Raw genomic sequence first — 206,097 nt, forward strand, 5'->3', positions numbered from 1 at the left:
GAGAGTGAGAGAGAACATGAGAGGGGAGAGGGTCAGAGGGAGAAGCAGACTCCCCGCTGAGCAGGGAGCCTGATGCGGGACTCGATCCCGGGACTCCAGGACCACGACCTGAGCCGAAGGCCGTCGCCCAACCAACTGAACCACCCAGGCGCCACAGCCGATTTAATCCTTTTGGTTCTTTTAGTGCGTGGTCTCTAAGTGGCAGACTCTCCAAGTGTTATATTTGCAAATTTGCCTTGACAGAATTTTTTTGCAAGATTAGAAATTCTAAGTTGACATTTATTCCTCCTCAGGACAGTAACGTGATTACTGTACTGTCTTCTCAAATTATTGTGTGGTGGATGAAAATTCTTCTTTTATTGTGTCATTTCTTGGTAAATAATCTTTCTTTTCTTTCCAAAGCTCTTTTTGCCATGATTGAATCATGGAAAGTTTAGGTACAGAAAACTTGGGAGAATTTTATGTAAACACCAAGATACTTTCATGTAGATTCATAATTAACATTATACCATTCTTACTTTATCACGTTTCCAACCATATATCCATTTGTCTGTTCATCCACTTCACTAACCCATCTTCAGGTATGAAACATCTCAAAGTTGCAGACATCAGTACACTTCCCCCCACATACTTCAACCTCCATTTCATTAACTAGAATTCATTATTTGTTTTTAGTTCTTTTCTTTTTCTTTTGAGATAACCTTTATAATAAAATGCACAAATACTAAGTGTATCATCTGATGACTTCTGATAAATGCATTCCCCTGTATAATCCAAATCCTTATCAAGATACAGAACATGACCATCCCCCTGCAAAGAACCTTTATGCCCTTTGGTATATCCTTACCTGTCACTCATAAGACAGAACCACTTTTCTGTGTTTTCTTGGCAAGTTAGTTTGGCTTGTTTTAAAATTTTAAATAAGTGAGGTTTTTGAGCATGTTCTCATTTGGTGTAAGGTTTCTTGAACTCAGCATAATATTTTTCAGATTTATTCACATTGTTGAATATATCAGCATTTTGTTTGTTTTCAGTTGCAAAGTATCACACATTATATGAATATACCAGATTTTGCGTATATATTCTCCTATTGGCACACACCGCAAGTGTTTCCTGTTTTTTGCTAATATGAAAAAGCTGCAGTGAACATTCTTGTAGAAGCCGTTCTGTGGACTCATGCCTTCAGATCCCTTGTATAAATACCTAGGAATGGAATGTCTGGGATACGGGATAGGTGCATTAGTTCTTTTCCCCAGAAACCCATGTTGGGGGTGAGGTGGCACACACAGGCTGTGCTCAAGCTGAGGAGTACCACGCTTCATAAACCTTGGTCCAAAAGGTTGCTGCTGGCAAAGCTGCTCAAACCTTACCCCTGAGGGAGACATTATCTTATTAGCTGGCACTTAAGCAAATCTCCTCTGGGGAGAGGAGGGAGATGTTCTCTATTTTGTATAGTTCAGTAAACAAATCCCTCTCTGACCTAGAGGGTTACATTATCTCTGGCTTCCAAGGGTGCTTGTTATTCAAACATCCCTGCAGATAGTTTGAGGCATGTGGAAATGCCAAGGAAAATTGCCTCCCAACAAATTCACCTCACGCAGCAGATTCTGGCAAATTTCTCCATGAAGACACCACTCCATCATCCATTTTGATTAATTTGACCAGTGTGAGCTAGGACCAAATCCATTCAATTTGTTACATGCAGTATTTAACAAATTTCATAAAACATAAATGATGTAGGTCTCTAATGACCGCCCTAAGCTATAATTTACCATGTTTGCATAAGGAGGCAAGTGAGTGCCTGGCTTTTACACAACAAGTGCAATTCCAAGGGCACACATGGTGGCCCGGAAAGGGAAGCATTTACAGTGGCTGAGGTCCCCTAATGGAACGTGCATCAAGCAGGGGAAGATGGATGGTGCCTCCGACGTGGGCCTCTCAGAGCTCCCACTTTCATTCATTGCATCTAGTCCTTGATTTGGGGGGGCACTTCCTGAGGAGAGTCCATTCCAATCTGCCCTCTTTGGCCATGACAACAACCAAGTGGCATCTGCCTCCCCCGCCTCCCCCACCCCAACCAGGGACTGAGAGTGGGGGCGTAGGGATGATGTCCAGAGGAATCTTGCCTAGGATGTGCAGACCCTGGAGCCTATCCCTGTTTCCTCATGTCTGATGCAGAATGGTAGACTCACCATGTCTGTGGTAAGAGATAGGTACCGGGGTGGTTTCTCCCTGGAGGTAGGATTCAGGGCAGTTCTGCACGGCAGATATCATTAATGCTTTCCCTTCACCGTACCAGCTAGGCTTTACGGGTTCCCTTCTCAGATGTCTGGATTTTTGCTCTTCCTTTACTGCCACAAAATCTGTGTGTATTGTTTCGGTGGCTGTAACTTCATCTCCTTTCCAAATGATCTCCTATTCCCACTCAGACATTTTGTCCAGAGGGTCAGATATAAGTGGGGCAAAGGCATTTTCATAAAATGTAATCAGATCAGAATTAAATCTGAATCCCCTATGCTCTCTGAAGGCTCTGCCCTCCAGACTGGTAGGGGAAGCAATGAGGCATCATCTCCAAGAGCAGCAGAACAGAATCCTGAATTTCCAGAACTTGTCTGTCTAACACAATTAATCCCCCACCACTTTTTATCCTGATCATGAGGCAGGAAGGAGCTAATCCCTTTCTGGGGACAGCTGCCTTCAGTGACGAAGGAGCCTTCCAGAGTTGGGTGGACAGGAGGAGATGAGGGACATAGAGTCAGACAATCAGTGCATTGGACGTAGTTTTTTTGATAAAGGGCACACCATTGTCACACTATTAGTGGTTCAGTCATGCTCCTGACACATATGAGTTTCTAGGGCCACAGTGGTGTGGCCAGAGTCAGCTGGTCTGTTAGCTGAAGTGTGGATGGTGTTGAGGCACCACCCATAGCCCCCAGAGGGGCTCAAGGCCTGATCAGTGTCCTGGGAGCAGTCAGGGACAAAGTCCCTTGTGATGTGGCTCTCCCCACTGAGAGACAAACAGGTCTGTTTCTGGGAGGAGTCATGAGCCTGGCACATAGCCATAGCCCCTACATAGGGCTGGGAAGGGTCATGGAAAGCCGAGGTGCCGATGGGGCAAAATCCCAGAATTCTTGAACATAACCATTTTCATTTGATGAGCAAGGCTTTTTATTTGTAGGCCCTTCCTGCCTTGTAAGTCCTGGAGTCTGAGTTGACCCACCTCCAAATGGGATGGGAATCTCAAGTGGGAGTCATAAGGCCTCCTTCCATGGATTGGGTCTTCACTCTTGGTGGTAAAAATCTAGCAGCTGGCTATTTTTATTTCACAACAGTGACAAGATAAGATCTCTATTTACCCAGTGCCAGTGGTCTTCTCACACTCCTGTGTGTTCATATCATGCACAACATATAACCTGCTGTGGTTTCAGTTGGGGTGGGGGGACAGTCCTGGACAGTCCAGGAACTCTGGGCACTAGATGGCACAGAAGTGGGAGGATTTGTGTCCCAACTACAAGTATAGAGATTGTTTTAAGTCTCTGCATCAAAGCTGAGAGTGCCTCCCGACCTCCAGCATGGCATATTATCCATGATGCTATCCCACTATGAGGAGTATGCCTCCTCATGGCACATTTGAACGTACTGGAAGACACTTGAAGAGGAAACATATTTACATATGCCCTCAACAATGGTCATTCAGGTTAAGACACCAAAATAAAACTCCTGTTCATTTTCCAATTTTAGTGGGTTTTTTGTTTTTGTTTTTTGATTTTCAAAGGAAAATTGTCTCCTGTAGTCTCCCCAGTCCATGTGGAGTAAAGCATAACTCTGCAATCAGCCACACACTGCGTGCAGTGGTATTTAAGAATTTTGTCCTGTTCTTGTGGCCTGAAAAAGTATTTGAAATTACTAATATGTATGGCTTTGAGAATTATGTTTATAGCTCTGAATGGTTAAGTTTATTTTCTTTTGTTTGAAGGAAAAAAGAAAGGCCATGCCTGGACAAGAATTAAAAGGAGATGTCAGGGAAACATACATCAAAAAGGTAAGCACGGGGCGGCTGGGTGACTCAGTTGGTTAAAAGACTGCCTTCGGCTCAGGTCATGTTCCTGGAGTCCCGGGATCGAGTCCCGCATCGGGCTCCCTGCTCAGCGGGGGGTCTGCTTCTCCCTCTGACTCTCTTCCCTTTCGTGCTCTCTCTCTCTCAAATAAATAAAATCTTAAAAAAAAAAAAAAGGTAAGCACTTGAGTGTAAGGACCTGCTTACTGTCCCCCTGAAGCCCTGAGGGCTCCTGAGGGACCTGACCCCTTCCTAGAGGCTGTGCCACGAGGGCATAAACTAAGACGCTGTAACAAAGAGGCCTGAAAACACAGTGGCTTGCACAAAATGGCTAGGTTCTCAACACGGAATCACCCAGAGCTAATTGATCTGGGGAGACACTGCCATCCTCAATGTATGGCTTCTCTGCTGGGTCAAGAAATTTGTATTAATTTGGTAAGATGGTCCAGAGAAAGCCAAATGCAAAAAGCAGCCTGTATGTGTAGGTGGGTGTGCACGTGTGCACGTGGTAAAAAATGAAAAACATGTAGTTGTACAAATGTATTTTTAGATATTTATAAATTTTTATTTTTATGTATTTATCTATCTATATATAGACACAGATATACATATATGGAAAAATCAATAGATATTCATCAATAAAAATATATGCAGCAGTTTATATATGGTCATTGGAATATAGGTGATATTTATATTGTTATTTGTGTTTTTTAAGAGTATGTTTACATGGAAAATTATATTAAACATGTTCAAATTTTGCAATGAAAAGGTATTGTTTAAATAGTAAAATATACAGAGACAAAAGCCTCGGGGAATATTTTTGAACAAGTTAATTATGGCTCTCTCTAGAATGGTGATATTTCATATAATTTTTATTTTCTAAATTTCCAGTAATATATATGTATTGCTTCTAGTTGGACCTCTGAAATCTTGTTTATTTCAGTAGTGGTTTACTTCTTTTTTTTTTTTTTTAAGTAGACTCCGGGCCCAGCATGGGCTTGAACTCATGACCTTGAGATTAAGACTTGAGCTGAGATCAAGAGTCCGACACTTAATCAACTGAGCCACCCAGGCGTCCCTCAGTAGTGGTTTAAAAAACTCCTTCCTTCTAGACAATGAGAGCTAGACCTAATTTTCCATGTGATTGCCAATTTTGAAACAGATTCATATAATTAGATTTTAGAGTCCAATTAAAATTATTAATTTTCACCAATCTATATATCTTATGTTCTTGTGAATTTACATGGCTGCTCTGTTGGTGAATGTGCACAATTTTGTTTGGAAAGAAAAAAAAAGTGGTAGCATCCATTTTTGGAATGCTTATTTTCAAAATACCAGATATTTGGATTTGATCATTATATCATTTTCATTTAGGTCTTTGTGTACGTGGTTAAACTCTAAACCATTTTGTACTCTCCAAAGTACAATGAAATCTTGTACATAATTTAAAGTCTCCCCTTCTAAAAGTATAGCTCTAGACGCCTGTTTGAGATCCCTTACCATTAACGTGCTTTCTTGGCTGAGTGAATAGGGAAAGGGGATTCAGAATTGAATCTGGTGTTCACTCACTTGCTTTTGGTCTCTCATGTGAACTGCTGTTTTGTCCAACTCTGTATCTTCCCTGCTTATCCCCAGACAGAAGCAATATCGCTGGTCAGTCGGTCTCCGGTGGGAGAAAGGGGAAAATGCATCTGCAAGAACGTGCCAAGATCAGGGGTAAGATAAAGTTTGCGCCGCTTCTACTTGGCCCCGTGGGTCAATACAAATTTTGCTAAGGTTTTGAGGAACGTAGATCTTCCTCAGTTTTTTACTAGCCAAAGTTACCAGTCAATTTAAGAACTGCAAAATCTAGAAAGCAAACCCATTTGGAGCCCGGGTTATAAATTGTTTGCATTTATATCATAGTTTTTATCTGCCCGGGACCTAAAATCCTTTTCCTGAGTTTTATCTGCTTTTTTGTGGAAATTTCTTTACCTTGCATCATTGGTTTATTAAAATGGCCAGACTTGGTAAATTACAAGTAGAAAACAAGTTCATTTTTTCACTGCCCTTTCAAATCTACCTTCTGGATGAGTTTTTCCTGTTTTGGGCAAGCCTGATGGTTTTCCTCTTCCCTTGTCGCAAAGGTTTAAGTCTCTCTCCAGTAGATGAGAGTCCTTTCTGGACTAGTATGAAAACTTCAATATTTTCTCCATTTCAAAGCACCTCCCCTCCTTCAACCTAAGCAAACCTCTGTCTGGGCCACCCTCAGTGGGGATGTGGCATGGTCAGATTCTTCTCACATTCTCTCTTGGCTCCACCCACACTCAAGAGCTACTGGTTTGGGCCCCTCCAAGATTTGGGGGGGTGGTGGATGAGAGAAGAGAGATAAGAATAGGGAAGTGTGTCCCTTGACAGGTGTAGCTCAGAGACAACCTTGGGAATGCAGGCTACACAATCGCTAGCTCTTTCCTCCATGAGATTCTTTCATCAACTCCACAGTATGCTCTGGCACCACTGCTTGACTTCTTTGCAGAGAAATGTAGCCCTTCTTCTATTGCATGGATGTGAGCGAAGAGCTAGAGCTGGCAAAACTTGTTCCACTGATGCTTCGTAGTGTCACACAAGTGGGTTGGCGCCATTGCCTTATGATGTGGATCGCTTGACAGGACATTCCCAGTTTTGCCGCTGAAACTCCTGCATCTGGGATACCCCTTAGTCCTGGGTGGCCTGGGACAGTTGGTTACCCTCCTTGGCACTTAGTAAATTGTTCCCAACTATTGAGACTTTTACTAAAATTTTGGAAAAACAGGAAAGAATTTAAAATTCTGTCACACTTACTGTTAGAGATTAATACCAAGCCAGACAATTTTTTAAAAATAAACTTGCATTATATTCTGACTGCCATGTTAGAGTTCATGGTGGGGGATTTAGTGTTATTAAATGGGTATTACAACCTGGGGACACAAAAGTTAGTTAGATCCTGTCTTGCTTAGTCACTCTGTTTTCAAAGTAAAACACAATAGTGCTGTATTATGAATTAGCTGGATTTAAGCTCCAAGTCTCCTTATACCAAAAACGCCACAGGCTAGAATGGACTTCAATGTATTTCCTTTTTCTCCCTAAAAGTATTAGGCCTAACAGGTTTGACATAGCCACCAGTCCCAGGAAGGATGTAACCAGAGAGAGGGACAGATAGAGACCAAAAAAGAACTCTCTATTTATTGGATTGTTCAAGGCTGGGATTAGAACTTTAGTGCCAAGCCTGACTGGGATATAGTAAAGGCAAGAGTAAGATGTCTGGATCTCTTCTCATGGGGCTATGAGATAGACCTTCAGAAGAGGAATGAGAGAGAGCACCAGAGAGAGTCCATAACCATTTTGGCATCTTGGGGGGAGAAGAGGTGAGGAGGGCCCCTTAGAGGACCGTACCTGGGTGGATGACCTTCTATTGCCTGGTGACCCCACTTTCTAGAGGGAGAAACCAAGAAGGGGCAAAAAGATTAATCTGCCTTTTTGAAAACCATATTTCCACCTTTTTGGTAGTTCTCCTTAGCCCATTGCTGGTAATACCCAAGTCTTTTACTTTCTTATAGAAATTTATCAATCTTTGTAGACCCCTCATTTAAGCTGCTTTTATCTTGGTTAAATTATAACAGCGTAATGACTTGCAAGTCTGTAATTTGTTTGATGTTGTGATAAAGTCTAATTATCAATATTTGTCCACGGGGCCATTTTGGTCTTGAAGAGATGAAAACTCTCTCAGTAATTATGTAGGATAAAGTCCAGAAAGTGGGACCATTTACCAAGCAATCGGTCCACTTTGGGTTTAACTGAAAGAAAGATTCTTTTTGCTTTGCTGGTCTAATATGCTCATAAATCTGCTTACAGTTTACAGCCCTTAGGACTGGGTAGTCTGGAAAACATTTCCGTATGGGGTCTACATAGCCCCACTCAGTACCACCAGATAGTGGGGCATTGAACACAGAAAGAAGAAAATGAATTTGTCTCCCTGCCTTAGAAACTAAATCATATTTGAATGACAGCAAACACTGAGATGCATATCCATAGCCAAAACTTGCAAAAGGAAGAACATTCTCCGCTGCAACATCTACCAAGTCAATCCTTAATAACTATTTGAAATTAAGATTTTGGAAGACTCAATTCTACCCAATCTTCTTAGTTCGCCTTCTTCTGGTTAGTTTCTTAGATTCTAATGTCTTTGTCCAAACCCAGGTAGACAAAGCCCTTGGTCACATGTATTATCACTTTCAGCACAAATGTATAAATGACTTCCTTCAAGGTGTGTGGAATGTGTGTCCCCTGTGAAACCTGCCCTAGGATTTCCCCTCACAGAGCATCCATTTATTTCTGTTTCTCCACAAGAAGAAACCTGAAATGCTTTCACTTAACTTTGTAGTTTTTGTCTCAATTTTCTCTGAATATTTTAGTTTCTGTAATGGCAGTAATCATCATCTTGATCTCCTATGTTTGTTGGAAGGATTAAATTAGTAGATGTACAATAGGCATCTATTAAGCTCTTAACACATGGCTACTTGAGATATATGTGGAATGCTGATTTCATTTGTTTATTTTATTAATGTAGGATATGAAAAATAAAATATAAGATAAACCTAAGATAAGCTATCTAATTCTTGGTATTTTAAGACTAGGGATTATATATTTTTCTTCGTCCATTAGACAGGCTTTTGGGAAGTTATATTTAAATGGAGATTTTGGAAAGCACTAATACATGCAATGCAACTGCATGTCTGTGATTGTGATTATATTTTTCTATTTTCTCAGGGAAAAAGAGAGGCAGACCCCTTACTTACTTAACTCACAGTGATAGAGCCCCACGGAAAAGATTCCGGTCAAGAGGTAAAGAAGAAAAGGGGAATAACTTTCAAGAACTAAACAGCTAATTTCCTGTGCTTTCCTGTTTTCTCTGATTTTAGTAATAAACCCATTTCCCTAATTGCTTTATAGCCTAACTAACTGTTGAGGGATGTATATAATTTGGGTCATTTTCAAAACACATCAGGGAAAGAAACAAGATAATCCCACAAACAAGTAACTTGGTGACCAGACCTTGTGGGTCCAAGGGCCACTGTAGTGATGCTGTTTTCACAGAACTGATAAATTTTGAGCTGGAAATTGTCCGTTGCCATATAACCCACATTATTTAGTTGATCCTCCTTTTGCTACACAGAGTCACAGGTTGCACACCGCAGGTAGCCCGGAGTGGTGGTCAGTAGTCTTTGTCTTTCTCTACTTTTGATTGTGTGGGCTTGGACCTGTCACTTGATCACAGAGCAAGAGAGCAAATTAAGCCAATCATTTTCAGTCCATCATAGTTCTGATAGTCTACCCAGCTCAACATTGGACCATGGACACTCCCTCCTCCTATCATGTCTCTAAACGTCAGCTGGAAGGGCAGTATCAGCTACACCTCCTTGAGTTAGTTCATTTGAAGACCTTTCATCCCTATTTCTGTGGAGTCAGGTCTCCAGCCGCCTCTCCTCATGCAGTGTGAAGATTATTCTAGAGTTCTGTGAGCTCCTCTTTTAGCTATGGAGAAAGCTGATGTAAGGGAGAAATGAAGCAAAGCCGAGAACAAGAATAGAAGGCAGACATCATCTCCATTAGTTTACCCTGTCATTCATTCCCCTCTCTCTGCTCAGTCAGTTAGATCTCAATTAGGGAGACATAAGTACAGTCTCCAGCTGCCTAACTGCAGTGAAATAGTGTGGTTGGAGAGCTCCCTTCAAAACACGGCAGCTGTTGTGTGTTTCATTGTCATATAAGAACCAGCAAGGCTGACTAGATTGGGAGTAAGGCAGTTTTATTGAAGCCTGATTTCTCTGTAAAAGCATTCTGGTTTGTGTGGGATTTGGAGGGTAAGATAGAGGTAGCCATTCTGTAGTTATGTATCACAAATGTCACATGGAAGAAAGCCTTTGACGCTAGAGATTGGTAGAATGGACTTCCCTAAGCACCTCTATATTTTATAAGAACAAAATCCAGAACACTGGAGAGGTGCCTGTGCATTTGCAAAATGAGACGGAATGAGGAAATCTTCTCTTTCAGGGTCAAGAAAGCACAGAGATGATAGTGTGAATTTTCACTCTCAAATACTTCCTGTGACCTGTGGTAAGGTGAAGGGGATGTTATATAAGAAGAGACTGAAACGAGGTGGGTTCCATAGTCTACCTGATTTGCATTATGGACTTACCTATGTGAATTACAACATTCAAAGAATTGAGGGAGGGAGGAAGGGCTCTCTAAGATGATATTTTTACACTTTCAGAAATTATACCTAATAGGTGATCAGTCCCACAATGCCCAAGGAAACAAAGAGAAGTGAATCAGAAATAAAAAAGAAGAGGCCCTCAGCCTCCACCTTCATATCCTGCCTCCCTTCTGGGTGATTACCACCAGGGCAGGGTGCCGGATGTGGTGAGAAGACCACAGAATTTAGAATTGGAGAGCCTGAACCCCAGCCGCAGTTCTGCCAAGAGGGACTGATTCATCTGATTAGACAGTGGGACCTTTCTGAGCTTAAAGTTTCTCATTTAAAAAGGGGATAGTAATTAAAAACCTGCCTCACAGTAGAGCTGTGAGGAATTAATTTACATAATCGACGGAAAATACTTCAACAGCTTAACCGAGATATAATCACATATCATAACGTTCAACCCTCAGAGTGTACAATTCAATTTTGAATTTTGTTTGCATTTTCCCAGGATTGTTCAGCTATCACCATAATCTAATCTTAGAACATTTGTGTCTGTCCCCCACTAAAGCAAATGCCATGCCTATTTGCAGTCAGTACGCATTCCCAGTTCATCCCAGCGCCCAGCCCTAAGGAACCACTAATCTATTTTCTGCTTCATAAATTGGCCTATTCTAGGTGTTTCGTATAAATGAAATTATATAATATGTGTCTTTTTATGAGTGGGCTCTTTCACTTAGCATGATGTTTTCAAGGTTCATCCGTGTAATAGCATGTATTGGTGCTGCATTTTTTTTTTTTTTGCCAAATAATATATTTCATGGTGTGAATACACCATATATATCATTCGTCCATCAGTTTGGGTTGTTTCTACTCTTTGGCTATTATGAATACTGCTGTTTTGAATATTCATGTATGAGTTTTTGTGTGAACAAATGTTTTCAGTTCTTTTGGTTATATACCCAGGAGTGGAACTGCTGGTTCATATGGGAAATCTATATTTAACTTACTGAGAAAGCACCAAAATGTTTTCCACAGTGGCTGCACTATTTCATATTCCCACCAGCAACATCTGGGGGCCCTAATTTTTCTACGTCCTTGTCAATACTTGTTGTTGTCTGATTTCTTAATTATGACCATCCTAGTGGATATGAAGTGGTATCTCATTATATTTTTGATTTGCATTTCTCCAATGACTGAGAAATGCTGTTTAGCATGTGATTATCTTTTATGCATAGCTTAATTTTCCACTGGGTAACATTTCACAATTATTTTTAATATCAGCTATCTATGATTTCAGGGATGGGAAAAGCTCTGCTTAATAATGCCATTACATTGGATAAAAAATGTAATAAAGGCTCCGGATGTTGGGTGATAACATTCTAAGCTCAGTCTCAACCTGAGGTTCTACCTTCACGTTGCCCCAAGAGCCTTTGGAGACTCTGGCCTGTTCTCTGTCCCCAGCAAATTGAGATCTTCTCACTCTTCAGGTTCACTTGATTTTCCTTTGTAGATGATTTTGAAATACTTTGAAAAGGTTGATTTTGATGGTAATTATCACTCTTTTATTGCACAAAGTTTTAAAGAAATGTTGCCCCAAGGCAGGAAATCTCCTTTGAGGGGACTTAAAGGTTAGATCTGGGGATTCCAAAGGCTGAAAACGGAGGCTAGACTCTCCTGCTATAAATCTGAGCCCAAATTGGGTGGCTCCAGATGCCTTGTGGTGGAGCCCGTCATCTGAGTTCTGAAGACAAAGAGGGCTCAGGCTGAACTTACCCTGGTCTTACAGGAGCTTTGGTGAGGTGTATACGGAATGAGGATGGAAAATGGTTCACCCCCAGGGAATTTGAAGTCAAAGGAGGCCTCGCAAGATCAAAGAACTGGAAGCTGAGTGTGCGCTGTGGTGGGAGGCCCCTACGATGGCTGATAGAGGTATTCCAAGGACTGGAGCAGATGTGACTTTCTTTGTTGTACAGTCATTATTTGCTCACCAAATTTTTGTTGAGTTATAGTGAAAAACCTGATGCCCCTAAGTTTATCTGCTGGCCCAGGAAGAGATGCCCTGCATTCATAACCTCCCTAAGATGTTGCACATTAATGTTGTAAAAGGGGCTCTGTCTGGTTGAAGGCCGGAGGTTGGAGGAGGGAAAGGTCATTGTGATACCGGTGCATGCAGACAACTTCATGCACTGAAAGAAGACAGTCTACAGTCAAACAAATGGAAAGAGGACACTCCAGAGAAAGAACGGCATAAAAACCAGAACCACAACTAAAGTAGCTCTGTGGGTTGGGATAGACTGGTTGTGGGTGATAAGAGGTGATCCATCGATTGGGGTTGTTTGTGGAGGGATTTAATATCAGCCTAAGGAGTTTAAACTCATAGACAATGAAAAATGAGTGAAGTCTTCTGAGGTGGGCAGTGACATATTTAAAACAATATTTTAGACAACCGTGGGGTCTTGAAATGATTTTAGTGTCTTTCAGCCCAAAGATACCTATACTCAACTTGCAATGCTCATGTCAAATGTCTCCCTTCTCTGAATATTCCCTGAATGACCTGGGCTGGTCCTCCCTTCCCTGGGCTCCATGATCCCACTACTAAGACCCTTTTTATACTGTTTTATACTTACCCTTCCATGCATTCTCTTTTTCTTTCTAAATAGCTCTAGGGTTTGTCCATCTTTGTGTGCCCAAGACTGTCCAGAATGTCTGATACTCAGTATGCATGGGATAAGTGTGTGTTGATTGAATAGCCCTGGTGTATGGACTCAGCATGAGTGGCATTGGCAGAAAGGGAAAGGAAGTGGGAGGTGTCAAAGAGATTATGAAGGAAAACTTCTTAAAATTTAGGAAAAAAGACAAGAGAAAAGAAAAAAGTTCTAAAGATGATTTTCCAATGCTTGAAATTCTACCACTGATTGAATTCTAGAAGTACGGGTGAGGAGAGGGAGATGTTTTCTCACTTAGCCACCCTGGCTTTGATCTGACAGTGGGACACCCAGGTAGAAATATGTGGGAGGAGGATGGAAATGCCAGACTTACAGAATAAAAACATAGGCTAGCCACAAACTTGGATCTTTTTATCTTTCAGAAAGGACTTCTACATAATCCTCCAAGAAAATATTTCAGGAAAAGAAAGGTGATTATTATGTCACTTTTTATAAGTTCTCATCACATAACTGATGTCATATGTACAACTTTTTATAGTTCTCAGTTGGGTAATTATAATTAAGCTTCCTTCAACACTCCCTTCCCCTTTTTTTTGGGCATGTGACTTCAGAGTTGCTACTTTGAATGATATGCTGTATAAAAGGCAAGGTCTTCTTTGAATGGTAAATCATCTGAGGTGGAGATGATAAGGAGCCATCAAAACAAACCTCATATATATGCTTTAACTGTAGATGCAGATGTTGTAAGGGTATCAAAGTTGTAAAAGCAAACATGATTAAGCAAAACAAAAAAATTTTCATAATAAGATAGGGTCGGGGCACCTGGGTATCTCAGCCAGTTAAGCATCTGAGTCTTGATTTCAGTTCAGGTCACGATCTCAGGGTCCTGGGATCGAGCCCCTTGTTGGGCTCCCCACTCAGCAGGTAGTCTGCTTGTCTCTCCCTGCCTTTCTCTCTGTCTCTTAAATGAATAAGTAAATCTTAGAAAAAAATAAGGTGATATAGGGTCATCTCCAACTCAAATCCAGATTTTTTAAATCAACCTTACTATTGTATAACTTTAATGAAGTCTAATGGTGATTTCATTAAGTGATTCAGATGACCCTGTTCAAGCAGATAGTCCATTCTAGGACATATATAAAACCATATCATTTCATGAGATAGGAAACAAAAGGCATATTTTCTTTTCTGATCCATTTCATCCCCATTTAAATGTACACACAGACTTTTTTTTTTCCCCAGGGGAAATTATTTACCCTTCTTGAGGATGGTGCTGCTGGGAAGGAAGTTCTTGGGAGATCGATGTATCATATGGGAGAGGCAGATCTGGAATTGTTTACTTTGATGCTACCCTTTTGGCTACATCAGAGAGGCTGTACAGACCTCTTTTTTATCTGAGAAAATGAGTTCTTCCTCTATGGAAGAAATCTATGCAGACAACAAACAAACAGGTTATGTGCAGTGTAGATTTAAGACAAGGTGATGGACTTTCCAAGATTGAGTATGAACAAGAACTTGAGAAAGAGGGGGAGGAGAGAAGTGTCATTCTTACATACCTGAAGTAAGAATGGCCATCCAAGACATTCATAGACTTCTAAGATAGGCCATGCCTACCTGGTCAATGAGACTTCATCTTCCACTGGGAATGTGATTATCTGATGTTCTGGATCATTTGAACTTTCAGTCCTTGGGACATTTCATCCACTGGATTTCCTAAAGGGAAACTATTATTTGATCTATTTAGTATTTTAAAGACCAGCATCTGTATCATTTCCCAGATGTCAAGAGTTACTCAGTTTAGGGTACCTGGCTGGCTCAGTCAGTAGAGCATGTTACTCTTGATCTCAGGATCATGAGTTCAAACCCCACGTTGGTCATACAGCTTACTTAAAAAATAAAAATAAATTTAAAAAAATAAGATAAAATAGTTACTCAGTTAGATTATAGATTACCCCTGTGAGCTGGCAACTTCTTATCAACAGGATCTACCTTAATCCATGGGTGTAACACTTTTCAGCAACATATTTCAGCTGCCTCTATATTTGTGTCTCCCCATGAGCTCCTCAAATTGGCAGATCTTGCAATCCATTAGTACCCCTTTGGGTCCTCTGTGCCTCTCAGAACCTCTTTTGCTGATGGAACCCCTTGGCTTTTGGAAACTTCAGTATCATTCTTGATACCACATGATAGCTTATTGGTTCCTGACAAGGGCCACTAATATCTTTTGGTGACAGTTGCTGTGTTGTAAAATAATATATATTCCTCCAGTATACTGTATGCTAATATTTCTTAAGAGATAGCAAGTATTCTCTTTTCCTAAGCTAAGCAATATTCATTTATTTACTCATTCAACATATACTTATCAAGCCCATACTAAATGTCCAATGGCCATTAAAGTTGATTGAAACAATATTCCTGACCTCAAAGATTGTTTCAACCTCAAATTCTAACCTGGGGAGGGGTGGGGGATTTTAGGTCACCCAGAGAGATAGGCAATGACGTGGCCACTTCTCAGGTCATTGTCCCGTCAATCACACCTGTCTGTGACTACTTTGCCCTGGGCTGGAGATAAAAGCTGCATTACAGAGGGAAGGAGGCCAGGTCATTCTACTGAATATGCAAAAGCATTGTAAGTTTAGTGAGTGATAATCAATTACCTCTGATTTCAGTCACCCAGCTGACATCTTTTTGGGAGGAGAGAGGAAGGTAACATTTTAGAAGAAAAGCTGCAGCACTGGGGATCTTGGGCACATTTTGTCTTTGAGGCTGTGCTCTAAGAGGACGGCAAAAGGCAGTGTAGTTCTCTCTGGGATGTTTCCATGATTCCAGGACTCTGGGTCCTGTAGTCACTGGGGGCTGTTGACGATGAATTCTCCACCTGATTCTCTCATTGCACCTCCTCCTGGTGTGATGATACTTTCTAATGTAGAGAAAAATGCCTGAGGGCCAAAGTAGGAGAACCAGTGGAGTTTCTCCAACTCCATCCTTGGAAACCAGGGCCGGACTCCCTGCATGACTTCATAAAGGCCTACCTTGGGTCAGAAATCCAGGAAATTGAACTTTCACTGGGCCAAACAGTGGTATTTTGGTACTTTTTATTCTCCAAGTAGATATATAGGTCCATAAAACAGATATGAAATAATGGGTAGACTGTGGCTTGAATTCCTCCACAGATAGCTCTTAAATAAGGGATGGATGCAACTGTTGTATTCAATATTGCCATTCAATCTTTCTCTCTTTTCAACAGAGAATACCAAAGTCTCACGACAATACCTTAATTGACCCTTATGTAAGTACTACACCTCTAACCCCAGAATTATCCAGGCGTTGTCCCTCTGTGCACTGTGTCATTGCTGTCTTTTCCTGAAGTCTGCTCACACTCAGTTGGAATGTGTCGCTGTATGCGATGAAGAGAGAACAGCAGATGCATCACCCACACAAGGGAGGTGGTTCTGGAGCTGGTGTCTCTGTCTGAAAACATCTTTTTCTATTTGTTCAGAGAAACCTTCCTGTTTCCTCATTTCCCCTTGAAAGTGAGTATGGGAGGCAGAATTCTAGACCACTGGGGTCTCTAGAGCCAGGGCCTGAAGTGGTAATAGCCAGAGCTGGCCTGCAGATTAGGGTCAAGGAGCAAATTTGGGAGAATAGTATTTTAAAGAAGGCAATAGGGGAGGAAAGGAAAATCCCAAACATACACTCCAAAGTGCAGGCAGAGCTAAGATCCGCCAGAAGGAACAGGCTCAGCCAAGCTGGTGAGGAGTCCAGGGGTAGACCCTATTGTGAGTCCTGCAGAGAAGTTCATGTAGGGCAAGTGGGCCCTTTTTGGAGGCCATGTATCCAGTCTCGAGGGAGCCATCAGGGTGCTAAGCTGGTGAGGGCTGAAACCATTACCATGTAGCCAATCACAGGGTGGTCCTGCAAGGCTGCCAGCTATAAGGTCTGTCAAAATTATGGGTGACTGCACTCTCTGTGCTAAATCATACTTTGATTCTTTTCCTTGCATCAAAATAGACATTTGACGCAGAGTCACTTTTGCACGACTCCACGAGGCAGCACTCACAGAGGATATCAAGCCATAATACAGACACAGGACATCCAACAGAGAAGGGGTAGTCAGATAGTTTTGTGTAAACGTTACCTTCAAAGCAGTCCCCAACAAGATTTAGATCTTATCCACTGATTTTGACCCTTGACCAACTGAGGGAGTCTTCAATCATCTGAACAGCCCTTGCATCCAGTGTTGTGTGGCTTGTTTGGGATGGATGTAGACCCTCAACCCTCTTCATAATCTTTCTGGGGTAGATATTATGGGCCAATACAACATTGACTTATAATATCCCCATGCCTAATAACCAGGCTAAATCTCAACTTGGGTCGACTCAACACTGAGTCACCTGAGGACCTTTGAAAAATAACATTGCCTGGATTCCACTCTATAAGAAATTCTGATTTAATCAGTCTAGGCTATGTTTTGGACATTAGGATCATTTAAAAGTCCCAAATGATTCTAATACACAAAATTACCCATTTTATGAATTAAAAAAATATCAGTAGCTATGCCCACCCAGACCAATTGATTCAGTATCTCTGGTGTTAGGACCAGGACATTAGTATTTTACATACTCTGCCTGGATGATTTTAGTGTGCAACTCGACTAAGAAACAAACATATGTATCTGTTAAAAAGTATACATATGGGAGATTCTTAAACATTGGTTGTATTTGTTATTTCCTTGTCCTTCTGGGCAGAGGGTCATCACTTCCTGGAGATTGATGATAGTAATCTATGAGTCTCGGCATGGATGAGAAGAAAAGTGGCCCCATGTCTCCATGCCAGAGCAGTCTCAAGTCCAGTTGGAGGTGTCCTTGAGGATCCCCTGGAACACTGAATGGGAGTATTTGGCTAGACGTTCGTTGGGGCTAGCACCTCCTCATACATAGTCATTCTTAAAAACAAAAGGAATAGTAGCCAGAAACCAATTCACCCAACACAAGTATTTTCACCTAAAAGCCCAAAACAAGACTCAAAATCATTGTTAATGAGTGTCTTTTCATCTTTTATCACTTTCCATATTAAGGGGTTTATCCCATCTTATTAAATTCTCAAAATTTTGCCTTTCTGTGAGTCTATGTCTCCCTTGTGGTATAGGCAAATGCATTTAACACTTTCTTTCAGGATCTTGTTTTATCTGCAAGGTAATAATATTACTCAGATTCCTATAAAATCATCTTCTTGTTTTGCTGCTAGTCTTTCTGTGTTAGAATCTCTGGTTTCATAGGGAGGACTTTTCTGGTATGACACACAGGCCCCTCCTCCTGAGCAACATTGCAGATGGTGATTTCTCCTCAAGTCTCCATTCCATGCTGCTCCTTCTTACCTCAGGAAGAAGCATGGATGTGTCCAGGCAGGTTCACACAAAGGCAGCGAATTCTAGATCCCTGTAGCGGTGGCCTGCTCGGGTCTCACCGGGGATGCGGTCATTGTTTTGCCTTCTAGCTGGGGAACTCCGATGTGTGTGAGACGTGCCGGGATGGAGGACAGCTGTTCTGCTGTGATACTTGTTCGAGATCTTTTCATGAGGACTGTCACATCCCACCTGTGGAAACTGAGAGGTTTGTGAGATGAAGTCCCCCCACTCCAATTAGGAAGCCTGCCCCCTGCAATAGGAGGAACCTATGTGTCCAGGCAGAGAAAGAACAGGATTGGACACGCGGGGTCCCACAGTATGATCCACAGAGCTGTTTAAAGACACTGGCAGCACGATGGAATACTGTTCTTTGCTGAGGCTGGGATGCTGAGGCTGGTGACTGGGTCCCTTGCCTTCATACTGCTACTGTCGTTTCAAGAAGTTTTCCAGCCTGGGCCCCTGTTCACAGAGGTGGGAACACCAGCTGTTTGTGTTCTGTGCTTTTTCAGAAAAGGCAGGAAACATGACCTGCTTCATGCATTTTACCACAGGCTCAATGGGTCCCCAGGGGTTATGGCCCAGTTTTGACACTTGAGTATGACAGGTAGGGCGCCTTGTGCTCCCAGCAGCTCAGCTGGGGAAAGGAGAGCCCACCACTCACCCTGACACCGCCCTGCATGCGCTGATCTCCCTGTTGCCACCCTCCATGGGAGGAGGGTCATGGGCTCAGGCCCCACGTGGGGTCTTAGAGACTCTGGGAGGTGTCCCCTTCATCTCCCAGCTGTGTCCATCGTCCATGCCCGAAAGGAAGATGGTGGCAGCCATAGGAACAGGGGCTGTTTCCAGGGACCTGGCCCTTGCTCACTTATGCTCGACCTCTCAGGAGCCCATGGAGTTGCACCTTCTGCAGGATAGAGTCTATTGGAAGGCAGCAGTGTCACAGGGAATCTGAGGTCCTGGAGAGGCAGATGCAGCCTGAGGAGCAGTTGGTGAGTTGGGTGCCAACCCCAAGCCTTCTCCTTACTCCGGACATGTGAGAAGTCCGACAGACAAGGTGAAGGGAAGGGTGCCCTGAGGGAGTCTGTTCATCCAAGCCATGTCTCAATCATGCTGAAATCATACCAGAACTGGATTGTGGAAAAAATAACTCAATTACATGTCTGTTTCCAAGAGCCAAACATGTTTGGGGAAACTTCCAGAACGCTGGTGTGAGTCATGCCTCTGCCTGGGCTTGTGTATGGGCTTAATGTCTCCAAACTGCTTTTTGTTCACAGCCTTCTTCTTTTGCAGAAATGTGAGTTCCTCCTCTTGAAGGTCTATTGCCATTCAGAGAGCTCCTTTTTTTCGAAGATTCCATATTATTATTATGTAAGTAACAACAATCAACCATGATTATAGGCCACTGTGATGTTCCCTGCCCTTTATACATGCACTGGAGGGATTTGTGAGCTGAATCCCATGGGGTGGAGAGCACGAGCCACCATTATCTGTACCTTGTATCTCTGCTGGATTTGAGAACATTGAACTATGCCAGTAACTCTCCCATTGACATTTTTTCTCACCAGATTAGAGAGGTTTCTCAAAACCTAAAGGAACCCATGTGGTTGGACAAAATCAAGAAGAAGCTGAATAAACAGGGTTATCGCCAAGTGGAGGGGTTTGTGCGGGACATGCGCCTCATATTTCAGAACCACAGGGTGTCTTATAAGGTAAGGGGCTCTCCCTGCTTTCATTTCATTTTTTTTCCTTTGAGTCACTCTGCCCTCATATTCTGGTGCCTGGAAAATTTTACATTTCCCTCACTCTACGACAAGCCCGCACAAGGAAGGGTTCTGGAAGGGAGCGACTTTTTCAATTCAAAACATAAGCTCACCATGGCAGGGTAAAAGTGAGTCGGAAGCTGTTTCTGCAACCAGAACCCCAGGCCCCTGAAAGCTCATTCCCCTGCTCCAAGGCGACAGGTGCCCACAGACAACAGTGGAGTCCTGCCTGGTCCAAACCCAAGGAAAAATTGCATCTTAAAGTTATGTTGCCCTTCTTATCTCTCCCCAGATAAACTCACTGTAAACTCTTAGAAGTCCCAATTTCAGATTCCTTTGCATGTGAATGGAGTGTGTAGTTAACAGGAGTCGCCAGAGAGGACTAGAAGTGGTGGGGAAGGAGATGGTTGATTGTAGTTAGACTGGGCTTTTTGATGGTTGCAAAGAATATAGATGACTTTTCTAAGTCTCACTAAAATAAACAACCCAAACCAAATAAATCAAAGTCCCAAGTAGTCAGTGATTTCCCATTTCTGTCTACTTAATGAGAAATAATCGTGCCTTTAGGAAAAAACAGTTACTCTTAGCTGCATGAATATTTAAGCGTACCTAATTAATGTAACTTAGGTGTTTAAGACAAGGTCTTCAACCTTCTTGATTGCAAGGTGTCTAATAACACTGACAATGAGGATCGTTATTTTTGCCTTATGATTTATTTTTCAGTACAATGACTTTGGCCTAATGGGACTCAGACTGGAGGCAGAATTCGAGAGGAAATTCAAGGAAGTGTTTGCTATTGAAGAAACAAATGAGAGCAGTTCACTGGCATAGTGGAGGCTGTTGGTATCCTGGAAAATTCCCTTTGAGGGCAGAATTTTTATCTGCCAGTTGCTGTGAGGATTGGCTGCTGATGCCACCCCTTCCCAAAGTATCACCTTCTGCCAATGCTGACTGGAGTTTACACCTCTTGGGCCTGGGGGCTGGCCCCCAGCCGCAAGGTGGGACCAATGTGTGGTGCTATTCATGCTCCTGCACGCCCCACAAGACCAAGCTGGAGCTAGTTTCCAGCTGGGACCACATCCATGCTTGGTTTTTCCCACCACACGATCCTGCTTCCCTCTCCTTTCTTCTCCTGAAAAAAATCTCATAATAAATCACTTACTTAAGAGACTTTATCTCAGGCTCTGCTTCCAAGGAACCCAACTTTAGGTAACGGTCCCAGCAAACAGGCCTCAAGGATGGGGTTCTCGTGTTAGATCACTGCCTAACCAGATGGTGACAAGCGGAATGTTGATAGTCCCTGGGGTGTTCTAACAGTGCCATTGCCAAAACTTTCACCTGTAGGAAACTGGATGAGCTATAGGGGAAGAGGCATACCAGCTGATATGATTGCCTGACATTTTACAAAAGGAGAAATAGTAACTCTAAAAACCGTGGATTTTGATGGCTATTGCTAAGTGCCACTAATATGTTGAAAAGAAAAGAGTAAATGACAGTCTGAAATCTGTTAATCACCACCTAAACAAAGAGATCCTCATACCTGCAGCTGCAAAGCAGACAATAAGGAAGGCCTGGCCCGAATTTTAAAGAATGGCAGAACTTCAGAGAAGACTGAATTCTAAGCTCAGGATGGTCTTTGCTAAAGTTAGGGCACTAATAAAGAAGGATAGTGAAGCCCTGAACCTCAGAAAGGGACTCTCTAGGAAGATGTACATGAGAACTCTGAACTCCAGATACCCCTGAAGCCACTGGGCCTGCAGAAGAAAACTCCCGCCCCTACTTTGGAGAGAGACATTACCACCCCACTTCTTGCCTGAATGAGGACCAGGCCGAGTAGCCTTAGCTTGCCCTGACTGGTAATGTCCTGTGTGTGGCTGCTAGGTGAAGAGAGGGTTTCTAGTCCACTGGCGCTGTAGGACTGGCCAACGTGTGCCAGCAGGTGCCAGGGGATTGTGTCTGGGAGTGGATCCTAAATGAAGAAAGAGGAATATGAAACTGAAAAGAGGAGAATTGTTGATGTAGGTTGACTCTCCTGTGCCAAAGAACTTCATTAGCCTGGCAAGGGTCAAGGGTGATAGTTTTAATATGCTCCAGGGTGGCCCTTACAGGCTTGCTATAAGCCAGGGTACACACTAGACAGAGCAGAAGTAGAGATAACTGGACCTGTGGGGACAGATTATGAAAAGGGGGAATCTAAAAACCTAGTGAAATTGGCATGGCTCTACTCTCTACAACTGGAAACCCCATCCTTCAGGTGACTGTTCCTCAGGAGGCCTCAGAGACACTAACTTAACAAGGTGATAATGCACTGCTGAGGAGGCACCAGCATCCTTGAGATGCTCAGCAGGGGCCATCTTCTGTTGGTTGGAATAATGTAGTCATATTTTATAGAACTGGATTCCCTAGTAGCAGTGGAAATGGTTGAATAACAAAAGCAAGGGGCAGCATTTAACTGTTGGAGCAAGATGATGTAACTTCTGGAATGGACAGCAAGGTTAGAATGACAGCCAGGGGGCCTGGTCCACAGATGTCTCTGGAGATAGCTAATAGGACCTGGTGTTCTTATAGGCAAGACAGATGGGCAGCCAACAAGGATATTGCTTCATATATACCATCAAAAGCAGTTAAAAATAGATGAACAGATAGCTGAGTTCAGCTGCCCCAATGAAAAGTCAAGATCCCTTGCCCAGTTTCCAGACCTGAGTCAATTCTTGGACCCAAAACCTGCTGATGGAAATGAGGACTGCAAATGTACATGTAGTGATTTCTTCAGTTCTTCACCAAAAGGACCAATGGTCTTTTATTCTAGAACTGTATGTCAGAATGGAAAATACATAGATCTTTCAAAAATTGTTGAATACAGCATCTGATTTGATGCTACTCTAGGGATGCAAAGCACCAGCATGGTCCTTGGTAGAGTGGAGTATATGGAAGTCAGGTAATATCCATGTCACAATGGGTCCACTCAAATCCTTGGAGCCACCCCAGTTCCTGAGTGTATAATCAGGACATACATGACAGTTGGATGAACTGTTTCTTTAACCTATAAAATACCCTGTGAAATAATAATGACTGTCTTAAGAAAAGCCCAGTGGAAGGTCCTGGAACTGAAATTTCCCACGGTGAAATAGTCAAAGGCAATATCGTGTTACTAGGCTGGGGAATGACAGAGATTAGTGCCACCTGCAAAGACTTCAAGGCTATAGTGGTTGTATCCTTATTACCCTTCCATCTGGTCTGGCCTCTGCAGAAGCTTCTAGGTTCGTGGCTCCTAGACTTGTAATCAAGGGGCACCTGGGTGGCTCAGTCGGTTAAACGTCTGACTCTTGATTTCGGCTCGGGTCATGATCTCAGGGTTGTGGGATTGAGCCCCATGTCGGGCTCCGCACTCAGTGTGGAGTCTGCTTAAGATTCTCTCTCCCCCTCCCTCTGCCCTCCCTGCCTTCTTGCACATGCTCTCTCTCTCTCTCTCTCTCTCAAAAAAAAAAAAAAAAAAGAACTGTAATTAAGTTGTAGAACCGATTACAGCTGTTGTGCTAGATGCGGTATCCTCTTTAGAGCAGAGTGGCATGGCCCATGGTATACACTATGCAACTGTTAATATGGAAAATGTGCTTTTAAAATATCCAGTAGGAAATAGGATAAGAAGTAGTTCATGTTCACAGGGAGTGGACGTCAGTACACATTTAAAGTCTTGCCCCAGGACCATATGAATTCTCCTGTTCTCTGTTACAATATAGCCTGAAGGGACCTAGTCTGCCTGGTCACTAAGACATAGTACATCAGTCGGCTATGTCAATGACTGTATTAATCAGGGCTCTTCAGGGAAACAGAATCAATCGTTTTGGAAACAGAACCATATATATATATATATATATATTTATTTATTTATTTATTATGTGGAACTGGCTTGTGTAATTATGGATGCAGAGAATCTCCACGATATGCCATCTGCAAGCCAGAGACCCAGTAAAGATGAGGCGTAATTCCTGCCCAAGTCTGAAGCCCTAAGAACCGCAGGAACAGATAGTGTAAATCCCCTCCCTGTCCAACAGAGTAGAAAATCCAAAAGAGTAAGTAAAGTAAATCCAAGTTCAACTAAGCTGGCAGGCAGAGAATGATTTTTCCCTTTCCCTCCTTTTTGTTCTATCGAAGCCCTTAACAGTGTGGATGGTGCCCACCCACGATGGGGAGGGCAGTCGATTTTATTGAGTCCACTGATTAAAATGCTGATCCCAACGACGTGGATGGAACTGGAGAGTGTTATGCTGAGTGAAGTAAGTCAATCAGAGAAAGACATGTATCATATGACCTCACTGATATGAGGAATTCTTAATCTCAGGAAACAAACTGAGGGTTGCCGGAGTGGTGGGGGGTGGGAGGGACGGGGTGGCTGGGTGATAGACATTGGGGAGGGTATGTGCTATGGTGAGCGCTGTGAATTGTGTAAGACTGTTGAATCACAGAGCTGTACCTCTGAAACAAATAATGCAATATATGTTAAAAAAAAAAAAAGAAGAAGAAGAAGATAGCAGGAGGGGAAGAATGAAGGGCAGTAAATCGGAGGGGGAGATGAACCATGAGAGACGATGGACTCTGAAAAACAAACTGAGGGTTCTAGAGGGGAGGGGGGTGGGGGATGGGTTAGCCTGGTGATGGGTATTAAAGAGGGCACGTTCTGCGTGGAGCACTGGGTGTTATGCACAAACAATGAATCATGGAACACTACATCAAAAACTAGTGATGTAATGTATGGTGATTAACATAACAATAAAAATTTAAAGTAAAAAAAAATAAAGTCCAGTTATACTAAAAGTGAAAAAAAAAATAAAATGCTGATCTCATCCAGAAACATCCTCAATGACATACCCAGAAATAATGCTTAAACAGGGCATCCCATGGTCCAATCAAGTTGACACATAAAATGAACCATCACAATGACAGTATGTTAATTAGGTCTGAGGAGCAGGAAGTGTTGAGTGTTCTGAAAGCCTTGTTCCGTCACACATACTCCAAGTGGTGAGAGATAAGCCCTACTAAGAATTCAGATACATGCCATATAGGTAAGATTTTGGAGGTTCAATGTTGAGAAGCATATCAGGATATCCCCTCCAAAGCTCCAAGCTATTATACCTTGCCTCTTCTACCACTAAGAAGCACAATGCTTGATAGTCCTCCCCAGGTAAGGAGAATAAGCATGTTTGCCAATTGGATGAAAATTATTCTAGGTTTTGTAATGGGGCGTGGTGTGGGGGGGGGGTAGTACCAGCTGGGAGGGGGCAATGGTTATACCATCTTAATAATAAAATGTGTTCTAATCAATATTTTTCACCTAATAGTATATTATGAGCACTGTTACATGTCAGTAAATATGGTTCTATATCATCCCTATCATAACTTTTATTTTTCATTAAGCTTCAATTGCCGTTGGCTCTTATTGATTATTCTTGGTGTTGTGAACGGTGCTAATTTGTAATGAGAGACCACAGACCCTAGCGTTTGAGAACGCAGACCATGTTCTCAAAGCCAGCATAGGAGGTGGAATCCCGGCTCCTCATTTGCAGCTGTGCATCCCTGGGCTCATGCCTTGCCCCCCCACCCCTTGCACTGATTCCATCTATAAAATGGAGAAACTAGTACGTAGCTCACTGGATCACGAGGATTAATGAGTTAATATTTGCTGTGCTCCTCGGAAGTGCCTGGTCCTGAAAATAGTAAGTAAATAACTCACAAACATCCTTGTATCAGTTAGGGCTCTTTGCCATCCAGACTAGATTTATGTAGGTTAAACAAAAAGACACTCTTTGAACAGATGCCCAGTGGCTCATGAAAGGGCAGGAAGGCTGGGCGCAGAGCCTGCAAACGGCCCCAGAACTGGGTTGGGCAAGCAGGGGCCCAGCAGCTCCAGGAATTGAGCTCCAGGAACAACTCTGCCATCTTGTCAAGGAGCCACCACAGAATGAATGTTTTCCATCTTTTTTTTTTTTTTTTTTTTTTTTAACTCCATAGCAAACCTCTCTTGCAAGTCTAACTCCCCGAAGCATCTGGCTGGTCTGGCTGGCTCAGGGACCCGGTATTAATCAGCAGTTCCTCTGCTCCTGCACGTGAAGGGGAAATGTTGTCTACCCAGAGGAAACTGGGTGCTATTAGGAAAGTGGGGGAAGAGGCTGGATGGCCAAGGAGATGAGATCTGACCCACGGACGCTCCACGGCAGGCCCTGGTGTCTAAGAGGGCAGGGCAGTGCCTGGCTGGTCAGAGGGCCCGAGGCCCCCTAACCGAATGGAGCAGGTTGATTGAGGTCCCACTGTCCTGTGCTGTGGAGAAAAGGCTGAGTTGGTCTTCATGCTTGAAGGGAGGGTGTCTACTCCCCTTTCCTCCAGGACAACCAAGGGCAACGAAGGGCACTAAGCCTGTCATCCCGTCAGTCTGGTTAACCGGGACTCAGTTGCGGGCTGTTTGCTGAGATGCTGGGGAGCTCGGCCGTGACCTTACAGGGGGCGGTGTGCCGGTGTCCCTGGGAGCTGTAGGAGGACCTGGTGCTCCTGAGGTCCTGAGTCTCTAGGTACGGACCCCTCAGCCTGAGCCTCCCAGGGCAGCTCCCCTGGGCTCATCCCCTGCTCTGCTGGGCTGAGAGGAGACAGGGGGTTCTCCAGCTTTCTCTGTGTAAACCGGGTGGGGAGGCTTCGGGAGGCCAGAGATCAGGGCCCAAGGACTGAACCGCCTGGCTGGGTTTCCTATCAGGCTAAACACTCACTCATACACACCGAGTCAGGGGTTCTTCTTTCCTAGTTTGCGGATAGGGAGTTAGAGCTGGAGACAAGCAGAGGGAGGGCTGACGCCCCGATTCCTCAGAATGACAAGGCTGCATAAGTACGGCCTTTGAAACAAAAACCAGATTCCTCCTTTAACAAAGAAAAAATAGTCTTAGGCTTCTCGTCAACAATTTATGTCTTATCTGTATAGGTCTGTAAGTATGAACTCCGGCCAAAATTCTGGAATAATCCATGTTTTTGTGCACATGGCTGGCGGGCTGTGTCTCAACAAGGGGTGCTTTCTGTTTGATATACTGCACACTCACGTCTCTCTCCCTGGGGTGGGCAGGGGGTTAGTGGGCACTGGAACCATTGGCGTCTCCAGAAGCAGGGTCTGAGAGGGGGCACGGCCAGTCTGCTGCTTAGGGCTGAGGATGAGGAGGTCTGCTTTAGACCTGCAGGTCTGAGTTCCTCACCAATCAACCTCTTGTGGAAAACAGCTTAGAAACTCTGGACAGGAGTTAAAGAACAATCGCCCGAGGCCTCTGAAAAGTAAACCAAAGCAGGCCAACTTTAGAGGGAAGTCAAAACTCAGGAGGAAACAGCCGATGCAAGACGTTGACTGTTTATTACAGTCTTGCACGGGGTGACCAAAACCTTGGTAGAAAGCCCACCTTCCCTCTGGTCAGCAAAGCCAGGGAAGAAGCCCAGGGCCACTAAGGTTTCTGGGTAGCAAGGGGGAAATGCTAGAAAGGAGAAAGTCACAGAGAGGAACCCCAAATTCTGTGTCTAAACCCTCTCCACCTCGCTGGCTGATGCGCGGGACCAAGTGAAAGCAGGCTGAACTAGTCTGAGCTGTGCCCAACGAGGAGGCAGGGGGTAAAGTCTGAGCCTGGCCTTGTGAGTGACCTGCTAAGACAAGTGGAGCACATTCTAATTCCAGCAAGAGGTGCCAATTAGCTGCCTATTTAGTAAAGCTAGGCCCAGTCTGGACACAGGGTGTTCGGAACAATAATCCAGATACTTCAACTGGTACTGCTGCTCGGAACCATGGGTCTGAGATTTTTCATCTGACCTGAAACCGCTTATTCCTACATTCCATCAGATCTAGGACTTTTTTCTCCCCTAATCTTCCTTCAGGGTTTCCCCTGAACCCCATGGTGTGTGGGACAGAGAGAGTCTACACTGGTTCATACCAAACAATGCCCTCTAAGTTCCTCTAGTGGTAATGTCAACTGTATCCCCACTGGAAACCAGAGTGGGAAGTGTTCAGGGGAGGGTTGGCCCTGAGCTGAGACACTTGTCTTACATCTTCTGCCAGAGCTGCTGGGGAGGCAGGGAGGACCACGCTCCACCCCACCACTTCCGAGGGCCCATCTATGGTTGCCTGTGTTTGGATGGGGAGGAAGATGCAGGACCCCAGCCTTGAGGTCTCAGGAGCACAAGTCTTAGCTGCAAAATGACGTGACCCCAGCTTCTGGCTTGTCTGGTGTCTATGGCCACTTCCCAGGGTCTCTGAGAACAGTGACGGAGCCCGTGGCAGATACTCTCTGCATGCCCTTGGACATGTCCGCTCTTCGAAGTTTTTGCAAAATCTTGTGTCACTGCCTGTGGCCTGAAGTGTCCTTTACTTTGTGACTATTCAGGAAATATAATAGCCCCTGGGTTCCTACAATGTACCTTTGTCTGATGGCAAGAGGTAAATTGAGGCCCAACCTACTCAAGCTCCCTAGGGGGCGAGGACACAATTTCCAATACTGGGTTCTTGCAGGCACAGCCCCCAAAAGCCATTATTTTCTTCACATCTTGGCCTGGGATCCAGGCTCTTGGATATATGTGAGCCCCTCACTCACCCTGACTCCACATTCAGGAGGCTGAAGTCCCCCTTCCAACACCTTGAATTGTTCATAGGAGGGAGTGCCATAGACTATAGATGGAATGCCCAGAAAAGGCAGAGGGGGTCTCCTTTCTCTATAGAGGGGAGGGTGTCACCTACAAGACTGAGCCCACTGACCATTCTCAAATGACAGGAGAAGTTGCAGAAATGGCATCCGACCTCCAGGGAACTTTCCCTGTATTCCCTTTATGCCCCAGGGTAATGGGCCAGAGTCAAATGAGAGAGGTGAGGTTTCAACTTCAGTGTCATCATCTTGAGAAATCAGTACAACTCTGCTGGTTGTGGTCTTGCCCATGAACCACTGGACCAGAACACCAGGGAGGCCACCTGCTGCTGACAAACTGTGCAGTTTTGCAACCTACCTGCTGCTGACAAACCTCATTCTAAGGTGAGACATGGGATGGCCCGCAGAGCGTGGTGGAGAGCTTCAGGGCCACACCTCTGTGTTCCCGGGGCCACTTGATGACCTGGCCAGACCCTCGTGGTCCTTGTGTACAAGTGTGCTGGGTCCTCCCGGGTGCCAGCCCATTTCATGAGCACAGTACTTGTGCATGTGGGAAACACGGGCCCCAGGTAGGACTTGGCCCTGGGGGAGAGCTCATTAGACTAGTTGGGTTTCCCCTGGGCCAGGACCGTTAAGCTGACGGTTTGCGGAGGCCAACCTCATCCTCTGCGCGCGGGACTTTCTCAGCCCCAGGCACCGGTGCCCTGGGAGTGCCCAAGGTCTCCCCAACCACACCCACTTCTAGCCAGAGCTCCTGTTGGTAAGGCAGCCTCCCTTCCCTTCGCCTCCGGATGATGGTCAGCAGGTATGGACTTCTCTGTCCAGGCCAGAAGCTTGTCTGTGTGTGCTGCTGCCAAATATCAAAATCATCTCAGAACCAAATCCTTAAATTGGTTAACCTTCATGTAGAAAGAAATAATGGTGCTCCTACTACTAGTTTCGAGGGGTTAAATAGTTACAAGAAGGATTTTCGGTTTCAGTTTCTCTGAAGAGGCAACGGAAGCCCGTTCTAAGGAGACTGCAATACTGAGCAGGATCACTAGAGGGGAGGGCAGGCCTTCAGAAAGTGGCCCAGACGGCTTTCGCAAGTTGCCCGGAGGTTCTCTCCATCACGTCACTCCCCACAGCCTGCACCCCTTAACCTCTCCCCAGAGGCCTCTTCCCAGCCCCCTCTCCAAGGAGTCACTCTCTTCCCTCCCCCTTCACCGCCAGCGATCCCTCTGGCTTTGTACAAACTTTGCCATGACAGGAGTCTGCAGCTCAGCCACCACCCGGACAGTCGCTGAGATTCTGCTCCGCCCCCACCTCAGCCCCTCAACACTGAAATATTATGTATTATGACCATGCAATTGCAAGAGGGTAGGACTCCCAGCCTCTTTACCCATCTGGAGCACAGGTAGATGAGAACTCGTGGAAAGAGATATGTACCCAGATGCTGGACCCAATTCGGGGTGTTAGTGGGCCCCTCCGAAGTGCATCCCTTTCCCTCACCCCAGTTCCAGATCGGTGGACAGATCGGTATAAAAGCGAAACAGATGGGATTCAAAATACCAGCTTTCTTCCCGATAAAAGCTACATTGGGAGTCATGGCTTAGTGTGTAGCAAAAAGGGATCCCTCAAACCGAACCCCCCCCCCCGCAGTTGAGCTTATCCACACAGCCTCAGGCTGCTCCACTCAATCATACACACCCCCAGCCTCCCACGGCCCCCCAAGCTCCTGTCCCTGCGCGCTTGACCTTGGAAAAGCCACAGAGCCCTGGCCTCCCCTGACAGAGAAGGAGAGGGACAGGGGACACTAGAAAAGGCTGGTGTCATCTGTGTCCCGTGGAGGCCAGAAGCAGAGGATAGTTGTGCCCAACAGTGGCTCAGCTTACTAGTCCTTCCACCCCTGCGAGGGAGGGAGGGAGAGAGAGAGGGGCAGAGAGACCCAGGCGTGTGCAGCGCCTGGTGTAGACACCTGGCCCATGGGTAGAGAAGTCCTTGTCAGCATCCTGGAATCCCAGCCAGACTGCCATTCGCTTCTTTGGGGGAAAGACAGAATATCCATGGAAACAGGGTAGAAACCTCCTTCCCCTGTAGTTTCCAAATGTAATGAAGTCTTCTGGGTCACTTCTCAGGCTTTGTGCAATGATGGCTCAGGTCCGAAGGAGAAATCTGTGGACAGACCGGACTCCGGGGCGGAGGGTCACCCTCCCCGCGGGGCTCACCTCCCCGTGTGCGCCCAGGCCCTGTCAGTTCCAGCCTCCCTTTCCATCCAAGGGAAGCCTATGCTGCTCAGCATTCCAGTGACTGCTTTTCGGGTGTCGCAGGGCTGCAGTGGGGAAGCAGCCCTAGTGTCAGGACACCTTCAACCCAGGCACCTGAGATGTTAACCAGCGTCACTGCCTTGGCTGTGGCCTTGCAGATTTCCCTCTTACCTCTGGCGGATTTCCAGGAACACTAAGCACATTTCCCCTGGTTTATGATGCTGAGCATTTGGGCTCTCTCCAGCCCTGTGTTCCCATGTTGGGACCTTGCTGGGTCCAGGCTCTCCCACAGGAAGGAAGAAGATGGGAAGTTTCTGTCTTTCCCTCTTTCGCGGCCCCCAGCCATGTCGGCGAGGGGAAGGGGCAAACACGGAGGTCCCCCCTGCCCACCCCATTACACTCAGAAACCCTCTTAGACAGAAGGGCAGGAAGCGCTTGAGGACACAGAGATGTTTCTGTGTCTTTGCGCCAACAAGTGGACCCCTGGGGCCTGGCCCGGCTCCTCCGGGCCCTGATCGTCCCTCCTCGGCCTCCATTCCTGCTGTTACATGTCTTGGGGCCTGAGAACCCTCGTGGAGCTGCAGGAGAGAGACAATGCCCAGCAACTCAGAGATACTTTCACTTCTCTTTTCCCCATTTGGGCGGAGCTCCCTGTGTGTGAGGCAATTCACAAACTTCCTGCTCTGGGCTCGGCAGCCACCCTGAACCAGGCCACCCTAACGGAGGGTTCGGAGGCCACACTTGAGGCCCAGGCAGGGCCCAGGCGGGGCCCAGGGGGGCCCGGAGTGGGAAGATGGCCGATGGAGGCAGCGACCTCAGCACCAGGTCAGTCTTGATCTCCTTCCCTCTCACCCCTGTCTCTCTGGCCATGGCCTGCTGTGCTGTCTTTCTAAAGACTCTGAAGTTGAGACACTAAACTAAATCTCTACTTTAGACCTGGTTTGCGAGAATGCCGGCTTGCCATATATGAAAGGGCAGGGAGAGCTAATGAGGAAATCAGGTGTTCATCCAGCTTGCCACCGCACACATGACCTTCTTGTTTTGCAACCCTGCTCAGCTGGAGGCCTGTTTGAAGTCCCGGCTCTTTATGAGGCTTGCCACAGGGATTTGTTGTCTCCTCGTCATGACCTCTGAACCTTCTTTCCCGCCCGCCTCCTCTCCCTTCACGAGTCAGTGCAAAGAAAATGTACAATTCAGGGTCAACACGGGACTTAGGCTCAACCATGGGGTGCTGTGGTCTCACATCTGTCCTGTGAACAGGCCTCCATTGGGCCCTGCTCCTCTCTGGCTGCGGGGCTGGGTTCTTCCTCGTCATCTTGACCTAAGGAAGTAAAAGGAAGAAAACCAAAGAGTAGTGCAGGCTCAGGGGTTTTATCTTGACTATAATTTTCTGTTCTGGAATGGGTTATGTCTCTGACCCCCCCCCCAAAAAAAAGGGGGGGCAGAAATCCTATCTTTTTCTCTACTAATGGGTCAGAAATAATATTACTTAACATTTTAATCAATTTATTGTTTAATACAAAAGAAATGCATTATACATTCTTGTTCATAAATTTTTGAACAAAATGGAAGTATGTCGAGGGAAAGAGCCCTGTTTATCACATACCCCCCTGGCAGCTTCCACACCGGGTCCTATTAAGTATTTCTGGCATAGCCTTTCAGATCTTATTCTATGCATTTCTATGTATAGCTTCGTTACCTAAATATGCACTTTGTGCCTTGTTTTTTAATAAATGGGATTATATTGCATATGCTGTTTTGCATTTTTCATTTTCTCTTATTTTAATAGTGAAAATCCTAGAGATCACCTTAATATAGATCTACCTCATTCTTTTTAAGAGCTACATGCTATTCCATAGAATCAATATACCATAATTTTTAAACTATCCCTCCCAGCCCCCATTGATGGACATTTAGGTTATATTCAGTTTTTCGCTTTACCAACAAGCTATGATAAGAATCATCTATTTCCTGATACTTTTGCACATTTAAAAGTATTTGTCTTGTGTCAACAACCAAAAAAGTGGAATCGTGGAAGCAGTGGTTACTAATATTTACTTGTTTATACATCCTGCCAGATTGTTTTTCAAAGTAGCTGAACCAATATATTCTCTTAACAATATCAAATGAGATAATCCATCTCCCCACACCCAAACTTTGCAAAGGTGGTGGGTAAAGAGTTGCATCTTGTTTTAATGTTCATTTTCCTGATTCCATGGGAGGTTGGACAGTATTCATTGGCCATTTGCCTCTTCTATGAATTGCTGGTTTATTTATTGCCAGTGTTACTCGGTTGACATGATTGTTGTTTCTTTAGTGAGAAGGGAGAATTTGCTAAATATTCTGAAAGTTATACTCTCCTTGTCTCTGAAATTTGTTTATGGTGACTTGATCTTATTAAGACTTAAAATTTACAGTGTAGACTTATTATAGTATTGATTTTATAAGCTAGACACACCCTCTGTTGTTATAAATAATTAATGTGATGCGGAAAAGTTACTGGTGAATTCCATACACGATGTTCAGCCACAGCTCTTGAGCTCTTAAGATGGCAGATTCAAGTCTACCTTCACAGCAAGCCAAGTTCCTTCTCTTACATCTCAAAAAATGTTTTCTTTCTCAGTTGTGGGGCAAAATTGTGCTTCCTTTGAAGCAACATTAGCCTTCACAGCTTTTATCTGCTCCCTGAATATTCCTCTCTTTTGCTTTTTTACTTTCTGCTCAGAATGATTGTCTCAAACTTTTCTTCCATGACAATTATTTAATTTTTAGTAATTTTTTCATTTCTTGTTATTTCTATTTTTTTAAGTTGATTGTGTTTATTTGGGGGCATCTTAATTTGTTTCTACAGCTCTGCAGGCTCCACTGTAAACCACATTGTGTGTGTGTGTGTGTGTGTGTGTGTGTGTGTGTGTGTGTGTGTGTGTGTTTACCATCCCATCTTCAGGCTCTCGCTGTATTTATTGAAGTTTTTGTGTGATTGTAAGTGCTTTGGGGAGGTTTTCTGCATCCTCCAGGTTATTCTTCCAGGTTGATTCTGTCTGCAGTTTGGCTTCTGTGCTGCTTTACTGGCTTTATCATGTGCCCGTGGTGGTTTTATATTCCGTTTCACTCATGATGGACCCCCAACCTCCACTTTACACAGCTGCGCGAATGAGTTCTTTCCCTGAAATGTCCAGTCTTATCGGAGACTGAATTGCTTCCCATCTGATCTACAGTTTGAGAGCTCTAGGTTTATTCTTACCCATTTTTCCTGAGAAATCTTTAATTAGTTAAACCATCCTTTCCCCCCTGATCTTTGCTAACCCAGTGGTCATGTATGCAGGACCTGTTTCTTGAGCTCTCTCCTCCACCGTTGGCTGTGAGAGCCCCACCTTAAGCCCTGCACACCATGCTGTGACAGGGACCATGGCTTCAGATGAACTTTTGATATCTGTTGAAGTAAATCTTTTCTTCTCTCCCCCCAAAGTGGCTTGGCCCTTTGCATCTCCAAATTGGCTTGTCAACATCTTGCCGCGAATTTGTTTAGGATTGCACTGAATCTATAAATCAATTTGAAGAGAATTGATATCTTTATAACATTGTGTCTTCTATCTCATTACTATGGTATATTATTAATTAAAAAATATTTTCTAGTAAAATTTATATTTCTCTACCTAGACGTCTTACACTTCTTCTGCTAGATTTATTCATAGATACTTGATATCTTTATGCTATCAAATCTACATAATTTAAAATTGATTTTCTAGCTGCTTGTTACTAAGATAAAAAATAAAGGGAAACTTTGCCAAACTCTTGAATTCTAAGGACTTCTATGGAGATATATATATATATATATATATATATATATATATATATATATATATGGATTTACATGGATACATAATGACAGTTTTGTTTCTTCTGATCTAATCCCTCTACTTATTATTCCTTTTTCTTGCCTTATTGCGTGGGCAAGGACTTTGTATATGGTGAACATGAGTACTGATAGTAATGATTCTGTCTTGATCCTAATCCCAAAGGGAAAGTTGTTATCACTGCACAATTATGGGTGATGTTTGCCCTAGATTTCTTTTATAAAAAGGCTTTATAAAAAAACTTAACAGATTAAAGAAGTTTTATATTGGCATCTGATACTTTCAACATGGGAGGTGTTTGTGGCCCTGTTTTCTGTTATTTCTGCCTGTTCTCACTCACACATTTTTTTAAACAAACTTTTAATTTTGGAATAATTTTATATTTACAAAGAAGTTGCAGAGACAGTACAGATTCATTTCCTGTGACATTATCCTTCTGACATGACTGTGGTACATTTTTCAAAACTGAAAAATCAATATTGGTAACATCACTGTGCATTAAACCCTGGACTCTTTTTTTCAATTTCATCAGTTTTTCCATTAATACACATTTTCCATTAATACACATTAATATACTGTTCCACGATCCAATCCAGGACTCCACTTTGCATCTAGCCATCCTGTCACTTATTCACTTCTGGTGTGTGACAGTTTCTCAGTCTCTCCTTGTCTTTCACAACCTTGGCAGTTTGAAAAGTACTGGTCAGGCATTTTGTAGACTGCTTTTTAACTTGCGTTCATCTTGATGGTTTTCTCATGATTAGCCTGGGCTTGTAGGTTTTATGAGGGCATACCAGGGAGGTGAAGTGCACAGAGGGTGCATCTAGCTTTTTTATTTAACAATAAAAAATATTGTTAAGCCAATCTCCTCCTCACATCACATCAGGGGATATATGCCATCCTGACTTATCACCAGGGAAGTTGACCTTGATCATTTAATGAAGGTGGTGTTTGCCAGGCTCCTCCACTATAAAGTTACCATTTTCCCCTTTCCACAAAGAAAAGGGAAACATTCTCTTCTGTTCACAAAGATTATTTTGCTTGGTATCTTTGTGTACTAGCATTGTATTGGGAAAATTCCTTTTAGGTAAAATCGAGGACTGAAATGAAGGCACGACTTTGGAAGGAGTTTCGGTTTGCCGCATCCAGGTACCTCCGGGAACGCTTTAACCCAAGTCAGGGTCTGAGAGCACCTCGGGGGAAGCCAGGTGGTTCCAAGACCAGAGCTGCCCCCTCCACTCCATTCTCACTGGGAAGATGTGTGGTGGTGGCTGGGACTCCGGCTGGACCCTCCACCTCGTGTGGACTCCAGACTTCATTTCTGTCCCCCTCACCGTTTAAAGTTGTCAAACCCGAGGTTCTCATTCCCTAGGATCAGCAAATGCCTCAAGTCAAAAGTGGCTCTGTGCTTGCTTGCCTTTCTGGTTTCTCCTTTCACCTTTACCTTTGCCTGGTTTCATCTCTTCAGTAACATTTTTAAATGCTTTTTAAAGCTGTCTTGCTTGTGGGAGTTGGGAGAGATTGGGGTTTTTGAATCCTGCCCCACCACACCAGGAATTTACAGTCATGGACTGACTAGCTGATTAGCTGTCAGTTTTCAAAGTTTATTGCTTGAGGTCGTGGTTCATGAATTTTTTTCTCTGAATGCTTTTAAGATTTTTTTCTTAGCATTTATACCGTAATAAGTCTAGATTTGTTTGTTTCTTAAAATGTTTAAATTTTTTGTTTTTGTATTGTGTTTATCCTCTTGGGGTTTCTAGACTTTCTTGAATTTGCGAGTTGATGTCTTTTGTTTTTTTGTTTACTGGGTTCTGTTTTTTTGGGGGGGATTTGTTTTAATTGAAGTATAGTTGGCATGTAATATTATATTAGTTTCAGGTGTACAAGGTAGTGATTTGACATGTATATACGTTATGAAATGATCCCCACAGTAAGTTTAGTTACCCTCTGTCACCATACAAAATTGTTAAAATATTATTGACTATATTGTCTGTGCTGTACTTTACATCCCCTTGACTTATTTATTTTATAACTGGAAGTTTGTACCTCTTAATCCCCTTCACCCTTTTTACCCATTCTCCCACCTATCTCCTCTCGGGCAATCTTCGGTTTGTTCCGTGTATTTATGAGTCTGTTTCTGCTTTGTTGTGTTTATTCATTTGTTTATTTTTTAGATTCCACATGTAAGTGAAATCAGATGGTACTACTTGTCTTTCTCTGACTTATTTTACTTAACATAATACCCTCTAGGTCCATCCATGTCATTGAAAAATGACAAGATTTCCTCCTTTTTATGGCTGAATAATATTCCATTATATATATATGTGTGTGTGTGTGTGTGTGTGTGTGTGTGTATATATATATACCCCAAATCTTCCTTATCCATTCCTCTATCGATGGAAACTTACATTGTTTTCGTATCTTGGCTATGGTAAACAATGCTGCAATGAACATAAGATGCACGTATCTTTTTGAATTAGTGTTTTCATTTTCTTCAGATAAATACCCAGAAGTAGAATTGCTAGGTCATATGGTATTTCTATTTTTAATCTTTTGAGGAAACTCCATACTTTTTCATAGTGGCTGTACTAATTTATGTTCCCACCAACAGAGAATAAGTGTTTCTTTTTCTCCACATCCTCACCAACACTTGTTATTTCTTATCTTTTTGATTCGAGCCATTCTGACAGGTGTGAGGTGACATTTCATGGTTTGGATGTGCACTTACCTGAAGATTAGTGATGTTGAGCATCTTCTCCTATGTCTCTTGGCCATCTGTCTGTCTTCTTTGGGAAAATATCTATTCAGGTCCTCTGTCCATTTTTTAATTGGATTGCTTGTTTTTTTCTGGTGTTGAGTTGTAGGGGTTCTTTATGTTTTAGATATTAATCGCTGATGGAATATATCATTTGCAAATATCTTCTCCCCTTCACTAGGTTGCCTTTTGTAGATGGTTTCTTTCACTGTACAAAAGGTTTTTAGTTTGAGGTAGTTCCCAATTGTTTAGTTTTACTTTTGTTGCCCTTGCCTAAAGAGACAGATCCAAAAAAATATCATTAAGACCATTTGTGGCACCGGTAGATTATGTGACTCTGGATCTCAGGGTCATGAGTTCAAGCCCCATGTTGGTCATAGAGCGTACTTAAAAAAAATATTGTTAAGCCAATGTCCAAGAGTTTACCTATTTTTTTTTAGGAGTCGTATGTTTTAGGTCTTACATTTAGGACTTCAATCCATTTTGAGTTTATTTTTGTGTATGGTGTAAGATAGTGTCCAGTTTCATTCTTTTGCATGTAGCTGTCCAGTTTTCCTAGCACCATTTATTGAAGATACTGTCCTTTTCCCATTGTATATTCTTGCCTCTGTCACAGATTACTTGGCTGTATAAGTGCGGGTTTATTTTCAGGCTCTCTATTCTGTTGCATTGATCTTTCTATTTTTGTGCCAGTACCATACTATTTTGATTATCATAGCTCTGTAGTATATCATGAAATCTGGGATTGTGATGCTTCCGGCTTTGTTATTCTTTCTCAAGATTGCTCTGGCTACCTGGGGTCTTTTGTGGTTCCATACATATTTTCGGATTATTTGTTTTAGTTCTGTGAAGAATGTTGTTGGTATTTTGATAGGAATTATATTGAATCTGTATATTACTTTGGGTAGTATGGACATTTTAACATTAATTTTTTTCTATCCATGACCACAGTATATCTGTCCACTTATTTGTGTCATCGTTAATTTCTTTCATCAGTGTCTTATAGTTTTCAGAGTACAAGTCTTTCACTGCCTTGGTTAAATTTATTCCTAGGTATTTCATTATTTTTGGTGCAATTGTAAACAGGATTGTTTTCTTAATTTCTCTTTCTGTTAACTTGTTATTAGTGTGTAGAAAATACAACGGATTTCTGTATATTAATTTTGTATCCTGCAACTTCACCAAATTTATTTATTAGATCTACTAGTTCTTTTGGTGGAGTCTCTAGGGTTTTCTATATATACTGTCATGTCATCTGCCAACAGTGACAGTTTTACTTCTTTACCAATTCAGATGCTTTTTATTTCTTTTTCTTGTCCGGCTGCTATAGTTTAGGACTTCCAGTACTACGCTGAACACGAGTGGCAAGACAGGGGACATCCTTACTTTATTCATGATCTTAGAGGAAAACGCTTTTAGCTTTTTACTATTGAGCATGATGTTAGCTGTGGGTATGTCATTTATGCCCTTTATTATGTTCAGGTGTGTTCCCTTTAACCCTACTTTGTTGAGAGTTTTCATCATAAATGGATGTTGAGTTTTATCTAATACTTTTTCTGCATCTGTTGAGATGATCGTAAGACTTGTATCCTTCATTTTATTAATGTGTGTTTCATGTTGATTGATTTGCTGATATTGAACCACCTTTGTGTCGTTGTAATAAATCCCACTTGATCATGGTGTATGAGCCTTTTAATGTATGTTGAATTAGGTTTGCTAATTATTGAGGACTTTCATTTGTCTGGTATTTATAGCAGAAACATAGTAGTCTTAAAATGATTTGGGGTGATTTGAAAATTTTAAAAATGTATTGGAATGGTTTATTTAATGTGGATATTTTCTGTTCTTTGAAGGCTTGCTGAGAATTGTCTTGAAAACTATTTGAAACTGATATTGTAGTAGGGGGAGAGGGCAGGGTGATTTTGCAGCTCCTTCATGTTTAAAAAGTAATATAATGTAGTGATTAATAGTGTGCTATTTAATGCTGGCCAGGAGGGAAGGTTGGAGCTCAGGGGATAGGTAGGAAGTTTGGGGAAGGGTGCTCTGAACCCTAGCTCTGCCACTACATAGATGTAAAATATGTCCCCTCAGGATTTTAAAGAGATTTTCTTACAGATCATGAGGTCTACCATACAGTCTGGTGAAGTATGTATTTTATCAGTATGAAATAACCTACATTCTTTGTAATGCTTTTCAACATCTATTTGCTTCTGATTTTAGGTCTGCTACAAAGCATTCTTTGCATTTGTTTAGTGTGTCTTTTCCAATCCCTTTATTTTCAGTCTTCTTGAGCTGTTTAATTTTTTAGATGCCCCTTAATAAATAGAATATAATGTATATAAAAATTAACCCACGTGGATTAAAATCTTGAATGTAAGACCTGAAACCATAAAATTCCTAGAAGAAAACATAAGTGTTACTAAGCTCCTTGATACTGGTCTTGGCGTTGAATTTTTGTATTTGATCCAAAAACAAAGGTAACAAAAGCAAAAATAAACAGGTGGTATACGTCAAATTTAAAAGCTTCTGCACAGCAAAGGAAACCATCAATCAACAAAATGAGAAGGCAGCCTGCTAAATGGGAGAAAATGTTTGCAAATCATATAATCGATAATGGGTTAATATCTAAAATACATAAAGAACTCAACTCAATAGCAAAAAACCAATATGATTTAAAAACTGGCAGAGGCTCTAAATAGACATTTTTCCCCAAAATGACATACAGATGGCCAACAAACTCATGAAAAGATGCTCAACATCACTAATTATCAGGGAAATGCAAATCCAAACCTCAGTGAGATATCACCTCACAACCTGTCAGAATGGCTAATACCAAAAAGACAAGAAATTACAAGTGTTGGTGAGGATGTGCAGAAAAGGGAACACTTGTGCACTATTAATGGGAATGTAAATTGGTGCAGCCACTATTTAAAACAGTATGGAGGTTCCTCAAAAAATTAAAAATAGAGCTACCATATATATGATCCAACAATTCTACTTCTGGGTATTTATCTGAAGAAAACAAACATGCTAATTTGAAAAGATATATTGGGGTGCCTGGGTGGTTCAATCAGATAAGTGGTTGCCTTCAGCTCAGGTCATAATCCCAGGGTCCTGGGATCGAGCCCCACGTCGGGCTCCCTGCTCCACAGGAAGCCTGCTTCTCCCTCTCCTTCTGCTGCTGCTCCCCCTGCTTGTGCCCTCTCTCTCTCTCTCTCTCTGTCAAATAAATAAATAAAATCTTTTAAAAAAAGAAAGAAAAAAGAAAAGATATATTCACTCCTATGTTCCTTGCAGTATTATTTACAAAAGCCAAGATAGGGAAACAACCTAAGTGTCTATTGATAGGTTAATAGATAAAGAAGATATGATATATATGATATATATTATATAATATAATAAATGTGATATGTATAGTATATAATATATAATACTACTCAGCCATGAAAAAGAAGGAAATCTTGCCATTTGTGACAATGTGGATGGACCTCAAGAGTATTATGCTAAGTGAAATAAGTCAGACAGAAGAAAACAAATACCATATGATTTCACTTATATGTGGAGTCTACAAAACAAAACAAAGAAATAAAAAAAAAAAACCCTTCGTAAATACAGAGAGAAGATTAGTGGTTATTAGAGGGGGTTGAGGGTAGGCAAAATGGATGATTGGGACAATTGTATGGTGATGAATAGTAACTAAACTTATTGTGGTGAGTTTGTTGTGTATATAAATATCAAATTATTGTGTTGTATACCTTAAATTATGAAATATCATATACCAATTTTAGATCAATAAAAATACATATACCTGAATTTTATTTCCTATCCAGTATACATATTCTTATATTTTATGTCAGTTTATTCCACTAATGTTTATTTCAATCACTACTGTGTCTATATTTCTTCTTACTATCTTAGTTATTACCTAATATTTACAAGAATTTCTTCTTATTCTCTCACCCTCTTTTTTTACCTGTTTTTGGATTGATTGCATTTCCTTTGTTCCGTATTTTTTTGTCCAATATATTGGAAGTACTGCCTTTTTTTTTTAGTTGAAATTCAGTTGTTAATAAACATACTTAGTCTTATATTATTCTCTCAATGTCTGGAGTTGTTTGGTATCTTTTCCTAAGCTAAAAACTGGAACTTGATTTTCTTTTTCTCATCCCTCTTCCTATGCCCTGTGTGAACTTTTTGAGTCTGAAAATGTCTTCATTGTGCTTTTATACATAAATGAACATTTGGGCATATTTAGAATTAAGGTTCAAAATGGTTTTTCACTTAAAACTTTGGACATTTTTTTCATTGTTCCATTGTTTCATTGTTTTCCTGCATTCAGTGTTGCATATGAAAATTCCAACTTCCATCAGATTTTCACCCCTTGTGGGTGAGCTGCTTTTCTTTCTGGAACGATTATGATTTGTTTGTTATCCTTGACGTTCTAGATTTCACCATAATACGTCTAGGTATGGGTTTTAAATATTCATTTTCTGCCCTTGAGGAGCCTTTTTAATATTAAAGTTCTAGCTTTCTCTGACTGACTTATTTCATCTGGCATAATAGCTCCATTCATGTTGTAGCAAATGGCAAGATTTTATTGTTTTTTTTTATGGCTGAGTAATATTCCTTTATATATGTCACACCTTCTTTATCCATTCCTCAGAAGATGGACATTTGGGCTCTTTCCACAATCTGGCTGTGGTTGATAATGCACAGAGAAAGACAAATCGTATGATTTCACTCATATGTGGAATTTAAGAAGCAAAAGAAATGGACATGGGGTGGGGATAAAGGGAGAGGAAAACCAAGAAACAGGCTCTTGAGTGTAAAGAACAAACTGGTGGTTAAGCAGGGGGAGGATGGGGTAACTAGGTGAAGGGGCTTAAGGAGGGCATTTGTCGTGATGAGCCCTGGGCGTTGTATGAAAGGGCTGAATCACCAAATTCTACACCTGAAACTAATGTATGTTAACTAGCTGGAATTTAAACAAAAACTTTTCTAAAAAGTTCTAGCTTGCATTCTGAAAATTGTTTTTCCTCTTTTTATCTGATTTTTTTGTCTCATTCTTTCTCCTCTCCTTCTAAAATTCCCATTGGCAGAATGTCAAAACATCAGATTATACAATATATCTTATTTTTTTCATGGTTTCCACATCCTTTTTCTTACATTCCAGAAAAAAATGTAACTAACTAACTTTTTGACTGAGTCTATTCAACTGTTAACATGCCTACTTTTTTTATTTTTTACAACAGTTTTAATGAGGTATAATTTACATACTGTAAAATTCACCTGTTTTAAGTGTACAATGCAATGATTTTTAGCAAATTTACAGAGTTCGGCAACCATCACCACAATCCAAGTTTAGAACATGTCATTACCTCACAGAGTTTGCTCATGGTGGTTTGTAGTCAGTCCCTATTCCTACCCCCCAGCCCCAGGTAACTACTAATCTCCTTCCTGTCTCTGTAGATTCATTTTTTCTGGACATTTCATATAGATGGAATCATATCATATGTGGTCTTGCACATCTGACTTCACTGAGCATAATATTCTTGAGGTTCATCCATGTTGTAGCGTGTGTTCATGTTTTGTTCCTTGTTATTGCTGAGTAATACTCCATTGGATGGATCTACCACATTTTATTTATCCATTTACCTGTTAATGGACACTTGGATTTTTTCCACTTCTTGGCTATTATGGAAAAGGCTTCCATGAATATTTACCTATCTGTGTGAACAGGTTTTCATTTCTAGGTTGATACCTAGGAGTGGAATTTTGGGGTCATATGGTAATGTTATGCTTACCTTTTTAAAAACCTGTCTTACAGTGTTTCCAAAGATTCTCATGAGCAGTGTGTAAGGGTTCCAGTTTTTCCACAATCTCGCTAACTATGTCTTTGATTATAGCCAATCCAGTAAGTATACATTGGTAACTCATTTTGGTTTTAATTTGCTTTTTCCTAGTGACTAATGATGTTGGGCATCTTGTTATGTGTTTGTTACCTTCCATATATCTTTTTGAAGAAAAAGCTATTCAAATCGCTAGCCAATCATTTAATTGGGTTGTTTGTCTATTGAGTTGTAGGAATTCTTAATATATCTGTGTACGAGTCATTCATTAGAAATATGATTGGCTAATATTTTCTCCCACTCTGAGACTAGCCTTTTATTTTCTTAATGGTGTCTTTTGAAGCACAAAGGACTTAAATTATTTGAACTCCAATTTATCAATTTATTCTTTTGTGGATAATGCTTTTGGGTTTTTTTTTAAGATTTTATTTATTTATTTATTTGAGCGAGGGTAAGAGTGAGAGAGACCACAGAAGGAGAGGGAGAAGCAGACTCCCCACTGAGCAGAGAGCCCAACTAAGGGCTTGATCCCAGGACCCTGGGATCATGACCTGAGCTGAAAGCGGATGCTTAACCCACTGAGCCACCCAGGCTCCCCTGGATCATGCTTTTTGATATTGTAGCTACCTTTTAGTCTAACCCCAAATCCCCAAATTTTCTATCTATTCTTTGAAAAGCTTTATCATTATCTCTTGTACACAGGATACTACATAATCTGTGGGACCCAGTGAAAAATGAAAGTGGAGGGACCCTTGTTCAAAAATCATTATGAATTTCATAACAGTGAAAGCAAGGCATTAAACCAAATATAGGGCCTTGTGTGACTGCATAAGATGCATGCCTCTGAATTTGGCTCTTATATTTAGATCTACGATACCTTTTGAGTTGATTTTTGTCTAGGTGTGAGGTGAGGGTATAAATTAATCTTGCTGTATGTGGATATTTAAATGTCTTAGCACTTTTTGTCAAAAAGACTTTTCTCATTGAATTGCCTTGGTACTTCGAAAATCAATTGTAAGGGTTTATTTTTCACTCTCAATTCTGTCCATTGATCAATGTATCTATTTTTATGCTAGTGCTGTAACTGTCTTGATTAATGTAGCTTTATGATAAGTCTTGAATTCAGGAAGTATAAATCCTTCAACTCTGTTCCTCAAGACCATTTTGGCTATTCTGTATCCTTTGTATTTTCACATAAATTTTTGGATCAACTTCTCAGTTCCTGGAAAAAAATCTTGCTGGGATTTTGATAGGAATTTCACCGAATCTATAGATCAATTAGGAGAGAATTGCTATCTTAAAAATATTGAGTTTTCCAATCCATGAAGATGGTTTCTATTTATTTTGATCTTTAATTTTTTAGAACACTTTATTTATTTGAGAGAGAGAGAAAGAGCACACAAGGTGGGGAGGGGCAGAAGGAGAGGAAGAGGCAGACTCCCTGATGAGCAGGGAGCCTCACACAGGGTTCAACCCCAGGACCCTGGGATCATGACCTGAGTTGAAGGCACACTTAACCGACTGAGCCACCCAGGCGCCCCTGATCTTTAATTTTTTTTAGCAATGCGCTGTAGTTTTCAGCATGTAAGACTTGCTTTTTGTTAAATTTATTCCTAAATATTTAATTCTTTTGCCTACCTTTATTTTTTCATTTGAAAACTCAACTTTTAAATTCCTAAATTTCCTGGTTGTTTTATAGACACAATATTATCTCGTAAGCTATGAGAGTATAAAATATACTTACTCTTTATAAAGTCTTGCTTTGTTGGCTCTATTATTCGTATTTCCTCTGATGTTACCAAAAAAACAGGAAAGAAGGATCTGAAGGGACTTGGGTGGAACCCTGACGCTCTTCACTAAGCCAATGTTAACAACTTGGGGTATTTCTTTCCCCAAACTTTACACACAAATGCAAGATTTTTAGTACTCTGATTTGTATAAAAATGGAGTCATAATATATTAATCTGAACTTGATGTTTTTATTTATCAATAAAACTACACCCTTCCATCCAAATTACTAGAAATAAATAACTACGTACTATTCCAACAGTATGGGTTTGCCATAATCTCTGCAACCATTCAGCTGAATGGACAGTCAAGTTGTTTTCAGGTTTGGGGGTCTTACTAATTCCCTTTTAAAATAATTTAGGGATGTATTTATAGGCTTTTTTCCTCCTTTTGTTTGTTGACATACTAAATTATTTAAAGAGATTTCCTAATGTTGAACCATCTTTACTCATTTCATTATTTAACTTTTCTTCCTCTTTTTTTTCCTTAGTATGATGGTTTCATGATTTTTAGGCTAAAATTTTTTTATTATTGATCTTTTTATTAATTGAAGTATAATTAACATACAATTTTATATTAGTTTCAGGTATACGGTGTATTGATTCAACAATTCTATACATTACTCAGGGTTCATCACGATAAGTTTAGTCGTCATGTGTTGTTACCATATAACATTATTACAATATTACTGACTGTATTCCCTTTGCTGTACTTTTCCTCCCTGTGACTTATTTATTTTATAACTGGAAGTTTGTACCTCTTAATCCCCTTTACCTATTTCACCCATTCCATCACCTACCTCCCCTCTGGCAACCACCGGTTTGTTCTCTGAATTTAAAAGTCTGATTTTTTGTTTTGTTTTGTTTTTTAGATTCCACGTGTAAGTGAAATCATTTGGTACTTGTATTTTTCTGTCTGACTTATTTCACTTAGCATAATACTGTCTAGGTTCACTCATGTTGTCATGAGTGGCAAGATCTCATTCTTTTAAAAATTAAAAATAGAAATACCACATGATCCAGTAATTCCACTACTACTTACCCAAAGAAAACAAAAACACTAATTCAAAAAGATAAATGCACCCCTACGTTTATTGCAGCATTATTTATAATAGTCAAGATATGGAAGCAGCCCAAGTGTCCATTGATAAATGAATGGATAAATAAGATGTGGTGAATATTTACAATGGAATATTGCTCTTCCTCTATTTCTGAAGTAGTCTCTAACCGCAAGGTCTATCTTTTCTTTGATCCAACACATTACTTGTTGTTTTCTTTTGTAAAATCTCTGGATGGTTTATTTTCTTTAACCTGCAGCCTGTTCAGCATCTACTTGTAATTTATTGAGACTTCTTTTGTGGCCAAGATTATGATTCAGAATGATACACATTTCACAGACTGGGGAAAAATGGTGTGTTCCTTGTTTTTAGGTCACAAGATTAAATGATAAATTATTCTTGCTAATTTATCCAAAGCCTGTATACTTTTCAAATATTTTATTTATTTATTATGAGAGAGAGAGAAAGAGCTGGGGGGAGGGGCAGAGGGAGAAGGAGAGATAAAATCTCAAGCAGACTCCCTGGTGAGCACAGAGCCCTACTCAAGGCTCAGTCCTACTACCCTGAGATCATGACCTGAGCCAAAATCAAGAGTCGGATGCTTAACCAACTGAGCCACCCAGGAGCCTCCAGAGCATGTATTTTTTGATCATTTTTTGAATATGTGAAGAGTCAAAAACTAGAGGTGAAATGTTTTTCAACGTGCATAAAACATTTGTTCCATTATCTGTTTCTTGATTTTACTTTGATATGGTTATGAATACCCTTATTTTTTATTTTGTTTACATTTGAATACCATAATTTGCCTATCTTTGATTTTAACAAGTTTTGTGTCACTTTGTCTTTTTTGTTTCTCTTCTTGGATTCCATTTTTCATCTGTGCCTTTCAATATCGTCTTTTTTGCATTTCCATTTAATATTTTAAATAGTATATTTTCATATGTGTATTTTTTCTGTTTTAACTTTTTTTTAAGATTTTTAATTTATTTATTTGACAGAGACAGTGAGAGAGGGAACACAAGCAGGGAGAGTGGGAGAGGGAGAAGCAGGCTTCCCGCTGAGCAGGGAGCCCAATGCGGGGCTCGATCCCAGGACCCTGGGATCATGACCTGAGCCGAAGGCAGCCGATTAACGACTGAGCCACCCAGGCGCCCCTCTGTTTTAACTTTTAGAACTCCTGTCCTATTGTTTTCCTTGTTTTTTCTCTCAAAAAAATGCAAGCTGTGTTTTCTTTTTATTCTATTTTTTAGCATTTCATAGGGTTTTATAGAGTCTGATTTCAGTGAACCTGCGATTTCTAGAATAATTTTCTGCATATAGACCCTGTACATATTTTGTTAGATTAATACCTAAGTATTTCACATTTTTTGTGCTATTGTAAATGGTAGTGTTTTATTTTATTTCAAATTCTAATTTTTCAATGCTGGTATATACAAAATCAATAGATCATTGTATATTAACCTTGTGTGCAATGACCTTGCCATAGTTACCTATTAGTTCAAGGAGATTTTTTTTTTTTGGTAATTATTTGAGATTTTCTACATAGACAATTATTTAATCTGCAAATAAAAACAATTTTATTTCTTCCTTCCCAAATTCTAATGTTAACTTTTTTGGGTTTGTTTGTTTGTTTTTGGTTTTTTTTGCACTAACTATGCCTTCTAGTAAGATGTTGACTAGGAGTAGTAAAAGGGGACATCTTTGCCATGTTCCTGATCTTAGGGGAAACTGTACAGTTCTCTGTAGTATAACATTAGCTAGAGGGTTTTTTGAAGATGTTCATCCTCAAGTTGAAGAAGTTCCTCTCTATTTTTAGTTTGCTGAGAGTTTTTACATGAATGGGTGTTGGATTTTGTCAAGTGACTTTTCTGCATCAATTGATATCATTCAGATTTTCTTCTTTAGCCTGCTGACATGGTAGATTACACTGATTGATTCTGAATATTGAATGGAGACTTGCATATCTAGAATACGTTCCACTTGATCATGATGTATAATTTTTTTACATTGTTGGATGAGATTTGCTAATATTTTCTTGAAGACTTTTGTATATATATTCTGAGAGATATTCGTCTATAGTTTGTCTTTATCTGCTTTTTTTCTTTAATTTTTTATTGTTATGTTAATCACCATACATTACATCATTAGTTTTTGATGTAGTGTTCCATGATTCATTGTTTGTTGTCTTTATCTGCTTTTGATATTATGATAATGCTGGGCTTATTGAAGGAATTAAGAAGTGTTCCCTCTGTTTCTATTTTCTGGACAAGACTGTGGCAAATTGGCATCATTTCTTCCTTAATGGTTTGTAGGATTACACAGTGAAAACACCTGAACCTAGTACTTAGCTTTTTCAAAGTTATTAATTACTGACTCAATTTTTTAAAAAGTAGATACAGGCCTATTCAAATGACCTGTCTCTCTTTGTGTGAGTTTTGCGGGTTTGTGGTTTTCTAGGATTTTGTTCATTTTATTTAACATCAAATTTGTGGAAATACATTTATTTATAGTATTCTTTTGTTGTCCTTTTAATATCATTGGAATCAGTTATATGATTCTACTTTCACTTCGACATTGGTAATTTGTATCTTTTGTCTCTCTTTTTTTTCTTGGTTAGCCTAGGTAGAAGGTTATCAATTTTATAGAACTTTTCTAAGAACCAGCTTTAGGTTCTGTGGAGTTTTCTCTTTTATTTCCTATTTTCAATTTCATTGATTTCTGCTCTAATTTTTGTTTTCTTACTTCTACTTCTTTAGGCTTAAATTGTTCTTCCTTGTCCAGTTTCCTAAGTGGAGAAACATAGGTTACTGATTTTAGATCTTTCTTCTTTTCTTTTTTTTTTTTTTTTTTAAGATTTTCTTTATTTATCTGACAGGGAGAGACACAGAGAGAGAGGGAAAACAAGCAGGGGGAGTGGGAGAGGGAGAAGCAGGCTTCCTGCAGAGCAGGGAGCCCAATGCAGAGCTCGATCCCAGGACCCTGGGATCATGACCTGAGCTGAAGGCAGACGCTTAACGGCTGAGCTACCCAGGAGCCCCAGATCTTTCTTCTTTTCTAATATATGCATTTAATGGAATGCATTTCTCTCTGATTCCTGCTTTTTCTGCATCCCACTTTTTTTTTCTTTTTGGAGAAAGAGAGAGACAGAGAGTGTGGGCATGCACACACAAGCAAGCAGGATAGGGGGAGGGGCAGAGAGAGAGAGAGAGAATCTTAAGCAGGCTCCACACTCAGCACAGAGTCTTGATGCAGGGCTCAATCCCACAACCCTAAGATCATGACCTGAGCTGAAATCAAGTCAGATGCTTAACTGACTGAGCCACCCAGGTGCCCCTGCATCCCACAAATTTTGATAAGTTGTATGCTCATTTTTTTTAGTTCAAAATATTTCTTAATTTTTCTTGAGACCTCTCCTTTGACCCAGGCATTATTTAGAAGTGTATTTTTAAATCTCCAAATACTGGGCATTTTCTACCTCTTCCTGTTATTGATTTGTAGTTTAATTCCTGTGTTGTCTGAGAACATACTTTTTATGATTTCTATTCTTTTAAATTTGTTAAGATGTGTTTTATGGCCTATAGCATGGTCTCCTTTAGTGAGGGTTGTTATTCCACGTAATCTTGAGGGATATGTGTATCTTGCTGCTGTTGGATGGAATATTTCAAAAATGTCAAATAGATCAAGTTGATTGATAGTGATATTCAGGTCTACTACATTCTTATTGCTTCTCTACCTGCTTGATCTATTAATTACTAAAAAAAAGGGGGGGCTTTTCATGTATCCAACTGCAGTAACAGATTCATCTATTTCTATTACTGTTTATCAACTTTTACCTTACATAATATGATGCTGTGTGTTTAGGAAGATATATGTTGTAGAAAATGACCCCTTTATCATACAAAATGCCCTCTTTCTCCTTGATAATTTTTCTTGTTCTGAAGTTTTTTTTGTGTGGAAATAATGTAGCTACTCCATCTTTTTTGTTTGTTTGTTTGTTTTGTTAGTGTTAGCATGGTACCTCTTTCTCCATTCTTAACCTGAGTCTTTATATTTATGGGTTCTTTCTTGGTGACAGTATGTGGTGGGTCTTGTTTTTGTAGTTACTTTGTCAATCTCTGCTTTTTTTTCTTTTTCCAAATTTTTATTTAAATTCCAGATAATTAACACACCGTGTTTCAGGTGTAGATATTTAGTGATTCATCACTTACATACAATCACAATAAGTTCCCTCCTTAATACCCATCACCTATTTAACCCATCCCTCTGCCCACTTCCCCTCTGGTAATTATCAGTTTGTTCTCTATAGTTAAGAATCTGTTTCTTGGTTTTCCTCTCTTTTTTTCTCTCCCTATGTTCATTTGTTTTGTTTCTTAAATTCCACATATGCGTGAAATCATATGGTATTTGTCTTTCTCTGACTGACTTATTTTGCTTAGCATAATACTCCATCCATTACGTTTGAAATGACAAGATTTCATTCTTTTTTAATGGCTGAGTAATATTCCATTGCATGTATGTGTATATGCATATATTACATCTTCTTTATCCGTTCATCAGTTGATGGACATTTGGGTTCTTTCCATAATTTCGCTATTGTTGATAATGCTGCTATAAACATCAGGGTGCATGTATCCCTTCGAAATAGTATTTTTGTATTCTTTAGCTAAATACCTAGTAGTGCAATTGTGGATTGTAGGGTAGTTCTGTTTTTAACTTTTTGAGGAACCCCCATACTATTTTCCAGAGTGGATGCACGAGTCTGCATTCCAACCAATAGTGCAAGAGGGTTCTCCTTACTCCACATCCTGGCCAACACCTGTTGTTTTCTGTGTTGTTAATTTTAGCCATTCTGACGGCTGTGAGGTGATATCTCACTGTAGTCTTGATTTGTATTTCCCTGATGATGAGTATGTTGAACATCTTTTCATGTGTCTGTTGGCCTTCTTGGGAAAAGGTCTATTCATATCTTCTGCCCATTTTTTAGCTGAATTATTTGTTTTTTGGGTGTGGAGTTTTAAAAGTTCATTATAGATTTTGGATACCAACCCTTTATCAGATACATCATTGGCAAATATATTTTGATGAAGTCCAAATAGCTTATTTTTGTTTTTGTTTCCCTTGCCTCAGGAGACATATTTAGTAAGAAGTTGTCATGGCTAATGTCAAACAGGTTACTGCCCGTGTTCTCCTCTAGGATTTTAATGGTTTTCTGTCTCACATTTAGGTTTTTAGTCCATTTTGAATTTATTTTTGTGTATGGTCTAAGAGAGTGGTCCAGTTTCATTATTTTGCATGTTGCTATCCAGTTTTCCCACCACCATTTGTTGAAGGGATTCTTTTTCCCATTGGATATTCTTTTCTGCCTTGTCAAAGATTAATTGACCATATAGTTGTGGGTTCATTTCTGGGTTTTCTGTTCTGTTTCATTGATCTATGTGTCTGTTTTTGTGTCAGTACCATACTGTCTTGATCACTACAGCTTTGTAATATAACTTGAAGTCCAGATAGTGATGCCTCAGTTTTGAGGGGAACCCTCTTTTTCAACATTACTTTGGCTATTCAGAGTCTTTTGTAGTTCCATACAAATTTTAGGATTGTTTGTTCTAGCTCTGTGAAAAATGCTGTTTGGATTTTGATAGGGATTGCACTAAATGTATAGATTGCTTTGGGTAATATAGACTATTTTAACGTTTGTTCTTCCAATCTGTGAGCATGGAATGTTTTTCCATTTCTTTGTGTCCTCTTCAATTTTTTTCATCAGTGTTTTATAGTTTTCAGAGTACAGATCTTTTACCTCTTTGGTTAGGTTTATCTGTAGGTATCTTATTGTTTTTTGTGCAATAGTAAATGGGCCTGATTCCTTGATTTCTCTTTCCACTGCTTCATTATTGGTGTAGAAAAATGTAACAGATTTCTGTATGTTGATTTTGTATCCTGTGAGTTTACAGAATTCATTTATCAGTTCTAGCAATTTTTTGGTGGAGTCTTTTGGGTTTTCTATATAGAGTATCATGTCATCTTGCAAATAGTGAGAGTTTGACTTCTTCCTTGCTGATTTGGATGCCTTTTATTTCTTTTTGTTGTCTGATTGCTGTGGCTAGGACTTGCAGTACTATATTAAGTAACAGTGGTTAGAGTAGACATCCCTGTCTTGTTCCTGACTATAGAAGGAAAGCTCTCAGTTTTTCCCCATTAAGGATGATATTAGCTGTAGGTTTTTTGTATATGACCTTTATTATATCGAGGTATGTTCCTTCCAACCCTACTTTGCTGAGGGTTTTTATTATGAATGGATGTTGTACTTTGTCAGATGCGTTTTCTGCATCTATTGAAAGGATCATATGTTTATTACCCTTTGTTTTATTAATGTGGTGTATCACATTGACTGATTTGCAAATATTGAACCACCCTTGCAGCCCAGTAATAAATCTCACTTGGTTGTGGTGAATGATTCTTTTAATGTACTGTTGGATTCAATTTGCTAGTATTTTATTGAGAATTTTTGCATCCATTGTTCATCAGGGATATTGGCCTGTAGTTCTCTCTTTTAATGGAGTCTTTGAATTTGGGATCAGGGTGATGCTGGTCTCATAGAATGAATTTGGAAGTTTTCCTTCCATTTCTATTTTTCGTAATAGTTTGAGAAGAATAGGTATTAACTCTTCTCTAAATGTTCAGTAGAATTCACCTGTGAAGCCATCTGGCCCTGGACTTTTGCTGGTTGGGAGATTTTTGATTACTGATTCAATTTCTTTGTTAGTAATGAATCTGTTCAAGTTTTCTATTTCTTCCTGTTTCAATTTTGGTAGTTTATGTTTCTAGGAATTTACCAATTTCTTCCAAATTGCCCTATTTGTTGGTATATAGTTTTTCATAATATTCTCTTACAGTTGTTTACATTTTTGTGGTGCTGGTTGTTATTTTGCCTCTTTTTTGTGATTTTATTTATTTGTGTCCTTTCTATTTTCTTTTTGATAAGTCTGGTAAAGACTTTACCAATTTTATTAATTTTTTGAAAGAACCAGCTCCTGGTTTCATTGATCTGTTCTATTGTTTTTTTTAGTTTCTGTATCATTTATTTCTGCTCTAATCTTTATTATTTCCTTTCTACTGCTGGCCATAGGCTTTGTTTGTTGTTCTTTTTCAAGCTCCTTTAGGTTTAAGGTTAGGTTGTTTATTTGAGATTTTTCTTGTTTCTTGAGGCAGACCTGTACTGCTATATGCTTCCCTCTTGTGACTGCTTTGGCTGCATCCCAAAGATTTTGGACTGTAGTGCTTTCATTTTCATTTGTTTCCATGTATTTTTTTTTTTTTTTTGAGAGAGAGAGACTGCCCATGAGCATGGGGGGTGGGGCAGAGGGAGAAGGGGAGAGAATCTTATGCAGGTCCCATGCCTAGCACAGAGCCCAACTCGGGGCTAATCTTATGATCCTCAGATCATGACCTGAGAGTTGGACGCCCAACCAACTGAGTCATCCAGGTGTCCCTTTGTCTTTGTCTTTTCCATGTATTTTTAAATTTCTTCTTTGATATCCTGGTTGTTTCCCTGCCTTCCCTCCAGGAGCAAGGCAGCACCCTCAGGGCTCTATCTCACCACGCCCAACAACATTTAAAACTCCAGTCTGCAAGCCCTGCTGGTTGTAAGAACTCACGAAAATCAGCCCTGCTCATTTTCCCAGCCAGTGGCTTTGGGGAAGTGTTCTCCTTGTGTGTATCCCTGTGTGCTCCTCTCTCTCTCACCTTTCTCTGCAACCAGGGCTCCCTCCCCTCCGCAGCACCCATGATCTATATCTCTCCTAAACCATGTCTCTGCACTTCCTACCTTCCTCAGTGTGGCCTCTACTCTCCCTCTAGTCATGCAGTTTGTTCTGTCAGTCCTCAGGTTGATTTCTTGGGTATTCAGAATGATTTGATAATTATCTAGTTGTGTTCTAGGGACAAGATGAACCTGGGGTCCTCCTACTATGCCGCCATCTTAGTTCCCCCCCACACAATCTCTGCTTTTAATATTTAGCATTAAAATATTAGCATTTAGACCATTCACACTGAATGTAATTATTTATATACTGTATTAATATCTACCATGTTTGTTATTGTTCCTTATTCCTTGCATTTGCTTTGTTTCCTTTTCCTTCTCTTTTTCTGCCTTGTCTGGTTTTAAGTTAGCATTTTGTATGATCCCATCTTGTCTCTTCTATTAACATATCAGTGGTACTTCTTTTCAAATGTTTTTAGTGGTTGCCTAGAGATTTCAGTATACACTTTATACCATTTGATCTGTAGCACAGATACCTTGTAACGGAGTATTCCCAATTCCTTCTTCCCATCCCTTACGGTATTACTGTCATTCATTGCACTCATCTGTACCTTGTAATCATCATTTGTTCCAATCAGAGAACGTCCTTGGGCTGCTGCTGGACTGCCATCTTGGGTTTCTTTTTAATGTTTCTGGGATTAGATCCACTGGTTTCTAATTTTCACATCTTCCTCAATATTGGATTACTTGCCTCTTTTTCTGAATCCAACACATTGAATTTTTTTAAAGATTTATTTCTTTATTTTAAAGAGAGAGAGTGAGTGTGGGGAGGCAGAGGGAGAAGGAGAAAGAGAATCTCAAGCAGTCTTCATACCCATCACGGAGCCCAAAGCAGGACTCTGTCTCCTGACCCTGAGATCATGACCTGAGGCAAAATGAAGAGTCAGACACTTAACTGACTGAGCCACCCAGGCACCCCCCCATTAAATGTTTTTAAGAGTGGGTGTGTGTTGCTCAGTATCAGACATCTATTTATTAGATGAATAAATAAACTAGAACCATACTAGGTGACTTAGTTTTAAAACTTTTTATATACATAAAGGAAATAAAGAAAATTGTAGGAAAAACACTCAAGATGGATGTTTGTAAAGTAAAATTTCTGAGCCTTACATATCTGAAGTTGTCTTGATTAGCACTGAGTATTGAAGAGCTGGCTTTACAGTCTGTTACTGATGAGATGTCACTCTCAAGTTATTCTTGCCATCATTCCTCCATAGTTGACTAGTTTCTTGATTCTTACTGGGGGTTTTAAGTTTTTCTCTTTGTTTTTTAGGTGTTGTTATTTCATAACGAGGTGCTTTGGTTTATGTCTTTTTAAATTCATTTCTCTAAGTACCCTTTAAAAAAAAATTCATGTCCCTCTACTCCGTGGTATCTTTTTAAGTAATTCTCCTAACACATTCCTCCTCTGCAATTTCCTTGCACAGCTTTCTAGACTCCAATTAGGTGGCTATCAGACAACCTAAATTTATCTTAATGCTCTTATAGTTTCTTTCAAATTTACTTTTTTTTCCTTTTAATCTCTTACTTTTCTGGGAAACTTCTTCAACTTTATTTTACAACGATTTTAGTAAATTTTAGAAAATTTCCAAAAATCAATATAAAAATTATGTAAGACCATAATCACTTTCTTTCTTTGTATCCTAGGGTACAGTGTGTATTCTCAAATATCTCTAAAAAATATTAGAGGTTTTGAAAGTTTCTCACTTCCTACAATATCTCTGTTTCTCCTAGGATAACTTTTTTTCCTTTTTGTATGTTGTTCTTTCCGATATTTGAGAATTTTCTCAAAACTCTGCTGACTTGTGGTTATCTGTTCCTACTTGAGAGAAGGCTCTGGAAATCAACTGATGTGATTCACTAAATTAAAGAATAAAGAAGGAAAATCATATAAATATCTCAGCAAATGCACTTGATAATATTCAACATCTGTCCATGAGAAAACTCTCAGCAAACTAGGAATAGACAGTAACTTCCTCAGTCTCATTAAAAATACACACACACACACACACACACACACACACACAATGTATACAGCAAACATCATACTTAATGGTGATACTAAGTGCTCTTTTTCTAAGATTGGAAACAAGACAAGGATGTCCACTCTCACTACTTTTCTTCAACATTGTCTCTAAACTCCTAACCAGTACAATAAAAAAGAAAAAGAAATAATTGTTGGAAAAAGAAAAGGAGTTTTGCTTGCTGGTGACATGATTATTTATTTTCTATAAAATCCAAAAGAAATCTACAAATACATTACTGGAATACAAGAATTTAGCAAGATTATAAATACATGGTTAATATTTTCAAAAACCAGTTTTATTCCCATCCAATTATAACAAGCAATTTAAAAAACAATACCATTTAAGGCAATACCAGCTTAAAAAACAACACCGTTTCTAGTTAGGAACAAGTTTAATGAAAGATGTGTATGACTTCTTTTTTTTTTATTCAATTTAGTTAACACATAGTGTATTATTAGTATTAGGGGTAGAATTTAGTGATTCATCAATTGCATATAACATCCAGTGCTCATTACATCAAGTGCCCTCCTGAATGTCCATCACCCAATTACCCCATCCCCCCACTGACCTTCCCTCCAGCAACCCTCAGTTTGTTCCCTATAGTTAAAGAGTCTCCTATGGTTTGCCTCCCTCTCTGTTTTTATCTTAGTTTATTTTTCCTTCCTTCCCCTATGTTCATTTTTTTGTTTCTTAAATTCCCCAGTCTAGATGTGTATGACTTCTTTACTGAAAACACTTCTAGAAGGAAAACTAAATAAATGGAGAGCTATACAATGTTAACAGATTGGAGCTCAATATTGTTAAGATATCAGTTGTAACCAATTTATCTGAAGGTTCAATGCAAACTGTTTAAAAATCCAAAAGGCTTTTCTTGTAGAAAGTGACAAATAGATTTTAAGAGACATATGGTATACCAAAAGACCTAGAAAAGCCAAGACAATTTTTCCCTGACTTCAAGACTTTCTATAAACTATAGTGTGCAAGCCAATTTGCTATTGGCATAAGGATAGACAAATAGATCAGTGGTACAGAATAGAACATCCAGAAATAGACCCATGCTTACATTACAAATTGCTTTTTGAATATTTTCATTAACTTGTGGTAGGCAAAGATTTCTTAGTACATTAAAGTTATTATTAAAGTATAAACCACAGAAGAAAAGAATTGATGGATTTGGCTTCCTCAAAATTAAAAATTTCTCCTCATCAAAACACATGCTTAAGCAAACCACAGACTGGAAGAAAATGTTTGTGATACACAGATTAAACAAAAACACTTCTTTCCATAATATAAAACAAACTGCTACACATCAATAAGTAGTAAAAGACAACCAAACAATATAAATGGGTCAAAAACTTGAACAGACACTTTACAAAAGATGCATGAATTGCCAATAAGCGTATGAAAACATGCTCAATATCATTAGTTGTTAAAGGAATGCAAATTAAAACTATATGAGATCCCACATCATACTCATGCGAATTGCTAAAATTAGAAAAACTATCTCTAATAGACTTTGAAAAACAGTTTGGCAGATTCTAAAGTGGCTAAACATACTCAGGCAATGATCCACTCCTAATTACCCAAGAGAAATGAAAACATCATGCCATAAAAAGACATCTACAAGAACAGCGGGTTTATTCATACAAGTCCCAAACTGGAATCAATCTAAATGTCCATCACAGGAAAATGAATAAGCAGATTGTGGTAGGTCCACACAATGGAATACCTTCCACTACAAAAAGGAACAAACTTCCATTCATCCAACAGCATGGATGATGAGCAAATGTCAGGCACAAAGCATACATGATGTATTATTCCACATATGTGAAACCCAGTAAGAGGCAAAATTCACACATGGTGACAGAAAGGTCAGCAATGTTTGCCTTTGGGAGGCCGCCTGGCTCTAGGTGATCAGCTTGTAGGGTGAGGGGTTAGAGGTGCACTGTTCTGTTCTCCATTGTAAAAATAACATATAAGTTTTCAGCACCATGTCTCACTTGTGATCTCTACTGCCTCTTCAGGGTTCTTCAGGGCATACCAGTTGTTTTTCTGACCTCTGGAAGCATCCTCCACCTACAACAGCAATTAGCACTCTTCTGACCACTTTTGTCATATAGATTTTGGTTGAAATCTCTCTTGTGCTCATTGCCCCGCCATTCTCTTTGTCACTGTGAATCCAATTTCTTTATTATCGTTTTAGCAGGACTTTCAATAAAAGAGAGGACAAATGTTTCTTTTCAATCTGCAATCTTTGACCTGGAACATTTCTTTTGCAGGAATTTGACACAATAATTTGACGTTATTATTCCCTGAGGCATACTAAGTACTGGGAAGTAGCAATAATTCTCTTCTGGTTTGACAAAGAAAGCTTCTAAGTCTTCATAATACAAGATGTTGATTGAAACATTATTATCAGAGCAATAAAATGATCAACTAAAAATTGGAATTATAGACTCAGGTTTAAAATTACTTTCACAGGAAACATCAGTGATTTCTGAAATTCAGATGCCTGAAATATTCACTATATATAACAATAACACAGACAGATTTATATTAACACAAAGTAGGTCCAGATGTCCCAGGAAAAATGTTTGATATTCTTGTGAAATTATCAATTTATACTGTTTCATGTCACTATTAACCACATCTTATCCTTTATAAATTAATTTTATAATGTAGGATGGCATTTCTCTTAACAGCTATAGGGGGAGAGCTGGTTTTAGCTTTCTGATATTTTTTTTTTTCTCTTAGTTGTTAAGTATTTTCAAGGTTAGACTTTTATCCCATTGCTTTCCTTTTTCCAAAATTGTTTTATTGGAGTATAGTTTATTCCATTGCTTTTCATTCTTCTGTTCACTCCATCTCAATTTTGTTGAATTAAAATTTTTTTAATTATAAAAATACTTCAGATATGTGAAGGTATCTTTACAATGGCTTTGATCCAGACAGACTGGAATAGACTTTCTCAGTCCCACATTTAAGTCTTTCTTAACCTCCGTGCTTTCTTCAGCATATCTTTGCTTATTACTTCAATTCCATTTTTTCTGTCTCTGCTCAGCACTATGTACTTTATATATGTTAGTTTTTCCCAGCTTATTCTTCATATATAAATCTTACAGCCTCCATAAGCATCTTGGAATCTGGATGACCATTTTCACATGGTATCCTTCCTTCCTAGGGCATCCACAGAAGACCAGAACATTGATGACAGACTTATCTATGAGACTCTATTCAAACACTTCAAAAGACACAAGGTGGAGATTTCAAATGCAATAAAAAAGCCATTTCCTTTCTTTGAGTGCCTCCGGGACCGTGAACTCATCACCAATAAAATGTATGATGTAAGTGATGTTTTTTATGTCAGGATCTGGTAAACTGGCCCCAAATGAAGTTATATTTTGATATCCTGGACCCAAACATCAAGCACAACTAACCGATTGAGGAGTCTCCTATGAGTGGGGACTTTTTCAAATATTATTGCAAGTGTTCCTGTAAGGTAAAAAGGAAAAGGAGAATCAGTTGTCACCAGGGACCATCCTGCTTCTCTCTGAAGGAATGGTGCTCTGTGCTTCCCCCCTGGAGTTGGGCTGAATAGCATATCAAGTGAGCTGAATCTGAAGCAGGAGTGCTCTATAGATGTATATAATGCTTTGTAGGAATGTGTAGAATGTAACATAAACTGAGAATTAAAGGTAATTTTAATGAATTGATGTATAACTTATATGAGTTAATTTAATAAAATAATAATTAACACATATCATTTTTTTAAAATTTTATTATGTTATGTTAGTCACCATACAATACATCATTAGTTTTTGATGTGATCCACGATCCATTGTTTTCGTTTAACACCCAGTGCTCCATGCAGTACGTGCCCCCCATAATACCCATCACCGGGCTAACCCATCCCCCCTCCCCCCGCTCCCCTCTAAAACTCTGTTTGTTTCTCAGAGTCCATAGTCTCTCATGGTTCATCTCTCAACACATATCATTTCAATGGACATCAGTTTGAGTGCTTAGATCTGAGAACATTAAAACCTACAGGGAATTGATGTCCTGTTAGGACAAAATTTGGGAACTGATGATTATTATTCTTTTGCTAGCAGTTTTCGGTTTTTAGGGTTTTTTTCTTTTTCTCTGTCTTTTTTTATGGTATTTCTGGACTTTTGGAATTTGGGTTTGATTTTAGCAATAGGCATTGCTGGAGATACAGAGATTCAAGTCTTCTCTTTGCCGGATGAATATGCTTTCTCTATGGCCAGATTCATAAAAGAGGAGAACTGTCACCTGGTTTCCTTGAGTTCTTCCAGGCCAAGTCAGTCCTGGGGAAAGGGTAAGGTCGTCCATGCAACAGGACAGCTGCTCATCACCGCTTAGTCTATTCCTAAAATATCTGACCAGGTTCTTAAAGGGCTACATATCATTTAACTTTGAACACACTGTTGTTCTTCAAAATTGCACTTACTTACATCTAATATAAATGAAGGTGAGGAAATCTGTTTCACGAGTGATTATTTTTAAGGAGGAAGGATTTACTTGTTTCACTTAGTATCTATACAAATAAATAGAAATTCTAAAACTTTATATGAGAAGATACCTATGGAGGAAATTGGAAGACATTACCCATAAAATCACTTTCTAGGGCTCTTCTGTAACTTGGAAGTCTGTATTTATATTCTCTCCATTCAATATTTTTTAAGGATTGTCAAGATTCTTGTAGAAACCTGGTCCCTGTACAAAAAGTGGTGTATAATGTTCTCAAGGAACTGGAGAAGACATTTGACTTGCCACTTATGGAAGCATTGTTCAGCGAGGTCAACGTGCAAGAATACCCTGATTTAAATCATATTTATAAGAGCTTCGAATATGGTAATTAGTTTTATTATCTACCTTTTGATATCCAGGGCCAACTTTTTTTTTTTTTTTTTTTTGCACAAGTATATGTTGAGCTCCTACAATGTTTCACACACAGTGCTGGGGCAGGGGGGATATAACAATAGAGAAAACACTAATCATGAACGTTCTCAAAGCTTATGGTATAATGGCTATGGTACAACACTCACCTAGAGTAGAGGTCTGCTTAACTAGGCATTTAGACTCACAGGACAACCAGAGCCGAAGTGCCATCAGATTTACTTAGAAGGACAAATGACAGGAAACACAGCATCCCAACTGGGCAGCATCAGTTGCTCCTCTTCTGTGGGATTCCTTGTGGAGACCCACACAGCAGTCCACCAAGTTGACTACTACCCACCTCAAGTGTCAGCTTGGCTGTGGATGTAGGATCCACCCTGGCTTAGCGGCACCATGCCCATGGGTATCAAGAGGTCACATAACAGTGCTGTAGTCGTAACGTTCAGGGACCTTACAAGGGACAAGCCAAGTCATAAGATTCACCACTTTGAAGGAAGACCAAAGTGCGCTTTGTAGTCTGTAGATAGTTCCTCCCCATCCACATGCAATTTACCAGTCATTTTTGACCCTAAACTAGGGCTAAGCTAGGTTTTAACTAGGCCAATGTTGGCTTTAGTAGAAGAAAAACCATCTTCATCAGGTTTCCAGAGTAATGAGCCAGAAAGTTAACCCAAGGTCACATTTACCCTCAAAGAAGGAGAATTTGTTTTGTTAACTCTTTCTCCACAGGGGGTGAAACAAACATTATTCAAATAATCACAAAACCAGTGCTCTGCCAGGTGTTATACAAAACTAAAGGTTTGATTCTCAACTTTTTCCTGGGAAGGCATGATTTTTATTTTCTTTTTAAAATAACTTTATTTTAATTTATTTTAAGGCCTGCAAGAGTTTAAGAGAATGCTCTTAATATATATACACTTTTTTTTTTTTTGACTTGCCTAGGAAACTTTTTATTCCAACACAGTTTGGTGTCAGTGGAGTTCTCCAGATAAGGGATAGAGACATCATAAGAAGAATGTTCCCGTGTCCTGAAGAGGGTTAGCACTATGGGATCAGGCATGGAGTGTGAAAGGACCTAGTGTGTCTTCAAAGACAAATTCAGTTTCTCTCAGAGAGTGAGAAGCAGACTGTGGAGCTGATTCATGACAGATAAATTTGAAGAAAATTTTAGGAAGTCTACGATATAAAGCTAAGCAATTGGAATTTTATTAATAGGCAATAAAGAGATATCAACAGTTTTTATAAACCAGAAAAAATTAAAAAGCAGGTATAAAGCATGTGGTTTGTCGACTTGTGTCAATAGTAACCTTATCTAATTAAGAACAAAATAATTTCTATAGCAAGTCAGTCCAGTTGGAAATCGAATATAGGCAATTAAGATAAGATTATATTTGTAACCAGGATGTCCCGGGCCATGGGAACAGAGGGAATGGCGTTTACCTGTCCTGCCCACACCTCAGGGGCTCTGATTCTCTCCATGGACTGCAGTGACCCCCCCCTTCCAGGTTCAGTGTCCACATCACCTGTGTTAGGTTCTGGGGCTCCCCGAGCTGGGGTGACCTGCACCTACACTCACGGCCGCCCACCTGCCCCCGGGGATATAGCAGCTGTTGCCTCCCAGACACTGTTGTCCATGGGAGCTGTGGGTCAGTGACCCAAAGCCAAGAATCTGGGGGCTGTGGCCTGGGGTGCACACTCTCTCCTGCTGCTCGGTCCCTACCTTCATCCCATGCTCAGAGCCCCCTAAGCCCCCATGGGACCACCTACACGCACACAGGCCCCCTTCACCTTTCCCTTTGTTCTCCTTGTATCCCCCACCTGGTTTTGCCACAGTCTGAGGCCAGGTCCTGGGATGACAAAGCACACCTGGCTCCCACTGTCCCGTGCAACTCACCCCTGCGGGCCCAGCCCCAGGAGGAGCTCCCTCCATGGGCCCTGGAGCAGCAGATTCCCTACCTCCGTGGTGTCCCCTCCTCCCTGGACTCCCCACAGACACCACCTCCCCACCCCTCCAGGCTTCATGGTTTATTTCCTTCCTCCCGTGTGTGCTGGGTCACCTACAGGCAGGGGCGCTGGGCTGGTGTCCCTCCCTCCCCTGATTGGGGGCCTCCCCACCCCTGGGGCAGGCCTGTGGGGTGGTCCTCCAGCACAGCTATCTGTGCTCCCTGCTCAGAGCTGCAGAGTGTCCCTTTGTCCCTGGGATCTGGCCCCTGGGAGGTCAGTCTTGTTCCTCCAGGTGTCCTCTGCTTTGTCTCTTCGGGAAGCACTCACCCTCCCTGCCCCAACCCTCCTCTGGTCTAGCAGCATCTCTAGAGCAGATGGGCTTTCTCTTTCATACCCACGGATCTCTCTGTGAGCCTAGCTCTTCTCCGGAGGTAATCCCTATTTCTTTCTTTCAGTTTGAATGGTTCAGAAACACATTTCACATCTATTATTTACTTTGATATACGCTTTTCCTGGCCATCCACAAATTCTTCTACAAGAGTAACGGGATCATGATGTTTCCTTTATCCTTACATTGGAGTGGCTCCTTTCTGTGTGGGAAACATAGACTCTCTTGCTGGAAGTTCTCTTTTCTATCCCAGGGATGATGGGGGAGCTTTACAAGAAGGATCAGAGGCACTGAGCTCGAGTGACCTGAGGGATGGGAGCTGCTAACTGTGTAATTTTGAAATGTTGTGTCTGGTCTCTGATGGGATCCCTAATTGCTTCCTTCCGTCTCCCTCTCCTTAGCAATCCAAGAGAAAATTAATTACCAAGAAAGTGATGAAGAAGAGGTGGACAAGAGTCCTAATATCCGACTGAGGCTTGGGCAAGGTGATTGCAACCCGATAAACACTGATTCACATCTACAAAGAAGAAAAGGAGAACGGGAACTCAGGCTCGAGTCCTGGGTGTATTTGGGGAATCAGGGAAGAAATGTTAAGGACCAAGGAAAAGGCAGGGAGGGGTGTTTGCATGAAGGTCTAAGCAGAGCCCAAATCCTGGAGGAGTAGCTATGACAAGAGACTATTGGCCCAATAACCAAGGGAGAGGGAAAGAAACTCAGTGTGTCAATAAACCAGATTTAAACAGATTAACTGCCAGGAAGTAATTGTGATTTAGAAAAGTCCCGGTAGGAGAAGATTAGTGTGAAACTCTTAAGGGCTAAGAACCTGGGCCCATGGCCAACATCAAATGATGGAGGAAGGACTGATTTAAATGTGGGGATGTTTTTCAAGAGCCCAGATATTCAAGGAGAAAGCCAGTCACATAGAGAGAGAAAAGAGGAAGTGGTAGAAAGATGGAGGGGAGGAAGTGGGTACTTTGAGAAAGAGAAGGAGGGAAATGAAAGAGAAGAAAGGATTAAAAGACCCAATAGAAATAGCTGTGTTATTAATATCTCACTGGTTGAACATTTGTGCAGGTAGTTGTAGGTTTAGTGCTCAGGCTGCCATTGGAGATTAGCACTGTTTTTATGCCCATTTTGCAGATAAGGAAACTGAAATCTGGAGACAGTGTGTGTGTAGTTGGCCTGGGGTCAGATGAGCAAGGGTGAACCCAGGCATTCTGAACCCAGAGCCTGTGTGTGTGTGTGTGTGTGTGTGTGTGTGTGCGTGTGCGCGTGTGTGTGTTAATGGAAGTAAAAATTCACATAACATAAAATTAACCATTTTAAAGTGTACAGTTAATGATATCTGGTCCATTCACAATGTTGTGCAACCACTACCTCTGTCTAGTTCCAGAACATTCCAATCACCTCAGAAGGAAGCTCCATTTCACTCCCTGTGCCCCTCTTGCCAAGCCTCTGGCAAACAGTAATCTAGTTTCTGTCTCTTTGGATTTACCTACTCCAGACATTTCATGTAAAATGAATCATATAAACACTCCCTTCATGTCTGGCTTCTTTCACACAGCACAGTATTTTCAAGGTTCATCTATTTTGTCACATGAATCAGTTCCTCATTCCTTTTTGTTAGTGGAGAGCATTCCCTTGTATGGATATATTTATTACATGTTGCTTATTCATTCATCAGTTAGTGATGGGTTGTTTCTACCTTCTGGCTGTGACAGAGGCTGCATTCTTAACCCTGTACTGCCACTCCGGGAATCTAATGGAAAAGACAGAAGCATGAGACAAAAATTGGGAAATATATGCAGAGAAAGATACAGAAAAAAGAATACCAAGAATGGGAGGACATAGAGGAGAAGCGGACATGGAATCCTCAAGGAAAGGCCAATGAGACAGACTGAACAGATGTGTAGAGGGAGGGTGTAGAGGAAGAGGAGGTGGGGACGAGTCAGCAGGACTTTGTAGGAACTAAGTAAGTCCACTGGTCAGGGGCAGCTCTGGGGACAAAGGCAGCTTCACTATGGCCATGGGAGTCAGGGTAAGCCATCACCAGTTAACTCAAGTACCTTGTGTGGGACATGCAGTGAGATGGCCCGGCCAAGGCCCTCTTAGCCAGGGTTGCAGCTGACCCCAGTCCTCTACTCTGCCAGTTGGGGTTTGACTGCAAGTGTTGTGTGGGATCTACCAAGTCCACATGGTCTCTGTATGGTTACCTGGAGGGGATCTTCAACCCTTGCTTTATAAAAAGGGAACTAGGGGAGAATGGCACAGACCATACTTTAATTTCTGAAATGAACTTTCAATTTCTTCCCCTAGGAACTGGTGAAAACTCATATCGAAGCCTGACCTGGTCATGCCCAGGGTCCTCATCTTACCATGGTCTGTTCCTGTTGAATGTATTCTGATCCTTTGTGTTCTTGTCCCATTCTGGAATGTGCTGGGAGGTGGAGGGCTGCTTTTTTGTATCACTGATTGCCCAGAATCTCTGTCTTTACTAATGCAATTTCTGTAAGGAAGTTCTGGGGTGTTTGCCCTGGGATTCATTCCTTACCTTCCCCTGTTCTGCTCTGCCCTCTATCTCTGGCCACTGGCCTCTGTGGACCTACTTGCTAGCTCCCTTTGTTGCTGGCTTCCTGCTGGGTTCCTGACACGGGACCCTAACAAGAGATCGGAGAGTGGGAAAAAGGGAGAAGCTGGATATTTCCCCATCACTGCCTTTGTCCACAATTCTGAGTGTGGCTGCATCTCATCCATGATACCACTTCCCACCAAGCAGGCCAGCCATAGGCCAACTTCTATCCACCCAGTGACCCTGACCTCTGGGCCCACCCTCAGTCCCTCCCACAGTTTCCTGTTAAGTATTTTTCCGGTTACTGCATTCTTCTACTTGGACTTCTCAACTCTTCCATCAACTGTATAACCAACCTCCTGGATGAAATTCCCTGTGCTGTAAAAGCTTAGAGTGATTTGTATTTTCCTGTTGTACCCTGATTGATGCAAAGGGCAAATAAAATATCTATGAATTAAAACATGGTTTAGGTACAACCCCACCTGAAAATAGACTCTTGGAGAACCTCTGTGAACCAGAACAGATAAATGCAAACAGAACAGATACAACCGGTGACAAAAATGATGCACGAGAAATCCAACAAGCAAATGAGGAGTGTGCCCAAGAATCTGAGCCAGCAGGTAAGACTGACTGGGTTTGCATGAGTTTAGAGGGGCTAAGGGGTCCTTGGTGGTGGCAGAGAATGGAGTCGTGCCCAACTCAAGGAAACATCTATTAACAAAGAAGGGGAAACTCATGCAGATACAGAGAAGGCAGGAATGGAGCTTGATATATTGATGGGAGAGACCTAGAGGAAGAAAAGTTAGGAAGTGCTAGCTTCCACAAGCCTGCTTATTTTTTACTGGATTTAAAGCTGGTATTGGGTGAGATCAGAAATTGCCACCTTCTGCAATTTTCCTGCTGATAAAAATGATAGATAAGCTAATTTGTACTGTTTAACTGAAAGAGCAATATTTGCCTACATGTAATGGAAAATATATAAAATATTTTTCATTTTCTCAATGTTGGAATACCTCTTATTGACAGAAAAGTTGCAGTGCCAGGGGCTGAAAATGGATTTTGACTTTAAGATCTTCAAAAGCTGCTAAGAAAATTAAATGAGTACACAGACAAATAAAATACAAAACAAAATAAGAAATATGGCTATGAGAGACATGGATACACGCTATAGAAATTTAAAGAAAAAAAAGATGGTTTCTGGCTAAGGGGCAAGGCAGAGAAAATCAGGACATGCTTATAGTAGTTTCAGTTTGCCACGGCCTCAGCAAATGGGAAGAAACTGGATATTAAGTTTGAAGATACCCAAATTTGAAGAAAAAAGAAAAAGAAAACTTTACAGTATACATTCAAGTGCAGGGGCCCAGGGCAGACCACCCTAAAATGTGCCGTTTAAGCATAAAGATTATTTTGAGTTAAAATAAAAACCCAACAGATACAGGAAAGGTGCTCTGCCTCCCCCATAACTGCCTTAATATATACTGGAAAGGAGAGCCTATATCAGGAAGCAAAGTATTAATAGAGACTTCCCTTTACCTAAGAAGGAACTTATCTGTATAATAGAACCATGTTATATGTTTTTCCAAACATCTCCTTTGACTTTCTTGCTAATGACTTTTCTCCCCTCTGTATCCTCAGGCCCCTATCCCTCTCCTAAGCTCATATAAGCCTCATGTTGCCTCATTGTGTTTGGAATTCCATGTCTGTATGGATTCTCTGTATGTATGCATATTAAATTTCATTTTCTTTTGTTAAAAAAAAAGAAAAAGAAAAGTTAGGAAGGACAAACAAAGAGACAAAAGGTAAAAAGTTGCAGTGCCTCATCAGGGAAGAGAGACAGAAAGAAAAGTCAAAAGAAGTCAGGGAGAGCTTGATCACAGAGTTACTGAAGCACCAACACTTTCATGGGGTGAAGGTTAAGGTGGCAGTATATGCAGACAAGCTATAAGTAGAAACATGAGAAGAAAAGAGAAGTCGGGTAATAGGCAAATAGGCAGAACAAGGAGGGCTCTGCTGGGTCTCAGCTGTGGTCTTTTTTAATCCTCAGAGTCCTGTGAACAAGCACCCATCCAAGTGAATAATGGAGACACAAAAGAAGTCACACCCAGCCCTTTGCCCTGTGATGGAGAAAGTAATTATTACTTATCTTACCAATTTTCTAATTCTATCTTTGTTCTTCTATGAGAGCAAAAGCTTTCCTTTGTTCTCTGATACTAACCACCTCCCTGACCCTAACAACACCCAAGACCCACAGCCTTGTGCACAGACTATGGCTGCTTCTAAGTCATGTGAGATGCAAGGGGGAAAGAGAGATGAGCTCTTTGATGAAGGGCATGTCCCCAAGGAAAGAATGCAAGGAGAGAAAATATTTAAAAAGTGAACCAAAGAACACCAAATGACAAAGTACATGAACAACATGGGTTTTAGGTAAATTGACATGGAATCCAAACAGTACCATTTTGTGGAGTTGGTGAAAAGAAATAAGTTGCAGCTTGCTTTTCAAAAATTGTAACAGAAACATGGAAACCATGCGTGATGCTGCTGGTCAGATTTGCAAGTACGGAAGCTCTGGTGAAGAAGGACTTTTAGAAAAGAAGTGACAACTGGAGGGACTTGGAGTGGGGGGCAGTGGCACAAGAGGAGAACTTTGGTGATGATTGGAATGCTTGAGATGAGAAAAATGGATAGAAAGACAAAAATCAATACAGAAGAGGCATACAGAAAGTCATATTAATAGTTAAGAGACAGAGATCAAGTAGGAGAAAGTAAGAAACATAACAGAGAACTGATAAACTGAAAAATCAACTAGGGGACAGCAGGGCCAGTTCTAGGGTGAGGCAGGGAGGTCCTGGGACACATGGAAAGAAAATATTACTCATGGTATCTTCTTGTCCCTTGGCACCTCTTCTGATTCACCCTAGACCCTGCTGGGTCCTGGGAGATGGTGATAAAGGATGTTGAGAAAAAGAGTATGAAGAGAGAAATATCCAGAAGAAAATGAATACCAGTAAATAGAAAAATGGGAATAGGTCTAAAGAGAATGAGCAGAGGATGAGTTAAGGGACCATGAATGAAAAACTGGTAGAGAGTGGACCAAATAAAGAGAGAAGATAAATGAAAACATTGTCCAATTTGAAGAGACGGTCACGAGAAAGAAGGCACAGAGGGCTCTTCCTAATACCATTGAGAAGACATCATTAAGGTGTCTATAGTGACCAAAATGGCCCTTTCACTCCCTCAGATAAAAATAGGCCTCCACCCAGGCATCTCATGTCTTCATGGCTTCAATCACCATCTGTGACCTATGGATTCTTACACACACCTCTGGTCCAGACCTGTCTTCTAGATTCATTCCTTCAAGTGCCTGAAGACTTGTAATCAAAGATCTGAAAACCATCTCTATTTGGAAGCTATATTAGTTATCTATTGCTGTGTAACAAACAGTCCCCAAATTCAGTGAATTAAAACAACCATTACTTTATTTGCCACTTCTGTGAATTCCAACTTTAAAATATGTTCAACCTGCCCATTTCTCTCCATTTCCAGGATGCTTACTCTAATCCAGATTCCTATCACTTCTCACTTCGAAATAGAAGAACTCTCCTGCTGGCCTCATCCTTCCTATCTTGTTCCCCTCAGATCCATTCTCCACACTTTGGCTCAATGGGCATTGCAAAAATGCCAACCGGTTCATGTGGCTTTCCTATTTAAACCTAGTACCCTCTTGTGATCCTCAGCATGAGGTCAACACAGCTTGGTGTGGAGTATTGAAGGATACCTCCCATACAGTTGTATAATCTCCCCCTCATACACTCTTCCACCACATTCCCACCATACCAAATTCTGTTTGTTTACTTGAATTGTCAAGCCCTCTCAGTTATATCTCTGCCTTTATACATGCTTTTGGAAAACAGTTTGGTATACAGTCCCAAAGTTGAAAATACACATAGTTTGTGATGCAGAAATTATATTCCTCAGCCAAAACCAACAGAAAACACTGTGTTCAAAAAAAGAAAAGAAACACATAGAAGAGCAGCATTATTCATAATAGCCAAAATCTTGAGAGAGCACAAATGGATTTTTTATGGTTTTATTTTTCATGGGTTATTTCTACAATGGAATACTATACAGCAGTTAAAAAGGAAAATGAATACAGCTGATTCTCACAAATATAATGTTGAGAAAGGAAGCCAAATTTCGCCCCCACCCCCACCCCTGCCAGATGACAGAGAGACGGAGAAAGAGCAAACAAGAAAGAGAGGACATGATTCCATTTATACAAACATGTATATTTTGGAACTGGCAAAACTGACATTTAGTGGTATTAAAAATCAGGATGAGCAGGTTGTTAACTTGAGTTACATGGTGGAGACAGTTAGGAGGAGGCATCACTAAGAGGCTTCCAGGGTATAAGTAATCTTCTATGTCTTGACCACAGTGACCGTTTCCCAGATATGCTTACTTTGTGATGATTCAAAATTTATGATTTACCCATCTTTATCTATGCACATTATACTGAAAATATAATTTTTATTTTTAAAAGAGCAAAAAGTGGGGCTCCTGGATGACTCAGTCAGTTAAGCACCCGACTCTTGGTTTCAGCTCAGGAACATGAGATAGAGCCCCACGTTGGGCTCCATGCTCAGTGCAGAGTTTGCCTGAGATTCTCTCTTCCTCTGCCCCCACTAAAATAAATAAATAAATCTTTAAAAACAAAAGAGCAAAACATAATTCACCAAAGGATGAGAGGAGAAAATAAAAACAAACAAACAAACAAACAAAAACCCCCAAAATCCAGAGTCCAGAGAGGCACAAAGGAAGGGACACAGTTAAGCAGCAGGAAAGAAGAGGGGTGGGGGCAGAGCTTTACCCCTGCAGTGCATTTACAGGGAGAAGGACTTACCAATAGTAGTGAACGGTGTTTACTCCCTTTGGGGGAGGCCAGTGAAAATTCTTTATTCATTACAATTTGATCCAGGAGCAGAGCTACCCAACCATGGAATCCAAGTCAATTCCTGTTCTGTATTGCTGGTGGATATAAAGAAGGAAAAGCCATTTTTTAACTCAAGAGTTGAACAGCAAGCCCAAGCAGGGACTAACTGTAACCAGGCATCTGACATAATAGGTAAGGCTGACTGAAAGAGTGTGTAATGTTCCAGGCAAGGGGCTGGGACATGTCATCAGGGTCCATCGAGGCAGTCCAGTTGGCCTTGGATGGAGGCAAGAGGGGAGGAACCAGTATCATATGCAGTGAGCTCAGCAGGAGAAAGTCCCAGTAACCAGAAAAATACCAAAAGATGGAAATGGTAGATTTAAGTATTAATGTATGGGAGACTATTTCTAAAGCAAAAGAAGAAAGTATGAGGGTAGAAGTTGAAGAAAAGCAAAAGAACATCAGAGAGCCAACATATTCATGACAGGGGATGAAGAAGGAAACACATGAAGACAAAGAGAGGTATTGAGAGAAACCACTGCCAGAAAGAGAGGCATAAGTAGGGGAAATGGGCAAAGCCAAGAGGAGAGTGAAGTAAACTGAGAATAAAAGATAAGAGGGAGCCTGAGGTTGGCTGGGGAGGGGGAGGGGGGTAGGAGGTCACATGAGGGCAGAGGTAGGAGGTCACGTGAGGGTGGGAGAAGAGTGTTGGCAGGGTGGGCAAAGCTGCCCTCTGTGCATGAATTCCATCACCTTTAGTTTAGGACTGGAGCAACCTGCAGGTCACACACATTCAAGCACAGACCTGAGTGCTGTGAGTTAACTTAGCTTCTAGGTCTTCCTAGTGGTCCTATTGCAGAGTCGCCTGCTATGTGGACTCATTGGCCCCACCCTGAAGCTAAAGGGCTTTGCTCCTCTGTGCAGTGATCAGCAGTGACTCCGAGGAATCCAATGATGAAGACGAGCCCCCAGAAGCCTCCACATCAGCACTGGAAAGCGGGCCTGGTGAGGAAGTGGGAAATCAGGCTTTGGCTACACGAATCTGAATTAAGAACTACTGTTCGATGCATCTTATTCTGTGCCTATTCTGTATGATAGATTCAGTTTATCCTGGAATTCTATTCTCTGCATTTATTTTACTTGACCTTTTTGGGAAATGCAGGAAGATAAAAAATCATTAATATATATACTTCTTAAAGATGAGGTCTATTAATTGATAGGTCAAATTTATCAATATAAGCACCCATATATTGATTATATAGCAGAAAGGGGCTGCCAAAATGATGAATTTGTTTTTAAAACTAGTTAGTTTCTATGCTTACATGGTGTTGGATTTATAGTGATTTCTCTTTTTTTTTCCTTTAAAATTTTTTATTGTTATGTTAATCACCATCCATTACGGATTTATAGTGATTTCTATGGGGAACAGAAAGCTAAATATTCTTTTATTCGAAGGTCATATTGTCATCTGAGCACAAACTGAATTGTGTCAAAAGACAACTCATCCAGCTATCCAGTTTTAGCAGAAAAAAAGATTCAGATAGAGTACTCTGAAACCCAAAGTATTGTTTTTGGGAGTTCTTCAGCAAGTCATGCATATATAATGATTTTTCCAAGGACTTTTGCAAATAATACCTTACTTTTTAATTTATAACAATCTTAAGTACCCCAGACATTGTTATCCTTGTTTTCTAGAGAAAACACAATCACATCAATGTTTCAAGGTCTTCTACAAAGTCTCATGGAGAATTAAAGGGACAGACGAGACTAGCATCCTGGATTCTGCATTTTGGCTTTATAAAATTAGAGCTAAAGATGGTTACCAAAATGTTATGTTTCCTCAATTTCATGGGTTGCATGAGTGGTCCTAAGATTTGCAGCTGTTTTGTGCACACATTGGTGATTTGTTTTCCCTTTCTGCATTCTAGACCCAGAGGGTATTAGAAACATGCCTATTTGGGGAAATATACTTGGAAAAGACCTAAAAACAAATAAAAATATTACCTGGTCCTGATGTTACCAGAGAACATGATTTTAAATGATACGTCATTCTTATTGCTCACTAGATCCATCAAAGTAAAATGTAAACTAGCTTCAAGTTTTAAAGGGTACACATTTTAACTTTTGTCTTAGTGTAGCAAACTGCTCTAAAAGGCAGTCCCAAAATATGTCTAGGATGCAGACACAAGAGATTATTTCTCAGCCTTGCAAACGCACTGGGTTGGAGGGGAAGTAGAAGAGGCTTGCGGTTGTCCACACAAGATTTCCAAGATTTCCTCCCTTCCAAGGTGAGAAACAGCAGAGAGGAAGGAAGTGTGAAGTGACAATAGAAGGGGTAGGAAGTAGAAGATAGAGAGTATGGGAAGGTAAGGCTCAGACAGAGCAAAGTTGCCCCTTGCCTATGGGGACAGGAAATGGAGTGTGACTACCATTCAAGGCAGGTGTCTTAGAAGGACAGACCAGGGTGGCACTGTTGCAGACCACAATTTGCATGGGTTTTCTTGATTTTCTTACGAGGATATTTCCCGCTAATATTTCATTTTCTTGGTCACACGCTGAGACCCCTAAAAAGTCCTCTTCCTTTGTGCAGTGACCAATAACCTTGACTTATTAGAATCAAGTGAGAGAGGAGAGTCCCAAGAAGCCACCTGCTCAAGACTTCAGATTACACTAGGTAAGAACATTAGGATTGCAACCCTGGATGACAAATACTCAGAGTCTAAATCCAGAGCTGTTTTCCTGATGAATCTTGTTTTAGATGCTCTATGTGCCTTGATTCTATTACTTCTAAGGACTGTTTTCTGCATTTAATTTCTCTGGCCCTGTTGGGAAGTGGAAGGAGGCAGGAGGTCATTAGAAATTGTTATTTAACTGTACAGGCCCATTTGATTGATATATAGAAAATGTAGCAAAAATATGCTGGTAAAATGACAAACTTTTTTCTACACACTATCATGTATTAATGCTAGAGAGTTGAAATAATGTACTTATTCTCTACCAATATGCTTTATATTCTATCCAATAGAGTAAGCACGATGTACCTCTGTTTGTTGACAATATTGTCATTAGTCCCAAACTTAGAAAACCTTCAAAGAATAATTTGTGCTGCTATTTAATTATTGATGGGAAAATGACCTCTGATCAGCTATTCTCAAACCCAACTTACTTAAACCATTGGCTTACACTGTAATTTTTTAAAAGGCTTTTGTAAATAAAGCTTCATTTTGTTTACATAAAAAACCTTAACAGGGAGATAGGGTAACTAGGTTATCCCAGCTTTATCGATAAGGCAACTGTGGCTAGTCATGTTGAAGAATCATTTACAAATTTACACGGAGAGTGAAAAGGAGAGCCAAGCAGGAACCCAGCATTATACCCCAGGCCACCCAGAACTGGATTCAGTTGAAGGAAAGAGAGAAAAATGATCATCAAAGTATTATCATGATTGCAAGCCCATTGAATTGTCACAGAATTTGCAAGATTATTGCATACAAATAATTGTTTCTTCCCTTTTACTTTATAGACTCCACGGATTTCAGAAAATCACCTACATTCAGAGAAAGAGTTTGGAAAGTAGGTAAGGGCAAGTAAAAACTCTTCATGGTTACAAATGAACAGCGTTTTCTACAAAAGATTCATTCTAATTCTTTGCTATATCCTTCAGAGTAAAATATAAATTTGTTTTAAGATGGTTTGTATTTTAACTTTTGTATTAGGCTAATGGTTGTAACAAGCAAATCCAAAGAAGTCAAGCATTCAAACACAATAGAATTAAATTTTTTTCTCAAGTAAACATTCCAAGGAATTTTAGATGGGGGACGTGTGGGACACTGTTTCATGTGTGGTTCAGGGAAGCGGCCAAGTGGGAAATCTACCTTCTTCAACACCAGACTCCCAAGATGTCCTGGGGATATTCTTGCTGTGGGCTTTTTAACCTCTTGGTTCCCTTTGTCATACACTGAGACTTTTAAGGGACACTTGCTTCTTCTGCAGTGAAAAGATTTGATGACTATTCAGAGTCCAGTGAGGAAGAGGAGCCCCTGAGAGCTTCGAGCTCAGCCCTGAGAAGTGATCCTGATGAGGAGGGTAAGGACTGCCATCGCTAGGCTCCCGGACACGAGGAATCTGAGTTGAGAGTTCTTGTTTCCTGGGCATTTAACTCCAAGCACACTCCACAGCCTGGGATCCCATTCTCTGCATTTATCACATCCGGCCATTTTGAAAAATGCAAAGAGAGAGATCATTATAAATTCAGGTTGAGCAAGATGGTGCTAGTTGAATGGCAGTGCCATTTTTACTACATGCTCTCAGATTTATTAACCCCAAAGTATGAATTACATAGTGATTTCCACCCCACCCACTCCCATTTTCTAGAGAGCAGAGAAAATGAGTATTTGCCGTTGCTTGATTTTGTTGCAAACTTGTTAAAAAATCAGAAGATTCTGATCATAGACTCTGATTATTGAAGAAAGAAAAGCTTCTAGTTATTACCATCAAATTCAATTTATAGCTTTTGACAGATGACCCCAATATGACATTGGCCTATATAATGATATTTGAAAATATCTTCACTAATAAGATATCTTTTTATGTTTATAACAACTTTAAAGATAGGCCAGATAACTGTTGCTCTCTCCACTCCACAGGTGGGGAAACTCTAGCACATAAATATTTAAGGATATTTTACACATCTTATATGGAAATTTACTAGAAGAAGCAAAACAGCCTGGACTCCTAGCAAACATCCATAGTCTTTTATTCAAAACCTTTGAAGGGCGCCTGGGTGGTTCAGTTGTTAAGCGTCTGCCTTGGGCTCAGGTCATGATCCCAGGGTCCTGGGATCGAGCCCGGCATCGGGCTCCCTGCTCCGCGGGAAGCCTGCTTCTCCCTCTCTCACTCCCCTTGCTTGTGTTCCTGCTCTTGCTATCTCTCTCTGTCAAATAAATAAAAATAAAATCTTTAAAAAACAAAAAACCTTTGAAGCCAGACATAAAATAGTAATCTGTTAGACAATATGGTTTATATCCTATATATTACCAAAAAAAAAAAAAAATCCAATAGGGTCTGGGAAAGAATCAAGTTCTCAAATATACTATATTAATGTTCCTGCAACAAATAGTGTGATTTCACACCAAGTGTGAGAAATAAAGGTTTTACATGGACTCATGACAGCTCAAGTCCAGATTCACCACTGAAGTGGTTAACTGAAAACCTATGGGAAAAATATGGATTTTCAAAACTTCTTTGATTTTGCAGTTGGGGCCAAAGGATTGTGGTTCTCTGCTCCATTTAGTAGTGATCTTTTTCCTTTAGATGGGAAGAGACAGAAATGATCATCATAGTGTCTTTCTAGTCCAAATCCTGTCTACAATATGAGTAGTCATAAGATTTACAACTCTTAGTTGTAGATTACTGGTTGCATTTTCCTTTACTTTTTAGATCCTGCGGATATTGGAGACAAACCTATTTGGGGGATGAGCAAGAGGAAAAGATGTAAGGGCAATTAAAACTCTTGATGTAACAAATACCTTTCTTTACTACAAAAACTTCATTCAAAAATTTTTGTTATATCCTCTAAGATAAAAAAAATTAATTTGTTGGCAGTTTAATTGATTCACATTATACATTTTGAATTAGGTGGGGTGGGCTAATTGATACAACATGTAGGCCTCAAAAAGTTGAATGGCACAAGTGCAATATAAGTATATTCTTCATTTGCTTAAATAGGATAAAGTAACTCCTGGAGTGGAGGGGTGTTCTGCTTTGTATGATTGTTGAGGGCCCCAGCTGATAGAGGCCCTGACATCTTGAAAACGTTGCTTCCACAGACTCCTTGGATAAGCAAAGGAACTGGAAGAAGAAGTATGTTCAGACAAGTGGAGAGGGTAAGACATGGTGACAAAAGGTAGTGCCTTCCATGACAAAGTTGTCCCACAACCCAGCCCTGGGGGTGGTTCCTGGAGCCACCCTGACCAATAGGTCAGAAGGAGCCACACAGTAGCCTGGTGGTAGGAATATTCCTGCTCCTCCTACATGAGCTTTCTTTTCCAATTTTCCTTTTAAAGAATTTGGTGCTGGATTGGTTGCTAGGACACAGATTGAGACTGCTAAAGAATTTTATTTCTTTCTGCAGGGATCAGCAGTGGTAACTTTTCAGAATTAAGTCATACAGAAGAACCTCAGGAATCTTCTGGCTCAGTCCTAAGAAGTGGGTCAGGTAAAGAAGATTAGGATGCCAAGCCTTGGCCTGCAGAATGTCAGGAATTAAAAGCTACTGTTTCCTGATGCATTTTATTCTGAGCACCTTGAAGACCTGTATCCAGTTAATCCTGGGAACTCCTTTTCATCATTTTAGAAAATAGGAGACAGGAAATTATTATAAATTCATGTTTAACAGGATGAGTCCTATTGAAAAAATGTATGTAATTATATACTGCTGTGGAAGAAATGAATAGCAAATGGTGGTATCTTTTTAATACCTACTGTCATGCCTACTAAGATCTTAGATTTCTATAGTGATATATTGATTGACATTAATGTCATTTGTAATTGTAAAAGCCTCAAAAGACGACTGGTCCTGCTATGTAATTATAGACAGAAATAAAAGCTTCAGATCAACAACTTTCAAACTTTAGTATAGTTTTTGACAGATGTCCATCACACTGTAATTTGATTATATTGTGTTACTTTAAAGTACTTTGACAAATAAGATCTTACTTTGTCATCACAATATCCTCAAGACTTAGGCAGGCTAATTTTTGTTATGCCCATTTTGGGATGAGGAAATAGACATATGACCAAATTGTCCAATTTGACCAAAGGTCAAAAAGTATGACTATTGTATGTAACAGGCAGGAATAAAAAAGCTGTATCCAGTGATCGAAGTCCAAAAAGGAGATACAAGGGACCTGATATATAGTATCAGCAGAACGTATCAGTGCCTGATGCAAGAAAACTTATTTAACAACTATATAAATGATGATGATGATGATGATGATAGATGATAGATAGATAGATAGATAGATAGATAGATAGATAGATAGATAGATAGTAGATAGTAGATAGACATATAGATGATAGATAGATGATAGATAATAGATAAAAATGAAAATCATAAAGAAAAACAAGATGGTAGGAGTGGTGTCAGCTATAAGGAATACAAAATACCTAGAAGGGCAGAACCAAAAAGGATGAATAGAGAAATAAAAAGGCACAGAAATTAATATCACTGATGAAAAGAGAGAAAACAACACAGAGGACAAGAGAAATCAGGGAAATCAGGGAGAGAAGCTCACAGAATCAAGTGATGGAGATAGAAATGTGTAAGGCCAGGAAATGGCCAGAAAACTGAGAAATAAGGAGGAGAATGAGGTAGGGCCAGATAGAAAAGGTGACAGAACACATCTTTGTTGGATATAAGGTGTAGTAATTGGAGTGGGTGTTTTCTCAGCTTATCTGAACAGTAAATATAAATGAGCTTAACCACATCAAAGTGGTCACTCTCTATAGTCTGTCATTTCCTTATTTCCCTTCAGTGTCCTCCTGTGAATTCAAAGCTCTTCAGATAAATAGAGGAAGAGAGTCAGAAGAGATGCCAACCTATAAGCATCTGATGGAGAAGCCAGTTATGATATTAACTATCTTTGTTTTCCTGTCTACAAAGAGGGAAAGCTCTTCTTTCTTTACCTTACCTCTTCCCCAAAAACATAGCATGTACATGCACACACACTCCTATACATAGGCTTGTGCACAGATTTGGACTGCTTTCAACAGATTTGAGGGAGCCAAAAGAGAAAGAAGAGCTGTGTTCCTGAATGGAGGGAGGTGACACTGAATGGATAATGTAAGGAAGAAGAATGGAAAAGATAGGCTGGGGTCTCCAAATGGAAAGACATCTGACTGAGTATACTCCAAGTTTTTTCAAGTGGACGTGGAACCCAAATATCACCAGATTGGGGAGTTTTGTGGGGGAAGAGTGATGATTTTCAAGATACCTCTCAGGAGTTGTACCAGAAACATGGTAATAAAGTCCATGACTGACTGAGTCTTGCAATGTAGAAAAGCCTATAGGGAACTGGCAAAAATAAAAGTGGTCAACAGTGTGGTCAGTGTCAAAAGAGTAGGTATTTGGTCATGAATGACAGTAGAAGTCTGTGATGTGAAGCTGAATATAGATAAAATATAAATACAAAGATTGTAATTATAAAAACAGCCAAAAAATCAAGATAAGATTAAGAGAAACAGACTAGAAGCAAAGAGAAAATGGAAAAGGAAGTGACATTAGAAAGAGGATTACTTCAATAATAAAACTAGATGCAGGGATAGAAGCATAGGAAAATAGATGGAATGAGGTACATATATAGGGTAACAAATGGAGAGGAGAAAGAGGAGGCACACAGAGAACCATATAGAAAAAGAGTTAAAAGATGAGCGAAAAATGACAGTGTAAAAGGAAGAGAGGTGAGATGGAGAAATTGTGGGATCTGAAATGGTCAGGAGACAAAGGCAATGTTGGTGCAAGGGATTGGTTCACAGTGGGCAGTGAGTTTTCAGGGCAAGGTGTTCCCAGGTATCAGTGTCCCCTATAACTCACCCAGATTACAAGAGACGTCTCCCAGGCATCTCATCCACTCCTATGGTTTCAATCACCATCCACAACTTAATAGTTCCTAAGCAGACATATCCAGCCCAGCCCTGTCCTCTAAGCAGATAAGCTCATCCAACCAAATGGCAGAATGATCTCTGTCCAAGGTTCTGAATGTCCTAGCCTTCACCACTTTAGGTGTCTTCCAAAACCTTCAAACCTTCGACACTTCCAAAAATGAGCACATCATCTTCCTAAAACCAACATCTGCTCCTCCAGTGTTCCCTGTTTCTAAAACACACTATTAATTGTCCCATTCTTTCAAGTTGAAATTCACAGAGTCACCCATGACACCATTGTCTCCTCAATTGATACACCACATCTATCACCTAACTCTTATCAATTCTTCCTTTTAAATCTCCAACCTGTCCTTTCATCTCCATTCCCAGTACTGACACTCTAATCCACATCTATATCACTTGTCACTTGAACTAGATCTACAAGGTCCTGTTCTCCTTCTAATCTTGTTCCCACCAAATGTAGTCTCAGTGATTTAGCTAAATTGATCTTTCAAAACTGCATCCCATGTTCTTTAACTTCCTTTAGGATTAAGTCAATTCTCCTTCATGTGGCCTCCAAAGCCACTTACCTCAGGGCTCTTGCCTCTTTCTCCATCCTCATCAATGTTCCTTATTCTTTCACTTCATTCTCAAATACATTTAACTCTTTGTGGTTACTTGCTTTTGCTGAATCTAGACTTTTGTACATGCTTCTTCATATTTCAATATATTCAGTCATTTGTTTCTGTGTCAATTCTCTGGTTGCTCATAAGATTGACAAGCACCAATGCTTCAATAGTCTGGTGTCTGAATTATTATCAGCACCCATCTCAGCACCTGGCACCTGAAAGAGGCTTAGGAAACCTCTTGAGTGCGTGAAAAATAGTGTTCACTTCCTATATTCAAATATTTATAGTATTTATACAGAATATTTATAAAATCTATTTTAATAATTGAATTCTATATATACATATATATAAATAAATAATATTTCTAGAAAGAATAATATCACATAAAATAAATATAAGAGTATGCTTAAAATGTAAAAGGATGGATGGGAAAAGCATATAAAGAAAAAGTAGAAGAACAAAAATACAGATTTGGGGCAAAGAGAAAAGGATAAAAGAGAAAAAATAGATTGAAAGGAAGGGACAAAGACAATGGGGATCAAACAAAGAAAGAGATTTCTGAGGTAGAGACATCCTTTAGTGGAGGGGTGGGGGAAGGGAGGATCATTGGAAGAGAGGAGATGCAAATGAAAACTCTTTACAAATCATAATTTAGGAGCAGAGCCACAAGGACTTGGAAATGAAAAGTGTTCCTGTGTCATGTGTTTTTCAGAAGGTATTTCAAGAGGCCAAGGAGCAAGGACTGAGAGTAGCCAAGCATCTGACATGATGGGTAAGGCTGCCGGAGGGTCTTGGGGTGGAGATGGTTCTTCGGATACCACAGACCCTGGGCATGTAGTTGATCAGAGTTCAAGGACATCAGACAGCTCACCAACGGAATGGCCAGTTATGGAAGTGGAGGGTCACATGGCCCTAGGCTGCAGGATGTCAGGAGTCTGTTTTTGTTGCCTGCTGCACTTGACTCTGAGCACACTTTGATAAGGAAGAGGTACATCCATGCCAGAGTCCCATTCTCCGCATTTGCTTGACCTGAGCCTTTTGGGAATGGCAGGGAGGCAAGAGATTCTTTTAAAGTTAAATGTTAAATAGGGTGGACCTTGTGGATTTACAGGGATGATCTAGTAGAAATACACTGGTAAAAATGGCAGTATCTCATTTACTATATTAGTGAGCCAATACTAAACTATGGGATTTATATAATGACATCCGCCCTTGTCCATAGAACGAAGAAATCCAAATGTCCTTCAGCTGGTAGATAATAGTGTCACTTTGTCACAATTTTGGAAAAGCCTCAAAAGACAAATGATCCTGTTATCTGTCAGGAAACAAAGGCCCCAGATAACTATTCTTAAACTCGGCATATAGTTTTGAAGGATACCCTCCAGTATGTTGACTAATACAGTGATTTCTCATTAGCTTTTGTAAATAAGATCTTATTTAATTGTCATAAAGCCTGAACAGGATAACAGTTGCTATCCCTCTTTCATGAATGGGGAAACTGATGTCCTTAAGAAATTAAGAGCATTTTCAAAATCCCAGAGAAATAAAGGAAGACCTTAGATATCAATTCAGTATCTGTCTGTTTCCATTATAAGGAAGGCAGAGAAATGATACTCAGGTCATTATAAACTCAAGCCTTTCACAGTGTGAATTGTCATAAGATTTATAACTTCTATTTATAAATTACAGTTATATGACCACCACCTGTTACTTTCTAGATACCATGGATATTGGAAACAATTCTACTTCGGGAAAACACAATGAGAAAATAAGTAAGAATGAATAAGAATTTGCTTGATTTTTATGTTACAAATGAAGTGTTTTTTAATGCTAAAGTTTATCATCATTTTTTATTCCTTTCATAAGACAAAAAAATGAATGTCTTTTAAAGTAACTATTTTTTTCCAAAGTGGTTGTATCTTCATGTCATATTTTATTCTGATTTTAAAATATGTTTCTTACAAGCATTGGTGTATGTCTTCCCAGAATTTTTCTATGCATGTATTAACTCAGTTTGAGATATATTTTTATATATCTTCATATGGTGATTTTATACATACTTTTCCTTTTCTTGCTTTTTAAAATTAATATATCATACCTAAGCAGTAAACACATTTAACATTTTAATTGAACTATAAAAAGTCTTATTTGGTGCTTTCACATGCATTAGTCTTAATTTTTAGGGTGGTTGAGCATTTTTCATTTGTTATTGGTCATTTGTTTTTCCTCTTTATTGAAGTCTTTGTCATAGAGTGCTGTGAAGTTTCCTGTTGCGGTATTTTTCTTTTTCTTAGACTTTTGTACATGAATATAGAAAATTGCTGAATGAATATAGAAAAGTTTATCTGATATGTACATTAAACCCTCACCATATGTGTTGCTAATATGTTGTCCCATTTGTTTTCCTTTCCTTTTATTTTATTTATTTATTTATTTATTTAAATTTAGGATTATTTATTTATTTTAGAGACAGAGAAAGCATGAGTGGGGACAGGGGCAGAGGGAGAGGGAGGGAGAGAGAGAATCCCAAGCAGACTCCCTGCTGAGCACAGAGCCCTACTGGGGGCTCGATCTTATCACCCTGAGATCATGACCTGAGCAGAAATCAAGAGTCAGATGCTTAACTGACTGAGCCACCCAGGCGCCCCTGTTGCTTTCCTCTAAGGTTTGTTAATGGACTCTTTTGTCCTAAAGACATTATAAATTTTTAGGTAGTCAAATTTTCAGCTTTTCTCTCTCTGGCTCTTGGGTTTCCCATCATTTTTATAACAGCCATTTCTAGCTGAAGATTTAAAAAGATATTGTTCCATATTTGATTCTAGAATCAAATGTTTGAAGTACCTGATTATTTTTAATGTTTACACCTATAATTCCGTGGGGTTTGCCTCTTTGCTTTTATGTGAGGTCGGAATTTCAAAAATATTTCCTACACTACTACCTTGTGATTGGAGCTGCCACTTTAATCACACACCTGTCTATATACTAGATTTTCTTTTGCAATCAAAGAGGCTACAGAAAAGAAGAGAGAGCTCAAAGGTAGCACCATCCTGATGACTCACGGGGGGTTAATTTTAGAATCAACTCAAGAAGATCCCCCCCACCTCCTTCCCAAATTCACCGGAATCTCTGATTAGAAATGCACTGGGTGTTATATGTAAGTGATGAGCCACTAAATTCTATACCTGAAACCAGTTTTACCAATATGATAACTAACTAGAATTTAAACAAAAACTTGAAAAAAAAATGAATTGAAAAATGTGGATTCATTTTGGGAGAACAGAGACTATTACCCACTTATTCACATCTTATTTAATGTTCTTCCAATAAGAATCTTCTTACACTTTTGAAAAAGTCTTAAGTGGTGTACAAATTTGTTTGTTACTATGAATATCTTTTTTTCCCTATTACATAATACCTGGAGTGAATTTAAATGAGACAACGATCTCAAAATCTTTATTTAAATAGGAAATCTGTGGTCATTTTATTACCTACTTGCATGTGAGGAGCTCAGAATGCCAAGGATTTTTTCCTAATTTAATATAAAATCTTATAAGCATTTATACAGTTTAGGGATCCAAATATCAGTTAAAATATGATGGTCAGTATGGAATTGTTGAATCACTATTTTGTACACCTGAAACTGGTGTAACATTGGAATTAAAATAAAATTTAAAAAAATATGATGGCCAGGCCCAAGAATTATCAAGACAGTCAATCAGAATTAAGGCTACTTTGGAACTGTTTTCATGCGAAGTGGTAATAATTTCTAATTTGGGGGAGTATTACAAGACCCATTCGAATTAACTCTTCCAAGGACAAATTTTTATTAACAGAGAAAAGAACAAATTGGTAATGGTTACTAATAGACATATATCCATATTTTACAAGAGAGTAAGACTTACCTTTTTATGAAATTTCTCAATTTAATGCTTTGTCAAATCATATTCTTTATGTTAGTTTATGGTACAGAATGTTCTTTCTCCTTCCACAGCTATAGGTTGAGGGGGACTTTCCCTCCATCTCTTTCTATAATTCCTTGTTAGTTTTACATATATAAAGATTTTTATTTATTTATTTGAGAGAGCACGAGAAAGAGCACAAGCTGGGGAGAGGCAGAGGGAGAGGGAGAAGCAGACTCCCCGCTGAGCGGGGGAGTCTGACTCCGAGCTCCATCCCAAGACCCTGGGATCATGACCTGAGCTGAAGGCAGACACTTAACCAACTGAGCCACCCAGACACCCATCCTTGTTAGTTATAAAAACTTACATTTTGCAAATCTGATTTCTGGATTTCATTACACAACCGTATAAGAAATGCAGGCCCATAGAGTTCAGAAACACATAGTTGGCAGAAAATAGAGAAGGGCCTGAAAAGGATTTTACCTAAAAACAGTAAAATAGGTACATAGAGATTTTTTTTCTCCTATAGTTTCCTACTTATTTCTTAAATCTGAATCAGCTTGAGATCCCCTGTGTTTTTTATTTTCAGATTTCCTTTCTTGTCTTCACTTAAATACATAATGTGAATGATTTGTTCAGTGTTTAGGTGATGACGCTTATGATACCTTCTTTGTTTTTATTTATTTATTTTATTGAAGATTTTATTTATTTATTTGAGAGAGAGAGAGAACATAAGTGAGGGGAGGGGCAGAGGGAGAAGCAGACTTCCCGCTGAGCAGGGAGCTCAAGACGGGGTTCCATCCCTGGGATCATGACCTGAGCCAAAGGCAGACACTTAACCCACTGAGCCACCCAGGCACTCCAATGATACCTTTTTTTTTTTAAGATTTTACTTATTTATTTGACAGAGAGAGGTGCAGCAAGAGAGGGAACACAAGCAGCGGGAGTGGGAGAGAGAGAAGCAGTCTTCCCGAGGAGCGGGGAGCCCGATGCAGGGCTCGATCCCAGGACCCTGGGATCATGACCTAAGCTGAAGGCAGATGCTTAACGACTGAGCCACCCAGGCGCCCCCAATGACACCTTTTTTAAAAAAGACTACATCTTAATAATATTATATACACATTATTACTTACAGGCTAAGTATTATTACCAATTCTGTATTTTTTTCTTTTATCTCCAAATACTGACGACCCTTCTTTTATCCACATTCCATTTACCAGACCTCATCCTAATGGGTTTCATCATATTCCCTTGTCACTGCTATGTTTACCCACTGCAACCTCCCAACCCTTCCACAACTTCTCTTTCCTTGTAAATCAGACCACATCTATACTGACAACCACCAAAACTCAGTCTCCCTTCAAAGTACTCATTTTAGGTGAAGATGCAGACTTCAAAACTCCCCATGATTACTTACTGGAGTAGCATGAGAAATTTGGCAGAATGGAAGGAAGAGCCAGATTTGAGGGCAATATGAGTGTTCCCCCAAACAGGGGTATAGAAGGCTTCAGTAAATAGGTCAAGATCTTGAAAGACTGAACAAGCTCATGCTCATGCTTAAGACTGGGTAGAACCTTGTTGGCTGCAGATGAAGTCCCCATAGCTCAGCCTGAAGGATATGACAGGACAATCCACAGTGACCCCTACTTCCACAGACTAAGGGGATGAACCCAGAGCTCCCCTTCTTTTTTAAGCTCTAAGTTTAACCCAGAGGCAGAGTCAAGGATCTCGTTTGCAGCATGGCTCACGGTGTAATCACAACACTGGTTCCCAGTGACATTTGTGCTTATTGACATAACCCCACAATACAGAAATCTTGGGTATTAAATGCAAGGTGAGAGGCTCCGTATGTCCCCACGATAATGAAACAGAGAAGGGCTAATTCTGCAAGGTTAGGCCAGTGTTGTACCCCAAATATTTAGGGTGTTTTCCTTTTTTAGCTGTCCTTGCCCCGGGTCAAATGTACTAGCATCACGGGAATTCCTTCTTCCTGCTACCTGGCAGGTGAGAAAAGACTCTGCATTAGAAATAGTTAAGCTTTTACATATTGATGCATCCAAGAATATGTTGGATGAATAATTTAAATGAATAAATTAATTCTCTTGGTGAAAAATTGAATCCACATATGTAATTGTACAAAATATGTACCTAAAGCAAAAAAAGAAAAACACAATAAAATAAAGGGAGAGATAAAGAAATGTCAGAAAAGTACAAATTACAAGGTTGGTGTGTGGGTTTCTTTTTAGAGAGAGAGAGAGAGCTCTCGCGCACGAGTGCATGAGTTGGGGGAGGGGCAGAAAGAGAGGAAGGGAGAGAATCTTAAGCAGGCTCCATGCTGAGCTTGATCTCACAACCCTGAGATCATGACCTGAGCCAAAATCAAGAGTTGGAGGCTTAACTGACTGAGCCACCCAGGCGCCCCTAGTCCCTTTCTTTGAAGATTGGTGATTTTTGGTTGTAGACTCTTTGTTATGGATAGTGATGTTGTAATCAATGTTGTTGGTTAATGAGGGTTCTCTGTAGATCCCATTATGAAGGTGAGGCTACCTCTGGACTGCATGTTCCCAGGAGGACTGTAAAGATTGACCATAGCTGGGTGGACCTCCTGGCCTCACAGGAGAGGCAGGGGGAGGCAGCATGTGTGGAGAGCAGTGATGGAAGGCGAGGCAGACCTCTTCCCAGGAGCCTGGGCCTGAAGGGATCTGAAGTGATCTGTCCCTGACAAGCGGATTTCTCCAGTCAAGAGGATGGAGCTGGTGTGGCTTGTCTGAGGGTGGCCTGCAGTGATCACCAGATCATGGCCTTTCTGACAGGGTTGTTGGCTACCTCTTACCTACTAACACCTGGCAGACTTTGGCATCAGTGTGATCAGGTGAGTAAGCTAGGAGAATATGGTCCTTTTCAGCCCATGTGGCTGAATGCACTCTTAATCTTTTGGGACACCACAGCCTCCCACTTCTCCTTCCTGGTGCACTAATAGCTCCTTCCTGGTGATTTGGTGGTGGTGACGGTGGTGGTAGTGCTGATAGCGGTGGCATTGTTGGTAGTGGTCCCTTCTCAACTTCCTAATATTGACATATTAGAATGCCCCAGGGTTTGGACTGGATGCTTTCCTCATCTCCAACTATACTCTCTCCCTAGGGATGAATCCCTAGGGATTTCATCTAGTCTGGTAGCTGTAAACTCCTTCAATACATTAATGATTGCCAATTATATTTCCCCCCCTCTAATCCCTCTCTTGAGCTATCAAATCATAAACCCAAACTCTTACTCCAAACTTCCGCTTGCGCTCTAATAGGTGTGTCAAATTTGACATGTCAGATTTCTTTATTCCAGTCTCAAACCTGTCACTCACAACCAGTCATCCTTATCTCAGTAAATGGCACTATATCTACTCAGCTGCTTGAACCAAAAATGTAAGAGGTATGCTTGATTCCTCCCTTTTCCTAGCCACTCCCCATACTGACTCATCATCAGGTTTCAAACTATGTATCAAATTTGTCCTTTCTTGATCTGCCTTGCCACTTCCCCAGTTCAAGCCCCATCATCTTGCATATGGAATAGTGCAGAGTCCTCCTAACCAGTCACTCTGCTTCCATTCTTGCCACCTATAATTCATTCTTCACTCAACAGCCTGCCACACAATTGCTTACACCCTTCCAATGGTTTCCAGCTGAACCTAGAAAAGCATTACACAAGCTGCCCTTGATCACCTCTTAAATCCCATCCCCTACCATTCTTGCTCTCACATGTTACTCTGGCTCCTGTGAACAAACAAACGGAGTAAGTTTCTGCAAGATATTTGCACTTTCTGTTGACACTAATAAAATGCTTTCCCCCTAGCTCAGATAGCTCCTCCTCAGAGAGAGGCCTTCCCTGATCCCCATTTCTGAAATATCCCCTCTAGCCTTTTTCACATTATCCTTTGACCTGTTTTTTATGCACAGAAGATATGATCTTTGTGTAATCTAATTTGTCTATATTTTCCCTTATGATTGCACTTTTCAATCTTGTTTTAAGAAATCTTGACATAACCTGAGGCAACCTTTCAGGTTACCTTTTCATACCTTTCCTATTTTACTGAACATCTTAACCAGTGAAGGACAGGATCCAGTATTTAAATAAATGCTCTCTCTTCCATTTCTAACATGAACAATTTTTTAAAAATAGTTCTTCAAAGGATCCCCAACAGGATCAGGACCCAGTTAACCACAGTGGCAACCAACCCAATTGGCTTTCTCTCCTACTCTTTGCCTCTTCCCAGTTCCCCACCCCAGATCCTTGACACAGTTTCACAAGTAAACTTCCTAAACACAACGCTTATCTCAAAATCTGCTTTTGGGAATACCAGGCTAAGACACTCTTACTTCTTTTCTCATTTAGATCTTTAATCCTTTTGGAATTGATTTTTTTTTTTCCAACATGGATAACCAATTGTCCCCGCTTCTCCAATTACCCCAATATAAGGTCACATAGGGCATGCCTCACGCTACTGTACGTCTATATGGTTTTGTTAAGGGGCTTTCTAGTCTGATCCATTGCTCTATGTAATTCCGCATCAATACATAGCACATTCTAGTACTATAACTTTATGATATCTTGCTATCTGGCCGAGCAAGTTTCTTCCAACTTGTTTCTTTTTCAAAATTACCTTAGCTCTTTTGGACATTTTCTCTTTCATAAAATTTTGGTAGCAACTTGTTGAGTTCCCTTGAAAATCCTATTGAATTTTTATTGAAATTGCTTAGGATAAATTCTGAAAAAAAGCTGACATTTCTAAAATAGTGAGTCTTCCAATTCATGAACATGATATATCTCACTACTTATTTATTCTGTTTTCTTTTTATAATCTTCATTCATTTATTCAACAAGTGTCTATTGCCAAAGCTGCCCAATAGGGGTAAAGAAGTGAACAAAATCTCATGGAACTTACATTCTGGCAGCGGTAATATAGACAATACATAAATAAATACATAATATTTTAGATGCCTCTGATTACCTCTTAAAAATCTCATTTCTTTTTTTTATTAACATACAGTGTATTATTTATTTCAGGGGTACAGGTCTGTGATTCATCAGTCTTACACAATTCACAGCACTCATCATAGCACATACCCTCCCCAGTGTCCATCACCCAGCCACCCCATCCGTCCCACCCCCCTCCACTCCAGCAACCCTCAGTTTGTTTCCTGAGATTAAGAGTCCCTTATGGTTTGTTAAAATCTCATTTCTTTTTTTTTTAAATTTTATTATGTTATGTTAGTCACCATACAATACATCATTAGTTTTTGATGTAGTGTTCCATGATCCACTGTTTTCATATAACACCCAGTGCTCCATGCAGTACGTGCCCTCCTTAATACCCATCACCAGGCTAACCCATCCCCTCTCCCCCCTCCCCTCTAAAACCCCGTTTGTTTTTCAGAGTCCATAGTCTCCCGTGGTTCGATCTCTCCCTCCAATTTCCGCCCCCCTTCATTTTTCCCTTCCTTCTCCTAATGTCCTCCGTGCTATGCCTTATGTTCCACAAATAAGTGAAACCATATGATAATTGACTTTCTCTGCTTGACTTATTTCTTACCATCTTTTTCTTCACACACCATTCTGGCCTTCTTGAACAAACTAAATAGTTTTCTGCCTCAGGACCTTGGCACTCGATATTGACACTATATCAAATGCTCTTCCCCTCACCTCAGCTCAAGTGAGGAGAAAATAAAGAGTAATGGAGGCATAGAGTGACAGTTGTCTGGTATTCTCACTGTAAGCATCTTTGCTGTAGATATTTTTGCTACAAACATTTTTTTCCACATAACTAATTGGCTGTAAGGAAATTTTGCCATAAAAAGTTTAAAAATAACTGGTTGACAGTTTGGTTTCATTTCTTCATTGACTTGGAACTCATATTTTTCTATTATATAAAATTGTAGCCTTCATAATGATCTATACCGTGGTACACTTTGAGCCCACATGTCCCACAGAATTTTGGAATATCCGTCAAGGGACATGTAACAATATGCTGAGGATATACAACAGTGTAGAAAGCTTTCACAGCTCAGTTACAGATACGCATCCCAGGATTTGGAAACTGATATCTCTCTTAATGATGGAAGAAATTTTAGTGGAAAAAAAATGCAATGCTAAACAAGGAGACAAATCAACAAGCAAAAATAATATGTATAATACTATGAGCAAAAGACTTTGAAGACAAGTGGTTGGGTATAATCCACAAAATAAAATCAGTTACTTGTGCAGTATTGCCGTGAATCTGCACTTTACATTTTGAATGTATTCAAATATTTTTTAATTGCCCGACAATGTCCTTTGAATTTTGTTATTGATTTTTCATGTTTCATTATGTCCTTTTTAACAAATATCCTTTTATTTTTCATGATTTTATCTTTCATGGCAAAATTGCCTTATGGCCAGTTAGTTAGGCAGCAAAATGTTTGTATTGAAAATGCTTGCAGCAAAGATGCTTACTGAGCAACAACCTAGCACGAGCAGAAACATGCCGTCTTATACGGGGTGGCTAGTGAGAGCCTCACTGGCAAGCTGAAACATAAGTAGATATCAAATGAGGTGTAGGAATAATCCATGGTGCTGAGGCTGAGAAGACCTCAGGGCAAAGGCTGAGGCAAGACACGTGGGACCTTTCGAGGAATGAGAAGGGGACCACTACTGGCTGGGGATGTAATGAGGGGTGAGTGGAAAGTGGTTTTTAAGGTCATGTAGACCTCATAGGCCATGATAAAAAAAACCTTTGGATTCTTGTCCCAGTAAGAGGAAAAGACACTGGAGACTTTTGAGCTAGGGAACAATATAATCTCAGTTAAGTTTTTAAAGGATTGCTCTGTAAGCCACATGGAGAATAGACCTTAGGAGGGTGGGATGAGAGATCAGTAAGGAGGCTGTTGTAATGACCTAGGCAAGGGTGTTGCTGGACTAGACTAACCTGGTAGTAGTGCAGGTATTCAGAAATTGGCAGATTCTGAAAATACACATATAACACACCAACATGTATGTAAGTGTATATTTTATATGTTTTATTTATTTATAAATACATAATTTAAATTATATACAAATATATATAATATAAAAATATATAACATAGAAATATATTTATACAGAGAAATAGAATATATAATATATAAATATGAATGTGTCATATGTGCAGATACATAAAACTTATTATAAATAAAGTATATGCAGAATATGACAATTACATATAATTAAATATAATATACAAAACATCTCTATAAATTATATAATATATATGTACATATATAAACTGTAAAAATATTATATTTATATAGTACATAAAATAATATATAAAGTTATAAAACTGTATTTTATACATATAAATATACATATATAGTATTTTGTATATAACACTGTAGATTAATATATATAGTTTTATACATATAAGTATGTAATATGTTATATATAGTATGTAAATATAAATACATATATATGTATATATAAAAGTCCCCAATATTCCTGGCCATCTGGAAGACCACACACAGGTCTAGGGAAGTGCACAGGCTCCGGAAAGACCTAAGAAAGCCGTCACCTCTGGCTAACCAGGAGGCTCTGTGCAAGCAGGAAGTGACAGCTAAGGTGGAATTGTAAACTGCCTAGCTGTGCGTTGAAGGCATGCATGAACACAGGCTTCTATAGCCCCTTGACAAATACTGGGAGACTTATAAGTTCCAGCTATTTAGGGAAATCTCTTTCCAGTCATTAGCTGACCACTAGACTGAGCTGAAACTTCAGGGACCACATGGCAAAATACACAGACTTTACAGAATTAGTTCAGAAAAATAGCACTAAATAAACAACAAAACCAACAGGAATAACAACCAACGGCAATGACAATAAACTGGGAAAAAGGGGATATCTGATCTCCAGAGTTATCACATGTTCTTTAAGATGTTAGGTTTTTAAGAAAAAATTACTTGAAAATTACTTGACATGCAGAAAAAGCAACAAAGTATGGCTCCATACTCAGGAAACATAGAAACTGTACCCGAGGAAGACCAGACATGGGAATTACTAGGCAAAGACTTTAAATCAGCTACTTAAACCATGTTTAATAAAGCCATGTGTAAAGAAGGAAGAAAATGATTTCTCACCAAACAGCAAATATCAACAAAGAAATAGAAATTATAAAAAAGGACCAAATATAAATTCTGAGAATGCAAAGTACAATATTTGAGAAAAAAATGAGAAAAGTACAATATTTGAAATAAAAAAACAATGAAAAAAAGTGGATGTATTCTGAAACCACATTGCTTCTGTACGCATATATACATAGCCACATATATGTACATATATGGCCAATTTTCATTATTCGGAGTAGATACATTCTATAAAGTCACCCCAAACACAGAATTTGCTAATTTGAACCATTGCTTCTAGAGGAAATACAGGGTTCTGTTCCTGTGAGCCTCTGGCCACAACATACTAATCAATACACACCTTTGTATTTTTGTGAGGGCTTCTATTTAAAGATATCTTGTTTAATATATACCTTAATTCATAGATGTTTGAACTCATAGCCAACACCACTAGAACACATGAATAAGGCTTATCTAACACACAGATTTTCTCCATAAGGGACACCACAACCTTTTTGGAACATGAGATAGCACATCAGCACTACTACATTTTAAACAACAAAATCACCAACAAAAGCACGAAATAAATGTGTCATCGGTGACTTGAATGATCCACTGCTCTGCCCATGTCTATGAATGACCATGAAATTGCCTTGAGTATTGATTTGGGGGTTAAAGATAACTTTTAGCAAGTGGGTGAGTTCACAGATATGGAATCCATGAATAATGAAGACTGACCATATGCATGTATTTTTTTCCATTCTTTCTAAAATTAGTGTTTTTTTAAATTAGATAATGCATAGGTTCTCATAGGAAATATTTTCATTACTGTTATTTGCTAGATAGTCCGTAATTTGGATTTACATTTCCTCTTGGCCCCAAGTGGGAAGAAAGGTACATCCCCTATTTTTTGGACATGGAGTTGAACATGAATTAATCATATCAACCCTGTTAAATGTATTAATTGGGGCTCCTCCTTTTGTGCACTTGACCTCTCATGGACTGAGAGAGGTATAAATAAAGTTGCTACTAGGAGTAGCTGCTACCTATTTTTCGCTGTATCTCCCGTAATTACTACTGGCTTAAAACTTTTTGGCCTGAATTACATCTCCTTTGATATTCAGACCATGACTCCCTGATTTCTTTTTGTTGATGTATGCTGAATGTACTTTTGCCTATACATTTATTTTCAACATTTGTAAAATATCTTTTTCCATGAGTCTTCTGTATACGATTAAAGTTTGGAGTTTAGGGGCGCCTGGGTGGCTCAGTCGGTTAAGCGTCTGCCTTTGGCTCAGGTCATGATCCCGGGGTCCTGGGATCAATCCCTGCATCGGGCTCCCTGCTCAGTGGGGAGCCTGCTTCTCCCTCTCCCTCTGCCTGCCGCTCCCCCTGCTTGTGCTCACTCTCTCTTTCTCTCTGACAAATAAATAAAAAAATCTAAAAAAAGCTGGAGTTTACTCTGTAATTCAATCTCAAATTCTTTATTTAAATAAGTGAGTTACATCCATTTATTTTTATTGATGGGACCAAAATGCAGTCTTGTTTCTGTCATACTAATTTATATTATATATTATATATCATACATTATATATTATATATTCTGGGGTCTTGGATATTGGAAATGTTGACACTCAGCATTCTGTCTTCTCTGCATTTATGTGCATGGGTGTACTTCTGATAGGAAGGTTTGCATCTCTGTTCCAGTGGTTACATTTGGGTACATGGATACCTAACTAGATTAAACCTCTCAATCTTCCCTGTGGCCTGCCCTGGCCTTGTGACTAAGTTCTGGCCAATAGACTTTGAGCTGAAGAAATGTGAGCCACTTCTGGGTCTTTCCCTTAAAAGAAAAGAAGGGTTGAATTGTATTCATTTCTCCTATGTTCACTGGTTGGGAGTAAGTATATACTTCTGATATTTAGAAATGTTTGTATTTTTTGTTCATTTTAAGAGTGATTACTCTTAAAATGACTTTTATATACTCTCTCTTTAGATAGTACCTATTAATTTCCTACCCCCAAAATTGACAAATTTAGCATATGTCCTATTCCTCCTCCACTCTTTCCTCTCCCACCCAAGTTTGGATCATAATGTTACTTTTTTAATTTTTGGTATCAAATAGTTGTTGTTTTTTTTTTAACTCCAGCATAGTTGACATACACTGTTATATTAGTTTCAGGTGTACAATACAGTGATTCAACAATTCTCTACATTACTCAGTGCTCATCAGGATAAGCGTACTCGTAATTCCCTTCACCTAATTCACCTACCCCGCCACGTACCTCCTCTTTGGTAACCATCTGTTTGTTCTCCGTTGTTGAGAGTCAGTTTTTGGTTTGTCTCTTTTTTCCTTTGTTCTTTGTTTGTTTCTTAAATTCCACAAAGGAGTGAAATCGTATGGTATTTGTTTTTGATTTATTTCACTTAGCATTATACTCTCTAGATCCATCATGATGTTACCTTTATGTGTATCTTTCAGCTCTTAAATGTGCTTGATATTACTCCTTGATTTGTCCAAATAACATGCTGTCAGTCCAACAGACAATGATCTTGCTCTACCACCCGTATGTCCCCCGTCCTCACACATTTTTTTGTTATTACACCATTTCTATATTGTCAGGGCATGTATGTTTAACATCCCAGTCTGTCACCTCATCCCCACTTTTATTTCAATCCTTTTCACTAAAATTTTTCCAGTCTTGTCTTGGTTTGCTGAGGTGGATCTTCAAGTAGTGTACTCAATAATTACTCATAGGAACAACACTCCCAGAATTTTCCTGTTCAAAAGTATTTGGTTTTATTTTTTATATTTGAAAAATAACTTACTCACTATTTGTAGAAGCATCTTGTAGATTTTTCTCCACTTTCCTGTGGCATTAAGGGTTACTGTAGAAAATTCTATAGCCAGTAAGATCCCCCTCCCTTGAAAATGACTTGACATTTTTTATCTCGACTGCTCATTCCATCCTTTCTTTATCTTTAAAGTCCACTAAATTTGCTTGAATATATCTCAGGGTTGACGGTTTGGAGTCAATTTTCTATGCTTTAGGGTGAAAATATATGTACTTAGGTATATTCAATTTTTTGTTATATTTCAGAAACTTTATTCTCGAATTTATCTCTTATTTTGATTTTCTTCTTTAGGAAATATGTTGACTTGTTCACTATCTTCCATTGATTATTTTCTTTCTAATCTTTCTTAATTGTTCTAAACTTCCTGGTTCCTTTTTTATAAATCTATGTCCTTCACTTTAATTTCTGAAACATCTAAACTCTTTTATCCCTGCTAAATTTGTCTTCATTTCTCCGATGGTTTTTTTTTTCCTACTTCATACTTAAGTTCTTGCTGTTATAAACATGGATGATAGCTTCAGCTTTTCAAGGCAAACTCCTAAATTCCAGGACATATTCTTGTGATTTCTGACATCTACTTTTCCTTGACCCTTCTGACGGTCCCCCTCCTCTCTGTCAGCTCCTGCCTGGTTTCATCTGCCTTTTGCATTTTCCTTATTGTGAATGAGAAAATCTCATGTCAGTAGGTAAAAATATACTGTAAATGACTAGCATAAATATAGGTTGTTTTTGTTGCTATTTTTGTTTTCAGTGTTATGACAACCAAGATGATGTATTGGTAGCTGGAGATTTAGCACTACAAAAGTGGAATGAAGACTTTAAAATACTTGAAGGTCACTGACATGTAAAGCTTATTTTCTTTTCTGTTTGAAGGGAAAAAGAGAAGATCTATACATAAAAAAAGCAGTCTCCAAAAAGGTAAAAGTCTGAGAATTCACACCTGTGCACTTAATGTAACCCTGATCTTCCTGCCAGACCCGTCTTTGCTGCACCCCTGAAATCTCCAACTGGCTTCATAAATAATGAATCGTTTCAAGTACAGGCTAAGTTGTAACAAAGAGAGCCCGAAATACAGTCATTTAAACTATATAATTTATTTCTCTTTCATCAAACAGTCCAGAAAGGGAAGGAAGAAACTGCCTTCCTCAACACACAGTGTCCCTCTCTGGGTCCAAAAAAGCTAGTCTGGTTGCCATTGTCTCCCAACCAGTGGGAATGGGGAAAACAGGCCGGGAAATCACCTATCAATTTCTTCTAATGGAAAGATCCAGAGTCTTCTGCTCACAACCTATTGCTCGAAACTTGGTCATATGGCCAGAGCTAGCTGCCAGTGAGGCCAAGAAATATAATCTGTAGTGAGCAGCCATGGGTTCAGCTGCAACTCTATTCCTATGGAAGAAAGAGAGACTCTGCCTACTTGCTTTTCACGTTTTTATCCAAAGTCACTGACTTCATATTTGGAGGAAAACTCAGACTCTATTGGTTCAAACCTGGCCTCTTGTCACCTAAGACCCTTGGCAAGAATAGGAGCTGGAACCTGATTGTAACACAGAGCTACGTGGCCAGAGACAAGCTAGCCCTGAATGGGAAATAAGGGACCAGGAGAAAATGTTAGAAAGGTTTGTTGTAACTAATGAACACAGCCCTCAAGAGAACAAGGAGAAACAGACAGAGGGAACTTGAATTAATTAAGCAGAAGCTAGAGTCCTGGTATCACATCAGATCTAAGCCTGGGACACAGTTATTTAAACCAAACTCAAGTAGAGCATGTGTCTTACTGTGTCCATGCAGCAGACGATGAAAAAGATGAGTGATGCTTCATTCTCTGCACGCGGTTCTGCAATTGTTATTTCCATTGTGTTTCTCCTTTTCTTCCTCCTCTTTGTCTCCTTTCTTTCCCCCTTCCCTCTCCCATTCTACTTGTTCTTCTTGTAGAATTTCTTTCTTTTGTACATTCTTTAACATCATATCATATGAAATACTGCTACTAAGCTTGTATGGCACTCAGAGGTGGCTGGGCTTTTTCTTGGGGAGTCAAAACATACCTGGATACAGTTTGTTTCCTTTCCATTTCTTCTGATTATTTCTGTCATCTTATCATTTTATATATGTGCACACACACACACACACATATAACTGTACTCCTCCCATTTTATATATATATGTATTACACACATATATTTATGTAAATAGTATAAATAAAATTTAAACATAATATAAATATATACATATATTTCTAGCATCTCTATAATTTTATCTCCATATTTGTGTATTTCATCTTAATTATTTCTTTTTCTTTTTTTTAAATTTTATTTTATTTTATTATGTTATGTTAGTCACCATAAAATACATCATTAGTTTTTGATGTAGTGATCCATGATTCATTGTTTTCGTATAACACCCGGTGCTCCATGCAGTACGTGCCCTCCTTAATACCCATCACCGGGCTAACCCGTCCCCCCACCTCCCTCCCCTCTAGAACCCTCAGTTTGTTTCTCAGAGTCCATAGTCTCTCATGGTTCGTCTCCCCCTCCGATTCCCCCCCTCTTTTTCCCTTCCTTCTCCTAATGTCCTCCATGCTATCCCTTATGTTCCACAAATAAGTGAAACCATATGATAATTGACTTTCTCAGCTTGACTTATTTCATCTTAGTTATTTCTTAGGTTATACTTACCCAGGTCCGAGATTTTTGTTCCTCTGAGTTTTTGTGAAACCTGTCTTACCTGCTTTGTTAAACTGTTGGAATTGGTAGTTTAAGCACAAATCACTTTTTTTCCTTCTACTTCCTTTCCAAAACTGTTCTCTGAAACAGTTCTCTTCCTGCCCCAAGATGAAGTGTTAGGTAAGCCCTTGGAGCTGTGCCAATCCCTTTTTGGCAGCAGTGATATACTCATTCAATATTAAAGAGCCTGAGCTAATATAATATTGCAACTGGAAAACATGCAGTAAGGAAGTTGCGTGAGGCCAGCCTCTTCCCTTATCCACACTCTTGTCTAACCCTACTCAGTATCTATGCTTTTAGCTAGTTCAAGTTGTGGAAGAGGGAGAGAAGGACGTAAGGGGCAGGAATAGCCCTCTTATGGGCTATGTCCTTCATGTCTCCCACATATGGAGGATGCATGAGCCATGTTTGTGGGTTCTTTAAAGAAACCCTCTTTAAAAAGAATCTCTCCACCCTGAAGTTCCTCTAATGTAGGAGCTCCAGCTGATTACCTACCACTTCCCCTTAAGGGAGGTCCACACCCCTGCCAGGATCATCTCATCCATTCTGATCATCCTTCTGGATAGAATATCTTTTGGGAAAAGCTAACTGAGCTCCTCCCTTCCCCAGAGGATCCCATGAGAATCATGCCTTCTCATGGTCCTACTGTCAATGGGTGTGTAGCTGGTTCCGCATACAGTCACCATCTCTAGACTTGATTATATTCCCTATGCTATAATTTTTATACCTGTGACTTATTCATCCCATAACCGGAAGCCTGTATCTTCCACTCTCCTTCACCCATTTTGCTCATCCCCCACCTCCTCCTCTCTGGCATCAGTTTGTTCTCTGTATTTATGGATCTGGTTCTGCTTTTTGTTTGTTTGTTTATTCATTTGTTTTATTTCTTATATGTCACATATAAGTGGAATTAAATGGTGTTTGTCTTTCTCTATCTGACTTATTTCATTTAGCAGAACACCTTCTAATTCCATCCAGGTTATCACAAATGTCAAGATCTTATCCTTTTTATGGCTGAGTAATATTCCATCTCATGCACACATGCGCGTGCACACACACACACACACACACACACGCACACACACACCACATCTTCCTTAACCATTCATCTATCAATGAAAACCTCAATTGCTCTGATATTTTGGCTATTGTAAATAATGCTGCAATAAACATAAAAATGCATAAATCTTTTTGAATTAGTATTTTTGTTTTCTTTGGATAAATACCCAGTAGTGGAATTACGGGATCATATGGTATTTCTATTTTTAATTTTTTGAGGAACCTCCATACTGTTTTCCATAGGGGCTGCCCCAGTTTACATTCCCACCAACAGTGCACAAGGGTGCATTTTACTTCACATCCTCCCCAAAACTTTTTTTTATTATGTTATGTTAATCACCATACATTATATCATTAGTTTTTGATGTAGTGTTCCATGACTCATTGTTTGCATATAACACCCAGTGCTCCATGCAGAATGTGCCCTCTCTAATACCCATCACCAGGCTAACCCATCCCCCCACCCCCCTCCTGTCTAGAACCCTCAGTTTGTTTCTCAGAGTCCATAGTCTCTCATGGTTCATTTCCCCTCCGATTTCCCCCCCTTCATTCTTCCCTTCCTGCTATCTTCTTTTTTTTTTAACAAATAATTTATTATTTGTTTCAGAGGTACAGGTCTGTGATTCAATAGTCCTACACAATTCACAGCACTCACCATAGCACATACCCTCCCCAATGTCTATCACTCAGCTACCCCATCCCTCCCACCCCCCACCAGTCCAGCAACCCTCAGTTTGTTTCCTGAGATTAAGAATTCCTCGTATCAGTGAGGTCATATGATACATGTCTTTCTCTGATTGACTTATTTCGCTCAGCATAATAGCCTCTAGTTCCATCCACATCGTTGCAAATGGCAAGATTTCATTCCTTTTGATGGCTGCATAATATTCCATTGTATATATATACCACATCTTCTTTATCCATTCATCTGTCGATGGATGTCTTGGCTCTTTCCTTAGTTTGGCTATTGTGGACATTGCTGCTATACACATTGGGGTGCACGTGCCCCTTCAGATCTCTACATTTGTATCTTTGGGGTAAATACCCAGTAGTGCAATTGCTGGATCGTATGGTAGCTCTATTTTCAACTTTTCAACAACTTTCAACTTTTTTGAGGAACCTCCATACTGTTTTCCAGAGTGGCTGCACCAGCTTGCATTCCCACCAACAGTGCAGGAGGGTTCCCCTTTCTCCACATCCCCCCCCAACATCTGTCGTTTCCTGACTTGTTAATTTTAGCCATTCTGACTGGTGTGAGGTGGTATCTCATTGAGGTTTTGATTTGGATTTCCCTGATGCCGAGCGATGTGGAGCACTTTTTCATGTGTCTGTTGGCCATTTGGATGTCTTCTTGGGAAAAATGTCTGTTCATGTCTTCTGCCCATTTCTTGATTGGATCCTTTGTTCTTTGGGTGTTGAGTTTAATAAGTTCTTTATAGATTTTGGATACTAGCCCATTATCTGATATGTCATTTGCAAATATTTTCTCCCATTCTGTCGGTTGTCTTTTGGTTTTGTTGACTGTTTCTTTTGCTGTGCAAAAGCTTTTTATCTTGATGAAATCCCAATAGTTCATTTTTGCCCTTGCTTCCCTTGCCTTTGGCGATGTTTCTAGAAAGAAGTTGCTGCGGCTGAGGTCAAAGAGGTTGCTGCCTGTGTTCTCCTTTAGGATTTTGATGGACTCCTGTCTCACATTTAGGTCTTTCAACCATTTGGAGTCTATTTTTGTGTGTGGTATAAGGAAATGGTCCAGTTTCATTCTTCTGCATGTGGCTGTCCAATTTTCCCAACACCATTTGTTGAAGAGACTGTCTTTTTTCCATTGGACATTCTTTCCTGCTTTGTCGAAGATTAATTGACCATAGAGTTGAGAGTCCATTTCTGGGCTCTCGATTCTGTTCCATTGATCCATGTGTCTGTTTTTGTGCCAGTACCATACTGTCTTGATAATCACAGCTTTGTAATAGAGCTTGAAGTCCAGAATTGTGATGCTACGAGCTTTGCTTTTCTTTTTCAACATTCCTCTGGCTATTAGGGGTCTTTTCTGATTCCATACAAATTTTAGGATTATTTGTTCCATTTCTTTGAAAAAAGTTGATGATATTTTGATAGGGATTGCATTGAATGTGTAGATTGCTCTAGGTAGCATTGACATCTTCACAATATTTGTTCTTCCAATCCATGAGCATGGAACGTTTTTTCATTTCTTTGTGTCTTCCTCAACTTCTTTCATGAGTATTTTATGGTTTTCTGAGTACAGATCCTTTGCCTCTTTGGTTAGATTTATTCCTAGGTATCTTATGGTTTTGGGTGCAATTGTAAATGGAATCTACTCATTAATTTCTCTTTCTTCTATCTTGTTGGTGTACAGGAATGCCACTGATTACTGTGCGTTGATTTTATATCCTGCCACTTTATTGAATTCCTGTATGAGTTCTAGAAGTTTTGGGGTGGAGTTTTTTTGGGTTTTCCACATAAAATATCATATCATCTGCAAAGAGTGAGAGTTTGACTTCTTCTTTGCCAATTTGGATGCCTTTTATTTCTTTTTGTTGTCTGATTGCTGTGGCTAGGACTTCTAATACTATGTTGAATAGCAGTGGACTGCTATTTCCTTACACATGGACATCCCTGCCATGTTCCTGACCTTAGGGGGAAAGCTCTCAAGTTTTTCCCCATTGAGAATGATATTCGCTGTGGGTTTTTCATAGATGGCTTTTATGATATTGAGGTATGTACCCTCTATCCCTATACTCTGAAGAGTTTTGATCAAGAAAGGATGCTGTACTTTGTCAAATGCTTTTTCTGCATCTATTGAGAGAATCATATGGTTCTTGTTCTTTCTTTTATTAATATACTGTATCACATTGATTGATTTGCAGATGTTGAACCAACCTTGCAGCCCAGGGATAAATCCCACTTGGTCGTGGTGAATAATCCTTTTAATATACTGTTGTATCCTACTGGCTAGTATTTTGGTGAGAATTTTTGCATCCATGTTCATCAGGGATATTGGTCTGTAATTCTCCTTTTCGATGGGGTCTTTGTCTGGTTTGGGGATCAAGGTAATGGTGGCCTCATAAAACGAGTTTGGAAGTTTTCCTTCCATTTCTACTTTTTGGAACAGTTTCAGAAGAATAGGTACTAATTCTTCTTTAAATGTTTGGTAGAATTCCCCTGGGAAGCCATCTGGCCCTGGGCTCTTGTTTGTTGGGAGATTTTTGATGACTGCTTCAATTTCCGTAGTGGTTATAGGTCTGTTCAGGTTTTCTATTTCTTCCTGGTTAAGTTTTGGTAGGTGATACATCTCTAGGAATGCATCCATTTCTTCCAGATTATCTAATTTGCTGGTATAGAGTTGCTCATAATATGTTCTTATAATTGTTTGTATTTCTTTGGTGTTGGTTGTGATCTCTCCTCTTTCATTCATGATTTTGTTGATTTGGGTCATTTCTCTTTTCTTTTTGATAAGTCTGGCCAGGGGTTTATCAATCTTATTAATTCTTTCAAAGAACCAGCTCCTAGTTTTGTTGATCTCTTCTACTGTTCTTTTGGTTTCTATTTCATTGATTTCTGCTCTGATCTTTATTATTTCTCTTCTCCTGCTGGGTTTAGGCTTTATTTCCTGTTCTTTCTCCAGCTCCTTTAGATGTAGGGTTAGGTTGTGTATTTGAGAGCTTTCTTGTTTCTTGAGAAAGCCTTGTATTGCTATATACTATCCTCTTAGGACTGCTTTTGCTGTATCCCAAAGATTTTGGACAGTTGTGTTTTCATTTTCATTTGTTTCCATGAATTTTTTTATTCTTCTTTAATTTCCTGGTTGACCCATTCATTCTTTAGTAGGATGCTCTTTAGCCTCTGTGTATTTGAGTTCTTTCTGACTTTCCTCTTGTGATTGAGTTCTAGTTTCAAAGCATTGTGGTCTGAAAATATGCAGGGAATGATCCCAATCTTTTGGTACTGGTTGAGACTGATTTGTGACCTAGGATGTGATCTATCCTGGAGAATGTTCCATGGGCACTAGAGAAGAATGTGTAGTCTGTTTCTTTGGGATGGAATGTTCTGAATATATCTGTGAAGTCCATTTGGTCCAGTGTGTCATTTAAAGTCTTTATTTCCTTGTTGATCTTTTGCTTAGATGATCTGTCCATTTCAGTGAGGGAGGTGTTAAAGTCCCCCACTATTATTGTATTGTTTTCGATGTGTTTCCTTGCTTTTGTTTTTAATTGGCTTATATAATTGGTTGCTCCCATGTTAGGGGCATAGATATTTACAACTGTTAGATCTTCTTGTTGGATAGACCCTTTAAGTAGGTTATAGTGTTCTTCCTCATCTCTTATTACAGTCTTTGGTTTAAAATCTAATTTGTCTGATATAACGATTGCCACCCCAGCTTTCTTTTGGTGTCCATTAGCATGGTAAATAGTTTTCCACCCCCTCACTTTCAATCTGGGGGTGTCTTTGGGTCTAAAATGAGTTTCCTGCAGACAGCATATTGATAGGTCTTGTTTTTTTATCCAATCTGATAGCCTGTGTCTTTTGATTGGGGCATTTAGCCCATCTACATTCAGGGTAACTATTGAAAGATATGAATGTAGTGCCATTGTATTGCCCATAAGGTGACTGTTACTGTATATTGTCTCTGTTCCTTTCTGGTCTATGTTACTTTTAGGTTCTCTCTTTGCTTAGAGGACTCCTTTCAATATTTCTTGTAGGGCTGGTTTTGTGTTTGCAAATTCCTTTAGTTTTTGTTTGTCCTGGAAGCTTTTTGTCTCTCCTTCTATTTTCAATGACAGCCTAGCTGGATATAGTATTCTTGGCTGCATATTTTTCTCGTTTAGTGCTCTGAAGATATCATGCCAGTCCTTTCTGGCCTGCCAGGTCTCTGTGGATAGGTCTGTTGCCAATCTAATGTTTCTACCATTGTAGGTTACAGATCTCTTCTCCTGAGCTGCTTTCAGGATTTTCTCTTTGTCTCTGAGACTCGTAAATTTTACTATTAGATGTCGGGGTGTTGACCTATTTTTATTGATTTTGAGCGGGGTTCTCTGTGCCTCCTAGCTTTTGATGCCTGTTTCCTTCCCCAAATTAGGGAAGTCCTCTGCAATAATTTGCTCCAATATACCTTCTGTCCCTCTCTCTCTTTCTTCTTCTTCTGGAATCCCAATAATTCTAATGTTGTTTCATCTTATCGTATCTCTTATCTCTCAAATTCTGCCCTCGTGATTCAGTAGTTGTTTATCTCTTTTTCTCAGCTTCATTTTCCATCATTTGGTCTTCTATATCACTAATTCTCTCTTCTGCCTCATTTATCCTAGCAGTTAGAGCCTCCATTTTTTATTGCACCTCATTAATAGTCTTTTTGATTTCGACTTGGTTAGATTTTAGTTCTTTTATTTCTCCAGAAAGGGTTTCTCTAATAACTTCAACGCTTTTTTCAAGCCCAGCTAGTATCTTTAAAATCATCATTCTGAACTCTAGTTCCGACATCTTACTAATGTCCGTATTGATTAGGTCCCTGGCAGTCGGTACTGCCTCTTGTTCTTTTTGTTGAGGTGATTTTTTCTGTCTTGTCATTTTGTCCAGAGGAGAACAGATGAATGAGAGAACAAAAATATACTCTAAACAAATCAGAAAAGACCTGAAACCAGGGGAAAAGAAAGGGAAAGAATGAAAAAAAGAAAAAAAAAGGAAAAGAAAAAGATAAAACAAACAAACAGAACCAAAACAAACAAAAAAACAGAATATGATCAAATATGATCAGCCTGGTGCATAGATCAGTGCCACACACTAGATTTTGGGTGTATTTTGGTCTGTTAGAAGAAAGTGCCTCCCAAAATTTTAAAGAAAGAAAAACTTATATATGTACAAAAATAAGGGTTAATATGATGAAGGGATGGAATATGACTGTAAAGATGAAAATTATAAAAATTTTATAAAAGGAATTGATAAGATGTTGGTTGAAAAAAGAAAGAAGAGGATAAAAAAAAGGGAGAGACTGTGATCAGGCAGAAGACTAGAACAAAGCCATACACTAGAGATTTAGGGTATATTTTGATCTGTTAGAAGAAACTGTATCCCAAAATTTTAAAGAGAGAACAACTTATATATATATATATATATATATATATATATATATATATATATATATATATACCAAAAATAAGGGTAACTACTGTGAAGGGATAGAATATGACTCTAAAAATGAAAAATAAAAAAGATTTTTTAAAAAAAGGATTGATATGATGTTGGTTGAAAAAGGGAAAAAGAAAAAAATCAGAAAAAAAATTAACTTTGAAAGGCTAAAGAATCATGGGGAAAAGCCATGAATTCTATGTGCAGTATTTCCCTAGTGCTGGAGTTCTGCCGTTTTCATTGATCGGTAAACTTGGTCTTGGCTTGCTGGCTGTTCGTGCTGATCTTCTGGGGGAGGGGCCTGTTGCCGTGGTTCCCAAGTGTCTTTGCCGGAGGCGGAATTGCCCCGCCCTTGCCGGTCCGGGCTAAGTAAGCTGCTCGGGTTTGCTCTCAGGAGCTTTTGTTCCCTGCAAGCTCTCGGTACAGCTTTGGAGGATGAGAGTGAAAATGGTGGCCTCCCAATCTCCGCCTGGAGGAGCTGAGAACTCGGGGCCCCGCTCCTCAGTGCGCCCCCAGAGAAAAGCAGTCAGTCACTCCCATCTCCCCGGTCTCCAGCTGCACTCTGTGCTCACCCGGCCTGTGACCGAGCGTTTCTATCTGTGGCACCCAACCCCGTGTGGAGTCTCCAAACCCAGCAGATCCCTGCGGTGCGTTCCCGCGCCGCTCCTCCCGGGGGAGGGAGGGGAGTCTCCCCGGCTCTGCCGCTTGTTGGGTCCCTGCTGGAGGAGCAGTGGCCCGACTGGGCCGCGGATCACAGTTTATGGCCACCCCGAGCTGAGAGCCCGCGCCTCGGCTCCGTCTCTGCAGCCGGCTTCCCCGCTCTGATACCCGGGAGCTCTGGCGCACTCAGGCACCCCCGGTCTTTCTGTGACCCCGAGGGTCCTGAGACCACACTGTCTCGCGAGGGTTCCACCCCCCGCTTGGCCACTGCAGCGACGTCCCTCAGCAGAGCCGACTTCTAAAAGTTCCGATTTTGTGCTCCGCGGCTCTAGCACTTGCCAGAAGCGGCCGACGGAGGCCCCCTCCCCCGCCGTCTATCCTCCCGAATATCGCCTCGGATTCACTTCTCCGCACGTCCTACCTTCCAGAAAGTGGTCGTTTTTCTGTTCAGAGAGTTGCTGCTCTTCTTTTCTTCGATCTCCTGTTGAGTTCGTAGGTGTTCAGAATGGTTTGATCCCTATTCAGCTGAATTCCTGGGACCAGACGAAATCAGGTCTCCTACTCCGCCGCCATCTTGCTCCGCCCCCAGCCTCCCCAACACTTTTTATTTCTTGTCCTTTTGATTCTAGCCATTCTGACAGGTATAAGATGGTATCTCATTGTGGTTTGGATTTGAATTTCCCTGATGATGAGTGATGTTGAACATCTTTTCATGTGTCTGCTGGCCAACTGTATGTTTTCATTGGAAAAAATGTTCACATCCTCTACCCTTTTTCAACCAATTTTTTAAATGTTGAGTTGTATAAGTTCTTTATATATTTTGGATATTTACCCTTTATTGGATATATATCATCTGTGAATATTTTCTCTCATTCAGTAGGTTGCCTTTTCATTTTGTTGATATTTTTCCTTCACTGTGCACAAGTTTTTATTTTGGTGTGGTCCTAATAGTTTATTTTGCTTTTATTTCCCTCGCCTGAGGAGTCAGATCAGAAAAATGTTCCTGAGGCTGATGTCAAAGAGGTTACTGCCTGTCTTTTCTTCTAGGAATTTTATGTTTTCAGGTCTCACCTTTAGGTCTTTAATCCATTTTGAGTTTACTTTTGTGTATAGTACAAGAAAGTGGTCCAGTTTCATTCCTTTGCATGTCCAGTTTTCCCAGCACCATTTGTTAAAGAGACTGTCTTTTCCTCATTGTATATTCTTCCCTCCTTTGTCATAAGTTAATTGACCATATAAGTGTGAGTTTATTTCTGGGCTCTTTATTCTGTTCCATTGATCTGTGTGTCTCTTTTTTTGCCAATACCATACTGTTTTGATTACTACAGATTTGTAATATATTTTGAAATCTGGGAGTATGATGCCTCTAGCCTTGTTTTTTCTCAAGACTGCTGTGGCTATTTGGGGTCTTTGTGGTTCCCTATAAATTCTAGTATTATTTGTTCTAGTTCTGTGAAAAATGTTGTTGGTATTTTCATAGATTGATTTTTATCTTTCATTCTGTTGATGTCGTGTATCACATTGATTGATTGGCAAATATTGAATCATCCTTGCATTTCTAGAATAAATTCCACTTCGTTGTGGTGAGTGATCTTTTTAATGTATTGTTGAATGCAGTTTGCTAATATTTTTTTAAGGATTTTTGCATCTTTGTTCATCAGGGATACTGACCTATAGTTCTCTTTCTTTTCTTTTCTTTTTTCTTTCTTTCTTTTTTTTTTTGTAGTCTTTGTCTTGTTTTGGTATCAGGGTAATGCTGGTCTAATAGAATGTATCTGGAAGCTTTCCTTCCTCTTCTAATTTTTTGAAATAGTTTGAGAAGAACAGGTATTAACTCTTCTCTCAATGTTTGGTAGAGTTCACCTGTGAATCCAACTGGTCCTGGACTTATGGTTGTTGGGAGTTTTGATTGTCAATTCAATTCCATTACTAGTAATTGGTTTGGATTTTCTATTTCTTCCTAATTCAATTTTGGAAGATTGTGTATGTTTCTAGGAATCTATCCATTTCTTGCAGATTGTCCAATGTGTTAGCATATAAATTTTCATAGCAGTCTCTTACAATCCTTTGCATTTCTGTGGTATTGGTTCTTATTTCTCCTCTTTCATCTCTGATTTTGTTTCCTCTCTCTTTTTCTCTTGATGAGTCTGGCTAAAAGTTCATTAATTTTGTTTATTTTTCCAAAGAACTATCTCTTTGTTTCCTTGGTATTTTCTATGTTTGTTTGTTTGTTTCTATTTCATTTATTTCTGGTCTGATCTTTATTATTTCTTTCCTTCTACTAACCTTGGGATTTATTTGTTCTTTTTCTAGTTCTATTAGGTATAAGGTTAGATTATGTATTTGAGATTTTTCTTGTTTCCTGAGGTATTCTTGTATCACTATAAATTTCCCTCTTAGAACTGCTTTTGCTGTGTCCCAAGGATTTTGGACTGTTGTGTTTTCATTTTCATTTGTTTCTATATGTTTTTTTATTTCTTCTTTGATTTCTTCATTGACTCATTGGTTGTTTAGTAGCATGTCGGCAGCATCGTTTTTATATTTTATATTTTATTTTTTGTTTTCTCAGTGAGAAGGAGAGGCAGACATAAAATCCAAACTCTGAGTAACAGAGCCCTGTGGAACAGAGGCAAACCAAAAGGTAAAAAGAAAATAAAAATTAATTTAAAAAAGTACACATTTTCCATTTTCAGTAACTAAATGTCTAAGTTCTCATGCTTTATTCTACGTTTTTAGTAACAAACCTACTTCTGTATTGCTTTATGTAGCCGTACTGTTGAGAAATATATCAGATGTAGTCAATTTCCAAAATGTAACAGGGAGAGAAAGATGATAATACCACAAAAAAGTGATTTGGTGATGAATCTGCAACCAGACCTGGGGCCCAAGTGCCACTGCAGTGCTGCTTCTGCCGAACTGATAACTTTCAGGGCTGGAAGTAGTTGTAGCTGTGAAACACTGTGTAATTCACAAGTGATGTAGCTGTCCTTCCTCATGTCCCATGACCTTGAGGTGATCGTGTGGACTCGAGAGTGTCACTTTACCTCTTCTGCCTCGGTTTACTCATCTATAAAGTAAGATAAATAATAATAGCTTGACTGCCCTCCAAGGCCCATCTCAGCCTCATATAGTTTTGACCTCCTTGCTCGTTTTTGCCACCACTTTCAGCACAAATATCTTCTTTCAGGTTTAGCGTTTTGGGCAGCTATCTGACCTGTAGAATCCACCATAAAATCTCCCTTGGAACCCTGTATTACCACCTTTTATGTCTGTCTCTTTATTAAAGGAAATCTTCAGGACCTTCATTTAATCAGAATTTTTATCTGTGAGCTTTGACTTTCTCATCTGTAAAATGAGGATGGTATTAGTTCCTGTTTGATAATTTGTTCTAAGGATGAAGTAAGTTAATAGAGGCAAGGTCTAAGAATAGTTCTTGACACACAAGAAGCACTCAATAGATGTCTAACTTCAGTATACTTCTTACAGAGTTGCTTCGGAAATCTACAAAACACAGTTTCAAATTTATTTGGAGATAATAGTAAAAGAAATATAGGGTGAATCTCAGTTAAGTATCATCTTTGTAATTAAGTCTAGGCCAGGGTTCAGCAAACTATGGCCCACAGGACAAATCCAGCCCACTGACTATTTGTAAATAAACTTTTATTGGAACACAGCCACATCTTTTCATTTCCATATTATCTACGGATGGTTTCATAATACAAAAGCAGATTTGAATAGTCACAACAGCAATTATGTACCTTAAGTATTTACTGTCAGTTTATAGGAAAAAGTTCCTGACTTCTGATTCATTCACACATTTGCCATTTTTCTTGAAGTACTAGACAGGCTTCTGAAAAGTTACATTTGAATGGTGTTTGCAATGTAATTTTATAAACACAAACATCTGTGTTATTTTTTTACTTTCTCAGGGAGAAAAACGGTCATCTCCGGGTCTTTGAGAAGAGGCAGAAAAAGAGGTAAAAGGAAGTAAATAATATACTTTTAATAATTAAGTCTCTAAATTCTTATTTTATACTCTGTGTTTTGAGTGATCAATCAATTTTCTTAATTGGCTTTTAGAACAAGTAACAAATGTTAGGCTATTCATTGGCCTTGGTTAATTTCAACAGCAAGACAAGATGGTATAACACCCACTCCATTGATTAGCCAGTTGATCTGAGAGACCCCAGGCCTCCTTGGGCCTGTACAGGGCTTATTTGACTACACTGATAACTTTTGAGGAAGGAAATATAAAGAAAAAAATATAAAGGTTATGACTCTCATGATATTTAGCTGACCCTTCTCTTGCCCATATAGAGAGCCATAGGTTGCCCTTCAAGGGGGACCCTCGGTGGTAATACAAGACCCGTGTCCTAATTCCCAAACTTCCTTTGGTTGTGTGACTTTGGATTATCATTTGTGGGTTTGTTTGTTTGTTTTTTTTTTGCCTCATTTTCCTTCTCTGTAAATGGGCAGGTGAATTAGACTGAGTGACCTTCTAGGCCCACCCCAGCTCTAACAGAATAACTCTGGAAGGACCACGGCCACCCACCCTTCCCATTCCATAGAGAAGCCCCAGCATTTGTCTTTAATGAATCGCCCTAAGTGTTGGTCAGAAGGGCAGGAGCAAGATGCTCCTGCTTCTGAAGTTCATTTTTAGACTTGCAACGCCTGCTTCAGCAGCATCAGATCCCAGTACCCCCACCCAAAGGATGTGCAGAGGTCCCCTCCCTGAGTAATTTGCATTTCTAGCATACTCTACCTTGAGTTTCCCTTTTAGCCGCAGAGAAAGCTCACATGAAGAAGTGCAAAAAAGCAGAGAGCAAGGAGAGAAGAGAGACACCGCCCCTGCTAGGTACCCCATTGCAATCTTGCTTTCTGTTCCTGAGCTGATTCCTCAAGCAGGGAAACAAAACTAAAAGTTGCGGTTTTTATCTCCAGCTACATAACTTCAAAGCAATAATATGGCGGGAGGAAATCATTGCACAATGGGGAGTTGTGGTCAACAAACTTGGAGATTCAGGCACCTCCACACAAAGCTTTTAATGTAGGGTTTTGCAGAATGACATTATCTTTGTGCTCCTAATCTGCCACAGAAGAAAGACCTAGAAGGGTAATGAGTTCATGGGGAAAAGCCCTCCCATACATTTTAAATGATAAAAGAAAGATCTCAAGATGGATGAGGTCAAAACAGTGCATAGTTGTAGAGAAAGATGGAATGAAAAAATAATGCTTCTTTGCAGGTCCAAGAATTCCCAGAGATACACGTATGAATTTTTGCCTTCCGGAACTTCCCGTGACCTGTGGAGAGGCAAAGGGGATTTTATATAAGGAGAAAATGAAACAAGGTGGATTTCATGATCTTCTATGCTTTTCAACTGGAAAATACCCATGTGAATAATATATTATTCAGGGGGTAGACGCCTGTGTCGGGGGTCTCCCAAGACCATCCCTAGGTTTGGTGATTCACTAGGAGGACTCACAGGAGTCTGCATATAGTGAACTCATGGTGATGATTTATTAGATTAAAAAGGGTACAAAGCAAAATCAGGGAAGGAAAAGACACACAGGACAAAGTCCAAAGGAAACCAGGTGCCAGTGTCCAAGAGTTTCTCCCGATAGAGTCACACAGAACACACTTAATTCTCTAGCAATGAATTGTAGCAACACACGTGAAATGCCGTCTACCAGAGAGACAGCCCCCAGCCTTGGAGTCCAGGTTTTTATCAGGGGTTAGTCACGTAGGTGTCCTCTGCCTAGCACACGCCAAAATTTCAGACTCCCAGAAGGAGAGCAGGTGTTCGGCATAAACCATTTATATTGTTTATGTAAACAGCTTAGGACAGTGAGACACTCTTTAAAGGTCTGGGAATCGTGAGACCCCTGCCCAAATGCAAGTTCCCCAATGCCAGCCAAGAGCCAACCTTGTAAGCAGACCTTTCTAAAGATAGCAGCCTCTGGTCTGACCCATTAGCTCTTTTCTGTACAGCATCCCAGATAAGCTGGAGGAAAGATGACATTTCCACGCTTACAATTAATAAACACAAGAGGACATCTCTCCTTTCCCCATGGAAAATGTCCACAGGATGCCCACCCAGCACCCAATGCGAGACCAAGTACTTCAATATCAGGGTGGAATATGTACACATTTGGGAAATCTGGCTATAACCTTCACAACCCCATTCCCCTTAACATCTGTATAGCCTTATGCTAATGGGGAGGAGCCCAGGATTTAGAATTAGAGGACCTGGATTCAAGTTCCAGTGATACCATGAGTGTCTGTTCCATCTAGACCAAATTGCCAGTCTCTCTTATCCTGACCTTCCTCCCGAACAAAATGGGCATAATAATAAAACTTGCCTCACCGTGTTATTCTGAGGGGGGGAAATGAGATGGCAGATATAAAATACTTGGCAAATCATAACTGTTAAAGCACAGTACAAATGTTCATCTGTCATAATTGATTCCCCCACCCAAATATAGTTCTTTAGGCACCAACATGTATCAATGTTTGCCCCGTGACCATATTTTAGATGTATAATTTAACTTTTCCCACTTGATGACATTTCCATAATCACTTTTCCCATAGAGTAGTTATGAGTCCAAAATATGAGAAATAATTTTTTGGAGAGAGAGAGAAGGGGGGGGAGAGAGAGAGGAGGAAGGGGCAGAGGGAGAGGGAGAGAGAGAATCCCAAGCAGGCTCCACGCCCAGTGCGGAGCCCAGTGCGGGGCCCGATCTCACCAGCCTGAGATCCTGACCTGAGTTGAAATCAAGAGTCAGATGCTCAACTGACTGAGCCACACAGGCGGCCCCAAAATATGAGAAATAATTGATTGCCATCAGCTGGATGACCAACGTTGTACAAGAGGAGGCAGGTGCGGCTGTGGTGACAGCTTCTGCACGGCCCCCCGTGTGGCTTCATCTGCCCCCTCTGAAACTCAGCCTGGCTCTCAGAGAAGGGGAGGAAAAGAATCCTGCTCATTCATCTTCGGAGCCATTCAGTTTTTCCTCTTTTGAATATAGCGAAATATTTTTTAAAAATAAACGTTGGTGCTAATTATTGTCCTCGTTAAACAAAAGCCAAAGACGTGTGCACACAGGACAGGAAGTCCTGTCCTGCCCTTGCCTTCTGGGCTGCTTGGGGGGCTACTGAGAGCCATCTCAGTTTTCCTGCTGTAGATTCTGAGCCCAGGACAGGTGGCTCAGGTCCATGGTGAAGGCCACCGGTTCTCCGGTTGGTGGGGGACACTCCCTGGCAACTCCTTGTTTTGGTCTCACAGGAACCTCAGAGAAGTGTATAAAGGGTGAGGATGGAAGATGGTTTACCTTCAGGGAATTTGAAGTTGAAGGAAACTACTCACGGTCCAAGAACTGGAAGATGAGTGTGAGATGTGGTGGATTCCCCCTGAAAGACCTGATTAAGGTATCCCAATGATAAGTGGCTTACATGCAGGGTTTAGTGTCACTGTTCACCAGCTCCAAGCATTAGCAGAATTTCTCAGTGTCCAGAAAACTCTCACGATGCCCTTGTCCAGGTCACAATGCATGTGTTACTAACATTGCACTCAGAAACATCTTGGCTGCTTTATAGTACAGCTTAATCCTCTAAATGCATGAACTCTTATCCTTTTGAAGGTTGGACAGGAAACTGTGGCTCTGATGGGGCCATGAATCATTGCCACTGTGCAATGTGGTCACAGGAAAGTAATTTAAATGAGAGGTGGGGGTCTTGGACTTTGGAGGCTGGAGGAAGGAGTCTGGACCCTTCCTTTAATCATGGGGGGATCGTGGGAGGGTTATGGGTTAGGGACTGACTAATACAGGTGAAACACCACTTTAGAAGTATTAATCTGCTCAGAGAATGCAGGATGGGTTGGAGGGTGGAGTGCTGGCAGCCATGAAGACTTCACATGACCTTCACCACCTCTGTGCCTGATCCACCCCTGCTCAGCCCACAAGGCCCAGCTCAAACAGCACATTCTCACCACACCTGTTGCCTGTCGCTGCTCTAACACCTCTTTACAACCTGGGGTGGCTTAAAACCATACAAATCCATTATCTTAACAGGTCTGGAGGCTAGAAGTCTGAAATCAATTTCACTGGGCTCAAGTCAAAGTGTCAGCAGGACTGGTTCTCCCTGGAGCCTTCCAGGGAGAATTTGTTCCTTGCCTTTTTCAGCTTCTGGAAGCTGCCTGCGTTCCTTGCCTTGAGACCCTTCCTGGCATCACTCCTGGCATCACTTCAGTGTGTTCTGTCATTACATCTCCTACTCCTCACTCTGATCCTCTTGCCTTCCTGGCAAAAGGATGCTTGTCATTACATTGGCCCCACAGAGATAATCAGAATGATCTCCCCATTGCAAGGTCCTTAATTTAATTACATCTGTAGAGTCATTTTTACCACTTAAGTTAACATATTCAGAAGGCTGGGGGTTGGAATCTGACCATCTCTGGGGGCCATTATTCAGCCTACCATAGTCACCTGTCTCTGGATCCCAAAATACTCTATGAGAGCAGGGTTTACACTTTATCATCCTTACCCATCCTATAAGGCTCTTCTTACTTGTCTCCCCAATGGCCTAGACAACTTTGTGTGCCCAGGGCCACTGATGGGGCCTGCACCCTGTCTGTCACGCCCCAGATTATGTGGCAGTGGGTAGCTCTAGCATGTGAGGTATAAACACACAAGCTAGAGGGGCCCTGGGGAATGGAAAGGAAGCAGTGGGTATAGAAGACACTGTGAAGGAAAACCTGGCAAGGCTAGGAGGAAAGCAAGAGAGGATGCAGTTTTCAAAGCTTACCTTAAAGCTGAGTCTGGGTAAGAGAGAGCCGTGTGTTTCAGATTTGGAGAGGGACATTATTTTCCATGAAGGTACTTTGAATTTGTGTTGACAGTGGGACATATCTGGAGGGTGGTTGGAAATACCAAGCTCACAGAGTAGAAACAAGGACCCATCATAGCATTCATCTCATTTCTCTTTCAGAATAAATATCTACCAGACCCTCCAAGAAGAAGAATAAGAAAGGTAATTATCACATGACTTTCTGCCAATGTCTCACCCTCTTGGGATGGATAATAGCCGTGTGTCACCTGGCGAAGCAAACAACCCAAATCACATTCTCTCCCTTTCTTTTGTATCTTTCGTCTCCTTCACATGCACACACGCACATTCACACTGAGTCCTTCTTGGGTCCTTCTTTAAAGGACCGTTCATTTCCTTTATGGAGATACCACCTTTGAGAATAGAGAGACTGGAAGGCTGATGTGCCAGGGGTGAGACACTGCTGACCTGGAAGATCTTCTGCTTTATGGAGAGGCCACACCAGGGAGATGGGTTTGGAGCTGGGTGTCTGCGTGAAAGCATCGGGCCTCACCAGAGGGGCTTTGCAAACCTCAGTTCCACCTATGGAGGTGAATTCTCTTTCCTTCCAAGTCGCATGTGGAGTTCATGGACCAGTGGTTTCCATGGTGCATGGATTCCAAGGAAGGAGATGGGATAATTGGTGTCTTCCATGGCCTCTCCGAGAGCAGGTGTGAAAGAGAAACCTGTGTGGTACACAGAGGAGATGGAAGAGCTTCCATTTCTCTAACCTCCAATTGTGGTGGCCTTGGTCCATCTCTGCTGCACCCAAAAGTCACAGCCTTCACTAAGCTGGTTTCTGGGGCTACCCGCCCCACTGCTTTATGCTAGTGACTCAGTCACGAGGGCCTGCCTCCACTGGGTTTTCTGGAGAAAGACACATTATTTGCTCTGTTCATTAAGAGCAAACATCTCTGCCCAGTGCTAGGGAGTCAAGGGTAACTCAGTCTGGGTTAGTCAATTGAGTTGGCCGTCTCCCATCCCTTCATCACAAATGCCATCTCTCAGTTCCCTCAGGGCTTACAACTCTTAAGGTGTGACTACCTCCATTCTCAGAGCATCTCTCCAGAAGGTCTTTTCCTTCCCCAGCCCCCTAGGCTTCTGTCCCTGGTGCCATCAAATGACAGGTGGTGCTATTGGCAGTTTCTCTGCTCATAAGATTCCTGTTAAACCCAATAGTGATAGCTGAGGTGTTCCAAGAGAGTAAGATAGAAAACTCCACGCTAATCATTTACTGGCTGCTAAGAAACCTCATCTCCTGAGTGACAGCTGTGTTCATTTGTTTGCTCACTTCTCTAGCCATTCAACAAACACCTGTGGAGCAAACACTAAGCACTAAGCATATGCTTGGCCAGTGGCTGTGCACAGGAGGCCAAAGCGACAGACCCAAGGAACTGTTTCAATTTCGTTGTCGAACATGGGACGCTAACTATTGGGGAGGGATGGGGCGTTCTAGGCCGCTCTGAGAGGCAGACAGTGGCATGGCTGTCTCCCAGGTCATCGTGCTTTTGATCACACTGAGTGGCTTATCTGTGGCCTCAATGCCTGGGTGGGAGGTAGAAGCTGAGTCAGCCTTTGTTCCAGACTGAAGGAGGCCAAGTCATTCCACAGATATCCAAGGTCAGTGCATGCTTTTGGGATTCAGAAGAAAGTGGAGAGGTGCTTAGCTTCAGGAAGAAGAGGGCCAGGACTGGGGACCTTAGATCCATTTTGTTTTCAGGTTAGGCCCTAGGCGAGCTGCAGAAGGCAGTGGGGTTCTCGGGGACACTTGCATGGTGTCCAGGACTCTGGGTGCTGCGGTCGCTGGGGGTCGTGGATATTCAGTCCTCAGCCTGATTCCCTCACTGCAGCTCCAACTCTATTTGTGGAATCCAGGATCAGGCTCCCTGTGTGGCTTCACAAAGGGCTGCCTTGAGTCGGACAGCCAGAGAATGGAGCTTGCATTGAGCCAAACTGTCAGTGACATAAAATGTCATGCTTTTTTATTCTCCAATTAGATATATAGACCCATAAATGCAGATATAAAGCAAAGGGAAGGCTGTGGCATGAATCCTTTACATAAAGAAATCTGCTCAAATGCATGGCTAATGAAAAATCATATTCAATATAGTCACTCAATCTTTCTCTCTTTTCAGCAGTCAAGACCAGAGCCTAGCAGCAATGACTTTTTTGACCCTTACGTAAGTACTAACTCCCCCAACTGTGACCCCAGAATAATCCAGGCCTTGTCCCTCCATACATGACCTGTATCATTGCTGCGTTTCTCTGAAGTGTGCTCACACTCAGTTGGAGTGTGTCACTGTGTGTGATGAGCAGAGAACCACAGATGGACGTATCACCCACACCAGCGAGATGATTTTGGAATTGGTGTTTCTGCATGAAAGCTCCCTTTCCATTTGTTCAGGGAAACTTTCCTGTTTCCTTATTTCCCTTTGAGGGTAAGTATGGGAGGCGGAGCGCTAGACCACTGGGGTCTCTAGAGCCAAGACTTAAAGTGGAAATAGCCGAGGCTGGCCTGCACATGACGGGTAAGGAACACATTTGAGAGAATAGCAGCATTCTGAAGAAGGTGATAAGGAAGGAAAGGAAGATCACAAACATCCACTCCAAGACAGAGGCAGAGCTAAGATGGTTGAAGCATCCGCGAGAAGGAACAGGCTGAGCCAAGCTGGCAAGTCCAGGGGTGGACTCTGTCACCAGTCCTGCAGAGAAATGTACATGGGGCAAGTGGGTGATGCAGGGAAATATCTGCAGGGTCCTTTATGGAGGCCCTGGAGCCCATCTCAAGGGAGCCAGCAGGGGGCTGAGCTGGCTAAGACGGAAACTATCAACATATAGCAAATCACAGACATTTTTACTCAAACTGCTTGGCTAGTGCTTGATTATGTGCAGACCCTTCTGATGCCACAGGCCCTGCTTGTTAAAGTCTGCCTGCATTAAAGTCTGCCAACATCACAGATGGCCCCTCCCTCTAAGCCAAATCACACTTTGATTGCTTTCTTTGCAACAAGATGGACATTTTGGGCTGAATCACCTTTTTGCACAACTCCAGGGGGGGCTCTCACTGTTGAATGATGGGCAGCTGTACTGATAAGAGATGCTTATGGAGAAGGGTAGAAAAGGGTTGCCATGCCCTCTGTTCTTCTAGCGAATGCATTGCCCAGCATGATCTAGATGCAGCCACACGACTTCGATTCCTCTGCTGGAGGTGGGACCCTTGAGCAGTGGAGTAGCTCTCATCTCTGGGGTCTGCACAACTTTTCTGATAACCGGAATGGACATGGAGGGTTATTTCTCACAGTTCACAACCAAGCCCTCTGTGAAGATAAAAAGGCAACTCTTCTAACAAGAATGTCCTCACTCCTTTTCATAAACTTTCTGTGACAGATTTCGTAGGCTGATAATGACTCTACTCCCAGCTCCCAGACTTTGCTGGGAGAAATCCTGCTAGACCTTGGGCCTCCAACCTTGGCTGCACACGGCAATCAGCTGGAGGTCCCACCCACAGAGGTTCGGATGTTAGTGTTCTAAGGTGCTGCCTGAGGGTCAAGATTTTCCAAAGCTCCTCTGGTGGTTTCAATGCACCACAGCCAAAGCTGTGGGCCACAGTGTAGTATTCATCTGAATCTCCTGGCCTTCTGATTCAGGCAGTGAGGGATGGGGTCTGAGAATTTACTCTTCCAACAAGATTCAGTGGATGCTGCTCCTGCTCACCCCAAAACCACTGCTTTAGAATCCAGAGAATCCACTAAGGACTGCACCTTAAAACCATCTGGGGAATGTTTAAAACATACTGCCTATGTCCCCCCCCCCCCCACCCTGGTGAAGCAAACAACCAAAATCATGTGCAATTAATTGAATCTCTGAGTATGGGACCTTGGGCATCAGAATTTTTTAAAGGTCCCTAGGTGATTCTACCGTATAGCAGGTTGAGAACCACTGCCAAGCAAAAGGACAAATTTCTTGCTAAAAAGATTAAAGAGATATATGTTGAGTTTGTGGGCTCCTAGACTATGGACCTTCCAACACGGGATTGTCATGTTTATTCCTTCTCTCTCAGGGCCTGCTTACAGTGCACTTTTTATAAGATGATAGTCTAGAAACCTCCACCCAGCAATGGTCAGCATCTATGAGTGTCATCTGTTATGACAAAAAAAGAAAAATATTTACACGGCCCATGCCAGGCCCAGGTGGGGATGTGTCCAGGGATGTCCCTTCCAGGCCATTCCTTAAGTTTTCCCTTTCAATAAAGGGAGTGCATGGGCAAGATACAGGAGCCTAGAATTTCCTCTTACGTGTGACTCTTGCGGCCCTTCTTCTTACATTGAATTTATAGATGAAAAGAATTTACAAATTGAGATATGTCCCAATTCACATCAGCTCACTGGGTGCAGGCATGACATTCTGACTGCTACGATTTAGAACCTAAAAAGCAGGCTGCTGTGCTTTGGCTAATAAGTAAGGCATCTGCATCCTTGTGGCTGTAGGCCTCACAGAAGCACTGAGAAGGAGATGGGAGGTTTGGAAAATGGGTTCGGCAGGACTGGTGATGAATTGGATATCTGAAAAAAAAAAAAAAAAGCAGCAGAGGTTTAGAAAAAAATCCAAGAGAGTAGAATATCACGGAACAAAGCATAAAGAGTGTTTCTAGAAGGAAGAGATGGAATGGTGCTCCCTGTCACCTCCCCACTTCCTCATTGCCACCAAGAGTCCCGACCACCCATCGCTGGGTGGGCCAGCCCCCAAATCTGTGCATTATTTCGTACCTAGATTGTCACAAGAGGATGTAAATCCTTCTTCCAACCCATGGTATAAACAGGATATTTTCATTTAGGTGTAGAGCTGCCACCCATTGGATGAAATGTTTCCCCATCACATAGTCTTCCTCAGTTGGCTCTCTTGCTGCTCAGGTGGTCCTAGGAGAGGGGCCAGGTGCCTCATCCTTTTGGGCATTTCTCCAGCCCAGGCACACAACCTTCTTACATAGAAATTGTAGTATGTATGGACATGTTATTGCCACATAGATTATCACACACAACAGGAAAAAAATGTGATTTCTTTTACCCATCAACGGGCTCATTCCTTGACCAAGATTTATTTTGGTCTATTAATTCTGTTGTTTTTAACATGTGTTTGTTACTCCACAATCACTTAGATACAAACATTATCAAATGTTTAACTTCACTAAAGGAAATTAAATCTGGCTAAAGGTCCCACATATTGCGATTGGTGAAAAATCAAGCATCATCCAATTTTGTGGGTCCCTCCACCTTCCTTATATACAAAAACACCAGGCCTTGAATGCCCTCAGAAAATGAGGGTATGGCCTAGGCCTTCAGTGGTGGTGGTCACTGTTACCACAATCCCTGGTCATTTGGGGATGGCACCTCCACACCTTACATGCTGAGCTAAACCATGGGACATCTCCCCCCAGGCTCCCAGAGCCAAAGAGCTCTGTCCTCCCTGGCATCCACCTAATCATCTGTGTCTACGTCTTTCCAACCCAGAGGTACTGTCACAGGCCCAAGGGCCCTCCAGGCACGGAGCCCATAGTGCGGGAGCTCCTCCCCAGGCCCTTCAAATCATGGGGAACTTATGGCCAAGAAAATAGGATGCAGTGATATGTCAGAAGTGTAATCTCTTATATTAAATTCTCGGTAAATCACTCTTCAGTGAGTCAATGTAGATGATGCAATGTAGATAACTAGATAAAACACTGTATTATATTCCTGAGCCAAGTTTTGCCAGCAAAATAACAAATTTCTCAGATTATCTTTAATTCATCCTTTTTGTGGTTGTTGCTAGTCTGTGTCAGAATCTCTATCTTCATAAAAAAAACTTCAGTGGTCTAATAGCCACTTCTTCCCAAACTTTGCCGCAGACCAGAATGTCTTCTTCCAAAATCTTCACTCAATATTTTGAGGAGAGAAATTTATAAGTGTCACCTGGGTACAAGCAAAGGTCATGCGTTCTAGAGTCCCAATGTGTCGACCTTCTGGGGTCTCACTGATTCCAGTGATGTCTGCATTATCTCCCCTTCTAGCCGGGAAACTCAAATATATGTGAGGTGTGCCGTGGACCTGGAAAGCTGTTCTGCTGTGATACTTGTCCGAAGTCCTTTCATGAGAAATGCCACATCCACCCTATAGATGCTAACAGGTTAGTGAGCCTGGTCCCCTTTTGCCGTTCCTTCCTGTGGCACAGCTCCTCCAACCATGCACACTCAGCCTGCAGAATTTGTCTCTGGTTGTATGTATCTTGATGCAAAGGGAGCAGAGTCTTAAAGTATCAGGATCCAGAAATATGATCCAGAGTTGTTTAATGGTTCAAGCAGCAACAGATTAATGGGAAGCAAAAACTCTCCAAGTTGTTGTTAGCTGTACTAGAAAGAGATGTCACCCCCATATCCCCCACTTGGTTCCCAGACCCAGGTACTTTGTTGCGGTGATTACACCATACATTAGGTGCTGGTTTAAAGCATATACCACCTGCTATGGGAACATCAAAAAGTTGACAAATTGGGGACTGTGATGAGCCTTTGATGGGCATTGATGCTACATTTCCTTTGCCTTAAAAGATATCTTTGGTCAGAGATGATGGTATGAGGGATAACATGGAGATTGGTAAGGCATTCTGTAAGTGATAGTGCAGGCAGAATTGCTGTGACCAGGGAGGATGGATGATTTCCATCGGTATTGTGTCCATTCCTATGAAGACAGAGCATTGCCCCTTGGTAATGGGAGAGTCTAGTGTAATCCACCTGCTCCCAGGTAGTTCCCAGGGAATAGTGTCATCTTGGGGATTCTGCATAAAGCTCTGCAGTTGGGCAAGCTGCAGAGGCAGAAGACAGGCCTGCTCTATTGCTGAGCCCATGTATAGTCCCCATCCTCGCACCACGGGTACTCGGGAATGGGCCCCTCGGGCAAGCACTGGAGTAGCCAAGGAAAAAGGCAAGTGACATATCTAGGAAGGATCACTGTATCCACTTGATTATCGAGAGCCCTTCAGCACAGAGAAGAATGGAGAATGAATCTCAAGGCAAATGGCAGATGTCTGACACTACTCTGTTCATAGATTTTTCCTTTCCAAGAAATTTCTGCAGCATAGATTCTAGGCCCAGGTAATGGCAGTGCCAGAGGAGACGATGTCTGTAACTCTGTACTTACTCAGCAAAGTTGAGAAACAAGAGGTGGTTTCCTTTTACTATGGTCTGATGGCTCACTGAGGCCCAAGACTCCAGTGCTTGAAGGTACCAATTGGAAATGTTAACAGGCAGGGCTCATTACTGAGTCCACAGTGGCTCAGAGAAGAACTCTAAGTTTTGAGATGAATGAAAGACCATCACCCACCATGGCAGCTCACTCAACAAACTGTCAATCCTGCTACCACTGTTAATGGGAGGGGTGTCTGGCAATTGTACCCAAATGGGACTCTAGCGCAGAGAAGTGTCCAAGAGAGAAGCTGGATACAATGTGGAAACCATCAGTCATTCCTGAACAGAGGACTTTAGCAGCTGTAGAAACAGTGACTGAATCACGGAGAACCTACCTTTGCTGACCTTATGCCCAACCTCTCAGGGACCCATGGAGTTGCATCTTCTGCAGGATAAAGGCTCTTCAGCAAAGGTACCCACAAAGCCAACGATGTCACCAAGTACCTGAGGTCCTAAAGAGGCGGATGGTGCCTGAGGAACAGTTGGTGAGTTGAAATATAAACCTGAAGTCTCCTCCTTTCTGTTGACTTGAGAGAAGAAGCACAGTCTTGCAGGGGCTGGAGGGATGGTGCCCACGGGCGAACTGCTGTCCCCTGCTGTGCTTTGATCACATGACCTAACACTAAAATCTGTATTCCAAAGAAAATTCCCATTCCGTGTTTGTTTCATAGGCCACAGGTTTGGGAGCTGTGCATTCTGTCTGAGCACATGTACACTTCATTCTCTCCAAGCTGCTTTTCACTTAAAATCTCATCTGTCTTTTGCAGAAATGTGAATTTGTCCTCTTGAAGGTCTGCTGCTGTTCAAAAAGCCTCTTTTTTGCCTCAAGACCACATTATGTAAGTAATGGCAACAAAGCCAAAACTTGCATTGTCAAATTTGTGATATGGGTCCAATGGGGTCACTTGTCAGTATCTTCATCTCGTTGATGGATATCTGAGTCAGCTTACTCAGTCCTTGGCCACTTAAGCTGCTACCACAAAGTACTGTGGACAGGGCGGCTCAAACAGCAGATATTTCTCCCAGCTCTGGAGGCTGAAAGCCTGAGCTCAGGGTGCTAGTGGGATCCTACAGGCTGCCAACTTCTTCTTGTGTCCTCACATGGTGGAAAGAGAAGAAGAGATCTCTCTGGGGTTGTTTTTATAAGGGCACTAACCCCATTCATGAGGCTCATGCTCACAATCTAATTATCTCCCAAAGGCCCGACCTCCTAATACCATCACATTGGGGGTTAGGATTGCAACATAGGAATTTGGGGGGGACACAAGCGCTCGGTCTGTAACAATGGGTAGACTTGGAACAGTGCTCACAGTCTGCCCTTCCGCACTTTGTCAACAGAGTAACGACGCGTCTCATGGCCTAAAGCGACACATGTGGTTAAACAAAATCAAGAAAAAGCTGAATAGGAAACTGTACCTCCAAGTGGAGGGGTTTGTGCAGGACATGTGCCTCATCTTTCAGAACCACAGGGCTTTTTACAAGGTGAGTGGTTCCCTCTGCATCCCTCTTTCTTTCCATGAAGCCACTTTGCCGTTCATCCTCTTATATCAGGTAAATGTTACAGTTGCCCTCATCTTGTGGCAAGCCTACCCAAGTGCAAATTCTGGAGGTATTCTAAAAGCCCTGTGGTCTAAGGTGGGGAAATAGTAACAAACCAGGTCTCTTTGCAGACATTACCTGAGGACCTCAGGGTTTGCCCACTTCTAGATACCCAGTGTTCACCCACAGAAAGCAGTGGACTGCAGACCTATTTCCTTCCACGAGAAATGGAAACGCATTTTTTTCCCCCGGACCTGGGTAGCTCTGTGTGTGTCCCAGAAGTCTCCGCCTTTGCCCCCGGTTCCTACCCTTACTCAGCCAGAGGCGCCAGCTGAGAGACTGGACGCGCGGGCGTAGAGTACGCGCGTGCGCAGTTTGCTGGCGCTGCTGCGCACCCGCCATCTGGCGTCCAGGACCTCAGGAATGTTGGGACAGGGAGCTTCCCTCTCACACCTGAACATCTTCCTATCTCCACTGGTTCCCTACCATTGTAGTCTTGCAAGTCATAAGTGCTGTGTTTGAAAATCAAGCAACTGGTATTTTTAAAAAATTAACAATAAATTTCTGATGAATTAGACTATAATACAGTACTATTTTTACATCTCTGTCTTCCAGGTAAAGAGAAATTATCAAGCTATCAGGGACCATAAGACTCTTGACTGTATTAATTCTCACTTAACATTTGGGATAGTTTAAAATGAAGCTCTGGATTACATGAAACATGGAGAGCCTAAGCTCAGTTGCTATGGTCATTCTCATTTTTCTCTTTGCTTTTTCAGGACAACCAGAAATTCATCAAGCTTGGACTTCAGCTACAGGCCATATTTGAGAATAGTTTCAGAAACACTTTTGCAATTCAGGAAAACAAGGGAGAATAGTTCTCAGTTGGAGCGCATTCTTTCATGAAGTAGCTCTCCCTCTCACCCCAACAGAGCCTTCAGCAGCTACGTGATGAGTCTGTGGTCCCTCCAACTGACAATTCTGCCTGTGGCTGTGCAAACAACTTTTTCCAATTTTTTTTTGTTGCCATTTTAGTTCATTTATTTTTCTAAATAAAATATAAAATTATCTTGTCAAGTTCTCTTATTGAATAATTTGGATGAAATTTACAGTAGAAAATATCGGGTCTTTCTATAAGGGATTGTATTATGTGCTTCCATTTATTTTAATCTTTTATTAGATCCTTAAAGTTTTCTCCTCTTTTCCCCTCTCCACACAGGACTTAGCCGTTTCTTTCTTTTCTTTTCTTTTTTTTAATGCTCCGGCAGTTAATATTTTTTCTTGCTATTGTGAATGTGAACTTTCTCCACGATATATTTTATTACCAATTATTGGCTCTTATAGAAAACTATTGTTATTTATATATCATGGTCACTGATTACCTTCCTGAATACTGGATAGTATCCTTTTTGGCCTCATACCCAGTGGCATCAGGAAGCTTGTAATGGATGCAGAGCATAGCCAGTTTTCAACTCACAGAATCATAACTGGTTCAGCAGATGGAAGTATTCTTCACTTGGGCACTAAAATCTCCGACAATTCTTGGTTCTGTTAGCAAATGGTTCTGCTGTGGCGCCCTGGTGACCTTGCAAGTCTCCACATAGACCACATAGGCAAGACTTAACTGCAGCTGATTTGATCTAAGTCTTGGCAGACTGCCCTGTAATCTTTCCAGAACACAGAGCATGGGACACTTGTGAAGCACTATGACAAGACCTTGTCCCAGTCACAACCTTATCTTCCACGGTTTATCAAGACACACTCTCTCCTCACATTGCAAGTTCCGATGAGGTGTGAGGCCTTCTGCCTCTTTCTCTGGGTGGTAGCTGCAGGCTATGGAACTGCTCCATTTCAGCATGAATGTGTGCTGCATCACATGCTGCATCAAATGCCATCCACGTCCCCTCTCGTTTGGTGGCACCCCATGGGACAAAGGACATGGGGAGCTGGCACCTTTGCTCTTCCTGCTTTTGCTGTTTATGTGAGTAATAAACTGTCTGATCTAAAAAGGGCACATTATTTCTTTACCAGCCAAATCAGTCAGCCTTGCCTGACGGTTTCCCAGATCCAATATATTCTGGCTAGCGTACCTGACAAAGAGTTCAACATATTGGTAGCTGGTTCAGAGCATGCGCTACACCCTTCAGGGAAATACCTCGACCTCACGAATCATTGCCTCCAGCTGGTTCCAAAGGTAAGTCTTCAACACACCTCTTTGTCATTCAATAATAAAATTTTGTTGTTGGAATGGGTAATTTTGAAGATTAAATTAACCTATGTAAAGTGTTTAAAATCATGTCAGAGATGCATGAATGTATCATGGTGGCTACACATAGTAGGGATTCTGTATTCGAAATGTTAATTCAAGGAAAGGGAAGCAATTCTAGTTGTCTACTTAGCTAGTTGCTGGATACTCAAACAGAAGCCATAAAAACCAAAATTGATATGGTTCTTAGACCTTCCCAAAGAGACCTTTGTCTATGTCCTGAGGTAATGATGCTCTGAAAAAAAAAGAAAGAAAGAAAATTCTCATCACTGACCAAGCAAAGTATTTTATTCTTGGAGATCTCTCCTATTGTGTCATCTATTTTTAATCCTTTACCTCCTGATAGAGTTATATTTTTCATTTAGATTTACCTTTTAAATGTTAACTCCTTTTTGTTTGCTTTGTTGAATGAAGGGGAATCAGCAATGTGGCTTTATTCTTTTGCTATTATCTAGAATGGGTTCTTTTCAGCCTACTGTTTTTATTTATGGCAGAAACAGTAGTGTTCTCCAAATATCACATACATCCTCCTAACTTTTCCAGCCACTCGCATTAAGTGTGGCTAAATGACTGAGACACTGACCAATAAACTATAGTCAGAAGTGGTGTATGTCATTTGCAAGCTGATTCGCAGAAGGGCAGTGAGAATTCTGTGTAATCTCTCCTGCCACGTTGATTACAGAGGCCTTGTTTTGAGACAACAGAGCCTAGAGATTGACCCTGCCTGGTACGTGTATTCACTACCACCCCAGGAGGGCTCCCAGATCCACTGTGACTTGAGTAAGCAAAAGTAGACTTTGTTGTCGAAGCCATTAAAACTCAAGGGTTGTGTATTGCCTATAAGAATAGCCTAGCAAGAACTGGCTAATGTATATTGGAAACAAGAGAGAAACACTTATAGGAGTGGGTTTTTGGGATGTAGGACCTGGAAGGGTAGAATATAAGACTGGAGAATGGAGACTCCATTGATATGGAAGTCCTCTCCTCTGATCAGGGTGTAGAAGGCACTGGCAAGGGCATCTGGGGCTGGTCCTGTCTATGACCGAACTGGCTCCCTGAAGCTTGGACAAAAGGATGGCATTTAGCAAATGAGGTGGAGATGCCCCAAAAGCCTTGGCATAGTACCAAAGAAGGGGTCAGAAGACTCAGAGAGGTAGGAATGTTCACATGGGTATATCACATGAAGACATGCTTGAAGACATGCCATATGGCTTGTCATCCAGATGAGCCCAGAGGACATTCCCTTTATAAAATCAGTAAGAACATTCTGTGGGAGTACTGGTCTTTTTGATGACCTCACTTTTGCCTGTCCTCTGTAAACCGGAATGGACACTGATCCACACCCAATCTCCCCATACCCCTCCTTCTAGTCATGTCCTGGAAGACCACAGAGATCATTCGTGCAAGCAAGAAACAACTTCTCTTGGGGCACCTGGGTGGCTCAGTCTGTTAAATGTCTGACTCTTGATCTCAGCTCAGGTCTGGATCTCAGGGTCTCAGGATTGTGAGTTCAAGCCCCAAGCTGGGCTTTCCTGCTGGGTGTGGAGCCTACTTAAAAAAAAAAAAAAAAGAAAAAAGAAAAAAAGAAACTTCTCTTTTAGCAATTATGAATGTTCAGGTTCTATCTCATATAACAGATAGCCCTCTTTAATAAAAAAGATGAGTCTGGACTCTTTAAATTTATTATCCTACTTTTGAATCATCCATCAAACAACTGGATTTAATGTTTTGTAGAAATGTTGTTAAAGATTCATTTGCATACCAAGAAGTCTGATTTGCACATACCTCTCTTCTAACATGTATGCACAGAGTAAAAGTGGTTCCAATATCCATGGGGTCTATAAGACATGAGAGGAAAACAGTAATTTGTACATTGAAAAGTGCTAAATCTTGACATTTCACACAATTCACAGTCAGGATTGAGACATGTTGATTATCATTTCTCTCTACCTTTCTAAAGAAAAGAAAGAGCTATGGGATTGAGTTCTAGAAATCAAGGATGGTAATTCTAGTTGTTCTTTTAATTCGCTATTTGGCATTATGGAAGAGAAGAAGGAGCGGAGAACCTTAAACGTGTGTACTTTGGTTTCCTCAGGTATTAAAACAGGGCTATTGACATTTGTTTTGCCTTACACCTCATGATTGTGGTGAAGTTAAAATAAGATTCTTTTTGCAAAGTCCTTTGATAAACCACTACATACTCAATGGCATTGAGAAAGGAGAAATTAGCTCCGTCTGAGATAGCAAAAATCTGCCCTGCCATTCATGAGGCTGGAATAACAGAAACAGAGAAAGCCAGCTGCAAGTTTAATGGGAAACATTCTCCTAAGAACTTGCCACAGCTGTAAAATGTCCTAACAACCCTTCTTTGAATGACTAGTGCTTCCTCACTCACTGAGGAACTTTGTTGCCAAAATCCACACACTATCGGAAACTTGCTGCTTGCAATGATATTGGCAAGGATAAAACATCTCACCCTTGCTTGGAGGGCCTAAGTTCTTTTGGTAAAGAGATGGAATCTTGATTTCCAATCCAGGGGGCACAGCTTCCAATCTGGGATTTCCAAAGACAACATTCCACGTTTTCATAACTTTGTGGTTTTCTAGCAATAGGACCCTGGGTCCACTTCATAATCCAGACCTGATCGTCACACAACTCCGGCTTGGTTTGAACCTATCAAATCACTGCATCCTATAAATTATACTTCAACTCCACCCTTTCCCAAACTGTATAATAACTCTATCTATGTCTTCATTTGGTGCAATGTCCATGGTTCTCCAGTGTATGTTCCTCTCCCTTGTCGTAATTAGTCAATAAATCTGTTGGAATACAGGCTTGTTTGTCTCTGGGAATCTTAAACTGACTGAATCAGGACAATTTGCTGGAAGACTTCCATCAAAATCTAAAACTTGACTTTGCCAGTGGTTGTCTGACTCCTTTTTTTTTTCTTTTTGAAGGTAATTAGAAAGCAGGACTTCTGAGCTTTTCAAGATTTTTGACCAAATGATAACAATATTATTACCCAGGAGAGGAGCACTTAGCATTCTGTGCTCCATAAAAGATAAAGAGGTGGAAGAGAATGGGTGGGAAACACCATATGAATTCAAGACTTCAGTATTAAATAGGCATGAACAGCTAATCAAAACGCTCTCATTTTATGAACATATTTCTACAACATCAAAATATGAGCACATCTATTCAATCAACAGTGCTCATACTATTAAATATGATTTATAATGATTCCTTATGTCTTTGCACACATAGTAGGAAAAGAAAACGCAGAGAATGGGATTTTAATTCACTGTTTCATTTTCATGTGTTTGGTCCTCAGAATAAAATGCATCAGGAAAAAGTAGCTCTGAATTCAGATTCCTAGCATCCTCAAACCCAAGACTTGTACACCATATCTGACACAATTCTTGGGGGTGAGCTAGAAGCTTCCTGGTTCTCTTTTCCAACGTTTGTTTTCGTATAGTTGTCACTGATGTTCTCTGAATAAATGAATGAATTTCCTTGTTAATTGCAGTGTGTGTGATCCACCAACATAGAATTCAAGGAAGAGAGGTTTATAAAGTTGGCCAGGAAAGGCATGCTGGCTGAAATAAGTTTCCTAAATTAGAGCCCAAACTTGTTAATAAGGCAATAAACCCACAATCTTTGGCATTATCTTTCCTACCAAACAAATCATATGCATCTCTACTGGACAAAAATCTGTAAGTTAACATGTAATTGGGACATGTAACCCTTTGCTTTATTGCCTTATTGCCAAGTGTGGATAATTTTTCTTCATCGCCTGGTTGACCTTAATCTGCCACTCAGGGAGAATATTACAATACATTTGATTAACAACTTATAACTTATAGAGGCTTGGACAATTAATAGGCTGGTAACCTTAGGGGTAAACTGCAGAACTAATACACTGTTATAACTTTCTAGACTGGTAGAAAAGTTAACTGCAACGGTGGTATTCTTTTATTCTTCTATGGAAAGTTAACCAGTTGTATATCTAATTTAGCAATCTTAGTTGAACATTCCTTTTTCCCAACTATATGACTCTCCGTTCCTTAAAGCTCCAGAGTCCCTTTGAATCCTACTGATAATTCCAGGTGGTGACCTTGAGGCTCCTGGTCTTCTCTGCAGCCCTCCCTTCCACGCACTGCTGCTCTCTCTACAGAGCAATCAGACAGCTAGTGTGCGGCCAAGAAGCCAACAGAGAAGGAAAGTCCTTAGGAAAACTATGAAAGACCAGGGAAGGTCATGAAACTCCCGGCACTCCGGTTTGTTCTTTGAATTCCACACAGCCCCTTGGCTAGCACTGTTTTTAGCTGCCATCACCAGGAGCTGAGAAAATTGGGCAGTTGGGCAGTTTTTCTGTATCTTGCTCTAGCTTTCCTGACACCTCTCTTTTCTACTTCCTATCCTTCCAACTAATCCCTACACACTTCCTCTGCCTCTGTTGCTTGCCCAGGGCAACACTGGAAGATGGATCCCAGAGAGTATGTGGATCAGAGCCCTCTCCCCTCCTCCCTGCTTGCCCCAGTCTCACTCGACCCCCTTGCCAGCCCAGAACCTGTTGGCATTTTTTCCATGAATAATAAATAGACTTCTAGTGCTCAAGAAATTACATGTTGGTTAAATGGTGGGAACTCCCTAAAAAAATAAGTTCAGTTTTATTACTTACGAAAAATATAGCAAACAATTAAAATGAATCTTTTGTTGGGGAAAAAATGTGCATTTTAACAAATAACAAAGTTATTTGTTATTACACCTAGTGCATATTTTCAAATTAGTTTTGTTCATAAAATTCATGAAAGAGAAACAGTAACTGCTTGATAAAAGTTATAAATCCTGTAACAACTAACACTGGCAGATGTGTCTGATTGGTTTTCTTCCCTTTCTTCCTTCTGAAGGAAACACATCTGCTGAATTGAGATCTGAGCATCCAGGACAATGGTCGTGGCTCTGCCTTTAATCCTCCATATGATTTGGGGAAAGACTCTTAAACAGTTATGGGCTAGACTTTTCTCATCTACAAAACAAGGATAAAAGTAATAGTTATTCTGCCTACTCCTTACTGATGTTTTCAAATTATGAGATAATATTTCCCAAATTATTTTTGGAAAAGTTTGTATATAAGCTAATGGCATGATGGAGAACACCTGTCAAAAAGACTTATTTGAGCTTTTTGGGTCTTTCCAAGTTTCCAATAACAATATATGTATCAAAGCAATCAAAAATTACTTACCTTTTTTGGTGATCTACAGATGATAGAGGTCAGTTAAGGCAGAAATCAATACCTACATTGAAGACATCAGTATGAATAGGTGTGTGGGCCTTTTTCTGACACCAACTGTGTGGTGTCTTTTCCAATGATAAATAGGTCATTCCAACACCAATCAATTCTCCAGCTCTTCAACATCAACTGGGTGTTGAACAATTCAATTCAGTTCTGACACTAACTGCCCAGAATTAGCCCAGACCACACAGGGCAAAGGCTCAGTCCCACATGACTGACCCCACTTCAGACACCAGCTACAAATGGGGTGTCTCCAAGCTACCCATGTTTCTGCCCAGCCAATTATAAACTTGGGGGTGCCCATGATGCCCCCTTAGGTCCAATAATTTGCTAGAATGACTCACAGAACTCAGGAAAGTGCTCTACTTATGATTACAGTTTTATTATAAAGAATACAACTCAAGAACAGCCAAATGGAAGAGATGGATAAGGCGAGGTATGGGGGTGGGGTGTGCCAGGGTTTCCACACCTTCTCCAGCATGCAACCCTCCCAGCACATCAATGTATTTACCAAGTCAGGGGCTGCCAACCCCATTGTTCAGAGGTTTTTGCCAAGGTTTCATTGTGTAAGCGTAATTGGTTAAATCACGGGGCATTGGTGATTGAACTTCATCTCCCACCTGTTTTTTTCTCCACAGAGGTCGAGTTCTAACCCTCTAATTGTCATAGGGACACTCTTACCACTGGGAAAATTCCAAGGGTTTGGGGAGCTCTGTGCCAGGAACTGGGGACAAAGACAAATACCTTTTTTTTTTTTTATGCCACAAGAGGCATGATCATGTGAAAGGAAAAAACAAACAAACAGAAATATGGTAGTTTGTTTCTACTCTAACCTTTATATATCAACACACATATTTAGTGACTAGGCCCTTGTCTCCCACATTTCCCAAAATGGCGCATGAGGTAAATACAGAGAATATGTCGGCAGTGTTGACAGGACCACTGGCTGTAGAGCACACTCAAAGTACAACGCGTCAGGAAGCAGGGGCTCTGAATTCAGACACCTGATGGTCTGCGGCCGAAAGCTGGCCATCCTCACCCTCCTCCTCCAGCCCTCGTCCTTGTGCTGAGCTCAGAGCTGCTGGGGGCTCTTCCTCCTCACTGGATTCACTGCTGATTACTGCACAGAGAAACAAAACCCCTTAGGGATCTCAATGTGGGGCCAAGGAACCAGCAGGAAACCCCATCATAAGGAGACACCAGCAAAGCCCTGGCTGCTGGGCCAGCTCTAGGCAGGAATGTCCCTGCTCCAGATGGTCTTCTCATGGAATCTGGGGGCCTGCAGGTTAATGGTGCTCCCGTCACTCTCCCTGGATGCTTTGTAAGGACAGGTGACCCCAGTGGCCAGCTCTGGTCATCTTGCTCTCCATTTTCTGACCACTCCCTCTCTTCTTCGCCTTGCAGATGCCTCTTCCCATTTCCCCACCTCTGCTTCTCTTTCTTGCAGCTCATACCTCCTCCTTCTGCTCTCGGCTCAACACATTCTCTTTAGCACTCTCCGTTTCTGCCTCTTCTAGCCTGACGCATCTTTGTCCCCTCATCTCCTCTTGCCATCTTGCTCTATGGCATCTCTTTAGTGCCCCCTTTCAGTACCTTCCCACTTCACCCCCAACTCTTCTCTGCTAGGCAAGCGCTCCTTCACTGAGCACCAGAGGGTCTCCCTCTCCTGCAACCATCCCATCCTCCCTGGGCCGCCTCCTGACACCTTTGCTGCGACACACACGGTGTCACCACATCAGACTCCTTCCACCAGCCTTACTGATTATTTCAGGTACTTGGACATAAGCTGTTCCTGCCAACTGGCCTTCTTGGTTAATTTCGAGGCGACAAGATGCAATTGTCTTCTGTATATCCACCAGCTGCCTGGCACAAAACTGTACTAGAAGTTCGTACCTGGAGAGCTCTGCCCCTGGAATATATAACAATCCAGAAAGAACCCTCAGCTGTCTCTTCTCTCCCCACTCCACCTGAGAGGGTTCCCCCCCACCCCGTGTTGCCTCTTGCCTGCTCGCCTCCTGCCTCTCTCTGTGTCAGGACCTCAATGTCCTCTTTCCATCTCTCCAGGGTCTTCCTCTTTACCCTGAAATCTACCTTTTTGTTTTTCCTCTTTTCTCTTAACCTGCTACTCTCATTCACTCACTGGAAATCATCTTGGCTGAATTCTGTGTTTATTCTTGTGTCCTTTTCAAAGGTGGCTTAGTGCATGTGCACATAAATACACTTCTTAGAACTGTTTTCCTAGAACCTTCCATACAAATACATCAGTAATGTAACGTTTGCCAACATATGGGTACAGCATTCAGAGTTCTGAAAATTTACCGTTAGCAGGGACAACTGCCTGCGGCAGAAGCTGCTGTGCCGTGACCTGCCCTTGACGCTAAACATCCCACCGCGTCTCCTCTCTCCCTCCAGCAACATTCTATTCCCTCCCACTGAACACTCTGTCTTCAGGGTTTTGTTTTGTCCTTCCCCTACCTCGTCTTTTATCAGCATTTGCTTGGTCCCCTGTTTCTCTCTCCGTATGATCTTTGTCACTATCCCTGGTGTAAATTGTTCTCCTCTGTCTCTGTTTCTGTCAGGCTTGCCTGGACCCCCTGCCTGCCTCTAGGCTCCCGGTACTTGTCCAAACGCACGTTGTCCTCATCTCAAATTGTGGCATCCCTCATCACTCCAAGTCTCTCACTGGGTTTTGACCCATCCTCAAGGCCTCTTCCCCACCTCTACCTCTAGTATCTCCTCCAGTGATCCCACTTACTGGCAAATCTGACCATCCCGCCCATTATTTCCATGTTCCTGTGACACCTTCTGGCAAGTAGGATAAAGCTATCTCCCTGCCAAATGTCTACCAAACGGGAGAATTTGGGATCGCATGTCCATTTAGGTAAAACTGTGCTTGCTCCTATAACTCCCATTGGATGGCCCAATTCATCCACCTGTCTATGCTTGTCCTCCAGGAAAGACTTCAGCTCCCCTTTCCCTCTTGCCTCCAGGTCAGGGCTAGGGTGAAGCACGCAAGAGGCCTAAGGAGCCTAATTTAAGGAGGCGCCTACTCTTGGGTTCTCTTTAAATTTCACCCCCTAGGCCCTGCGGGTCTCACCCCACATGCGGGCCTCCCTCACACCTTGGAAAGGAGCCAGAGGCTGGGCTCGAGTGTAGGGCCTCTCCTCCCCCCCCCACATAATGAGCTATCCAGGAAACTGGTCATTTAAAACCTGGGATTCAGTCATAGTTACCTTGTCCATTGTCCAGCAGGCCACACACCTTCTCTGACTTCCTCTCCTTCATTCTTAAAACTTTGGATTCATCGGGCACTAAAGAGAGAGAAAAGGAAAGGAGAGACCAGAGCCAGTGACTACTAAGGAGTAGTTCGTAGACACTGAGCTCTGAGGTTGGAGACAAAGGTTAGCTGCTCCTTGTGCAGAAATACTCCTCCTGCTCCAAGTCTCCACCCAAAATGCAACCAAGCCCTGTTCTGCCTCTTTCCATCACCTTAGACCTAATTCCCTTTCTCTCTCCTGCCATTTTCCACCAGGATCCAACCTCCAGGCATTGCCGCTTCTATCCTAGGAAAATATTTCTGCATCCTGGAGTCCATTGTCTTCCATGTCCTTGTGTTTCCATCTCTCTTCCCTCCAGCCACCCTCTCTGCTCAGTCCCTGCTGCCTCCACCTTCCTGCCCAGCTCTCTTCCTCTACATCTTCCCACCTTCCACGTCAGGCTCCATTCCTCTTCTCTCCGACTTTCTGATTTCCTCCACTCAACACACAGAAATGAAAAGATACACTTTTTAGTTATACCAGTGGCTCCTGGCTGTGGGAGGTGGGGGGTGGGGAGTGAAATGGGGTTGCCTTTTGAGGTGATCGATACGTTTTGAAAGTAGATAGAGGTGATAGTTGCACAACATTGTGAATGCACCCAATATCACTAAATTGTTTAAAGTGGTTAATTTTATGTTATGTGAATTTTACCTCCATTAAGACACACACAAACAGGCTCTGAGTTCAGAATGCCTGGGTTCACCCTTGCTCATCTGACCCCAGGCCAACTACACACACGCTGTCTCCAGATTTCAGTTTCCTTACCTGCAAAATGGGCATAAAAGCAACGGCAGCCTGAGCACTAAACTTACAACTGCCCCTGCAAATGTTCAACCAGTGAGATGTTAATAATGCAGCTATTTCTATTGTGTCTTTCAACCCTTTCTTCCCTGTCTTTCATTTCCCTCCCTCTCTCTCTAAGTACCCACATCCTCCCTTCCATCTTTCTACCACTTCCTCTTTTCTCTCTGTGTGTGACTGGTTTTCTCCTTGAATGTCTGGGCTCTTGAACAACATCCCCCACCTTGAAATCAGTCCCTTCCGCCATCATCAAGGATCTCCTCTTGATATTGATCATGGGCCCAGAGTTCTTAGCCCTTAGTTGCTTCACACTGAAGGTCACCTCTGGAAACTCATAATTCACATTTAGATTCTTATGCCAGCCTCCAGGTTATTGGGCAGAAAGTCTCTCTTTGCCACCTTTTGTCTTGGATTCAAACAGAGTCATGTCATTTTGGAATCAATACAAAGTCACACACATCCGTCTGCCCCATGTCCTCCTGGATTCCCTCTCCAGCATCACAGTTGAACTTTCTGAGTTCTGACCTCTTTGTAACCAGGAAGCAAAGTTTGTTTTCTATCATAATTACCTTGTTCACAGCTTGGCCCAGTGTTGGGTGTCTTTTGTGTCTCTTTGCTATCACTTTTCTGGGGAAAATACTTGTCTTCAATTACTGAACAGAGAAAAATATTAATTAGTGGTTGCAAGCAAACAATCAGGGACACCACCTCCTAGTTACACATCTGGACCGCCCAAGAATCCAGGTACTTAGTGGGGACTTTGGGACCCTGGGTCAGTTCATCTCAGTGGCTCCTAACTTGCTGTCATTTGTTCCTTTCCCTGGGACATCGAAGAGAAAAACACGCGCACGCAAATCTTATAGGCAATGAGCGTGTTGGGTTGAAGGATTATGGAGCAGTGGGAAAGTTATAAATAGTAATTAATCACCCAACAAGATGGCCAGAGAGGAGTGAAAGCTTATCTCAATATAAATTCTGTTAAATGGAATGTCTCTGTGAACCGTACAAAGGGACAGGGGGAATTCTTCGGGACAAGAGCTAGGCTCACAGAGAGATCCATGGGTATGAAAGAGAAAGCCCATCTGCTCTAAAGATGCTGCTAGACCAGAGGAGGGTTGGGGCAGGGAGGGTGAGCGCTTCCCAAAGAGACAAAGCAGAGGACACCTGGAGGAACAAGACTGACCTCCCAGGGGCCCAGCTCCCAGGAACAAAGGAAGGACACTCTGCAGCTCTGAGCAGGGAGCACAGATAGCTGTGCTGGAGGACCACCCCACAGGCCTGCCCCAGGGGTGGGGAGGCCCCCAGTCAGGGGAGGGAGGAATACCAGCCCAGCGCCCCTGCCTGTAGGTGACCCAGCACACACGGGAGGAAGGAAATAAACCATGAAACCTGGAGGGGTGGGGCGGTGGTGTCTGTGGGGAGTCCAGGGAGGAGGGGACACCACGGAGGTAGGGAACCTGCTGCTCCAGGGCCCATGGAGGGAGCTCCTCCTGGGGCTGGGCCCGCAGGGGTGAGTTGCACGGGACCTGGCCTCAGACCCTGGCAAAACCAGGTGGAAGATAAAAGGAGAACAAAGGGAAAAGTGAAGGGGGCCTGTGTGTGTATGTGGTCCCATGGCGGCTCAGGGGGCTCTGAGCATGGGATGAAGGTAGGCACTGAGCAGCAGGAGAGGGTGTGCACCCCAGGCCACAGCCCCTAGATTCTTGGCTTTGGGTCACTGACCCACAGCTCCCATGGACAACAGTGTCTGGGAGGCAACAGCTGCCATCTCCCCAGGGGCAGGTGGGCGGCAGTGAGTGTAGGTGCAGGTCACCCCAGCTCAGGGATCCCCGAAACCTAACACAGGTGATGTGGACACTGAACCTGGAAGGGGGATTCGCTGCAGTCCATGGAGAGAATTAGAGCCCCTGAGGTGTGGGCAGGACAGGTAACCGCCATTCCCTCTGTTCCCATGGCCCGGGACATCCTGGTTACAAATATATTGACCTAAGGTACGTAAATTTATCTCAATGAAGCTTTTTAAAAATCATTGACTTGAAATTTGTGCCCAGATATTTGATTCTCTCTATTCCTTTCTTTAACTCAGGTATTAGTATAGAAATTATATTGCTCAGGGATGCCTGTGTGGCTCAGTGGGTAGAGTGTCTCACTCTGGGTTTCCGCTCAGGTCGTGATCTCGTGGTGGGATCAAGCCCAGCAGCAGGCTCCTCACTCAGCACAGAGTCTCCTTGAGTTTCTCTCTCCCTCTCCCTCTACTCCTCCCCCCTGCACACTCTCTCTTTCTCTCTCTAAAATAAATAAATCTTTAAAAAAAAAAGAAAAGAAATTATATTGTTCTTATTTTAATCATTGTACTATTTTCACAAATTAATACACTCCCTACTTTATTTTCACTTCTTTTGACTTTTCCCTTGCTTAAGAATTGGTGTGACTTCCCTGTTTTTATGAAAATAAAATTCCAGCTCCTCAGTTGAGGGTGTCAGAAGTGCACAATTTGTCTGTGATCATCACATCAGAATCAGCCTTCCTTACTCTCATGCCTTTCCACACGCTGGCCCTCCTTCTAGGCTGGCGGGGGGTGGTGGCGGTGGGGGCTCTTGTGACTTCTCGATTTTTTGTTTGGAGAGCTAACTTTTTGTCAGACTGTCTCAGATAAGGTTTTCTGTGGGAATCAGTGACAATCTGGTCATCTTAGAAAAATGTCACAACCTGTCCAGGAACACTTCCTCTTTATCAGGCACCTGTGACACAGAATAAATCACACATTTCCAGAAGAAGAAAAAGGGCTGTAATTAAACCTACATGAGGCCCTAGCAGAGTAATCATCTGACTGATGATTTTGATGATGAGACCAGAGAACATATTGGTTTTTATTAACAGTGACTCATTCACACTGACAAGCACAGGTCCTGGGACAGGATAAACATTTCATGAATAGTTGTTAAACCACGAAATGAGTGAATGGATAAATGAGAAGCAGACCTGGACCCCAAAAGGGAGGGGAGGGTACTGATTACCATTTTCGAAGAGTCTATGAACAGGAATTAAATCGGGATACTCCTTCAGATGAACCCTGCTGAACAGGACTTGTAGGAGTGACCTATCAAAAGTCTTCTCAAGGTAGCAGAGAATATTATATACCACTTTCTCTACCGGAACCAAGTTTCTATGGGCTTCTTGAGAATCCTTTTAAAAAAAAAAAAAAGTGCAGTAGGAAAAGAATCTAAAATAATAGTTTCAAAGTTAATCACTAGGAAGTGACTACATAGAACATTCATTCCACTTTCCCAGTGTAGATAGACTTACAGAACAAATTGATTTAAACTAGCACAAAATCCCTGGGGATTTCATTTGACATAGTGGATTTTATAATGGAATACTGCCTCAATTCTCTTAATTATTTTAATTTTATTTAATTTTGTTATATTGTATAAATTGCTATAGGTTTTATATAAAAAGAAGCTATCAGTTTCAATTCAGCCATATCACTGTTCCCATCCACCTTACTGCAACATGTCCCACAGAAGACAGGGGCTTCGATTAAGACAGAAGCATCATTAGCAATGACTGCCTGTCCTGTCACCCTCAACCTTATAGGTGGATTAACTCACTTAAAAAGGTCTTTCCATGAAAAGTATAGAAAGGCCACCAGCCAGTTAGCGATACACTAAATTTTGAATCCAGGTTGCCACACATAATTAGTGTGGGCCTGGGTTATCATGGGAGGATATGATAAATTTCACGTACTTTATAGATTTTTTCCGTGATAAAGGAGCGGTCTCTGAGGCTTTCAAGGAAAGGAAATGGCTTTGTTATTGCGTTTGCTATCTCCACCTTATTTTGCTTGAAGTGATTCAAAAGAGCCTCATGAGAAATCTTCTGGTTCTGGACTATTGAAAACATCCTAAGGAAAAAAATACGACGAGAGAATGAACATCAAGATCGAAAGATGCCCTTCCCACCCAACAAAACCAAACAAAAACCAAGCAAACAGAAAAGTCTAGGCCCAGATGCTCCCTTTGTGAGTTCTTTAAAACATACATTTAAGGGAAGCTATTACCAATCTTACATAGATTCTGTCAGTGAAAAAGAAAACAGGAACACAGACCAACTTGCTAGAGTAGGACTCATAATCTTGATACAAAAAACCTGAGAAAGACACTACAAAAATGAAAGCACAGGTCACTATCTCTCATGGACACAGATGGAAAAATATATTCCTGCAGAACATTAGCAAATCAAATCCAGCAATAGATAAAAAAGATAATACATCATGACTAAGCAGGACTTAATGTGGGAATGGAAGAATTCTTTAACGTTTAAAACTCAAGGAGTGTGTATCACCACTTTGACAAATTAAAGAAGAAAACCATATAATACTTTCAATAGACCCAGAAAAAGCACTTGATAAAATTCAACGTCTTTTCATTTTTTTAACTCTCAGAAAGCTAAAAGAAGAAAGTAACGTTCTTAATCTAATAAAGGGTATACACCATAAAAAATCCAAAAAGCTAAAAACCAACAACTATGTCTAACATCATACTGAAAGGTGAAATATTAAGTACTTTCTCACTTAATTTGAGAATAGGATGAAATGTGTACTGTCACCATTTCTATTTAACATTTACTGGAAATTTTAGCCAATGCAGTAAGGTGAGAAAATCAATTTTTAAACCTAATAGGGAAGAAATAGAACCACTATTATTTGCAGCTGATTGTGTACTCAGAAAATCTAAAAGAATTTATAGACAAATTTTGGAATGAATTAGTAATTGAACAAGGTAACTAGACTCAAGATCAACACGCAAAAATAAATTGTATTTCTATATATTTGCAGCAAACAAGTTGAAACACAAGTAGAAAACAGTATCATTTCTAAAAGCATTGAAAACCATCAATAAGAAAGACAAAACCAACAAAAGATGTGTAAGTAACACTACACTGAAAATCACAAAACATTCGCTGAGAGAATTTAAAGAAAGCCAAAATAGGGGCACCTGGGTGGCTCAGTCGGTTAAGCGGCTGCCTTCGGCTCAGGTCATGATCCCAGGGTCCTGGGATCCAGCCCCGCATCGGGCTCCCTGCTCAGCAGGAAGCCTGCTTCTCCCTCTCCCACTCCCCGTGCTTGTGTTCCCTCTCTTGCTGTGTCTCTCTCTGTCAAATAAATAAATAAAATCTTAAAAAAAAAAGAAAGAAAGAAAGCCAAAATAAATGCAAAAGTATACCATGTTTATGGATTTGAAGACTAAATAGTATTAAAATGTAAATTCTTCCCAGTTAACCTACAGATCCAATATAATTTCAATAAAATGCAAGTACAGGCAGACAATAGGCTTCCTCGCTCCAGTGCTCTGGACACTGCCACCATCAACACCGGCACCACCAATGCAAGAGAAGAAATGTCTTTGGACGCTTCTCTGTATGAGCATGTCCTAGAACCAGGGGAGGTCTCAGAATGATCGATCTCAAGGTTTACATCCATTGAAAGTCCTCTCATGGTGACAACCCGGCAACATGGCTCCGTGGCTGGTCTTCAAAGGGATGAGATGGAATTGAGATTGATGTTGTCCCCCATCGCTGAGCTCCCCATCATGGCCATGCATAGCTTGGCCTTCCCCTACAACCAGACAGGCTTGAGGGGTGTCTTCAGAAGTTTTATGGATGGTCTCCAACCCCAGGGAGAACATAAGGTTCTGGAGCCTCCTGACCCTCAGGGACAGGGTGTCCCCAACCATGGCGAGAGTTGGTACTACCCATAGAGCTTGGGCTGGTGCTGGTGCTTGGCTGAGGACTCCACCTCCTGTAGTAACTGTGCAGCAGGTCGGCGCACGCTCGGGGTGGTGGGGGGACAGGGCTTGCTCCTCCCCCAACTACCACCCTGGAGGTGGCCTTTTTAACTGTTTTCTGATCCCCTTCTCATATTTGAACTCTGAGTGTCACTACTGAGGGACACCACTGAGGAGTCATACTACTTTTTTTCTTGTTTTTGGTAAGAGAATGAATTCATCATAACTCTGGGGTTGTTACTGGTTAGCTGCCCCAACAAAACCTGCCTGGGCCCGCTCTGCTCCTGACCCCAGCTCACTCTGTGGTGGCCTGTTCCAGAGAAGGAGCCTTCCTTTCATCCACCACTTATAGGGGGGGAACCAAGAGGAATGCTGGTCATAACCTCCCTGTCTGTGATGTTTGCGTCAAAGAGAAAATCTGCTGGAATAGATTTCTGAGGAGTAGAGAGAGCTCAATAAAATGATGGTTTCAAGTAAGCTTGTTGTGGAAATTGGCAAAGTGATTTTAAAACATAAATGGAAATGCCAAAGGCCAAACTTAGCCAAGATAAGCTTGAAAAAGAATAACAATGTTTAACTTGCTCTAAAGTTACGGTAATTAAGACAATGCAATATGGGCACAAAGATTTTTTCCATTTACACTCTGCCATCATTCGACAAAGTATTTAAAATGTCCTTATTTTTGTAAACAATCTTTTTTTAAGATTTTATTTATTTGTTTATTTATTTATTTGAGAGGGAGAGCGAGCTCGAGCGGGGTGAGGGGCAGAGGGAGAAGCAGACTCCCCGCGGAGCGGGGAGCCCGATGCGGGACTCGAACCCGGGACCCCGGGATCATGACCTGAGCCGAAGGCTGATGCTTAACTGACTAAGCCACCCAGGCGCCCTAAAATGTCTTTAAAATACTTAAAATGTTGGGGCACCTGGGTGGCTCAGTCGGTTAAGCGGCTGCCTTCGGCTCAGGTCATGTTCCCAGGGTCCTGGGATCGAGCCCCGCATTGGGCTCCCTGCTCTGCAGGAGCCTGCTTCTCCCCCTCCCACACCTCCTGCTTGTGTTCCCTCTCTCGCTGTGTCTCTCTCTGTCAAATAAATAAATAAAATCTTTAAAAAAATAAAATAAAATAAAATACTTAAAATGCATAAGTAGACGTTAAATGTAAACTGGAATGAAAATAAAAAGAGACAGGGGGCAGGACATAAAACTAGGGTCTGAGAGATTTGGTGGGACCATGGCTGTGAGGCTGTGGTCGGTAGACCCCACACTGAGAAACACACATCTCTTTGGTCTTCAGGCTATTCAAGCTGGGAATGGGTGGACAGTCAGTATTACCTGTCTCCACTTGTATTTGCCTTTATCTTCGTTGGAACTCCAGCCAAATTCAAAGAGCGAAGGTGAAGCTTATCTCAAGGCCCATCTTCCCTCCTCCATTAATGGAACCATGTGCCATGTGCCATGTGCCATGAAGAGGGCTGACTATGGTGGTGAACTGCAGAGCACTGATTGTGGCTTTAGTCATAACAATGTGGTGGATTTATTAGCAGACAGATAAAAAGGAACGAGGGTTCATAAGCTATAGGAGAGATATCAATTCTCGGTTGAGGTAAAGGAAATCTCAGTAGAATTCATACAAGCCTACATGTCAAGGAGATCGACAGATCTATGTTGGGAGTACTCAGCTCAAAGAAAGAGGACATTCAGATTGGCTCCCCAAAACTCCTCTGCTCCAGACCACCCGTCCACACCAGTGGTGGTAATCCATTCCTCTACCTTTCCAGTCACCGGTTCATGGATGGTCAGGACTAAGCCAGTGTGGACCGATGAGTTGCTAGAAGTTTGCCTACAGCTTCTGTCTAAAACCAACCAGTCTTTTGCTCCACTTGGCTCTAAACAAGGCAGGATGTCACCCAGCTGCCACTGGCAACCATCTTATAACCACGAGAGGAACCAACAGCTGTGGGTTGGAGCTGGTGCTGAGGCATCAGAGCAGAAAGATGACAAGTACCCAGATGACTGATGGCATCATTGGGCCACTGAATCAACTAACCCTGAAACCTGTGTCCCACGGCTAGGTTTCCCATTACAAATGTCTTCTCACTTCCAAGCCAATTTGAGTCAAGGTATCTGTTAACTTGTAATGGAAAGTATCTTCACTTTTAAAATCCTGGAAATCTAGTATGTGAAGAAAAAAAGGCTTATGAAATCAAAAGAAATCTGTTTAAGGACAAGGTTTTGGCCTAGTAGTCAAGATGGGAAGGGTAGAAAAGATAGAAGATGCTCTGCTCTCAGGAACAGCATAGACCACACGTAGAAGACCAGGAAGAACCTAAGAAGCAGGTTGAGCTTCGAAAGATCCAGCTGGAACTTGAAGGGAGTGTGTAATACTGGAGGCCTTTTCATGACGTGGGACATTTCCACTCCCCCGGGGACAGCTCAGATTATCCCAAGCCTGGACCAGTCAGCAGCAGAGGAAGATTTGGGCCAGCAGAGATGCTGGTCCCTACTGGACCACGGAGGTAACCATTTTTGTCAGCTTCACCAAGAGCAGCATTAGTGCAGGGTTTCCTGTTGCGGGATGAGTCTGAGCTGAGCCAAAGGTTTTATTACCCAGAGCAGGAGGCAGAATTCAAGGTAGGGGGCAGCAGCAAGAGTAGCGGCCACTTAGCTGTGGAACAGAGTCTGGGCTTCCTCTGGGGGATGAGAATGGGAAGCAAAGGGCAGGAAGGGAAATTTGGGTGGGGACATTCATTCCCAGTTGCCAGTGTCTCCTTCCAGGAGAGGGGCATCAGTCAGCCTGACTCCTGGTGTCTGGTTGTACCCCCCTCCCTCCCATGAGAGGTAAGCTCTTAGATGTTTCTGGAGAAGAAGCACAGCCTATAAGGTATGGGCTCTGCCTGCCGGTCTCGCTGGAGCCAGCCCAGGGGCAGAAAGGAGGCCCCTAAGCCGGTGCTCCAGGTGTAGGCGTTGTGAGAGCAGGCCCTGCCTGCCGGCGGTGAGGTCCCTAATCATGGTGCCCAGTTTGAGAAAACTCATTGCTGTGACACATCTCCCAATCTAGGTTTGATTCATAACAACGCTGATGTTAGGATCTCCGACTACCTGACTTCTCTCTCTCTTCAGTGGCTTTTGAAATGTAGCATGTAAAAGGCGTTATTATCGGATCCCCTTAAATCCCCCACAGAAACCAAGGGAAACACATAGCATTAGCCTTTGCTTGGAGATGGTGCCTGTTATAAATGAAACTGCCTCCCTGGACAGGTCCAACACTGACTCACCATTGTGTGCCAGAACACAAGGTTCAAAGGGCAAGTAGAAATCCAGAGGTTTTAAATATCCAGCATGGATTCTGCATGGAAAAAGGGAGTCCCAAGAAACCTTGGGAACAGGGGTTACTGTCACTGGCAAGAAAACAAATGCCACTTTCTGAAAAAAAAAAGAACCCATTCAGACATTCAGATTTCCCCCAGGATATGGGCAACAGAGCGCCACGATCGACCTTCAAGTGGGAACTATCCCCAGTTAAAATTAAGTTCTGCAATGGGCTCTCAACACGGACTGGTGGCTTTTCTTCCCTCTATAGTTTGATCTGTCTCTTCCCCACAACCCAGATTAGAAGTCTTTGCTAGAGTCTGTGGCCATAGAGTCCTGGGATCAGGGAATTGTCACAGATTATACATTACTAGCTCGGCTACAAATCAGCTTGCGCTGGGTTGGTTTTTCTTTTTTTTCCTTTGTGGGTTGGAACCAGACTTGTGATATTATTATTATTATTATTATTATTATTATTATTATTATGAATTATATTCTTATATTTACATAATTTATATTCGTATTCTTACTATTAATTCTTATTATTCTGGTTACCCTCTTGTCTCTTGGAATTAAGAGATGTGGGACACACAAGAGGCCAGAGGGTTGGACGCACCTAGGTCGGCAGTGCCAAGAGGGGCGCGGGCTGCTACAGCCAGAGCAGTGAGAGTCTGGACTGCACCCCGTCCTCTGCAGCTAAGTCTGAGCACAACAAGGACATCAGCCAGAGGGAATCTGGGGGCTATAATTTCTGTGGGAGACTAGCCTAAAAACCAGGGGAGATTTCACTGTGGTTCTTTAATTTTACTTGTGGGACTTAATAATGGGAGGGGATGTCAGGAAAGATAGCAAAATAGGAAATGCCAGAAACCTGTCTCTCCACTCAGACAGCAACCATACTAGCAGAAACCATCTGAAGTCACCACGTCGGCACTAGAGAGTGTACTTGAATGCTTGCAGCTTCCAGGGTAAAGCCTGACCAGGAAAGTCTGGCTAAATTTGGCCAATTTCTGCCGTTAGCGCTACAGGAGCTATCCATCCCGCAGCCCTAAGCCCAGCAGAGGCCAGCTGTGCCCACATTTCTAGAGTGGTTTGTTGCAGCCATGGTGGCCAATAAGGAATTGGTCCTCCAAATATTAGGGTTCTGTGTCCTGATTGCTGACGAGAGCTCTTCATTGCTGAGGTGTAGGTACAGAAGCAGGCTGCCATTGGTGCACTCCCAGTGGCTGGGGTGGTTTACTGGAGACTTACAGGAGTTGCACCTGGTTTTTTGTTTGATTGGGTATTTTTTTTTCCTCTTTCTTCCCTTTTGGAAGCCAGACATTTATGATTCAGACCTTCAAAAGCAATCGTACACAGCAGAACTTAGAAAGCCCTGCGGGGCGCCAGGGTGGCTTGTTCAGTTAAGTGTGCACCGTTGCTCAGGTCATGATCCCAGGGTCCTGGGGTGGAGTCTTGCATCGGGCTCCCTGCTCAGCGGGGGTCTGCCTCTCCTTCTCCCTCTGTGTTCATACTCTCTCTCTCAAGTAAATAAATAAAATCTTAAAAAAAAAAAGAAAGGAAGGAAGGAAAAAGGAAAGAAAGAAAAAGAAAGAAAGAAAGAAAGAAAGAAAGAAAGAAAGAAAGAAAGAAAGAAAGAAAGAAAGAAAGAAAGAAAGAAAGAAAGAAAAGAACAGAAAGCCACTGCACATCTGTCCAGGGACAGATGCAGGCTCAGAAAAGACCTGAAAAGACCCTAAGCTTTCTCTTCAGGCTGATCCACACCCAGAGTTATACATCAACAATTAAAAATATATATATTAAGGAAGCAATTCTATCTACATATCATCCAAAAGAAGTAAATACTTCAAAATAAATCTAACTAAGGAAGTGAAAGACTCCCATGGTATGCTAAAAACTACCAAACATTGCTGAAAGAAATTAAAGAAGTCCTAAATAAATGGAAACAAATCCCATGTTCATGGATTGGAAGATTTTTTTTTAAGATTTTCTTTACATATTTGACTGAGAGAGAGAGAGAGCACAAGCAGGGGGAGCGGCAGGCAGAGGGAGAAGGAGACTCCCTGCTGAGCAGGGAGCCCGATGTGGGACTCCATCCCAGGACCCTGGGATCATGATCTGAACCGAAGGCAGCCGCTTAACCGACTGAGCCAGGCACCCATGGATTGGAAGACTTAACCTTTTATGATGTCAAAACTACCCAAAGCAATCTTTCAGTTCATCACAATCCCTTAAAAAAAAAAAAATTCTAAAAGCCTTTTCACAAAGATGGAAAAGCTGATTCTCAAATTTATATGGAATTGCGATTGACCCTGAATAGCCAAAACAATCTTGAAAAAGAATTCATTTGGAAGACTCACACGTTCCAACTTTGAAATGCAGTACAAAGCTACAGTAATTGAAACATTATGGCACTGGCCTAAGGACAGACATATGGATCAGTAAAATAAAATAGACCAGAAATAAACCCTCACACATATGGTCACAGTTGATTTTCAGCAAGGGCACCATGACCATTCAATAAGGAAAGGATAGTCTTTTCAACAACAGATGCTGGGAAAACAGGACATCCACATGCAAAAAGCCCCAAATATGTAAAAATTAACTCAAAATAGATCAAAGACCCAACACCAAGGCAAAACTACAAAATTCTTAGAACAAAACATTGGGGAAAGTCTTCATAACACTGGATTTGGCAATTGTTTCATGGATATGACACCAAAAGCACAGACAACAAGAGGAAATAGATAAATTAGACTTCATCAAAATTAAGACCTTTTGTGCATCAAAATATATTATCAAGAAAATGAAAAGACAAACCCACAGCTAACATCATACTCAATAGTAAAAAGCTAAAAGCTTTTCCTCTAAGATCAGGAACAAGACAAGAAAGACCAACATATTCAACATAGTACAGGAAGCCCTAGCCACAACAATCAGGCGAGAGAAAGAAAGAAAAGGCATTCAACTGGTACAGAAGCAGTAAAACTGTCATTATTTGCAGATGACATGACACTATATATGGAAAACCCTCGGGACTCTATCAAAAACTATTAGAACTAATAAATTCAGTAGAGTTGCAGGATACAAAATTACTATACAGAAATCTGTTGTGTTTCTATTCACTATAACAAACACAAAGAGGGAAACCATCGACAAAATGAAAAGGCAACTTACTACATGGGGGAAGGTATTTGCAAATGATATATCCAATAAGAGGTTAATATCCAAAATACATAAAGAGCTCATACAACTCAACACCAAAAAAAAAAAAAAATCCAATTTAAAAACGGGCAGAGCACCCGAATAGACATTTTTCCAATGAAGACATACAGACGGTCAATAGACACATGAAAAGATGCTCATCAGGGAAATGCAAATAAAAACTACAAAGAGATATCACCTCACATCTGTTAGAGTGGTCAATATCAAAAAGACAAGAAAAGCTCATGCACTGCTGGTGGGAATATAAACTGGTGCAGCCACTATGGAAAAACAATATAGAGGTTTCTCAAACAATTAAAAATAGAAATACCATATGATCCAGCAATTCCACTTCTGGATATTTACCTGAAGAAAACAAAAGCACTAGTTCAAGAAGATATATGTGCCCTTATGTTCATTGCAGCATTATTTACAGCCGCCAAGATATGGAAGCAACCTAAGTGTCCATCAATAAATGGATGGATAAAGAAGATGTGGTATATATATATATATATATATATGAATACACACACACACAATGGAATATTACTCAGCCATAAAAAAGAAGGAAATCTTTGCCATTTTCAGCAACATGGATGGGCCTAGAGGGTATTACATTGAGTCAAGTAAGTCAGACGGAAAAATAAGTACCATATGATTTCACTTATATGTGGAACCTAAAAAACAAAAAAAACAAAGCTGTCTTCCACAGCGGCTGGACCACCTTACAAAAACAAATGAACGAGCAAAACAAAATAGAAACAGACTCATAAATACAGGAAAAAAACTGGTGGTCACCAGAGGGGAAGTGTGGGGGGGCGATGAGCAAAATAGGGGAAGGGGATTAAGAAGTAAAAACTTCCTGTTATAAAATAACTAAGTCATGAGGATGAAAAGTACAGCATAGAGAATATAGACAATAATATAATAACTTTGTAAAGTGACAGATGGGAGCTACACTTAACCATGGTGAGCATTCATAATCTATAAAAATGTCAAATCACTATGTTGTACACCTGAAACTAATATAGTATTGTATGTCAACTATAATTAAAAAATAAATACTTTTTAAATAATGAAAAAGAAAACGAAAAGACAACCATAGAATGGGAAAAAATGTTTTCAAATCATATATCTGGGAAGGGGTTCATACTCAGTATATAAAGAACTTCTGAAGCTTAACAACAACAAAACACCACAAATACGTCGATGCAACATGAGCAAACAAGTAAATATGTCTCCAAGGAAAATATATAAATGATCCAGAAGCCCATGAAAAGATGCTCAACATCATTAATCCTTATGAAAATGTAAATCAAAACCACATGGAGATACCACTTCATACCTACTAGGATGGCTGTAATAAACATTTTTAAACGAAAGAAAACCCACACACAGACAATAACAAGTATTGGTGAGGATGTGGAGAGATTGGAACCCTGGAGCACTGCTGATGGAAATGTAAAGTGGTCCAGACACTGTGGAAAACAGCTTAGAGGCTCAAAGAATTGAAGGTAGAAAACCGCTTGACCCAGCAATTCCACTCCTAAAGTGAGGCTCCTCCGAGCCAAGCAATGGGCAGGGGTATCTGAAGTTGCGGATACTAGTTCATTCTTTTGACCCAGTTAGTAAATAACCACTGCTCGGAGCCCCTTCAAGGGCCCTCCTCCACCACCTGCTGCCCTAGCCAGCCCACCTCTCCCTAACTCCTTGCCCACCAAGACCTCGTAAATCAGGGACCTGATGCCAATGGGTCCTTCAGCAACGTACTCCAGCCTTCCGGGGCGATTGTTCTCATCAGGAGGTACAGAGCAAAATGAAAGCAAAGAAACTACTGTGGGGTTTTATTCTAATTTTAGCAGGCGAAAGTTCATTTTAAATTTGCATTCCAGCTCCCCACCCCTTCCTTTCTGTACCCTTTTCTGCTCTCCAAATTCTCTAGAAAAATCTACGCTGCCCTCTCGTGGCAGAATCTTGCTATTGCACGTCCCCTTAAGCACTATCTTGTACTCTTTGCTCTGAATTCATCCTGTTGTCCATCCTGGAAAAATAGAACTCTCTTCTCAACCTCTAACCAAATAGCTCAATATCAGGGCTAGAAGTGCCATTATGTCCTTCTAGGTAAGAATGAAATAACATAAGGAATTGGTGCATGAGATGGTTTTCCTGACCCAGACAGAAAAGTCTTCGTTCAAATTGTGAGGGAGCCCTGAGTCTTTGACTCTTTCCTACCCACACTCTGAGCTGTCCATTTTCCTAGGACCTTGGAATCTTCCCTGAGTTTAGGGTTCCCCAAGGACAAGGTATCCCTGACCTCTGGATATCCCCCTTAGGCTGAAATGCTCTGAAGACTCATGCAGTGAGTGAGGGGGTATCTGAAGTGTCAGAGCAGTGAGATGGCTTCTGGAAACTCCTCTGGACAGCCTCCACCATAGCACAGAGCCTGTTGGCTTCCACTGGCTTGCCCTACGGATTCTTCACTCTGAGTACTTCCCGAAAGTAGAATCTCACTGGTTACTTGAACAGAGAAGAAAGGGCTGAGTATTAAGGTGAGTATAACCACAGAAGACAGTTGTTTTCTAAGGGGAGACGTGAAGTAGATTATATTAAGTAGACGCCATCGGGGGGCTTCATCCCTGGTAGTGTCCCAAGTATTTTCTAGCAAAGGTTAATGCAGAGCATCTGACCATTGGTCTGGAGATCTTGTGTGGTAGAGAAGTGGCTCCACACCAGAGGTGTCGTAACAAGGGCCCTCTTTACCAGGTGGGAGCTCTCTTTGTGAAATATGTAGTAGATAGAAGAACCAAACACTTCGTATATTCGTGAGGTGTCACCTACAGAGCTCAGGGTGGGTCTTCTCAGACTGATAACCATAACTAAGACGGCGACATAGCTCCGGACCCAGGAAATGATGTTTACATAGAGCATCTGCCAGGGACAAGCAAGTATCTGGAGCAGGGATAACAGTGTCTGGAGCTAACCTGTCTCCCCTGCCATATGAAGAGGACAGCAGCCTCCATAAACAAAAGAACTTCATGTCCCAAATCCTGAAAGTTAAAATCCTGAGTAACTAAGAAATCTTTAATCTGTTTCTCCCCAGCACAAATATTAAAAACACTTTATAAATCCTAAATGTTTTCCTGGACAAATACTGTCACTTCTTTCAAATGTGTGCTATTGGTATTCTTTCCATATGGCCTTTTGGAAGAGTGTTAACTTGAACCACAGTGTTCCATTGATCTGCCCTGTGCTAAGGGCCACTAGGTCTTACCTTCCGCACCTGCATGGCATGAAGCTTTTCCCGGACAGTTCACTTCAGAGCAATCCATGGAGGGGTGAACAGGTTGCATTCATGTTAGTATTTTCAAAAAATAAAAAAGTAAAAAACAACTTTATACAAATATAAACTGAACATGTACCAGTGGTTTTATTCAATTCATTAATTAACGAGGGACCCAGAAAGATATTAAAACTGGTTCAAAGGAAATTTGGAAGAAGTGAGATTTATGTCAGGCGAGTCAAAGGAATGCTGAAATGAATTTGTTAATGTGTACAAAACTGGTTACTATCCTACTGGGCAAGAAATTATCTGAGGTCATCTTTTCTACCAGACAGGAAACAATTGTACCTCGCCCAGACAAAATTCATTTTGCATTACTATGGTCAAGATTCATTTACAAAACTTTCCGATAAGAATCATGTATGTTATTATCAGTTTTCTGCCAGCTAACCTACCTCTTACAGTTATAAAATACCTGGGGCAATAAAAGTTCAACCAAAGTTGCATTACCAGCACTGCACAAAAAGAATAACCAGCGATCTCGTCATTTTCTCCACAATGTATGAAATAGGATGTGTACATTTGATGTGGTAAGGAACTGGGGCATGATGGTCCCCAGCCTCTGGCTGTGAGCATTTCCCTCCTCCTTTGTTCAGATAAATGCCAAACTCATTTATGAATTCTGAGCCCACGGCTGGTTTTCCCCTACGACATTGTCTTTGCATCAGGTATGTTTATGCTAGTTGTGGGGCCACTGAGGTCCCACTGAGCCAGGCCGGCATCCCAGAGGGCTCACTATGGGATAACAAAGAAGAGCACATGCAGCTGGCCTTTCTGGAGACACATGAGGGTGGGCCTGGAGCAAACTTGTTCTATAAAGGACCAGATAGTAAACATTTTAGGCTTGACAGACTCAGAAGGTATCTGCACCAACTACTCAGTCACTGTAGCAAAAAAGCATCATAGACAGCACATAACAAATCATGTGGCTGTGTTTGGGTGCCTGGGTGACTCAGTCTTTGGAGTGTCCAACTCTTGATTTCAGCTCAGGTCATGTTCTCAGAGTCCTGGGATCGAGTCCTGCATTGGGCCCTGTGTTCAGTGGGGAGTCTGCTTGAGGATTCTCTCTCTTCCTCTCCCTCTGCTCCTCCCTCCACTAACACTCTCTCTCTCTCTCTCTCTTTAAAATAAAAATAAATAAATCTTTTTTAAAAATCATGTGGCTAAGTTTCAATAAAACTTTCAAAACAGGCAGTGGGCTGGATTTGGCACATGGGCCATCGTTGGTCAATCCCTGCTGTGTTAGTCTGCTCAGGCAGCCATAACAAAATACCATCAACTAGGTGGCTTAGTCAACAGGTTTTATTTTCTCACAGTCTTGGAGGCTGGATGTCCATGATCAAGTTGGCAGTAAATTTGGTTTCTGGTGAGAGCTCTCTTCCTGGCTTAGAGATGGCCACCTTCTTACTGTGTCTTTACATGGCCTTTCCTGTGTACAGGCATGGAGATAGAGAGAGAAATCTCTACTGTCTCTTCCTACTTTTAAAAGGCCACCAGCCCTATCAAGTTTAGGCCCCACCTTTATGACTTCATTTAACCTTTATTGCCTCCTTTGGGCCCTGTCTCCAAAGACAGTCACATTGGGGATTAGGGCTTCAACATATCAGTTCAGTCCATAACCCTGGTATAGGGAATATAAGAGCCTTCATTCATTCGTTCAGTAAATATTAGTTGCGTTCGCAAGTAAGCCATCCCCAGACAGATCCAATCCCTGCCTTTGCCAAGCTCTGGTGTGGCAGAGGAAGCACAGTTTAAACAAGGAATTTTAATAAAATGCAAAGACAGAGTTAGCAGGCCAAACATAGTCCAATGAGAAAATGACATTTAAGGTGGAACACAAATGTTCATTAAGATGCTGAGTTTGAAGTGCTGGTGATATATCCAAGCAGAGATATCAAATCTACCCAGCAGGGTAGGTAGATATATTGAGTTGAGAACTCAGAAAGCAGGTCTAGGCTGCAGACATTTGGAAGTCATCGAAACCATGGGAGCGGTTGAGGTTGCCTAGAAGAGCAAGTGGCACAAGACGAGCAGTGTAAGTGTCTACGCTAGTGGTTCTCAAACTTGAGCAAGCATCAGAGTTACCTAGAGGGATTCTTCTTTTTTTTTTAAAGATTTTATTTATTTATTTGACAGAGAGGGAACACAAGCAGGGGGAGTGGCAGAGGGAGAAGGAGGCTTCTAGCAAAGCAGGGAGCCTGATGTGGGGCTCGATCCCAGGACCCTGGGATCATGACCTGAGCCGAAGGCAGACACTTAACCACTGAGCCACCCAGGCGCCCCACCTAGAGAGATTCTTAAAACACAGACTGCTAGGTCCTACCCATAGAGGTTCGGGCTCAGTAGGCCAGGGGTGGGGCCAAAAATTTGCATCTCTACCAAGTCCTCAAAAAAGAAGGTATGTCTGGAATATAGTTTGATTTTAGAGAAAGAGCTTTCAATTATAAACTGAACATAACCAGGAAAGATAGCTCTTTGCACCTTTCAGAGAAATTAAAACAGCTAAGAAAAGTCCAAGATCTGACACTTTGGCTATTGAGTCAAGAAATAAATCTAGACTTAAAAAAATCACCACCACAATCACACCACCACCACTGACACCACCAACACCAACACCACCCCCAACACCATCACTTATCACCACCACCACCAACACCAACACCACCAACACCAACACCATCACTACCATCACCACCAACACCAACACCACCAACACCATCACTATCACACCACCAACACCAACACCATCACTATCACCACCACCACCACCAACACCACCACCACCCCCAACACCATCACTATCACCACCAACACCAACACCAACACCACCAACACCAACACCATCACTACCATCACCACCAACACCAACAACACCAACACCATCACTATCACCACCACCAACACCAACACCATCACTATCACCACCACCACCACCACCACCACCAACATCATCACTATCACCACCACCACCTACACCAACACCAACACCATCACTATCACCACCACCACCAACACCAACACCATCACTATCACCACCACCAACACCAACACCACCACTATCACCACCAACACCAACACCAACACCATCACTATCACCACCACCACCAACACCAACCCCAACATCATCACTATCACCACCCAACAACAACAACAACACTAACACCACCACCGGCAACACCACCACCACCACCATCATCATCATCACCACCAACAGCACTGACACCACCACCAACACCAACAACCACAATAACAGCATTGCTACAGCCACCACCACCACCATCAACAACACAAACAATAACAACACCATCACCACCACCACCACCATTATTACCACTACTACCATCATCATTGTGGTGAATCCCAAGTCCATTTCTCTAACATTAGTCCTCTTGGACCACCTATTACAGTATAATAAATACTTTCCATATTGCTGGGTATCTCTTTGGACTCCATGTAAATAATTTTCTTAAAGATATATTTATTTATTTTAGAGAGAGAGAGAGAGAGAGCAAGTAGGGTGAGGGGCAGAGGGAGAGGGAGAGAGAGTTTTATGCAGACTCCACACTGAGCATAAGGATGAACACAGGGCTCAATCTCACAACCCTGAGATCATGACCTGAGCCGAAACCAAGAGTCAGACACCTAATTGTGCCACCCAGGGGCCCCTCCAGGTAAATAATTTTTAAAGAAGCAATCTCAATAGGCACTGATCAATGAGATAGAAGTTGTTATAGCACAAGAGGTCTAAAGGTAGATATCTTCCATCCCTTGAGCAGGACTTAGCCCTCGGGTTAATTTTATCACGACTAAGGTGAGTGTGGCTCTTGTCATTGGTGCTCCAGCCCAGAGAACAATTTGGCTCCAAAGGGCCCTGGAAGTGAAGATCTCAAAATTTCGTGGAAAGGTTACCAGCAAGGACTTTGACGTCAGCCAGCCCTGGATTTGATTTCTAGATCTGTCATTTACTTTCAGAGACCTAGGGCACATTCCTTTCTGTGTTTGTTTCCTTATATTAAAATAGGAATTATTGTAGGGTTTTCTGAGGATTAAGTTTAAAAACATGTGAAAAGAGCAGAATTCTTGGCCTGTGGTAAGTACTCAATAAATAGTATTTTTTGTCACTATTTTTATTTCCATTGTTGTTTGGAGAAGAAATGAAAAGTTGAAGAATGTTTAATCAGCTCATAAAGTTGTCAAAGGGTTTTAATAGCTTGCTATAAAGTGATAAAACAGAAATTCTGCTAACCTTAGGCAAGAGGCTTAAGAGAGTCACACAGGAAATTGAATGGCCTTCATATTTTTGTATAATGAAAATTCATCACAAGAAAGGAACACACTTATAAATTCCTTCCCACCACAGCCCAAGTGAACAATTAACAAAACAGGAAAATGCAAAGGCAGCTAGCAAAGACTGCTAAAGAGAGGCAGAGAACCATGCACAGAGGGAAAAAACCATCATTCCCAAATTTATAAATAATGGGCAACAGGTCATTTTGCAGAGAGCACTGGAGTGAAACACTCCTCATCACAGTTGGAAAACAGTTTGATTTCATTTGGAGCTGCTGCAGGTACAGAAGCTAAAGTGCTCCTTCCAATGAGTAATGGAGTCTCCAGTACCAGGAAGTAGCTGCAAAGAGCAGAACAGGGCAGGATGGTATCTGCATTTAACACACAATCAGAATTAGCTAAACCAAGACATGACCAAAGAGAAATCCTGGTGAGACCAGAGAAGTGACATTTCAGAGCCCTGCTCAAGTAAGTTTTCATTCAAGAAGAGGAATCAAAAGTTCATCTTTGGGATTTTCCATATCCATAATTCTTGTGTTGTCTTTCTGAAGTCTTGAGTTGGAGAACCCTCTGAGTAATACCGAAGACAGTCTTGTTGACCATAAACACCAGCAGGGACTGCAGTCAAAGCTGTAGAACCATTTCAGTGTGATTCCCCAGAGACAGCTTTTACAATGGTCTCTCTTCCCATTTTGACTGTTTCTTGTTAGAAAAGACTTTTTTTTTTTTTTACAGTGAAGAAGAAAATAACTTCACTGAAGTCATTTTTGCCTTCTGAGACATGTAAGGTTGTTGGGGAAGGGTGAGGAGGTGGGAACCAAATTTCACCCCACCCATTATAAAAAGAAGGTCAGTAGGGTTTTCCCTGCTGCAACACGATGCTCCAAGAGGCTAGACGATGCTCCAAGATGCCGAATAGGGAGATGTCCTTTGGGGCAAGGGAACACATTTATGAGTTTGGGGCTAGGGAAAGATGGTGTCTAAGCTTAAGTTGGGTGGACCCAAAAAGAGATGGATTGGAGGAAAACACTTAGTTTCTAAAGAAGCAGCTGATAGGAAAAGAAAGCAATATTGCACTAACCCAGCAAGCTGGAGCCCTGAGCAGAGAGACAAATAGGAAGATGCTCCAGGGTCAGGACCTGACAGAACTCCCCTCCACTGCCTCAAACCCTCAGTAAAAGTTTGGTATGAGTAGCATCATGGAAGGTTTTCAGCAAGGCAATGTGGGAAACCTACAGAATGCCTAGGGAAGAAAAAGAGCAGAGACAAAGGATTAAAAGGCAACAAGAAAAACAGAAACCTTCCAGGAATATCCAGAGGCTTACCTTTCATGGAATAATGGCTCAAGTGAATGATAATTCACTTATTCTTTCATTCAACCAATACTGATTGAGAACTGCCCTTGTGCCAAATATGATGCAGCTGGCTTGTACCCGTTCATGAGAGCCAACTGTGCTCCTTTCTTCCTCGCCTCTCGTTCACTGATGTCATGGTGGTAGCTTGAAATTGGCCATGGTAAGAATGTTTACACATAGGAATGAGCAAATGCTATAATTCAATGTTGTTTTGGAGGGTTTGGATTTTTTTCTCCAGAGAATTGGTCTACCTGTATACACTGGCCAACCACTATTTTTTGGAATACAGCAGCAAACTAAACAATCAAGGCCATAGCCCTTGCAGAGCATATGTTTCAAGGAGGAGGAGATCAAAGAATTAATTGACTGGTTGATCGATTAGTCAATTGATTAACAAGCTATTTTCAGATGGTGAATAAGGCTACGAGGACAATCAAACAGGGTGATTTGACAGGTTGTGGGGGTTGGGAAGGCTTCTTTAAGGAGGCAACACTTGAGCTGTGACATAAATTTGCATTTGCAAAATCATCCTAACAGAGTGGAGTCATCCATAGGGGAAGGGACTCTGATACATACCTTTTGTTTCTTTGTGAGGTGTTGTTATAGTGTTTACAATGGGACCGTCATATGTAATATTTTATTAGGTTGCCTTGTGTCCCCAGCTAAGGAACACCACCTACTTGCACAGTGAACCCCATTCCTTCTTAAATACTCAACCCAGCAATTCTACCCTCCGCCTACTGCATCCTCAGGTCTCCCACTATAATGGGTCCCTCTCAGCAGCATAAAAACACATTTCTCTTGTTCTAAAAATGCCCTTTTCTGTCCCATTACCCCCTCCAGCTACTGCCCTATTTCTCATCTTGCCTTTACAGCAAAATGCCCCAAAGAGAGGTCTCTATTCAATCTCTGCACATCCTGTCCTCCCTTCTCTCTTGAGCCAGCTCAGTAAGGCTCTCACCCCACCAGTCACCAGCACGGCTCTTGTCAAGGTCAGGAGCAAACTTTATGTTGCTGAATTCTTAATCTAACCTAAACTCATGGCAGTGTTGGACGAAACTGGTCACCCTCCCAAGCCCCTCCCCTCCCCGCCACTGTTTACACAAGTTTTGTGCTGGACTTCCAAGACTTGACCCTCTCCTGGATTTCCTCCTACCTCTCCTGTTGCTTTTCCCCAGTCCCTTGCTGGTTCCTCCCCATAAATGAGGACATGCCCCAGGTTTAATTCTTGGACTTCTTCCTTTTCCCGACTATGCTCATTGCTCCAAGATTTCACCCAGCCTCACAGCTTCTGTCCGATACCATCTAGGAGCTGAGGATTCTCAAAGCCTATCACCTAGCTGGCTCTCCCATCTGACCTTATTTGAACATGTGTTGCCTACTTAACGTCTCTGCCTGGAGCTAGAATGATCCTTAAAGATGTGAGTCTTTTGTCACGCCTTTGCTTAAAACCCTCCCAGGTTTCCCACCTTGCTCAGAGTAAAAGCCAAAGTTACCGAACTGGTATACAAGGCCCCCTCCCTGGATTTCTGTGACCCACCCTGGATCCATTCTAAGATCTGCTTATAATACAAGAGGTTTTGCGGGGAGTAGGGGAGACCCATGGCCCCGTGCTAGTTCAGGGTCCCCCAGAGGCAGGGGAAAGGAACCACCTATGTCACCCCAAATATGCCTCTTCAACATAAAGTTTATTTTAAGCCGAAAGCGACTAGGAAGCTGCAAATGGGAAAAGCTTTCTGTCCCAGATATGAATTCTCCGTGTACTGGAGATGGACTTAATCAGCACTAGAGGAATCTGCAAACAAACTTACCCCGCCAGTGGCCTCCCATGTATTTACCTTCCTATGGCAAGCCCCCTTGGGAGCCTAAAATTGCTTTCCTCCGTCCAGTCATTTCTCTGCAGATTTTTGTTCTTTGTTGAAGATGCTAATAAACCAGGGTTCTAAGCCACAGCTTTGGGTTACTTTTTTTTTTTTTAAAGATTTTATTTATTTATTTGAGAGAGAGAGAGAATGAGAGACAGAGAGCACGAGAGGCAAGAGGTTCAGAGGGAGAAGCAGACTCCCTGCTCAGCAGGGAGCCCGATGTGGGACTCGATCCCGGGACTCCAGGATCATGACCTGAGCCGAAGGCAGTCGATTAACCAACTGAGCCACCCAGGCGCCCCCTTTGGGTTACTTTTTATAGAGGTTTTTCCCACATGGTGTGTGCTGCAGCAGTCCATAAACTGTTTTCCTCTTGCTAATCTCTTTGTTAAAGAGCCCCAGCCAAAAACCTAAGATAGGTAGAAGTGGGGTTCTAGCTCCCCCACAAGGACTGGGGCAAGGACCTGGGGACAGGTGATTTACTTGTGAGATGGTCCAAGACACAAATGTGACAAAGAGGGTGAGACGGGAGGGAGAAATGCCAGCAAATGACCCAGTCGCAAGGAAAAGGACATCTGGGGCTCCATCCCACAGGGAACTCTGAGAAACTGTCCCCTACCATTCAGCACTGGCCCCCAAGGGGCAAGGTGACAGCATCCCTATGCTTGCTCCCATCCCCACTGGTTGGGGTGTTCCCGGGGGCAATGACTGCTGGGAATTCCCAAGTCCTCTGCCTGCAGCCCAGCCAGCTCCCAGAGTGCAGAGGAATCTGTCAGGCAGAGAAGAGAGTGGAGAAGAAGCCGTGAGATGCTGGAAACTTCCACAGTCTCTGTGGGGGAAGACAAGGGCACGTTGCAGGTCTGCTATGAGCCTTGTCCCCTACCCCTATACCTCGGACCAGCTGGAGGCTATGGATATTGCCAGAACATCCAAAAACTTGATTTAAGTAATATTCACAACAATTTCCTTTGGAATTAGAATATTCCTCTTGCCACGAGGTTTCCTGCCCTTATGTTTCTGTCTCCTACATCCTTTACTCTGGGTCCACCACTGTCTTGCCTTCGTTCTCTTTCTCAGCTGTCTCACTATTTCTTTATCCCACCTGACCCTTCCCTCCCCTAAATGGAAGGTCTCTCCTACAGCCTTCCCAAAGTCCACACCATTTCCTGCTCTCTGTCTCACTCATTGTTTCTGCTTGAGCTCCTGTTGTAATGTCTTGATGGTAGGTTGAGATGGCCCCCAACACCTTCCCAGGGGCATCTCGGAGTCCTCATGCAATTGGTGTGAGTTTGCTCAGCTCTGCCCGCAGGATGGGCGCTCCCTGCTCTATTCTCTGTTCCATCCCCACTGCCTGGAATATACATTGTGTCTGCATCGTGGTGATATCACAATCCTTGATTCCTCCAAGTGGGAAAAACTGTCCATTGAAAGCAATTTTATGTCTCCCAAGAAGTGAGGTCTGACCATACTTTTGAACCAGGCCAGTCCTTTCATCTAGGAAAACCGACCTCTATGGTCTTTTGGGGCAGGCAGAATTTTGGCTCCCATGACCTTCTCCTTCTGGTGTCACACACATGGTTGTGTTACCTTGCAGAGCAAAAGGGACTTTGTAGGTGTAATTGTTTACTAATTAGCTGCTCTTAAAATAGGGAGATTATCCTGCATTATCCAGGAGAACCCAACATAATCACATAAGCCCTTGAAATCAGAAGAGGAAGACAGCGAGAAGCAGAGCATGAAAAAGACATGCTACACCACTGTTGGCTTTGAAGATGGAGGTCCGGGCCACAAATCCAGGAATGCAGATGGCCTCTGGAAGCCGCGAAGCACCTCCAGCCGACAGCCAGCAGGAACGTGGGGCCCTCAGTCCTGCAACCACAAAGGAATTGCATTCTGCCCACAAACTGAATGAGCTCGAAAGCAGAGCCTCCCAGTGAGAATGCAGCCAGTCAACACCTTAATTTTGGCCTTGTGAGACCTTAAACTGAAGACCCAGTTGAGCCTAGCTGGGACTTCTGACCAAAAGAACTATACAATAATAACTGTGTGTTGTTTAAAGCTGCTACATTTACGCTAATTTGTTTTAAAAATTTAAATAAAAAATAAAAATTTGTGGTAATTTGTTATAGCAGCAATGGAAGACTGACACAGTGCCTCCAACTAGACAGGTATAAATTTGTGAAACTGTGGCTCTGTGGATCTGTGATCATGAAAAATGTCACTGAAAGTGTGGCAGGAGCCTTGCCTCTGTGACATGGTCCTTCTAGAGAGGCCTTTCTTTGCTGACTACAGACTGGATCAACCCTGTGCCAAAGCACTATTTGGTCAACAAGAAAATCCTCTTCTTCCCAGTTACTCTTGAAAGCTTAACTGAGATATCTTTCTGCTTCACCCCTTCCCTTAGTGAAGGGGGAGCTCTTCCTTAGACTATGATATTGGGGCCATGGAGGGGGGAGAATATAATTTAAACTTTCCATCAGTTCTTGGTGCTGCCGAGGCCAGAGGCCTGATATATTATCAGGGTTCTCCAGAGAAACAGAGCCAATAGGATCAAGAGAGAGACAGAGAGAGAGAGAGAGAGAGAGAGTTTAAGGAATTCCTATGCAATTATGGAGGCTGGCAAGTGCAAAATCTTCAGGGTGCGTTGGCACTCTGAAGACCCAGAGAAGAGTGATGTTGCCATTCAAGTTCAAAGGCCATCGGCTGGAAGAATTCCTTCTTGCTTGGGGTTAAGTCAATCTCAAGTTCTATTTGGAACTTCAACTGATTAGATGAGGCCCACCCACATTGCAGAAGGCAATCTGTTTTCCTCAAAGTTTGCCAATTTAAATGTTAATCTCTTTTTTTTAAGATTTTATTTATTTATTTGAGAGAATGAGAAATGTTAATCTCATCCAAAAATATCTTCACTGAAACATCCAGAATAATGTTTAACTAAACACCCAGGCACATGGCCCAGCCAAGCTGACACATAAAATTAATCATCACACCTGGGTAGACTAGTTGACCGGTTGGTTTCTTTAGGAATGTGCATATTTCCTATAACAAATAAGCACATTTTAAACATTAATTACAAGACTGCATATAACTATAGGGATAAATAGAGAGAGAAGTTAAAAGTATTATAAGTTCATGGAATGCTAAATAAACACTAGAGTCAGAATAGTTATTACTAGTGGAAAAGAGGAAGGTAATCCGGGAGCTTCAACTTACTAGCAGCATTTAATTTTTAAACTGAGTGTTCATCGTTTTTTTCTTTATACATTTTCATATAGTTGAGTTATTACACAATTATATTTTGGAGATAAACAGATAAATTATTCAGGACTTTTTTAAAAAGAAGAATAATGGGGAGATCAGACTTATTGTATCTAAAAACACATTATAAAGCATCAGTAATTAAAACAGTTTGGTGTCAGTACAAAAATGGACTGATCCCTGAAACAGAACAGAAAGTCCAGAAGTAGCCCCCAAATGCCTAAGAAATAGAGACTATGGTTAGGGTGCATTTCAGGTTAGAGGGGTGAAATAAAGGATTCAATGAATGGTCTCAGGTCTGAGTAGCTACTTTTTGTCCTTACTCCTAAAATAAATTAAGACAGTTTTTTAATGAAAAAAATTAAACCATAAAAGAAGGAAACATGGATGAATTTAGTTATATCCTTGGCACGAAAAAGGCCTTTGTATGGGGCGCTTGGCTGGCTCAGGTGGAAGAACATGTAACTTTTGATCTTGAGGTTGTAGGTTCGAGCCCTAGGTTGGGTATAGGGATTCCTTAAAAATAAAATCTTAAAAAAAGAGAGAGAGAGAAAGAGAGAGAGAGAGAAAGGCCTTTGTGGTATAGCATATCCAGACACCATAAATGGGAAGATTTTAAAAATTTTTTGTGTAAATAAACAATGTAAATTTCTGCAAGGGAATAGACAAACGAGGAGAAGGTATTTATAGATGTGTGGCTACTTTCCTTAAATCCACTGAGGTCACAATAGTCAACAACATAAAAAATAACCCAATAGAGAAAAAAAAATGAGTAGAGGAAATGAACAGTTGATGGGGGAAAAAGCATTTAAAATGCACAACTTTATTAATAGCTAAAGAAATGCAAATGAAAAAACAACTAGATATCATTTTTATTAAATCAGATTTGCAAAATTTAAATATTTTATAGATGAGGCTATGGGGAGGAAGCCAGTGGGAGAGGTAAATGAGACAAGCTCTTTGTAGAGGAATTTTGCAATAGCTGCCAAAAATGTCAGCGCGTACCTTTTGATTCACCAGTTCCAATTCTTGGGGCGTACTCCCAAGAACCCACTGAGAGGTGGGGTGCAAAACGTTCTGCATCCCTGATTAGAACAGCAAAAATATGGAAAGAGCTAGGTACCCATCAATAGGGTAGTAAGTAATGCTATGCACCAGTCTAAAGAATGGGGTGGATCTCTGCGTCAGTATGGAAATTGCCCTAAGATATATTATTAAGTAATGAAAGCAAAGTATACAGCATTTTATTGCATAATCCAATTTGTGGCTTTTTAAGAATCATGTTTACTAAAGTATCCATAACCACTTGTGAAAGAACATGTTTTTCTTGCATACCCTTTTGCAATTCTTATTTTTAACCACATAAATGTAATGCTTTTGTTTTTTTAAAAAAAACTCATTTTTCAATGAGAAAAAATTACTGACATGGAGCAATACTCCCATTAAGTGAAAAAAAATCAGGTTATAAGACAGCATGCATAATTATAATCACATTTTCCTCCTCTATATCTGTAATTATTCCCACATACACTTGTGTGTACAAAAAGCCATCTGGAAGAATTTGGCCAAAATGCTAATTGGGAAAATGCCCAGAGTCAATAATTTTCCATTTGCTTCTTTGAATTTTCTATTGTTCTACAGCAGGATTTCTCATTCTTAACCCTAGTGACATTAGTTACATTTGGGGCCAGAGTATTCTTTATTGTGGGGGCCATCCAGTGTCTTTTTAGATGTTTTGCAACGTCACCGGCCTCTACCCACTAGATGTCAACAACATCCTCCGGTTGGAACAAACAAGGTATCTCCTGACATTGCCAAATGTCTTCTGGGGAGCAAAATCTTGACCCCTACTCCCAGCCACTGGATTTACAGTAAACATGATTTATTTATGTAATCAAAATGTTAAATATGTATAGATTGGATCAAAATATATATATCATAGGTGGATAACAGATAAATAATGATAGAGAGAGATGATAGATAGATAGAGAGAGAGAGAGAGAGAGAAAGCATGGGATATATACAAAACACACAGTACAACCATTGGGAGGCAGATCAGTTGCAAAACCTCTGGGATATGAGCAGCTGAAGAGACCCCGCCACTGAGATTTTCTTCTGAACTTTTTCTAGGCTCCTCTAAGATGGGGATAACACGAGTAACTGTTCCCCAAACTCACCAGAAGGGATTCACTGAATGAGCAAGTGCCCACAGTACTACCCTTTGGAGGCTTTGCCTATATTCGCCATGATGCTGCCTGTATCAAAATATTTTTGATACGCCTCTTTGGCGTATGTGTTATCTTCAAAATAGATGACATCTACCTTTTAATAATTTCAGAGAGGGTCAATACTTCTTTTTTTAAAAAAGCGAAGCTGCTTCTAAGAACTAGACAGGTTTAATTTTGGATGCAAGTGTGATGAATAAGTTATATAATCAAATTAAACAAATTTGTGCAAAAATAAGCTATGAGAATAGTTTCCAGTAGATGTTTGTAGGTGTCTCCTCCAAAGGATACGTTGAGGTCCTAAGCCCTAGTACCTCAGACTGTGACCTTATTTGGAAATAAGGTCATTGCTGATTAGCTTAAAATGAGCTCAGACTCTAGTAGGGTGGGCCTTTAATCCAATATGACCGGCGTCTTTGTAAAGGAAGGGAACATCTTGTGAACACAGACACACGCGGAGAGAAAATGATGTGAAGACACACACGGGTGCAGACAGCCATGTGCCCGGAGCGGGGCATCTCCAAGCCAAGGAAGGCCAAGGATAGCCAGCAAACCCCAGAAGCTAGAAGATGCAGGGAAGGATTCTCCCTCATGGCTGTCAGAGAGAACAGCACCCTGCCAGCATCTTGATTTTGGACGTCTAGTTTCCAGAATCACCAGACAATAGATTTCTCTTATTTCAAGCCTCCTGGTCTGGGGTACTTTATTATGGCTGCCCCAGAAACTATTATAGTTGTCGACCTTCCTAACAACACCCAGATTGTCATTTCTGCCACTAACCGCATACTACAGGGGAAGGGACCTACTCCAATGCCAGGTCGGGACCCTGGTTGGCTTAGCCAATTAGCATCTTCTATTCCCTCACCCGTGAGTCCCTGTTAAGGAGGGGAAGTATATCTTAAATTGGGCCAGTGTGACTTTCAGGATTCTCCCTTAAAATGGTGGGATCTCCAGAGAAGGATGTGAACCACCAGGTGTGAACCAAACACCACGCAATCTGAGCTGCATCTGGTAACAGCCACCTTCAGAAGCAGGGTGAGCAGCCCAGCAGAGAAATGCAAACGCCCTGGATCCTTGGAGAGATCTTCAAAGCCCTGGATCAGCCTGCCCTGAAATACACCAATCTTACGGCTAAAGGCTTTATGGTTTAAGACTTGGATTTTGCATTCCTTGCAACCCAAAGCTTCGTAGCTGTCAGGCCAGCATCACAAAGCATAGACACCACTTCCAGCCAGTGCCAGGGGCTTTCAAAGGACCTCTTGGAGAGCTCAACAGGAAGGACACAGGGCTGGAACCATACCTGCAGAGTCTAAAAGCTGGAGGCTGTGGCTAGAACTCACCCTTGTGAGTTGTAGGAAGCTGGCAGCTGAAGGAAGAGACGTGGCTATCTGTGGTGGGAACGCCTGCACTTGGAGAGCCTGATGGACAAGGATGGGATGTTCATCTCCCAACAGCCAGAGGTGGGCTTGCTGAAGGGAGCCCAGATAGGTCTTGTCGAGGGAGGCTCTGCCCAAGAGACCCACATGGAAGCACAGCAGGGGAATGACTTAGAAAACAGAGAAAGGAGTCTTTCCCTGGTTATCGGTTGGCCAGCAAGAGGAGACATCACCCACCACTTCAAGGGAACTGCAGGGGCAAGATACCCAAAACAGTAGACTCCCTGCCAAGCCCCCCAAAAATGCTCCCTGAGAAAATAATCTAGCCCCTGGGCATCCGCCGCACACAGAGAACACCGGCGTGAAATTACAATGGAACAGGTCAAGCAAAGCCTTTCCTGCGCTTCCTCTCTTCCCCTGCCCGCCACTGCAACCCTGCAGTAGCTGAAAAGAGCAGATGGTAAAAGAGGAAAAGGAGTGATTAGGAAAGAAAAGCAATCAGATCATTTTCCTGTTGGTCCTTGGACTAAGTCAGGCCCTTAGCCAATGTCAGGGAGAGGATTTAAAAGTGCGACAAAATATCAAATATTAGAGCAGATGAGACTTGTTTGATTATTAAAAAGAGTCTTTTCTTGTGACTAAAGGGCCTGGAAAAAATATGGGCTGTCCCCAGATTTTAAGCAGTTTTGACAGACAAAGTCATACCCATACCCTGTGGCATTAACCTTAGGCAGAGAAGTTGCGTATTTGCCAATACTTGCAACTTTGGTTGAGGCTTTCTATCTGGCCGGGGAGGAAGCCCAAACCTCAAGTAAGGCCAACCAGAAGGGCTGCAGAACTCAAGGGCCTGCAGAGTCCTCCTCCAGTGAGGGGCAGGAGGCTGTGGGGTCAGGGCACAGCTTCTTGGCCCCCCAGTTGGGGTAGCTATGTGCTCTCTGGCTTGAAAACTCCCTTGTCATTGGCTGGTTCGCTTTCCTGTCTCACTTCCTCATTCCACCTACCCACCTACCCACGGGTCCTGGGATTGCCTCCATAAAAACCACCTGCCCTCAAGTTCATGTCTCAGGGTCTGCTTCTGGGGACGCCCAAACCAAGACACCAGGAAAAGATAAGATGATTTCAAGAAGCAGGTTGGAGAAAAAAGATTGGTTTCTTGCTGCTTGTCCATTCAACACATCAATCACACTGGTAATTGGGGTTTGATTCATCATGAAGTTTCCTGCCTAAAACCTGGCGACAGGAGGCAGTGGGGTTTTCCATTCTCTTCTGCATGCTCATCACATCTCGAAACTGAATCTACATAGAGTCAGATGCTAATCACACAACTCTTCTGACTTCTTCTTGCCTGGTGAACTTTCCACTTCCTCCCATGCTGCCCTCGGAGTGAGACGAATTGTACCTGGGGGCAGGGCTCACATGATGCACAGTTCATAAAGTTGGGGCTGGTGACTGATCTAAGTCAGGGAAGCTAGCTCCCAACAGCCCAATAGCCTTATTACTTTGTTTTTCCATCTTCTTATCAAAGTGTAATTTACATGCAGTAAAATTCAAACATTTTCATCTGTAGTTCTGACGCTTCTTTTTTGCTTTTTAAATAAATGTTATTGTGAAGTATAATTCATAGATTAAAAGAGTATAAAACATAAATATAGAGCTAGATGAGCTGCCACAAAGTGAACAAATTTTTAACAAGTTCGTATAACTACCACCAAAATCAAGATATTCCATCACACTTACTGTTTTGACTTTCATGTTTAGGACTACAATTTATTATTATAGAGGGTGTGAGGTAGGGGGTCAAGATTAGTTTGTTACATATGGATGTTTAATTGACTCACATCACTTATTGAAGAAAAAAAAAAACATTGTTCGCATACTGACTTGCCACGGAGCGAGTCCAGGTACCATATATGTGAGGGCAGTTTCTTGACTCTCTTTACTACTCCATCAACCTATTTGTCCATTTTTGCACCACTACCATACTGTCTTAATTACTGTAGCTTTATAGTAAGCCTCAAAATCAGGTAGTACCAGTCCTCCAGCTTTGTTTGTATTCAGAATTGCTTTAGCTATTCTAAATCATTTGAATTTCCATATAAATTTCAGAATCATTTTTTCAATTACCACAAAGTAGCCAGCTAGGATTTTTACTGGAATTGCCCTGAGTTTATAGGTGAATTTAGGAAGAACTGACAAATTCAGTTCTTAACAACACTTAATCTTCCAATCCACAAACAAGGTGGAGATCTTTACTTATTCTTTACTTAGTCTTCTTCTTTTTAAAATATTTTATTTATTTATTTATTTATTTATTTGAGAGAGAAAGCGTGAGTGAGGGGAGGGACAGAGGGAGAAGCTGAGCAGGGAGCCCGATGCAGGGCTTGATCCCAGGACCCCGAGATCATGACCTGAGCTGAAGGCATCTGCCCAACTGACTGAGCCACCCAGGCACCCTTACTTCGTTCTTCTTTAAGTTCTCTCAGTAACGTTCAAAGTATTTGTTGCAGAAATATTCAACGTCTTTCATTAGATTTATTCCTGGCTATTTGATATTCTTTCTTTTTTTTTTAAGATTTATTTATTTATTTGAAGAGAGCAGGGGCAGAGGGAGAGAATCTTTCAAGCCGACTCCCCACTGGGCACAGAGCCCAATGTGGGGCTCAAACTCACGACCCTGAGATCATGACCTGAGCTGAAACCGAGAGTCAGATGCTCAACTGACTGAGCCACCCAGGCATTCCCCCCATACTTTCTTAAGGCCAGGACTAGAGTCAGGCAAGAGAAGAGAATGAGAGGGAATACTTCCTTAAATCTTTCACACCAGATGCCATCCTAGCCTCCTCCTCATCCCAGCCTTGGCTGTTCTACATGATATTTCTTTAAAATTTTTATTTTTACTAATTGGTTTCTAATATGTAAGAATTCAGTTGATTCTTATATACAGACTTTGTATCCGGCAACTTTTGTAGCCCTGACTCTTAACTCCCAGAGGGGAATGTGGGCCATCCATGGCATGACTCCTGCCTATCAAAGCTCGGTGACACGCAGATCAGGAAGGGGCTGCCCCACAGACTAAAAAAGAATGGAGTATCTGTGTTTTCAGGGATCTGTAGGCTGTCCCCCAAAAGCTCTCGATTGCATCCCTCCACTTCTGAGTCACTTACCAGGCTCCCAGAGCATCGTGGGCACCTGGGAATCCGGGAAGTAGAACCGGAAATCAGAGCCGGATAAATAACTGCAGAAGGGCTAGTGCCAGGACGACCCCCCACTTCTATAAGTCCACAGAAGCCAGGAGTCCGTCCACCATCTTCCAAACTACCACCTCTTTATCTCTATTTTCCCATGCTTTATACCCACTGCAGAGAGGATATGATGCGCAGAACTGCCTGCAGTTTGGCAAGATGAAATTAATATACATAAAGAAATGGAAGGGGAAATGGGGACATGGACATAAAATGAAATCAGGTGGAAGTGAGCAAAACTATAGGCAAAAATAAATAGGTCAGAGCCAGGGAGAGTCAAAGACAGTGCCAGGGACAGAACCAGACAGAGATTTTAGAGCAGACCCAAGGATCTGCCTTACAACCCAGAGAGTCAGAATTTATTTTGACCACCATTATCTCTTGTCTGGGTGACTGCATTAGCCTCCTATCTGTTCTCCCAGCTTCCAACCCTGCCCCCTCCCCACAGTCTGCTGTCAAATTAATAACCAGAGTGATCTTTTGAAAACACAAGTCAGCCCCAGAAGAGGAGAAAAATATCTGTAAATTATATGTGTGATAAGAGTCTGGTATCCAGAATATTTAAAGAACTCTTACAACTCATCTATCTAAAAGACAAATAACCCAATTTTAAAATGGGCCAAGAATTGGAATAGACTTTTCTCCACAGAAGATATACGAATGCCCAATGAGCACATGAAAACTTGCTCCGCATCATTAGCCATCATGGAAATGCAAATAATTCTGTGGTGGAATACCACTTCACCTCCTCTGGGATGGTTATGATCCAACAAACAGACAATATCAAGTACAGGTGTGCATGTGGAGAAATTGGAACCTCATATTTTCAGGTGGGAGTTTAAAATGGCATGATAGCTTTGGGGAACAATTTGGCAGTTCCTCAAAGCGTTAGCATAGAGTTACCACATGGCCCAACTATCTTATTCATGGGTATGCACTCAAGATCATTGGAATACTATAAAGCAGTTGAAGTGAAAAATTGCTATGGCCAATAATATGGGTGAGTCTCACTCACGTACTGTTGTGCTAAGGAAACCAGGACAAGTAAGTACAAATTGTATGACTCCGTTTATACAACAGTCAAAAACAGGCAAAACTAATTTTTTGGCCCACATCAAAGGTAGGGGAAGAGACCGGAAGCCTTTGGGCCTTGGGTATGACAAGAATCAGGGCCTCACTCAACACTTGGACTCTGGAGCTTCCTTTGCCTCTTGACTGAGTTTCTATTTAGAAGTCAGCTTCAGTCTCTGCAGGGCAGAAACGATGGCCCTTGGCCCCCTCTGGAGACAAGTATTTCTAACCTCTTCACCTGGAATAAGACCTCTCTTCCCCTTACTTTCCATCTAAAAAATTCTAGGGAAGTCTTCTAATTAGCCAGAGATTCTATTCACTGACCCCCGCCTAGGCTGGCAAATAGTAACCTAGGTAGATGCCACCGGAACCCAGTTTCTAGAGTTGGGCATTGGAAAGGGGTCTCTCCCATCCAAAAGACAGAATGGGTGCCAGACAGACAATTTCATAAATGTCCTTGTCATTCAGAGGAGCATCTCTTCACTTGCTATATGGGATATATTAATAAACCCAATCACATCTTCAAAAAAAAAAATATGTCTGTGTCTTTCAGGCTTCACCTTTCCTGGAATTCACTCAGCTGATGATTTCTGTACCTTCCAGACTGATAGTTTATGCCTCTGATCTCTCCTGGATTAGTCTTCACTCTCAAAAAGATGCCCCAAACCTTTCAGGCAGCTGGGATACACCCTCATGAGAGAACCCAAGATGAACGGCCTGTTCTTCTTGCTGGGACTGACTCCTCTAGGTGCCCAGGGGCATTCTCCACCTTGAAGAAATCGACAGAATGAACAACAATGCTTGCTTTGTCAATCTGGCCATGTCTACTACATTTCAAGTGTTTATACCTTTGACCCAGAATTTCTGCTTTCTTACTCATAGAAACACTTTCACAACTATGCAAAAACATATATATGGTGTTGTTTCTATAACGGAAAAACTGCGTTAGAAGGGGTTGGATTTCAAATATCTGTCAGAAGGAAACTTACGAAATAAATGATGATTCGTAGACACAATGGAATGCTACACAATTATTAAATTAGAGAGAACCTAATACTGAAAGGAGTTTAAGATGCATTAAATCTAAAAAGCAAGTTGCCAAACAAGATCTATGGTCCAGTGATAGAAAGGAGGGTGAAAATAATAATTCTGTCTATGTTAGTAGGTATAGAGGAGAAAAATGCCAGCAGTATACACCAAAGTATTAACAATAGTTTTCTGGTGTTGGGGGAGGGGAAAGGGAAGTAAAGATTTATGAGGGATTTTCCTCTTCGAAAACATACATTTCTATAATATCTGGATTTTTAAAAGAAAATTTATTTCTTCCAGAACTAAAACATAAAATAATGGTTTGTTTTTTAAGAAAGTGCCTTGAAAGTTGGGGACAGTGTGACAGATGTTGTTTGATTGCCTTTCAGACAGATGTCTTGCGTTCACAAGGTTGTTTAAGAATGCAGACTTATCTCCTTGCTCACTGACCCATAACACAACAGACTAAATGTTTGACATGGGAAAATTCTCTGGGACAAAAGAGCTTATTCAAGCATACCTAACAGCCATGAGCTATCTCATAATCAGCCCAGAGACAGACCTCGCCGTTCCTGGGCTGGGGGTAGGGAGAAGTCCCAGGCAGGGACTGCTGTGGGCTGGGAAGGTGACTGGCTCCATTCTCCCAATTCCAGCTCCAGTGGCTTGGCGTGGCCAGAAATGGAGCAGTGGTGGCCTGCTGGGGAGTGGCTGGGCTGGTCTGAATGTTGGGGGGCCTGGGGCGGAGGCCTCAGGAGGAGATTCAGGAAGCTGTTGCAGGGAGGAAGGAAGTCATGCACTTCAGAGGCTTCAAAGCTGGAGCAATCACAGAGAAAATGCACAGGGTGAGACATGTTTGAAGGCAGGTGGTTGGGGAATTGCTTGCCATTGAAAAGAAGACCTATTTCAGGAAGACCGGAGTAGAACCTGCATCTTGAGCTTCACTGGTATGCGGCAGATGATCTCTGAATCAGATGGTAGTAATAATAAATCCCTGATTCCTGAGTTGCCTTCTACTTTTCCAGGGATGTTCCCACCTAATCCTTGCCTTATTTCATCATCACCATCTTCGAGGGTTGGAGGCAGGGCAACTACCATCTGAATGGACAAAGAAACCGAGGGTCACACTCATGGTGCACGGCTCCCTCACCCATCAGGTTGTGCTGCTCCCTCCCAAGACCCATCTCACCGCATAGTCGCCGTAAGCCTGTTTCTGTCTGAGTCCGTTTAGACTAAGTGAACCCTCTACCACATATTTTACTGTTATTCTAAGGCATCTGCTTGTGTGATAGCCTCTCTTTGTGGGAGGAGCTAGGAAAGAGCTATTTCCATGTCCCCTCCCCTAGACGCAAGTGCACCCGCTGCCCCCTTCCTTCTTCAAGTCAGCTGGGCGGGCAGGGCACTGGCTTCCCACCAGTCTTAGCTCCATTGAAGTTCATCGGAAATTTGCTTGTGCATTTCATCAGGAATGCTGATTTCTTCCCAGAAGAAAATTATAAATCTCATCACAAACAAAAAAGTTCTGTCCCAGACCAGTTTGGGAACAATTTTTCTTTTTTAGTCTATTGGGATAAAGATTACCCCAGGTGCCAACTGAAGAGCCAAATGTGTTCCTAGAGAGGGGGAGGGGATTGACTCCTCCCTACCCCAGGTTTGTCCAAGAGACCCTGCTCCTCAAAGGTGATGCTTTTCAAAACTGCTGCACCAGGCACTGAACCCTTGGCTAGTGGTCACACCAAGAAGGCAGGCTCTGGGTAAGTGTGGCAGCCTTCCCCCAGAGCCTTCCCAAGGGCAAGGTTGGGGAAGGGAGTTTGAACACGGGATGGAAAGAGCCTCCCTTCCTTTTCCAGGGTGAACATTCCAATTTGGGTGCAGCCTACGTTACTGAAAGTTTGGGGAGACAGATGCGCCCACCCCACCGAAGTGACAAAGAATGTTCCCTTGACCATTCTGTCAGCAGCTCACTCTACCCTCCCCACTCACCCCCTTTGTTGATGCCCAGAACTCCATCCCTACTTCAACTCCAAAAATATCCCTCCCTGCTTTATTATGAAGAGCAATATGCTCAGGACTTCCTACAACCAACCTGGACCCCACAGGGCTTTTTTCATATTCGAAGACTCATTCCAGATAATGGGCTCTTCTGATAATGGGGCACCTTTCCCAAGTCTGCCCTCTCTTTGGGCCCCTCCCCACTTTTGAGAAAGGAGGTGGGAAGTGGGTGGATACATTGCTGCACACCCACCGCCTCCTTTCTTAAGGTGCTGTCTTCTCAGGGTAGGGCCTTGAGGTTTGGGATTTGCGGGGGGAAGGGGCCCTTGGACATAAATGAAGCCACCAGCCCCTGAACTCAATGGTTGTTCCCTCCTGTCTTCTGCAACATGCTGAGAATTCATCTCAGTGAAAGCTCAGGGACAGATGCCAACTGCAAAACAAAGAACAGAGCTGATGCCAACGAGGCTTCAGCATGCCTCCCCCCACCCAGGACCCACCTCGGTCCCCCAGCGTCTGGACACGTCAGAGATGCACCCTCATATGGATCCTGCTACAGAAGTGAAGACGAGAAAATGGAATAAATGGAGCATAACTGGACTGTGAGGGAGGAGTGTCACAGAGGTGGCGGGTTTCTGGAACTGGCTAACGTATCTGCCATGAGGCAGAAAGGGGGCTGAGGACAAAGTTGAATGGTAGAATAACTAAACCCTGTTTTAAATTCGCACACCTGGATCTATAGCTTTGAAATAGGATTTGCTGCTCCACATTAGATATTTTCATTTATATCTTTATTAAGCCCCTAATATCATTTATGAGGATAAAATAAGAGAAACCGGCAGAATGCACAGTTACACACGGACTACCTGTGTGCTCGTCCCAGGTGCCAGGGAGCCCACATGAAGAGCACTCAGATGGGGAGTAGAGGAACGTATCCCAAGGCAGGGTCCCCGGAGCAGAGCGGTCCTGTGTCATGCCTATGGCCCACAAACAACAGACACTTCTGGTCAATAACTAAGTAAATAAACAGAAGTAAGAGAGTGATGAAAACATTGAGCAGGGGTTAAGGGAAAAAACAGCTTGAGATGCTTGAGTGTTCCATGAGGAGGGAGCAGGTACAAAGGTGTAGGAGTTCCAAGAAAGAGGTTTCAGGTGGACTTCAGAGGGCCTGGACCCCGAAGTCCAAGAGGTGGACAGGTGGGAGAGAGAAGGAACCACAGGGCAGAGGGCCTGGTTTGCTTAGGAATTTGGGGTTTATCTAGAAAGTTATTGAGAGTCATTAAGGGGAACTCTGGCACGGGGTTTGCATTTCTAAAACATTCTTGTTTAGCTCTTTGGAGAATGGCCCAGAAGGGGAGAGCCAGACGTGGAGAGGTTAACGTAACAACAGGCAGGAGAAGACGGGGCCTGGGGAGGAGAGGAGGGAAGATTTGAGAGAGTCTGGAAGGATCGGAAGAAAAAGTCGGTTGCGTACGTGTGAGAAAGGAGTCAGAAAGGGGGTAGGAAGAGTAACACCTGGGTAGGTGACGGGGGCACATCTCTGGGTAGGGAGCAGATTTCGAGGCATAGACAGTCATCCAAATGATGCCCTGGCTTCTTGTGGGTGGGGTTGGGGTGAGGCTTCCTCATCTGGGTTCTGGAACACTCCAAAGTGCCTCAGAACCACGCTTGGGTCCTTGGGGTAACAGAAAGGACACCCCAGATCCCACTCCGGGCAGTGAAGGCATCTCCCCAAGTTGCAAAAGAACTTGCCCCTGCCCCTCTCCTGGCATTACCCCCACTGGAAAAGGTCAGGCCAAGGTGAAAGGACATCTTGATCTGCTGTGGAGGGGCCCACACAGTGCAGGCCGCCCCACAGGCTCCCAGCTCCGCCCACGGGCACAGAAAAGGTGTTGAACCCGGGCTGGCTGACACTCAAAACTCAGGCTGCCTTTCAGTTTGCTGGGGGCCCAGCTCTGTGGTGATAATAGCTACCGTTTCCCTGGCCCAGAGCCAGCACTTTAGAGCATCGGCTTTCACACCCCTAGTGACTGGAGCTGCAATTACTAATCCCTAATTACTATTAGCTATTGTCCTTTTCACTGTGACTCCTCAGGCCACCCCATGCACCTCCCACCATCCTTGCCTCCTGGTCTCCCTGTCTGGGGCCCAGACAGCCCTCAGGGCCCAGTTCACGGTCACTTGCTCGGCACCCCAGACCACCACGGTGGCCCCACTCTAGAGCCCACACTCAGGGTCTTTAAAAAAAAAAAAAAAAAAAAGACTCCTTTGAGTGCCTGGGCCTTTTTGCTTCTCCTGGGGGTTGTTCACCTTTCTCTCCCGGGCGCCCGGCACAGGTCAGGCTCTTCATGGGCATCTGGAAGGACCTATTTCATGAAGGGAAGAAACTAGCCCTTCAGCTGAGTAGGGGTCCCCAGAAGGGAGCTATGGTAGCCTCTGCCCCCAAACTGGGGAGCTGACCCCTCAGTGGCTATTATGTTCAAACCACAGGCCTGTGCCACAGCCCTACGGTGACCAGACGGCACAGTCTGGGCATCCCTCCTCCGGCCAACAGGCCCCTGTCTGGGGGTCGGTCCCACCACACCCTCAAGACCCCTGCAGTAATAATGCACTCTTTAGACTCTTCCAGAAGAAACTTCCTTGTCCTCCTGTCTCTGACCCCATCCTGACCTGAACACCTACCCACAGATAGAGGCTCACCTGTCTCCTCAGAGGACTCCAGGGATCTCAACAGTCTTGCTGAGGAGCAAACGGCACCTGCGCTGAGCAGGCCTTACATAGTGGTCTCGGGTATGACCCTCGGGCCCTGTGCCACAGCCCTGGTGCCCACAGCCCCTGGATAACTCCTGCCCCAGCCTCCAGCTCCCATGGAGCATGGCTCTGCCCAGCCTGATGTACCCCCAGCCTTCTTAGCCGGGCCTCTGCTGCCATCGCAGGACATCCCCCAACCCGCCTGCTTCTACTCCCCACCCCCAATCAGAAACACACCAGTGCTCCCTCCCAGACGCCTCCCACTCTCCCTGCGAGGGCCGCCTGCCCAGCTGCCTCCGGAACCAGCGGGCCTGCTGAGCCAGTCCTCGTTCAGGCCCTGGGTCCTCGCGTCCCAGCCCTTCTGTTGTAAGCAGCCACAGACGTCCCATAGAGCCATGAGGGGCGTCAGAAAGCACCTTCTCGGAACACAGCAGCTCCTAATTTCTAGAACTGCAGAGTCATTTGGGAAATGAGAAACAGGGTGTTGTGAGGCTGATAGTGAAGATAGGGGTTTGGAGGGGTTGCAGGTGATGGGGAGGGTGGGTCAGAAAGGATGGCAGTTATACGACTTTTTCTAAAGAAGAGCCCAGAAGCCAGCCGGTACAGGAGGATAAGCATGGTTGGGAGGTGAGAGCCCCGCCGAGAGAGCCTCCCTGGGACACAGAGGAACATCCCCTCCCGTGCGGCTCTCCTCCATCAGCCAGCGCCCAGCCCAGCCCCTGTAGGCTGCAGCTTGGGAGGCCCTGGAGGCCCAGCCCTTGGCCTCTGCCCTGCCGTGGCTGTCCGGCACCGGAGCTGGGGCCTGGCCACTTCCTCAGGCCGGGCCAGGGGGCGTGTCCTCGTGCCGCCTTGTCATGCCCTCTGGCTTCCCACCAAGGCCATCCAGTCCATCTGCCTCCGTGCCCCAGCCCGGTGACACCACTGCCCTCTTCCCATGCCAAGCACCTCCCCGTGGGCCTGCCGGGGTCTACCAACAGGGGGCAGGCCCACTCGCAGAAAGGGTCATGCTCCTGGGCACCTGCACTCCATCCCTACCCCCCCCACACACACATGGAAGCCCATCAGATGTGGGGTGCACACCACCCCCACCAGACCCTGCCACCCCCACATCTGGGAGAGGCAGCGAGGTCACCGGGAGCTGCCCTCTGGAAGGAGTAGAGAAGGGACTGCCCTGATTCACCTTCACCGAGATTCTGGCCCACAGTGTCCCAGGCTGCGAAGCCTGAAGCCAGGCTTGCAGAGCAGATGGTCGAAGCCTCAGAAGGGCCCTCCTCAGGGTTCTTTCAGCACAAAGGGAAACAGCCCCACGCTGTCACAGAGCACAGGCAGGTCACCACCCAGTACCCGCTTCAGACTGTCTCCAGGCTGGCCTTGCTCCTCTGGGAACAGAGAGGGGATTCCCTCCCCATTCCTGGCCGTGGACTGGCCATGGTGTCTCACAACTGGACACGGATGACGAGGGGACACCTCTGCCTTCCCTGTGACCCTGGCTGAGATGAGCACAGGGTGGCCTTGAAGGGGGTAATCAGACAGAGGGGATGGTCTCAGCTCCCGGGGAAATGTTGCTGGGGGGGTGGGGAGTCATTTGAGCTCTCTGAGCCTCAGTTTCCTTATCTGTAAAATGGTGACAATATCAGTGAGCAGGGCTGGTCAGAGGACTGAAGGAGAAACTCTATATCATGCACTTAACACAAGCACCTGCAAGGAGCTCACTTAACGTTGGCCATAGCTGTTCTGGCTGGGAGCAGTGGCTGCAGGACAGCGGGCTCTTCACACCCTCCTCTTGGAGAGCCTGCCTCTCTGGGCAGACCTGCGGGTCAGTGCCCCAGCAATAACTGCTTGAGGGACACGCAGGGAATGCGTCTTCCCCAAAGCTGTCTTCCTTCTCCTCCCTCCGTTGGCCTCAGCATTGGAAACTGCACCATGGAGGGCCAGGCAGCAGCTCGGATGGCAGGATTCTGCACAAAACTGCTGGTACTGTCAAATAAAGAAATAAAATCTTAGAAAAAACAAACAAAAACGGGGGGGGGGTGGTGGTGACTGGGTGGCTCAGTCCGTTAAGCGTCTGTGCTCGGCTCAGGTCATGATCCCAGGGTCCTGGGATCGAGTCCCACATTGAGGGACCCTGCTTCTCCCTCTCCCTCTCCCACTCCCCCTGCTTGTGCTCACTCTCTCCCTATCTCTCTCTGTCAAATAAATAAATAAAATCTTAAAAAAAAAAAAAAAAAAACAACTGCTGGTAGAGCAGGTTGGAATGCAAGGGGCCAGCACAGGCCTGTTTAGAGGTGGGTTTGGGAGTGGGACAGATAGAGGACGGGCCTGATTGCCCACAGAACTCCAGATAAGGCGGGGGGGGGGGCCTGATGGGTCGGCAACTGGGGCTAGCACCCCAAGATGTAGCCTTCCTCCGGCTCCCGCATCAGCACTTCCTGGCCTTAGTGTTTGCCTCTGTGAAGTAGGTACTGTCTCTCCAGGTTGTGGTTAAGATCGAATGAGACAGCGCGTACAAAAACCCGCCCAACTGTGCCATGCATGTGCTAGGGCTGCCGCAGCAAGGGGCCACAGATGGGTGGCTGAAACCACAGAGAGTTATTTCTCATGATTCTGGAGGCTGGGAGTCCGAGATCAAGGTTGGTCTCTTCCGAGGCCTCTCTCCTGGGCTTCTACTGGGCTTCTTGCTGTGGAGGAAGAGCTGTGTGTCAGTTAGGACCACGTTTGGCTGCAGGGGACTGAAAACTAGAGTCACAAGCACTTAAACAAAGGAGGGATTTTTTTTTTTTTTTTTAATCTCTCACAGAAAAGGAAGCTTGAGCTGGCAGTCAAGGGTTGGTGCTACTTCAGCGGGTCAGCCAGACTCCCTCTCCCCTCGTCCTCCAGCACGCTCAGCACCTGGCTTTTAGCCTCATGGTTGAGAGATGGCTGCTGTGCCTCCAGGCATCTAATCCATCTTCTGGGAAGGGGGAGAGGCGTAGGGTGAAGTCGGCCGTCAGAGGTAAAGGGCTGATGAACACTCTAGCTGAGTCACTTTCCCCTCTCATTCCATTGGGCAGAACTGGGTCAACATGACCACCACTAGCTCCAAAGGATCCTAGGAAGTATTTTACCTGGGTACAAGGCTACCCCCCACCCCAGTCGGGGTGCTGCTGGTAGGAAGAAGGGAAAAGGAGACCTTGGGTGGGTGTCCAGCACGCTGTTCTCAGCAGAGCTCAGTACCGCGAGGGTGGGTGATGCGGCAGGCCCCTGGTGAGACCAGAACTGGACCAGAGCCTGGCCCAGGACCACCCCCCAGCAGCAGCCAGGGCTCCAGGAGAGAGCAGAGCCTGGGGCTGCGGGTCCTGAGGGCCTGCGTGGCATGGGCAGGCCAGGGGTAGGTAGATTTTTTTTCCCTTCTCTGACAACGTGCCCTTCCCTCCCCCTTACACACGGGGCCCCTGTGGGCCCGCGTCCACAGCCCCCATTCTACAGACGGTCGCTCTCTTATCTCGCACACACCCTCCCTCGCCACAGCGTCTCCCTGACGCCGCGAGCCTGGTACTAACGGGTGGGGGATGGAGACTGCCCCTCATCGCTGCTCCTCGAAGGTCCTCCCCCCTCCACTCTGCCAAAGAAGGGACGCGAAGCTGGGGAGCGGGGCTCGTGGTCTCTCGGAGACAAGCCGTGCTAGGTCCCACCGATTCCCAAGGCTGGGACACACAAGCAAGGTGCTGTGCTGGCAAGGGGGTGAAGGCAGTCATGGAGAGAGAGGAGCCCCAAATTAATACTTCAGTGGATGACGCTGCTGGGCGCGGGGGCTGCCAGGATCTGACAGCTGTGGGAAGGACGGCTCTTGGTGCCGTTAGCTCAGGCTGAGCCATTTATGACAGGGCATCAGGCACTCGTCCTTATCACGGGCCTCCAGGTGCCTTCCGGCCCATGTGCAGTTGTGCTTCATTCTCCAGGAAGTTCCAGCACACCTGCCGTTCAGGAGACATCACAGGCACGAGGGCTTGCATTTGCAGCCGTCTCAGAGACTGCGAAAGCTGGAGCTGGAGGCCCAGGAGGGAAGACCCCAGAGTGGAGAGAGATAAGAAGGCAGGACACCGGACAGGGCCTTCTGGGGAGAGGGACTGTGTGGTGGGCTGGGGCCACCATGATAAGCTCCACAGACTGGGCGGCTTGAACAACCAAAATTTATTTCCCCACAGTCCTGGAGGCTACAAGTCCAAGATCAAGTTGGCGGGGGTGGTTGCGTCGGAGGCCTCTCTCCTCGGCTTGTAGCTAGTCCTCTCCCCGCGTCCCCACATGACCTTCCATCTATGGGTGTCTGCATCCCAGCCTCCTCTTCTTGTAAGGACTCCAGTCATAGCGCATTAGGGCCCACCCTCATTTGAACATAACTCCCTCTTTAAAGATCCTGCCTCCAAAGACAGTCACGTTCCGAGGCACTGGGGGTTAGAACTTCAACATGAAATTGGAGGGGACACAGGTCAGCCCACAAGTAAGACCATGCTGGGGACATCTGATGCGGGTGGGGATGGACACTGCATGGGAAAGGGGTGGGGGACACCGAAGAGGCTGCCCAGCTCCCCAGCCCCCACTTCTGCCACCACCCCCGGGTTGGCCATCTCCTCCCACCTCCCCGCCCACAACTCCCACGGTGCCGCACTGCTCCTTACCTCTCAAACCGGCCCCAGCGCCTTCTAAGGCAAGATTAGCTTTTCAAACAACTTCTAAGGCTTGATGACAGCACCTGATCTTTGCTTGGGGTGACAACTGGGGGAACTCCAGGCAAGGTCAGGACGGAGGCTGGCACAGGGTACAGTGGGTGAAGATGGGGTTTCCTGGTTGCCCCTCCCCCAGTGCTGCAGGAAGGTGCCTGCTCAGGCCTCTGCCCAGGTTGGGTTTGCCCTGCCTGCTGGCCCAGGCAGCGCTCTGACCCACCACGGGCCACACTGCCAGAGCCTGCAGATCTGGAAGGGGAATGAGGAAGCAAAAGAGGAAGCAGTATCAAGAAGGAGAGGGGGAAGGGCAGGGGCTCCCCCTTCCCTCTTGCCTGGCCCTGCAGGACTGGAGGGCCCACAGGGGAAACCACATCCCTGCTGGGAGCTACCCCTCGCCCAGCCTAGCCCCAGGTGACCAGTTCTGCCAGCGGTGACCCGGGGCAAAGCATGCTCTTCTTGCACACACTCAGGCTTTCTGAAATTCGAGGAGGCCAGGGGCGTGCGGGGTGGCGGGGGCGGGGGGTCCTGCACAGCCCAGGCCCAGCTGGTCGGGCTAATTTTAGGTTTTTTCCCCAGCCTGCCCGAGGCCCACTAATCTCCATCCGCTCAGAGAATGCACGTTGATCAGATGGTGCCTTCACTCCCGGTGTCCCCCACACCCACCCTGCAAGAAAGGCCCCTCCTCTATCTCCTTTCAAGCCCTCTCTCTTTTACCTGCCCCTGTTCCACCCCTCCAAACAAAGCTGCCCTGAACACCATTCCCCCACCCCACCCCAGGGAGCTCTCCTCCCCCAGCGCCTGGGGCATCTGCAGACTGAAGGCAAGGTGGAGCCCTTGTGTTCCCAGCGCTGGCTCCGTACTGCGCCCAAAATAAGCACTAGATAGGTATGGTTGGAATGAATGAATGAATGATTGACCACTTTATTACACAGTGGCATTGGGCGCCTCACAGAGGTTAGGTCCAAAGTTAGCAAATAAGGTCTAAAGAGCTCACAGTTTAAATCACCCTTGAAACTCCATCTGGAAGGCGTAAATCTCTCAGTAAGTCCAGTGGGACTATATTTCCTCCACAAGACCTGTCTCCTCAGATACCTACCCCCTGCCAAACTTAAGGAGAGGGACCTAGTCCTTCCCCCTCCTCCCCGCGGACTCCCAGATGTCTGCCTAAGACGCGGAGCTGACAGGGCTTTGCAGGGATTCTCAGGGTTTATCCAACATGTCCCTCCAAAGAACCCACATCAAGAAATCCTAAAAATAAGAGGCTCTCCATCCTTTCTCATTCTCCCCCAGGGGCTGCTCCTGTGTTGCCATGGCAGCCGGGCCAGGGTCTGGTAGCTCCTCGGAAGGTCCAACAGGCTGAGGATGAAGCCAGTGAGAGGCACAGAGGTGGCCCCAGTGGGGGGCCAAAACTGGACACCTGGAGTGAAAGCCAATGCGCCTCAGTCTTAAAGAGCCCTGAAGTGTAGGGGAAACGCTCTCCAACTTCAGGCACGAAGAGGGAAGGACCCTGGGCTAGAGCCCAAAACTACCCGCCAGGAGGGGACAGTTGCCCCTCTGACCTCATCTTCCCCCCCAGACTCCGCTGGGCTTTCCCCACCTTTTTATTTGGCCATTTCCAAACAGAGAGAAAAACGGAAAGAAGATACAACGGCTCGCGAAGCCTCCGCCTAGATGCGACAATTGCTCCTCTTTTGCCCGAGTCCCCATCTACCTGCCTGCATTTGAAACATTCGACAGTGAGCTCCAGACAGGGAGACCCAGCCGCCTTAATTGCTTTAGCGGCATCTCCAAAGAATTGTCCATTCTCCTGCATAACCGCAAAACCAAGTGCAATGGATATTTGAATTAAAACAACAACTTGAGGCGCCTGGGTGGCACAGTCAGTTAAGCATCCGAATCTTCATTTCAGCTCAGGTAGTGATCTCAGGGTCCTGACCTCAGGGTCGTGAGCTCAAGTCCCGCGTCGGGCTCAGCACTCAGCACGGAGTCTACTTAAGATTCTCTCTCCTTCTCCCTCTGCCCCTCCCCCCATATACGCACACATGCTCTCATGCTCTCTCTCAAATAAATAAATACATCTTTAAAAAATAAACAACTTGTAACTAATATTTTTTTTCTAAGTAAAGAAGATTTGCATGACTAGAAAAATAAGGGAGGGTCAGTTCAGTGACTATAGAGTAAAATCATACCAACCCAAGGCTGGATTTGTCCTCAAAAACTTCTAAATTGGGTTCTCACCACAGACGAACAAGTAAGCCTTTCAGCTCTGCCAAACATCTATCCAGGAAGCCTCTAGGTATATATTTAACAGCAAGCCTGCAAGTCATGTATTTATACTTCCCGAAATAATGTTTTGTGAAACTGGGGCTATTCTACAAATGCATGCCGATCCCATAGTAGGTGCTTAATAAGTCCAAGTGCAAACCACCTTGGGGTGGTACCAAATCTTCTGAGCCCACCACCTGGGTCTGCTGGGGGCCGGCTCAGCCTCAGTCAGCCCCAACCCAGCCTCGCAAGAACGGCCTCTATTTACCGGAAGAGGATCCTTTCGGTCCCACTGGACATCAGCTCTAGCAGCTCTGAGGCCTCCTTGGTCACCCAGTCCTCTCTTTTCTTCTTATTTAATCCCTAATTTCTCTGTGGCCAGTATCACAAGTTAGCTCTTATTTGTCCTCTCTTCTCACCGTGGGTTAGTCTTATTTCCCCAAGCAGAGCCTAATGCCCTCTCCTCTCTCCGCTGCAGCTCATAGCTCTTTAGCCAGAATAGGTTATGGACTCCAGGCAGGTAAAGATCAAAATCACCAGAGTCCCTGACTCCTGGCATGGCAGGGACCGCACTTAACCCCTTCCAAATACAATCTTATTTAATCCTCACGAAACACTATGGAGCCCTGTGGCTGAGTCCTAGTATAATCCCCAATGTATAGATAAGGAAATTGAGGCTCAGAGAGATGAACAAAAGTCACACAGCCAGTGAGCAGCAGAAGCAGATTCTGAACTGGCTGCTCAGGAGCCAAGTCCCAGGCTTTTAGCCACTAGGTGCCAGAGATAGGATGTAGGGCAAAGGGGACCTTGTGGGTTCCCATGCAGACGGGTGGGGGTAGGGGTGAGGGAGCCAACCACTGAGGCTCGGGAGGATGGAGCTGCTGTATCACCCTTGTTATGGTACTCTGTTCTGAGTGGGAGTCTTGCATCCTGCAGGGGGAGTCCGACAGAGCAAGGGACTCAGTTTCCTCTGTGAGCCTTCTCTCCATAAATACTCAGTAAACACAAGCAGGTATGAAGAAATGCAACTTTATCATCTCCCAAGCAAACGTCCAGATGGCAGAGTGCAGGAGAGTGCTTGACCCACCCATTTGCGTCCCCTTGACCACTGCAGGGAGTGTGTTGTGTCCTGAGACGCTGGCATCGTGTCCTGGGGGGGAAACAGGAGCACACACATGCGCAGTAGATGACCACAGGTAGCTATCCCACATTCTTCTGCAATATGCAGAACAGCTGTGTGGGCTACAAGGGGGGCCAGAAAGGGAGCAGAGACAGTAGCACTTGGGATGAGAGAAGAAAAGGCTGCCCCCAACAGATTCCATCATTTGTTCGACTCATTCAGGGTTCAGAAAATATGAAGACAGAAACAAAGAGAAGATCTCAGTTCTTTTCCTCAAAGAGCCAAACAAAAGGTTTTTTTTTCCTTTTGAGTGAGAACTTTGTATTTGTATGTGAGGAATGGATGAGTAGCAAAGTATACGATTAGTTTAAAAAATATGAATGAGAACTTGAACTTTCACCTTAGTCTGTGCTCTGTCTGCTGGGGGAAATTTTAGGATTTGTTTCAGAAGTTAAATTAAGAAAAACATCTAGGTGCCATTCAACTTCTATGGAGAAAAAAAACAGCCTCGCAAGTCAAGGTATTGCCTTGAGAAAGATGTTTCAAATTACTTGATCTCCCCTTGCCCTACCTCCAACTTAGCTTTTAACAAAATGTGTTTTCTGTATCCTGTGTAGACGTGAGGGAAGAGGTGGCCCCCTCCAGCTCAGGAAGAAGCAAGTGGCCTAAGCAGAGCTTAGGGGAGGGGGATACAAAGCAACTCAATGTATGTCCCAATCAGTGAGAGGTGGATAGGATATAAACAAGAGCAAAGCGAGGGGAGAGGAGAACCCTCCTCCTCCAGCCGTACCGGACCCCCCCCACTCTTCCCTACTTCCTGCTCAGGTCTTGGTGGGGGCGGGGCTGGGGGTGGAGGCTATCTGTACCTGCCTGGGATGCAGCCACATCTGTGTCAACCTGAGGGTCCGGCAAAGCTCACCTCACATTTGAGCTCTGCCAACCCACACTTGGAGCCTGGGGACATGGGTTGGGCTTTGAAGGAGCCTTAGTCTAAATGGGGAGCTTCCCAGAGGGGGTCAACATAGCAAGGGAGTTAGGGCACGAGCGAACTGCTAGTGGAATCAAGTGCAAGCTCCAGGCTGACCACAGAGGGGCCCTCTGCCCCAGTGGGAGCCAGGTAGGACACGTCAGAGGAGTGATGCCGCTGGGAGCATTGTGGGGCCACATAATGGTCTCTGAGGATGCGGCAGCCAGTGTTCAAGGTCCTCGCTCCTTGCTCTGCAGAGCTGGCCTGGGGACAGGTGGGCATACCTGCATAAGGGCCTCGGAGCCTCCCAGAACAAAAGCAACCCAGACCCTGGCCCCAGGGCTTTTGACCTTCGGTATCACAAGAGCACCTCTGATGGACTGAGGCTGTTCCAAATGAGGATCAGTGCAGGCAGGGTCTCAGAGGGAAACTCACCATGAGGACAGGTGGTGATGGGTCTCAGGGCCCAGGTTCAACACAAGGGGTTAGTGACCCCGGTTCCCCCTGGAGTGGCCTTCAAAGACCGTGGCTGAGCACGAGACTGTAAACTGACCATTCGGGAAGCCCAGGGCGGGGCTTTTCTGCCGTCTGAGCTAAAAGTGGAGCATGGGCATCATCCCAAGCAAGAACAAGGAGGCCTTCTTCAGCACCGGGCCTTTTCCCAGCAGTAACTCCCTTGTGGCAGGGGCAGGAGCAGCGGCAGCCAAAAGGAGTTGGATTGAAGTCTCCATCCACGTACTGTCCCCCTCCGACACTGGGAATCCTGTGCCATGCCGAGTGCTCGTCTCCAGGTCCCGGCCCCTTCTGTCCCTCTACTGTCCAAGATCCTGAACCTCTTTCCTGCTACAGACTGAATCCCAAAGTGCCCATAGCTCTGTGGTCCAGTGTGATTGACTGCAGAGGGGCTGGTTATCCAGCTACTGGGAGAGGCCACCACATGCCAACAGCCCCCCACCCCTGAGTCCCAACACAGGAGTGAGCACCTGTGTGTCACTCAGGCCTACCCGCCCCAAAGAGGGACACCTGTTTGTAACTTCAGCTCTTCTTTCCCTCGATCAGTATCTGCCAGCCTGGGCCCTTGCCCACAGCCACTGCAGCCCCATCCACATCCAGAAGCCTTCCCACACTGAAGGCTGGGGGACCAACCATTCACCAGGCTGTTCCTTCCTTCTGTCCTTTGCCTGCGATGCTCTCTTTCCTCTTCCTACCCAGATTCGCCTGGCAAATGCTTAGAGATGCAGCTTAGGCACGCTGGCTGCCAAAAGCTATCTCTGAACCCCTAGAATGGATTCCACTTCTCCAGTACCCTACACAGACCTTGTTCCTAGTGTTTCATTCATTCCCCTAACGAATACTTAAGCACCTATTATGCACCTGTCCTAGGTCCTGGGGATGCAGCAGTGAACAAAAGAACCAAAAAAAAAAAAAAAAAAAAAAAAAAAAAATCCCTGCCCTTATGGAAGCTATGCTCTAAAGTGTGTGGGAGTAAGTAAACTACATGGCATGTCAGATGTGAAGTTCTGTAAAGATAAACAAAGCAGCAAAGGGGATGAGGCATGGAGAGGTCAGTTATGTATGTGTCTCTCTCACTGCATGGTCCCAGCAGCTAGGCATTTGATTGTGTTTCCCTTCTGCCTGGCCAGGAACCCTACTAAGTGGTCCTCTCCACCAGGGTTGTTATCTGAGCTGCGGCCTAGAAGGAAATGATACCCATTTCTAGTATAACTGATTCAAAAAATAAACCATGAAAAAGAAACTTCTAGACAACAGCATTAAAGCTGGCTTCTTTTCCCCATGTCCAAAGCCAGCATCTCCAAGTAGATTATGGTTCTTATGAAGTTATCTGGGCAGGGCTGTCTGCTACTCATCTGGCTGTTAATGCTGCATTACAATTCATAGGTTTGTTGAAAATCAGAATTTTGATCGATTCTTTGCCTTAAGTCCTCCTCTTTAAGGGCTCACAGAAATGACACTGGCTCAATGAATCATGGAACACTACACCAAAACAAATGATGTAATATATGGCGATTAACATAACAATAAAAATAAATAAATAAATAAATAAATAAATAAATAAGAAAGAAATGACACTGGCTCAGTCTCCAGAAATGGTTTCAAGAAAGCCTTGAGTTGGCAGATGTTCCTTGGGTGGTCCTGGGATCCTGTGGGAGCCATTTACCCCTTGAGAGCCCTGAGATCCCTAGGTGTCTAAACCTGTGTTTCCCCTTACCCAGATCACCCAACCAGTCTTCAAGGAGTGAAGGCCCAAGAAAGTCAATGCAGGGCTCCCACAGATAGGCAGCCTGTGTTTCAGGAGGCGCCTCTCCAACCCGTACCCCTGATTTTCCCATGGGCCATCCCTGACCGAAGGTGGCCTAATCACATTCTCCTAGGGATGTGGAAGTGAGTCCCAGGGCCCAGAGGTGCTGCTGCTTTTTTGGAAGCTGTCTCAGGGCAGTGCAGCTGGGAGGAGACATAGAGTGTGTGTCAGCACCACATGCAAGGCAGAACTCCACGAGCTATCAAGGGGACCATAGAGCAAGTGTGCAGAGGGGTGCAAGCTTTGAGGGAGAGACAGAGACAGAGAGATGGAGAGGTGGAGAGAGACACAGGGAGGGAGACCGAGGGAGGCCGAGTCTGATCATCTGACACAATGTGCTGTGATATGTGAGCAGTAGAGACATGCCCAGAAGAGGGGCACGTGGCTCTGCCTGAGGACACCAGGCAGGTAAAGCTTCCTGGCAAAGAGGTGATGCCCAGGGAGAGCACTGAGGATGAGTAAGCATGAGGCAGGGAGGAAAGAAGCAGAAAAGGGAGTTTCAGGCTATGTGTATCAAAATTCAGAGGTATGAGGCATCATGGCATGTACTGGGAAGCCCAGTGAGTCTGGAATGACTACTGAGACTGAAGAAAGAGCAGGAACTGAGACCTGAGGGCACATATGTCATCCTGAGGAACTTGGCCTTGGTGGCCAGCCATGTGGCAATGTTTATGGGGCAGCTAGAGATGTAATCCACAGGTGATCAAATGATTTATTAAACCTTAGAAGCAGTATGAGGGCTGAAGATAGATATCAAGACATTGGCAGCAAAGAGATCATAGAAATTCTTTTTTTTTTAAAGATTTTATTTATTTATTTGTCAGAGAGAGCAAGCACAAGCAGGGGGAGTGGCCGGCAGAGGGAGAAGCAGGCTCCCCACTGAGCAAGGAGTCCGATGTGGGACTCAATCCCAGGACCCTGGGATCATGACCTGAGCTGAAGGCAGACACCCAACTGACTGAGCCACCCAGGAGTCCTTGAGGTCATAGAAATTCTGACATGGATGAGAAACGAGGCAGAGTGTGGGGAAAAACAGCACTACGCTGAGCACAGAACCCTGAGGAGCAAGACTTGGGTCTCAAGATCCTGAGCCTCCATCAAGGACTCTCAGAAGAACCGGTTAAGAGTAGGAGTGCTAGGTGAGAAAGAAGCTATGTTGGAAGCCAAGGAAGTGGGAAGTCCCAAGAATGGGATCGTGGTCACCAGGTCGAATCAACAAAGCAGTCCAGGAAGGTAAGGAATGACATGTATTCAGTGGGCCTGATCATCTGGAACTCACTGGGGACTTCTGGAAACAGCTGTAGAAGCAGAGTGCCTGGATCGGGAGCAGTGAGTGGTGGAGGCCTTCCACCCAGTGAAGATGGCTTTTTCACTAAGCTCGGGGCAAAAGGAAAGGAAAGAGGGAATACAAGGTCGAAAGAAGGTGCTTTGGGGGTGGGGGTGGAGGAAAGCTTGAGCATGTTTCCAGGTGGTGGGTAAGCCGGGCGAGGTTGAAGGCATCACAGGGCGATAGGAGTGGATGGAGCAAGTCCTGGAGGCAGCAGAGGGAACAGGATTGAGTACAGGGGCTGGACTTGACCCTGAGGAGGGATGCCTAAACCCCAGAAACGAGGGTGGGTGGGAGGGTGCGTGTGAAATGCAAGGGAAAGCAGGATGACCAAGCAAGGGAAAGCAGGATGACCAAGCAAGGGAAAGCAGGATGACCAAACACAAGGGAAAGCTGGATGACTTCATCCAGTGTGAACACTGGAGAGAAATATAATGAAGAGCTTACCTGAGAATCCTGACCCTTTCCACAGGGAGTCCAAAATAATCTCCCAATTCCAAATCAATGGCATCCTTTCACCATCACCCTGGGAATAAGGAAGGACCAGAGTTCGGCTCAGAAAATGGGCAGTTTGTATCAGATATTTCAGGCATGGAGTAGCTCGAGGTGATAACAAGGTCCAGGATTTGGATGCTGAAATGAAGCAGAGGTAAGAGTAGTTGGAATTGAGGAGATCAAAGAAATCTGAGGCTAGGCTCCCAAACAGGTGTATCAGGTAGGAATGACATTCAACTGCAAGCAACAGAATATGACTACAGTGGCTTACATGAACAAGGGGGTACACATAATACAAAGTCCAGAAATTGACAGATGTTAATGATAGTTCAATAACGTTTTGATGACAGGGTGACCGCCATGATCCATTTCCTCATGGTTCAAAGATGGCTGCCCCTGCTCCAACCATCACATTTGCAGTCAAGGAGGGAAGAAGGAGAAATGGTGGTACCAGCCATAACAATAACAGGTGTTCCCAGTTATTAGGAAAGCGAAAGCATTTCCAGAAAACACCGCCTCACCCCCAGGAGATCCCTACCTAGCTCTCCTTGAGCTAATGAAGTCATGTGGTCTTCCCTGGATGCAAGAAAACCAAAACCGGGAACGAGACTGCCATAACAGATTTACGGCCTGAGGTTGGGCACACTGCTGCATGGAACTAGATTCAAGGAAGAAACAGGGACTGGATATTGGTTAGGCAAGCATGCAACCCATGGCAACAGGTCTTGTCCTGCTCCAGAGGGTTAGGACTCAGGCCAGTGAGGGATGGGATGGGGAGGAGAGTAACAGGAAGCTGGTCAGAGGCCAGAGCTTCAGGGTCTTTGGACTCCAGGCCTAAGTTTACACTGTGCTCGAAGGGGAGCTCTTAGCAGGATTTTGAGCAGGTGCGTGACAGGTAGAGTTGCCCTCAGGGAGACAGAAGAGCCAGCCTTGGTCAGATGTAGCGGGGAGGCAGGGGGGACCATGGCACCAGTTTGGGTGGGAGCGTGGCTGCGCAGCCTCCCATACTCCCTTGAGGCCTCTGGGCACCACAGACATGTGAACTGCACAACCCAGGTGGATGCGTTAGACTGCTCTGCTCACAAGAGGAAGTCAAGGCCCTGTGGTACACCACAAAAGGTGGCTCAGGTCAGACTGGCCCTCCACAGGCCTCGCTGTCCCATCCCTCCAGCGTCTTCCGCATGCCCTGTGGTCCTCGCCATGGTCTTCTCATTTGATGCCGGGCCTCTTGCCCAGCTGCCCTGAGGCTCCTGTCACAGAATTCAGGTTCCATGCCTCAGCAGTACTGAGTAAGAGATCCCCAGGGTTCCTGCCCCCACCCCCTCCCCAGGCCTCCTGGTCCCACTAGAAAAATAGACACAGCAACACAGAGGGATAGACTATGGGCAAGACACTGGCTGTGAGGGGCCAAGAAGGGTGGGAGGGCAAAGCTGACCCCATTTCGAACCTGGGTGACCCATCCTACAGGTCATGGCAGTCTAGGGGATTTCAATAACCTCTGGATGACAGGGTGTCCCCCATCATCCATTTCCTCATGGTTCAAAGATGGCAGTAGCATCCGAGTATGTGGCCTGGATGTCAGGCTTTGTCTCAGGTTGGCGTGACAGCGAGTAGATGAGCCCTTCATACTGAGCTCCCCCTGTCCCTTGGCCCTGTATCCATTTCATCAAATGTGTCCTATATCCTCTAGCCACAGGACCTTTGCACAAGCTGTCATTCTGCCCGGAATGCTCCTCCCCACAGTTTTCCAAGTTAACCTCCACTCTTCCTTTTGACCCTGGCTTAAATATCACTTCCCTAAGAAGGCCTCTCCTAACCCTTTGCCTGATCAGTTCTTTCCCTGGTTTGCCTCAGAGGAACATGTGATTCTACAACAGTTAAGGTAATTACCATCAGCTACTCAGTCAAACCTGAGGTCTCCGTGAACAAGCACAGCAGAAGTTGATTTCCACCAACTGTAAAGTTCAATGTGGGGTGGGTAGCTCTCCTCGGTCCAGTAGCTACACCATTTGGAACGCGTGGTGCCCAAGGTCATCAAAGCAGAGCAGAGTGTTGAAAGAGACAGATCAGCTCTCCAAGTCTTTCTTGTGGAGGCCCCACACAACACCCCAGTTCAAGGTCCTTGACCAGAATTAGTCATATGGCCCCAATCTAAACTGTAAAGGGGCCGGAAAAAGTAGGGGAATGCACAGAATATTTGGGGAGCTCTGTCTCTGCACAGCTTTTCCTGAGAACCTTTTATTGCGGTTGTCATTTTACATCTATCGGCAAGTTTCTTAGATGACATCTGTGTCTCTTGCTAGGCTGTGAACCCCAGAAAGGCAGGAATTGTGTGTGTATTGGCTTATAGTCGGTCTTCAGCATACCCGCACATAGTAGCTGTTCACTAAATAGGAACAAACTGAACAATCAATCAGTCAGTCAGTCAATCAACGGAACAAACCAGCAATGGGCAGGGCAGTTGGGAGTTCACCTCTGGAGACACAGAGTATCGGCTCAGAAGGGTGAAGTTGATTTAGGGATCAGAGAAGCAGCTCATTTTGACAGAGAAGAGCAAGAAGATCTGATAAGTAGAGGCATGAGTGGATTATCCCAACATCTTCTAGCTCCCTAAATCCGATTCTGCTAATCTACTTGCTGTGCTGTGGCCCCTGGCTGCCTGAGACAAGGAGTAGAGAAGCAAGGAGCTGCGGGAGAGAGAGGAAGGTCGAGTAGCCTTCACCAACACCCACTCCTTCCCCTCCAACCTACCAAGAATCATCTAGCGGCAGCAGAAGGGGTAGTCTCTATAATTAGGCATTGTGCAGAGGGGAAGCAGTCGCAAAAAAGCAGTTTTAGCTCAGTTAGCAGTCTAGCTAACTTAAAGGGGACGCTCTGTTTTCCAGGACAGATGGCTTAGAAACTGGTTGCTGACTACTGGCAGGCAGGGCAGAAGAAACCGCTCAGGAAAACAAAGCCTTCAAACCTCCCAAGAGCAGTGGACTATAGAACAATCTAAACTCAGCTCCGCCTCTTATCAGCTCTGTGGTTCTGGCCACGTTACCCAACTTCTCTGTAAAATTCTTTGTCACCAATTCTAACATGCACTTTTTTTTCTTTACATTTTAACACCTCTGAAATAAGGATGCAATTTGCAATCAGTGACAGGTTACAATACAGTTCTGATTTTTTTTTTTAATGTTACCTGAAGTAATGGTGAGTCTTAGAACCAAGGTGTGCTAGATTTGATGAAATACGGTATTTCCCTTTTTTTTTTTTTTGGATCAGCAATCATGTAGGTAAAGCCTCTGGCACAGGACCGAACATAATAGAGATTCAAGAAAAAAAAATGCTATTTTAACCCTATTACTTCACAATATTAAAAAAAAAAAACATCTTCAGAGTCTCTGTGAATTGTTTGACTCCTAGGCTCAGACTCGGTATGGGCCTTAGGAGGTGTCTTTGCAAGACTTGGCTGATGCGCTCTGGCTTTGCAGGGGGGACAAGCTAGAAGACTGGGGGAGGGGAAAGGCAGAGGGACTTAAGCAAGAGGAAAAATGAAAGATGAACTATTAATTGATCATCTCATTGGAACCTTACAAAAGCAATTGAAATGTAGGAGATGCTGGTTCCATGCCTGGGAAAGGCAAATGATGAAGCCTAAGGACTGATTCAGCAAGGAGCAAAGAACATCCAGAAAAAATCATCCTTAGCCTCAGAGAACCAGACCTGAAAGAACCAAGAAACCATGAACTTTGGTTATTATAAAGTTGTAAGTTGAAAACACAACTTCTTCTTTTTTCCTTTTAATTGAAAAGATAGAGACCGTTGCTTGATGCAAAGCTCCCTGTTGATTTTTAAAGATATGGAAGAACACTCTTAGGTACCTGGCAGTAGATCTGGAAAGAATGCCTGATTTTACCTCTGGCTCGGAATCCGCCTGCTTCCCCCACGTATTGCCCATCCCCCGCCCCACACACACGTAAGTGATTTGCTCAACTTGGATTGTATCAATTTTGTTAGTGTATGAATATCTGGGTGTTTGTACTTGAGTTTGTACTTGAGTTTGAATGTTTAGATTGGCTTTTGAAATGCTTTTTGTAAAAGGATTTCATTACTTAATGGAGTAATTTACAGTAAGATCAAAGTTTGATCTGCATTGATCTGGAAAAGCTCTGCAGGATGTCAAGTGTTTATGGTTTTGCAGGTCCCAGTTATAAGAATCAGGGAAGGACATTAAAATATCCCAAGATAAATACGCTTACCAAGAAATATTTGTGTAAGTAGTGACTCAGGATGTTCATTATTGGGGGGAGAATTATTAATGGATTATTCTAGGGATAGAATCGCCAATTGTTATGTTACCTTGATGGCTGAATAGAGCTCATTTGAAAATACTCAGTTTGTATATAACTCACCATACAATTATTAAGTGTGGCCAATTCTGCTCAAGGAAAGTATAAAGTTGTATGACAGAATTATATTCAGAAAATAGAGATCATACAAAAATGCAGAACTGAGTTTTTGATCATAAGATAGCTTGGCAAGTAACAACATGTTTATAAATAATGTCTATGAGGTAATCTGTCCTTTAATTTAATCAAGATGCTTTTTCTTTAGAGAGTTTTTGTCAAAACAGTCAGTGATGGAACTTACATTTGCAATGCTGAGATGGAAATTGGGCTGTTTTAATGTAATCTTAATTGAAAACACTCCATAGTGTTAGGGTTAATTTGCTTGGTAATTTTGATGGGGGCACACAATGATTATCAGCGAACTCAGTGGGATTTTATGCTTTTAGCGGTATCTCATCTACCTATAACCTGGTCTGTGTTCTGGGGTGGTTTGTGGTGAAATCCCCATAAAATGGGGCTGGTCAACTGGACCCTTGGGATCAACCCAGGCTTATAAACAGACAATAGACACTTAACGAAGATGTTACACTGTTGATACTTTATCTTTTTTGAAAGTAATTTTTATCTCTTAATTTGAAACTTGTTTACTGCTTAGTCCGTACCTATCTCTCTGCTGGTTCTAGAAATGGCTGGAAATGGATTTGCACGGTGCTGGGGTTGGCTGGGAGAGTGTGCAGCGAGTTTGGAACTGGTATAGCTGGATGCACTGGGGTGTGCAGAAGCTGCCCCGAGACGGTGACTATATACATGGATCCTCAGCCTTGGAAGAAATCAAGCTTCCGTTTGATAAATTTGATCTGGGCCATCTCCAGCACATTTTATGTACCTTATGTACTGTTCCTCAGACACTGTGGCAGTATAAATAACATCTTCTGCATGATCCTAAAATAGCTGGAGATATTGCAGTTCCTTCTTGGGGGTCCTGCTGGCAGGTGGAGGCCAAGTGCCAAGTCCTTCAGCTGCATCCTAGCTGCACCAACCCAGGCATTGCCACGGAGTGCTGTCACCCAGGCTATGCCTGGACTAGGAAGAGCCTGTCTTCTGCACCATTCTAGGTCTGAACAATCCTTTCCGGAAGGAGTGGGACTACCCCACAGTGGCTGGCAGTTTTCCCGGGCTCTCTTCCACTGTAGCAGAATCTCGAGAAGGCTGAACTCCAGCCGAGGCTGCTGCTGGAGTGTCAGCCTGCATGGTTCTGATCCCTGGATCCTTCTTCTTCCAGAAGGTAAGCCACTGCTCGTACTGGCGAAGGTCACTGATCACCCTTCCGTGGGAGGTCAGGGATGCTTCTACTGGCTGGGGCTTGTCCCACCTGGCACACTCAACTCATTTTTTTGCGGGGGGGGGGGTAGGGAATGAACTGGGCAGAAGACAGTGGGTTAATAGAGCTCAGCATCTTCCTGCCTTCCTGACCAGCCCAGCAAGCACTGCCTGGGGTGGGCCAGTGGTTTCCTATGTAGGCATTAAAGGCTGCCTCCTGCTGTATCTCCCTCACAGGTACACACATTCACGCTTATTCTCGCATATGCTCTTTCACCTGTGTGCATTTCATACTCACACATCCTCACCACCAAATGGGCAAACCATCCAAGGGAACCACGCATGGCACATTCCTCAGCTTGACTGATGCTCCTTTGCATCTATCCCTTGCCAGCCCCCCGAGGATAATATCATTGACCAGGAATTAAGACCCAACCCTCCGCCTTAAAACCCTGGGCAGAGAGGATCTGGCTACCTACGGGATTGCAGGTAATTATCATCTTTGTCATGACAGATTGCAGGGTGTCAAGAGCCTTCCGAACTCTGGTCCACAGTAGTATGGACAGACAGACAGCACAGATGGGTCCCCGCTACTGGGGTGCCCCACTGCCGCCAAGAGTGTGCCCACGAGCTCCTCAACTGCTATCCACAGCCCCTGCTGGAAACCCCACCTAACTGCCAACCCTTGGCTGATGTCCCCTCCCCCAAATATATATTCAAAATATTTGAGGTTAAACTTGACCAGGTTTTTATAATCAAATAGCAACCCTTATCACACCAGGAATAATAAAAATTATCTGTTTACTATATGTATCTCAAAACTCACTTTTCCACTACCACCCTGTCAACAGACCTCCTCAAAATGAAAGGAATATTATTTGGACCCCAAAGTGAGCAAAAATTCCTCAGGAAACCATGGACTTGCTCTCTTCTGCCCTCATCCAAGACTGTCCTAACTCAGCCCACCCATGTCTGCCTGACATAAAAGGCTCCCAACCATGTATATGGGGCCACCATGTTGCTAGGGAACTTCTGCTCTTATGCCTACTTTTCATAGACTCCAGGTCTGTGTGAAGCCAATCCATGTCCTGGGGCTTTATGGCTTGGAGAGACAAACTCAATGGAAACAGGCATTGGTGGGCCTTGAAGCCTGACCGTTGTGGCTTGAAACAACTCTAAGAGACAGGCGAACTCAGCCCTGGCCACTTGGAGTGGGCACTTGACCTTCAGTGATTGGCATTTTCAAACGACTAGCCTAGGTAACCACTTGACGAAAACCTTGCCATACCATCCCAAACCACAGGAGCCAGCTGAGGATTCCCTAACCTGAGAAAGATCCTCTATTCTGAAAAAAATTGTAGCTAAGCATCCTTAGAACCACCAGCATGATCAGACACTAGCAACAGACTGTTGCATTCAGCAGCCCCTGGACCAGGTCCTGCACCATTCTGTAGGGACTTCCACAGTGCAGAGGATAGGGGAGGCCTATTCTGCCATGGCGACCCCTCCAGCATGTTGCTTGGGGGAAAGCCAGAGCACAGGTATGGATTGCTGCCAGGATGCCAACCCGGAAGGACCCAGTGTCAGGTCTTCCAGCAGAACATGCTTCAAAGTCAAGGTGAGGCCCAGGAAGACCCTGAAGCCTTCTTTATCCAACTCAGATGCCAGAGGCCCCTGAAAAACTGGACTCTGTGATGGTCTTGGCCTCTTGAATTGCTGGTGTTATGGATGGCATCATCAAGATGATGAGCATGATCTCTTGGACCAGAGTCTTTCTTCCAGCTGTCATAGCCCTACTCATCAAGGTCGGGTTCCAATCCACTAGCCTCAGTTTGCACCCCAATTCTAAAGGCATAGTTCAAAGCTTAATATGTGCCCAATCCATTTCTCTGTCCCTTGCTTTTGTTAAAAAAAACGTGAGCCGGACGCCACAGAGGTCCTACCATTGCTATACACAGGGCTGGTTTTCAGCCAGAATCCATTCTGCTCAGCAGGTGCTTGTGTAGTTCTAGTTGTTAAATATCTTTAATATGACCACTGGCTACACGTCAGTCAAGCATGACCTATTCTCTTACCCTGCCTCTGATGAGTTTTCTGACTTTGCCAGTCTTTATATGACCCAGAACACACTTTGTACAGTAAGTACAGATTTCCAGCACTGTGAAATGCCTCTTCAGTCCCAGGCACTGCGCTCCGCCCAAGGACAGCACAGAGAATGTGCCAGGGCCCTGAGAATTCTCGGGAGCTCTCTGGTTATCACTGGCCCCAGGGACCTCGCTGCAGACATGCTCGCTTTACTCAGGGGAATCAGATATCTGCCACATCAGATGTCTAGAGCCACGGATGTCTAGAGCCTTCAGGCTATAAGAGAGATCATTCCAGAATGATGGCATCATCTGGACTTCTCACCCTTCTCTGCGACATGCCCCTGCTGAAGTTGGGAAGGCACTTTCTGATTGCTGTAAAGTTGCAGAGGCGGCAGATCCTGTCACACATGCTGCCTTCAAACATCACTGACTATGCACATTCTACCCAGGGAAGTGGAGCCTTCCCTGCCTGCCCCCACTCCCCCAACAAGAAGAGGAATGAGAGCGGTCAGGTTGGCTAAAGGCTTTTATTTATTCTTATTTTTTATTTTTTTGGCCAGTCTTATCTCCAGGACTTTCCCTCTTTGGGGCCTCCACTCCCCCCCAGCTTATAGAGCTGTCCCCTGGCATTTCTGACTTTCAGGCTCACCCTTGGCCTTCATATTAGCCACTGTGACAGCTCCCCAGACCTGAGTGGCACCTGCGCTCTGCCCGCCACCTGGCTGGGCTGGAACCTCAGCTGTCTCAATAACATTTCCTCTTTCCTTTAAAGGCATAATGGGGTGTGTCTACCCCTGGCTCAGCCCAGGAGCATTGTCAGACTGATTTCTTTCTGTCCCCCTTCCACAACTCCACCAGGACCCAAAGTATCTGGGGCCACATGTCCTTCTCTTAGTTCACTCATGTGTTGAGCTGTTGAAAGGGTGGTTGCCCACAGGGTGAAGTCACAGGGGGCTGAACAGAGCCTCAGGGCACAGGTGGTGTTGCCTCAGCTGGACAGTCAGGGGTGATGCACTGGCCACCACCAGAGGGAGGTCCTCTCTGGAGCTGCGACAGGCAAAATTCACCTGGTAATTAAGAAGAGACTTTTACTCTGGCTATTGCGGTAAAAAGCACATTAGTGAGGAACATCTCAAAGAAAAAGAAGGGGGCCTGGAATTTTATAGAGGCAGGTAAACAACGGGGTCATTTTGGAGTCTTATGGGAGTCACCAGAAAGGACGGAAATGCGACTTCTCTTGGAAACACTCAGGGCAGCGTGGTCCTTTGTGGTTAGCTGGTTTTCTATTTCCAAAACACAAAGGGGGGGGGTAATTTTTTAAGCATCACGGTTGAGGCTGCACAGGGCTCAGATGAAGTTCAACATTGTCAGAACCACCTTTTATTCAAGTTGAAGATCATTTGTCTCCAAATAACTCAGAGGTAGTCATACACCTCCTGAGTGGGATAAAGCAAGGCCTAAGAAATAGTCCCTGCAGGATTCTTGCTGGTGTCATTCCTGCAAAATTGGTGAGCCATCTCTTGAGAGGTGGGGCAAAGGTCAGTGGTTTTAAGGTCCTAAGGATCAGGCATCTTAAAAGAGGGATCCTCCAAGTAAAGAAGTAATGCCATAGAAGTTGTATTGGACTAAGGAACCAAGAGTTGAACCTTGAGAATTAACCAGTCCAGTGGATTCTAGAGGTCCACAGAAGAAAAACCAGCATTATCACCGAGCTGCTGGATGCTAAGATGGCCATGCTCTTGGTGGTGTTGTCCATAGTCTTCAAAAGCATATGTGACCCAAGCGTTTTGTCCGACTTCCAGGGAGAATTCCAGCCCATGCATGGTCTGCTGCGGTGCTGGGTCCTTTGAGGTTAATGCCAAGTTATGGAGCTTCAGCTCGCAGAGCTTCTTCAGATTCTGGGGAAAAGCCAGCTGCAAGACAATCGAGTGTGCTTCGATGACAATCGCTCTACTCTGCAGGGGACTCCTGGTGCTTTCGGGGCAGCGTCAGAGAAAAAACAAAAAAAACTATCTGCACATGACAAAATAAAATGGCTGTGGTTAACCTATTACTGACAATTTTCTATTTTTTTAAATTTTTAATAAGATTTTATTTATTTGAGAGAGAGAGAGCACGAGCAGGGGTAGCGGCAGGCAGAGGGAGAGGCAGGCTCCCTGCTCAGCGGGGAGCCCGATGCGGGGCTCGATCCCAGGACCCTGAGATCATGACCTGAGTGGAAGGCAGACAGACGCTTAACCGGCTGAGCCACCCAGGCGCCCCACTGACAATTTCCTAAAGTGTAAGATCTCTTGGGAGTTCATAACAGAAACAGTACAACTGACAAGGACATTTGGTCGTGTAGGTGGCACACAAACCAAAATAATAAACTCGATCCAGAAAGTCTTGTCGACAAAATATCTATTAACACAATGACTAACTCTATTTTCAAAGAGGAGCAGATATTATATCTAATTTATAAAAATGGAGGAACATAATCTTCACAGAGGAAAAAAAATCTTCAGATATAACATCGAATAATTCTCACATAGCATTCCATGCATTTACTGAACATATAGATAGAATACACTAGGAACATATAAAGAATATCAAGTAAAGAGACTCTGGAAATCTGGAATAAGTTCTAAACTCCACGTTAGGTGATAGGAGTTCCAGTGGAAAACTGTCCCCCTAGAAGATGCTAGATTCAAATGAAGGAAGTTGTAAGCGAGTTACCATTTGGAGAAATTGCTGACATTCTCACTGACAACATCTACTATGGTTGGCTACTATCAGCTACAGCAGAACCAAGAAACTTCAGGGTCAGTGAGAGCATCGGTAAAGCTCTGGGAATTTCCCACACAATGCACAGTTCTGGAAATCTGAACGTAACTTCCTATTACCGATTTAACCTGGGACAGGCTAAGAGCATCTCTTCCTACATGACACATCAATAGCAACCATTAGATAAACCCAATTATTTCTAGCATTTCTCTTCTTACAAAATGAAAGAACGAATCATTTGTGGTTTTTCCTTTGGGAAATCTCAAAGACAGTTTTAGGTGCAAAAGGTATCACTCAGGATCGGTTTGGGGGAAAGCAGAACATCAAAAGTTGTCAGGAGTTTTGAATACCTGAATAAGGCAGGATCCCACATTTCTGAGAAATAATACTTGGCTATTTACTTAAAGTGACAATAAAGGATTTAAGAAATAAACATAAAGGGTAACACAATTGTAAAGAATCGTAGCTCTTTCTCAAGTGAGAAAATTTTGTTCTTTTACATAATCAAGGATGTCAGAAAGTCAGCATAAACCATAGAAGGTTATTCTGGTAAAGCACACAGTCTTTGTTATCTAGGCAAACTACCCAGAAGGTAAAGAATAATCTAACAACCTCGTATTCATTTCCTAATGAATTACTAACAAATTACTGCAAACTAAAGAGCTTAAAACAACATAAGTTTATTATCTTATAGTTCTAGAGGTCAGAAGTCCACAATCAGTCTCAAAGTTAAGATGTCAGCAAAGCTACTTCCTTCTGGAGCCTTTAAGAGACAATCTATTTCCTTGCCTTTTCCACCATCGAGAGGCCCTTTTCACTCCTGGCTCGTGGCCCCTTCCTCCATCTTCAAAGTCAGCAGCGCTTTATCTTCCAATGTCCCTTTGCTTCCATTGTTACGTGGACTTTTTCTCACTCTGACTCTCCTGCCTCCCTCTTATTAGGACACTTCTGATTACACTGAGCCCACCGGGTGATCCAGGATAATCTCCCCCAACTCAAGGTCCTTAATTTAATCTGCAAAATTCCTTTTGCCATGTAAAATAGCATATTCACTGGTTCCAGGGATTGGGCCGTGGCCATCATTCAGGGGCCATTGTTCGATCTACCACAAACCTCTTATGAAGGGCAGACCAAAAATTTTTCTCATTTTAACAGAGAGGAAACCAAATTCTAGTTTGCCATCAAGCTATTGGATGCTAAAGCTCTTTTTGAAAATCTTACAAATAAATCCATCAAACCTCAGCCAGCTTTAACCATGACAGATAAAATTCTCTTTTCTAGAACCTTCTATAACTTTCAATATCCATTCCCATTATATCCTACACTTTCTTCGCTCTTATTCTGGAACAACCAACCATTTTACTTTAGGGAAAAAAAAAACACTCTTTTTGCTTAACAAAACACATTCTGTATATACCTCAGTTCCCAGGAGTTCCCCCCCATTTCACTCCACCATCCTTTCCCTGGACCTCTCTCTTCTTCTTTCTCTATTGCAAAGAGGGAGCCCTCCTTCTGTGCTCCCACAAAGCCTCTTCCCAACGGAAGGACCTCCAGGTATCTGTGATACTTTCTCTTTCCTGCACCTTCTTCTTTAGGGGCTCCTTCCCATCAGCATTTAAACATGCTCATCTCTGCTCCCCTCAGGTCCTTGTTTGACCAGCCCTTCCTCTCCACCCTCCAGTCATGAAAGTGCTGCCTATGTTTATTACTTCCATTCCTGTTCACATCCTAAGTCCACTGCCATCTGCAGGCTTCTTTGTTCATCCTCCACTGGTACAGCTTTCTCCAAGGTCACCATCCAACCGATACCTTCCAGCCTTGTATCACTTGATCCCACTAAAGCTCTGGACTGTCGCCTCGCCTGTCTCTGGAGATGTGTTTGTGGTTTTCCTCCTGTCCTCTGATCGCTCCTGGATGGTGTCCATCTGAGCAAAGAGCTCTACTGTCTAACCAGGTGCTCATGTCAAAAGCCTGCTTGTCATCCTATGGCCTCCCCATCTACATCTATCAAGTCACCAGTACCACCTTCTAAAAACTTTTTTTTCTCACTGATTCATTCCCCTCCAGGGCCCCTGCCACCATCTCAGCTGAGGCCCCATTTTCCCTTGCCAGGATGAGAGCAGCCTCCTACTGACCCCACTACTTCCAATCTGGCCTTTTCCCCCATCACAGCATACAGAGGGTCAGAATGCTGTTTATTTATTTGAGAGAGAGACAAGAGAGTGGACGAACGGGGTGAGGGGCAGAAGGAGAAGCAGACTCCCTGCTAAGCAGGGAGCCCAATGCGGGACTCGATCCTGGGACTCCGGGATCACCCTAGCCGCAGGCAGACACTTAGACTGAGCCACCCAAGCGCCCCCAGAGTGCTGTTTCTAAATCTAAAGTACACATCTGAGCTCATCATTCCATGGCTTAAAGTCTCAATGCCCACTCCTCCCAACTTACCCCACTGCCTTCCTGTTGAAACCCAGCCTACTTAGCATGGGTTAGGTATCACTCTTTGTCATTCGACCTTTGCTTATCTTTCCAGCCTTATCTGGTGCCAACTCCCCTCCTCAGATCCTGCCATTTGTAACACCATGGATGGACCTTAAGGGTGCTCCACTAAATAGTCAGAGAAAGGCAAATACTGTATGTTCTATATGCAGAATCTAAAAAAGCTGAACCCAGGGGCGCCTGGGTGGCTCAGTTGGTTAAGCGACTGCCTTCGGCTCAGGTCATGATCCTGGAGTCCCGGGATCGAGTCCCACATCGGGCTCCCTGCTTAGCTGGGAGTTTGCTTCTCCCTCTGACCCTCCCCCCTCTTGTGCTCGCTCTCTCTCTCTCTCTCTCATTCTCTCTCTCTCAAATAATAATAAAATAAAATCTTTTAAAAAAGCTTAACCCATAGAAATAGAGAGTAGAATGATGGTTGCCAGGGGCTTTGGATGGGGGAAATGGGGAAAAGGTCAAAGGATACAAACTCCCAATTATAAGATAAATAAGATCTGCGGATCTAATGTGCAGCATGCTGACTATAATTAACAGTACCTTATTATATATATACTTGAAAGTTTTTAAGAGACTAGGTCTTCAGTGTTATCACCACACACACAAATCATTATGCGAGGTAAAAGATGTATTAATTAACTGTATTGTGGTAACCATTTTGCAATATATACATTTATCTAATCATCACATTGTACACCTTAAACTTACATGTGTTAACGTGTCAATAATTTCTCAATAAAGCTGAGGAAAAAAATAGCAACAAAAAAATTTCCCTTCTAAAACTCTAAGCTCTCTATACTGAGCTATTCCTATGCGCTTCCCCAAATTCACCGTGCTTTCCTGCTTTTATGGTATTTGCATGATTTTCCTGAACATTTATCTCCATCTTCAACGGCCTAAATCTTATTCATGCTCCATGTCTCAGTCTTCTGTGATTGCCTGTTTACTCGTGTGTCTCTCCTGGACTACAAGACCATTGAGAGCAGGGACCATGCATTGTTCAACGTCTCCTTGCCACTGCTTATGCTCAGTAATTATGTGCTTTCAAAAAGTACTTGTTGAGTAAATAAGGTTTCAGTGAGATTTAGAGCAGGTTTGGTGGGCATGAGGGATTGGAGGGAGAGTAGGTGGATAGTAGGAGCAGTTACCCAGGAAAGTTACAGACTTCAACCTTCAAAGGTAGAGTCCGGCCAAAGAGACCAGGGTAGGGCCAACCAAGCGGTTGCTGAAGTGGAAAGGAAGTGAAGGTCACCAGGGAGGATGATACGAGGAACTGTGACCCAACATATGAGATGAGTGGCACTAACATTGCCCAGGAGAAGTCAGGCACTGGGTGGGGTGGGGAGGAAGCTGTGAGTCAGGCTTCAAAGTCCTTTCACAGATGGTGCTGATGAAGGCAGGAAGGTGCCTTCATCTGATGGCCCAGCTTCAAAGGAGGAGAGGAAAGGAAAGGAAATGAAAGTAACAAGACATCTACACAGGATCATCACTGATTGGTTTGTCTTGAACATGAAGACCCTGACTTAGGACCTTGAGATCTGTGGATTCTGCACAAGAAGGTGGGTGCGGGGGGGGGGGGGGGCGGGGGCCGCTGTGAAGGGGGTTTCAAGATGAAGGGGTAGAGGAATTTCCCAGAAAGAGGTTGTGCCTACAAAGAAATATGTTAGTAGAAGGGGCTTTCCAGAAGGCTCTATAGAAGGACTGAGAAGGTGTCTCCCAGCATAAATTCAAGCAGTCAAATGACATGATTCCTTCCACTTGGGCTTCAGAATTTGTTATAAACCCTGGCTCCAGAAATTTCTGCTGCTTTGCCACTGCAGTGGCTTTATCCCAGTTAAGAGATTAATCTGGAATCCTGATCTGACCCATAAAACAAAGGAATCAAACCCCTGCATATGGGATTTGCATCTTTTATTCTGTGGGAAATTGGGTCCTCAGTTGTTTTCGTGGAATGTGAGCACACTAAAGGCCTCCCTCTCCCTTTGGGGCTACAATTAAACAGAACTCTTGGCTTTAAAACAAAACAAAACAAAAAACCCACACACAAAAAACTGCTGTGGGGGTAAAGTCCTTATTGAACAAAGTTTCAGAATTAGATAAAACTTGCAGTCCACACACTTGAGACTGCCAGGCCCCTCCCTTCCACCGTGGGCGCCTCCCTCCCACCGTTACCGGAGAAAAGCAAAGAGCTCCAGGAACCAGCCATTCCCCAAGTCCAGAGCTTGCTCTGGATTTCTTGTCAGCTTACGTCTCTCTGAGCAGAGACAGCCCCTAGACAGCTCTGGTTTTTCTAATGAGCTTCTTATATGCTTGTCATAAATTGTCCTTGGTTGGGGTGGACTTTACTTTAACATGCTGCCATTTTTTTAATCTATTCACTAGCAAAGTGTGTCTAGTTTTCTCTGTGTGTGCATGTATGGGATTAACTGAGGTTTTGGTATTAAGGATATTAACAAGAGTGAGACTAATCAGCATCCTCCCCATCCCACTCCCAAGTTGGTTGAAATGTAAGATCCTGGACCCCATGCTAGGCCAAGGGCATCAGTAACTGCATTTCGACAAGATCTCCCAGGAATGCATATGGGTATCACAGTTTGAGAAGTGGCCCCAGGCCCTGCATTTACTGAGAACTGTCCCTCACGCAATCTCAGTGCTAGCAACCTGGCTCTCCCACCAGCACCTCCTTCTTTCCAGCGCACCCCTCTTCCTGTGCTGATTCCAAAAATCCTTCTGCCCATCATTCCACTGATTCTACCAGTTTATGGGGTCTCTCCTCTACCACCGCCCCCACCCCCCGCACCCTAATTCGCTTACTCCCCTCTCATCTGGCTTGGATTCAACAGCTGGTCATTGTCATTATTACGTCCTTGCACATACATACCTCTCCTTCCTTTCCCTTTCTCTCTCCACAAAAATAACCCTGGTGGAATCCTATCCCCACCTTCCTGTGCCTGCACCTGCCCAGCAAAACGTGGCCAGTGAAAACAGACTAACCCTGCTGACCGATCCTGCTTTACACCTTCTCCTCTTCCCTCAAGTTTCCAACACCTCCTCCCTCTCCACACTCCGAACTGATGACCTTGCTTCTTGTTTCCCTGAGAAAATAGAAGCTCTCAGAAGGACAAGTCCCCGCGTTCTGGCACCTCGTCCATCCGGCTCCCTGCCTCTATGCCCACACTCTGCCTGCCCTCTGTTACTGTCAGTGAACACCGGCCTTTCTGGTACCCGAGGCCAGACCTTCTCTTCTTGCTCGCTCAAGGACAGCTCTCCAGAAAATGCCCCCCACCCCACATGCCTGCATTATCGAATTTTTCCTCACTACTAATTTTACATTCCCATCAGCACGCAAACAGGCTTCCATTCTAGAAACAAAACAAAATGAAACAAAACAAAACAAAAATCTGCTTTGACCCTACATTCCCCTCCAACGATCACCCTAATTCTCTGCTCCCCTTCAGAGCAAAACTTCTTGAAAAAGTTGTCATGGTCTCTTTCTAGAGCCCCATTCTTTCTAGGTCTCATTCTTTCTAGAGACCACTCCAAGCAGGCTTTCCCACCCACCTCTGTTACAGTGACGCTCACCAAGGCCACAGGTTACCTCTGTGGTGCTGACACCAATGTCCAATCACCAACACTAGCCTTACTTGAACTATTAGCTGCATTTGGCGGCATGAATCCATCCTCCATCCCTGGTCTTCCAGCACGTGATGCTTTCCTAGGTCTCCCCCTGCCACCTTGGCTCCTTTCCACAGAATCTTTTGCTGGTTCCTTGTTATCTTCCTGACTGACCTCTCAGTATTGGGGGTCTCAGGCTCATCCCCGGCCCCTATACTTCACTAATACTCACCCCCTAAATGATCTCATTGAGTCCTGAGATTTTACCTATTCTGCGGACTCCCAAAATTCTATCTCCAGCCTGGACCTCGCCCCCAAGCCCCAGACTTCTATATCTGGCTTCCTACTTGGGTGTCTAACAGGCAGCTCAAACTCAATATGGCCCCAGATGTATTCCTGAGTTCCTCCCTTCCCATCTGCTTCTGTTTAAATCTTCCTCATTTCACCAACAGTATCTTCCAGTTGCTTGAGAAAACAAAAACCAAAAAACTTTAGAAATCAGCAAAAATCTGTCAGCTCTACCTTTTGTGCCTAGAACCTGACCACTTCTTTTTTTTTTTTAAGATTTTATTTTTATTTTTTGACAGACAGAGAGAGAGAGAGAGAGAGAGAGAGAGAGAGCAAGCAGGGGGAGTGGTAGAAGCAGACTCCCCGCGGAGCAGGGAGCCCGATGCGGGGCTCCATCCCAGGACCCTGGGATCATCACCTGAGTGGAAGGCAGACGCTTAACAACTGAGCCACCCAGGCGCCCAGAACCTGGCCACTTCTATACTCTTCCACTGCTACCACCCAGGGCGGAGCCTGTCTTCTCTTGACTGGATTATTTCAAAAAGCCTTCTAACCTGTCTCTTGGCTGAAACCCTCAGGCCCTTCGGCCTGGTCCTTACAGCTTTTTGAAAGGTCAGCCCAGGGCCTTTCTCTGCCCGAAACCCTCCAAATAGCTTCCCATCTCACGCAGAGTGAAAACCAAAGTCCTCTCTTTGTTCTCTTTGGCTCCCACTCTCTCCTCCTCTTTCCCCCTTTCGCCTCCCTCAGTGCGCTTGCCTTGTTGGGCTCCCTGGTGTCCCATCTCAGGGCCTTCATCCTGGCTGTTCCCTCTGCCTTTCCATACACAAAGCTCACAGCGTGGCTCTTTCTTCATGAAGCCGTTCCGGGTAGGAGTGCTATAAATAACAGTATCTTTCCTTCTCTCCCCTCCTTAGCCTGTGTTGTTTGTCTCCATAGCACCGGAAACCATCCAATGTCATATATGTGCTGGTTTACTTATTGGTATGTCTCAGGAGCAGGGG

General features: G+C 42.9%; 3 protein-coding genes and 2 long non-coding RNA genes across 20 annotated transcripts in view; 3 read left to right on the forward strand and 2 right to left on the reverse strand.

Annotated features, from left to right (window-relative positions):
* Positions 1-21,273, forward strand: part of SP140 (SP140 nuclear body protein) — a 61,648-nt gene extending 40,375 nt beyond the window's left edge. For 9 of the 11 annotated variants that reach the window (XM_027589253.2, XM_027589256.2, XM_027589248.2 and 6 more), the window contains 12 exons: positions 3,977-4,042; positions 5,693-5,773; positions 8,843-8,917; positions 10,127-10,231; positions 12,061-12,203; positions 13,363-13,410; positions 16,188-16,229; positions 18,437-18,552; positions 19,231-19,336; positions 19,638-19,715; positions 19,913-20,056; positions 20,831-21,273. In XM_027589253.2, the coding sequence (XP_027445054.1) occupies positions 3,977-4,042; positions 5,693-5,773; positions 8,843-8,917; positions 10,127-10,231; positions 12,061-12,203; positions 13,363-13,410; positions 16,188-16,229; positions 18,437-18,552; positions 19,231-19,336; positions 19,638-19,715; positions 19,913-20,056; positions 20,831-20,938 (1,112 nt within the window). In that variant the 3' untranslated portion in view covers positions 20,939-21,273. The remainder of the gene's footprint in view (positions 1-3,976; positions 4,043-5,692; positions 5,774-8,842; positions 8,918-10,126; positions 10,232-12,060; positions 12,204-13,362; positions 13,411-16,187; positions 16,230-18,436; positions 18,553-19,230; positions 19,337-19,637; positions 19,716-19,912; positions 20,057-20,830) is intronic. The other 2 variants (XM_027589254.2, XM_027589257.2) reach the window with 2 other exon arrangements.
* Positions 21,274-31,667: 10,394 nt separating this feature from the next.
* SP100 (SP100 nuclear antigen) lies at positions 31,668-124,902 on the forward strand. Of its 6 annotated transcripts, none has more exons than XM_035726594.1 (29): positions 31,668-31,832; positions 59,338-59,500; positions 60,860-61,028; positions 63,807-63,890; positions 65,722-65,784; positions 66,445-66,594; positions 68,019-68,102; positions 70,950-71,096; positions 71,829-71,909; positions 73,495-73,578; positions 74,428-74,481; positions 74,898-74,990; positions 76,344-76,397; positions 76,733-76,789; positions 77,038-77,121; positions 80,832-80,948; positions 81,895-81,948; positions 95,922-95,966; positions 108,195-108,266; positions 109,555-109,602; positions 110,869-110,973; positions 112,909-113,051; positions 114,612-114,653; positions 116,627-116,668; positions 120,532-120,647; positions 122,066-122,186; positions 122,469-122,540; positions 123,040-123,183; positions 124,020-124,902. In XM_035726594.1, exons 1-29 carry the CDS (start codon positions 31,801-31,803, stop codon positions 124,116-124,118), a joined length of 2,619 nt encoding a protein of 872 aa, XP_035582487.1. In that variant the 5' UTR covers positions 31,668-31,800; the 3' UTR covers positions 124,119-124,902. The 6 variants fall into 6 exon arrangements, 5 of the variants coding, with proteins under 5 accessions (XP_035582487.1, XP_035582489.1, XP_035582490.1 ...); XM_035726596.1 differs by having other exon boundaries at positions 80,889-80,948; positions 116,624-116,668; positions 124,020-124,899; XM_035726597.1 differs by lacking the exon at positions 110,869-110,973 and having other exon boundaries at positions 116,624-116,668; positions 124,020-124,901.
* Positions 124,903-131,166: 6,264 nt separating this feature from the next.
* LOC113919702 (nuclear body protein SP140-like protein) lies at positions 131,167-149,006 on the reverse strand. Its single transcript, XM_027589270.1, has 7 exons — positions 148,988-149,006; positions 138,668-138,824; positions 137,938-138,106; positions 135,490-135,573; positions 134,036-134,113; positions 132,562-132,711; positions 131,167-131,922 (listed from the first exon to the last, which is right to left on the reverse strand). The coding sequence occupies exons 2-7, from the start codon at positions 138,821-138,823 to the stop codon at positions 131,777-131,779; spliced, it is 783 nt and encodes a 260-aa protein (XP_027445071.1). The 5' UTR covers position 138,824; positions 148,988-149,006; the 3' UTR covers positions 131,167-131,776.
* Positions 149,007-177,546: 28,540 nt separating this feature from the next.
* LOC113920571 lies at positions 177,547-179,938 on the reverse strand. Its single transcript, XR_003519315.1, has 3 exons — positions 179,661-179,938; positions 177,801-177,955; positions 177,547-177,683 (listed from the first exon to the last, which is right to left on the reverse strand). It is a non-coding gene; the product is annotated as an uncharacterized LOC113920571 (long non-coding RNA).
* An 11,715-nt stretch (positions 179,939-191,653) lies between these two features.
* On the forward strand, positions 191,654-197,990 carry LOC113919604. The gene is made up of 4 exons (XR_003519059.1): positions 191,654-192,160; positions 193,649-193,818; positions 194,248-194,342; positions 197,743-197,990. It is a non-coding gene; the product is annotated as an uncharacterized LOC113919604 (long non-coding RNA).
* The last annotated feature ends 8,107 nt before the right edge of the window (positions 197,991-206,097 follow it).

Source organism: Zalophus californianus, chromosome 3 (genome assembly GCF_009762305.2).
Source record: "Zalophus californianus isolate mZalCal1 chromosome 3, mZalCal1.pri.v2, whole genome shotgun sequence".
NCBI lineage: Eukaryota > Metazoa > Chordata > Mammalia > Carnivora > Otariidae > Zalophus > Zalophus californianus.

Bases quoted from the DNA above. Each gene is read 5' to 3' on its own strand.
- SP100 (XM_035726594.1), top strand. From the start codon at position 31,801: ATGGCCGATGGAGGCAGCGACCTCAGCACCAG. The intron at 65,785-66,444 runs GTCTGTTCCTGT...AACATGGTTTAG, and splicing joins AGGGTCCTCATCTTACCATG to GTACAACCCCACCTGAAAAT. The intron at 110,974-112,908 runs GTGGATTTCATG...TTGGTCTCACAG, and splicing joins TAAGGAGAAAATGAAACAAG to GAACCTCAGAGAAGTGTATA.
- LOC113919702 (XM_027589270.1), bottom strand. From the start codon at position 138,823: ATGTTTTCAATAGTCCAGAACCAGAAGATTTCTCATGAGGCTCTTTTG. The intron at 138,107-138,667 runs GTACGTGAAATT...TTTTTTTAAAAG, and splicing joins TCACGGAAAAAATCTATAAA to GATTCTCAAGAAGCCCATAG. The intron at 135,574-137,937 runs GTAATCAGTACC...TTCTCTGTTCAG, and splicing joins TCATAGACTCTTCGAAAATG to TAATTGAAGACAAGTATTTT.